Raw genomic sequence first — 288,358 nt, 5'->3', positions numbered from 1 at the left:
GTACAGCTGCAGATATCAGTCATGGGTTAGCTTGTGATCCTTCGGGGCCATAAGCACCATGTAGCATTTCGGTTCAAAAAATTGGGGTGTTACAAACTTGGTATCAGAGCCTAAGGTTCAATAGAGTCCTAGGAAGTCTGAAAGCCGCATCTAGTAGAGTCTTGTGAATGGGTGTGTTGTGCGCCACATTTATGTGAAAGAGGCTATGAGGTGTTTTAGGAATAGTTTCCCCTCTTTCAGTATTCATATCATGCTAGTGAGCATAATCTCAAGTTAAACTCTCAGTCTAATTCGTTCTTCTCTTATTTCAGAATATGCCTCCAAAGAGAAGAAACCAGCCAGCTCCTCAGCCCAAAGATCCTTTGGGAGAACATATTTCTCATGCAGAGTTTAGGGCCACATTCATCACACTTACTTAGTTTGTGGTTGCCCAAAATGAATGACCACCAGTTATTTTGGCCAATCGAGTGGTTAACTTAGTCGCAGCTAGGATTCGGGACTTCACCTGAATGAACCCTCTATCTTTCTTTGGGTCTAAGTCTGATGAAGACCCTCAGGAATTTATTAACCAAGTCCAGAAGGTCATAGACATCATGGGATTCACTTTTTGTCAGAGTGCCGAGTTAGCCACATACCAGTTGTAAGATATGGCACATACTTGGTATAAGTAGTGGAAGTCTGAGAGGTTAGAGGATGCAGGTCCCATTGAGTGAGAGAAATTTGTTTTCTTAGATAGATTCTTTTCCCAAGGGCTGAGGAGGCAAAAGTTCTTGAGTTCATTAAACTCAGGTAGGGAAATATGATAGTTAAAGAGTATTCTCTTAGATTTACTCAGCTAGCCAGATATGCCCCTCATGTGGTTGTAGCCAACAGGGCTAAGATGATCAAGTTTGTGTCAGGAGTGAATGATAGCATGGTAAATGAGTATAGGTCTGTGATGCTGAACAGTGATATGACTTTAGCTAGGCTTATAACCCATGCTCAGCAAATAGGGGAGTAGAAGATTAGGACTAGGGAGAGGCAGAACAAAAGAGCAAGATCAGGCAGTTTTGGTTTTCATCAACCCAAATCAGAAGGAGGAAATCGTTCGTAGTTTCATCCCAAGACAATAGTTCCATCTCCTTCCTCCGCCAGTGCACCAATGCTGAAATTCAGAGACGACAACAGAGATCGAGCACCAGGCTTTAAGTCTTAGGGTAGTGTCAGCAGTGCCCGAACTAATCCCCTGTGTCAGACTTGTGGTAGTTATGTTTGTTTTGGTTATGGCAAGCTAGGCCATAGGATTAGAGAGTGTCAGCAGTCAAGTCTACAGGGTCAGCAGAACTGTTCCACAGCCCAGTCCGATCACCCAAATTAGCAGGGTGCCACTTCCAGTGCTACTAGTGGGCAACACCTAAACATACTCTATACTCTTCAGACCCGACAGGATTAGGAAAATTCTCTTGATGTCATTACTGGTACGTTGCAGATTTTCCATGTTCAAGTTTATGCTTTTTTAGATCCAGGTGCATTCTTTTCTTTTGTTACTCCTTATATTGCATGTGATTTTGAAATTAGTCCCAAAATTTTCATCATAGTCTTTATAGATGATATCTTGGTCTATTACCACACAGAGAGTGATTATTCAGACTATCTCAGAATTATTTTTCAGACTCTCAGAGATCACCAGCTATGCGCCAAATTCTGTAAGTGTGAGTTTTGACTAAGGTCAGTAGCATTCGTTGGCCGTATTATTTTCGGTGATGGCATTAGAGTAGATCCTCAGAAGACCGAAGCAGTAAGAAATTGGCCTCGCCCTGTCTCTCTATCAGATATCAGGAGTTTCTTGGGTTTGGCTGGCTATTACAGACGGTTTGTTGAGGGATTTTCTTCTATTTCATCTCCCATGCCCAGATTGACTCTAAAGTAGGTCAAGTTTCAGTGGTCAAATTCTTGCGAGAAGAGTTTTCAGGAGTTGAAGACTCGACTTACCTTAGTTCTAGTTCCAGCTCTTCCAGATGGTTCAGATGGTTTCGTAGTTTATTATGATACATCCAGCATGGGTCTAGGTTGTGTCCTCATGCAGCATAGTAAGGTCATAGCCTACACCTCCAGGTAGTTTCAGCCCCATGAAAAGAATTATCCTACTCATGATCTTGAGTTAGAAGTCATAGTATTTTCCTTGAAGATTTGGAGGCATTATCTATATGGAGTTCATGTAGATGTATTCATAAATCATAGCAGCCTCCAATATGTCTTTTCTCAGAAGGATCTCAATCTTCGTCAGAGAAGGTCGTTAGAGCTCTTGAAAGATTATGACATAAGTGTCCTTTATTATTCGGCCAAGGCCAATATTATGGCCGACGCTCTTAGTAGACTCTCCATGGGTAGTGTTTTTCACGTTGAGGATAGCAAGAAGAAAATAGCTCAATAAATCCATCAGCTTACCAGACTAGGTGTTTGCTTAGTCTATTCTTCAGAGGGTGGTGTATGTGTTTAGGATAGTTTAGAGTCATCTCTAGTTTTTGAGGTGAAAGAAAAGCAAGACAGGGATCCTAGCCTGGTCAAGTTAAAAGAGTCAATTCAGAATCAGAAAGTAGAGGATTGCTCCCAAGGGGGAGATAGGGTTATTCATTGTCAGGGTCATCTCTGTGTTCCAGGTGTAGATAATTTAAAGCAGTAAATTCTTGTAGAAGTGCATGGTGCACGATACTCTATTCATACAGGAGCCACTAAGATGTACTATAACCTATGGGAGATCTATTAGTGGAGTGGGATGAAGAGATATGTTCCAAAATTTATTTCTAAGTGCCCTACATATCAGCAGGTTAAGATAGAGCATCAAAAACCTAATGATTCCATACAGGAGTTCACCATTCTTAATTGTAAGTAGGAAGAGGTGAACATGTATTTCATGATGGGTTTGCCTCGAACTCGTCATCAGCATGATTCAGTTTGGGTCATTGTAGATAGAATGACCAAGTCAGCTCATTTCCTTGTAGTCTATACCTCTTATTCAGCCGAGGATTATGCCAAACTCTACATTAGGGAGTTGGTCAAATTACACGGTGTTCCATTATCTATCTTCTTAGACAGAGGTACCCAGTTTACCTCTTACTTCTGGAAAGCATTCCAAAAGGGTCTTAGTACCCAAGTTTATCTCAGTACAACTTTTCATCCTCAGGCAGATGATCAAGTAGAAAGGACCATTTAGACTCTTGAAGATATGCTAAGGGCGTGTCCAATTTATTTCAAGGGAAGTTGGGATGACCACTTGGCTTTGATTGAGTTTGCATACAATAATAGCTATCATTCCAGTATTAAAATAGCTTCATTTAAAACTCTCTATGGTAAGAGGTGAAGATTTCCAATAGGGTGGTTTGAATTTAGAATGGCCTCAGTTATAGGGCCTGACTTAGTATTCAACACCTTAGAAAAAGTCCAGTTGATCAGAGAAAGACTTCGGTCTGCTCAGAGCTGACAGAAGACCTATGTAGATGTGCGCAAAAAGGATATCAAGTTTGAGATTGGTGACTATGTATATCTAAATATCTCTCCCATGAAGAGAGTGAAGTGGTTTGGTAGGAAGGGAAAACTCAGTCCTCGATATATCGGTCCCTTCAAGATTCTCAGTCGTTTAGGCAAGATAGCTTATGAGCTCAAATTGCCTTCAGATCTAGCCTCAGTTCATCCAGTCTTTCATGTCTCTTTGCTCAAGAAGTGTATAGGTGATCCATCAGTCATATTCCTTATTCATAGCATTGATATTCAGAATAGTCTCTCCCATGAGGAAATTTCGATCAAAATTCTAGGCTATCAGACTCATAGACTGCGGAACAAATAAGTCCCTCTAGTCAAAGTTCTTTGGCAAAATCAGTCCGTTGAGGGAGCTACTTGGGAAGCAAAAGAAGATCTGCGTACCAAGTATCCTCACCTCTTCTTCGCCAATCCAGATCAAGATCAAGGTAATAGTTCTCCCTAAGCTTATTCAGTTTCCCATCCAGTATTCTATACAACTTGGTATTCAGTTCATGCTCATGTTTCATCATAAATCTGGTATCAAGTACCATTCCATATTCGGTCATGCATTCATGTATTAGTCCAGTGTATAATTAGGCATCAAATATGCATTCTCATTAGGAGAACTCAGTTATCAAAAATCTCAGTTATGCATTCATGAATCAGTTACTCATGCATCAGATATGAATATCCAGCATGATATGTTTAGCTTATCAATCATGTTCGTCATAAGATCATGTTCCAGTAGTGTATGTCTTGTATGTACTCCAGTTTATCGTCTCTCCCAATTTCAGTCAGTCTCATTTGAGGACGAATATTTCCTAGGGGGAGATATTGTAATGCCCTATATATTTCTAAGCTAGAAAATGAACCATTGCTCCTACATATGAAACCTCCTATCTTGTGATTCATATTTGAGTACATGAAATAGGATGAGTATCCTAGTGATAATAGAGCTTATGATGTTTTAAGCATGTTCATAAGAGTCACTTGGAGTAAGCCAAGCTAAGAACTTTTGAATCCACAAAGTTTTCGTGTTTGATTTCACATAGGTCATTTTTGAATGAGCATAACTTGGTTTATAGGAGGTATTTTGGCAGATTTATACCATCTAAATTGTATAGATTTGGATAAGCTTTTCGTCGATACCAAATTCGCCTAAAATGGACACCCGGTAAAGAAGTTATGGCGATTTAAAGTTTTGGCAGCATCATTTCAGTCAGTGGCACGTCGCGCCATAAGTCAAAATGACGTTTGTCAATTTTTGGTGTCTCTCCACGATTCCACTGCATTGCGGTGAGTTTGTAGGTCACCTCCACGTCGCGCCAGGGGCCCAAATCGGATAATTTTCATAGAAATTAAATGACGCATCTTGAGGGGTATTTGGGTCATCTTTCCACCCCTATATATTCAATAAACATGAAATTTAGCCCCAATCCAACCACATTATACTCTATTTTCTCAAAATTCTCTCAAGAACCCCATAGGTTTTTCATAGGAGCTTCAATATTCAAAGAATTTTATCGTAAATTTTCACGGATCTTCCATCTAGGGTATGCGTAGTGTTCATCTATGGATCCATTTCGTTCATAGAGCTTAAGGGCCATGTTCTAAATATTATTTTGTGATTGTCTTGTTGTGATATGACCATATACATGTTGATGATTGTTGTTTAAGTTTCAAGATGATATCTAAAAGTGTTTTCATAAAGTATATGTGTCGTTAGTTGAAATCCATGAATTTTATGTGGTTTAAAATGGGGAAATTCATGAAAACACACCTAAGCTAAAAGAATGGATGCAAAGTGTTTGATAATATACTTAAGGTGATAAGATTCGTTTCCCATGATTTAATAGTGCTTAAATGACAAGTCCATGCTCTATGCTTTATTATTTCACATGAATTCCATGTGATTGATATGAATCATTGTTGTGATGTGGATTGAGTATGATATTAAAGCTATGCAAGTGTACATATGTTGTATGAATTTCCTTTCCATACGTAATATATTGAGAACTATGCTTAGTGTGAAATCCCCTACTTATGATATGGTGAATTATGGACTCTATTTATTTATAATCAAGTCAGTTATGTGTGTCAGTTTCTTTCCATCGAGTCCTGGGGGTACTTGTACCCAAAAAATATAGCTGTGTGCCTAGAGCCATGTCACGTTATGACGATAATCTCAGTCAAGCCATGATCTATAAAACTCAGTCAGTCATGTGACTTAGGAAATCTCAGAAAAATCTCAGAAATCTCAATAAATTCTCAGATAGTAGTACTATTTCGTCAGTCAATGGAAGTCAGTTACTCAGTCCATGTACAACCATTTAAATCATGTTCAGTCTCTTTAGATGGGAGTAGAATTTAGCACCGAGTGAACCCAAGGATGGGAACTCACCTGCCAGTTTAGGGGTGTAATTCTTAGTAGTCATCCTTGTGTTCCAGAACTGCGTAGTCAGTGTAGGTTGAGACATCTTAACCTGGCAGAGTAGGGTTGATGAGGTGGCTTAACCTGTAAGTTTAGGGTTCCTACCATTCTTATTTGAGTACCTGCCAGCTAAGGGACACTCACAGCTGTCCTTACCAATAGCGTGATATTGACTCCCCTCTAGTTGGGGAAGAGATTAGACCCTAACTTAGCTATATACGTTATTGGGGCATGTCGGTTAAATAACTACCTCCCACAGTTTTAGTATCAGTCTCAGTAAAAGAACTTAGATAGTTCTTCAAGATATCAGGACTATGAGATACAGTCAATTCAGTCATAGTACAGAACTTAGGTAGTTCCCTTAGATTCAGGACTGTCAGACACAGTCATCAATGTATTCAGAATTCCAGTATCAGTCATGTTGGATATCAGTAAACCATGTATTAGCATACAAATCCAGATATTACGTATTCACGATCTTAGTTACTATGTATGAATGCTTTCACTCTCACGTTCATATTAGTCAATCAGTTAGCATTGCTCATACATGTAAACCCTTTTGCAGTTAGCCTACCCCACTCATATACTCAGTACTTTTAGTTGTACTGATGCATTTGTGCTATGGTGCTTTCTTTTATGTTACACCATAGGTTCAGATTTACGAGTTCCAGATCAGCAATAGCAGTAGCATTCCAGTACGCAGAGTGACAGTGAGTCCTCATCCATCCGAGGACGATATTATTTTATTTCATTTATTATTTTAGTTCAGTTTTGTTAGACGGAGTTAGTTGGAGACATGTTCTTTCATCTTGTTATTTCAGACAGTATTTAGAGGCTTTCAGATTTAGTTCATATTTGATTCAGACTTTAGTTGTTTTGGGTATTTGTCACCCATATGGATGTTATGTTTTGCTAGACACTTTATTCAGTTGAACCTTATGGCCTATTGTTCATGTTTTCCGCATTTTACATGTATATTATGCAGTGTACAGGTACAAATATTAGTCATGGATTAGCTTGTGGTCCTTCAGGGTCATAACCACTATGTTGCATTTCGGTTTAGAAAATCAGGGTGTTACAGGGAGGGTAAAAAATAAACTCGTTAAAATTTTATGGGGTGTTACATTATCAACCATAGGATCATTCGTACCTAAATGATACGTTAGCATGTTTTTAGCATGAGAATAACTAGAGTACATTAGAATCAAATAAAAATTTTTAAATGTGACACGAGGGAAACGGAACTCATACCTTAAGAACATTCATATTACTCGGGGAATAAGAATGGGTACTTGGCTCTAATATGTTCTTCAGCTTCCCTATAGCCTCTTCTACCTTTTAATTCCTCCAAAGAACCTTCACCGAAGCTATGTCCTTTGTCCTTATTCTACGAACTTGTCTATCTAAGATTTCAACTGAGACCTCATAAGACAAAAAAATTATAATACCAATATTCTCAATAGGCACTATCAAAGAAGGGTCACCCATATATTTTTTTTAGAATAGACACATGGAAAGCAAGATGAGTAGAAGCCAAACTTGCTAGGAAATCAAATTCATAAGTGATATTCCCAATTCTCCTCAAAATCTGATATGGACCAACATAACGAGGACTGAGCTTACCCTTATTCCCAAATCTTATAACTCATTTCATAGGAGACACCTTTAATAATACTCAATCACTTACTTCAAACTCCAACGTTGTAACACCCTGAGTTTTTGGTTTTTGAAAATTACTAAAATTTTATCCTCACTGTCCAGACTATGACTTACCCTATGAGTCATAGGGGGTCTTGATAAGGTTTTGGACCAACCTAAATAATATGTGTGTGACTAAGTACTTCTCTGAGTATGAGTGGCTCACTAAGAGTCATAAGGACTCATTACGAGTCGTTGGGAGAAAATTGTAGGATGTATAGTGTATACCCTAAGTAGGTTCTGTGCTAATTATGACTGGACCCTAAGAGTGTAGGGTCCCATTATGAGTCGTATTAGCTGAGTCATAGAATCAATAGTGTGTTTGTGCCTTAGAAACTGTCTTGTCTATGACTCATGGTGATGAGTCATAATGAAACTTTATGAGTCGTGTAGTGTCCTGTTGACACTGATGACTAAATTTCAGCTTTTAATTTGAGGGCACATTGGATAATTCCCTCCTTATCCAATTAAAACTCCCCATTCATAATGAACTCAAGGGGGGTTATTTCTCTTTCATAATGTAATCAAACACTCTTAAAACTATCTTAAGTCTCTCAAGTAAGATACTTAGTTTTTTTAAAAAGTAAGTCATCTAAGGTCTTAAGGGTTGAATTCTTTCCATAAAATTTGGTATGTCAGGCATGTTACTCTTTCCTAATTGTAAATTTGTTAAAATCATATGTTTTAAAGTGTTGTTCATATGGTATTGATGTTGGTTTTGAAATATGGGTTGGGGGTTTTGAATGCTTGTTGTTGAATAATGTTTTCCATGCTTTACATATGATTGTTTATGTTTTGTTTATGGCTTTAAACTTGTGAAGGGCATGGGTATGGTGAATATACTAGGGGATTTTTATTTTCTATAACTTGTGAATTTTGAAGTGGTTATGGCCTCAACCCCATATTGTGAAATTGATTTTGAATATGAAAAATATGCATATTGAACTACTCTTGAATTATTGCATGATATGAAAGATTAATGAAGCATAATAATTTTTAATTGAACCTTATGGGGTTGTGTGATTCCCCAAGTTTATGCATAATTGAACCAAGAGGTGGCTATGAATTCTCTAAATAATGAAATTACTTTGTCATGTTGATGTTATATTGCAAGTGTAGTTGGTATGATGATACCAATAATGTATGCCTAAATGTGTATAATGGTTCAATGAATGGAAAAGTGTATTAATTGTCTTTATTGGGCATAAAAGAGGGTTGTGTAGCTGATTCATGAAAGTGGAGGTCCTGAGAAACTAATACTAGAAGCTGTGGTTGCCAAAGCAGAGGTCTATATGATCAAATGGTTTGAGTCCCCCATATTATATTACCTAATTGGGTGTTTGTGTCACCTAGATATGTCAGGAGGTTTGATTCCCTTATAGTGTATATATATACCCTCTAATTCGTACGGCCACACACACTGGGCCCTACCAGCTGGGGGAGAGTTGGGCCCATATAGCCCTGGGTGCCTTCTTATGTTATGGTGGTTGAGTTACACAATCCAGGCTATGTTTTAAACTGCATTCTAAGCCTTGTTCCCTATCCCGGTTATTACTTATATATGTATTATAATGTGATTCATATGGAATTAAAATGATTGGACTTGACATTATTTTATCCCCTATCTCTGAGTTAAATACTGGTGTTCACCCCACTGACCATCTCCAAACGTTGTATCCCCACGCGATGTAGGCACTGAAGATACTTTTACTTTTCCTACACTGAGTTAGGTGGATCAGCTTAGTACATTGGTTCATTGTGGTGAAGTGGAGAGCTTCCATTCTATGGAAGGCTTAGGAATTTCATCCATTTTCACTCTTAGGTTTGAGTTAATAGTTTCCATTATCATTAATATTATCATTTTCATCTGTCAGAGTCAGGGAAATATCTAAACCAAGATTGGTTTCGATTCTTTTGTTAGAAGGCTTTGTTAGATTACTATGGACTTGGATGATGTTGGTAGGTTATTTGGCAGGTTTTCAGTCATGATATACCCGTTATGGCAAGGCCCTAGTTTGGGTCAAAACAAAGTTGGTATCAGAGTCTAGGTTTAGTGTCATTGGGTGTCTACAAATCCTTGTCAAGTATAATTTCTTTTATGGGTGTGTTGGGCGCCACACTTATAATGGAGAGGCTACGAGACATTTAAGAATGTTTCCCTTTCTTGTTGTTCTATTTTAAGCTATAAAGTCTAAGGTCTTGAATCTTCTCTAATTCTCATATGTTCTCTTTTAAATCATGCCTCCTAGAAGATTTGATGTTCATGGAAACTCCTATATCCCGTCTGAGGACAATGTAGATGAAGCTAATCATGTTCAAAGAGTTTAGACCCGGACTTGGTTCGCTGCTTATGATTGCCCTAGTGAAGTTCCACCGATTCCCCCAAGCCCTCCTCGTGTATCTTAAGCTGGTATGTCTAATGCTGAGTTTCGCCAGTAGATTCATTTGCTTACCCAGTTGCTGGACTCTCAGATTAAGCGTGTTTCTTCTATCGCTCCATCCTTTGAGGTCACTAGAGATGGCCAATTTATGAGGTTGAGTCCTCTGACTTTCACTGGTTCAAAAGTTCAGAAAGATCCTTAAAATTTCATTGATGAGATGGAAAAGATATTCCATGTGATGAATTGAATGTAAAAGCTTGAAATGGTGTTCTTGAAGCTTCTCCTTGAAGTTCTTGAATCCAAAACATTGGATTATAAGCTTTCTTGGAGTAGGAGTTATGGAATTGTTCTATATTCTTAGAGCTAGGGTTTTGTTCTTGGAGAAGAAAAAGATGAGTAATGAAGCATCTTTGCTATTTGGGGATAAAATTATGTGTTTTAGGCGGATTTGGGTAAGGTTAAATGACTCAAATAACCCTCATAACCCATCATTTAAAACAAAAAAATTGGGCACTGGCAGGATCAGTGTTGCATCGCTTTGTCTCCATCAACTCGACACGGCGACATCACATCGAGCTTCTATTTTGGCCAACAAAACATGCCCAATCCTTCTCTAAAAATTCTGAAACTCACCTCAGAGGTACTATGGATTGCCCTGATTACTAAATAACTTTGTCATTCGAAGTTCAGAAAAGTCGAGAATAAAGTCATCAAACTTTAGAGGTCAAAAATTAGACTAAGTCTTCAACACTTAGCTAAAATTTCAGGTCCTAAGTCTCTAATGTGCCTCTTTTGAGCTGAATTGAACTAGAAAGAATATGGGGTATTACAATATCTCACCCTTGAGAACATTCGTCCTCAAATGAGACTAGTTAAACAGAAGATACTGGAGAACTGAGACTATATACTGGCATGCACAACTAAACCCAAAATTGTATGAATAAATCTAAAACATGGTGAGCTACTAAACTAATCTGTGAGTGCATGAATTGACATAAATATAACCATATAGCTGAAACTAATACTGGAAATGAACTAAGTTAAGGAAGATATTTACCATTGGCTGAATCTGAGTTTGTTGAGAAGAGGTGAGGGTACTCGGTTCGCATGTCTGCTTCTGCTTCCCAAGTGGCACCCTCAACAGACTGATTTTGCCACGTAAGTTTGACCAAGGGAACTTCTTTGTTCATAAGTCTATAGATTAGGTGATCAATAATATCTACTAGAAGCTTTTCGTATGAGAGTCTATTCTGAATATCTGTGCTTTCTAGAGGGACTATAAAAACTGAATTATCCATGCACTTCTTCAGTAAGGATACATGGAACACTGGGTGAATTGATGAAAAGTCTGTAGGTAGCTCAAGCTCATATGTAACCTTCCCCACACGACTCAAAATTCTTAAGGGACCTACATACCGGGGACTAAGCATCCCTTTTTTGCCAAATCTCTTCACCCCTTTCATGGGTGAAACCTTCAAATAAACAAGGTCATCCACCTCAAACTCAAGATCCCTCATTTTTACATCTGCATAAGATTTCTGATGACTCTGAGCTACTTTTAATCTCTCTCGAATCAACTAAACTTTCTCCATGGATTCAAACACCATATCTGGCCTAATTAAAGTGGCCTCACTAGTTCCAACCAACCAAATAGTGACCTACATCTTCGCCTACATGGAGCTTCAAATGGGGCCATGTGAATTCTATAATGGCAACTGTTGTTGTAGGCAAACTAAATCAATGACAAGTGGTCATCCCAGCTGCCTTTGAAATCGAGAACACATGCCCTCAATATATCCTCTAAGGTCTGAAAGGTCCTCTTTGCCTGACTATCTATCTATGGGTGAAAAGATGAACTAAGATGAACTTGGGTACCAAGAATCTTCTAAAAGGCTTTCCAAAATTCAGAGGTAAACTATGTACCCTTATCTGAGATGATGGACTATGGAATTCTTTGAGATCAGACCAACTCTCGAATATTCAACTTAGCATAATCCTCAGCTGTGTAGGACATGTTAATTTGGCAAGAAGTGAGCTGATTTGGTCAATCTGTCTACTATAACACAAATTGAATCATGCAACCGATGCAAATGGGGTAATCTAGTCACAAAGTCTATATTCACCTCTTCCCACTACCAAGTGGGAATACTAAACTCCTGCAATGTACCGCCAGGTCTTTGGTGCTCTACCTTAACCTGTTGACAAGTTGCAAACTTGTCTACAAATTCAGCTATATCTTTCTTCATACCACTACACTAATAAATTTCCCGCAAGTCGCGGTACGTCTTGGTGATTCCTGGATGAATGGAGTAACGCACACTATGCGCTTTTGCCATAATTTGCTACCTCAAATCATCAACACATGGTACAAACAATTTACTCTAGTACCTCAACACACCATCTCCACCCTTGGAGAAAACCTCTACCTTTTGGTCTTTAACTGACCCCTTCAGTTTGACTAAACTAGAATCCCTGTCCCGCTTCTGTTTCTCTTCAGAAACTAGAAAAGATCCTGAACTACTCTGAACCCTATAATTTCCCTTATCTGAGTCAACCAACCTCATACCTAATCTATCTAACCGTTGAACTTCCTGAACTAGCTCTCTCTTATCATTCTTTACATGAGCAACACTGCCCATAGTCAGTCTACTAAGAGTATCTGCCATAATATTTGCCTTACTCGAATGATATAACACAATCATATCATAATCTTTCAACAATTCTAACCACCTTTTCTGATGAATATTTAACTCTCTTTAGGTAAATAAATACTGCAAACTTTTGTGGTCCGTAAACATATCAGCATGCACCCCATAAAGATAGTGCCTCTAAATTTTCAAAGTAAATACAATAGCAGCTAACTCAAGGTCATAGGTAGGCTAATTCTTTTTGTGAGGCTTAAGCTGTCTAGAGGCATAGGCTATAACCTTGCCTTTATGTGCCAAAACACAACCCAAATCGACTCTAGAAGCATCATAATATATAACGAATCCATCTGTACCATTAGTTAGTTCAAAAAACTAGAGTTGAAGTGAGTCAAGTCTTCAACTCCTAAAATATCTTCTCACAGGATTCTAAACACTGAAACTTAACTTTCTTATGAGTTAATCTAGACATACAGGACATAATAGATTAGAAAACCTTAATGAAATACCTGTAATAGCCAGCTAAACCCAAGAAACTTCTAATGTCTGATGGAGAGATAAGTCTAAGATAGTTTCTTACTTTATTTGTGTTTTGGGGATCAACTCTAATGCCCTCACTAGAAACAATATGATCGAGGAAAGCTACTCATCTTAGCCAAAATTTACATTTGCTAAATTTGGCGAACAACTGGTGATCTCTAAGAGTTTTCAAAACAATTCTAAGATGGTCTGCATGGTCATCCTCACTATGGGAATAAACAAGGATATCATCAATAAAGCCTATGAAAAACATATCCAGATACTATTTGAACACTATGTTCATCAAGTCCATAAAGGTTGCTGGGGCATTTGTTAGCCCAAAGGACATAACTAGTAACTCAAAATGACCATAACAGGTTCTGAAAGTTGTCTTTAGGATATCACATTCCCTTACTCTAAGATGATGATAGTCGGATCTAAGGTCTTTCTTGGAAAAGTAACTTATACCTTGGAGTTGGTAGAATAAGTCATCAATCCTAGGAAGAGGACACTTGTAGTCAATGCACATTTGCAAAGAACCATCTTTCTTTTGTATGAATAGGACGGGAGCACCCCATGGAGAGAACTGGGACTTATGAAACCTTTATCTAAGATGTCTTTAAGATACTCTTTTATCTCTTTAAACTCAGCTGGAGCCATTAGATATAGACGAATAGAGATGGGTTGAGTATCGGGGAGAAGGTCAATATCAAATTTTATTTCCCTACCGGGAGTTACTCCTGGCAAATCTTTGAAGAAAACTTCAGAAAACTCATTGCCTACATGGACTGATTGAACCGCTGGAGCCTCAGACTTAGTGTCTTTGACTCAAACTAAATGATAGATTCACCCCTTTGAGATCAAATTTCTGGCTTTAAGATAGAATATGAAATGAATCTTGGGAGACACTGAATTACCTTCCTATTCAAAGACTAGCTCATCTGGAAACGAAAACTTCACCACTCGGGTGCAATAATCTATAAATACATAATAGGAATGGAACTAATCCATACTAAGAATAAGGTCAAAGTTGACTATATCTAACTCTATTAAGTCTGCCAACATGATCTTATGAAGGAAAGTAATAGGACACTTTCTATAAATCTGTTTTGCAACAACTGACTTACCCACTAGGGTAGAAACTAAGAAGGGATGAGAAAGCTTTTTGGGACCTACTTCAAAATTTACTATAACTAGCGGGGTTATATACATGAAACTTAATCCGGGGTCTAACAACACATAAACATCAAGACGAAAGACATGAAATATATCGGTAATAACATTTGGTGAACTCTCCTGCTTCTACCGGAATGGTAAATCATAAAATTGATTCTAGCGCTCACCGCCACCCATACTAGATGATGCACCATGGGGAGGAACTGGGAGGCCTAGAGGAATTGGTGCACTAGTAGCCTAAGTCTGGGGATGAGCATCCCTGTTTCCCTGCTTAGTATGTGGACACTCTTTTATTCCATGACCCAAATTACCACAACCATAATAACCTTTCTGTCCCAACAAGCACTCACTAAGATGATTCTTACCATGTTTAGCACATGGAAGATAATTGGTTTTACCACTCAAACTATTTTGAGACCTGGACATAGAAGTCTTACTGCACTGCTTCTGCCTAGCTTTGGGAGTGGGAGCACTGGCTTAAGTCGGGGCTGGCATAGATGAATGATTTTGAAACAACAAATGATTTCCCCCTCCAAACTTAGTCTGGCCATAACCAAACTACCCAGTTCCAACCTTTTTATTTCCCCTCTCTCTCTCCTTTAACTTTTTGACCTTAATCTACTCTGCATAAATTATCAGACTAGCAAGATCCATATCCCCAATAAATATAGAAGTCTTATACTTCTTGACTACTGAACCAGAGACTCCAGTCACAAACTTACTCATACTAGCCCTAGGGTCAGCCATCGTATCAGGGACATACTTAGAAAACTAATTGAACTTAATACAGTACTCTTTCACTGTCATCGAGACCAGCCTCAGGTTCATAAACTTCTCTACCTTAGCTTCTCTCATTTGACATGAAAAGAACCTATCTAGAAACACATCCTGAAATACCTGCCAACTTATATGAGCTGTATTATCACCTCTACCATTTCTCTACATAACCACCCAATCATACACCACATCCTTCAGCCTATAGGTTGCCAACTCTACACTCTCCTCTTCAGTAACATGCATAATTTAGGTGATTTTTCTCACCTCATCTAAGTAAAGTTATGGGTCTTCACCTGCCTTTGACCCAAAAACTCAGGTGGATTCATCCTCATGAAGTCATGCATTTTGGCTGTTACTAAAACCCTATTCTGCTGTAATAAGACTACCGCTTGATGGTTGCCCTGAAAAATGGCAGTCACAACTTGGGCTAGCGCCTTACAGACAGCCTAAAATTTAGCATGGAATACATTCTTGTTCAGAAGGTCAGCAGGCTGGGGTGGCTGGTTATCATTTCTTCGTGCATTAGCTTGGTGAGGAGCTATATTCAACTGTCATGTAAGAGCATAAGTTAAAAGAATATACAGACACTATAAGCATGATAGATCATAAGAGAAAGAGATGGTTTCTTAAAATATCCCGCAGCCTCTTGCTCATAAATGTGGCATGGTTCACACCAATGATCAAGACTCTGCGTAATATTGCTTGTCTGATTTCCTAGGACTCTTATAACCTTAGGCTCTGGTACAAAGTTTGTAATGCCCCAAAAATTAGTCTCGAGACACTATATGGTGCTCCAAACTACAAGTAGTCCCGAGCTAACCCTGAAAGCCTGCTACTTATTTTGATGACTCAAATAAAGGTAATATAAGCATGAGGTATGCTAAAATACTGAAATATTGTCTGAGCTAAATTGAGTTTAACTGCATGTAATGCCTGAAAATACTTAACTAAGAATATCCAAAGAACTAACACTAAAAATCTGCAATGTATCTAATAGTCGGATAAGCCTCTAATGCTACTACTAGAGAGTCGCTAGGACAATCCCCCAGCTGACTCGAACTATCTAACATAAATGAATAAAATAATATGGAAAGCTAAAAATCTAAATAACTAGGTCCTTAAACTATAAAGACTCACCAACTTTCAGGACGTAGATAGAGATGCTCACGGTCAATCACGCTGCTAAAACTAAGCACCTGAACCTATATTATGAGACAATGTAGCACATAGATATATATGTAGATTAGTACTTTTGGAATGTACTTAGCATGCGGGGGTGACTGCATAAGTAGAAATAATATCTTAGTGTTATCAAAATTCATAAAATATGCATGCTAAATGTAGATGACTCACATACCCAGGAATATCTGAAAAACTAAAAGAAATCATAACCATGAATAGCGAAACATACTGTATATATCTTGTGAGTCATAACATTTAGTTCTAAAAATTGTATTTTTACTCTTTTTGCTAGTGAAATAAGTAGGACTGAAGTCAAGTCTGTTTTCAAATCATTTAAGCTAAGTGTAAAGGGAATCACCTTTGTAGCTGTAAACTAATGACTAAAATATCATAGCTAATAACTTATGCAAAACAATATCTAATTAAAATCGTGAGCCTTTACACTTAGTTTCTACAAGATTTTCTGTTGTTCTTCTCTGTTACAATTACTCTTTTCTATAGGGAATTCTTTTAAAAACTATTCTGGAAAGATTATCTACAAGCGAGGTTCTTCTAACTTTCATACACTATGTGAGCTATCATAGTGTCCAACATCTAGTTCCCTTATGGGAAAACCTCATGTTGGGGAGAGGTATCATACTCTTGCCAAAGAGTATAACCTAATCTAAGTGATCACAATTTGTATCTATATCCATAAAAAATGGAATATAATCTGAATCTATACCTATGTTGGCTTGTAGTTCTGGGGAAGTAGGATGCGCTGAACCCACACTTCCTGCTCGGTGCTAAATACTACTCCCTTTAATCTTTATGCTCATACTGTATGAAATCCACTTTTAAACTAGCGTAAGGGTTTACAATGAAAATCATTTATGCATCTATTCAGTTTAAGCTATAATCAGAACTGATATCAAAATTGTGAAGTGGATTCCATAACTTAATTGAGGATCAAAATGTCAAATCTTTTCTGAAAAATCTGAATATAAGCTAGTCATGGGAAGCTTAATAGTATCATCTTCTTGAAATAACAATACTTATACTTAGGGCTTGAAACCCATGTTTCAAACTCATGTCAAACTACAATAAGTCATGCTTAGTAATAAAAATCTTGAAATTATTGCATAATTCTAGTCAAGATAGTGAAATTAACCTCTCAATGCATATAAAATCACTTTACACGCATAAATATGCAAAAATAGAGATGTAATTCAACATTTAATCACTGGTAACATCAACATCTTCAAAATAATTGAGTATGAATCCTAAACTATAGATCATATAAATTCATGTAATTTTAAATTTAAAAACTAGTTTTGGGCTCAAGGAAGAAAGAGGATCCTTGTTCATAACCTCACATACCTTGCTTGATGAATTGAATGTAAAAGCTTGAAATGGTGTTCTTGAAGCTTCTCCTTGAAGTTCTTGAATCCAAAACATTGGATAATAAGCTTTCTTGGAGTAGGAGTTATGGAATTGTTCTTATTCTTAGAGCTAGGGTTTTGTTCTTGGAGAAGAAAAAGATGAGTAATGAAGCATCTTTGCTATTTGGGGATAAAACCATGTGTTTTAGGCGGATTTGGGTAAGGTTAAATGACTCAAATAACCCTTATAACCTGTGATTTAAAACACAAAAATTGGGCACTGGCGCGATCAGCGTTGCATCGCTTTGTCTCCATCAACTCGACACGGCGACATCGCATCGAGCTTCTATTTTGGCCAACAAAACATGCCCAATCCTTCTCTGAAAATTCTAAAACTCACCTCAGAGGTACAATGGACTGCCCTGATTATTAAATAACTTAGGATTGACATTCGAAGGTCGAAAAAGTCAAGAATAAATTCATCAAACTTTAGAGGTCAAAAATGAGACTAAGTCTTCAACACTTAGCTAAAATTTCAGGTCCTAAGTCTCTAATGTGCCTCTTTTGAGCTGAATTGAACTAGAAAGAATACGGGGTATTACAATATCTCACCCTTGAGAACATTCATCCTCGAATGAGATTAGTTAAATAGAAGATACTGGAGAACTGAGACTATATACTGGCATGCACAACTAAAACCAAAACTATATGAATGAATCTAAAACATGGTGAGCTACTAAACTAATCTATGAGTGCATGAATTGACATAAAGATAACCATATAGCTGAAACTGATACTGGAAATGAACTGATTTAAGGGAGATATTTTCCTTTGGCTGAATCTGAGTTTGTTGAGAAGAGGTGAGGGTATTCGGTTCGCATGTCTGCTTCTACTTCCCAAGTGGCACCCTCAACAGACTGATTTCACCACATAAGTTTGACCAAGGAAACTTCTTTGTTCCTTAGTCTACAGATTAGGTGTTCAAGAATCTCTACTAGAAGCTTTTCGTACGAGAGGCTATTCTAAATATCTGTGCTTTCTAGAGGGACTATAAAAACTGAATTGTCCATTCACTTCTTCAATAAGTATACATGCAACACTGGGTGAACTGATGACAAGTCTGCAGTAGCTCAAGCTCATGCATAACCTTCCCCACACGACTCAAAATTCTTAAGGGACCTACATACCGGGGGACTAAGCTTCCCCTTTTTGCCAAATGTCCTCACCCCTTTCATGGGTGGAAACTTCAAACAAACAAGGTCATCTACCTTAAATTCAATATCCTTCCTTCTTACATTAGCATAAGATTTCTGATGACTCTGAGCTACTTTTAATCTCTCTCGAATCAACTAAACTTTCTCTATGGATTCAAACACCAATCTGGCCCAATTAAAGTGGCCTCACCACTTCCAACCAACCAAATAGTGACCTACATCTTCACCTACATGAAGCTTCAAATGGGGCCATGTGAATTCTAGAATGGTAACTGTTGTTGTAGGCAAACTAAATCAATGACAAGTGGTCATCCCAACTACCTTTGAAATCGAGAACACATGCCCTCAACATATCCTCTAAGGTCTGAAAGGTCCTCTTTCCCTGACTATCTATCTATGGGTGAAAAGCTGAACTAAGATGAACTTGGGTACCAAGACTCTTCTAAAAGGCTTTCCAAAACTAAGAGGTAAAATATGTACCCCTATCTAAGATGATGGACTGTGGAATTCTGTGTGATTTGACCAACTCTCGGATATACAACTTAGCATAATACTGAGCTGTGTAGGACATGTGAATTGGCAAGAAGTGAGTTGATTTGGTCAATCTATCTACTATAACCTAAATTGAATCATGCCACCGATGCAAATTGGGTAATCTAGTTACAAAGTCCATATTCACCTCTTCCTACTTCTAAGTAGGAATACTAAACTCCTGCAATGTACCGCCAGGTCTTTGGTGCTCTACCTTAACCTGTTGATAATTTGCACACTTGGCTACAAATTCAGCTATATCTTTCTTCATACCACTCCACTAATAGACTTCCCGCAAGTCACGGTACATCTTGGTGATTCCTGGATGAATGGAGTAAAACACACTATGCGCTTCTGCCATAATATGCTACCTAAAATCATTAACACTTTGCACAAACAATTTACTCTAGTACCTCAACACACCATCTCCACCCTTGGAGAAAACCTCTACCTTTTGGTCTTTAACTGACCCCTTCAGTTTGACTAAACTAGAATTCTTGTCCTGCTTCTCTTTCTCTTCAGAAACTAGAGAAGATCCTGAACTACTTTGAACCCTATAATTCCCCATATCTGAGTCAACCAACCTCATACCTAATATACCTAACTGGTGAACTTTCTAAACTAGCTCTCTCTTATCATTCTTTACATGACCAACACTGCCCATAGTCAGTCTGCTAAGAGTATCTGCCACAATATTTGCCTTACTCGGATGATATAACACACTCATATCATAATCTTTCAACAATTCTAACCATATTTTCTAATGAATATTTAACTCTCATTGGGTAAATAAATACTATAAACTTTTATGGATCATAAACATATCAGCATGCACCCATAAGGAGAGTGCCTCCAAATTTTCAAAGTAAATACAATAGCAACTAACTCAAGGTCATTGGTAGGCTAATTCTTTTCGTGAGGATTAATCTGTCTAGAGGCATAGGGTATAACCTTGCCTTTCTATACCCAAACACAACCCAGATCGATTCTAGAAGCATCATAATACATAACAAATCCATCTGTACCATTAGGTAGTGTAAAAAACTAGAGTTAAAGTGAGTTGAGTCTTCAACTCCTAAAAGCTCTTCTCACAGGAGTCTAACCATTGAAACTTAACTTTTTCTGAGTTAATCTAGACATAGAGGACACAACAAATTAGAAAACCTCAATGAAATACCTATAATAGCCAGCTAAACCCAAGAAACTTCTAATGTCTGATGGAGAGATAATCCTAGGCTAGTTTCTTACTTTTTTTGTCTTTTGGGGATCAACTCTAATGCCCTCACTAGAAACAGTATGGTCGAGGAAAGCTACTCAGCTTAGCCAAAATTTACATTTGCTGAATTTGGCGAACAACTGGTGATCTCTAAGAGTTTTCAACACAATTCTAAGATGGTCTGCATAGTCATCCTCACTATGGGAATAAATAAGGATATCATCAATAAAGACTATGACAAAAATATCTAGATACTATTTAAACACTATGTTCATCAAGTCCATAAAGGCTGCTGGGGCATTTGTTAGCCCAAAGGACATAACTAGTAACTCAAAATGACCATAATAGGTTTTGAAAGCTGTCTTTGGGATATCACATTCCCTAACTCTAAGATGATGATAGTCGGATCTAAGGTATTTCTTAGTGAAGTAACTTATACCTTGGAGTTGGTAGAATAAGTCATCAATCCTAGGAAGAGGATACTTGTTTTTGATTGACTTTATTTAGTTGACGATAGTCAATGCACATTCTCAAAGAACCATCTTTCTTTCGCACGAATAGGATGGAAGCACCCCATAAAGAGAACTGGGCCTTATGAAACCTTTACCTAAGATGTCTTTAAGCTACTCTTTTATCTCTTTAAACTAAGTTAGAGCCATTAGATATAGAGGAATAGAGATGGGTTGAGTATCAGGGAGAAGGTCAATATCAAATTTTCTTTCCCTACCGGGAGTTACCCCTGGCAAATCTTCGAAGAAAACTTCAGGAAACTCATTGCCTACATGGACTGACTGAACTGCTGGAGCCTCAGACTTAGTGTCTTTGACTCGAACTAAATGATAGATGCACCCCTTTGAGATCAACTTTCTGGCTTTAAGATAGGATATGAAATGAATCTTGGTTGACACTGAATTACCTTCCTATTCAAAGACTAGCTCATCTGGAAACTAAAATTTCACCACTCGGGTGCAATAATCTATAGATGCATAATAGGAATGGAACCAATCCATACCAAAAATAAGGTCAAAGTTGACTATATCTAACTCTATTAAGTCTGCCAACATGATCTTATGAAGGAAAGTGATAGGACATTTTCTATAAATCTATTTTACAACAACTGACTCACCCACTGGTGTAGAAACTAAGAAGGGATGAGAAAGATTTTTGGGACCTAATTCAAAATTTACTGTAACTAGCAGGGTCATATAAGTAAAACTCAACTCGGGGTCTAACAACACATAAACATTAAGATGAAAGAGACAAAATATATCGGTAATAACATCTGGTGAACTCTCCTGCTTCTACTGGAATGGTAAATCATAAAACTGATTCTAGCGCTCACCGCCACCGATACTAGATGATGCGCCATGGGGAGGAACTGGGAGGCCTTGAGGAACTGGTGCACTAGTAGCTTGAGTCTGGGGACAAGCATCCCTGTTTCTCTGCTTAGTATGTGGATACTCTTTTATTCCATGACCCAACTTACCACAACCATAATAACCTTTCTATCCCAACAAGCACTCACTAAGATGATTCTTACCATGTTTAGCACATGGAAGATAATTGGGTTTACCACTCAAACTATTTTGAGTCATGGACATAAAAGTCTTACCCCACTGCTTCTGCCTAGCTTTTGGGACGGGAGCACTGGCTTAAGTCAGTGCTAGCATAGATTAATGATTTTGGAACTGTAATGATTTCCTCCTCCAAACTTATTCTGGCCATAACCAAACTACCCAGTTCTAGTCTTCCTATTTCCCTCCTCTCTCTCCTTCAAATTTTCTACCTTAATCTACTCTGCATGAATTATCAGTCTAGCAAGATCCATATCCCCAATAAATATGGAAGTCCTATACTCCTTGACTACTGAACCAGATACTCTAGTAACAAACTTACTCATACTAGCCCTAGGGTCAGCCATCATATCAGGGTCATACTTAGACAACTAATTAAACTTAAGGCAGTACTCTTTCACTTTTATCGAGACCTGCCTCAGGTTCACAAACTTCTCTACCTTAGATTTTCTCATTTCACATAAAAAGAACCTGTCTAGAAACACGTCCTAAAATACCTGCCAACTTATATGAGGTGTATTATCACCTCTACTATTTCTCTACATAACTACCCAATCATACACTACATCCTTCAGCCTATAGGTTGCCAAGTATACACTCTTTTCTTCAGTAACATGCATAATCTGGGTGATTTTCCTCACCTCATCTAAGTAAAGTTATAGGTCTTCACCTGCCTTTGACCCAAAAAACTCAAGTGGATTCATCCTCATGAAGTCATAAATTTTGGCTGTTTCCATATTCTGTTGTAATAAGACTGCCACCTGATGGTTGCCCGGTAAAATGACAGTCACAACTTGGGCCAGTGCCTTAAAGGCAGCCTAAAATTTAGCATGGGATACATTCTCGTTCAGAGGGTCAGCAAGCTAGGGTGGCTGGTTATCATTTCTGCGTGCATTACCTTAACGAGGAGGTATATTCAACTGTCATATAAGAGCATGAGTTAAAATAAAATAGAGACACTGGAAGCATAATAGATCATAAGAGAAAGAGATGGTTTCTTAAAATATCCCGCAGCCTCTTGCTTATAAATGTGGCACACTTCACACCCATGATCAAGACTCTGCGTAATATTGCTTGTCTAATTTCCTAGGACTCTTATAACCTTAGGATCTGATACAAAGTTTGTAATGCCCCAAAAATTAGTCTCGAGACACTACATGGTGCTCCAAACTACAAGTAGTCTCGAGCTAACCCTGAAAGCCTGCTACTCATTTTGATGACTCAAATAAAAGTAATATAAGCATGAGGTATGCTAAAATACTGAAATACTGTCTGAGCTAAATTGAGTTTAACTGCATGTAATGTCTGAAAATACTTAACTAAGAAGATCCAAAGAACTAACACTAAAAAACTGCAATGTATCTAATAGTCGGACAAGCCTCTAATGTTACTACTAGAGAGTCGCTGGGACAGGCCCCCAACTGACTCAAACTATCTAACATAACTGAATAAAATAATCTAGAAAGCTACAAATCTAAATAACTGGGTCCCCAAACTATGAGGACTCACCAAATATCGGGACGTAGATAGAGATGCTCACGGTCAATCATGCTTCTAGAACTAAGCACTTGAACCTATATTATGAGACAATGTAGCACATAGATATATATGTAGATCAGTACTTTTGGAATGTAATTAGCATGCGGGGGTGACTGCATAAGTAGAAATAATACCTGAGTGTTATCAAAATTCCTAAAATATGCATGCTAAACGTAAATGACTCACATAAAGAGGAATATCTAAAAAAATTGAAAGAAATCATAACCATGAATAGCAAAACATATTGCTTAAGTCTAGTGAGTCATAACATTTACTTCTGAAAATTCTACTTTTACTCTTTCTGCTAGTGAGATAAGTAGGACTGAAGTCATGTACGTTTGCAAATAATTTAAGCTAAGTTTAAAGGAACTCACCTTTGTATCTGTAAACTAAAGACTGAAATCTCATAGCTCATAACTTATGAAAATGAAATCTAATTAAAATTGTGAGTCTTTACACTTAGTTTCTAAAAGCTTTTCTATTGTTTTTTCTATTACACGTACTCTATTCTATAGGGAATTCTTTTAAAAACTATTCTATAAAGCTTTATCATTTGGGAGGTTCTTCTAACCTATATACACTATGTAAGCTATCATAGTGTCCAACATCTAGTTCCCTTATGGGAAAACCTTACATTAGGGAGAGGTGTCATACTCTCGCCAAGGAGTATAACTTAATCTAAGTGATCAAAATCTGTACCTGTATCCATATAAAAATTGAATATAATCTGAATCTGTATCTACATTGGCTCATAGTTCTGGGGAAGTAGGATGCGCTAAACCCACACTTCCTGCTCGATGCTAAATACTACTCCCTTTAATCCATATACTCATTCTGTAGGAAATCCACTTTAAAACTAGCATAAGGGCTTACACTGAAAATCAGTTATGAATCTATTCACTTTAAACTGTAATCAAAACTAAAATCAAAACTGTGAAGTGGATTCCATAACTTAACTGAGGATTAAAAGATCAAATCTTTTCTGAAAAATCTGAACATAAGTTGTCATAGGATGCTTAAAAGTATCATCTTCTTGAAATGAAAATACTTATACTTGGGGCTTAAAACCCATGTTTCAAACTTAAGTCAAACTACAATAAAGTCATGCTTAGTAATGAAAATTTTGAAATTCTTGCATAATTCTAGTCAAATGAAATTCAACTCGCAATGCATATAAAATCACTTCACATGCATAAACATGCCAAAGTAGAGATGTAATTCAATATTCAAATACTTGGAACATCAACATCTTCAAATAATGATAATTACATATGAAACCTAAACTATAAATCATATTAATTTATGTAATTTCAACTTTAAAAACTAGTTTTGGGCACAAGAATGAAAGAGGATCCTTGTTCATAACCCCACATACCTTTCTTGATGAATTGAATGTAAAATCTTGAAACTTCGACTCTCTAATGGTGTTTTTGAAGGTTATCCTTAAAGTTCTTGAACCTAGAACTTTGTATTATAAGCTTTCTTGGAGAAGGATTTATGGAATTATTCTTGATTCTTGGATCTAGGGTTTTGTTCTTGGAGAAGAAAAAGATGAATAATGAAATATCTTTGCTGTTTGGGGCTTAAATTATGTGTTTTAGGTGGATTTGGGTTGGGTAAATGACCCAAATACACCCCATAAGCCGTTATGTAACACACAAAAACTTGGCACCGATGCGATTAACGACATATCACATCGTCTCCAATGATGCGGCCACCTATGCAGCACGGTAACATCACGTCGAGGTTCTATTTTGGCCAACCAAACATACCCCATTCCTTCTCCAAAAATTCTGAAGCTTACCCCAGAGGTACTATAGACTACCCTGATCATAAAATAACTTAGAAATAGACATTCCAAGGTCAAAAAATTCAAGAATAAAATCGTCAAATTAAGATGCCAAAAATAAGACTAAGTCTTCAGCACTTAGCTAAAATTTCAGGTCCTAAGTCTCTAATATTCCTTTTTTGAGATGAATCAAATTAGAAGGAATATGGGGCATTACAATAAGATTCCTATTTCTACCTCATTAGCTCCTGCACCAAAGGGTGATACTTCTGCTTTTCGCTTTGGTATTGGATAAAATTGTTTGTACGCTCTTGCCACCTGCTAAATTTAAAGTATCCCCTAATGTTGTTACTATTACACTCAAAATTTTCTCTCATGATGTATATTTTTTACTTCATCCCTGATCTACCCTCTCTTATGTGACCCCTTATATGGCTATCTATTTAGATTTTGATCCTGAGTGTATTCAAATCCTTTCTCTATGTCTACCTTAGTGGGTGACTCTATTGTATCTAGAAGGGTCTATATGGGTTGTGTGATGTCGGTCTATGGTAGGGAGACTTTGATGGATCTAACAGAATAACATCAAAGTTAGTTCCCTAGTACCTAAGGAAAGGTTCATTTCGTATCGTAGGGCCTGGAAATTAGTTTCTAAAGGGTGCCTCTATCACTTAGTTCATGTTAAGGATTCTAGTTCGAATGTCATTCTTTGCATATTGTCCCTGTGGTTTGTGAATTTCTAAAGGTGTTCCCTGATGATCTTCCTGGTATTCCGCCCAATAGGTAAATTCATTTTGGGATTGATCTTCTTCTAGAAACTCATTCTATTTTTCTCCCTCCTTATAGATGGCTCTGGATGAGTTAAAAAACTCAAGGAGTAGTTGTAAGATCTTCTAGATAAGGGTTTTATCCGCAGTAGTGTGTCTCTATGGGGTGCTCCAATTCTATTTATGTGTAAGAAATATGGTTCTTTTCAGATATATATTAATTACGGGCAATTAAATAAGGTGGTCGTGAAGAATAAGTATTCTCTTCTAGGGATTAATGATCTTTTTGATCAGCTTCAGGGTACTAAGTACTTTTCTAAGATTGATCCTTAGTCTGGTTACCATCAGTTGAAGATTAGGGAGGCGGATATCCATAAGACTGCTTTTCAAGCCTGGTTTGATCATTTTGAGTTTTTGGTGATGTCTTTTAGTTGGACTAATACCTTGACAACATTTCTGGATCTCATGAATTAGGTATTCCATCAATTTTTGGATTCTTTTGTAATTGTGTTTATTGATGATATTCTAGTTTATTCAAAGAGTGAGGCAGATCACCACCTCCGCTTTATATTATAAACCTTGAAAGATCAACAGTTGTATGTGAAATTGTCTAAGTGTGAGTTTTAGCTAAATATAGTGACTTATCTGGGTCATGTTATCTCTAGTGAAGGGATCATGATGGATCCATAGAAAGTTATGGTGGTTAAGAAGTGGCCTAGACCCATGACTCCAACTGATATTCAGAGCTTCTTGGGTTTATCTAGTTATTATAGAAGGTTTGTGGAAAGCTTCTCTTCTATTTCTTCCCCATTGACTAAGTTGACTCAGAAGAAGGTAAAGTTCTTATGGTCGGATGCTTGTGAGGGTAGTTTCCAGAAGTTGAAGGATTAATTGACTTTGGCTTCGGTATTCGCTCTACCTGAGGGTACTGATAGTTTTGTGATCTATTGTGATGCGTCTGGAGTGGGACTGGGTTTTGTATTGATGCATCATGGCAAGGTGATTGCATATTCTTCTAGATAGTTGAAGGTTCATAAGAAGAATTACCCAACTCATGATCTAGATTTATTAGCTATGGTGTCTGCATTATAAATATAAAGACATTATTTGTATAGGGTCCATGTAGATATTTATTTTGATCATAAGAGCCTGCAATACGTGTTCACTCAAAAAGTGATAAATCTTAGGCAAAGAAGGTGGCTTGAGTTGCTCAAGGACTATAACATGAGTCTTCACTATTATCCAGGTAAAGGTAATGTGGTTACTGATGCTTTTAGCAGGATGTCCATTGGAAGCTTATCACATGTGGATGAGGAGAAATGTGATTTAGTAAAGAATATTTACCATGTTGCTAATATAGGAGTTCATCTCTTTGATTTTAAAGATGGTAGTTTTATTGTTTAAGAGGTGACAAAGCCATCTCTGGGAACTTAAGTGAAGAAGAAGCAAATATTGGTTCCTATCTTGATACAAATCAAGAATGATATGGGTAGACAGAAGGTGATAGTTTTAGATATTGATGGTGATAGTATCCTAAGGTACTAAGGTAGATTATGTGGTACTAATATTGATGGGTTGCGGGAAAGAACTTTGGTCGAAGTTCATGAGTCACATTATACAGTTCATCCTGGTTCAACGAAAATGTACCATGATATCAAGAAGATTTATTGGTGGAATAATATAAAGTGAGATATGGCCAATTTTGTGGATAAGTGCATGGTGTGTCAGCAAGTGAAGGTGGAGCACTTGAGGCCCTCTGGGTTGACTTAAGAGATTGAGTGTAGGTGTGGAAATGGGAAATAATTAATATGGATTTTGTTACCAGTCTTTCACAGTCTTGCGAATAATTTAATTCAATTTGAGTAATTGTAGATAGGATGCCTAAGTCGGCTCACTTCTTGCCATTGAGGAATAAGTTCTTTGCCAAGGACTATGCAAAGTTGTATATCCAAGAGATAGTGAAGTTTTATGGTGCACTAATTTCTATAATTTTTGATTGAGGTACTCCGTTCTTATCTCACTTTTAAAGGCCGTTCCTGTGAGGTTTGGGTACTAAGGTAACCCTTAGTACCGCTTTCTACCCGCAGATAGATGGGCAAGAGAAAAGGATAATTCAGGCCTTGGAAGATATTCTTTAGGCTTGTGTATTTGATTATGGTGGTAGTTGAGTTGACCACTTTTCTCTTATAGAATTTGCCTATAACAACAGTTATCACTCTAGTATTGGTATGGCTTCATTTAAGGGATTGTACAGTAGGAGGTATAGGTCTCTGATTAGATGGTTTGAGGTTGGTGAAAATAAGTTATTTGGTCCTGATTTGTTTTACCAATCAATGTAGATCGTGAAAGTGATTTGGGAGAGGCTAAAGACTTCCTAAAGTCACCAAAAGTCCTATGCTGACGTGAGGTGAAGGGAATTAGATGCTGGTGATTGTATATTCCTGAAGGTGTCTCCCATGAAGGAGGTGATGTAATTTGGAAGGAAATAAAAGCTCAGTCCCTGCTATCTCAGTCCGTACTTGGTTTTGAAGAGGGTTGGTAATGTTGCATATAAATTGGAGTTACCTTCTAGTTTGAGCTCCATTCATCCGACGTTTCATGTTTTAATGTTAAGAAAGTGCGTCGGTGATCCTTCGATGGTCATTACTTTGTAAAAGGTGGGCATTTTGGATTCTTTGTCCTATGAGGAAGTCCCAATTTAGATTTTGGATCGGCAAGTCCATCGGTTGTGGAGTAAGGATATGGCTTCGATAAAGGTTCTTTGGAGGAACCAAATGGTTTATGAAGCTACTTAGGATGTTGAGGAGGACATGAAGTCCAAGTATTCATCCTTATTTCCCGTTCTGAATAATCGTCCTTGAGGTATGTGTATTTCTTAGCATCTTTTTTTTTTTATCTTGGTTAAAGGTAAGTGTGGTTGTGTTTGGAGTCAAATCGTGCTAATAAATGCCTTGTCTTGTCATTCGAGGAAGAATGATCCTAAGGGAAGGAGTGTGTAACACCCTGGGTTATTTATCATTTAAAATTTCTGAAATTTTATCCTTATTGTCCAGACTAAGATTTACTCTATGAGTCACAGGGAGTCTAGACGAGTCGTTGGACCCAATCGTAACCTAAATAGATTGTGTGTGACTATGTTCTGCTCTTAGTACGAGTGGCTTACTAAGAGTCATAAGGACTCATTATGAGTCGTTAGGAGCAAATTGTAGGATATGCAGTGTATACCCCAAGTTTGTTCTGTGTTGACTACGATTGGACCCTCTGAGTCATAGGGTCCCATTACGAGTCATATTAGTTGAGTTATAGGATCAACATTGTGTATGTGCCCTGTAAACTATCTTGGCTATGAATCATGATAACGAGTCATAATAAAACTTTACGAGTCGTATAGTGATCCGTAGAAACTGATGACTAAATTTAAGCATTTGATTTGAGGTCACTTTGGACAATTCCTTTCTTACCCAATAAAAACCCCACATTCATAAAGCACTCAAGGGGGGTTATTTATCATTTATAATATAATCAAACACTCTCATAACACTTAAGTCTCTAAAGCAAGATACTTAGGGTTTCAATAAAGTAGGTTATCCAAGGGCTCAAGGGTTAAATTCTATCTGTTACACTTGGTATTTCAGGCATGTTACTCCTCCCTAATTGTAAATTTTTTAAAAACATATGTTTTAAAGTGTTGTTCATATGGTATTCATTTTGGTTTTGAAACATAGGTTGAGGGTTTTGAATGCGTGTTGTTGAATAATGTTTCCCATTGTTTACATATGATTTTTCATGTTTTAATATGGTTTTAAACTTGTGGGGTGTACGGGTATGATGAATAAACTAGGGGATTGTTATTTCCCCCAACTTGTGACTTTTGAAGTGGTTATGACCTCAACCCCATATTGTGAGATTGATTTTTATTTGAAAGTTATGGGGTTGTGTAATTTCCCAAGCTCCTGTATAATTGAACAAATGGGGGGAGCTATGAATTTCGTAAATAATGAAATAGTTTTGACTTGTTGATATTATCTTACAAGTATAGTTGGTATGAAGATACCAACAACATATGTCTAAATGTGTATTATGGTTCAATGAATAGGAAAGTGTGTTAATTATTTCAATTAGGCCTAAAAAAGGGTTATGTCGCTGAGTCATGAAAGTGGAGGTCCCGAGAGACAAATACTGGTAACCACAGTTGTAGATGTAGGGGTCTAAATGATCCGGTGGTTCGAGTCCCCCTTATTATTATTATATTATTCGGATGTTTGAGTCCCCCATATTATATTACCTAATTGGGTGCTTGTGTCACCTTGATATGTATGGAGGTTCGAGTCCCCCATAGTGCATATGTATACCCTCTGGTTCATGTGGCCATACACACTGTGGCCCTACCAGCTCGGGAGAGCTGGCCCTATATATCCAATGGGTGACTTCTTATGTTAGGACTGTTGAGCTACACAATCTTGGCTAAATTAGAATGTGAATGGTAATACTTGTTTCCTATCCCGACATATTACTTATATATTTATTATAATGTGATTTATGTGGCATTGAAATTACTGGACCTGACATTATTTTATCCCCTATCCCTGAGTTACATGCTAGATTCACCCCACTAACCATCTTTAGACGTTGAATCCCCACGCGTGCAGGCACCAGAGATACTTCTACTTTTCCTATTAAAGTTGGGTGGATCGGGTCAGTTCGTCAATTCATTGTGGTGAAGTGGTGAGCTTCCATTCTCCGTAAGGATTAGGCATTTCATCCATTTTCATTCTTAGATTTTAGTTTATAGTTATCATTATTATTAACATTATCGTTGTTATCTATTAGAGTCGGGGACATGTCCGAACCCAGACTAGTTTTGGTTCTTTGGTTAGAAGTCTTTGTTGGATTACTATGGACTTGGGTAATGTTGGTAGCTTGTTTGGATGGTTTCTAGTTGCCGGTTATCGATATGTTTAAATATTATTTAGCTTATTCTTCTGCCATCTTGTTATATGTTTGGAATTCATCCGACACTGGGAATGTTGTGTTCACTTCGTTAGGTGCAGGGGGTGGTCTCTGGTCTATGTGGGACTTAACATACCCATCACGGCCAGGCCCTAGTTCGGGTCATGACAAACTCCCTTCGCCTCGCATCGTTATAAGACTTTTGGTTTCTCTGAGCAGTCTTAAGTCTTTCTCTAATCACCTTCACCTTATCCATGGCTTGGTGAACCATGTCAGGGCCAAATAACCTAGTTTCACCTACCTCAAACCACCTAATAGGAGACCTGTACCTTCTACCATAAAGATCCTCCAAAGGTTCCATTTGAATGATAGAATGATAACTGTTGCTATAAGAAACTCAAAAAGAGTCAAATGGTCAATCCAACTACCCTTAAAATCAATCACACAGGACCTTATCATATCCATTTGAGGGTGGAAGGAGGTGCTAAGGATCAGTTGAGTACCCAAAACTTTCTGAAACGAACACTAGAAATGAGACGAAAACTGCATACCTTGGTCTAAAATGATGGACATCAGTGCTTCATGCATATTAACAATCTCCTGAATGATGAACTTAGCATAATCCTCTCCAGAGTAATTAGTCCTCACAGGCATGAAATGAGCGGACTTAGTCATTTTATATATGATCACCCAAATAGAATTATACTGATTGCGAGACTGCGAAAGACCCATAATGAAATCCATATTAATCATCTCCCACTTCCACATGGGAAATACTATCTCTTGAGACATGCCTCCAGGCCTCAAATGTTCAACCTTAACTTACTAAAAAATCATACACTTAGCAACAAAATTCTCCACATCTCTCTTCATATTATTCCCCTAATAGATTTCCTTCAAGTCATGGTACATTTTAGTCGAACCTGGATGAACTACATATATAGACTCATGTGCCTCAGTCAAAATCCTTTCTCGTAGCCCATCAACATCAGGAACACACTACCTTCCTTGATACCTCAAGATGCTATCTCCTCCAATCTCAAATGCCATAACCTTTTGCTGACCCACATCATCCTTTATCTACATAAGTTGTGGATCCAAAGCCTACTTCTCCTTTACCTCTGCACCAAGAGATAATTTAAACAACTCTTGAACAATTACTCTTCTATCCTTAGAATCCAATAGACGAACTCCCAAGTTAGCCAACTTGTAAATATCCTTCACCAATCTACTTTTCTCCTCATCAATGTGGTAAAAGCTCCTTATAGACAACCTGATAAGAGAATGAACAACAATATTAGCTTTACCTAAATAGTAGTGCAAACTCATGTCGTAATCCTTAAGCAATTCATGCCACCACATCTGCCTTGAGATTTAATTCTTTTTAAGTAAATACGTACTGCAAGATCTTATGGTCTAAATAAATATCCACATGTACCCCATATAGATAATGGTGCTAGATTTTTAATGCAAAAATCATAGCTGCTAACTCTAGGTTGTGAGTCAGATAATTCCTCGCATAAATCTTAAGCTGTCTAGAAGCATAGGCTACAACCTTAGCTCGCTGCATCAAAACATAACCTAGCCCTACATAGGATGCATCACTCTTCATCAGTATCCTTAGGCAAGGTCAAAACTGGCACAAAAGTCAACTTATCCTTCAAATTCACAAAACTACCTTTGCAAGAATCAGACTACAAAAATCTAACCTTCTTTTGTGTTAACTTCATCAATAAAGAAGCAATAGATGAAAAACTCTCCACAAACCTCCTATAATACCCATCTAAGATGAAGAAGCTCCTAATGTCGATTTGCATCATGGGTCTAGGCCATTTATTAACTACCTCAACATTTTGTGGATTAACCTTGATCCATTCACTAGAAGCAACATGCCCAAGAAAGGTCCTAATACTTAGCCAAAATTCGCACTTCGTAAGTTTTGCATACAATTTTTGGTCTTTGAGAGTTTGTAACAAAATTCTGAGATGATTGGCATGATCCTCCTTACTCTTAGAGTAAACCAATATGTCATCAATGAAGACTATAACAAGCAAATCTAAAAACTGCCTAAATACTTAGATTCATAAGATCCATGAAAGCTACCAGAGCATTAGTCAACCCAAATGACACAACCAAAAACTCATAATGGTCGCACCGGGTTTGAAAAGTAGTCTTGGGAATATCAACCTCCATAATTTTCAACTAGTAACAACCAAAATAAAGATCAATCTTAGTGAAACACCTAGCACACTGAACTGATCAAATAGGTCATCAATCCTAGGAAAAGGATACTTATTTTTTACCATAACCTTATTAAATCGATGATAGTCTATAAACATCTGAAGAGACCTATCTTTCTTCCACACAAAAATTATAGAAGCACCCCCATAGAAACACACTAGGATAGATGAAACCTTTATCAAAAAGATCTTTCAATTGCTCCTTAAGTTCCATTTCTTTAATAGGAGCCATCCTATAAGGAGGAATAGAAATAGGACGAGTATCTGGTAGAAGATCAATCCCAAAATCTATTTCTCTTTCAAGAGAAATTCCAAGAAGATCATCGGGAAAAACTTTAGGAAGTTTATTAACCAAAGTGATAGATTGCAAGAAAGGACTTTCAGAGTTAGAATCTTTAACCCAAACTAGATGGTGCAGACACCCTTTAAAAATAAATTTTAGAGATCTAAGATATGAGATAAATCTCTATTTGGGTACTAAGGAATTCCCCTCCTATTCTAATATCGGTTCATTAGAAAAGGAAAAATTATTCTTTCAGGTCCTCCAATATAGAGACGCATAGCATGAATAAAGCCAATCAATACCTAAGATAACATCAAAATCCACCATAGCATGTTCTATCATATCCACCACTGCCTCCCTATGAAAGATAGACACCACACAACCCCTATAGTTTTTTATAGAAAAAATAGACTCACCAACTAGAGTAGACACAGAAATCGGGTTGAAAATATTTTTAGGACCAAAATAAAAGTATATGGCCATATAAGGGGTCATATAATATATTGTAGAACACATATAAAAAAACAATAACATCGCTAAAGAAGAGTTGTAACATACAAGTGGCAACATTGGGGGATGCCTCAGACTCCTGATGAGTAGTAAGAGCATAGAGGTGATTCCAACCAGTGTCAGTACCTGAAGTGGTGCCCTTAGGTGCAGGAGCTGAAGAAGTAGCAGTTGGAAACTTATTAGCTCCAATGGAAAGTCTGGCTGAAGGACAATCTCGCTACATATGACCAAGCTAACCATAGTTATTGCACTTATTTCTCACCTTCCTACAATATCCACAGTGAAGCTGCCCACAAAAATGGCTAGAAGAATAAGGTCGGGATGACTGAGATCTATTGGCCTCAGACTTGACACCCTGTGCCTTAGGACTACTGCTAGCCTAAAAATAACGATCATTCAAAGGCTTAGGATAAGAAGCACTAGCTGATGAATAAAAATTTCCCCAATTCTTTTTCTTAGTTTGTTGTCTACCATATCTTCAACTGTTCTACTAATTCGCATCCTGCTCTATATATCTAACTTCTTATTCTGTCTTTCCCCCCATCTTTGCCTGCTTATTTTTCTTATCCTCTATATACTGTATAAAAACCACCAGTCTAGATATATCTATATCATTATTCAGCATAGTATCCTTACACTCAAACATTAAATCATGGGTGAACCTAGAAGAAAACTTCATTTGGCACTTCATATTAGATACGAGCTCTGGCGCATAACAGGATGACTGCTAAAATTTTAGATCAAACTACTTAACACTAATCTTACCCTACTTCAAGTTCATAAACTCCTGCCTTATCTTTTTCTCAAGTTTACAAACTCTTCACCCTTAGCTTTCCATAACTCTTGAGAAAAGATATGATCAAGAAAAGCACATGAAAAGTCATCCAATACAGCAGATTTAGCATCATCACCCTCATCCTCTTTCCACTCCTCATACCACTTGTAACCCATCTCTTTTAACTGATACGAAACAAATTCCACACCCTTTGAATCAGTAGCATGCATCACCCTAAAGATCTTCTCTATCTCATCAATAAATCCCTGAAGATCCTTCTTAATCTTAGAGCTTGTAAAATTTGGGGGATTCAACCTCATAAACTAGCCAACCCAAGTGACCTCACATGAACTAACAATAGCACAAACATGATCAAGCTGCTGAGACTGTGATGCCACTAATTGAGAAAGCATATGAATAGACTAACAAAACTCTTCATTAAAGATACCTTCCTAAGGTGACTGACCATAAATATCACCAGTCTGAGAAGCTTGGGAGGACTAGTAGTGACTGGTTTAACCCCTCGAAGAGCGATAAACCAAAGAGCAGAGATCCTAGATTGAGTCTATACTACAAAAGCAGGGCGAGTCCACTCAACATCTTCTCCAGGTAGGATAGACGTTCTAGTATATTTATGGCCATTAAATCATCGGGGAGGCATAATCTGAAATATAATTAAGCTAGGAGTTAGAGAAGTTTCATGAGACTAGACTCTATAGCCCAAAAATAGAACACAAGAAAAAAAAACATTCCAAATGCCTTGTAGACTCCCACATATAAGTGTGGCTTGCTATACACCCATAAAAGGGACTCTACTTGACATGGATGTATAGACACAAAATGGCCCTAAACCTGGCTCTGATACAAAGCTTGCCATGACCCAAACCCATGCCTGGTCGTGCCGGGTATCTCAAGCCTACCAAGGGGTCAAAAAAATATTCTATGAATCCAAACAAATAACTAACCCACACTTATCTGTAATATCCTCTAAAACCAGAATAACAACTAAGTTGGGACATGCACCCGACTATGACCAAAAGAAATCTAAAATAAAATACTAAGACAACAATGAAAATATAATATTATCGAGCCTTCTGGAAGATACAAACTCACCACTTCACAACTGGTTAATCAAAGTACTCGACCACCTAACGCTACATAAGAGTAATAGAAAAGACCTCAGACCCTACATCATGAAATGATGCAGCCTCCAAGGATTGTTAGTGTTGTAAGAATTATCATGCAACTCGAAAATAGGGAGAAAATACTACAATTATCAAAATCCAGTCATAAACCATAAGAACCATATTCATATACATATATATAGAATACTCGGATATGGATAAGGACTATGAACATGAGAGTTTAAACCATTGACTTTAAATGTGTATCTCGATCCATCCTAAAGGCACCCGTGGGCTATATAGGTCTATCTGTTCCTGCTAGAAGGGCCCCAGTATGTGTTAGCTGTATGAACTGAGGAAAACGTGAGGAAAGGCTAAAGTCTCCAAGGCTATAAACCTCCTAATATATATATATATATATATATATATATATAATGTATGTACTAAGCACACCGTCACATGGTCCCCTAAAGCTAGCAAACGTGGTTTCATGTGTTGATCCCCTTGGGATCTACACCTTCATAGTGAGATACACAGTTCTTTTATGTATTAATTAAAATAGTTGCATATAAACCAACCATTAACCCAAGAGTCGTTTATTGAAGCACTTACCAACATGGTATCGTCATATCAGTATGCTTTCAAGGTAATATAATTATGCCAAACCAATCTGTATAATCTAATTGACTCCTAAGTTATTTTAAAATCCAAAACTAAGGCCACCAAATCCATCCAAAACCAAATTCATGGTTCATTAATCCTTTAATGCAATGTAGTGGGTTCAAAAGACAAGTTAAACCATGCAATTATTCATATTAAAAAAAAGTTTATAAGGAGGGTTGAAGTTAATGCCATTATAATGCCAAAATTCTATCAATTTAGGGAAATTCATGTCCCCCATTCCAACGAATAAAATAATACACCAATTTAGTTCCTAAAATCATAAATTAAAATAAGAATAAGGAATTTAAAACATGGGGAAAAAATTCAAGTAATAACCACCAAATGATCTCTATCCAATTTCAAATCAATCAATAAAAATTAGATAAATATTTAATAATTTAATTCCATCATCTAAAAATACAAGTTAGAGATAAGCAACATGCCTAAAACATAGAACAATATGAAGCAAATTGAAGTTTGGAGCTTTAATGGTGAATTCCTTGTAAAATCCTTGAGTTCTTATGGGTTTTAAGTTAGAGAGAAGAAGAAAGATATTGATCTTTTAAAACCAATGAAAAAGGGTTATTTTATGTTTATAAGTTATATAAGGAGTAAAAAGACCAAATGCCCCTCACCGTAAGTGAAAAAAAATATCTAGGCATTTTTAACACAACAACGTGGCACACCAATATCGCATAGTCTAGCCTCTATGCCGCACTGTTATCACGGAGCTCCAATAGTGTGACAAGTCACTATCATGGAGGCTCACTGCCTTAGAGTTCCAAAATAACCCCGAACCCCTTCCAAATATTCCAAAACTTTCCTAAAACACCCTTTTAATATCTCTAAATGTAATTCAAGTAAAAAATTAATATCATGCAGGCAAGAGGGTCAAAATAAATTCATAGAAATTTTATGAGGTACTAAATTTTCTCTCGTATGATTATAGACTATGTGCTTATACCTTCATATTTCTTATTTTCTAATAATATCCATTATATTTTACATGATTTCTATCCAAATTTGAGATTAAAAAAATTCTATTTCACCATTTTCAGAGCTTCCAAGATTTATTTTGAGAGTTTTAAATTAGATTTTCAAGATTGAAACTTTAGGCGAGCTTCTAAAGATTTAAAAACTTATGTTTTCGTCATCAAATCTTTGATTTTAAACATGATTTTGGGGGTTTTACATGGTAAAGTATTAAATTAGTTTTCTTCAATTAAAAACTCAATTTTAACTCATTTTTATTGGGTTTTCATATTTAGACTCCTTTTAATATGGGGAACACGATTATTAAATAAAATTTGATTTCACTCTTGAATTTTCAAAACTAATTTTCAAAGTGATATTAAATCTGAAATTAAAATGCATTGATATGGATATCGATGAACTCTTTTGACTTGAATATCTCATGTTTGTCTAGATTGGATGTATTGGGTCATGATTCAAGGGAGTGGATCATTTAGTTGATGCTTCAGTCTGTGTTTCGGGCTTGCAAATCTTCTTTAAGGCAAGTTGAGATATACCTTGACATTTTATAAAGTGGTTATGTATTGTATTCTTGGTTGCCTATGTTTTATGAAATTGATTAGGATTGGGGGTCCCACTTAGATAAATTGGTGAGCATCTCCGTGGATACCGAAGTCATTTGATGAATTAAAGTTATACATCTTGGTATTTTTGTTCTAGCCACATGTGATTATGCTTAGAATAGACTGTTGATAGTAGGCTTGTTGACCTAGAATAATTAATAATGGAATACTATTTTAGAGCTTAAATTGTGTCTAGTAGACTTTATTGTGATGGTTGGGGCTTCATGATATTTTAGTGAATGATCATGTTATGATTATTATTTTGATAGAATGATTGAGGTTTAGAAAATACTTAGAGAATAAATATTGTATAGTTAAGGTGATTATTTTGGTTTACAACCTCTCATTATAGATTATTATTAACTAGTGTAATTCTTCTTTTAGTTAGTTAATGATATCATCCCTAGGAAACAAGAGACTTATCATTTTGAAATAAGTTAGTTTTGGGTAAGTTTTGATATATAATGTTGAGTGTGTGGTTTATAATTTTCGTGTTGCCCATGTGGGGAATTATGTGGATATTATTATTGACTTAAGGGATTATTAGTACAGTGATGCTCAAGTGGAGGCTTGAATTAATAGGCCTCATTCATGTATTAATTTCCTTACTATTATTATGATGCCTGAATGAGGGCTTGAGTTGATAACATAAAGTTACATTTAAGGCATTTATTTCCCTTATCATTTTAGTAGTATTTGGTGTAGAGTTCATTTTGGTTTGGTATGTTAGCCTTTCTATGGCCTTAGAGTGGTACTTATTGATTTTCATTTTTGGTATCATCTACTCCAAATACTAATATTTATATTATTGTTGTTATTATTGTCATTAATTGATGTTGATCGATCCTTACGTGACAGATGACAAGACTAGCATTATCTAGTTAGAATTTTCTCTCATGATTTTTATTCCTTGGCATAGGCGCTAGCCTGGTTGAATGATTTCTTTCTTATAGCAAGGTTAGATTGGTCATTTTTCTCTTCTGTTGGCTATGTTAAATCTATTGTTGAGTGGGTTATGAAGGTGGAGAAAGGTTATCCTTCCATGATTTTTTTATGGTTCTTGAGTAGGTGAATTTGTTACATTATATATTTTCTAGTTTAAGATTCTAGGACTTACTTTCTAGTTTGCTGTGATCTTAGCATTGGTTATTCTTCTCTTTAGCCTATTTTTGAGTTTGGCCGGTTTGGGATCCATTGTTTCTGATGGAAAGTTCAATGCATAGTAGTGGTCTTAATGTCGGTGTCTAGAGGTCTTAGGATTGACTTTAAGGTTCTTTGGTTCATCTCCTGGTGATAGTTTAATCTTGGTGTTGGTGTAGAGTTGGATACTCCATTCTTGCTGTGATGTAGTTCTTATTATAGTAGAGTTAAGAGAGTAGAGATAGGTGATTTTTTCATGACCTTGAAACATCCTAGGTTTTGATTCTTAGAAAATTTCCTAGAATTCCATTCTCTGGAACTAGTACAACTCAAGGGTACGAGCTATATGGTGGGGTATGAATGGTATGGTCCTATTGTATACTGACCAGTGTTAGTTGGTGGGATGGTTTTGGTCACTGGAATGGGTATAACTTAGAGGTATGAGTTGTAGGGCTTGGTATGATTCATATCATGCACTCATATGGTGGGCAGTGTTTGATCTTTCCGGTATTTGATTCTACCAGGGATACTGGTCATGGGGATGGATTGTATGATAGGGTTACAACTTGGTTGGATGAGTCATATACTGGACAATGTCTGATCCAAGGGTGAAGCTTGGTTATGAGTGGTGGGTATCAATCATATTGGAAGGGTACAACTCGTATGGGTCAATTGTATCCCTGTGATGAGTTTTTAAGATATTTAAGTGGGGGTATTCTGGATATTTCCCTACTTACCCTAACTTAGGATCCATGACTTCTAATACACTTTGGAGGCTATTTACCCTCTTATTCTATTCCTTAATACTTAGAACTATTCCAAAAAACTTCATAATTCTCTCAAGAGCTTTGGGGGCAAGGAAGTTAGGGTTTCAACTAAAGATTACTTTGGGTCTTATGTTTGTGATCTGTTTCAGTCATCTTCTTGGTTTAAGATATGTTTTTCTTCCCTCATTGTTAATTTAACTAAATGCATGATTTATATTATTGATTTCATGGATTTATTATTTCATGATTATGGTTTTCAACTATTATTTAGAGGTTTTGATATTAAATACTTGGTTATGGTTTTTATTTGTTTTAATTATGCTTTTATATGAATTAACGGTGGTCTTGGATAATTGGACTACATGGGAATGGTTTATTGGTAATTGAAATTGGTTTTGGTATATTATGTCCCTAATATGTTTGATAAAATGCTTATAAAGATATGTTCATTGCATTGACTTCTTTTAATGGAACTTTTGCGTATTTTAAACTTGGTAAAGAAATTATGTATACTTTAAATGGTTTGGAAAGGCTAAAGGCTAAATGGTTATGCTTATGGAGAATAGGGAAGTCTCCTAAGTGGTTTAATATAGTATATGGAAGGGCACTTGAAAGTCCCCTTAAACCTAAAAATAGTTGGCTATGGATGATATTTGCAAGTAAGGGTTGATATGATGATACCAATATCAATGGCCGTGGTTAATAATGAACAATAGTTTGGTTATTTGGAAACTGGTTTTTATTGGGCATTAATGTCAGAGTGTGTAGAAAAATCGTAGAAGGTGGCGGTCTTGGGGGGACCAATACTAGAAACTCGTATTTTCCGATATGAGGATTGGTTTTAGTGGACTGTGTGCATGATGTCACACTATTAGGGGATGTACTAGTCATCCCATGGGATACTTCCCTGGTTGTGCAGCTACATGCACTAGGGCCTTTTCAGCATATGAAGCTTAACTCATTTAGTCCATTGATGGTTTAGGATTTAAAGGCATGCTAAACTTGGTCCCCTTTCCCGGCATGGTTATATATATATGTATGTATGATTGTGTGCATTGGATGGTTTTACTTGGTTTTATAACCTGTGTTATCTTATCCTTATCTTGAGATTCATGCTAGCGGTCATTCGTTAACCCCCTCTACCGCCGGCTATATACCTACACTTAGCAGAAACTGTCCATTATACTTCTTTTACATAGTTATTGACTCGGGGATAGTATTTGTACTGAAGTGGTGAGCTTCCATCCTTTTGGAAGGCATCATTTCATGTTATTGATACTTTTAGACATTTATCTTTTATTTTGGATATTGGTTTTGGCCGTGGTTGGGGGCATGTCCCAACTAGATTTTTTTACTCTTTTGGATAGAGGCTTTGTAGTACTTCTACAGGTTAGAATGGGAGGGATCAGTATTGGTGTCGGCCTTGGAATTGGAATAAGCTGAAGGGCTGACATTATTGGATGATATTGTTGGTTGTTCTATCCTATTACATTTTGGGATTAATTATATTAAATTTTGTCTAATTTATTTAGTTATGGACTAGTTTATGGTCTTTGGTTTGGTTTGGTACGGTTGGGCGGTTGGCGGGTACGGTTGAACTTGGTTGGGTCGGTCACAGTTGTGACCCTATCCTAGATTCTTAATGAGAACATTTATGCTATCTTGTTATATATTCAAAATTCAGCTCATCGTGGGGCAAATATGGTAGTTGGATTGGGTAACAGGGGGCAATCCATGATCCTGGTTGGACTTGGGGTGCCCATTACGTCTAGGCCCTAGTTTGGGCTTTCACAAGTTGGTACCAGAGCCTTGGTTCATGGTTAATTGGGAGTCCACAAAGTCATGTTGAGTAGAGTCTCTTTTAGGGGTATGTAGCTAGCCACACTCGAAAGAGAGAGGCTACAAGGAATTTAGGAATGTTTCATATTCTTGGTTTTCTACCTTTAATCTTGAATTCTCTATCCTGGAATCTTCTCTAATCCTTGTTTGTTCGTATTTCAGATCATTCCTCGTAGATCTGGAACACAAGAAAATTCTTGTATCTCATTTGAGAGTAATGCTGAAGGGGTGCATCCTACTTTTGGGGTTCATCTGCACTCTCACGGTACTATTCCTAATAGTTCTGGAGTTTCATTGGTTGCTACTAGTCCTCCTTAAGGTAAGGTGACTAATGCATAATTCTGTCAGTCTATTCATGCTATTGCAAACTTGGTTGCTGCTCAGGCTGAGCGGGATATGTCTGGTGCTTTGCCTGCAGAGGCCACAAGGGTTGGCCAATTTATGAAGATGGGTCCTCTAATTTTTACTGATTAAAGGTGGAGAAGGATCCACAGAGCTTTTTGGATGAGATGGAGAAGATCTTTCAGGTAATGTAGGATACTAATGTGGAGGGGGTTAACTTTACAGCTTATTAGTTCAAAGATGTTGCTTATCAGTGGTATGAGTATTGGGATGGGGATAAAGGTAATATTGAAGAAGAAGGATTATGGGAGGCCTTTTCTAACACCTTCTTAGGTCAGTTCTATTCTTAAGAGTTGAGGGAAGCTAAGATGGAGGGTATTGTAAGACTTAGGTAGAGGAGGATATTGGTAAAGGCATATGCTTTGAAGTTCCATCAGCTATCAAGGTATTCTCCTGACTTGATGGCTGATATGAGGTCAAGAATGAGGAAGTTTTCTTTTGAGTTTAACTGAGATTTAATCTTAGAGAGCAAGACTGCTTTGCTCATCAAATATATGGTTATCTCAAGGTTGACTATTTATATGCAGCAAGTGGATAATGAATAAAGGAGGCAGGTGGAGTTCAGAGAAAGATAGGGAAAGAGGAGAAGGTTTTCTAATAAGGGATGTGCTCAGTCTTAGGGTGGTAGAGATGGTGGCAAGTGGCTGAAAAAGAAGTAGAAGAGTTCTAGTTCCTACTTTTTTGCTAAGGCTCCTTACCATTCGGGTGACAAACATCATTATGGTGGTGACAATTCTTGAGCGCAGGGTGCCCAATCTCACGCGAGTGGAGGTCAGTTAGTTTCTTCGTATCCTCTTTGTTAATTCTGTGGTCATCTTTTTCTGGGTTATTGTGATGAAAAAAGGGACAAATGTTTCAAGTATGGCCAGGTAGGCCATCGACTTAGGGATTGTCTAGTTAATAAAGTCGCTATGGGGGTAAATAATATTTTTATGGCTTAATCTTCTGCTTCTACACTTGGTGATGTAAAAGCTGCTTCTGTTACTGCTTCTGGTTCTAGTGTTTGTTGGAAAAGGTTGTATTTCTCTATAGGAATCCAAGGATCAACTTATGTCGTTATTGGTACATTATAGCTTTTCTCTCATGATGTATATTGTTTGCTTGATTCGGGGTCCACTATTTCTTATGTGACTCCTTATGTGGCTATATCTTTTTGTTTTGATTTGGAAGTTATTTTAGGTCCTTTTTTCTATTTCTACCCAGTAAATGACTTGGTTATTTCCAAAATAGTCTATAGGGGGTGTGTGGTATCTGTTGGTGATAAGAAGACCTTGGCGAATCTATTTAAGTATGGTATAGTAGATTTTGATGTAATTCTTGGAATGGATTGGTTGCATTCTTGTTAAGCGTCTTTAGATTGTCAGACCTGTAAGGTTATCTTTAAGTTCCATGGTGAACCGGTTATAGAATAGGAAGGTAGTTCCTTAGCTTCTAGGGAGAGGTTTATTTCTTATCTTAGAGCTCGGAGATTAATCACTAAGGGTTGTCTTTATCACTTAGTTCGGGTTAAATATTCTAACTCGGAAGGTCCTTCTTTGTCTTTGGTCCCTGTGATTAATAAGTTTCCAAAGGTCTTTCTGGATGATCTTCTTGGTGTTCCTCCAGATAAGGAAATAGATTTTGGTATTGATTTGCTTCCGGACACTCTTCCAATTTCTATTCCTCCGTATGGAATAGCCCTAGATGATTTAAGGAAACTCAAAGAGAAACTTAACTATCTTTTGGATAAGGGGTTTATTCATCCTAGTATTTCTCCTTGGGCTACACCGATGTTGTTTGTGTTCAAGAAGAATAGTTCCCTTCGGATGTTCATAGACTACATATAGTTGAACAAGGTGACAATTAACAGCAAGTCTCCTCTTCCTCGTATAAATGACTTGTTTGACCAGTTAAAAAGTGTCAAGTTCTTCTATAAGATATATCATTGGTATAGGTACCATCATCTTAAGATTAGGGAGGTGGATATCCCTAAGATGGCCTTTTGTACTCGGTATGGGCATTTTGAGTTTTTGGTGATGTCATTTGGGTTGACTAATGCTCCGGCAACATTTATGGATCTAATGAATAGGGTATTTAGGCAGTATTTAGATCTCCTTTTCATTGTATTTATTGATGACATTTTGGTTTATTTGAAAAGTGAGGTGGATCATGCTAATTATCTTCGTGTGGTGTTTCAGACCTTAATGGAACAACAATTGTATGTCAAGTTATCTAAGTGTGAGTTTTGGTTGAACGCTATGACTTTTTTAGGTCATATTATTTCTAGCGGGGGGATTATGGTGGATCCACAGAAGGTTGATGTGGTAAAGAGATGGCCTAGGACCATGACTCCATTCGATATTTGGAGCTTCTTGGATTTAGCCGGGTATTATAGGTAATTTGTGGAAATCTTTTCTTTGATAGCTTCTCCTTTGAGTAAGTTGACTCAGAAGAAGGTCAAGTTCTTTTGGTCGGAAGCTTGTGAAAGGAGTTTTGAGAAGTTAAAAGATAATATAACTTCGTTGTGGGAGGGAAATGATGGGTTCAAGGTTTATTGTGATGCATCTCGGGTTGGCCTTAGTTGTGTGTTGATGCAGCATGGGAAGGTGATTTCCTATACTTCCAGGCAGTTGAAGGTATATAAGAGGAAGTATCCTACTTATGAATTGGAGCTGTTGGTGGTTTTGTTTGCTCTAAAACTATGGCAGCATTATTTGTATGGTGTCCATGTGAATATCTTTTCTAATCATAAGAGTCTTTAGTACGTGTTTACTCAGAAAGAACTTAATCTCAGGCAGAAGAGATGGCTTGATCTTCTTAAAGAATATGCTATGAGTCTTCACTATCACCCAGGTAAGGTTAATGAGGTTGCTGATGCTCTTAGCTAGTTATCTATAGGTAGTTTGGATCCTATGGAGGAAGGAAAACAGGAATTAGTAAAGGATATTCACCACTTGGCTAATCTTGGAGTTCGTATATAAGATTCCAAGGAGGCTGGTGTAGTGGTGAAATAAGTGGTTCGATTGTCTTTTGGTATGGAGATTAAAGAGAAGAAAATATTGGATCCTTGATGAAAATCAAAAGTGATGTTGGTGGGAAAAAGGTAGTGGTGTTTGAGATCAATGACGATGGTACTTTGCGGTACCAAATGAGGTTGTGTGTTCCTGATGTCGATGGTTTGCGATAAAGGTTTTTGGATAAGGAACATGAGTTGCGCTATGTAGTTCATCTCGGCTTGACTAAGATATATCATGATATCAAGGAGATCTATTGGTGGAATGGTATGAAAAAAATTATGGTTGACTCTGTGTCCAACTACATAGTGTATAAACAGGTTAAGGTTGAGTATATGAGGCTAGGTGAGTTGCATCAAGAAATTGATTTGCTCGAATAGAAGTGGGAAATGATCAATATGGACTTCGTTACCAGTTTTCCTTGCTCACAGAATTATTTTGATTCAATTTGGGTCATCAGGATAGGATAACTAAGTCTGCACTCCTTTTGCTAGTGCAAACTAACTTTTCGGCAGAGGATTATGCAAAGTTGTATCTTTATGAGATTATGAAGCTGCATAGGGTGCCTGTTTTGATTATTTTTTATCGTGGTACGCAGTTTATGTCTTACTTCTAGAGATCTTTCCAGAAAGGGTTGGGGACTAAGGTTAGTCTGAGTAGTGCTTTCCATCCACAGATGGATTGGCAAGTGGAGAGAACTATTTAGACATAGGAGGATATGCTTCGGGCTTGTGTGATTAATTATGGTGGCAGTTGGGTTGAGCATCTACCTTTGGTGGAGTTTTCTTACAACAATAGCTACCATACTCGTATTGGTATGGCTCCTTTTTAGGCATTGTATGGTAGGAGGTATAGATCTCCTATTGGTTGGTTTGAGCTTGGTGCGGCAGACATGTTAGGCCCAGATTTGGTTTATCAAGCTATAAAGAAGGTGATGGTGATTTGGGATAGGCTTAAAGCTGCCCAAAGTCACCAAAAGTCCTATACGGATGTTAGTCATATAGACTTGGAGTTTGAGGTAGGGTATAAGGTTTTCATCAAGGTGTCTCCCATGAAGGGAGTGGTGCGGTTTGGTAAAAGAGGAAAACTCAGCGCTCGATTATTAGCCCTTATGAGATTTTGTAGAGGATTGGTAATGATGCTTATGAATTAGAGTTGCCATCTAGCTTGAGCTTGGTTCATCCGGTATTTCATGTTTCCATGTTGAGGAAGTGCATTGGTGATTCTTCTTCGATTGTTCCTTTGGAAGGATCAGGTTTCATTGATTCTTTGTCTTATGAAGAACTCTCAGTTAAGATCTTGGATAAGCAGGTTTGTCGGTTTTAGACCAAGGAGGTGGCTTCGGTTAAGGTTCTTTGGCAAAACCATAAGGTGGAAGAGGCTACTTGGGAAGTGGAAGAGGACATGAAGTCCAAATATTCTCTCTTGTCTTCTACTCCTGGGATTCGTGCAGAAGGTATATGACACATCTTTATTTTCTGAGTTTGTTAAAGGAAAGATTAACATCTTTGCCTCTTTGTTTTCAAACTTTGATTAAGGGATGTTTGATATTTGATGTGCTATAGAAATATAGCACTTACGATGCTTAAACTATGAGAACATGCATGTACTTAAGGCTATGCTGTATATTTGATGTGTTTTTAGGAGTGTTTTGCAGGAAATTAGGTTTAGGATGCTAAATGAAAGAGGAACTATGAAAAGTGGCTTGAATCATAGTTAAAAACCCATTTTAAGACTCTACTGCCCAAGGTAGGACTTCCTCCTAATGATCTGTAAGGAGTCTGTATGATTCGTATCCCTGACAGACCTTACAAGTCGCACCTTGGATAGATTTGACACAACTTCAGCAGTGCTTCAGTATTTTTGCCATAACTTTTCACCTTGATATCGGATTAAGATAAAATTGGTATCGTTGTAAAGCTAATTGAATTGTCTATCTGTTGGTGTAATATATACACAAAAAGTTATGTGCAGTTAAAGATGATGATAGGTATATTCTTCATAAGAACTTAATAGTTAAGGGATGTTTTCACATGCCTATAAGCTTAGAACTGTTTGTAATACAAATATGCACCTAAAGTCATAAAAAAGCTTTGAGAAATTTGAAGTGTCAGAAGAATACAAATCGAAAGTCTGAGTGACTCGTATGATGCAACCATAAGAACAACAGTATCTAATAACAAGAAAGCAAAAACTCCCAGGTGGATACAAGTGAAGTCCTCGAGTCGTATGTGATGATAGGCGAAATTACGCGCCTATATCAATATATTTTGCCCATATTTTAGCCTAGTTTCGAGAACTAATTATCTATTTCGTACACTTTTAGTCCTTTTTCCTGTAAATGAGCTAACAAATGTGATTAGGAAAGTTTCAGGTATAAATGATGCAAAATACAGCAATTTATGGCTTACTTGACGCAAAAGAAAGCTCACAAACGAGATGGAAAGGAGCTGGACGCATAAAGGACTAAATCTGCTGCATGGAAAATCTGTCCCGGGCTAAAACAGCATTTCTGAAGACTTTGGGACTTACAGACACAAAGCTGGATTTTTGCCATAATACATTAACATAGTGCAATTAGGTTATGTGTTTCATCATTCTATTTGGATTATAATTTTGTAACCTTACCCTAGTACAATTGGGTCAAGGATTTCATTAGTATATTAGGATTTGGTTATTTATTTTATTAGTTTAGTAGGAGTAGGATAGGAGTATTATAAATACCCTATCATGTTAGAGATTTTAGAGGGGGGGGAGACATTCTGACAATTCATTCATCTCCTTACAATTAAGACATCTTCCTACAACCCATTCTCAATTCTTCATTCTTCTACTCTTAAATTCCACAACAAGAGAATCGTTACTTGCTACGGAATCACTAAAACCACACGCCAAACACCTACTATTCACGCCATCCACCATGCAAAACGTGATATCCTTCGCATTCATGGGTAACTAAATCTCTTAGTTGGGGTTATGGAAGCCGAATGAGTTACTATCTATAGCTATGAGTTTGTGAGTTCAAGACAAGTATATTGCTTATATCATTATTCTCTTCATCTTAAATCTACATTCTTTGCGGTTCAAACACAAGAACACGCCATTCTAACATCTAACCTGTTCGAGAGAAAGGTTATTTGTCTAGAAAAGAAGACGCATAGACCAACGCCAGTCTAACATCTGACTTGTTCGAGAGAAAAGTTATTTGTCTGGAAAAGAGATAATGTCAAGGTAGTAGGACACCCTTTCCTATTAAAAAGCTAGTGCCGTACCTGGACTAACTTCTTGGAGAATTCGTACCGTTAGTCACGCTTTAAGCTCGAGAGAGTTAAAGTGAAATAGTCCTTGTTTAGGTCGAGAGACGCTTGGATTTACCATCGACTACAATTCTCTATAAGCAATTACATGTCAAGACTCTACACACTCATAGCCAATAGAGACGTATACCTCAGAAGGTGGACATAACCCCAACGCCTCAATTCTCATTGTTTACAACACACGTGACAATCTCTCTTTATTTTGCTATTTTCAGTTCTTACATTCTTGTTTTGGTTACATACTACAATCCCCCCTTTCCTACGAGACTTGCACTAAAAGTCTAGTAATTTCTCTTGCTTGTTGGCCAAGCTATTCTCTGTGGGATCGATACCCAACCCAGGTTGGGTTCTATATTTGCTAACGACCGCTTTACACTCCCACGAGAGCTGTAGATTGAGCGTTATCAGTATGATCAAGGTATGACTCATGAGGATGAGTCATAAGAAGATCAGAATGTTTAAGCCTTGAGAAATGAGCTACTTGAATGCATAAGAATAGGTCCTACAACTCGTAAGTAGACCATACGAGTCATGGACACGAGTCGTATCCCGTATTCGTTAGGATTTATTTTCTAGAGTTTCCATATATCCCAATTACACTCCTATTATGTATGGGTAATTATGTTGTTCTATTTTATTTAGGATTTGATTTATAATGCTTTTCTATTTTATTTAGGAGTTGATTTCTAGGGTTCTCCTACTTTAATTAGGATTTGGTTTATGTAATCTGTAAATACCCTTTAGGATTTGTGTTATTTATTCGTCATTCAGCAATCATTCATCCAATAAAACATTTACGTGTTTCTAAATTCATCATGGATTGATTATTATTTTTGGTTTGTTCTTGGTTTATTATTTAATTTAAGACTTTTAGGATTTATTAATCATTATTTAGAGATTAATTTTGTAATTTTGTCTATGGATTCCATGGCCAATCTCATAAATTTGAGCGGTTAATCCCCTTAGCTAGGGTTGTGGGAGCCCTGGCATATTATCTACGTAGAAAAAGTGGGAGATTCAATTGTTCTAGCATTTCTGTATTGTCTTAGTTCTCCTTTGTATTAATTAGCCTTAAGTAGCTGTAGACACTTGAGATTGCCGGTATTCATATCCATTCAATAACCAAGAAACTTGCGATTGAGTAGCGAGAATTAAGATAGTTGTATGATAACCAAATATGATTGGGCCCATAACAAGGGGTAACAAGGCAACACTCTGAGAGGATAACCTAGTCAAAGGGGGGAAATTTATCTTCTGGATAATACCTAACTTGTAGGATTTGCATGTAGAACAATAGATTAATTAGGTTGAACATAAGAAATTTATGCAGTTGAGACGCCAGGGGAACACAGACCTAGCATTCGCCTTCTATTATTTACAACCAATAACAACCAATTCTTTTCCCTTTTTTTCTTTCATATTTTAACAAATTCCCCCCTTTTACTTTCTTGCACTGCCTATTATTTGTAACAAATTTGAGATAAATTTTTGACGTATTCCCTTGCGATTCGACCTCAACCAAGTTGGGTTACTATATTTGACAACGACCACTTTATCTTTTAATTGGAGGTATATTTTGGGCGACATCAAATTTTGGCGCCGTTGCCGGGGAATATGGTCTCAGAATTCTTGATTAAATTTGTTGGAGTTATTGGGTTTTATTTTCTTTTGGTTTTTTTTGTTGACCTACTTTTCTTGAGATGACAACCTGTTTAGAGGAAGTATTAGAGATTGAAAGACTTCTGAAAATCTAACTTGAGGAGCTAAAATTGAAGCTGATGGAGTGTGTTACTCTTAAGGAGAGCATATTAGAGTCGTGTGGGGATATAAAAAAGGATGCAAATCCTAAATTGGGGCATGTTGGACCTTATTCGAAGAATTTTTTCCACATCGTTTATGGATAGTCAGATCTTGATCAAGCCATCCGAACCTAAGGAAGAGTGATGGAGGAGAAAGAATATGTCTATATTCTTGAATTTGCTGAGCCAGAATCAAAGAACTACATTCCTTATGTAAGGGCCAAGAAGTACAACAAGCTACATCTATTTCTTTGGTCTTTTATTTTTATACCTCCACCCCATGATCATAATGGGAAATCAGAAAAACACTTATGGGTGAAATTCTTAAGTTCAAAATGGAAAGAGAAATTTAAAGGCCAACTACTGGGCTACCTTCATGAAGTCTTAGTAATCAAGGTACCCATGGATTTGATGGGGAAGTCTGAGTAAACAACAAAGTCCCGTCATGCCGCGATGTGAAATAAGGCGCTTCTTCGGAGACAACCCAAGGTATTTTATTATTTGTATTCATATTCCAACTCCCTTGTTTTAGTTTGATGCATGGGGGACAATGTATGATTTTATGTTGAGGGTGGGGATACTTGTTGGTCTTGATGTCCTCTTGGGGTTTCTGTTGCCGTGTATCTTTTCCTAGGAGTCTTGTTCCTAGTAAAACCGACATAATTAGGTGTATTATGTTTTGTTTCATGATATTTTGTGGTTAATTAGGAGAAACATAAGTATTAATGGCAGTTGACATATTTTTATTAATTTTTGAGATAAATGATAAATACCTCTCTAATCGTCTATTTTGTAAATGGGTGACATATATATATATGCGACAATTGTGAATATTTTTATGGAATTAATATTAGTGACGTGATAATCATTGCAAACTTGCGCATGAATCGGATAGGTGGTAGCCTATAATATTGACTCTGTGCCATGTGTGTGAGATGCTGCTTAGTTCCTTTTGTATGATAAATCTAGAACTTGCCCGATTAGTCTTGCTAAGTTGTAGGATAGTGGTTAGGAAAGGATCAAAGGCCGTTTTTAATATTAGTCCACTTTTAACCTAAATGACCTTTCCATTGTGAAAATATATCCATTGATCCCTCTTTTGAACCTTATAGCCTAGTTTTATTAAGCCTATCACCTTTCCATTTGTATTACAATGAACCTATTTTAGCCTTGGTTCTCCTTGGACATTGTGCACTGCAACTGAGGCAAATCGCTTAAGTTGAGGGTGGCTATCATAGGGGTGTGTGATGTGAAGTGGGTATGAAGAAGGATAAAATAAGAGAAAAGAAAGTAAGGCTAGGTATGGTAGAAAAAGAAAAGAAATTTTGTGAAAAAAGAGAAAAAGGAAAGACTAAAAGACCACACCCTACCTGAATATGCTTTAAAATAGAAATGGAGAAATAAGGATACAAAGAAATGAAGTACAAAAATTGGTTAAGTGTAGACCCCAAAAGTTAGTGTTGTGCCAAGGAGGTTTAGTTACTTTAAATATTCATACGTATCATACCAGCCCCAAGCCTGCATTACAAGCTGAAGAAAAGTCCTATGGTGATCCTAACTGTACGAAAGCTTAGGTAAAGAAAATAAAGGCAAGCCTATAGTATTTAACATGCATTGATTGGAATTTCTTTATGAGAGTGAGTGTCTCTTGACCATCCCCATATTGACATGATTGATTTCATATATAATTGAGGAGGGACTTCCTTTTTTGTGAGGGCATATGGGATGTATTTCTAGTTTCTTACTTGTTTGGGTGGTGTAACATGTATATATGCATGGTTGTTTGTCGCTAATATAATGACATCTCTTGATTCCTTTATGTCACATTGTTGTACTTCGTTAACACAAACAATTGTTTTTTTAAAGTGATTGAACTTCGAGAGAGTAATGTGTTTTAAGCTAAAATTGATGATTGACTTCCATAGGTATCTTACATTTTTTTCTTGGTTAAGCATCGTGGTATTATTTTGTTATATTTTTTTTCCTGAGGACATGCAATGTTCTAAGTTGAGGGTCTTGGTATTATATAGAAATATAGAACTTTGATGCTTAAACTAGGAGAACATGCATGTACTTAAGTCTATGTTGTTATATTTGATGTGTTTTTGTGTGTGTTTTGTAGGAAATTAAGTTTTGGATGCTAAATACAAGTGGAACTATGAAAAGTGGCTTGAATAATAGTTAAAAACCCACTTTAAGCCTCTACTGTTAAAGGTACGACTTTCTCCTAATGACCCATAAGGAGTCTATACGATTCGTATCCCTAACAGACCTTACAAGTCATACCTCAGATAGATTTGACACAGCTTCAATAGTGCTTCAGTATTTTGGCCATAACTTTCACCCCGATATAGGATTCAGGAAAAATTGGTATTGTGAGAAATGTAATTCAATTATATATCTGTTGGTGTGTCTTGATATCAAAATACTAATTCAATGTACCTATTTTAGACCAAGTCCTCCTTGGACATTGTGCACTGCAACTGAGGCAACTCACTTAAGTTGAAGGTGGCTATCATAGGGGTGCATGATGTGAAATGGGAATGAAGAAGGGTAAAATAAGCGAAAAGAAATTAAGGCTAGGTGTGGTAAAAAAGAAAAGAAAATTTGTGAAAAAAGAGAAAAAGAAAGACTAATAGACCACACCCAACCTGAACATGCTTTAAAATAGAAAGGGAGAAATCAGGATGGAAATAAATAAAGTAAAAAATTTGGTTAAGTGTTGACCCCAAAAGTTAGTGTAGTGCCAAGGAGGTTTAGTCACTTTAAATATTCATACGCATCATACCATCCCCAAGCCTGCATTAAAAGCCGAAGAAAAGTCCTATAGTGATCCTAACTGTACGAAAGCTTAGGTAAAGAAAATAAGGGCAAACCTATGATATTTGACATGCATTGATTGGAAATTCTTTATGAGAGTGAGTGTCACTTGACCATCCCCATATTGACATGCTTGATTTCGTATATGAGTGAAGAGGGACTTCTTTTTTTGTGAGGGCACATGGGTTGTATTGCTAGTTTCTTACTTGTTTGGGTAGTGTAACTTGTATATATACATGGTTGTTTGTCGCTAATATAATGACATTGCTTTATTCCTTTTTATCACATTATTGTACTTCGTTAATACACACAGTTGGTTTTAAAGTGATTGAACTTAGACAGGGTAATGTGTTTTGAGCAAAAATTGATGATATCTCATAGGTATCTTAAATTTTTTTCTTTGATATTGATGAGTGGTGATTTTACCACTCATTCGCACTCATCATTTTTGCACCTTACCTTTTTTTGAATGAATAAATGAGACATAATTGTGATTGAGTGAACTAATATCCATATTTTACAGGCACAAAGGTAATCAGATAAAAAGATATGGATTGGAGCTACAAAAGGAACAAAAGAAAGCAAAGAAGTGCAGTTGAAGACCTGGAGTAGACATGCTTCAGTTATTGTGATCACGGGCTGACGCCCCTAATCGTACCGAGTCAAGAAGGTCAAAGTGCCGCAATTGCATGGAATTGCATGTGGTCACTGTACTGCGGTCGCATTATAGACACCGCGATCGTGGCCTAGTGGGATTTTATCCTAAGGGCAAAACTATAAGTGCATGAAGCTATCCCAAATTTTCCCAACAAAAGAAGACTCAAATCCTAATATAAAGCACGATTATACAACCCTACCTCACATCCTTAGTTTAGGATTTTTGAAATTTCTTGGATCTTGGAGCTAAAATTGTACTAATATTGAGCTAAGATGATATTAGAGTGACTTTGAAGTGTAGATTTGGCATCACCCATTGGAGATTCATTGGATTCTAAATTATGGTTTGCTATCTCTTTATTTTCTTATGGATAGTTTTAATTAAAATATTAGTTTATTTGTGTTTATTATCATTATGATTTGCTAGATTTACCTATTGGGGTTATGCTTGATTAGGGTGCAAATGTGTGTGGTTTGTGATGTATTTGTGTAAATTCTAGTTTGTTGATGATTGGTTCTTCTATTGCTTGATTAAATTGGTTGGGATTTGTGCGTGAAAGCCCCAAATACCCACATGGGTTCGATGGGTGAAAACCCCAAACTCTAGAAAACTCTAAGCCATCTTCAAAAAAGGGTTTTGGCTGAACTTTAAGAATCCACAACATCCTTGAAACAGGGATGTGGGAACCAAGGAAATAGTAGACAATTCATGGGCATAGACTGCTAATTCCTTTGAGAAGAGTTTTTAGGAGTTGAAGACTCGACTCACTTCAGCCTCAGTTTTAGCGCTCTCTGATGGTACTGATGAGTTCGCTCTCTATTGTGATGCCTCTAGAATTGGTCTAGGTTTTGTTTTGATATAGAGAGGTAAGATTATAACCTATGCCCATAGACTACTTAAGCCTTACAAAAATAAATACCCTACCATGATCTTGAGTTAGTAGCTGTGGTGTTTGCCTTAAAGATCTGGAGGCACTATCTTTATGGGGTTCATGTGGATATGTTTATAGACCATAAAAGTTTACAGTATGTATTTACTCAGAGGGTGTTAAATGTTTGTCAGAAAAGGTGGTTAGAATTGTTGAAGGATTATGATATGAGTATGTTGTCTCATCTGCACAAGGCCAATGTAGTGGCAAATGACCTTATAGACTGTTTATGGATAGTGTTAATCATATAGAGGATGATAAGAGAAAATTATTTTAGGAATTTCATCGATTAGATAGATAGAGTGTGATGCTGGTTGACTCAGCTGAAGGAAATAGTTAAGTTTAGAGTAGTTCAAAATCTTCTGTAGTTTCTAAAGTAAAAGAGAAGCAGGATAAGGATCCTAGTTAGTCAAACTGAAGGGGCCAGTTAAAGACCAAAAGGTAGAGGTTTTCTGCCAAGGGGGAGATGAAGTATTGAGATACAGAGTAGATTGTGTGTACCATGTGTTGACGATTTGAGGTAGCGAATTATGGCAAAAGTGCATGGTGCGCATTGTTCCATTCATCTAGGAGCCACCAAGATGTACCATGATCTATGGGAAGTCTATTGGTGGAGTAGTATGAAAAAGATATCGTAGGATTTTTAGCCAAGCGTACAACTTGTCAACAGGTTAAGGTAAAGCACCAATGACCTGGTGGCACTTTGTAGGAGTTTGGTATTCCCACTTGGAAGTCGGAAGAGGGAAATATGCACTTTGTGATTGGATTACCCCATTCGCGTCAACAACATGATTCGATTTGGGTTATTATAGACAGATTTACCAAATTAGCTCATTTTTTGGCCGTTTACGCATCCTACACAACTAAAGATTATGCTAACCTATATCATAAAGAGTTGGTTAGATTGCATGGAGTTTCCTTATCCATTATCTCAGATAGGGGTACTCAGTTTACCTCTTAGTTTTGGAAACCCTTTTAGAAGGGTATTGGTACCCAAGTTTATCTCATTTTAGCTTATCATCTGTAGAAAGATGGTCAGGAAGAGAGGACCATTCAGAACTTAGAGGATATGTTGAGGGAATGTGTTCTTGATTTTAAAGGCAGTTGGGATGACCCCTTGCCATTGATAGAGTTTTCCTACAATAACAGTTACTATTCTAGTATTCAGATGACCCCGTTTGAGGCTCTTTATGGGTAGAGATGTAGATCACCCATCAGTGGTATTATTTGCCCAATTTTCATCACCAAATTCTTAATGTAAACCCTCCTCCTCCCCAAGAACAAAATCCAAACTTTTTCCCCAAGAAATCAAGAGATTAAGCTTTCAAGTTCACGAATCTTCAATAAAACATCAAGAATAGGGTTTCTTTCACAAGTTCATCATTCAAGTCCCAAGATTCAAGATTTTTTCCTCAAGAATTCAAGGTTTCAAGTTCCAATTTCAAGTTTTTTCAAGAATTCATTCAATTAAGTTATGTGGGTGTTCATCCTTGTGCCCCTTTCACCCATGGAGCCCAAAAACTCTCTTTTCAACTAAGGAATAAATTTTTCTCTTATTGTAATGTTTTGTATATTCAAGATGGATTAAATTCATGTATTCCCTTATTAGTTTGACTCTCTTCATGTCAAAGAATGATTCCATGAGAAGTTAGATTATATTATGCTTTAGTCTTCCATTTCACATGTTATATTCAAGTGAATTTCATGTTATGTTATCAAGTAATGATCTTAGCCACATAAGCATGTTGTTTTCCCATGTTTTAAGTCATTTCCATGACCAAGTTCATGATTTTTAGATGTTTGATAAAATATCTATCTTTTGGGATCTTTAAACCATGATTATATACTACTATATTTAAAGTTTAATTATTTTCATTATAATCATCCAGTGCTGGCAGGTTATGAACACCCGATACCTATGTGTTTTACATGATTTCCATTTTTCAAGTAATAAGTCAGTCAGACCATGGTTGTAATATCATATTCAAAAAATTATGATCATGTTGAGTATTATCAATTTATATGTTAATAATCACCTCAGAATCCATATGCTACCTTGACATGAGCTGATCATTTATCGGTTATCAATGCATGTACTAGTTAGTATTTCAGTGACTTTAAGTTTAGAGTAGGATTTAGAACCGATTTAATGTAGGGATGTCTCCCCCTTCAATTAGGCATGAGACGTTAGTAGCAGTCCCTAAGTTCCAGACCTACGGTGCCACCATAGATTTTGAGGGGTCCTCTATCAGTTAGGTATGAAACCCTCTTTCTTTGGGACATTAGTTTAGTGATCACTCCAGTTTATGTTCTACTATGATGACAATGATAGAATAACCCTACTCAATGTGGGTTAGATATTGGACTCCATAATAGCTCACATGGTTCATGTCGGTTACATGATAGCTCCCATAGTATCAGTACAGTATTCAGTGTATTTTAGTTTAGGTTTGCTTGACAAAGTGTAAATATTTTCAGTTATTTATGTAATACCCCATACTTCTACCTAGCTTAAATTTGCCCCAAAAATATTAAGGACTTGGTTTAAATATGATATACTTTTATACATGTGGAATTTTCAAGATCTTGACCTTTTGTTGTGTAGGAAATTGAATAATCTTTCCATCGATACCAAATTTGTCCAAATCCGACACCCGAGCAAAGTCTTAGAGCCATTTTTGTAAGACAGTGTGCCGCCTGAGCCATCAATTCATTGCGGAGCATGCCAAAATGGCAATCGTCATCCAGTGAGCCTCCATAATTATGGTGCGTCGCGCCAAGGCTCAATTTCAAAGTTGTCAATTTCCAGTGTACCAACAAAATTTCATCGTGTCGCGGTGCACTTCCAATTCACAAATGATGTAGCAATGCAAATCCACAGCGTCACGTTGTCATCCTAGTTCCTAGTTTTCAATTTCCAATGACACGACAGATAGCGACATGTCGCGCCAGCCTGCCAAATCAGGAAATTTTGGCGAAAATTAAATATTTTGTACAGGGATAAATTGGTCTTTTCCCAGGGTTTTAACACATCCAGGTGCGGGATTTAACTTCTAAAAATGTTTTAAAACTATTATTTACTCACTGTTCTCCAAAACAAGAGCATTCTCTCCCAAAAAACAAAACCCTAGCTTTCAAGAAGTCAAAGTCAAGTCCAAGAATCTCTCCAAGAACTTCAAGAAATGTACAATCAAGGTATGTCAAGTGTTGATTCATGGGTCCTTTTTACCCTTGAAGCTTAAGAATCTCTTTTCAAAATCCAAAAATTTTGTATTTATGAATGTTCATGATTTAATTGAATTGAGATTCATGTTTATGTTGTTGTTGGGTTTTGATTCATGTATTAAATTACATGTTCCAATGATTGATCCTAGTATGTGATATTTTGCATAATATTCAAGATAAACTCTTCAAATTGCAAATTAATTTATGCAACCATGATAATTATATGAATTAATGATGGTATAACCAAGGTATGCTCCCCATGTGTTTGATAAAATGCCTATGTGAAGGAAAAAGTACCATTTTAGCATGTTAATGTGAAATCCCCATTCATGACCAAGCTAATGCATGTCAAGTGTTTGATGAAATGTCTTTGTCAATGAATTATAGATATATACATATATAGCCTTTGTTGTGATTTTGAACTTATGCCATGATTTACTATTATGCTATCGAGTCCTGGGGGTATTTATACCCGAAAATATAACTATGTGCCTAGAGCCAGTGTCAGTTTCATGATAATCTCAGTCATGCCATGATCAGTAAAATTCAGTCAGTTACATGACTCAGGAACACTCAGTAATATCATGAACTCAACCAGTTAACAGTATTCAGTAGAAATCTGCCAGTCCACGGTACTCATTGAACTCAGTCCAGTTCATCTCAGTAGAATCAGTTCAGTTTCTATTCAGTTAGGAGTGGGATTTAGCACCGAGCGAATCCAAGGATGAGGGCACACACTTACAGTAGAGGGTGTAACCCCTTAGAAGCAATCCTTGCATTCCAGAACTATGTAGCCATCATAGGTTGAGATATCAACACTGGTAGCTGAGGGTTGATGAGGTGGATTAACACTGTCAGATGAGGGTCCTGCCATTCTCTTTTAGGGACACTACCAGATGAGGGTCACTCACAACTTGTCTTTACCAATGGTGCGGTATTGACACCCTTCTAATTGGGGTTACAGATTGGACCCAAACTCAGCTATATTGCTTCATTCGGGGCATGTCGGTAAGATGACTACTTCCCAATGTCTCAGTCTTAGTCTTAATCTCAGTATCACAAATAGAACTCAAATTGTTCTATAGATTTTAGGAATGTTAGATACAGTCACTAAGCTTAGTACGAAACTCAGCTAGTTCCATTAGAACCAAGAATGTCAGCAATAGTCACCCAGTATTAGTTATTTTAGTTATTAGTAATCCATGTTATCAGTATATTTAGTATTCAGAAGCCCCATGTTTCAGTTGTTGTTATGTTTTCATGCATGAATCCTCGCACAGTCATGTTCATGGTATCAGTCAGTTATAGTTCATACATATGAACCCCATGCATTCACCCTACCTCACTTGCGTACCAGTACATTCTTACGTACTGACGCATACTTTTCTTTTATGCTATGGTGTTTTATACCATAGGTTCAGATGCTCAAGTTCCTAATCGCACTTAGTAGCTTAGTTTTTAGTCAGCAGTAGTAGATTAGCAGTGAGTCCTCATCATTCGAGGATGCTTTATCATTTTAGTATTTCAGTACTTAGTTTACTTCAGCAGTTGGAGTTAGTTGGGGACATGTCCTATCAACTGTTGATTCAGACAGTTTAGAGGCATTCAGATTAGATATTCAAACTTCAGTATTTTCAGTTATTTAAGTTATTTTTGTACTGCTATACTACTTTCAGTATTACTATTATTCTTCAATTTTGAACCTTATGATCTTTCAACATTTTATTCTCTATTTATACAGTATATTATGCCATACTCAATTATAGATATCAGTCATGGGTTAGTTTATGGTCCTTCGGGGTCATAAGCACCGTGTGGTATTTCGGGTACCAGATTTGGGGCATTATAAACTTGGTATCAGAGCCAGGTTTAATAGAGTCCTACGAAGTCTGAAAGCCGTATCTAGTAGATTCTTGTGCGTGGGTGTGTTGTGCACCATATTTATGCATAGGATGCTATAAGATATTTTTAGAATGGTTTCCATTATTTTAGTATTCATGTTATGCCAGTGAGCATGTGCTCACAATTCAACTCTTAGTCTAATCTGTTTCTCTTTTCATTTACAAAACATTCCTCCTAAAAAAAGAAACAGAAATCAGTCAGCCCCTCAGCCCGTCCAAGCAGATCCCTTGGACAAACACGTCTCTCATACAGAGTTTAGAGCTGTATTAACTACTCTTGCTAATTCAGTTGCTGCTCAAAGTAAATGGCCAGCTGCTGTTTCAGCCCACCCAGTGGCCAATACTGCTGTAGCTAGGATTCAAGACTTCACCAATATGAATCCTCCATTCTTTTTAGGGTCTAAGATAGACTAGGAACCTTAGGAATTTCTTGATTAGGTTCAAAAGGTTACATAAATCATGGGGTTTACCGCTAGTGAGAATGTTGAGCTAGCTACATATTAGTTGCAGGATGTGGCTCACATATAGTTCAAATAGTGGAAAGCAGAAAGGGCTATAGATGTAGGGCTTGTTGAGTGGGAGGAGTTTTCCACTGCCTTCTTAGATAGATTCTTTTCCCTAGAGTTGAAAGAAGTTAACGTGTTAGAGTTTGTCAACCTTAGGTAGGCATCATGATGATGAAAGAGTATTCTCTTAAGTTTACTCAACTAACTAGATATGCTCCTCATGTAGTGACAGACAGCAGGGCTAAGATGAGTAACTTTGTTTCTGGGGTGAATGATAGTATGGTCAAGGAATGCAGGATCACCATATTGATTAGTGAGATGGACATAGCCAGTCTTATGACCTATGCTCAACAAATAGAGAAGTGAAAGATTAAGAAGAGAGAGAAACAAAATAAGAAAGCTAGAACAGGTAGCTTTAATTTCAATCAACCTAAGTCGAAGGGCAGTAACCATTCTTAATTCCACCTAAAGTCATCCATTCCAGTTCCTTCATCATCTAGTGCTCCATTTCCTAAGTTCAGGGAGGGTAGTAAAGATAGGGCGCCAGTATCTGAATCTCAAGGTAGTATTAGCAGTGCTCGAACTAATCCTCTTTGTCAGACTTATGGTAAGAACCACTAGGGTATTTGTAGAGCTGGCAGTGATGTATGTTTCAGATGTGGTAAGCCAGGGCACAGTGTTAGAGATTGTCCCTATTCAAGTTTTTAGGGTCAGTATAACCATTCCTCAGCTTAATTCAATTGCCCGAACCAGCAGGGTGCCATTTTCAGTGCCACTAGTGGCCAATGCCCAAACAGACTATATGCTCTTCAGTCCCGACAAGATCAGGAAAATTCTCCTAATTTGGTCACTGGTACGTTACAGATCTTTCATGTACATGTTTACACTTTTCTAGATCCAGGAGCTTTTTTGTCTTTTGTAACCCCTTATATAGCAGTTGATTTTTAAGTCAGTCTAGAAATTCTAGTAGAGCCCTTCTCAGTCTCTACCCCTGTAGGTAAAACAATCATAGCCTGATGGGTATACAAGAACTGTCCAGTTATGATATTTCAGAAAGTCACATCAGCAAACTTAGTCAAATTAGAGATGACTGATTTTGATGTCATTCTCGACATAGATTGGCTTCATTCCTTATATGCCACAGTCAACTGTAGAAACAAAATTGTCCAATTTTAGTTTTTGAATAAACCTATCCTAGAGTGGAGGGGTAGTACTCAGCTTTCAGAGGTTAGCTTGTTTCCTACCTTTAGGCAAGGAAAATAATATCTAAGGGATGTGTCTATCATCTTGTTTGAGTGAAGGGCACTAGCTCCAAAACTCCCAGTCTTGAATCAGTGCCAGTAGTGAATGAATATTTAGATGTCTTTCCCGAAGATCTTCTAGGAATTTCTCCAAAAAAGAGAAATAGACTTCGGCGTTGATCTTCTTCCAAATACTCAGCTCATACCTATTCCACCATATAGAATGGAACCAACAGAACTCAAATAATTGAAAGAACATTTGAAGGATCTCCTAGAAAATGGATTCATCAGAACCAATGTGTCCCCATAGGGCACACCAGTCTTATTCGTGCAAAAGAAAGATGGTTCATTCAGAATGTGTATAGATTACTGTCAGCTCAATAAATTCATGGTTAAGAACAAGTATCCACTTCCCAGAATTGATGACTTGTTTGACCAACTTTAGGGTGCCAGCTATTTCTCTAAGATAGACCTCAGATAAGTCTATCATCAACTCAGAGTTAGAGAATATGACTTTTCAAAAAATACTTTCTAAACTCGGTATGGTTACTTTGAATTTCTAGTCATGTACTTTGGTCTTACCAATGCCCTAGCTGCTTTCATGGACTTGTTGAACCATGTGTTCAAGCAATACTTAGATATGTTTGTAATAGTCTTTATAGATGACATACTCATCTATTCTCACAGTGAGAACGATCATGCAAACCATCTTAGAACAGTATTGCAAACTTTCAAAAATCATCAGTTGTTTACCAAATTCAGTAAGGTCAAATTTTGGCTAAGGTCTGTAGCATTCCTTAGTCATATCATTTCTGGTGATGGTATTAGAGTTGATCATCGAAAGACTGAAATAGTAAGAAACTAGCCTCACCCTGTCTCGCCATTAGATATCAGGAGTTTCTTGATTTTGGGTTGCTATTACAGGTGGTTTGTTGAGGGATTTTCATCTATTGTATCCCCTATGTACAGATTGACTCAGAAGAAAGTCAAGTTTTAGTGTTCAGATCCTTGCGAGAAGAGTTTTCAGGAGTTGAAGACTTTACTAACCTCAGCCCCAGTTTAAGCTCTTCCAAATGGTCCAGATGGGTTCATAATGTACTGTGATGCATCCAGAGTAGGTTTGGGTTGTGTCCTCATGCATCATGGTTAGGTCATAGCGTACGCCTCTAGACAACTTAAACTCCATGCAAAGTATTATCTGACTCATGATCTTGAATTACCAATTATAGTTTTTGCCTTAAATATTTGGAGGCATTACTTGTATGGTGTTTATGTAGTTCACAGATTATAAAATCCTTTAGTATGTATTCTCTCAGAAAGATCTTAACCTCCATCAGAAAAGGTGGTTAGAGCTCTTAAAAGATTATGACATGAGTTTCCTTTATCATCCGAGAAAGGCCTATGTTGTGGCCGATGCTCTGAGTAGACTGTCTATGGGTAGTGTTGCTCAGGAAGTTCATTAGCTCGCCAGACTAGGTGTCCATTTATTTGATTCACTAGAAGGTAATATATGCGTTCAGAGTATTTCAGAATCATCTCTAGTTTTCCAGGTGAAAGAAGAGCAAGATAGAGATCCCAGTCTAGTCAAGTTAAAAGAGTCAATCAAGGATAAAAAAGTAGAGGTTTTCTCCCAAGGGGGAGATGGTGTATTGCATTGTTAGGGCCATCTATGTGTGCCAAGCGTAGATGACTTAAGGTAGCTAATTCTCACAGAAACACGTGGTTCACGCTACTCTATTTATCTAGGGGCCACAAGGATGTACCATAACTTATGAGAGATCTATTGGTCGAGTGGAATGAAGAGAGATGTTATACATTTTTTTGATAAGTTCTCTACATGTCATCAGGTTAAGATAGAGCATCAGAAGCATAATGGGTCTATGCAGGAGTTTAATATTCCTACTTGGAAGTGGGGAGAAGTGAACATGGACTTTGTGATGGGTTTGCCTTCTATTCTTCATTAGCATGATTTAGTTGGGGTCATTATAGATAAGATGACCAAATCATCTCATTTTCTTCCAGTCCATACCTCCTATTCAGCTGAGGATTATGCCAAACTCTATATCGGAGAGTTTGTTAGATTATGCGGTGTTCCTTTGTCTATTATCTCAGATAGAGGTACTCAGTTTACCTCTCATTTCTGGAAAGAATTTTAAAAGGGTCTTGGTACCCGAGTTTACCTTAGTACAACTTTCCATCCTTAGATAGATGGTCTAGCAGAAAGGACCATCCACACTTTAGAAGATATGTTGTGAGTGTGTGCAATTGATTTCAAGGGGAGTTGGAATGTTCATCTGCCTTTGATTGAGTTTGCATTCCAGTATTCAGATGGCTTTATTTGATGTTCTCTATGGTAGCAGATACAGATCTACAGTTGGTTTGTTCGAAATTAGTGAGGCCTCAGTTATAGGGCCTAACTTAGTATTCGATGCCTTAGAAAAAGTCCAGTTGATAAGAGAAAGACTTTAGGATACTCAGAGCCGACAAAAGTTTTATGCAGATATGAACAGGAAGGATCTCGATTTTGAGATTGGTGATCATGTTTATTTAAAGATCTCTCCCATAAAGGGAGTGAAGAGATTTGGCAAGAAGGGAAAGATCAGTCCCCGATATGTCAGTCCCTTCAAAATTCTCAGTTTCTTCAGCAAGGTAGCTTATGAACTCGAATTGTCTTCAGATCTAGCTTTAGTCCATCTAGTATTTCATGTCTCCTTGCTTAATAAGTGTATAGGTGATCCAACAGTCGTAGTCCCTGTTGAGGACATTCAGAGCAACCTCTCTTATAAAGAGATTCCAATCAAAATTCTTGACTATCAAACTCATAGACTGAGGAACAAAGAAGTCCCTTTAGTCAAAGTTGTTTGGCAGAATCAGTCCATTGAGGAAGATACTTGGGAAGCAGAAACAGACATGCGGACCAAGTATCCTCACCTATTCTCCGCAAACTCAGACTCAGCCCAAGGTAATAGCTTTTCTTAAGCTTATCCAGTTTCATGTTTAGATTTTAGTTACAAATGTGGTATTCAGTTCCATGCTCAGTTTTTATTTCAAACTTGGTATCTTTACCCTTACATGTTCAGTCGCATGTTCATGAGTCAGTTCAGTCATGTATTCATGCATCAGATATGTATAATCACCTTGAATCTCAGTATTATCAGTGAGGTAATCATGTTTCAGTTGTTCATGATTAGTATGTACTTCATCTTATTGTTTCTCCCATCTCAATTAGTCTCATTCAAGGATGAATGTTCTCAACGGGGCGATATTGTAATACCCCGTACTTCTACCTAGCTTAAATGCATCCCAAAAATATTAAGGACTTGCTTTTAATATGATACAATTTTATACATGTGGAATTTTCAATATTTGACCTCTTGTTGTGTGGAAAATTGAATAAGCTTTCCATCAATACCAAATTCACCCAATCCGACACCCAGGCGAAGAGTTAGAGCTATTTTAGTAAGATAGTGTGCCACCTGAGCCATCAACGCATCACAGAGCATGCCAAAATGACAATCATCATCCAGTGAGCCTCTGAAATTATGGCGCATCGTGCCATGGATCAATTTAAGAGTTTTCAATTTCCAGTGTACCAATGCAATTTCACCACGTCGCGGTGCACTTTCAGTTCACAAATAATATTGCAACGGAATTCAACCGCATCGTACTGTCATCCCAGTTCCCAGTTGGCAATTTCCAATGACACGGAGCGATAACGCCGTGTTGCGCCAGCCTACCAAATTGGGAAATTTTAATGAAAATTAAATATTTCATCCAGGGATAAATTGGTCTTTTCCTAAGGTTTTAACACCTCCAGCTGTGGTATTTAATCACTAAAAAATGTTTTAAAACTATTATTTTACTCATTTTTTTGTAAAACAAGAGCATTCTCTCCCAAGAAACTAAACCCTAGCTTTCAAGAAGTTAAAGTCAATTCCAAGAATCTGTTCAAGTACTTCAAGAAACTTACAATCAAGGTTTGTCAAGTGTTGAGTCATGGGTCCCTTTCACCCATGAAGCTCAAGAATCTCTTTTCAAATCTAAAATTGTGTATTTATGAATGTTCATGATTTAATTGAATTGAGATTCATGTTTATGTTGTTGTTGGGTTTTGATTCATGTTTTAAATTACATGTTCCAATGATTGATCCTAGTATGTGATGTTTTGCATAATATTCATGATAAACCCTTCAAATTCCAAATTGATTTATGCAACCATGATAATTATATGAATTAATGATGGTATGACCAAGGTATGCTCCCCATGTGTTTGATAAAATGCCCATGCGAAGAAAAAAGTCCCATTTTAGTATGTTAATGTGAAATCCCCATTCATGTACAAGCTAATGCATATCAAGTGTTTGATGAAATGTCTTAGTCAATGAATTATAGATATATACATATATAGCCGTTGTGATTTTGAACTTATGCCGTGATTTAATATTATGCTATTAAGTCCTGGGGGTATTTATACCCGATAATTTAGCTGTGTGCCTAGAGCTAGTGTCAGTTTTAAGATAATCTCAGTCATGCTATGATCAATAGAATTTTGTTAGTTACATGACTCAGGAATACTCAGTAGTATCATGAACTTAGCCAGTTAACAACATTCAGTAGTATTCCGTCATTCCATGGAACTCAGTGAACTCAGACTAGTTCATCTCAGTAGAATCAGTTCAGTGTCTATTCAGTTGGGGGTGGGATTTAATACCGAGCAAACCCAAGGATGAGGGTACACACTGACAGTAGAGGGTGTGACCCTTTAGAAGTAATCCTTGCATTCCAGAACTATATAGCTAGCATAGGTTGAGACATCAACACTGACAATTGAGAGTTGATGAGGTGGATTAACACTGCCAGATGAGGGTTATATCATTCTCCTTTGGGGACACTGCCAGATGAGGATCACTTAAAGCTTGTCTTTACCAGTGGCACAGTATTGAAACCCTTTCAATTGGGGTTACATATTGGACCCCAACTCAGCTATATTGCTTCATTCAAGGTATGTCAGTTAGATGACTACTTCCCACATGTTAGTCTCAATCTCAGAAATAGAACTCAGTTAGTTTTATAGATTTTAGGATTGTCAGATACAATCACTCATCTCAGTACGAAACTTAGCTAGTTATATTAGAACCAAGACTGCCTACAACAATTACCCAGTATCAATTATTTCAATTATTAGTAATCCATGTTATCAGTATTCTCAGTATTCAGAAAACCCTATGTTTCAATTGTAGTTATATTTTCATGCATGTATCCTCACGTAGTCATGTTTATGTTATTAGTCAGTTATAGTTCATGCATATGAACCCCATGCATTCGGCCTACCTCACTTGTGTACCAGTACATTCTCACGTACTGACACATAATTTTCTTTTGCACTATTGTGTTTTATATCATAGGTTCGGACACTTAGGTTCCCAATCATACTTAGAAGCTCAGATTTCAATCAGCAGCAGTAGATTAGTAGTTAATCCTTATCATTCGAGGATGTTTTATCATTTCAGTATTTCTGTACTTAGTTTACTTTAGCAGTTGAAGTTAGTTGGGGATATGTCCCATCAACTCCAGATTCAGACAGATTAGAGGAATTCAGACTTTAGTATTTTCAGTTATTTTAGTTATTTTGGTATTGTTATACCTCATTAAGTATTATTATTATTTTTTAGTTTTGAACCTTATGGTATTTTCGTATTTTATTGCATATTTATATAGTATATTATGCCGTGCTTAGTTACAGATATTAGTCATGGGTTAGCTTATGGTCCTTAGGGGTAATGAGAACCATGTGACATTCTGGGTAGTAGATCCGGGGCATTACAATTTAGTTATATAGAATTCAGTCTTTTAGATTAAAAATTATCTCAGAAATATATTTATGCTTGGTCTTGCATTCTCGATTTTACATGTTCACATTATTTTTTACGTTCAATATCCATGCATGATCTTAAGTTTAGTTTTATTGTCTATTTATTTTTACATGAGATTTATATACAATATTCATGTTTTACCATTTCCTAGCTTCAGTTCTACTTGTTCTACAGAAGAAAAGATTTAAGTAACTAAGAGTAGTGATTTTCCAGCTTATCAAATTATGTTTGTTACTCATGCTTTAAGATACTTTAGCTCTCAGTTTATTTCAGTCTCTTGGTGAGTCTACTTGTACTTAGCATGATGATTTTAAATTATATATAAAATAATTTTTACTTATTTCATTCACCCCACATATTAAGTACATTCCAGAAGTACTGATCCACATATATGTCTATGTGCTATATTATCCAATAATGTAGGTACCAATTGTAGCCTACACATCATAATTAGGAAGTTTGCAGCTTCCAGCCAACGGGTGATCGGTTGTCTTATTTTGGGGACTCCAGTCAGTTTTAGTTCTTGTAACGTGTTGTATTTTATTTTTTTCCATATGTCTTGATTAGTGGTAGTTGGAGGCATAACCCAGCTATCTATAGTCAGTATAGTAAAGGCTTTATAGATTGTCAGTTAGACTTAGTCATGTAATTTGATTTTCTTTCTTCAGTTTTATCATGATGTAAAATTTATCAATATTTCCTTTATTTAGTCTTTTCATGATTATCCTTTTGCTCAGCTAATTAAGTTTTATTACACATATTATATTAGTTACTCAAGTAGTATGCCAATTCATGGGTTATCCTGGGATCACTTATAGTTTTAAGCACCGTATTATGACTAGTGGGTAGTCTTGGGTCGTGACTAACTTGGTACGAGAGCACATTGTACAAGTGTCCTATGGTTTCTATTAAGCTGTGTCTGGTAGAGTCTTGTGGAATAGTATGGAGATGTCTGTATTTTTCTTCAAGAGGCTATAGGGCATTTAAGAAATATTTCCTTCTTATGACTCAGATCATGTAGTAGAAGAGTCCTTTAAGAAATTTACATAGATTATCATCTTACTCCATTCATGTCAACTTGTCCTTATTTTTGAGGTAACAGAAACAATCAAACTGAAATTTCTACATTAAGAGATTTCTTAAACAGTCCCCACAGATAGTTATGGAGGAGAAGTTGGCTCAAAAACTATCCCATCAGTTTCTTTATGTTTTTAAGTTAGAAAGATTTCATTGATCATGAAAGATCCTGCATTGAGCAAAAGTTGGATGTGTTTTTCGATCTCTTCTCAGGATCCTATGACAACATATGACCTAGAGTTAGAAGCATGAACCCTGAAGTTTAGCAGCAGTAAAATAGGGATAGTGTTTTTTTGGATTTAGTAGATTATGTATCAATGGAGCTAGTTATATGAAAGGTGAATCAGTAGGCTTGGGATAGTATATGCTAGAATTTAAGTTTGTTGATTCAGAATTATAGGTTGATGATGTTTGGTGTGTTGGTGTAATGATAATTCTTATGGTTTAGGAAAAAATATAAGTTTAGAGATGTGATATTAGTAGTCCATGAAGGAATTTAGTACGTTTTATTAAAGTTTAGGATATATCCATGTTAAGTGTTATAATCTAAATTTGAATTGTGGATGGTTGAGCTAATAGAAAGAAGATTTAAAATTCTAGATAGCATTAACTCAGGGTATGGTGATACTCATGAAGATTCTAAGTTATTCAATGTTTTAGTTATTATATGATGACTATTGAGGCTATAGAAAGATAAGAGTTTTATCTCAGAAAAAAGTACTAGCAACGAGTTTTACACTTTTAGGTGTAGTCTTTCAGGTTGAGTTTATTATTTATGTGTATTGTTATATCTAAGAACCTAAAGTAAAGTGATTGTATTTTATTTTAGAATTTAGGGGTTCACAAACTTATGATAATGGATTAAAGGTAAGGGGGAGATGGTAGACCAAAGAGCCAAGTTAGGCTCTCAGATTCTAGTAGTGAGGCTAGTGTGTTGTAGAGCAACAGTAGGGGATGAAGATGTCCGACTCATTCTTATGTGCAAATTTTTTCACTTTAGTCATCACGATATCTACTCATGCCTTAGATGTCAGCTCCAAGATCATAACCCATAGTCAAGCAAATTTCTTAGAATTATGTACGCTCTTAGTTCCTACTATGAGGAGTTCTAATTCACCCATCAATACAAATCACATTCCCTGAAATTATAAACTCCAAACTCTTGTCATGCAGCTTATGACTTATGTACTCATGCTTTACAGAATGTTCAGTTCCAGGTACTCATGGTACACCCTTAATCACCAGTGAAATTAAGATTATGTTATCTATATCCTGAGTTTTGATCTCTGTAATGAATTTATGTAGCTGATATTCTTTTCCTCAAGACTCAGTTAAGTGTCCAAGTTATGCATAGTATTCTTTCATGCTTCAGGTCCTCATGTTCTAACTTTCAGTGACCTCTCATCATGTAAATATAATGGTGATGGACAACTGTTTAGATGGGAGAGTTGGAGGAAAGATTGTTGTATGTTTATTTTAAGTAAGGCTATATGATTGAAGAAAGATTAAGGTAAATCTTTTGGTATATGTCATAGTTAGTTAAGAATTCTGGGTGTGTCTTCTGAAGAATAGGGCAAGAAAGTTGTTATTGATAGAGGTTTAGAGAATATAAGAAAGATACTTTTATGGGTGTTTTCCTAGAAGTTCATAGGTGGTTATAATGATAGGATTGAATGTCATGTTGTATATAAGTTATGGGTGCATTGTGCACTGATAAATTCTTAGTAAGAGGCTAAATTTAGTTGTTGAGATGGTAAGAAGAATGATTTTTGAGATGAAAAGTTGTGAAAATGCATGGGGTATTGAATTCATGGTTCCGACTAGCATTATGGTGTTATGTGTAGTACCTTTTAATTACGAGTTAGGATTGAGCATGGTGATAATAGGTAGTTCAACTCAGACTTTGGATGGAGTTGTTATATGTACCCATGTGAGTATTTAAAGAGCAAGGCTAAGCTTGAATTGGGCAGTTTCATTGCCTAAGGCCGAGTAACTCTATCCCATATTATGTTTCATAGGCCTATGTTCCATGTTACAAAGTTAAAGCAATATTAAGAGTCCTTACCCATATATCCTATTCAGAATATGCCCAAGTTCTTTGCTCCCTACTATTATTAGAGCTTCATAGAAAGAGTGTTTAAGAAATACTCTAGTTGAGTATAATCCTTCAGTATAATTCTATCTTTATAGCCAGCAATTCAGTTTAGTAGTCAGAAAGACAAGTTGCTATAGTTTTACTATCTTTTGATCTAGTCTTACAATCTGAAGTTTCTTAAGAATGGCCATTCCAAGAGATTATTCGTTCGTATCCATGTAAAGTGTAAATTCATTTCAGCTCATGCATCATGTTTTAGATTTAGATATTCATTCATGATTCAGTTCATAAGTGTCCCGTGTATCATCACAGCCTTTCCTTAGTATTTTAGCCGAGTCATTATCATTCGGGGGATGAATGAACCCTAGGGGGAGATGTTGTAATACCCCGAGTTTTGTTGTCCTAAACATCTCAACTTTTCTTCACAAAACTAGATCCAGCCGGAGGTAATTGTAACTAAAAATTGACTCTCTCATTTCTATCTCAGCCTTATAACAATTCTTATGTCATTACATGTATTCACGAAATCAGTTCAGTTCATGTATCATGCTCAGACTTAGTTATGCAACCATTTTCCAAGTCATTCATGTTAAGTATATAGTTGTAGTAACCTTAGTATTATCAGTCTAACCAGTTTCATTTGAGGACGAATGATTCCAAAGGGGAGACAATGTAATACCCCACATTCTTGAGCTACAAATTAAGCAGTTGTTTCTGTGTTTGTAAACTCTAATTCCATTATTTATCTTTGAATACATGTGTCATGATCTTTATCCTAGTTTACGAAGTGCTTATGAGGTGAAAAATCTTCATAGGAATCACTAAGAGCAAAGTTAAGCTAAGAGCCTTTGATTTGATCAAATTTTGATATTCGATTCTACAATGGTCAACTTTGAAAGTGTTTAACTTTTTATATATGTAGAATTTTTCAGCTCAAGACCCACCAAATTATAGATATTTGAATTATCTTTCCAAATATATCTATTTTACTTAATCCGATTCTCGAGAAAAGAGTTATAATCATTCTCGTTAGAACCAGTAAGCTTCCATGATAGCGCCGCAATGTGGGACTAAGTTACCACATCTAGCTCCGCGATGCAGAGTAATGTTTTCCTGAATCCAAAAATACAAGCCCAAAGGGCGTTTTAGTCATTTCTCCTTGCCCCTAAGCACCCAAGTATGAATTAAAAAACCAAAAAGGCATTATTTACCCACTTTTCATCATCAAATCCATATGTAAACCATCGTTCTCCCCAAGAAAAAAATCCAAGATTTTTCCCAAGAAAGCAAGAGTTTAAGCTTCCAAGTTTGAGACTCTTCAAGAAAACATCAAAAATAAGGTTTCTTTCATAAGTTCATCATTCAATTCCCAAGATTCAAGATTTCTTCCTCAAGAATTCCAGGGTTCAAGTTCCCATTTCAAGTTTCTTCAAAAATTCGTTCAATTTCACCCATGGGTACCTTTAACCCATGGAGCCCAGAAACCATCTTTTCAACTAAAGAATGGATTTTTCTCTTATTGTATTATTTTGTATGTTCAAGATGGATTAAATTCATGTGTTTCCTTAGTAGTTTTACTCTATTCATGTCCAAGAATGATTTCATAAGAAGTTAGATTATCTTATGCTTTAAGCTTCCATCTCCTATGTTATATTCAAGTGAATTTCATGTTTTATTAATAGGTTATGATCTTTGCCACGTAACCATGTTGTTTTCCCATGTTTTAAGATATTTCCATGTTCAAGTTCATGATTATTAGATGCTTGATAAAATGTCTGTGTTTTGGGATCTTTGAACCATGATTACATACTAAAGTATTTCAAGTTTGATATCATATTTTCTTTATAATCATTCGGTGCTAGTGGGTTATGAACAACCGATACATATGTATTTTTCATGATTTCCATTTTTCAAGTTACAAGTCAGTCAAATAATGGTTGAAATATCATATTTAGGACACCATGATCATGTTGAGAATTATCAGTTTATATGTTAATAAACACCTTAGAATTCGTATGCAATATTATTTTATAATAACATGACCTGAGCTTATCAGTTAACAGTTATCACTGCATGAACCAATTAGTATTTCACTGTCTTTAAGTTGGGAGTAGTATTTAGCATCGAGTGAATGTACTGATGGCATCTCCCCCATTAGTTAGGCATGAGATGTTAGTTGCAGTCCCTAAGTTCCAGACTTACAGTGCCATCGTTGATTTTAAGGGGTCCCCCACAAGTTAGGCATGACACCCTCATTCTTTGGGACATAAGTTTAGTTATCACTCTAGTTCAGGTTCTACTTTAATGTTAAGGATAGAAATGCCCTCCTCAATGTGGGTTCAAAATTAGAATCCATGATAACTCAAATGGTTCATGTCTGTTACATGATAGCTCCCACAGTCTTAGTACAATATTTAGTGTATTTCAGTTCAGGTTTGCTCGACCAAATGTACATATTTTTAGTTATTCATTTATATAGAATTCAGTGTTTCAAATTACAAATTATCTTAGAAACATATTTATGCTTGGTCTTGCATTCTCAATTTTATATGTTTATGTTATTTTTCACGTTCAGTACCCATGCATGTCCTCAATTAAGTTTTACAGTCTATTTAGTTTTACATATGTTGTCCAGCTTCAGTTCTACTTGTTCTAGAAAAGTAATGATTTAAGTAACTAAGTGTAGTGATTCACTAGCTTATTAAATTATGTTTGTTACTCATACTTTAACATACTTCATCTTTCATTTTATTTTAGTCTCTTGGTGAGTCTACTTGCACTTATCATGCATGTTTTAAAATTATACATGAAATTAGTTTTAATTTTTTCATGCACCCCACTTACTCAGTACAATCTAGAAGTACTGATCCATTTATATGTCTATGTGTTACGTTGTCTTATAATGTAGGTACCAATTATAGACTACACATCATGATCAGGTAGTTTGCAGCTTCCAGCTAGCGGGTGATGAATTATCTTGTTTCAGGGACTCCAATAAATTTTAGTTCTTGTACTATATTGTATTTCAATTTTTTCCATATTTATTGATTAGTAGTAGTTGGAGGCATGTCCCAGCTATCTATAGTAAGTATAGTAGAGGCTTCATAGATGGTTTCTTTCTTTAGTTTTATCATGATATAAACTGTATAAGTATTACCTTTGTTTGGACCTTTTATGATTATGATTCTGGTCAAAAAATAAAGTTTTATCACACATATTAAATCAATTTCTCTAGTAATATGCAAGTTCATGGGTTTTCTTGGGATCACTTTTGGTTTCAAGCACCGTGCGACGACTAAGGGGTAGTCTCATATCATGATAAACTTGGTACCAGATCCTAGAGTTCAAGTATCCTAGGGTGTCTATGAAGTCGAGTCTAGTAGAATCTTAAGGAATAGTATAGAGATGTCTGTACTTTTCTTCGAGAGGTTACATGGTATTTAAGAAATATTTCCTTCTTTCATGTCTCAGATCATGCTTTAGAATTTTCCTATAAGAAATTTACACAATTCTCATCTTACTCCATTCATGTCAACTTTGCCTCTCAGATAGTCCTAACATACAGTTATGGAATTGAAGGTTGGCTCAAAAACTATCTCATCTGTTCCTTTATGTTTTAAAGTTAGAAAGATTGCATTCACAATTATGAAAGATCCTACATTGAGTAGAAGTTAGATGTGTTTTTCGATCCCTTCATAGAATCCTATGACAGCAACTGACCTAGAGGTAAAAGCATGAGCTGAAAGGTTTAGCAGTAGTAAAGTAAGGATAGAATTTGTCTGGATTTAGTAAATTGTGTATCCATGGGGCTAGTTGTACGAAAGGTGAATTTGTAGGCTTGGAATAGTTTATGCCAGAATTTAAGTTTGTTGATTCAAAATTATAGGTTGATGATATAGGGTATGTTGGTCTAATAATAATTCTCATGGTTTAGGGAAAAATAAGAGTTTAGAGATGTGATATTAGTAGTCCATGAAGGAAGTTAGAATGGTTTATTAAAGGTTTGGGGATATCTATGTCAAATGTTATAATCTAAATTTGACTTGTGGATGGTTGAGGTAATAGAAAAAAGTGTTAAATTCTAGATGGCGTGAACTCAGGCTATGGTGATACTCATGAAGATTCTAAGTCATTCAGTTTTTGAGTTATTATGTGATGACTATTGAGGCTATTGAAAGATAAGAGTTGTATCTCAGAAAGAAGTACTAGGAATGGGTCTTAAACTTTCAGGTGTAGTCTTTCAGATTGAGTTTATTTTTTATGTGTGTTATTATATCTCGAACTCTAGAGTACTGTGATTGCAGTTCACTTTTGAGTTTAGGGATCCACAGATTTAGGATGATGGCTTAAAGCTAAGGGGGAGATGATAGAACAAGGAACCATGTCAGGCTCTCAGATTCTAGTAGTGAGGCTGGTGTGTTGTAGAGAAACAGTGAGAAAGATGTCCAACTCATTCTTATCTCAGTGCAAAGTTTTGTACTTTAGTTATCACAATATCTACTCATGCCATACATGTCAGCTCTATGTTTGCAACTTATATTCATGCACTTTCCATAGAATTATGTAAGATACCAGTTCCTACAAAAAGGAGTTCCAGTTCACCTAGCAATATAAATCACATTCCCTAAAACTATGAACTCCAAAGTCAGGTCATGCTGCTCATGACTCATGTTCTCATTCTTTACTGAATGTTTAGTTCCAAGTATTCATGGTACACCCTTAATGACTAATGAAATTCATATTATTTCATGTATATCCTCAGTTTTGATCTCTAAAATAAATTCATTTTGTTGATATGCTATTCCTCAGGCCTCAGTTAAGTGTCCAAGTTATGCATAGTATTTTTTCATGCTTCAGGTCCTCATGTTCTAACTTCTAGTGACCTCTCCTTATGTAAAGACAGTGGTGATGGACAATTGTTTAGATGGGAGAGAGTAAATATTTCTTTTGGAAGAAAGATTATTGTATGATTGTTTTATGTAAGGCTATATGATTGAAGAAAGATTGAGGCAAAGCTTTTTTTAGATTTCATGGTTAGTTAAGAATTCTAGGTGTGTCTTCTTAAGATTAGTGAAAGAAAGTTGTTATTGATAGTGATTTGTAGAATATGAGAAAGATTCTTTTATGGGTGTTTGCCTAGAAGTTCATAGTTTGTTATAATGATAGGCTTGAATGTCATATTGGTATATAAGTGGATGGGTGCACTATACGCTGGTAAATTCCTATTAAGAGATAGAACTTAGTTGTTGATGTTGTAACAAGAATGATTTTTAAGATGAGAAGTTATGAAAATGCATGGGTTATTGAAATCATGGTTCCATTTAGCATTATAGTGTCATGTACAGTACCTTGTAATTTCAAGTTAGGGTTGAATATGGTGAGAGTAGGTAGTTCAACATAGACTTTCTCTGGAGTAGTTATATGTACCCATACGAGTATTTAAGGAGTGAGGATAATCTTGAATTGGGCAGTTTTATTGCCTAAGGACTAGTAACTCTATCTTATATTATGTTTCATAGGCCTATGTTCCATGTTACAGAGTTATAGCCATATTAAGAGTCCTTACTCATATATCTTATTCAGATCATGCCCAAGTTCTTTGCTCCTTACTATTATTAGAACTTCTTAGAAAGAGTGTTGAAGAAATACTCCAGTTAATTATAATCTTTCAGTATAAATCAGTCTGTATAGCTAGCAAATTAGTTTAGCAGTCAGACAGACAAGTTCCTATTTTTTTCCATCTTTCGATCTAGTCTTACTATTTGAATATTCTTGAGTATGGACTTTCTAAGAGGTAAATTCTTTGCATTGATGTAAAGTGTGAATTTAGTTCATTTCATGCGTCCTGTTTCAGATTCAGATATTTAGTCGTGATTCAGTTTGTAAGCATTTTGTACATTATCTCAGTGTTTTCTTAATATTTCAGCCAAGTCAGTATCATTCGGGGGACGAATAAATCCAAGGGGAGATGTTGTAATAACCCAAATTTTTATGTCCTAAACCTCTTAACTTTTTTAATGAAACCAAATCCAGCTTGAGTTAATGGAAACTTATAAGTTGACTCTGTCATTTGTATCTCAGCCTTATAACCCTACTCATGTCATTGCATGTATTAATGAAATCAGTTTAGTTCATGTATCATGCTCAGACTCAGTTATACAATCATGTCCTAAGTATTGTCTGTTCAGTATATGGTTGCAGTAACCTTAGTATTCTCAGTGTAACCAGTGTCATTCGAGGACGAATGATTCCAATGGAGAGATAATGTAACACCCTACAAGTGTCATTTCTACAAGTGTAATCTCTAATCCTATGATTTATCTTTGAATACATGTGTCATGATCTTTATCCTAGTTTGTGAAGTGCTTATGAGGTGAAAAAATCTTCATAGGAATTATTTTGAGCAAAGTTGAGCTAAGAGCCTTTGATTCAGCCAAATTTTGATATTTGATTGTACAAGGGTCAACTTTGAACATTTATAACTTTTTATATATGTGGAGTTTTCAGTTCAAGACCCACCAAATTATAGATAATTGAATTATATTTCCAAATATACCTATTTCTCCTTAATTCAATACCCAAGCAAAAAGTTATCATCAGTTTTGTCAGAACCATTAAGCTATCACGATAGTGCCGTGATGCGGGACTAAGTTACCGTGTCTAGCATTGTAACACAGAGTAGTGTTTTCCTGCATCCATAAATACAATCCCAAAGGGCATTTTAGACGTTTCCCCTTGCCCTTAAGCACCCAAGTGACGGATTAAAACACCAAAATGACATTATTTGCCCACTTTTCATCATCAAATCCATATGTAAACCCTCCTCCTCCAAAAGAACAAAATCCAAACTTTTTCCCCAAGAAATCAAGAGTTTAATCTTCCAAGGTCAAGAATCTTCAAGAAAACATCAGGAATATGGTTTATTTCACAAGTTATCATTCAAGTTCGAAGATTCACCCTTTCTTCCTCAAGAATTCAAGGGTTCAAGTTCTAATTTCAAGTTACTTCAAGAATTCATCCAATTAAGGTACGTGGGTGTTTATCCATGGGTCCCTTTCACCTATGGAGCTCAAAAACCCTCTTTTTAACTAAAGAATGGATTTTTCTCTTATTGTAGTGTTTTGTATATTTACAATGGACTAAATTCATGTGTTTCCGTAGTAGTTTGACTCTATTCATGTCCAAGAATGATTCCATGAGAAGTTAGATTATGTTATGCATTAAGTTTCTATCTCCCATGTTATATTCAAGTGAATTTAATGTTATATTATCAGGTTATGATCTTAGCCATGTAACCATGTTGTTTTATCATGTTTTAAGACATTCCTATGGCCAAGTTCATGATTCTCACATGTTTTATGAAATGTCTATGTTTAGTGATCTTTGAACCATGATTACATACTACGGTATTTCAAATTTGATATCGTATTTTCTTTATAATCATTTAGTGTTGGCAGGTTATGAACACCCAATACCTATGTGTTTTACATGATTTCCATTTTTCAAGTAACAAGTCAGTCAGACCATGGTTGAAATATCATATTCAGAATACCATGATCATGTTGAGCATTATCAATTTATTTGTTAATAATAACCTCATAATCCGTATGCACTGTTATTTAAGGAATATCATGAACTGAGCTTATCAGTTATCAGTTATCAGTGCATGCACCAGTTAGTATTTTAGTGTTTTTCAGTTTAGAGAAGGATTTAGCATGGATTAAACGTAGGGCTGCATCTCCCTTGTCAGTTATTCATGAGATGTTAGTACGAGTCCCTAAGTTCCAGTCCTATGGCTCCACCATGGATTTTGAGGAGTCCCCCATCAGTTTGACATGACACCTTCTTCTTTCAGGGTATTAGTTTAGTAATAACTCCAATTAAGGTTCTACTCAGATAGAAAGAATAAAACTGTCCTCTTCAAAGTCAGTCAGACGTTGGATTCCATAATAGCTCACATGGTTTATATCGGTTACAAGATAGCTCCCACAGTCTCAGTACAGTATTTAGTGCATTTCAGTTTAGGTTTGCTTGACCAAGTGTACAGGTTTTCAGTAATTTAGTTATACAGAATTCAGTTTTTTAGATTACAGATTAACTTAGAAATATGTTTATACTGGGTCTTGCATTCTCAGTTCTACAGGTTCATGTTATTTTTCATATTTAGTAACCATGCATAATCCTCAATTTAGTTTTACAGTCTATTAAGTTTTACATAAGATTTACATATAGTATTCATGTTTTACCATGTCCAACTTCATTTCTACTTTTTCTACAAAAGTAATGATTTAAGTAACTAAGTGTAGTGATTCAGCAACTTATCAAATTATGTTTGTTACTCATGCTTTAATATAGTTCATATTTTAGTTTATTTCAGTCTCTTGGTGATTCTACTTGTACTTAGTATGCATGTTTTATGATTATGTATGAAATCAATTTTACTTATTTCATTCACCCCAGTTACTCAATACATTCAAGAAGTACTGATCCATGTATATGTCTATGTTCTATATTGTCTCATAATGTAGGTACCAAATGTAGCCTACACATCATAATCAAGTAATTTGCATTTTCCAGCCAGCGGGTGATGAGTTCTCTTATTTCGGGGACTCTAGTCTATTTTAGTTCTTGTATTGTGTTGTACTTAAATTGTTTCCATATGTATTGATCAGTGGTAGCTGGAGGCATGTCCCAACTATCTATAGTTAGTATAGTAGAGGCTTCATAGATGGTTAGTCGGAGTCATACATGTAATTCGACTTTGTTTCTTCTGTTTTATCATGATGTAAACTTTATCAGTATTACCTTTATTCATACTTTTCATGATTCTGCTTCTGCTAAGCAAATTAAGTTTTTTTACACATATTAAATAAATTGCTCAAGCAGTATGCCAGATCATGGGTTAGCTTAGGATCACTTGTGGTTTCAAGCACCGTGTTACGACTAGGGAGTATTCTTGGGTCATGACAGATGCTTATTGATATATTTGCCTCCTAGATGTGAGATTCTTATTGATATATTATTTCTTCCATATATGAGATACTTGTTGATACATTATGCCTCCTCGATATGAGATACCTTAATGATATATTGTACCTCCTAGATGTGAGATAAATTATAGACTTGACTTATAATCTATAGATATGATATGCCTCATAGATACGATATTTGTCCTCTGGAAGTGGTATGCCTCAGAGATATAATATGTGGCCTATAGATATGAGATATTTCATGCACGTGAGTTGCATCCTAGAAATGAGATGATTATAGATATGCTTTATGGCTTATAGAAATGTTATGACTCATAAATACGCTATGGCTTATAGATATGAGATTATTTATAGATATGACTATTTATATGGCTTCCAGTTATGTATGTTTGCCGAAGGCCGTGATTATGATTTTGTAATTATTTTGGACACATTATTGGTCCCAAGTCCTTGTTTTAATATAAGTTATCCATATGGGAAGTGCTTATCCTTGTAAAGCACGAGGTTATAGTTTATGAATACACTGATTCTTATGGTTCCATTATTTGAATACTGGTGATGGCATACATAGATTCGATAAATTTATTATCATGAAATTGATAAATGATGCAATTCTAGCTAAAATATGATCTTATTACTATTTTTCCTGAATAAGATTTAAAGCCCACTTTTCACCTTAAAGCAAATTTATTCATAACATTAACTTCTCATGTTAATGAATAACTTATGTGCAAGAGATTAATAATGATGTTTTACTGATTTGACCGAGATAGATACCAGTCTATGATTTGATACTACAACTTACTCTGGTCATGAGAGATTCCAACCATTTCTACACTTTTATAATGATTTATTTTTGAACTTTATCCCGAGCAATATATTTATGGATCTATACTCTATTTGTCCACGACTTAAGTCCATGTACCTATTATATATCTATATACACATCTCTCTGGCACTGCACAGAGGAAGATGGTGCATTGATGATATAAGTTTTGGGTAAAACCTGATGATAGATTATAGGATGAACGTTATATATATGTGTTCATTATTATGATGATGTATTTATATACCAGGAAAGGCTGGAGGATGATTAGGATGATATGCTTATATACCCAGCAAGGTCAAATAATGATTATGATGATATGTTTATATACCTGGTAAGGCCTTAGGATGACTATGATGATATATTTATATGCCTAGCAACACCTAAGGATGATTATGAGGATATTCTTATATATCCAGCTAGGGAGGAGGATGATTATGATTATATACTTATATACCTGATAGAGCGAGAGGATTATTATGATAATATTCTTATATGCTTGGTAAGGTAGGAGAACTATTGTGATGACATACTTATATACCTGACAAGGCAATAGGATGATTATTATATTGATTATATAATCGGTTTGAGTTCGGAGGATGATTGTCATATTGATTATATATTTGGCATTCATTTTTGCATGCGTATTGCCTATCAACAATATTTTTCTATATCTATTAGCCTTATAGGGGGTTGCATAGGAATAGGTGATGATTATTCCTTGTGGTGTGTTATATGTTGATTAAACCTTCTTAGCCTGGGGTAGTGGGGGTATATGAAAGGCTTGGCTAGGTATTAGTTGTTTGAACTAGTCGGTTACTCGTATTGTCATTAATATTATTATTTTTATTGGTATGATCATTGTTATGGCTAGTTTGTTACAAATTGGTTAATAATTCGGTATCAAGATTTGAGGTATGATTCTGGATCCTTTCAATTTATGATTATATTATTATGCATGATTAAATGTATGGATTAGAACCCAGAATAAACTAGCACTAGTTCCTGTTATGATTATGCCGTCTTAAAAATGCTAGTCTAATGATTTTGGTTGTACTTTCAGTTGACCTTGTTTATATATATATGAATATGTATATCTAGATATATATAGCTAAAGTATTACCGTATATCCCTTCCTTCCTTCATTTATTTAGATTGTATATTCATTCCTTGGCCTTATATATTCTTATATATCTTTCCTTTTCCTTTTTATTCATATATTGGACAATGATATATGGTACAGTGTTGAGATTCCTGAGTATGGATGGAATAGGATAGTTCATCCTCAATATTACCTTAGCCTTATTATGCTAGTTTCTTGGTTATGAATAGGATAGTTATCCTTATTATATCTTTGGATTTATTATGTGATTTTTGGATATTTAGGTGTAGTTTTCATTCTACTTATATGTTATATGTATCTGCGTTATCTTTGGAGCGTAGTTGGCAATTGACTACTGAGTGTTTGGTACTCATACTACACTTCTAAAGCTAGTAGATCATAGTATGAGTTATAATTTTTGATGTATATGTCATACAGATTATCCATGGTTTAGATACATAGAGTGAACTCCTAATGTTCACATTATCACTTTCCTCCCTCTTATATACTAGATTAGTCTCTATGTTGTAATCAGAGATGGTTGTATTATGTGTATTTATTTAGTACCTCTTTTGTTTAATTCTTTTGTTAGAGCTCTTATATTGATTCCACTAGGTCTTGGGATTATCTTATGTATGTTAGTTTTTTATGTTATTTATTCTAAATTCTTTCCTTTGGTTGTCTGCTACTAGCAATTTTGGACTATGGGATTGGCTTGCCTACTAGTGGGTTATAGTAGGCACCATCATGACCCGAGAAATTAGATTGTTACATGGACTCATTAAAGAGATCTAACTTTAGGATATACATGACATCATGAAAATTTCACTGGTCATTAAGGGTGCATCATGAGTTCTAGTAACTGAGCATACTATGAAACATAGGGCAGTACTTATCATAAGTTACTTAACATAAGACTATAACTCTCAGATTTTTGGGGGTGACTAGGATTACTGGGTGAATCTATTACTTGTTTTACTAGGAGCTGAGAATGAACATGAATATGAAGTGTATAAGCATTGGTCATGGGCGTGGCTCTATCGCGCATGGTACGGATAAGGTGCCATAATGACTAAATTTAAGGAATACGCTATGCTAGATTAAGAATGAATCACTATCTAATCATGAATCTTATTGACATGCCTTATTATATAATTTAAAAAACTTGATTTGGTTCTTCACCCTATCATCTCCCTCTTAGATTGAAGTCAAAATTCTAAGCCTATGGGCCTATTCCACATCCTCAAGTTTGAATAATATTTTCTTTACAATAATGGTCTACATAAGAATGTTTAACTCAACTAGATAATATATATTTGAAAAATATTAACTTCATTCTCAGATACTCCTTTCACATATACCACCCTTAACTTTATGTAGCTTCAATAATCATTATCATATACTTAAACACTTCTCTGCGAACATACCTACCTCTCTAAACATATAATCTACCCTTTTTTCTTAATTTACTAATATCACACCTCTAAGTTACAATATCCCTTAATGAAAAGTGTATTCATTTATATAGGGACATACTCAACCTCTTATGAATATTATCTAGGAGTAAGTACCTAGGTTGTTTTGGCCTCTGAAAATTTCTTTATTTTTCCATTACTGTCTGGAGTACGACCTAAGTGATAAGTCATAGTCACTCTATATGAGTCGTATAGTTCCACTCGTAGTCTAACCAGTAATGTTGTCTAGTGATTCTATGGAGTCATAACTTGGCCCTCACGAGTCATAAGGTCTGGTCACGAGTCATAGGGTATGACTTGTGACCATTCCATATAGTTCCCTTGAGTTTATGCCCAGGCTATAAGTCATGGTGACAACTCATAACCAATGACCACGAGTCATTACCCAACCTATATCAATTGAGCTCTATATTTCCTGCCCATTTTAATTAAGGGTATTGTGGTCTTTTCCTCTTATTCTACTATTTCCATAACTTAATCCTTCCTTTGGCCCTATTTCTATCAATTCACAAACATAAACGTTACTCTCTTCTTTTTAAATTCCAAAATCAAAACAAGCTAGGATTTCAAGGGCTTGATTATCTAGGATTCCATAGGTGGTCTATTCACCAAAATTCTTGGTGTCTAAAGGCATGTACTCTTTCCTAAATCATTTTTATACAAAATATGTGTTTAATTGTTATCCATGTGGTTTTAATTGTTAGATTTTGAATGTGGGTTGAAGGGTTTGGAATGGTTACTAAATGAATTGATTTCCCTATGGTTTTGAATTGCTTATATATGTTTTTTCTTGTGGTTTTGAACTCAATAAATGTATGGGTAGGGGAATTGGAATGGGGAACATTGGTTTTCCCAAAATGTATCGTTTAATGATTTGGAATTGGCTATACCATCAACCCAACTTGGCTAACTGGTTTTGAAACATGGATACATCCATAATTGAAATCACTTTTGGAACCTTACATTGCATAAAAGTCTAATAGAACTTAAAATGGTTTTTGGATGGCCTTAGTTGCCATGGATTGGTTTTTTATTTGAAACTTTGGAGTCATTTTGGCTAATTGGTTTTGAAATTTCATAATGGATTTGACTTAAAAGCATAACTTTATTTGGTATGTGTAATACCCGTGTTTTCCTAGCCTATATTAACCCTCAGTTCATGGGTTATCCTAAATAAAATTTTAGAATACTCAGTAATTTTCAGATTTAGAGCCTACCATTGCGTAGGAAATTCAATTAGGTTTTCAACGATATAAAATTCTCCTATATTCGACAACAGGGTAAGAAGTTATGGCAATTTTATGTTTCAGTCGTTAAACATCGTCATTCAGGCCAGTAGTGCATTGCGGAGTATATCAAAATAACAATTGTCAATTTCCAGTGTTGCTCTGTGATATTGGCGCATCACACCATAGACCCAGTTCACAATTGTCATTCAGTGTACGAACGTGATTCCACCATGTCTAGGAGCACTTCCAGTTCACGAACAATGTGACTAGGCAATACAACCACGTCGCGCCATCATGTAATTTCCCAGTTGTCATTTTTTAGTGACACGATGAGATAGTGCCCATCGCGCCAGGGGTCCAGATCGAGAAAATATCACAAAAAATTAAAGTTGTGCCAGGGTTAAAACAGTCTTTCCTATGATTTTTATTTCGCCCAGAGGTGGGATTTAAGCCCTAAAAACGTGTAAAATCCTTCATTATTCACTTTCCCCTAAAATCAAAAGGTATTTCTCTCTAAGAAAACAAACCCTAGCTCTCAAGAATTAAGGTCAATCCCAAGAATCTCTCAAAAACTCTATGAATTTCACGAATTAAGGTATGTTAGATATTCATCCATGGAATTTACCTTCAATGGAGCCCAAGAATCCTTTTTCAAAGTACAAGAGTTATGATTTATGATTTCCATGTTTGAATTAGATTTATTTCATGTTCATGATGTTGTTTGAGTTTTAATCCATTAGAATACAAGTTCCAAGAATTGATCCTAGTATGTGTTGAACTACATAATATTCATGATAAACCCTTTAATTTGCAAGTTGGTTGTTGTAACCATGTTAACCCTAAGAATTTATGATTTAACGAACCAAGTATGCTTCTTATGTGTTTGATAAATTGTCTATGAGAATAAAATAATGCCAATATAGAATGCTAACATGTATTCCCCATTTATGAACAAGCCTATGCCCTACAAAACTTAGGCAAACTCAGTAATCTCAGTATCTTTACTGTCCAGTTCAATATACTCTATTCATTATCTTTCACTTGGGAGTAGGATTCAACACTGAGTGGACCTAAGGATTGGGGTTCACCTGCAAGTAGAGGGTGCGATCCTTAGAAGTAATCCTTGCATTCTAGAACTACGTAGCCAACAAAGGTTGATACATCAAACCTGCTAGTGGAGGGTTGATGAGGTACTCTACCTGCCAGTAGAGGGTACCACCATTCTCGTTTAGGGAACCTACCAGTAGAGGGTTACTCTTCAGCTTGTCTTTACCTGTGGCATGGTATTGGAACCCTTCCAATTGGGGTTATATATTGGACCCTTATTAGTTCAGGCTGAGGCATGTCGGTTAGATGATTACCTCCCACAACTTTAGTTTCAATCTCAGTGTTAAGAATAGAACTCAGTTCAGTTCTATAGAATCAGGATGTCAGATACAACTACTCAGTTATCAGTCCTTCAGATTATCAATGATCTCAGATTATTAGTATATTCAGTTATCAATAATCAGATTCAATTTCCGTATACTCAGTTATAGTATACACAATATTTTCAGTAGGTACATATCGTCCATGTATGTTGTCCAGCTCTTGGATGTCATTTAGTTAGTTGTTTATCATGTATATGAACCCATGCATTCAGCCTTACCTTATTTAGTATACCATTACATTCATACGTATTGATTGTATACCCATTTTTTACGCTATGATATATTATATCATATGTCCAGATGCTCAGGTTCATGACCACACTTAGCAAGATTTAGCTAGCAATAGCAGATTTAGCAGTGAGTCTTCATCTATCGAGGATATGCTTTTATTTTAGTACTTCAGCCTAACATTATTTTAGTAGATGGAGTTAGCTGGGAAAATTTCCCATCAACTCTACTTTCAGACAGTTTTAGTTAGAGGCTTTTCAGACAAGATTTTTAGATAGTATTTTAGATTCAGATGTTATTATTTATTATCGGTATTTTAGATGTTTTGAACCTTATGGCATTTTAGACTATTATTCCATAATTATTTTAGTATTATTATTCAGTGCTCATAGAAGATATCATTCATGGGTTAGATTATGGTCCTTCATGGTCGTAAGCACCATGTGATGACTAGGGGTCGTCCTGGGTTGTTATAAACTTGGTATCAGAGCCAGGTTCAAAAGTGTCCTAAGGAGTCTGAAAAGTCGCATCGCATAGAGTCTTATGCATGGGTGTGTAGTATGCCACACTTATAGACAGGAGGATATGAGATGTTTTAGGAAAAAGTTCCCTTCTTTCAGTATTTATGTCGTCCGAGTGAGCATGAGCTCAAGTTACACTCTCAGTCCAATCCACTTCTTTCTTTTATTTACAGAACATGCCTTCTAAAAGGACTAACGAAAGAACTAGAAACCAGTCAGCCCCTCAGCCCATTTAGACAGATCCCCTGGATAAACATGTCTCTCACATCGAATTTACAGTTGCATTCAATACTCTAGCCAATTCAGTCATAGCTCAGAATGAATGGCCAGCTACTTTTCCGACCAACCCAGTGGCCAGTATGGCTGTAACTAGAATTCCGGACTTCACCCGAATGAATCCTCCTTCCTTTACCGGATCTAAGTCAGAAGAGGATCCACATGAGTTCCTTAATTAGGTTTAAAAAGTCACAAATATCATGGGACTGACTTTCAGTGAGAGTGCTGAGTTAGCCACCTATCAACTACAAGATATAGACCATACGTGGTTTAAGCAGTGGAAGGTAGACAGGGGTATAGATGCAGAGCCCATAGAGTGGGAAGAGTTTACTACTACTTTCTCTAACTTAGAGCTAAGAAAACCCAAAGTGTTAGAGTTTATCCATCTAAGACAAGGTAGTATGACTTTAAAAGAGTGTTTCCTCTAGTTTATTCAGTTAGCCAGGTATGCTCCCCATAAAATAGAAGACAATAGGTCCAAAATGAGCAAGTTCATATCTGGGGTGTCAGATAGCATAGTTAACGGGTGCAGAACAATGATGCTAATTAAAGAGATGGACATATCTAGGCTTATGGTCCATGCTCAGTGGATTGAAGAGCAAAAACTTAAGAAGAAGGAGAGAGAGTATAATAGGGCTAGAATAGGTAGCTTTAATTTCAATCAGCCTAAGTTAGATGGGGTTAATCGTTCCCAATTTCGTCCAAAGTTCTCAGTCCCAGCTCCGTCCCCAGGCAGTATACTGATGACCCAGGATAGCGTAAGCAATGGTTGTACTAATCCATTTTGCAGATAGTGTGGTAAGAATCATAAGGGTATGTATAGAGCTGGTAGTAATGTTCATTTTGGGTGTGGCAAGCCAGTCAACAGACTCAGAGATTGTCCTCAATCAGGTTCTCAAGGTCAGTATAATCATCCTTCAACTCAGCCAGGTTAGCCGAATCAATAAGGTGCCACTTCCAGTGCCAACAGTAGGCAACGCCTAAATTAATTTTATGCACTTCAGTCCTAACAGGATTAGGAAATTCCTCCTTATGTGGTCACTAGTAAGTTACATATCTCCTACTTATATGTTTATGCCTTATTAGATCCATGAGCTTTTCTATCTCCTACTATTTCCTACATAGCAATCCATACCAAGGTAAAACCCTAAAACATTAGTAGGGTTATTTATTTAGTGATCCACGGACGTAGAAAGATAACTTTAAGCCAAGGGGAAGATGGTAGTATAGTACATTGTAGAAGACCATGCATGCTTACAGTTCCTAGTATAAGGAATTCTAGTTCACTCTGTAGTATGAATCGGGTTCCATAAGTTCAAAAATTCCAAATTTAGGTCATGCAGTTCATGACACACATATTCATGTTTCCCAATATGCTTAGTTTTCATGACTCATGTTACACTCTAAATGGTCCGTGAATTTTAGTTTACGCTATGTGTTCCTTAGGCATCAATAGTGTGTCGAAGAATTTAGTCATCCTTCAGCTAGATGGTGTCTCGTACATCATCATAGTCTTCCGTAAACCTACTCAGTCCCATATTCAGTACCATTATGAACTTCATATCAGTTACCATCTCATATCATCCCCATTTCAGTCATGTATTTCATAAATCAATTTTAGCCATGTCATCATGCATCAAATATGCATGTTCAGTATGTAAGTTCAGTCTATCAGACCAGTCACGTAATCATGTTTCAGTTGTGCATGTCCAGTTTAGTATGTAAACTCAGTCTGTCCGTGATCTCTCAACTTAACTAGCCACATTCGAGGATGAATGTTCCCAAGGAAAAGATATTATAATACCCTATATTTCTCTAGCCTAGATTAATCCTCAGTACTTGGGTTATCCTAAATAAAAATTTTAGAATACTTAGTAATTTTTCAAATTTAGAGCCTGCCATTGCATAGGAAATTCAATTAGCTTTCCAACGATATAAAATTCACCTAAGTCCGACAACCGGGTAAGAAGTTAGGGTAATTTTAAGTTTTGGTCGTTACACATCGTCATGCAGAGCAGTAGCACATCATGGAGTATGTCAAAATAGCAGTTGTAAATTTCTAAAGTTGCTCCATGTTATTGGTTCATACACCATAGACCCAGTTCACAATTGTCAATTTCCAATGTACCAACGCGATTCCACCGCATCGCGGTACACTTCCAGTTCATAAACAAAGTGGCAATGCGATACCACTGCATTGCGCCACCATGAAATTTCTCAGTTTTCATTTTGAAGTGATACATTGCGATATCATCGCATCTCACCAGGGGTCCAGATTGGGAAAATTTCACGAAAAATTAAAGTTGCACCCATGGTTAAAACAGTCTTTCCTATGATTTTTATTCTACCAAGATGTGTGATTTAAGCCCTAAAAACATGTAAAACCCTTCATTATTCACTTTCCCCCAAAATCAAAAGGTATTTTTCCCTTAAAAAAACAAACCCTAGCTGTCAAGAATCAAGGTCTATCCCAAGAATCTCTCCAAGAACTCCAAGAATTTCATGAATTAAGGTATGTTAGATGTTCATCCATGGATTCTTACCTTCCATGGAGCCCAAGAATCCTTTTCAACAATACAAAAGTCATGATTTATAATTTTTATGTTTGAATTAGATTGAATTCATGTTCATTATGTTGTTTGAGTTTTAATCCATGATTTAGATTACAAGTTCAAAGAATTTATCCTAGTATGTGTTGAATTTCATGATATTCATGATAAACCCTTCAATTTGCAAATTGATTTTTGTAACCATTTTAACCCTAAGTGTTTATGATTTAATGAACCAAGTATGCTTCTTTTGTGCTTGATATATTGTCTATGAGAATGAAATAATGCCGTTATAGCATGCTAACATGTATTCCCCATTTATAAATAAGCTTATGCCCAACAAGCGTTTGATAAAATATCTCTATAAATGATGTATGAACATTTGTATATTGTTGTGCTTTGCAAGATCATGTGATACTTTACTTTTCATGCTATCGAGTCCTGTAGGTATTTAATTCTCGAATATTTAGCTGTTTATTTAGAGTCAGTGTTTATTATAGAATAGTATCAATAATGTCATGATCAGTAGTGCTCTCAATCTAATACAGAACTCAGTAGAATTCAGTTAGTTACGAAACTTAGGAAAACTCAGTAATCTCAGTATCAAACCAATCGAGTTCAGTATACTTAGTTCAGTGTCTTTTAGTTGGGAGTAGGATTCAGTACCAAGTGAACCCAAGGATGGCGGCTTCCCTATCAGCAAAGGGTGTGATCCATAGAAGCAATCCTTCTATTACAGAATTACATAGCCATCATAGGTTGAGACATCAAACCTACTAGTTTAGGGTTGATGAGGTGCTCTACCTGCAAGTAGATGGTACCACAGTTCTAATTTAGGCAACCTACTAGTAGAGGGTTACCCTTAAGCTTGTCTTTACCCGTGGTATGGTACTGACACTCTTTTAATTAGGATTATAGATTGGACCCCTATTAGTTCAAGTTGGGGTATGTCGGTTAGATGATTACCTTCCACAGATTCAGTTTCAGTCTAGTCTTTAAAATTAGGATTGTCAGATATAGTCACTCAGTTATTAGTTATTCAAATTGTCACTGATCTCAGATTATCAGTATATTCAGTTATCAGTTATCAAATTCAGTTTTAGTATACTCAGTTACAGTATGCACAGTATGTTCAGTAGTTATCGATCCTCTATGTATACTATCCAGCTCTTGTATATCATTCAGTTAGTTGTTGTTCAGGTATATAAACCCATGTATTCAGTCTTACCTCATTTATCATACCAGTATATTCCCACGTACTGATCGCATACTCATTTCTTGTGCTATGATGTTTCATATCATAGGTTCGGACGCCCAAGTTCTTGACCGTGCTTAGCCAGATTCAGCCAGCTGTAGCAGATTTAGCAATAAATCCTTATCTATTGAGGATATACTTTTATTTTAGTACTTCAGCCTAGCTGTATTTTAGTAGATAGAGTTAGTTGGGGAAAGTCCCATCAATTCTACTTTTAGATAGTATCAGTTAGAGGTTTTTCAGACTAGATTTTCAGATAGTATTTTAGATTCAGATGTTATTATTCATTATCGGTATATTAGATGTTATGAACCTTATGGCATTTCTGCCTATTATTCCATAATTATTTTAGTATTATTGTTCAGTGTTCATAACAGATATCATTCATAGGTTAGTTTGTGGCCCTTTAGGGTAGTAAGCACCGTGTGATGACTAGGGCTAGTCCTGGGTCGTTACAGTATGATGATACTAAAAGTAAATGCCTAATTATAAGACTCACTAGTTAATGGATGGGAATTTTTAAATGGTTTTAATTTGGGCTTAAATGGGGGTTGTGTATCTCACCTTGGAAGGTAGAGGTACCGAGGGGACCTATACTAGAAACCATATTTCTCGGTGTAGGGTCTTTATGACCTTGTACATTGTTCACACTTTATATATATTTTGGAATGTTTGTGGTTATCTATTCTATGGCCCTTCCTCGAATTTTCCTGGTTTATGCAGCTAACATACACTAGGACCCATTCAGTAGGGGAAGCAGAACCCATATAGCCTGTGGGTGCCCTTAGGACGGTTAGAGCTACATAGTCCAAGCTAATGTTTTTAGATCTCATGTTTATGCCTTTTTCTCTATCTCAACATCTTATATAGATGTATATATGAATATGTAGATATGGTTTTTAATGGTTTTTAATTGATTTGATAATGACATTATTTTATTCCTTCCTTGAGTTACATGCTAGTACTCATCCCACTAACCGTCCTCGGACGCTACATTATTTTATGATGTAGGGTACTAGGGGTCTTCAATTACTCTGTGTAGAGTTAGGTGGTTCTTTTTCTTCTATTGGTCAACTTGAAGTGGTGAGCCTCTATCATCTGGAAGGCCGACCATTTCACTACTTTTTTATGTTTTCAAAAATCCCATCAGTTTCTTTTCATACTTTTGGATTATTTTTTTGCCATGGTCAAGGGTATGTCTCGATCTAACTTAGTACTTTGATTCAAAGGATTCTGTGGAAAAAGTGTGGGTGGTTACTATTTATATTATGTTTGGGTTGCTTCAGCTATTATATTTATTTTTCTCAAGTAACTAGGCAAAGAGGGTAGTCTCTAACCCTCGGTGGGCATGAGATACCCGTCGCAACTAGGCCTGGGGTCGGATCATGATAGGCTTGGTATCAGAGCATAGGTTCATAGTCTTTGGGTTTCCATAAAATCATGTCGAGTAGAGTCCCTTTTAGGGGTGTGTAGCACTCCACACTTATAATGGGGAGGCTACAAGGCATTTGGGAATGTTTCCCTTTCTTGTAATCTATTTCGGCCTATAGAGTCTGGTGTCTTGAAATTGCTGTAATCTTCGACTTACTCGCATTTCAGATCATGCGTCCTTGAATATCTTATGCACATACAAACTCCTTTGGAGCCTCTATCCTGCCTGAGGTCAATGTGGATGGAACTCGCCCTATCTATAGAGTACCGAATTGATCTAGGATCCCTGCTCCCAATTATACTGCTCCACGTAGAGTTCCATTTGTCCCCATTAGTCCTCTTTCAGCTTCTCGGGCTGATGATACTCATGCCCCAACTCCTCATAATGATATTTTGAAAGTGGAATTTCGTTAATCTATCATCTACTTACCCAATTGGTGGCCTTTCAATCCTTTCAGTCTGACTATTTTGGTTCTACTGCTCCTTCTTCTGAGGTCACTAGGGTTGGCCAGTTCATAAGGTTAAATCCCCTTACCTTCAAAGGCTCTAAGATTGAGGAGGATTATCATGGATTTATTGATGAAATAGAGAAGATATTCAAGGTGATGCATGCTACTATTAAGAGGGTGTGGAGTTTGTTGAATACCAATTGATGGATGTGTATTATCAGTGGTATAAGGAGTGGAAAAAGTTGAGAAGTAATGATGTAGAGCTAGCTTTACGGGATGACTTATTGGGTGTCTTTCTCAATCATTTCTTTCCTCATGAAATAAGGTAAGCTATGGCTGAGGAGTTTATAAAACCAAAGTAAGGGAAGATGAGTGTGAAGGAGTATGCTTTCAACTTTCAGCAGTGGTCTCGTTATTCTCTGCTTTCAACTTTCAGCAGTGGTCTCGTTATTCTCTAGAGTTTGTTTCTATGAGGGTGAAGATGAGAAAATTAACTTCTAGGTTGTTCTGTGATTTAGTATTTGAAAATTTGCTTCTAGGTTATCCTGTGATTTAGTATTAAAGTGTAAGATACTATGTTGAATAATGACATGGATATTGTAACGCCCTGAAATCCTATCCCAGAGCGTCACATGGTTCTTAAGGCTACAAGTAGCCCCAGGCTAACCCTTTGATCCTGCTACTTAGTATAAAGCTTACTTAAAGATAATGAGATCAAAATAAGGAATCATGTCATGTCATGTCTAACTGAAATCTGAATGAGTAATGTAAAAGTAACAACATACTGCAAATCTAAACATACTGACCATTTAGTCTGACAAAGCGTCTACTACTCAACAAACTAGAGACCCATTGGGATAGATCCCCAACTAACTTAAACTGAATTGAAAACAGTAGAACAACTACTAAAAATACTAAAGTGTCTGGAGATAGGCCCTCGAACCATGAGGACTCACCATAGTGGAGATGTAGATAAAGGTACTTAGGATCACTGACGCTGCTGGGACTGAGCACCTGAACCTATATTATGAGATAATGTAGCACACAGACGTATAGGTAGATCAGCACCTTGGAATATACTGAGTATATGGGGGTGTATGCAGCTAAATATCAATACAATAAATCCTTATAGAAAACATACATGGTATTGTAGATGACTCACATAGCTTGAATAAAACTCTTATAAATCATGAATAATGAAACATGTAGTATAAGTCACGTGAGCCATTACACTTTATTCTAAATCTTTATTCTTTCTTTGATCTCTAGCTTGTAAACTAGCTGAACTCTAAAAATAACAACTTTTAGAACATGCACTTTAGTCTTTTGAAAACAAGGAACTTCTTTGAAACTCATTGAGTTAAAACCTTAATAACTTTAAGGCTTGAGACTCTAGGAAACTTGGGAGTTTCTTCTAACTATCACAAACCATATGAGCTACATGGAGTCCAACGTCTTGCCCTCATTTGGGAGAGCTGTTCTATCCTTGCCATCAGAGTAGAACCTTAACTGTTAGTGATCACTAGGTTAGTCCACTTGGGGTAAATAAAATGCTATGGTGGCTCATAGTTCTGGGGAATGAGACCTTGGAATCAAGCCCAACTTGGTGCTAAATACTACTCTTTTATGTAAGCTCAGAACTTTTAAGAAAAATCCACCTTAAACAACTCAAAAATATACAATGTAAGCCAACTATGCTTCCCTTTATCTTAAATCAAATGGTGTGGATTTCCTTTCTTAGATTAGGATTAAAATTAACTCTTTTCTTTAAACTTTAGTAGACTATCACCAATAAACTTTAAAACTTTAATAGCAAGGAAATATCAATACACTTCTTGAAACACTTTAGAAAGTGTCAATAATTCATTCTTGGACTTAAGGCATGTATATTCTTAAAGGATCACAATTTCACAATAAAGCTTAATTCGTGACACCAACCTTGGAAGCCCTTGAAAATATCACATCTATATAGGATGTGCAATTTATAGCATGAATTATCAATTCAAATCATAAATAAGCAAAATAAACATGAAATTCAAAACTTGAACAACTTATCAATTCATATTCTCAAAATAATATAATTTGGGTATAGACCCACTTGCAAAAACATGAAATTCATTTACAAAAATCGAATCTTTGGGCACAAGAATGAAAAAAGTGTTCTTGTTCAAACCCCACATACCTCAGGTTATGAACTTGGATGGATAAACTTGCTTGAGACTCTTTCTCATACCTTTGAATGAGGGTTCTTGAAGCCCTTGACTTGGGAACTTTGAATCTTGACTCAACTTGGTAAATCTATGGTGAATTCTTGAGATTCTCGGAAGAGGTTTTGGGTACTTAGGATATCTATTTGAGAGAAATCTTAAGAAAACCTCACATAATTCTTGGAATGACTTTAAATCTGTTATTTGTACAGTTTAAGAGCTTGGAAAAAGTCCAAAGTTCCCGTTTTAACTTCTGTACAAAGCTGGAAAATTAAACTAGAAAAACAAATTTTATGGGCCACCGCGATGCACCACTATCATGGTGGCTCACTGGAATTTGACAAACAAGATTTTAGGGATAACCACGACATGGTACTATCATGTTGTCATACTGGTTAGGACCTATAACTTTAGTGCAACGTGCTGCTATCGTAGAGTTCCACTGGAAATTGACAATTGTCAATTAGACCCTCTCCACGATGCACCAAGCACTAAAATGACTCTGTTTTATGACTAGGACTTAAATTAGCCATAACCTCTCATTGCATTATCAGATTTGGGCGGACCTTATATCTTGGAAAGCTAATTAAATTTCCCACATGATAAAAATTCAAAATTAGCGAAATTATATATGGTTTAAACGTTACACACTTAGGAAGTCATTCCTTAGCCTTCTAGAAATGAAATTAAGCTTAAGGAAAAATTTGGGTCTTACAGATATCTCCCTACTTGTGGTTTATATGTAGAAAGTAGAGGATAAAAAAAAAGAGACAGGCAAAAATGGTAGAGAGGTAAAATAAAAAATTTAGGTATTCAAAATAGGGTGGAGATTACTAAGCTAGTGGAAGAGATGGTAGACAGTGGAGAAGGAATAATACTTTGGGAAATTCTGGTTCATACTCTTCGTCTAGTTAATCGTAACTGAAGTTGTCTGGTGATTGGTGTTTTTAGGGTAGTGCGGTCCTACGACACAGGGTGCCCAGCCTCAGGCTAGTGGAGCTCAGTCATCCTACCATATAATTTTTGTAGATTTTGTGGGAAGCTTCATTATGGTTACTATGATGAAGGTAGGAGTTTTTTCTTCAATTATGGTCAGCCTGGATATATATAGAGAAATTGTCTTGCCGCTAAGTAGCTAGAGGGGCTAAGAAGGTTTCCGTCGCCACTTTTTATCTCCTACACCAAAGGGTTCTACTTCTAGTATCGGTGTTGTCTAGAATTATCTCTATACTCTTGCTACCCATCAAGAATCTGAGGCATCTCCTTACCTTATTACCGTTACATTATAGTTTTTCTCTCAAGATGTGTATTATTTTCTTGATCTGGGGTCTACCCTTTTTATGTGACTCCTTATGTGGTCGTGCATTTTGGTTTTTGTCCTGAAAGTATTTATGACCCTTTTTTTATGTCTACTCTGGTAGGTGATTTTGTAGTTGCTCAAAAGATCTATTGGGGTTGTGTTATGTCTATCTTTCATAGGGAAACATTGGTGGATTTAGTAGATCTTAATATCTTAGATTTTGATGAAATCCTAGGGATGTATTAGCTTCAATCATGCTATTATTCACTAGATTGTAGGACCCCAAGGGCCAGTTTCTAATTTCCTAATAAACCAATAATTGAATGGGAGGAATGTTTCTTAATACCTAAAGGGTGGTTTATCTCTTATCTTAGAGCTCAAAAGTTAATCTCTACAGGGTGTTTGTATCAACTTGTTCAGGATAAGTAATCTAGTTTGGAAAGCCTTTCTTTACAATCTACATTGTTGTGAATGAGGTTTTTGAAGCATTTCCCAATGATATTCCTGGATTTCCTCCTAATAGGAAAATAAACTTTGGGATTGATCTTCTATTAGATACCTGTCCTATCATTATTCCTCCATATATAATAACTCTAGCTGAATTAAAAGAGCTAAAGAAGTGGTTAAAGGATCTCCTTGATAAGGACTTCATTCATTCTAGAATTTCTCTGTGGGGTACTCCCATGCTTTTAGTGAGTACGAAAGATGGGTTTCTTCAGATGTGTATATATTATCAGTAGTTGAATAAGGTTATAGTGAAGAATAAGTACCCTCATCTTAGGATTAATGATCTTTTCGATCAGCTTCAGGGTGCTAGATGTTTTTTTAAGATTGATTTTCATTCAGGTTATCATCTTTTGAATATTAGGCATATTGATATTCCTAATACTGCTTTCCAAACTCGCTATTGTCATTATTAATTCATGGTTATGTCATTTGGGTTTACTAATGCCGTAGCTTCCTTAATGGATCTTATGAACTTGATATTTAGACATTTTTTGGATCTATTTGTGATAGCGTTTATTAATGATATCTTGGTGTATTCTAAGAGTAAGGAGGATCATGTAATTCACCTTTGAATTGTGTTGCAGACTCTTAAGGATCAAATATTGTATGCTAAATTTTCTAAGTGTTACTTTTGGTTAAATATTGTGACTTTTCTTAGGCATGTTATTTCTAGTGAGGGGATAGAGATGGATCACCAAAAAGTAAAGGCGGTTAAGATGGCCTAGACTCACTACTCCAACTGGTATTAGGAGCTTCTTAGGCTTGGCTGGGTATTATAGGAGGTTTGTGGAGAGTTTCTCTTCTATTGCTACTCTGTTGACTAAGTTGATCCAAAAAGGTAAAGTTCTTGTGGTCCGATGCTTGTGAGGGTAGTTTTGAAAAGTTAAAGGATAAGTTGACTTCAACTATAATACCCCAAGTTTTTGAATTTGATTTCCATCAAAGAGTTGATCATTGCACATGTAACGACTCAAGTGATGAGTCGTACCCACTCGTCACGAGTCTTCGGGTTCTTTTCATTGTCTTACTAGTGAGGTTACCTTAGGATTCTATTTTTATCACTACATGTCCCCTATGAGTCATAGGGTGATGTCACTAGTCATGGGGTGATACTTGTGACCATAATAATAAGGGGTCAGGGTTTGGGGTCTCAGGCTACGAGTCTTGGTTTGGGATGGCAATGGTGCGGTGCGATGCTGGTTTTTTTCTAATCCACAAATTTTAAAATTTCCCTGCACCGCACTGCAATACCATTAAACCTGCAAAAACCTACCCCACACTCATTCTAGCGCATTCCCGCACCATACTACCCCATATTTTTTCTTTTTTCTTTTCTGAAAAATTTGTAACTCCACTGAAAATCACAACATTCTTAATCCTTGGAAATAGTAACAACGAATTTCTATTATATCACTTTTCATTATGGAATTATCAGAAAAGTATCACGTGTACAATTATTGACCAAATATCAAATTTTCATTAAGAAGAATAAAGAAATTTAAAAAGTTATAATATTATTTATTTGTAGTGTTATACATGTTGTTTTAAGCATCATAAAACTTTAAGTGAAGAAAACATATAATTTTAGGCAGATTTATGAGAATAATATTGATTTTTAACTTTTTTATAGTTTAAACTAGCATATATCCATAACCCGTCCTGCCCCGCACCAATTAGAAAAACTTACTTAAACCTGCACCGCACCCACATAGTCTAAAACCTGCACAACCCCACATAGCCTAAAACCCACACCGTCCCACACCCGTACCACCCCATTGCCATCCCAAGTCTTGGTTAAGACCCATGACCAGTGGCCACAGGTCGTTACCTGACCCATAGCGACTGGCGACCATTTTTCCTACACATTTTCATTAAGATCTTTTTGGTCTTTTCCTATCCTTAACTCATTACCCACAACTTAAAAACACTTCTAGGGTCTCATTATCATCCATAAACAAATCAAAACAACTTTTCCCCCTCTTAAACTCTCCTAATTCAAAGGAAACTAGAGTTTTCAAGGATTGAGCACCAACGGTTTAAATTATGGTTTCTTCTCCAAATACTTTATGTTTTAAGTCATATATCTCTTTCATTACTTAGTTTTTCATAATGGAATGTGTTTACTCATTATTCATGTGGTTTTAATTATGGGTTTTAAATGATGGATTAAGGGCTTAGAATGGTTGTTAATTGGTTAGTATTCTTAATGTTTTAGAAATTGGCATTTATACTTTATTTTATAGTTTTTGATCAAAATATATGCATGGGCATGATGGATTGATGGGGTTTATGGAGTTTCCTAAAATTATGGTTTTTGGTTTGGAATTGGTATTCACCTCAACCCACTTGCATAATTGGTTTTGAAATACAGAAAATTTCCTAGCTTTGCTTACTTTCCTAAACTATTGCATTGCATTAATGGCTAAATGGATAAAAATGATTTTGGAAGGCCTTGGTTGCCACGGTTCGGTTTTAATAGTTTTGAAAGGCCTTGGTGGCCATGGATTGGTTTCTAAATTAGAACTTCGATGTTAATTTGGCTAATTGGTTTTGGAATAGCATAATGGAATTGGCTTGCAAGATAAAATTTATTTGGTATGACAATACCAACGGTAAATACTCCTTGGTTAATGGATGAGAATGTGTAAATGGTTTTAATTTGGGCATAAAGGGGGTTGTGTATCTTGTTGCGGAAGGTTGAGGTCTCGAGAGAACTGATACTGGAAACCACATTTTCCAGCATAGGGTCTTGGTGATCATGTGCTTAGTTCACACTATTTCTCTCTCTCTCTCCCCCTCTCTTTTTATATATATATATTGGGATGGTTGAAGCCTTGGTAGCTTTGACCCTTACTCAAATTTTCATGGTTTGTGCGACTAACACGCATTGGGACCCTTTTAGTGGGGGAAGCTGAACCCATATAGCTCGTGGGAGCCCTTAGGATGGTTGGAGCTACACAGTCCAGGTTAGTTTGTTTTAAACCTCATGATAAACCTAGTTCCCTATCTCGACATCTTATATATATGTATATAATAATATGATCATAAGGTTATGGATTGATTTAATTATGACATTATTTAGTACCATTCCTTATGTTACATGCTAGCGCTCACCCCTGCTAACCATCCTCGGACACTACATTATTTCATAATGTATGGTCCTAGGGGTTCTTTGGGTTTCTTTTGCGAAATTAGGTGGTTCTTATTCATTGGTTGGTCTATGTTAAAGTGGTGAGCCTCCATCTTTCGAAAGGCCAGATATCTCACTGCTTTCTCTATGATTACTAAAATCCCATAGGATTCTTTTCTTATTTTAGATTTTTTTCGCAATGGTAGGGGGCATGTCCCAAACTAACTTGGTATTTTGATTTAGAGGCTTTTGTGGACAAAGTGTAAGAATGTTTTTATTTTTGAATCCTAGTGTCCCTTTTGGTTATTTTATCTATCTTGCTTATATATTGTTATATTTATTTGTTATTCATATTGTATTCTGGCTAGATAGGATAAAGGAATGGTCTTTAATCATTTATGGACTTTAGATACTCGTAACGACTAGGCCCCAATTCGGGTTGTGACAAGCTTGGTATCAAAGCATAGGATTCAGGGTCATTGGGTGTCTGTGTCCATAAATCTGTATCAAGTAGACACCTTTATGGTGTGTAGCAAGCCACACTTATAGGGGGAGGCTAAAAGGTATTTAGGAATGTTTCCCATTCTTGTGTTCTACTTCTGGATATAGAGTTTGGTTTCTTTAAATTCCTCTAATCTCTTTTTTACTCACATTTTAGATCATGTCTCCCCAAAGATCTGATGTTTATAGAGACTCTATTTGACCCTCTATCCTACCTAAGGGCATTGAAGATGGAACTCACCTTATCTATAGAGTTCAGACTCAACCTAGGGTCCCTACTCCTGATTATATTGCCCCAGTAGAGTTCAACCTTTCTTCAATAGTCCTTTTCGGGCTTCTTGTGTTGATAATACTTATGCTTGATGCCTCAGGGTGACATGTCTAATATGGAGTTTTGCCAATCTATTTATCTGCTTACTTAGTAGGTGACCTCTCAGTCCTATCAGTTTGATTGTGTTAGTTTTATTTCTCCTTCTTTCGAAGTCACTAGGGCTAGCCAGTTTATAAGGTTGAATTCTCCAACCTTCCAAGCTCTAAGATTGATAAGGATCCTTAAGGGTTTGTTGATAAAATAAAAAAGATATTCTAGGTGATGCATGCTAATGATTCTGATAGTGTAGAGTTTGTTGCATAACAATAGAAGGATGTAGCTTATCAGTGGTAAGAGGAGTGGGAGTAGTTGAGAGGTGATAATGCTGAGTGAATAGGGTGGGATGCATTCTCAGTTGCTTTCCTCAATCGTTACTTTCCTTAGGAGTTGAGGAAAGCTATGGTAGAGGACCTTGTGAATCTGAAGTAGAAGCAAGATGAGTGTGAAAGAGTATGCCTTGAAATTTTAGTAGTTGTCCCACTATGCTCTAGAGTTAGTGTCTAGCTATGAGGAAGTTTGCTTCGAGTTTGTCTCATGACTTGGTGTTAGAGTGTAAGGCTGTAATATTGAATAATGACATAGACATCTGCAGGCTTGTGGTTTACATGTAGCAGATAGAGAATGAAAAAAAGAGATAGTCGGAGATAGAGGAGAGTCAAAATAAGAAATTTAGGTATTCAGAGCATGGTGGAGGTCAACAAGCAAGTGGGAGATATGGCAGATAGTGAAGCAAGAAGAAGACTTGGGGAATTTTTTTTCATATTCTTTATCTAGTGCTCCTTATCCAAAGTCATTCGGTGATCAACGTATTTAGTCTAGTAGTAGTCGTAAGGCATAAAGTGCCTAGTCTCAGGCTAGTGGAACTCAGTAAGCCATACTATATCCTCTTTGTAGATTTTATAGTCAGCTTCATCAAAGTTATTATAGTAAAGGGTGAAATTGGTGCTTAAATTATGATCAACTTGGTCACATGCAGCGATACTGTCCCACAGCTAAGGTATCCACTAGGGATAATAAGGCTCTAATCACCACTTCTTCAGCTTTTACACTAAAGGCTGCTACTTTTGATACTGACACTGTCTTAAATAATCTCTATGCTGTTGCTACTGGTCAAAAATTTGAGGCATCTCCTAATGTTATTGTCGGTATGTTACAACTTTTCTCTTTGGATGTTTATTTTTCACTTTATTCGGGGTCTACCTTTTCTTATTTTACCCTTTATATGGTTGTGCATTTTGGTTTTAGTCCCAAAAGTAATGGGTGACTTTTTAGTTGCTAGAAGGATCTATAGGGGTTGTGTGGTGTCAATCTTTCATAAGAGATATTGGTGGATTTCATAAAGATTAATATTATAGATTTTGATGTAATTTTGGAGTTGGATTGACTCCATTCGTGCTATGCTTCTCTGGATTGTATTACAATAAATGTCAGATTCCAATTTCCTAATGAACTTGTAATTGAATAGGAGGGAAGTTTTGTACTTCCTATAGAGAGGTTTATCTCTTATATTAGATCCCAAGATTTGATCTCTAAAGGGTGTTTATATCACTTGGTTTGGGTTAAGGATTTTAGTTTTGAGGTCCCATCTTTGAAATATGTCCCTTTTGTTAATGAGTTTCCTAAAGTATTTCCCGATGAACTTCCCAGAATTCCTCCCTATAAGGAAGTAGACTTTGGAACCGATCTTCTACTAGATATCTATCCTATCTCTGTTCCTCCTTATAAAATGGCTTCGGCGGAATTAAAGGGGCTAAAGAAATAGTTAAAAGATATCCTTAATAAGGGTTCCATTTATCCTAGCGCTACTCCATGGGGTGCTCCTATGTTTTTTCGTGCGTAAGAAAGATAGCCATCTTAGGATTTGTATAGATTATTAGTAGTTGAATAAGGTTACAGTGAAGAATAAATATCCTCTTTATAAGATATATGATCTTTTCTACCACCTTAAGGGTGCTAGATGTTTCTCTAAGATTAATCTTCATTTGGGGTATCATCAACCGATTAGGGAGGGTGATATTCCCAAGACTAGTTTTCAAACTTGATATGGTCATTATGAATTCCTAGTTATGTCATTTGGATTTACTAACACTCCGACTACTTTTATAGATCTTATGAATTTAGTGCTTAGACAGTTTCTGAATCTCTTTGGAATAGTCTTCATTGATGAAATTTTGGTGTATTCTAAGAGTGAGGAGGATCATGAATCACCACAAAATTGTGTTGAACACTCTTAAGGATCAAAAGTTGTATGCTAAATTTTCTAAATATAAGTTTTGGCTGAATGCTATGACCATTCTTTGTTATGTTTTTTCTAGTGATGGGATCATGGTGGATCTACAAAAAGTGTAGGCACTTTAGAAATAGCCTAGACCCACAACTCCTACCGTTATTCAGAGCTTTTTGGGCTTGGATGGGTATTATAAGAGGTTTGTGGAGAGTTTCTCTTCCATTGTTGTTCCATTAAAATATTAACTCAGAAAAAGGTAAAGTTTTCATAGTCCAATGCTTGTGAGGGTAGCTTTGAGAAATTTAAGGATTAGTTGATTTATGCACCAGTTTTGACCCTGACTGCGGGTACTGATTGATTTATGGTGTATTGTGATGCGTCCTGGGTTGGACTGGGTTATGTCTTAATATAGCATGTTAAGGTTGTGGCTTATGATTCTAGGAAGCTTAAGGTTTATGAAAAGGAATTATCCAAATGATTTAGAGTTGGTGGCTATGGTTTTTTTTCCTTGAATATCTAGCGTTATTATTTTTTGGGGTGCATGTGGATATCTACTCAGATCATAAGATCTTGCAGCATATGTTTACTCAAAAGAAGTTCAAATATGAGTCTTCATTACCATCCAGGCAAAGCTAATATTATTTTTGGTGCTCTTAGCAGATTGTCCATGGGTAGCTTGTCTCATGTGGATGAGGAGAAGAGAGGATTGATAAAGAATATTCTTCGACTGGATGATCTGGGAGTTTGTTTTTCAGACTCGGAGGATAGGGGATTAGTCGTTCAAGAAGTGGTTAAATCATCTCTTGGTGCTGAGATGAAGGAGAAACAAGCTTTGGATCCCATTCTTATGCAAATTAAGTATGATTTGGGACCACAAAAGGTTATGGATTTTGATATTAGTGTTAATGGTATCTTGAGGCAGAAAGGTAGGTTGTGCCTTCCAAATGTTGATGGGCTGTGAGATAGGGTCTTGACTAAGGAAAATGAGTCAAGGTATATGGTTCATCTAGGTTCAACCAAGATATATCATGATTTGAAAGAGACTTATTGTTGGAACAATATGAAGAGGGATGTGACAAATTTTGTGGGTAAGTATATGGTCTGTCAGTAAGTGAAGGTAGAATACTTAAGGCCCGATGGTATGTCTCAATAGATAGAGTTTCCTTTTTAGAAGTGAGAGGTGATCAATATGGATTTTATTATGGTTCTTTTATGGTTTCACAATACGTATGATTAGATTTAGGTCATTGTGGACAGGATGACTTGTTTTCCTCACTTCTTACCTATGAGAACTAACTACTTCGGAGAGGATTATGCTAAATTGTTAGTTCAAGACATTATCAATCTGCATCGAGCATTCATTTCCATTATTTTAGAACAAAGTATGCAATTATCTTCCTATTTTTTGTTTTTATTTTAGAAAGGTTTAGGGACTAAGGTCAAACACCGCCTTCCATACTCAAATAGATAGACAAGTGGAATAAACTATTTAGACTTTGGAGGATATGCTAAGGGCTTGTGTGATTGATTTTGGAGGTAGTTGGGTTGATCACTTAACTATTATTGAGTTTACGTATAACAATAGTTATGACTTGAGTATTCAGATGTCTCCTTCAGAGTCTTTAAACAGTAGGAGGTATAGGTATCCTATTGGGTGGTTTGATGTTCGTGAGACTAGGTTGTTTGGTCCTGGCTTGGTTCACCAAGTCATGGAGAAGGTGAGGGTGATTCAAGAAAGGATTAAGACTTCCCAAAGTCGCCAAAAGTCTTACACAGATATGAGGCAAAGAGAGTTGCAGTTAAATATAAGTGATTGGGTATTTTTAAAAGTCTCTCCTATGAAAGGATTGATGAGGTTTGGGAAGAAAGGAAAGCTCAGTCCCCATTATGTTGGTCCATATCAAATTTTGAGGATTGTTGGAATTGTTGCGTATGATTTGGATTTTCCCTCGAGTTTGGGTTCTATTCATCCCGCCTTCCATGTATCAACGTTGAAGAAGTGTGTGGATGATCACTCATTGATTGTCTCTGTGGAGAATATCGGTATTTCTTGTGAGAAAGTACAGGCCCAGATCTTGGATAGGCAAGTTTGTTAGTTGAGGACTAAGGATGTGGCATGGATAAAGTTACTTTGGAGAAACCAAAAGGTGGATGAAGCCACTTGGGAATCTAAAGAGGACGTGATTTGTCGCTTTTTAAATTTTTACATGGATTTGCGGTTGCATTATAACATGTATTTATGCTAATGTGTGCCTTAGCTCCTTATTTAGTGACTAATGATCTTGCCAGGAAGGGGATAATGTAATACCCCAGGTTTTGAACTCTGAAATTTTCCATCGAAGAGATGATCACTGTCCAGGTAATGACTCAGTTGATGAGTCATACCCACTTGTCACTAGTCCTAGGGTTTCTTTATTGTCTGACCAGTGAAGTTACCATAGAATTCTATCTTGATCACGACTTGTCCCCCATGAGTTGTAGGGTGATTTTATGAGTAGTAGCATAAGACTCGTGACCATAACAATAAGGGGTCTGGGTTTGGGGTCTCAGGCTACGAGTCTTGGTAACGACTCATGACCAGTGACCATGAGTCATTACCAGACCTGTAGTGATGGGCGATAGTTTTTCCTAAATGTTTTAATTAAGGGATTTTTGATATTTTCTCATCCTTAACTCATAACTTATGAACACTTCTAGGGTCTCATTATTATCAATAAACAAATCAAAACACACTCTCCTCTTTAATTCTCCCTAAGAAAAAAATCTAGGTTTCAAAGGATTGACCACCTAGGGTTCAAATTATGTCTTCTTCTCCAAATTCGTGGTGTTTTCAAGCATGTATATCTTCCCTAACTTGCTTTTTCATAAAGGCATGTATTTACACACTAATCATGTGGTTTTAATTGTAGGATTTGAATGATGGGTTGAGGGATTTGAATGGTTGTTACTTGATTGGTTTTCCCATGGTTTGAAACATAGAATTCAAGCTTTATTTTATGTTTTTTATCTGAATATGTGCATGGGAATAGTGGATGGGATGGGGTTGTGGGTTCCCTCAAAATTATGGGTTTTGGTTTGAAATTGGTATTCACCTCAACCCACTTGCATAATGGGTTTCGAAATAAGGACACTTACATGGTTTCGCTTACTTTCCTAAACTATTGCATTACATTAATGACAAAACAGATAAAATATGTTTTGGAAGGCCTTGGTGGACATGGTTTAGTTTTAAATGGCTTAGAAATTCCTTGTTTGCCATGTATTTGTTTTAAAATTGGAACTTTGGAGTCAGTTTGGCTAATTGATTTTGGAATGGCATCATGGAATTGCCTTGCAAACTTGACTTTATTTGGTATGACAATACCAATGATAAATGCAAAATTAAAGGAATCCTTAGTTAATGAATGGGAATGAGTAAATGGTTTTAATATAGGCTTAAAGGGGGTTGTGTAGCTCTCCAAGAATGGTGGAGTCCTAGAGGTACCGATACTGGAAACCACATTTGTTGGCATGGCGGTCTTGGTAACGTGTTCATAGTTATATATATATATATATATATATATATATTGGAATGGTTGAAGCCTCGGTGGCTTTGGCCTTCCTTTGATTTTTTTGGTTCATGCGGCTAACACGCTTTGGGACCCTTTCAGCAGGAGCTAAACCTTTATAGCCGGGTGGGTTCCTTTAACATGGTTAGAGCTACATAGACCAGGTTAATGGTTTTTAAACGCCATACTAAACCTTGTTCCCTATCCCAAAATCATATATATATATACATATATATATATATGTATGCATGTATATATGAATGTGTGCGTATGGTGTTTGAATGGTTTTGGAGATATTTGATTATGGCATTATTTTGTCCCTTTACTGAGTTACATGCTAGCATTCACCCTACTAGCCATCCCCGGACATAACATCACTTCATGATATAGGGTCCTAGGTTCTTCGATCTCCTTGTACAGAGTTAGGTTCTTCTGGTTCGTCGGTTAGTCTACATTGAAGTGGTGAGCCTCTATCATTCAAAAGGTTAGACATTTCAATGCCTTCTCTATAATTATCGAAATCCCATCAGATTCCTTTCATATTTTAAATTCTTTTTTCCCATGGTTGGGGAAATTTCCCAACCTAACTTGGTATTTTGGTTTAGAGGTTTTTGTAGACAAAGTATGGGAAGGATGTTGTTTTGGACTCCTAGTGTCCCTTTTTGTTATCTTTTCTATCTTTCTTATTTGTTTGGTTTTCTTCTATTACTATTTGTATTGTATTCTGGTTGTCTAGGCAAAGGGGGTGGTCTCCGGTCCTCGGTGGACTTGAGATATTCGCCACAACTAGGCCCCAGTTCGAGTCATGACATTTGCACTAGTTTTTACCCTACTCCAGTATACCGATGGTTTTGCTGTCTATTATGATGTGTCTTGAATAGAATGAGTTGTTTATTGATGCAACATAGTAGGGTTGTGGCCTATACTTCAAGGCAGCTTAAGATTCATGATAAGAATTATCTGACTCGTGAGTTGGAGTTAGTGGTTGTGGTTTTTGGTTTGAAGATTCGGGGCCATTATTTGTATGGGGTGCATATGGACATTTACTCAGATCATAAGAGGTTGCAGTATGTGTTTGCTCAGAAGAATTTGAATCTCGGCCAGAGAAGGTGGCTTGACATACTCAAGGATTATGACATACGCCTGTACTATCATTCGGGTAAAGCTAATGCGGTTGTTGATGCTCTTAGTAGGTTGTCTATAGGGAGATTATCTTATGTAGAAGAGAAGAGAGGATTGATGAAGGATATTCACTGTCTATAGTCATCTCTTGTTATCGAGGTGAAGGAGAAGCAATATTTGAATCTTATATTTATGAAGATTAAGGAAGATGTGGCTCAATAAACGGTTATGGCTTTCGAGATTAAGGGAGATAGTATCTTAAGGATCCAAGTCAGGTTGTGTGTTCCTGATGTTGAGGGGTTGCGAGAAAGGATTTTGGTTTATATTCATGAGTCTAGTTATATAGTTTATTCGAGTTTGACAAATATGTACCATGACTTGAAGGAGATCTATTGTTGGAGCAATATGAAAAAGGATTAGGCAAATTTCATAGCCTGTCAACATGTTAAGGGAGAATACTTTTAATACCCCATACTTTTCTTAGCTTCGTTCAGCTCCTAGTGGCACGCATAAAAGGCTTAAAGCCTAAAAATTTAGCTAAGTGTTGGGGACTTAGTCTTGTTTTTGGAGTATTAACTTCAAGGATTTTTAAAGTGGCCTTCCAGACCCTGAGAGGCACGTTTTTTAGATAATTCCTGTTCAGGGGTGTAAGGTGCATGTCTCATGGAAGTTTCAGATTTTTTAGATTAGGATTGGGGAACATTTGGATTTCAATTCCAGAACCTCACCGCGATAGTGGCGCATCACGGTGTGTATAGCGATAAAGCCTTCATCATATCACGATGATGAGTCAATCAGTAGTCCAGTTACAAATTAAAATGTCTGAGTGGCAGTGGTGTCTCTTCCCTCAATACAAGTTGTCATGACCAGACTCATATCAGTAATTTATGAGTTATTTTCCCATTCTTCTCCATTTTTCTATCAAAGAAACCCTAACCCTCTCCCAAGAACATCAAATTCAATTGCATTCTCTTCAAGAAAAACCAAGAATTCAAGTCTCCTAATCTAAGAACTTCAAGAAAGCTTTCTAGTTTGTGTTTTTCTTTCAAGCTTAAGGATTTAAGGTATGTGTGATGTTGATCCATGGGCCCTTTTTGACCCATGGAGTCCATGAACAAATTTTTATGATTTAAATTATGAATTTACATATTTATGATGAATTATCTTTTTGAAGCTTTCTTGTATTTTGATTATGCATTATGTTTACAAGTGGTTTTCATTGGAAATAGCTGTTACATGTTTGAAACATGAAATTTCCATGTTAAAATTCATGGTTTTGTATTGTAATTATGGTATTTTTGTGTGCTTTACCCATTCCCATGTTTAAGATCATGATCCTTATGTGTTTGATGAAATGCCCAAATATTGAATTATAACAATGATTTCCTGCTATAGTTTCAGAGCTTTTATAGGTTGTTATTGTTATTTCCATTGAGTCCTGGGCGTTATGAATACCCGATGTTTAGCTGTTTACTTAGTTTTAGCTTTAGTATAACAGTTTTAGACTAACCATGAGCATTATTATTCAGTCATTCGTCTAGATCAATTGTTCGTTCAGTCAAATATAGATCAGCTAAGTAATTAATGACAGTTTAATTGGGAGTAGGATTTAGCACCAATCGAATGCAGGGATGGCGGCTTTCCCATCAATTAGGCAGAGTCATTAGTAATAGTCCCTGTATTACTGAACTACGTATCCAGTGTAGGATATGAGGAGTCGCCTATAAGTTTAGGCTTGACATCATCTGAGGAGTCACCCTCCAGTTTAGGCTTGACTTCCTCCTAGGGGTCACCCATCAGTTTAGGCTTGACACCCTAGTCATTCAAGACATCATTTTAACGGATCCATACAACTGGTGTTAGTACTTGTGGCACGGTACTAACACCCTTCCAATTAGGATTATAGGTTGGACCCTGATTAGCTTAGATTGGGGCATGTTGATTAGATGATACCTCCCATAATATCAGTTCAGTATTCAGTACAAAGTTCAGTTCATATTTGCTTGACCATAGTATATAGTACATCGGTTAATCAGTTACCAGATTTTAGTATTTCAATTTACAGACTATTTCAGTATAATGTTATATACTTGGTCATACATTCTCAGATTTTACAGCTTTCGCGTACTTATGCATCAGTTATCTCATGCTATTCAGTTAGTTGTTATTTTATGCACATGAACCTATACATTTCATCCTAACCTCATGTCGTATACCAATACATTCAATGTACTGACCTCATTATTTCTTTGTGGTATGATGTCTTATATTATAGGTTCCGATGCTCAGTTCCCCAACCGTAGTTAGACATCCCAGCGTGACCCAACAACAGTAGTAGTAAGTTCTCATATTTTGGGGACATGATGAGTTATTTTGGTTATTCAGTAGTTCAGTATTATTCAGTCAGTTAAAGTTATTTGGGGACATTTCCCATCAACTCCATAGTCATCCAGTTAGAGACTTTTTAGACATTCAGATAGCTAGTTAGTTTATTAGTTTTATATGTCAGATTTTAGTATTTTTGCAAATATTTTCAGACTTACAAATTCAGTTACATTTTCAGTATTTAAAACCTTATGGTATTTATCAGTTGTTTTCCATATATGTCTTTATTATTAGTTACTCAGTGCTCACAACAGGTACCAGCTTATAGACTAGCCTGTGGTCACTTGTGACCGTAAGCAACATTATCTTGACTAAGGGTAGCCTTGGGTCATGACAAAACTTGGTATCAGAGCCTAATGTTTTACATTAACCTAGGGAGTCTACAAAGTCGCGTTGAGTAGAGTCTTGTGCTTGTGTATGAAGCACACCATACTTATGGATAAGAGGATACAAGATGTTTTAGGAAAAGTTTACCTTCTTTCAGTATTCATGTCATGTGAGTGAGCATAAAATCTATTTTAATCTATCCTTCAGATTCATTCATTCTTCCATTTACAGACAATGCCTCCCTAAAGAAACAAGGGAAAAAAGAATGGAAACCAGCCCATATCTCTGCCTTTTCAGGAAGATCCCCTGAATGAGCACATCTCTCATGCCAAATTTAGAGTTTAATTCACTACCTTAGCTCACTCAATAGCAGCTCAGAAAAAAGAACAGGCTGCTTCCCCAACCAATCCAGTCGCTAACATAGCTGCATCTAGGATAGGGACTTTACCCAAATGAAACCTCATTTGTTTTAGGGATCCAAGTCTGATGAGGATCCACAGGAATTTTTTGATATAGTTCAAAAAGTTGTAGATATCACGGGTGTCACCTTAAGTGAGAGTGCATATTTGGCTGTATATCAGTTGCAGTATGTAGCTCACACCTGGTTTAATTAGTGAAAAGAAGATAGGGTGCTGAAGCAGGGCCTGTAGAGTGGGAGATATTTGACACAAACTTTTTAGACAGTTTCTTTTCCTTAGACTTGAGGGAACCTAAGGTTTTGGAGTTTATTAATTTGAAGCAGGGTAATATGAGTGTGAAGGAATACACGTTTAAGTTTACTCAATTGGTGAGGTATGCTCATTCGATAGTGGCTGATAATAGATCAAGAATGAGTAAGTTTGTTTCTGGTATAGCTAATAGTGTGGTCAAGGAGTGTAGGACTATTATGTTGATTTAGGAGATGGACATATCTAGGCTTATGACCTATGCTTAGCAAATTAAGGAGCAGAAGCTTTAGCAGAAAGAGAGAGAAAATAAGAGGGCCAGAACAGGTAGCTTTAATTTTTCTCAGCCTAGGTTAGAAGGTGGCAACCATTCTTAGTTCCATCAGAAGTCTTTAGCCCCAACTCTATCTTAAACTAGTGCACCAGTGCCAAAGTTCCAGAATTACAATTGGGATAGAGCTCCAGGCTCTAAGTCCCCTGCTAGTATGAACAGTGGTTGTACTAATCCTCTTTTCCAGAAGTATGGTTGAAATCATCAGGGTTTGTGTAAGGCTAGTAGTAATATGTGTTTTGGATGTGGCAATCCAGGACAGAGGGTTAGAGAGTGTCCATTAGTCGCTCAGAGGGGAAAGGATTTGTGCTAATAGGGCTAGTCTAATCTGTCATCAGTTCCACCTGGTCGCTTAACTCAGAAGGGAACTACTTCCACTACAACTTGTAGACAAGGTTAGAATAGGATGTATGTACTTCAATCTCGTCATGATCAGGAAAACTCTCTTGATATGTTTATGGGTACATTATAGGTCTTTCACCTTCATGTTTATGCTTTATTAGACCCTAGAGCCTCACCTTCTTTTGTAACCCCTGTATAACTATTAATTTGGGTGTCAGTCCCAAATTTTTACTAAAACCCTTCTCAGTGTATACTCTAGTATGTGTCTCTATTGTAGCCAGAAAGGTATACAGGAACTGTCTAGTCATAAAATTCCAGAAAGTCACCTCAGTTTACCATGTGGAGTTAGAGATGACTGATTTGGATGTTATTCTCAGCCTAGATTGGCTTCACTTATGTTATGCTTTAGTTAATTGCAAAAATAGAGTCGTTCAGTTACAGTTTCCCAATGAACGTGATATTGAATAAAGAGGCAATACTTCAGTGCTTAAGTGTTAAATCATTTCATACCTTAAGGCAAGAAAATGATATCTCAGGGTGCATGTACTATCTTTTTTGAGTCAAAGACTCTAGTTTTGAGACTCCAAGTCTTGAGTCAGTTTCAATAGTAAGGGAATTTCAAGATGTGTTCCCTAAAGATCTTACTGGAGTTCCACCTGAAAGTGAAATTGACTTTGGAATAGATCTCCTTCAATATACCCAGCCTATCTCTATTCTTCCCTATAGAATGGCTTCAGCTAAGCTAAAAGAGTTAAAAGAGTAGTTAAAAGTTCTTTTAGATAAGTGATTTATCAGGCTAAGTGTTTCCCCATGGGGATCTCTAGTCATTTTTTGTGCATAAGAAAGATAGTTCTTTTAGAATATGCATCGATTACCGTCAGTTGAATAAAGGAACAGTAAAAAATAAGTACCCACTCCCCAGTATTGATGAATTATTCGTTCAATTTTAGGGTGCCAGTTATTTATCTAAGATAGACTTCAGATCCGACTATCATCAGCTCAGAGTTAGAGAATGTGACATTCCAAAAACCGCATTCAAAGCTCGATATGGTCACTTCAAATTTCTAGTTATGTCCTTTAGACTAATGAATTCCCCAGCAGCTTTCACGGACTTGTTGAATCGAGTGTTCAAGCAGTACTTGAAGATGCTCATCATAGTCTTCAATGATGATATTCTTATCTATTCCCATAGCAAAAATGATCATGCAAACTATCTCAGAATTGTTTTGCAGGCACTTAAGTCCCATCAGTTATTCACTAAATTCATTAAGTGCAAGTTTTTGCTAATATCTGTAGCTTTCCTTGGCTATATTATTTTGGTGATGGCATTAGAGTCGACTCTCAAAAGACCAAAGACATGAGAAACTGTCCCAAACCCATCTCTCCATCAAATATCAGGAGTTTCTTGGGTTTAGCTGGCTAATACCAATGGTTTATGAAAGATTTTTAATCAGTTGCATCCCCCATGTCTCTATTGACTTAAAAGAAAGTCAAATTTCAGAGGTCAAATTCCATTGAAAAAGTTTTCAGGAGTTGAAGACTCAACTTACTTCAGCCCCAGTCTTGACCTTGCCAGATGGTTCAGATAAATTTGTTGTTTACTGTGCTATTTCTAGAATTGGTCTTGGTTGTGTATTCATACAGAAAAGTGAGGTCATAGACTATGCCTCTAGATAGCTTACGCCCCATGAAAAGAATTATCCTACCCATGATCTTGAGTTTGCAGTTATTGTGTTTGCCTGGAAAATTTGGAGGCATTAGCTTTATGGGGTTCATGTTGATGTGTTCATGGATCACAAAAGTTTGCAGTATGTGTTCTCACATAAAGATTTAAATCTTCGTCTGAGAAGGTGGTTAGAGTTGTTGAAAGATTATGATGTGAGTGTGTTGTATCATCCGAGCAAGGACAATATAGTGGAAGATTCCCTTAGTAGATTGTCTATAGGTAATGTGCTTCTGTTGATAATGATAAGAGGAGGTTTGTTCAGAAGGTTCATCAGCTTGCTAGATTAGGTGTTTGGCTGGTTGATTCAGCTGAAGGTAGTGGTTGGGTTCAGAATAGTTCAAAATCTTCTTTGGTTGCCGGAGTAAAGGAGATGCAACATAGGGATCCAGTTTAGTTAAGTTGAAGAAATCAATTAGAGATAAGAAAGTAGAGGTTATCTCCCAAGGGGGAGATGGTATGTTACAATATCAGGATAGGCTGTGTGTGTCATGTGTTGATGGCTTTAGACAACGGATTTTAGCAGAAGCGCATGGTGCACATTACTATTTGCACCTAGGAGACACTAAAATGTACCATGATTTATGGGAAATCTATTGGTGGAGTGGTATGAAGAGGGATATTGCAGAGTTTGTAGCTAAGTATTTTAATTGTTAGCAGGTTAAGGTTGAGCACCAAATGCATAGTGGATCATTACAGAACTTCAATATTCCTACTTGGAACTAGGAAGAGGTGAACATGGATTTTGTGACGGGTTTGCCTCATACGCGTCATCAGTATGATTCGATATGGATCATTGTAGACAGAATAACCAAATCAACCCATTTCTTGCCATTTCATACTTTTTATTTAGTCGAAGATTATGCCAAGCTCTATATCAGAAAGTTTGTTAGGTTTCATGGAGTCCCATTGTCTATCATTTTTATAGAGGCAATCAATTTCCCTCTCACTTCTTGAGAGCTTTTTCAGAAAAGTCTGAGCACCCACGTTTACCTCGGTATAGTTTTTTATCCTCAGATAGATGGGAAGGCAGAGAGGACCATTCATACCCTAGAAGATATGTTGAGAGCGTATGTAATTGACTTCAAGGGTAATTAGGATGACCATTTTTCATTGATTGAATTTGCATACAGTAATAGTTATCACTACAGTATTCAGATGGCTCCGTTTAAGGCTCTTTATGGGAGGAGATGTAGATCTCCTATTGGCTGGTTTGAAGTAGGTAAGGCTGCTTTAATAGGACCAAATTCTGTATTTTTTGCAATGAAAAAGGTTCAGTTGATTAGGGAGTGGCTTAAGATATCCCAAAGCTGTCATAAATCATATGCAGATGTGAGTAGGAGAGATTTTAAGTTTGCCTTTACGGATTTGGTATATTTGAAAATCTCACCCATAAAGGGGGTGAAAAGATTTGGCAAAAAGGGAAAACTCAGTCCCCGATCTGTTGGCCCTTACATAATCTTGAGCCATATTGGAAAGATAGCTTACGAACTTGAGTTGCCTACAGATTTTGTATCAATGCATCTACTGTTCCATTTCTCTTTGTTAAATAAGTGTATTGGTGATCCAGATATTGTATTCCTTTTAGAAAGAATAGATTCTCAGGATAGCCTTTCTTACAAAGAAATCCCTGTTAAGATCCTTAATTATCAGATTCGTAGACTGGGGAATAATGAAGTTCCCTTGGTCAAAGTTCATTGGCGAAATCAATCCGTTGAGGGAGCCACTTAGGAAACAGAAGTAGATATGCATACCAGGTACCCTCATCTTTTTGCCGCAAACTCATGCCCAGCTTAAGGTAACAGTCCTTTTTAGATTATCCCTTTTCCATTCTCAATTCTAGTTATATAATCATTCTTATGACACTGCATGCATTCACGAATTCAGTTCAATCAGGTATCATGTTTTAGACTCAGTCATGTAATCATGTTTTACGTTATACATGTTCAGTATGTAATTTTAGTTCCTAAGTATTCGCAGATTAATCATCCTTATTTGAGGATGAATTTTCCTAGAGGAAAAATTTTAATACCCCGTACTTTTGGTAGCTTCGTTCAGCTCCTAGTTTTATGTATAAAAGTCTTAAAACCTAAAAATTTAGCTAATTCTTGGGGACTTAGTATTATTTTTTCCTCTTAATTCTGTGGACTTTTAAAGTATCCTTCTCGACCCTAAGATGTAGGTTTTTGAGTTAATTCATGTTCTGGGGTATAAGGAGCATATATCAAGGAAGTTTTATATTTTTCAAATGAGGATTGGGGTATGTATGGATTTTCATTACAAAACCTCACCGCGATAGCAACACATCGCGGTGGGTATAAAGGTGAGGCCTTCATCGCATCGCGGTGATAAGTCAATCAGTATTCAAGTTATAAATTTAAATGTCTGATGGGCAGTAGCATCTTTTCTCCTCAATACAAATTGTTATAACCTGACTTATATCAGTGATTTGGCCATTATTTGACCATTATTTCTAATTTTCTATCAAAGAAACCCTAACCTTCTCCCAAGAACATCAAATTTAATTACATTCTCTTCAAGGAAAACCAAGAATTCAAGTCTCCCAATCGAAGAACTTCAAGAATGTTTTCAAGGTTGTGTGTTCCTTTCAAGCATATGGATTTAAGGTATGTCTAATGTTCATCCATGGGACTTTTTTCACCTATGGAGTCCAAGAACCCATTTTTATGATTGAAATTATGAATTTACATGTCTATGATGAATTATCTCCATGAAGGTTTCTTAAATTTTTATTTTACATTATATTTAGAAGTTGTTTTCATTTGAAATAGCCCTTACACATTTGAAACATGAAATTTCCATGTTAAATCCCTAATTCATGGTTTTGTGTTGTAATTATGGTATTTTTGCATGTTTTACCCATTCCTATGTTTAAGATCATGATCCTCATGTGTTTGATGAAATGCCCAAGTGTTGAATTATAATAATGATTTCCTACTATGGTTTCAGAGCTTTTATATGTGCTTATTATTATTTCCATTTAGTGCTGGGGGTTATGAATACCCAATGTTTAGCTGTTGAAAAAGTTTTATCATTAGCAGAATGGTTTTATACTAACCATAAGCATTATTATTCATTCGTTCGTCTGGATTAACTGTCCGTATAGTCAAACTTAGATCAGCTAAGTAATTAATGTTAGTTTAGTTGGGAGTAGGATTTAGCACCAAGCGAATGCAGGGATGGCAGCTTCCCCATCAATTAAATAGAGTCATTAGTAGTAGTCCCTATATTCCTGAACTACGTATCCAGTGTAGGATATGAGGAGTCACCCATAAGTTTAGTCTTGACATCATCTGAGGAGTCACCAGCCAGTTTAGGCTTGACTTCCTCCTAGGGGTCGCCCATCAGTTTAGGCTTGACAACTTGTTCATTTAGGACATCAGTTTAGTTGATCCACATAGCCAGTGTTAGTACCCATGGCATGGTACTGACACTCTTCTAATTGGGGTTATAAGTTAGACCTCAATTAGCTTTGATTGGGGCATGTTGATTAGATGATTCCTCCCACAGTCTTAGGTCAGTATTTAGTACAGAGTTCAGTTCAGGTTTACTTGATCATAGCATACAGTACAATAGTTAGTCTGTTACCAGATTTTAGTATTTTAGTTTACAGACTATTTCAGTATCATAATTTATACTTGGTCATGAATTCTCAGATTTTGCAACTTTGATGTATTTATGCATCAGTTATCTCATGTTATTTAGTCAGTTGTTAATTCATGCATACGAACTTATGCATTTTAACCTAACCTCATCTCATATACCTGTACATTCAAAGTATTGACTGAATACTTTCTTCATGCTATGATATCTTATATCATAGGTTTGGACGCTTAGTTCCCCAATTGTAATTAGATATCCCAGCGTGAGTCAGCAACAGTAATGGTGAGTCCTCATATTTTAGGGACATGATGATTTATTTTAGTTAGTCAGTATTATTCAGTCAGTCGGAGTTTGTTGGGGACTTGTCCTATCAACTCCACTGTTATTCAATTCAAGGCTTTTTAGACATTCAGATAGTCAATTAGTTTATCAATATTATTAGTTGGATTTTAGTATTTTTGCAGATATTTTTAGATTTACAAATTCAGTTACATTTTCAATATTTAAAACCTCATGTCATTTATCAGTTGTTTTCTGCATATGTATTTATTATCAGTTACTTAGTGCTCACAACAAGTACCAACTCATGGGTTAACTTATGGTTACTTATGATCGTAAGAACTGTTGTCATGATTAGAGAGTAGCCTCAGGTTGTGATGATACTTAAGGTCTGATGGCATATCTTAAGAAAGAGAGTTGCCTATATGGAAGTGGGAGAGGATCAAAATTAATTTTATAATGGGTCTTCTATGATCTTTTAATTAGTATAATTTGATTGGGTGATTATGTGTAGGATGACTAAGTTTGCTCAATTCTTGCCTGTAAGGACTAGCTACGTAACACCACAGATTTTTGGTCTTTAAAAATTTCTAAAATTTTATGCACACTATCCTGACTATGACTTACCCTATGAGTTGTAGGGAGTCTTGATGCATCATTGGACCCAAATCATAGCCTAACCAGTGTGTGCTGATAAGTTTTCTACTCTAAGTATGAGTGGCTCACTATGAGCCATGAGGACTCATAACGGGTCATTATGTGTAGATCATATGATGTCCAGTGTATACATATATGGTTTCTTTGCTTACTACAATTAGACCTTATGAGTCTTAGATCCCCATTACAAGCCATGGTAATATGATTTATAAGGTCAAAGGCGTGTGTGCCTGGTAACATTGTCTTGACAATGACTCTTGGATGAGTCATGATGAGTCATGACGAGCAGTGACGAGTCATTATGATACCCGTAAAAGTTGATGGTTTATTTTTCTAGCTTTTCACAATAGGGGTATTTTAGACATTTTCCTCCTATCTCAATAATAACTCACTACCTATGAACATACATGGGGTCCTATTTTAATCGATAACATACTCTAAACAATCTTTCTTCTCTCTCAAGTCTCTCAAGCATCCATACTAGGGTTTCCAAGAAGGATGTCAAGTAGAGCTTCAAGGGTTGAGTTCTCTCCATAATCTTGGGTATTTCAGGCCTGTTACTCTTCCTAAATTGTTACCTTGCTAAAAGAATGTGTTTAAAGTATTATTCATATGATTTTGATGTTGGTTTTGAACATGGGTTGACGGTTTTGAATGATTATTATTTATGTGATGTTTCATGTTTCTATATACATTGCTTATGTTTAAATGGTGGTTTTAAAACCAATCTAATGCATGGGTATGACGAATAAACTAGGGGGTTGTGAATTCCCTAATTTTTGTGAATAATGACTGTTGAATTGGAAGTGACCTTAACCCCTATTATGAAATTTGTTTTGAATACTAAATGTGAGCACATTGAATTACACTTGATCTATTGCATAATGTGAAGAGTTAATGAAGCATAATGATTTTGAATCAAACTTATAGGGTTGTGCATTCCCCAAGCTAATGTATAACTAAACCATGAAGTTTGTAAATTTCCCTAAGTGATGATAACTGTTTTGGCATATTTATGTTACCTTTCAAAAGTAGTTAGTATGACGATGCCAACATTGTATGCCTAGATATGTATCATAGTTCAAAAAATAGTAATATATCATAAATATTTTAATTAGGCTTTAATGAGGGTCGTGTAGCTGAGTCATGAAAGTGGAGGTCCAAAGGGACCAACACCGAAAATTATGGTTGCCAATGCGGGGGTCTACATGACTGAGTGGTTAAAGTCCCCTTATTAGTATCATATGATTAGGAGGTTTGAGTCCCCCATATTACCTTACATTATTAGGCCCTTCAGTCGCCTTGCTTTGATAGGAGGTTTGAGTTTATAACACCTCGAGAATTTGATCCTTGTAAAAATGCCTAAGTTTTGGACTTACTGGACTTGGTACGACTCAAGGGTACCATCCGTACCCTTGAATACAAGTTAGGGGCAGTTTGGAGGGGTCACTCATACCCTAGGAAGTATGGTTGGCTTGACTACTTCCCAAGATATGACTCACTAGGGTATGAATCATATAGGAGAATACAAGTGTTGTAAAGCAAGTTGTATGGTGCTTGATTGGCTTGTCTTGTGGAATCTGCATAAGGTATGATTGGTGGATATGATTTTGTATACCACTTGTACCCTTAGGTACAATTAGGGAGGTGTGAGTCATATAGAAACTAGTAGGTAGGGTCTTGGCAAGGTCTTGGGTACGAGTTGTGGTACCACTCGTACCCTAGGATTTGGATTGCATAGGTGTGTCGTATCCCTAGATGTAGTTTATTTTAATTTTAAGTCAAGGGTAGTCTGAACAGTTCCTACGTCAAATACCTTATGTCCTCACATTATATAACCATTGTTAACCTTCCATAACACTTGTTAAAAGATTAAAATACTTCAAATACTCTCTCAAATACTCTCTTGAAGATTAGAGGCTACAGTTTCTTCATATGTTCTTCAAAGGGCTCAAAGGTCAAGATTTCTTTCGTGAATCTTCATGTATAAGGCATGTATGCCTTCCTTCATTGTTAGTTCCAACTAAAGGCATGTGTATTGTATTTTAAACATGGATTTATGAATCATGAATGGTGGTTTTCAAAATATATGTTGAGTATCTTGATGCATATGATTTTGTATCGGTTTAAACTATGTTTTTACATATTTTTGGTAATGGTTTGCATATGTGGTTATTGGTTGGTTATGGTTTAACAAATGGGTCTTACTTAACCCTGATTATGGTGGTTTATCCATTGGTTTTTGTCTTGGTAAAGGTATGCCCTCAACTGTTTCATAAAATGCCTCAAAGAATGTTTTCACTCTACGGTTGAACTTTCATTGGAACTCTTGCATAGTTTGGTTTGGTAATGGAACCTTAAATGGATTTTGATGGTTTTACTAGGTTTAAATTTTTTAAATGATAAAAATGCTTTAAATGGTTGGCATGGTCTAAAATAGTTTGGAAATGTTTTTAAATAGTATAAATGGTGTACATAGTTTGGAAGGATTAAACGTTAACGCGTTGGTGGCTATTAAAATGGTTATGTTTGTAGGGTACATGGAATCCCCCTAGTGGTTTAATATGGTAAATGGAAGGGCACTTAGAAGTCCCCTTAAACCTATATGTGGTTGGCTATGGATAGTACTTGCAAGTATGGTCGGTCTGATGATACAACCACTAAAAAACCTTGGTTAATAAATGGTAATAGATTTATTGGTTGCTTGGTAATGGGTTTAATTGGGAAATAATGATAGAATATTTAACAAAGCCGTGGAAGGTCGAGATCCGGGGGGACAAAAACTCGAAACTTATTTTTGTCAATGTGAGGTTGGTCTTGGTGACCGTGTGCATGATGTCAAAACTATATTTTGGGGGATGTACTAGTCATCCCAAGTTTTCCTCTCTAGTCATGAAACTTCATGCATTGGGGCTCTTTTAGTAGGGGCAGCTGAATATGGCAAGCTATACAGTTCAGGTAAATGTTTTAAATACATGCTAAACCTGTTCCCCTTTCCCAGTATGGTTATATACATATATATGTGTGTGTGTATGATTGTATAAATTATGGATGGTTTTACATGGCTTTGTAAATGGCATTATCCTTTCCTTATCCTAAATGCATACTAGTGTTCACCCACTAACTTATTTACTGGCGGTTGTATACCCACACTATGCAGGAACCGTCCATTCCACTTCTCCTTCTTAGTGATCAAGTTTGGGGACAAACGATGTTGGATTAAAGTGGTAAGCTTCTATATTTTGGAATGAATCTATTTCATGTAATGGTTTACTTTACATAGTTCTTTTCTTTCATAGACATTGGTTTTTGGCTATGGTCGGGGGCATGTCCCGACTAGGTACTCTTTGATTGGTCTAGAGGCCTTGTATGGACAACTGTGGACTTATGTATGGTATGGATTGGTTATGTTTCATATCTATACATAGACTGGCTTATTATCGTGATATTGGCTTATGGTTTACACATTGGTTTGGGTTGGTTATTGGGTGGTTGGACTTGGTTGAGTTGGTATCAGATATAGACTTAAACCAAAGTCACCACATGGTTAGATACACTATCTTATTATATGTTTGGAATTCATCTGACTCAAGATATGCATTTGGTGGTTGGGTTTGGAAATTGGGGCGGTTTTCGATCCTTTTTGGGCTTGTGATTGCCCATTAAAATAAGGCCCTAGTTTGGGTCATGTCAAGTTGGTATCAGAGCTTAAGGTTTTGGTGTCATGGGGTGTCCAAAAAGACGTATTGAGTAGAGTGTTGCTTATGGGTGTGTTATGCACCACACTTATAATCAGGAGGCTATGAGGCATTTAAGAATGTTTCACTTTCTTGGTTATTCTACTTTTGAGCTATGGAGTCCAAGGTCTTGAACTCTTCTCTAAATATTCCATGTTCACTCTTTGGATCATGCATTCTCAATAATCTAAAGTTGTGGAAACTTACCTATTCTACTCAAAAATAACATCGATGGATCTAGTTTAACTCATGGTGCACAGATCCGTTCAGGGCTCGCAACTTCAGGGTTTCCCAGTAGAGCCCAATCCTTATCATCCTATTTCTTTATAAATTATGTGGTTCATCACATTGTGGTTGTTGTGATTAAAGAGGGAATCAATATTTTGGTTGTGATCAGTTGGGTCTCATGTGACAAGGATGTCCCATAAGGGTTGTTGCTTGGGCAAATAGAGTATTGGCTACTACTTCTGGCTCTAGCAGTGGATGAGATCATCTTAATTTTCTTACTATTCCTTGATAGTCCGAGGAATCTTACGATGCCAACACTGGTATGTTGAGAACTCTTTTTTTTATATGTATGGTTTACTTGGTTTGGGGTCCACTATATTTTGTATCTCCATTTATGGTTTTGTATTTTTGATATGGTCCCAAGGCTATTTTGGACGCTTTTGTTCTTTCCATTTCTACCTTGGTAGATGAATCTTTGATTACCAACAGAGTTTATGGGGATGTATGGTATCTGTTTGTAGTAAAGAGGTCTTGGTGGATTTGTGTGACTCGAATATGGTGGATTTTGATGTCATTTAGGGTAATGGATTTGTTGCACTCATGATATCTATCATTATATTGTCGGATCTGTAAAGGTTTCCTTTAGGCTTCATGGTGAGCTGGTTGTGGAGTGAGAGAATGGTTTCATTACCTAGCTATTAAGGGAAACAATTCTATAATATCTTAGAACTCGAAGGTTGGTTTTGAAAGGGACGTCTTTATTATTTGTCCCAGGTTAAAGATTCTAACTCAGAAGATCTTTCCTTATATTTAGTTTCGGTGGTGAATGATTTTCCTGGGGTCCTTTTTTATGACCCTCATGGTTTCTTTATAATACAGAGGTTGGTTTGGGGTTGGTCTTGTTTCGGACATTTGTCAAAATTTCTATTCCTTCTTTATAGAATAGTTTCGGTGGATTTAAAGGATCTTAAGGATAAATTAAGGGATCTCTTAGATGGAGGTCTCACCAGTCTTAATATTCCCCTATGGAGTATTTTGTTCTTGTATGCATTAGAGGAATGGATTTCCCTGGAAATGGATAGGTTGTTGGTAGGTTACAAAGGAATTTTGGGTTTCCTCCTTATCCGGTGGACCATGCTTATGTATATTCTATAAGGGAACTTTACTAGTAGTACATGGTGGTTAGTAGATCCTAGTCTTGAATCAAGATGCGTGATTTTGATATAAGGGAGTATGATAAGCTCGAAAATAGCAATGCGGGAGTTGTGGAGGTAAATTGGTAGGTTGGATAAGGTTGATGATTTCGAAAATACAATAGTGGGAAAGTTGTACCATATAGGCTGGGATTTTAGGTTTAACGGAGGGATGAGGGGATCTAGTCATTCCACAGGTTAAATCATGGAGTTTTCACGTGTCTTTATCCCTATACCTGCACTTGATTGTTGGCGTGCAATTGGTTATTAAAATCATGATTGTAAATGTAGTTTTTGGCAAAATTGAGGTCTTTGACATGATTATTCAATTAATTTATATTCCATGGATTATGATGCATTATTCATGCTCTATTTATGTTTATGAACATTGTGGGATGCATGGGAATGTTAAATGGTTTTTTGGGTATTATGGATTTCCCAATTAATTTATTTTGGTCTTGGAAATTATATGCCCTCAAACTATTTCTAACATTTCCATTGAATATAATTCTGTCATATGGTTTGACTTTTCTTAAATCTTTGCATTGCATAACTGATTAAAGGAACATAAATTGGTTTTGGTTGGATTGAAATGATTTTAAAAAGGTATTGCTTGCAATGTTTTGATTTTGAATGGTTTTGGTTTAATTGGAAACTTGGAGTCAATTTTGTCTAATGATTTTTGCATTTCTCTGTCAGTCTCTAGGTAGGGTAATGACCCAGGACTACCCCTAGTCGTCACACGGTGGTTATGACCCCAAAGGACCACGAGCTAACCCATGAATGATATCTGTTGTGAGAACTTAACGATAATACTAAAATAATTGAAAAATAAAAGGATGAAATTTCTGAAGGTTCAAAACATCTAAAATACCGATAATCAATAATAACATCTAAATCTGAAATACTATCTGAATCTAGTCTGAAAAACCTCTAACTGAAACTCTCTAAAAGTGGAGTTAATGGGCCAACTAAATCTATCTACTAACATACTGCTAAGCTGAAGTACTAAAATAAAAGCATTCCTCGATAGATGAGGACTCACTGCTAAGTCTGCTACTACTGACTGAATTTGGGTAAGCGTGATAAGGAACCTGAGCTTCCGAACCTATGATATGAAATATCATAGTACAAGAAACGGGTATTCGATCAGTACATGGGAATGTACTGGTATGCTAAATAAGGTAAGGCTGAATACATGGGTTCGTATGCATGAACAATAACTAACTGAATGATATGCAAGAGCTGGATAGCATACATGGAGGATCTGCAACTACTGAACATACTGTGTATACTGTAACTAAGTATACTAACACTGAATATGATAAGTGATACCTGAATATAATGATAATCTAAGATGACTGATAATCTAAATTACTAATAACTGTGTGATTGTATCTGACAGTCCTGATTCTATAGAACTGAGCTGAGTTCTATTCTGAAGATTGAGATAGAAATTGAAACTGTGGGAGATAATCATCTAACCGACATGCTCCTTCTCTGAACTGATTTGGGGTCCAACCTGTAACCCTAGTTGGAAGGGCATCAGTACCATGCCATGGGTAAAGACAAGTGTTGAGTAACAACTCTCTACTGGCAGGTTCCCTAAACGAGAACGGTGGAACCCTCTACTGGTAGGTAGAGCACCTCATCAACCCTCAACTGGATGGTTTGTTGTATCAACCTACGCTGTCTACGTAGCTCTGAAATGCAAGGATTACTTCTAAAGATCACACCCTCTGCTAGCAAGTGAGCCCCCATCCTTGGGTTTACTCGATGCTGAATCCTACTCTTACTAAAAGATACTGAACTGAGTATATTGAACTGGAATGAACTGATACTGAGATTACTAAGTTTTCCTAAGTTTTGTAACTGACTGAATTCTATTGAGTTCTGTAACGGACTGAGATTACTACTGATCGTGACATGACTAATATTATTTTGTAACTGTCACTAGCTCTAGGTAAATAGCTAAATTGTCGGGTATCAAATACCCTTAGGACTCAATAGCATGAAAAGTAAAGCAAAGCAAAGCATCATCTTGAACAGCATAACAACCACTTTTTCATAATTCATTCATAGAGATATTTCATCAAACACTTGTAATGCATTAACTTGTACATGGATAGGGAATACATGTTAGCATGCTGTAATGGCATTATTTCATTGTCATAGAAAATTTATCAAACACATAAGAAGCATACTTGGTTCATTAAATGATAAACACTTACGGTTAACAAGGTTATAACAATCAACATGAAAATTGAAGGGTTTATCATGAATATCATGTAATTCCACACATACTAGAATCAATCCTTGGAACTTGCAATCTAAATCATGGATTAAAACTCAAATAACACCATGACGTTAATTCAATCTAATTCAAATATGAAAATCATAAATCATTAATCTTGTATTTTGAAAAAGGATTCTTGGGCTCCATAGAAGATAAGGATCCATGGATGAACATCTAACATACCTTAATTTGAGAGTTTTTGGGAGTTCTTTGAGAGATTCTTGGATTGACCTTGATTCTTGTGAACTAGGGTTTGTTTTCTTGAGAGAGAAATAGCTTTTGATTTTTGGGGAAAGTGAATAATGAAGGGTTTTACACATTTTTAGGGCTTAAATCCCATATCGAACGTAATAAAATCATGGATAAAGACTATTTTCACCCTCGGTGCAACTTTAATTTTTCATGAAATTTTCCCGATCTAGACCCTTAGAATGATACGGCACTATCGTGCCGTGTCACTGGGAAATTGCATGGTGATACGGTGCAGTGGTATCACATTGCCACTTTGTTTGTGAACTGGAAGTGCACCACGACGTGGTGGAATCACGTTGGTACACTAGAAATTGACAATTGTGAATTGGGTCTGTGGCGCGGCATGCTAATATCACGGAGCAACACTGGAAATTGACAAATGCTATTTTTACATACTCCACAATATGGTACTGGCCTGAATGACGATGTTTAATGACTGAAGTTAAAATCACTATAACTTCTTACCCGACTGTCGGATTTAGGAGATTTTATATCATTGGAAAGCTAATTGAATTTCCTACATAATGGTAGGATATAAATCTAAAAATTACTGAGTATTTCAAAATATTTATTTTGGATAACCCATGTGTTGAGGTTTAATCTATCCTAGCGAAATACAATGTATTACAATATCTCTCCCTTGGAAATATTCATTCTCAAATGTGGCTAGTTAAGCTGAGAAAGTACGGACAAACTGAGTTTACGTAATGAACTAGACATGCACAAATAAAGCATGATTATGTGACTACTCTGATAGAACTTACATACTGAACATGCATATCTAATACATGATTACATGGCTAAAATCGATTTATGAAATAGATGGCTGACATGAGGATGATATGAGATAGTAACTAATCCCAAGTTTGTAATGATACTAAATATGGGACTGAGTAGGTCTAAGAAAGACTGTGATTATGTACGAGATACTATCTAGTTGAAGGACGACTGAATGACTTCGACACACTACTAATGCCTGAGGAACACATGGCATAAACTAAACTTCACAGACCATTTAGTGTGTAACATGAGTCATGATAACTAGGCATACTAGGAAACATGAATACGTGTGTAATGAACTACATGACCTGAGTTTGGTATTTTTGAATTTATGGAACCTGATTTGTAGTACAGAGTGAACTAGAACTCCTTATACTAGGAGCTGTACGTGTGCATGGTTTTCAATAATTTTCATGAATATGATATATGATCATAGAGCTGACATGTAAGGCATGAGTACTAACATTATTACTAAAATCTGAAAGCTTGACTTGGTTACTTGTTCTACCATCTCCCCCTTAGCTTAAAGCCATTATTCTAAAGTTGTGAACTACTCAATCAACAATTTTAAACAAAGCTGTCACTACCTTACTCTATAGTATGGGGTATAACAATACTTAATCATAAATACTAAACTCATTCTGAAGGACTACACCTGATAACGAAAGGCCTACTGCTAGTACTTTCTTTTGATACACAATTCTTAGCTTGTTGTTGCCCCAAAAATCATCATATATTAGATTCTAACACATAACATGGATATCCGCAACTCTTTAATAACCATAATACTTTTATCATAGCCTATAAATATCACATCCACAACATATATTTCAAATCAACAAAGTTAAGTTCTTGCATACACTGCTTAAAGCCTACTAATTCACCTTTCATACAACTACCCCAATGAAATATAATCTTCTCAAATTTAGATAATACTATCCCTATTTTACAACTGCTAACCCTGTGGGTCTTTGCTTTTAAATCTAGGTCACATGTTATCATAAGATTCTTAGGAGAAATCTAAAAGAACACCTGACTTTGGCTAAATACATGACTTTTCATGAATTATGAATGAAATCATTCTTACTCATAAGGGCGCTGATGGCATAATTTCAAGCCTGCATAAAATCCCATAGCTGTCTATAAGGAACTGTCTGAGAAATTTTTATCTGTAAGGATTGATCGATCTTGATTGTTTTTGTTACCTTGGAAACAAGGCAGGGCAGGAAAAAATAGAGCAAGATAAGAATTTGTATAACTTTATTAAAGGACCATTCTATAGCACAATCTAAGACATGAAAGAAGAGAAACTTTTCCTAAAACATCTCATAGCTACTTGTCCATAAGTATGACACGCTACACACCCATGCACAAGACTCTACGCGATACGGCTTTTTAGACTCTCTAGGAACCTATTGAACCTGGCTGTAATACCAAGTTTTTAATGACCCAAGACTATCCCTTAGTCGTCACACGGTGCTTACGACCCCAAAGGACCACAAGCTAACCCATTAATGATATCTTTTGTGAGAACTGAACAATAATACTAAAATAATTGTAGAATAATAGGCTAAAATTCCATAAGGTTCAAAATATCTAAAATGCCGATAATGAATAATAACATCTGAATCTGAAATACTATCTGAATCTATTCTAAGAAACCTCTAACTAAAATTATTTAAAAGTGGAGTTGATGGGATATTCCCCCAACTAACTCTATCTAATAACATACTGCAGCTGAAGTACTAAAATAAAAGTATATCCTTAATAGATGAGGACTCACTGCTAAGTTTGCTACTGTTGGCTGAAATTGGCTAAGCGTGGTGAGGAACCTGAGTGTCCAAACCCTATGATATGAAACATCATAGCACAATAAATGGGTATGTGATCAGTACATGGGAATGTACTGGTATGCTAAATGAGGTAATGCTAAATGCATGGGTTTATATGTATGAACAATAACTAATTAAATGATATGTAAGAGCTGGATAGCATACATAAAAGATTTGTAACTACTGAATATATTGTGCATACTGTAATTGAGTATACTAAAATTGAATATGATAACTGATAACTAAATATACTGATAATATGAGATCATTGATAATCTGAATTACTGATAACTGAGTAATTGTATCTGATAGTCCTAATTTTTTAGAACTGAATAGAGTTCTATTCTGAAGAATGAGACTGAAACTGAAACTGTGGGAGGTAATTATCTAACTGACAGGCCTCTTCTCTGAACTGATTTGGGGTCCAACCTATAATCCCAATTGGAAGGGTGTCAGTACGTTGCCACGAGTAAAGAAAAGTGTTGAGTAACCGTCTACTAGAAGGTTCCCTAAAAAAAATGGTGGTACCCTCTACTAGCAGGTAGAGCACCTCATCAACCCTTAACTAGTAGGTTTGATATCTCAACCTACATTAGCTACATAGTTCTGGAATGCAAGGATTGCTTCTAAGGATCACACCCTCTTCTAGCAGGTAAGTCCCCATCCTTAGGTTCACTCGGTGCTGAATCCTACTCCCAACTAAAAGACACTGAACTGAGTATAATAACCTGGACTGGACTGATACTAAGATAACTGAGTTTTCCAAAGTTTTGTAACTGACTATATTCTATTGTGTTCTATAACAGACTGAGAGTACTATTGATCATGATATGAGTGATACTATTCGGTAACAGTTACTGGCTCTAGGTAAGCAACTAAATTATTAGGTATTAAATACCCCCAGGACTCGATAGAATGAAAAGTAAAGAAAATCAGTATCTTGAACAACATAACAATGTTCACTTGGTCATAATTCATTCATAACACTTGTAATGCATTAACTTGTACATGGACAGGGAATGCATGTTAGCATGATATAATGGTATTATTTCATTCTCATAGACAATTTAGCAAACACATAAAAAGCATACTTGGTTTATTAAATCATAAACACTTAGGGTTAACATGGTTACAACAATTAAATTCCAAATTGAAGGGTTTATCATGAATATCATGTAATTCCACACATACTAGAATCAATCCTTGGAACTTGTAATGTAAATAATGGATTAAAACTCAAACAACACCATGAATATAAATTCAATCTAATTGAAACATGAAAATAATAAACCATGAATCTTGTATTTTGAAAAAGGATTCTTGGTCTCCATGGAAGGTAAGGATCCATGGATGAACATCTAACATACCTTAATTCAATAGTTTCTTGGAGTTCTTGGAGAGATTCTTGGGATTGACCTTGATTCTTGAGAGCTAGAGTTAGTTTTCTTGAGAGAGAAATGCATTTTGATTTTTGAGAAAAGTAAATAATGAAGGGTTTTACACATTTTTAGGGCTTAAATCCCATATTTTCTGTAATAAAATCATGGGAAAAGACTATTTTAACCCTGGGTGCAACTCTAAATTTTTATGAAATTTTTTCAATCTAGACCCTTGGCGTGATGCGGCACTATCGCACCGTATCACTAGAAAATAACAAATGAGAAATTACATGGTGGCGCAACATGGTGGTATCGCATTTCTACTTTGTTCGTGAACTGGAAGTGCACCACAATGTGGTGAAATCGCATTGGTACACTGAAAATTGATATTTTTAACTGGGTCTGGAGCGATGTGCGATTATCATGGAGAAACACCAAAAATTGACAATTGCTATTTTGACATACTCTGCAATGTGCTGCTGGCTTGAATTACTATGTTTAACCACTGAAACTTAAAATCGCCATAAGTTTTTACCTGGTTGTCGAATTTAGGAATCATTGGAAAGATAATTGAATTTCCTATGCAATGGTATGCTCTAAATATGAAAATTACTGAGTATTTCAAAAATTTTATTTAGGAAAACCTATGTACTGAGGATTAATCTAGGTTAAGAAAATACATTGTATTACAGGTAGCATTATGATGAATAAGGTTTTGGGTATGGGAGAACCAAGCATCACTGATGTACATCTTTGATGATACGCACTAGAGCATAGAATTATGTTCTTTGGTGTAATGGAATGGATGTTGGTAGTTAATCTAGAATTATCTTTTAGTGGTGGTCTTCAAGGGAAGGTCGGGTTGCATATTCTAGTGATAATCTTCCATATCGATTGATAGAGTACTCTACTAGTGTTGCATGAATTCTTATAGCACTTATGCCTAAGGTTCGCATTTGGTATTTTCCCTGTTCCCTAAATATTAGTTTTGACTTACATTACATTACTCATGATTTATGTGGTTGGGTTTATTTCAGTGTACAGTCTTAAGGACTCCATCTTGGTATGGTTTGGTTGGGATAATTCTCCATTATGGTCTAGGTGATTGTTTTGAAGTACTTTGTACCATAGTTCTGTGTTTTGTCTCTAAGATTTTGCCTTGAGAGGTATAGGTAACTCTTGTAATTTAATTTGTTAAATTATTTTTCTTGTGTTAGGTTGGTAGTGGCATTAGAGAGCATGGTGATATGTTGAAATTAGGAATAAAGAAGTCCCTAAGTGGGGGAGTGTAGGGTGTCTACTAGAGTTAGGGTTTTGGAATGTAAAGTAAGGTTGTTATCATGGGAAATGGTTAGGAAAGGATTAGGTGGTGAAAATCCTTTGTGAAATATTAAATAGTGCTAGATATCTGGAAGGATAGATCATACCGTGGGTATATAAGTCGTAGGCTTGAATATTCTGATTGGTAGATATATCAATTATTGTTTGACACATGAGAGCTTTGGAAAGGCATGGTTTTATACAATGCTTTCATGGTTTGATCATTGTATGGTTTTGGGTACTCAATTATAGGATGGAGTTTTTGGTTTTGATCATTGGATATGGTTTGTCCATGTACTTTACTCACGGATCCTATATAATAATGGTGATGGAAGCTAAGTGGTGGTTTGGGATAGATGTAAGGAGTAGAGTCCAGTGGCCTAAGTTAACTCCTTTTATCATTAGAAATGCTTGAACATGGAGGTGGTATATAGCTAGACCTAAGCTCTCATAGTGGTATGTCTTGGTAAATTCTAAATTGAATTAGACTTGCCCTTGCATGAGTCCATTCATCCAGTAATATTTGTGTTATGTTGGGGTGAGGTGTGGATGAACTTAGGTTGGTTGGTTTCTTTGTGTACTATTGGTATCTAGGGTTGTTTGTTCTTTTGGGAAGGTCCCAATGAGGATCTTGGATTGGTAAGATTTCTGGTTGCAAACAAATAAGGTATGTCTTTGTTAAAGGTTCCATGGTATAACTAAAGGTCCGAGAAAGTAATTTGGGATGCAGAGGAGGATACGGAGCCTAAGTATTCATGTTGGTTCATTATTTTGGAAATTCGTATGTAAGGGGTGTGTTCTTCAACCCATCTTTGTTTTCAAACTTTGTTAAGAAAAGGATTAATTTCCTTACATCTTTGATTTCTAACATAATTAAGGGTTGGTGATGGGGTGTGAAGGTTTAAATTGTGCTTGGGGTATGTGATAATCTTCTTATCTAAGGTTGTGTCCTTGGCCCCTATGTTGGTTGGAGGAAAGTTTGATGTGTGTTTATGTGTTACCTCGTGCTCATTATTATCCTTACCCATTTTTCGAGGATGAATGATCCTAGTGAGGGAGACTATAACACCCTCGAAGTTTGACCCTTGTAAAATTTCATAAGTTTTGGACTTACTGGACTTGGAACGACTCAAGGTTACCATTCGTACCCTTGAATATGAGTTAGGGGCTATCTTGAGGGTTCACTTGTACCCTATGTAGTATGGTCGGATTAGCTACTGACCAAGATATGACTCACTAGGGTATAAATCATAGAGGAGCATACGAGTGGTGTTAGGCAAGTCGTATGGTGCTTAATTAGCTTGTTTTGTGGAATCTTCCCAAGGTACAATTGGTGCATACAGTTCGGTATACTACTCATACCCTTAGGTATGACTACGGAGATGTGAGTTGTATAGAAACCAGTAGGTAGGGTCTTAGAAACGACTTGGGTATGAGTTGGGGTACTACTTATACCCTAGGATATAGATGGTATAGGTGAGTCGTACCCCTAGATGTGGTTTGTTTTAATTTTAAGTCAAGGGTAGTCTGGACATTTACTACTTGAAATCCCTTATGTCCTCACATTATATAACCCTTGATGGCCTTTAATAAAACTTGGTAAAAGACTAAAACCCTTCAAATACTCTCTCAAACACTATCTCAAAAATAAAAGGCTAGGGTTTCTTCATATATTCTTCAAAGGGCTCAAATGTCAAGATTTATCCCGTGAATCTTCATGAATAAGGAATTTACTACTTCTCTCATTGTTATTTCCAGTTAAAGGCATTTGTATTGTGTTTTAAACATTGATTTATGAATTATGAATGGTGTTTTTCAAAATATATTTTGAGGGTTTTGATGCATATGATTTGGTATTGGTTTAAACTTTATTTTTACATGTTTTTGGTAATGGTTTGAATATGTGGTTATTGGTTGGGTATGGTTTAACAAATGGATCTTGAGTAACACTGATTATGGTAGTTTATACATTGGTTTTGGTTTTGGTAAAGAAATGCCCTCAACATGTTTGGTAAAATGCCTCAAGGAATATTTTTACTCTATAGTTGAACTTTTATTTGAACTCTTGCATGTTTTGTTTTGATAATGGAACCTTAAATGGATTAGGATGGTTTTGCATGGTTTAAATGGTTTTCCATGGTTTAAATGATATAAATTCTTTAAATGGTAGCATGGTCTAAACTGGTTTGGAAATTGTTTTAAATTTTATAAATGACATACAACATTTGGAAAGATTAAATGGTAAAGCCTTGGTGGGTATGAAAATAGTTATGCTTATGGGGTACATGGAATTCCCCAAAGTGGTTTAATATAGTAAATGGAAGGGAACTTAGTAGTCCCCTTAAACCAATATGCAGTTGGCTATGGATAGTACTTATAAGAATGGTTGGTATGATAATACCACCAAACCATGAGGTTGATATGAGGTTGGTCTTGGTGACCATGTGCATGATATCACAATAATATTTTGGGAGATGTACTATTTATCCTAGGTTTTCTTCCCTGGTCGTGCAGCTTCATGCACTGAGCTATTAGCAGAGGGAGCGGAACCCATATAACCCGTGGGTGGATTTGGATGGCAAAGCTACACAACCCAGGTAAAGGTTTTAAATGCATACTAAACCTGGTCCCCTTTCCCGACATGGTTATATATATATGTATGGTTGTATGCATTATGGATGTTTTTACTTGGATTTGTAGATTTCATTATCATATCCTTATCCTGACTGCATGCTAGTGTTCAACCACTAACAAATCTATTGGTGGTTGTATACCCATGCTATGCAGGAATCAACAATTCTATTTCTTTTTCTTAGTGATCAATTTCGGGGACAATCGATGTTGGATTGAAGTGGGGAGCTTCCATATTTTTGAAGGTATCTATTTCATGACATAGTTTACTTTACATATTTTATTTTTTTCATAGACTTTGGTTTTTGGCTATGGTCGAGGGTATGTCTCGACTAGGTACTCTTTGGTTGTTCTAGAGGGTTTGTATGGACAACTATGGACTTGTGTATTGTATAGATTGGTTATGTTTCATATATATACATAAATTGGCCTATTATCATGATATTGGCTTATGGTTAACGCATTGGTTTGGGTTGGTTATTGGGTGGTTGGAATTGGTTTGGTTGGCCTCAGATATAGACTTAAACCAAAGTCACCACATAGTTGGATACTCTATCTTGGTATATGTTCAGACTTTATCCAACTCAAAGTATGTGTTATGTGGTTGGGTTGGGAAACGGGAATGGTTCTCGGTCTTGGTTGGGCTTATGATTGCCCATTACGACAAGGCCCTAGTTAGGGTCGTGTTAGAGTCCCCCATGGTGTATACATACATCTTTTAGTTTGTGTAGCTGTGACACATACTGGGGACCTTTTAGCTGGGGATAGTTGGGCCCATTTAGCCTTTCGGTGCCTTTTTATATTATGACGGTTGAGCTCCACGACCCAGACTATGATTTTAAAGGTTCATGCTAAGCCTTGTTCCCTACCCTGACATGTGATATCATGTATATATGTATTTGCATATAATTAGGTGCATTGAATTTTAACTTATTTTGAAGTATTGATCATGGCTTTTTTTGCTCCCTTACCGCAAAGTTACATGCTAGTGCTCAACCCACTAACCATCTTCGAATGTTGTGTCCTCATATGATGCAGGCACAGAAGATACTTTTACTTTTATTGTGTAGAGTTAGGTGGATTGGCTTAGTTCATCGGTTGGTATGGTGAAATGGTGAGTTTCCAATCTCTGAAAGACAAAGATATTTCATCACTTCCTTTTATCAAGAATCATTGAGAGTCTACATTATCATTAACATTGTTACTGTCATTGTCAGGTAGAGGGCAAGTCTTGACACTTTACTAATTTTGGTTTTGTTTAGAAGTCTTTGTTGGATTACTGTGGACTTGGGTGGTGATGTGCATTGGTTTTGTTTGGTCGTTACCAGTTATCGATTATAGACTTATTTTAAATTTCTTGAGCTTATCTTATGTTATCTTGTTATATGTTTGGAATTCATATAGTGCTGGGGTATTGTGTTCTACATGGTTAGGAATAAGGACGGTCCTCGGTCTTTATTGTTCTTGAGATACCCGTCATGGCCAAGCCTTTGTTTGGGTTGTGACAAAATTGGTATCAGACCCTAGGTTTAATGTCATTAGTTTTCCATAAATTCGTTTCATGTAGAGTCTCTTTTATGGGTGTGTAGCACACCACAATTATAAGGAAAAGGCTATAAGGCATTAAGGAATATTTTGTTTTTTTATTGTTCTATTTTTGGTTATAGATTCTATGATCATGAAATCTCCTCTAATTCCCGTATGTTCACTTTTCATATCATGCCTCCTAAATGATTTGATGCTCGTAGAACTCATCAGTCCCATCTGAGGACAGTGTGGACGGAGCTCATCCTACTCTAGGAGTTCAGACTAGGTGTAGGGTTGCTGCTTATGATTGGCCTAGTGGAGTTCCACTGGTTCTCTCTAGTTCTTCTCAGACACCTCAGGCTGGTGTATCTAATGCTGAGTTTTTCTAGTCTATCCATTTATTGACCTAGTTGTTGGCCTCTCAGACTGATAATGTTGCTTTTGTTTCTCCATCTTTTGTGGCCACTAGAGTTGGTCAATTTATGAGGTTGAGTCCCCCATATTTACTAGTTCAAAAATTGGGGAAGATCCTTAAAATTTCATTGATGAGATGGAAAAGATTTTCTGAGTGATGTATGCTAATAATGTGAAGGGTGTGGAGTTCGCTACCTATCAGTTGAAGGATATGGTGTATTAGTGGTATGAGTAATAGGACTAGTTTAGGGGTGATGATGTTGAGTTTGCTTTATGGGATGACTTCTCTAGTGCTTTTCTTGCTCACTTCTTTCCTCAAGAGTTAAGGGAGGTGAAGGATGAGAAATTCATGAACTTGAAGCAAGTTAGGATAAAAAAAATGAGTATTCCTTAAAGTTTCATCAATTATACGTTATGCTCCAAAGTTAGTGTCTAGCATGAGGGCTAGAATGAAGAAATTTGCTTTCAGGTTTTCCCAAGATTTGATTTTGAAAAGCAAAGTTGTCTTGTTGAACAAGGATATAGACATATCTATACGTGTGGTGTATATGAGACAAGTGGAAAAGGAAAAGATCAAGCAAGCAGTGATGAGTGAAAGGCAGAATAAGAAGTTTCAATACTTAGATCAAAGTGGATGTCAGTAGAGAATGGTAGAGATGGTGGAAAATAGTCTAAGAAAAAGTTGGGTAATTTTGTTTCCTACACTACGCATAGTGATACTTATCCCAAGTCGTTGGGTGATCATTGTTTTAAGAAAAGTGTTGATCCCAGGGTACAAGGTGCCCAGCCTCAGGCTATAGGGCTCAATTAGCTCCATCATATCCCTCTTGCAGATTTTGTGGTAAGATGCATCATTGTGTTTTTTGAAGAATGGAGGACCAAGTGCTTTAAATATAGTTAGATTCGTCATCTGTACAGGGGTTGTCCTTCCAAGGTTGATTTTAGGGAAAATAAGATCCATGTTGCTACTTCGTCAACTCCTACACCAAAGGGTGCTACTTTTACTTCTGGATCCGACACTGGTGATTTTCTATATGCTCTTGCCACCTACTAGGATTCTTAGGCATCCCATAATTTTGTTACTGGTATGTTAAAACTTTTTTCTCATGAGTTATATTATCTACTTAATTCTGGGTTTTCCCTCTTTTATGTGGCCCCTTATGTGGCTACTCATTTTGGTTTTGATCCTGAGTGTATTTCAAATCCTTTCTATGTGTCCACCCCGGTGGGTGACTCTATTATGGCTAAGAGGATCTATCGGGGTTGTGTGATGTCATTTTGTGGTAGGGAGACTTTTATAGATCTGATAGAGTTGGACATATTAGACTATGATATTATTTTTATGATGGACTGGTTGTATTTGTGCTATGCTTCCCTTGATTGTCGGACTCGAGGGGTCTGTTTTCACTTCCCTAATAAGCCAATAATCGAATGAGAAAGTAGTTCCCTAGTTCCTAAGGTAAGGTTTATTTCATATCTTAGAGCCCAAAAATTGGTTTCCAAGGGGTGCCTCTACCACCTAGTGCATGTCAAGGGTTCTAGATTCAAAGGTCCTTCTTTGGAGACTATCCCTATGTTCTATGAATTCCTTTAGTGTTCCATGATGATCTTCCTAGTGTTCCTCCCGATAGGGAAACTGATTTTCGGATTGATCTTCTTCTAGACACTAGTCTTATTTCTATCCCTCCGTATAAAATAGATCTAACTGAGCTGAAAAACACAAGAAAAAGTTGAAAGATCTTCTAGATAAGGGTTTTATCCACCATAGTGTGTCCAATTCTATTTGTGCATAAGAAGGATGGCTCCCTTAGAATATGCATAGACTATCGGAAATTGAATAAGGTGATTGTGAATAATAAGTTTCCCCTTCTAAAGATTGATAATCTATTTGATTAGCCTTAGTTTGAAAAGTACTTTTCCAATATTGATCTTTGGTTGGGTTACCATCAGTTGAAGATTAGGGAGATGGATATCCCTAAGACTGCTTTTCAAACCTGGTACGATCATTTTGAGTTTTTAGTGATGTCCTTAGGTTTGACTAATTCCCCGAAAACATTTATAGGTCTTATGAACTGGTATTCCATTAGTTCTTAGATTTATTCAAGATTATGTTTATTGATGATATTTTAGTTTATTCCAAGAGTGAGTCGAATCATGCTGATTGCCTCTGCCTTGTGTTCAAAACCTTACAAGATCAGCGGTTGTATGTGAAGTTCTCCAAAGTGTGAGTTCCAGTTAAATGTTGTGACTTATCTGGGTTATGATTTTTCTAGTAAAGTGATCATGGTGGATCCATAGAAAGTTACAGTGGTTAAGAAATGGCCTAGACCTATGACTCCAACAAACATTAGAGCTTTTTTGGTTTAGCCAATTATTATAGAAAGTTTTTGAAAAGTTTCTCTTCTATTGTTTCCCCATTGACTAAGTTGACTCAGAAAAAGGTAAAGTTCTAGTGGTCTGATGCTTGTGAGGGTAGTTTTGAGAAGTTGAAGGATAATTTGGCTTCAATTTCGGTCTTAACTCTACCTGGGGGTACTAAAGGTTTTGTTGTCTATTGTGATGCATCCTGGGTAGGACTGGATTATATGTTGATGTATCAATCAAAGGTGGTTTCATATGCTTCTAGACAGTTAAATGTTCATAAGAAGAACTGTCTGACTCATTATTTAGAATTATTAGTTATGGTGTTTGCATTGAAGATCTAGGAACATTAATTGTATGGGGTCCATGTACATATTTATTCTGATCACAAGAGCCTGAAATATATGTCCTCTCAAAGAGAGATAAATCTCCGGCAAAGAAGGTGTCTTGAGCTACTAAAGGACTATGAAATAAGTCTCCACTATCACCAGGGTAAAGCTAATGTGGTTGCTAATGCTCTTAGCAGGTTGTCCTTTGGGAGCTTATCTCATGTAGACAAGGAGAAGCGGAATTTTGTGAGGGACATTCACCATTTATCTAATCTTGGAGTCCATCTCTTGCATTCCAAGGATAATGGTGTGATTGTTCAAGAGGTGGGGAAGTTATCTCTTGGTGCTGAAGTGATAGAGAAACAAGTGTTAGACCCTATCTTGATGCAAATCAAGAAGGATTTAGGTAGGAAGAAAGTGATGGCTTTCAAGATTGGTGGTGATGGTATCTTGAGATACTAAGGATGATTATGTGTTCTCCATGTTGATGGGTTACGATGAAGAATTTATGCCAAAGATCGTGAATCAAGTTATACGATTCATCCTAGTTTGATGAAAATTTATCATAATATTAAAGAGATTTATTGGTAGAATAATATGAAATGGAATATGGCTAATTTTATGGCTAGGTGCTTAGTGTGTTAGCAAATGAAGGTGGGGCACTTGAGGCTCGGTGGGTTGATTCAAGAAATTGAGTTGCCGGTGTGGAAATGGGAAATAATTAATATGGATTTCATTACTGGTCTTCTGTGGTCTTGCCATCAGTTTGATTCTATTTGGGTCATCATGGATAGGATGACCAAGTCTGCTTATTTCTTACCTGTGAGGACTAATTTTTTTGCTGAGGACTATGCAAAATTGTATATGCAAGAGATCGTAAGGTAACATGGTTTTGAAGTATCTATCATTTTTTATCGCGGTACCCAGTTTTCATCTCATTTTTAGAGATTGTTCCAGTAAGGTTTTGCGACTAAGGTAACCCTTAGTACCACTTTTCACCCACAAAAGGATGGGCAAGCAGAAAGGATAATTCAGGCCTTGGAAGATATGATTCGGGCTTGTGTATTTGATTTTGGTGATAGTTGGGTTGATCACTTACCTCTCATAGAGTTCGTAATAACAACAATTATAACTCTAGCATTGGTATGGCTCCATTTGAGGATTTGTATTATTGGCTGTGTAGGTCTCCTATTCGGTGGTTTAAGTTTGGTGAAAATAAGTTATTTGGCCCTAATTTTGTTCAAGCCATAAAGAAGTAGAAGATGATCTAGGATAGGCTTAAGACCGCCCCAAGTCACCAAAATTCCTATGTAGATGTGAGATGAAGGGATTTGGAGTTTAATGTAGGTGACTAGGTGTTCTTAGAGTGTCCCCATAAAGAGCGTGATGATGTTTAGGAAGAAGGGGAAGCTCAGTCCCCGTTATGTTTGTTTGTATTGGTTTTGAAGAGGGTTGGAGTATTGAATATGAATTAGAGTTGGCTTCTAGCTTGAGCTCCATTTATACGGTCTTCTATGTTTCTATGTTGAGAAAGTGTGTAGGTGATCCTTCGTTGGTTGTTCCTTTGAAAGGTGTGGGAATCTCAAATTCCTTGTCTTATGAGGAAGTTCTGGTGGATATCTTGGATTGGAAAGTCTATAGTTGTGGATGAAGGATGTGGATTCGGTAAAGGTTCTTTGGAGGAAACAAAAGTATGACGAAGCTACTTGGTAAGCCAAGGTGAACATGAAGTCCAAGTATCTATTTCTATATAATATTTTGGAAAACCGTGCTTAAGGTATGTGTGTGATCTTAACATCTTTGCTTTCTGTCTTTCTTAAAGGTAAGTGTGGTAGTGTTTTTGTGTTAAATCATGCTAATGTATACCTTGACCAATCAGTTGAGGATGAATTACCCTAAGGGGGAGAATGTAACACCCTAGATTTTTGGTCCTTGAAAGTTTCCAAAATTTTATCCTCACTGTCCAGACTACGACTTACCTTATGAGTCGTAGAGAGTCTTGACTAGTCGTTGGATCCAAATCGTAGAATAACCAATATGTGTGGCTAAGTGTTTTGCTCTGACTATGAGTGGCTCACTATGAGACATGAGGACTCATTATGGGTCGTTGTGTGAAAATCGTAGGATATCAAATATATACCCAAAAAGTTTCAATATTGACTACAACTGGACCCTACGAGACATAGGGTCCCATTACGACCCATGATATACGAGTCGTAAGGTCAATAGTGTGTCTTTTTGGTGAAAATGTATTGACAACGACTCATGGAGATAAGTCATAACAAGTCGTTATGAGACCCGTAGCGATTGACAGTTTGTTTTTCTAGCTTTTTAAATGGGGATATTTTAAACATTTCCCTCTTATCCCAATAATAGCCCATGACCTATAAACATACATGGCACCCTATTTTTATTAATAACATACTCCAAACACTCTTTCTTCTATCGTAAGTCTCTCAAGGGTTGAATTTTGTCCATAATCATGGGTATTTTTAATGGTTGTTCTTTATCTGATGTTTCATATTTGTATATTCATTGGTTATGTTTAAATGGTGGTTTTGAAACCCATTTGATGAATTGGTATGGTGGATAAACTAGGGGATTGTAAAGTCCCCAAATTTTGCGAATATTGACAATTGAATTGGTAGTGACCTCAACCCCTATTGTTAAATTTATTTTGTATATGAAAGGTATGCACATTGAATTACTCTTGAATTGTTGCATGATGTGAAGAGTTAACGGAACATAATGATTTTGAATGAAATTTATGGAGTTGTACATTTCCCCAAGCTAATGTATAATTGAATCAAGAAGATTGTGAATTTCCCCAAGTGATGATAATTGTTTTGGCATGTTGTTGTTACCTTGCAAGAGTAGTTGTTATGACAATATTAACAGTATATTCCTAGATGTGTAAATGGTTGCCGATGCAGGGGTCTATATGACCGAGTGGTTTGAGTCCCCCTTACTATTATCACATGGTTTGGAGGTTTGAGTCCCCCATATTACCTGACATGATCGGGTGCTTCAGTCACCATAGTTGCCGAGAAGTTTGAGTTCCTTATAGTGCATAGGTACATCCTCTGGTTTTTGCGGCTACATGCACTGGGGCCCTTACAGATAGAGGAGAGCTGGGCCTTTAAAGACCGTAGGTGACATCTTAAGTTATGACGACTAAGGTACATGACCCAAGCTAAGATTTTAAAGGTTTATGCTAACCCTTGTTCCCTACCCCGGTATATGATATTATGTACATATGTATTTACATATGATTAGATATATTGGATTTTAACTTATTTTGAAGCATTGATCATGGATTAATTTTTCTCCCTTAACCCTGAGTTACATGCTAGTGCTCAACCCACGAACCATCTCCAAACATTGTATCCCCATACGATGCAGCCACTGGAGATACTTTAACTTTTCCTATGTAGAGTTAGGTGGATCGGCTCGGTTTATCGATTCATGTGGTGAAGTAGTGACCTTCCATTCTCTAAAAGACTTAGACATTTCATCATTTCCTTTTATAAAGTAAAATTAAGAGTTTACATTATCATTAACATTGTCATTGTCATTTTTAAGGTCGGGGGCATGTCCTAATGCTTTATTGATTTCACTTTTTCTTATAAGCCTTTGTTGGTTTACTTTAGACTTGGGTGGTGATGTTGGTTGGTGTATTTAGTCAGGTATTAGTTATAGGTTATAAACATGTTTTAAATTTCTTGAGCTCACCTTATGCTATTTTGTTATATGTTTGAAATTCATTTGATGTTAGGGTATTGTGTTCTATATGGTTAGGTGTAGGGGGTGGTCTCCGATCCTCATTGGACTTAAGATACTCATCATGGCCAAGCCCTGGTTTGAGTCATGACAAACTACTCGGGAAAGGATTATGCTAGGTTATTTAATCAAGAGATTATGAAGATGTATGGAGCCTCGATTTCCATCATTTCAAACTGAGGTATACAATTCTTTTCTGATTATTGGCATTTATTTCAAAAAGGTTTAGGGACTAAGGTGAACCTTAGCACCGCTTTTCATCCTCAAATTGATGGACAAGAGAAATAGGCCATTCAAACTTTGGAAGATATGCTATGGGTTGGTGTGATTAATTTTGGAGGTTGTTAGGTTGATCACTTGCTTCTTATTTAGTTTATGTATAACAATAGTTACCATTCGAGTATTTAGATATCTCTTTTCGAGGGTCTATAAGGTAGGAGGTGTAGGTCTCCTATTGAATGGTTCAAAGTTGGCGAGACTAAGTTGTTTGGTCCTGATTTGGTTCACTAAGCCATGGAAAAGGTGGAGGTGTTTAGAGAAAGACTTAAGACTGCATAGAGTCACCAAAAGTCTTATACGAATATGAGGTGAAGGGAGTTGGAGTTTGAAGTAGGTCATTGGGTGATCTTGAAGTCTCTTCGATGAAAAGGGTGATAAGGTTTGGGCAGACTGGAAAGCTCGATCCCCATAATGTTCATCTGTATCATATTTTGAGAAATGTTTGGAATATTGCTTATGAGTTAGATTTGCCTTTGATTTTGGGTTTCATTCATCTGGTTTTCCATGTGTCGATGTTGAAGATGTGTATGGGTGATCCTTCTTTGATTTTCCTTGTGCACAATGTTGGTATTTTGGATTCCTTATCTTATGAGGAAGTCCTCATCAATATCTTAGATAGGCAAATCCATAGGTTATGGACTAAGAATAATTCTTCGGTGAAGGTGCTTTGGAGAAATCATAAGGTGGAAGAAGCTACTTGGGAATCTGAAGAGGACATAAAGTCCAAATATCTATTCCTAATCCCCGCGTTGGATAAAAATGCTTGAGGTATGAATTTTGTTCTCTTTCTTTTATCCTTTTGAATTTGTCATTAGGGTATGTGTGCATTGTTTCTTGTTATTGTTTTGATGGGTGCCTTGAGTCCTCATTCAGGGATGACTAATATTAGTGGTGGGGGATAATGTAATACCCCATGTTTTTTGGCCTCTAAATTTTTTTTGATTTTTTCATTCTGTCCAAGGTACGACCCAGGTGACGAGTCATAGTCACTCTATATGAGTTGTATAGTACCACTGATAGTCTAACCAATATGGTTGTCTAGTGTTTCTATTAGAGTCATGACATGACCCTCACGAGTCATAAGGTCTAGCCACGAATTGTAGGGTATGACTCATGACAATTTGAGTGAGGTGGCGCAAAGTTTCTTCCTAGGCTACGAGTCAAAGTTATGACTTGTGACCAGTGTCCCCGAGTCGTTACGTTACTCGTAGTGTCTGGGCATTATATTTGCTGCCTATTTATATATCAGGCAGTGTGGTCTTTTACTTTTATCCCACTATTTTCACAACTTAAAACCCTTCCTTGGGCCCTATTTTCATCAGTTAACAAACATAAACATTATTCTCTTCTCTCTAAATTCCAAAATCTAAAACAACTTAAGGTTTAAAGGGATTGATTATCTAAGCTTCTATTGGTGGTCTTTTCTCCAAAATTCTTGGTGTCTTCATGCATGTATCTCTTCCCTAAATCATTTTTTTACAAAGCAACTGTTTAATTATCATCCATGTTGTTTTAATTGTTGAATTTTGAAAGTGTTTTGAGGGGTTTGGAATGGTCACTACATGAACTGATTTCCCCATGGTTTTGAATTAGTTATGTATGTTTTATCTTGTGGTTTTGAACTCAATAAATGCATGGGCGGGGAATTGGAATGGGGAATATGGTTTCCCAAAAATTTATAGTTTAATGGTTTGGAATTGGCATTACCCTCAACCAAGCATGGCTATTTAGTTTGGAAACATGGATACATGCATAATTGAACTCACTTTTGGAACCTTACATTGCATAAAAGGTTAATGGAATATAAAATGGTTTTTGGAAGGCCTTGGTGTCCATGGATTGGTTTTTAATTGGAAAATTTGGAGTCATTTTGGCTAATTGGTTTTGGAATGGCATTATTTAATTGGCTTGCAAGCTTAACTTTATTTGATATGACGATACCAACGGTAAATGACTAATTAAAAGACTCCTTGATTAATGGATGAGAATGTGTAAATGGTTTAATTTTGGGCTTAAAGGGGGTTGCATAGCTCATCGTTGAATGTGGAGATCCCACGGGGACTAATACTGAAAAACCATGTTTGCCGGTGTGGGGGTCTTTATGATTGTGTGCATAGTTAAGACTTTATATATATTTTTGAATGGCTGGGGTCGTGGATTCCCTGGTCCTTCCTTGAATTTTCCTGGTTCATTTGGCTAACATGCATTGGGACTCTTTCAGGCAGGGGGCTGAACGCATATAGCCTATGGGTTCCCTTAGGATGGTTAGAGCTACATAGTCCAGGATAATGATTTTAAATCTCATGTTTAAACCTTGTTCCCTATCCCGACATCTTATATATATGTATATATGAATGTGTGCATATGGTTTTTCAATGTTTTTGGACTGATTTGATTATTGCATTATTTTATCCCTTCCATGAGTTACATACTAGTGCTCATCCCACTAACCATCCCCGGGCTCTGCATTATTTCATGATGTAGGGTCCTAGGGGTTCTTCGCTTACTTTGTGCAGAGTTAGGTGGTTCTAGTTCGTCTGTTGGTTAGATGAAGTGGTGAGCGTCCATCTTTAAGAAGCTGAACATTTCACTGCTTTCTTTATGTTTTCAAAAATCACAATTGTTTCTTTTCATACTTTTGGATTATCTTTTAGCCTTGGTCGGGGCTATGTCCCAACCTAACTTGGCATTTCAGTTTAGAGGCTTTTTTGTACAATGTGTGGATGATTAGTATTTATTGAGTCTTAGTTCCTATTGAGTTATCTATCTATCTTTCATATTATGTTTGGGTTGCTTCCGCTATTACATTTATTGTGCTTAGGTGACTAGGCAAGGGGGATGGTCTTCGGCCCTCGATGGGCATGACATATCCGCGCGACTAGGCCCAGGGTTAGGTCATGACATTGGGGTTCAACTTATTCTTATAAACTCTATGCTATTATCCACCAAATGACTTAACTGCAATTCATCATTTCAACATTACTCCCCATGTTTATATATCACAATTATACACTCAAATTTTTATTAAGTTATCAACCTAAGCACTTTCACACATCAAATCAAGCCTTCTATTTTAATTCCACAAATCTTGCATCACTCTCCTCGAGATAACATTTTTATCACCACAATCAACATCTAAAGTTCAAGTTAACATCTATTATCAATCATGAATTACTAATGAAACATGCCATATACTGTACCTGTCCATCAAAATATATGACAAGTTGATCAAACTAAATTCCTTATTTCACTTAACTACGACCTACAAGCACATTTCCTTCATAACCTTAATACTACACCTCAAAATTTACTACACATATTGTTACCTACTAGACTGGCTTACAACTGCTAGATAAAAATCAAGACTCTTTGTATAGTAAAACCACATAATAAGGATAGTCGATATTAATCTTATAGGATAACCCATTACAGCCGATTAGCACATTCTCCTTCCTCGCATCGCATCTACTTATCTAGGCATACCTTTAAACTACCTTCAAACTTCTATAAACATAATTGGCCCCTTTCTAAGATTATCCAATTGAATGCTAAATTTATAAACTATTAGCCAATCTATCCTCCTATTCACAACCTATGATTAATTTTTACTACTACAATACCTATCCATCATGAGTTCCTTCCCTATTTCAAAAAAATTATAAATCATAATCACTTTCTACTCTCTCTACTAACTAACATAAAGTCTACAAGTTTTTCAACAACCATAGCCAACCATAATGAGAACATACCACCCTCAATACTCACTTAATTGTTACATAAACACAACCATATTTTTCACTCAAAAGTTACCCTCACTCTAGCTTCTAAACTTATGACTTCTTATCACTAGCCTTGGGTTCATCTTACTACGCATAGATCATAACATCCCAATTTATACTATCTCTCAGGTGGAAATACTATCCTAACATTTGGAGACATATCTTTCCGCTTAAGTGAGATGTCTGCAATAATGTTTTTGATAGGGACTGAAGACGCCTCTTACCTCGGGCTGAAGCGCATGATTCATGACGATCGAGGTATAGACTAGAATCCATACACTTAAATGTAATAATGGACTCCTTTAAAGTCTTTGTGCTGTTTCATGATCTTTTTGATGACTTAATTGAAAAATACCACATCATTAGGAATCTAAGCTTTTGCACTTGTATCACCTGGATAATGAGTCATAGCTCATTAAATTAGAGCAATAAAGGAATTTGAATAACTTTTAAATGGGCAACACTATTGCATGATCTAGAGTATGAAAGAATAAGAAACATTTCCTAAATGTCTCTTGGTTATCCTCTTATATATATGGCACATTACATACCTATAAAAGGGACTTTACTCGATATGGCTTTGTCGACACCCTGGGGCCGTGAACTGTGCTCTGCTACCAAGCTTGTCATGACCCAAACCATAGGCCTTGTCACGATTTGCATCCAAAACTAATGAAGGACTGAGATAACCCCTTAGCATTACATCATAAGCGTAGTCATAAACAAAGTTGTATAAATGTAATACCCACAATTTTTCCTAGGTTAAACTCATCCCGAGAATGACAAGGAGTAGCTTCTAGAATGAGTGAGATTTATTTTGTGTGGAATTATTTAGATTTGGACTTTTCATGACCGAGGAAATTAATTTAGCTTTTCAATGATATAAGAGTCGCCTAAATCCGATAACCGGGTAATAAGTTATGGTTATTTTAAGTTCTAGTCAAAAAACACCGTCATTTGGGCCCTTAGAGCATCATGGAGTAGCGTAATATCACAATTGTCAACTTTTAGTGAGGACCCACGATCTTGGCGCATCATGGAGAGGCCCAAGCTCCCATTTGGCAATTTCTAGTGACACCTCGCGATACTAGCATGTCGCGCTAGTGGTTAAAATAACAAATATAAGGGCTCCATATTGTGGCGCATCGCGGAGGGAGCCCATTTCCCGTTCGTCCAATTTCTAATGAGCCATTGTGATTGTGGCACTCGCGGTGGCCACCCAGTTTGAAATTTGTTGCACTTTTCAGTTTCGTTTGGGGGTTTAAAAGGGCATTTTGGTCATCCTCCCAACCCCCAATCCGTCTAAAAACAAACGATTAAGCATATTTCAAAGCACATTATGCTTTATTCATCATTCCCTCTCAGAGAAAAACCCTAGTTCATCAACTTCCTCCCCAAGAAATCCAAGATTCCTCCATTAATTCTCTAAGACAATTTAAGATTGAGATTTCCCAATACAAGAGCACTAAGAATTCATGACCTAAGCATCAATAGGAATCCAATATTCAAGTTCTAGCATCTAGATCATCAAATTATGGTATGTGGGGTTTGAACAAGGGTAATTCTTTCACAGTTGTGCCCAAAACTTTATTTTAATTATTGATTCACTGAAATTTATGAGATTTTCCATGAAATTCAATTTAGGGTTAATACCCAATGTTGTTATTTACATGTTTATGAGATTCTCCATTATTTAGAAGTTGAATTACATGATTATGTTTATATTTTCATGATTATCTCTGAAATATCTAGATTTTGAGTTGATTTATCAATAATTATATTATTAAGCTTGATGTAACACCCCGTACTTCTACCTAGCTTAAAATCATTCCACAAATGTTAAAGACATGTTTCAAGGATGAATCCACTTTTATACATATGGTATATTCAATATTTTTACTTTTTATCATGTAGAAAATTTAATAAGCTTTCCATCGATACTAAATTCACCAAAATCCAGAACCCGAGCGAAGAGCTAGAGCCATTTTAGTAAGACAATGTGCCACCTTAGCCATCAACACATCGCGGATCCAGCCAAAATGGCAATCATCAAAATCCGGTGAGCCTCTGCAATTTTGGCGCATCACGCCAAGGCTCAAATTCAGAGTTGTCAAATTCCAGTGACACAACGTGATAACACCGCGTCGCGCCTGGGGTCCAGATTAAGAAAATTTTCTCAAAATTAAAATATGCATCCAAGGGTTAAAAGGGTCAATTTCTCACTCCTATATATACCCAATAACACGTGATTCATCCATATTTCACCCAAAGTATATTGTTTCTCTCAAGTTTCTCTCAAGAACAAGCTAGGGTTTTCAATTGGGGATTCAAATTCAAGACTCAAATTCAAGAATCTCTCCGTCAATCTTCGTAGAATCAAGAACTAAGGTATGCACTGTGTTCATTCATGGATCCCTTTTATCCATGAAGCCGAAGAATCAAGTTTTAAATCTTGTATTGTGAATATTTTGTTGTGGGTTAATTATTTTTATGTGATTATGATTGTATGATTCCCAAGTTAGAATCGTTATGTGTTGTTCATGAACCTATGCTAGTAGGAGGTCTAAAACATGTGAAATTAAGGTAAAATATGAAGTTTTATTGTGTTAATTTAATGGTCATGCCTATGCCCTAATTCATGCATCCTAGGTGTTTGTAAAATGCTTAAGAGAATAGAAATTTTGCACTATAGCTTAATTGTGACCCGAGTGATAAATGCATGCTTTACTATATGACCAAGAATGACTTTCATGATATTGTATGCATTATGAATGATTGAGGGAATGTCCATGAGATTAGGTTGATGAAAGTATGACATGTTTATATGCAATTTCATTCATGTAAAATACTATGATAACCAGGTGCTTCATGAAATCCCCAAATTAATGTATTATGAATTATTGATATTGGTTATGTGTTCAAGAAGTGTCATGTATTGTCAGTTTCATATTATCGAGTCTTGGGGGTACTTGTACCTGACAATTTAGCTATGTGCCTAGAGACTGTGTCATGTTTTCATGATATTCTCAGTCAAGACATGATCAGTAGAATTCATTCAGTCATATGACTTAGGAAAACTCAGTAAACTCAGTATTAGTCCAGTAATTGCAGTGATCTCAGTACTCAGTAATCTCGGTAACCTCAGTATTCCCAGAAATCTCAGTAACTTCAGTACTCTCCGTCAGTCCTCAGATCTCAATAGCATTCTATCAGTCAATGGAATTCAGTGAAGTTAGCTTAGCTCCACTAAAAATTCCATTAATATCAGTTCAGTTCAGTTAATCAATTCAGTGTCTATTCAGCTGGGAGTAGGATTCAGCACCGAGTGAACCTAAGGATAGGGACTCACCTGTTATTCAGTAGAGGGTGTGATCGTTATAAGCAATCCTTGTGTTTCAGAACTATGTAGCCAGCGTAGGTTGAGATGTACCTTACGCATTTAGTGATTTATACCTCTTTTAGGGTACCTACCAGGAGGGGTTGACGGAAGATCTCCCTGTCAGAGAGGGTATACTCATAGTTTGTCTTTACCCGTGGAACGGTACTGACACCCTTCCATCTAGGGTTATTGTTTGGACCCCACCAGTTCAGTTTTGCGGTATGTCAGTTAGATGATTACCTCCCACAGCCTCAGTTTTAGATCCAGTCTCAGTAATAGAACTCAATTCAGTTCTATAGAAATCTAGGACTGTCAAATACAATCAACTCATTACAGTGCTGAACTCAGCTAGTTCCATTTATATCAGGACTGTCAGATACAGTCACTCATGATTATCAGTACTCAGACTCAGTAATAATGTCATCACGAACCCAGTTAATAATATATTAATTATACAAAACTCATGTTATCAGTATTCAGTTTCAGGACTGTCAGATACAGTCAATTAGTCCAGTTCTTCATAATTAGAACTATTAGAAATAGTCATTCCTTTATCAGTAATATTCCATCATTTTCTCAGCACTCTATAGATTCAGTTATTTAGTATCCCAGTATTAGTACTCAGATATCAGTAAATTCACGTTATCAGAATTTATGAGTCAGCATTTTCACGATCTCAATTACTGTTACGTATTCATGTATGTATTCTCACGTTCATGTTATTTAGTCAGTTAGTATTGTTCATGCATATGAACCATTGAATTTAGCCTACCTAAATTGCAAACTAGTACATTTAACGTAGTGATTTATTTGTGCTATGGTATTTTATACCATAGTTTTAGAAGCACGAGCTCCCGAGCATCCTTAATAGATCAGACGTTCAAAAGTCAGACTAACAGTGACTCCTCATCATTCGAGGATAGCATTATTATTATATTACTTTATTATTTCAGTAGTTCAGAGTTAGTTGGGGATATGTCCCATCAACTTCACAATTTTCAGATAGTTTAGAGGCTTTCAGACTACATCATATTTTTAGATAGTTTATTTTAGTTTTGGGTATTTTTATACCCCACTACAGACATTGTTTTATATTCAGTATTTGTTTTATTTTAAACCTTATGGCCTTACAGCTTACATTCCTCAAAATTACAGTATATTATTAGTAATCAATTACAGATATTAGTCATGGGTTAGCTTGTGGTCCTTCGGGGTCATGAGCATAGTGTAGCATTATGAGTACCATATTCAGGGCATTAAACATGAATATTTTGATGATTTAACATAAGATTGAGGCATGGGTTACTGTAATACACCATACTTCTACCTAGCTTGAAATCATCCCAAGAATGTTAGAAACTTATTTGAAATATGAATTTATTTTTGTACATGTAGAATTTATAAGATTTCAAATTTTCATTAGGTGGGAAATTAAATCAGCTTTCTAACAATACCAATTTTTTCCAAACCAATATCGGAGTAAAAAGTTATGACCGTTTTACTCAGAGCTGTCAGAATCAACCAAGTACGATGGCCAGATTGATGGACCATTGATCTAGCGACAAGCCTTCTGTTAGATCGTCGCAGCCAAGGTAGCAATTCAACCTTCTGGATAAGGTGTGATGGATAGGTTGACGGACCGTCAAACTTATGACGGACCATCGCTACTTACGCAATGAGCTCTTTTTCTGATCCACATGCAACAGTAAGAACAACGGACCGTTGATCTAGTGTTGGACCATCGCACGAGCTGTTGCAGGTCCCGTTTAGCAAATTAAATCCATTTTTAAAAGGGTATTTGGATTTTTTTTCCACCCATTTTAACCCCTAATTATACCAAATCAAGGCTCATAACTTCATTATTCATTCACAACAACAAATTAGGGTTTCTCCCAAAGATAAATCCCTAAGAACAAGAAGCCCTAGGTGCTTGATTTCAAGCCAAAAATTCAAGCTTTCCTCCACCAATCTTTAAGAAATTATCCACCCAGGTATGTCATGTTTTGATTCATGGGTTCCTTTCACCCATGAAGCTCAAGAATCTCTTTTAAGATCAAAGATTTGGGTATTTGTGAATGTTTATAATTTAAATTGAAGTGAAATTCATGTTTATGATGTTGTGTGGTTTCGATTCATTTTTTAAATTACATATTCAAATGATTGACCCTTGTATGTGATGATTTGCATAATAACCATGATAAAACCCCTTCAAATTACAAGTTGATTGATGTATCCATGTTTATTAGATGTGTTGATGATTTTATATCCAAAGCATGCTCTCCATGTGTTTGATTAAATGCCTATTTGAAAGAAAAGTGCCATACTAGTATGATAATATAAAATCCCCATTTATGTACGAGATTATACATGTCAAATGTTGGATGAAATGTCTTATGCAATGAATTATGGATTTTTGATTTTAGTCATGTATTCAAGAAAGTCAGGCTTTGTCAGTTTCTTTCCATGGATTCATGGGGGTACTTGTACCTAAAAATATAGTTGTGTGCCTAGCTTTAGTGTCATGTTTTCACAATATCCTCAGTCAAGCCATAATTCATAGAAGTCAGTAAGTCATGTGACTCAGGAAATCTCAGTAATCTCAGTCAGTTATTAGATCTCAGTAATATTCCGTCAGTCAACAGAACTCAGTTAATTCAGTCCATATAGTTCAGTAATCCATGTTCAGTGTCTATTCAGATGGGAGTAGAAATTAGCACAGAGGGAACCTAAGGACAGGAACTCTGATGTGTGAGCTAATGCTAACACATTTGAGGCTTTCAACTAAGAATAATTGCAAAGTCTTAATCAAATTTTGTCATTTTTGATTGTTTTATGTTTGATTTTGTATTAAAAGCTATGATACAAGAAAACCAACAAAGATGGAAGCAAAGGAGTTCAAATCTGAAGTAATTCGAAGAGAAGTGTGGCTGATGAGATTTCTGATAAGTCGTTAGCCCTGTGAGAATTTATCAGCTTCATCATCATCCTCAGACAGAGAATGCACCTGAGTTGAGAATTATGACGATATTTTGTTATAAGCCATCAAGGAGCTGATAGGTTGTCAAATTTGTCGTCATCCTAAAGCAGAACATAAGTGCTGAGGTAGAGACTTGATGACATTTATAATAAGTCATCAAGGAGTTGATAGGACATCACCGTTTGTCGTAAACTTTAGGCAGTGAGTATTAAAAGCAAAAAGGAGCTGATGACATTTGTGATAAGTCGTCAGCCTCCTGATAGGTTATTATGAATGGCATCACCTAATTCGAGGAATTTCTGAACTTTATCATTTTGTTTCCATAATTTGGGTGAACTATTTAAAGCATTTTTAAGGGTTTTATTAAGAGAAGAAAAAACTTGAATATTGAGACACGTATTTTGATGTTTTCTCTCCCTAGTTTCTTGACTTGTAAAAGCAAATTATTTTGAAGAGATTATCATCATTATTTTGAGATTACTATTGTGATCTAATCTGAGAATCTCTAGTTTCTATTCATCTTGTGGTAAGTTTATCTTTCAAATCATGAATATAACTAGTTATTTCGATTATTACATCATGAGTGACTAAATTTATTTAACCTGAATTATGGGATCTAGGGTTAAGTCTTGACAAGGTGTTGAGTGTTCAAGATTCAAAAGATGGTTGGACTCCTTGATAATTCTGATGTTTTAATTATCATCTATTGGTTGTAAACAATAGGTAACACCTGCTTTGATTTTCTTGAGAAAGAAATCCAATATAGTGGGAAATGAATTATTAAAAGGGACTTAGAAGCACTAAAAACTTCCATTTAATAATTGACGTTGTAGCAAGGTTGATTAACCTAAGGTAAAATCTGGTCATGAAAATAAATTTCTTAAGTCCGAGAGGATTAAGAAATTAAATGCTTAAGTAGGTCGAGAGACATTTAGGCATAACTTCGATAAAGATAACTTGTTTGCCTACCTACTGTGAGAATCTTGAACTACCATTAGCATCTGTCAAGTACCAAAACCCCTAATGAACATAATTCTGATTTTCCATAAACTCTTGATTACAAACACTATAACTAAAGTGACTAACAATTACTTGCTAAACTAAAAATCCCCATTTCAGGAAACATCCAGCTATCTGTTGATTAAATTGCAAACGAATTAACTTCACACCATATTCCCTATGGGATTCGACCCCAACCTAGTTGGGTTTTAGAGAGGTGTAGTTTCAGCGTTATAAACAATGAAGCTATTGCTGGGGAATACGGTTGTAAATTGAAGTTGGGTAAGTAATTGACTGTTAGTCAAGTTTTATAGTTTTACATTTATTTGTTGTTTTTGTTTATTGCAAGATCTTTCTAGTGTATGCCAAGCAATAGAAGTTTTGGAGAACCATGATTACCACTTAATTCAGAACCACAACGAATTGGAAGAATGGTAGAACAGTAAGAGGCTAACAGATTGGCAGCCTTAGCTAGAGCTCAAGGGAATGTGCAAAATGTCGGTCTAAAAGAACGACATCAAAATCCCGAGGATGAAGATTTGGGAGAAGAGGAGTTGCTAAATCCTGGTAACCCAAGGAGTGCAGAGTAAGTATCTACACCAGTATGGCATAATGTTAACAGGAACCGTCCGTTCTGTGAAAGAAAAAAGTACCAGCCGGTCCAGTATAACCTCAATGATGATGATGATATAATGGATGGAGAAGGTGCAACGGGTGCAATCATTCCTCCACCATCGGTACCTGGGGCTAAATTCAACATTACGAGTACTATAATTCAACTCCTCAATCTGAAGGGGTTGTTTTGTGGCCTTCCTAGGGATGACCCAAACTTGCATCTAGTGAATTTTGTCACCATCTGTTAATGTTTTGATAACTCAGGAGTGGGCCAGAATTCTATCTGGTTGAGATTGTTTCTGTTGTCTCTGTCTGGGGCGGTAACTTTCTAGCTAAATAAGCCGACACCCGATTCTATAACCAACTGGAGGCAGTTGAAAGGAGCTTGCCTAGAAAGGTTCTTTCTGCCTTCTAGGAGGGTATAGTTGAGGGTTCATATCAGTAAATTTAGGAAGCTCCCAACTGAAGGCTTGTGTGAAACCTGGGAAAGATTTAAGAAGAAGCTGACACAGTGTTTGAACCACAATATGATGGACATACACTTGATGGAGACTTTGTACAGGGCTCTTAACTCTGTGACAAAGCCAATTGTAAATAATGCTGCTGGTGGTTCGTTTGTTGATCTTACATTCCCAGAGGGTTTAGAGATACTAGAAAGAATGACAAATCAGAGTCGGGAATAGTATACCAGAGACTCTATGGTAGCTAGCCTCACTGTGTCTGGGGGTTATTAATGCAGAACAATACAGAAGAGATAAGGAACGTGACCAAGACATGGCTCACCTTAAAACTCAGATGGACTTGCTAACAAGCTCTTGCTATCAGGTAAGACTGAGAAGGTGAAAGCTGTGGGATCTCAGGATAGAGTTGATGCTTGATAACACTCAAACTACACCTCTCTAATGAGAATGTAAATTATCGTTGTCAATATAAAACTCACCTAGGTTAGGGTTGAATCCCATAGGGAATATGATGTGAACTTAAGTCGTTTGCAATTTGATCAACTAAGAGATGAATGTTTCCTAAAATGGGGGTTTTTAGTTTAGCAAGTAATTGTTGGTCGCTTTAGTTACAGTGTTTGTAATCAAGAGTTTATGTTAAAACCAGAATTATGTTAACTAGGGGTTTTGGTACTTGACAGATGCTAATGGTGGTTCAAGAATCTCAAAGTAGGTATGACAACAAGTTAAATTTATCGAAGTTATTCCTAAATGTCTCTCGACCTTCTTAAGTATTTAATAACCTAATCCTTTCGGACTTAGGGAATTTATATTCATGACCAGATTTTACCTTAGCTTATTCAACCTTGTTATAACGTCAATTATTAAATGGAAGTTTCTAGTGCTTCCAAGTCCCTGTCAATAATTCATTTTTTACTATATTTAATTTCTTTCTCAAGCAAATCAAAGCAGGTGTTATCTATCATTTGCAACCAATAGACGATAATTAAAACCTCAGAATTATCAAGGAGTTCTACCACCTTTTAAATCTTGAACACTCAGCACATTATCAAGACTTAACCCTAGATCCCATAACTTAGGTTAAAGGAATTTAGCCACTCATGATGTAATAATTGAAACAACTAGTTATATTCATGATTTGAAAGATAAACTTACGACAAGATGAATAGAAACTAGAGATTCTCAGATTAGATCACAATAGTAATCCCAAAATAATGATGATAATCTCTTCAAAGTAATTTCTTGTTCAAGTCAAGAAGCTAGAGAAAGAAAATATCAAAATATGTGTCTCCAAAAGATGTTCGAGGCTTTCAAGAAAATCCTCATCAAGACTTTAAATAGTTCAACCTAAATAAGGAAACAAAATCACAGAGTTTAATAATCCCTTAAATTATGTGACGACATTCGTGACAACTTATCAGGAGGCTGACGACTTATCACAAATGTTGTCAGCTCCTCTTTTCTTTTAATACTCTCTGCCTTAGGCGGATGACAATTTTTATGACCTATCAGCTCCATGATGGCTTAGCACAAAATATCGTCACAACTCTCAACTCAGGTGCATTCTCTGTCTGAGGCTGACGATGAAGCTGATAACTTATCACAGGGCTGACGACTTATCAAAAATGTCGTTAGCCATTCTTCTTTTTGAATTACTTTTGATTTCAACTCATTTGCTTCCATCCTTGTTGGTTCTTATGCATCATAGCTTCTACTGCAAAATCAAACATAACACAATCAAAAATGACAAAAGTTGCTTAAGACTTTGCAATTATTCTTAGCTAAAAGCCTCAAATGTGTTAGCATTAGCTCACACATCAACACCCTCAAGTTAAAACAATTTCCTATCCTCAATCAACTCAACAAAACTAAGAGAACACATAGTACATTTGGTAGTCAATCATCCATATCATCTCAAAATAATTCCACCCTCTCCAAGGTCAGTTAATTCAAGAATAATGAAGAACACCAATGTAACACACAGAAATCAATATACGGCATTAATTCAGCTACATTAACCATGCATGTACCAGTATTACATTCTCCAAACAAGTTAGCAACTGACAACATATCTGGTGTTCCCTCACAACAAAGAAATCCCCCTTATCTCAATCAGTAATCGTATACATAACCATGGGGACAATCAAAACACTCACTCTCAGAATGAAGTTCCAATCAATGTATGCCAAGTACCATAGGCTTTCCCTTATTTTCATTATCCAGATCTTCAGATAGGTCGGCTAGGATCACTGTAGGTCTTTTCTTAGGCTTGTGATGTAGGTTAGGGGTTGGTATGATGCTCAATGGTATTTAAAGTGGCTAAGCCTCCTTGATACTACACTAGCTTTTTAGGGTTTCACTCATTACCCTTTTAAACTTTTCTATTTTATTGATCACACTTATTTGGATGGGTGCGGTCTTTTCTACAATCACTTATTCTTTTTCTCAATTTTTCTTTTTCTTGCTCTTTTCCTTCGCACCCAACTTTTTATATTCTTTTATTTTATGCTACCTTTCTTCATACTAATTTTGTATCATGCACCCCTATGATATCCATCCTCAACTTAGTCCATTTGCCTAAGTCAAGGTGCACAGTGTCCAAGAAGGACCAGGGCCAAAACAGGTTCCTTGTGATCTAAATGAAAAGGTGATAGGTGTCATAAAAATAAATAAGCTAATCAGGCTCAAAAACAGGGATCAAGGGATATTATGCACATAGGGAAGGTCATTTAGGCTAAAGTGAGCTCATATCAAAATGGCCTATAATCCTTTCCTAACCCCTATCCTTCAACCTAGGTAAGACTAACCGAGAAAGTTCTGGCTTCAGCATACAAAGGGAACTAAGTAAAATCTCACACACACTTAGAACACAGGTATGCCATAATCTACTACTCATTTAGTTCATACAACTGTTTAGCAATGATTATTATGTTACTATAACTAATATCATACAAAGATGCACAATGGTCACACTTAAATGCAAATCACACAGTTAAAGAAGTAGACTACTTAAAGAGGTGTACAAAACTCATAAAACAATTCAACTGCCTCAAGTACAAGTATTTCTCCTAGTCGGATACAAAATTTTACAAAAATAATTTACCCTACACCCTCAACTTAAAATCAAAGAAAATCTAAACTTAGGATTAGAGTAGACCTGGAATAGATCAATCCCGGGGGTCATGGGTTCCTGACCCTGCTGCCACATCCTTAGCTGCCCTATCTCCATCAGGAGCCTTGCTCTATTTTGGTACAACTGATCTATCAGTATCTGAAGGCCTACTAGTAGAGGCCCCTGCGGCTCTTGCTTGGATGTCTATCTCCCATCTCTTATTGTCCACTAAGGACTTTATCCTCGCCTTCTTTGTCTCCTCCTTTTTAGACTTATTTTTTCCCTCTTTTATGTTTTTCTTTCCTCATCACTATCGGGCCTCTCTCTCTTACCTTTGCCTATCTTCTCACCTTTCTTCTTCATTTTCTTCAGTGGCTCCTCTGTGAGATCAAGCATCGGGATTTCTCCATTAGACTCCTCAACTACCAGATCTGTTGACACTATAAAGTGGTGTTGTTGTAGCTTCCCAACCACCACCTTTACTTTGTCTACGTCTGATCTGGATAATGCCATCTCTAGACTTGACCACTCTTTTGATTGTGGGTTAAATCAGTTCTCCAATTCATCAATTTAATCCCCGGCAACGGTGCCATTTTTGATAACGCTCAATCTACACCTCTCTAATGAGAATGTAAGCGATCGTTGTCAATATAAAACCCAACTAGGTTGGGGTCGAATCCCACAGAAAATATGGTATGAACTTAAGTCATTTGCAATTTAATTAACTAATAGCTGGATTTTCCTAAAATAGGGGATTTTAGTTTAGCAAGTAATTGTTGGTCACTTTAGTAACATTGTTCGTAATCAAGAATTTATGGAAAAACAAGAATTATGTTCACTAGGGGTTTTGGTACTTGACAGATGCTAATAGTGGTTCAAGAATCTCACAGTAGGTAGGACAACAAGTTATCTTTAGCAAAGTTATTCCTAAATGTCTCTCAACCTACTTAAGCGTTTAATTACCTAGTCCTCTCGGACTTAGGGAATTTATATTCATGACATGATTTTACCTCAGGTTAATCAACCTTGTTACATCGTCTATTATTAAATGGAAGTTTTTAGTGCTTCCAAGTCCCTGTTAATAATTTACTTCCCACTATATTTGATTTCTTTTTCAAGAAAATCAAAGCAGATGTTATCTATCATTTGTAACTAACAGACGATAATTAAAACCTCAGAATTATCAAGGAGTCCTACCATCTTTTGAATCTTGAACACTTACCTTATCAAGACTTAACCCTAGATCCCATAATTAAGGTTAAAGAAATTTAGCCACTCATAATGTAATAATCAAAACAACTAGTTATATTCATGATTTAAAAGAAAAACTTACCACAAGATTAATAAAAACTAGAGATTCTCGGATTAGATCACAATAGTAATCCAAAAATAATGATGATAACCTCTTCAAAGTAGCTGCTTGTTCAAGTCAAGAAACTAGAGAGAGAAAATATCAAAATACGTGTCTCCAAAAGATGTTCAAGGCTCTCAAGAAAACCCTCAACAAGACTTTGAATAGTTTAGCCTAAATAAGGAAACAATATTATAGAGTATAATAATCCTTCGAATTAGGTGACAACATTCGTGACAACCTATCAGAAGGCTGACGACTTATCATAAATGTCGTTAGCTCCTCTTTACTTTTGATACTCGCTACTTTAGGCTGATGACAAACTGTGATATCCTATTAACTTCTTGATGAATTATCATGAATGTCGTCAAGTCTCTACCTCAGCTCTCATGTTCTGCCTTAGGTTGATTGTAATTTTGACGACCTATCAGTGCATTCTCTGTCTGAGGCTAACGATGAAGTTGATAACTTATCAGAGGGCTGACGACTTATCAGAATTGTCGTCAGACACACTTCTCTTCGAATTACTTTAGATTTCAACTCCTTTGCTTCCATCCTTATTAGTTCTCTTGCATCATAGCTTCTACTACAAAATCAAACATAAAACAATCAAAAATGATAAAAGTTGCTTAATACTTTGTAATTATTCTTAGTTAAAAGCCTTAAATAAAGCCCGCTCCTATAATTGTTGTTCCTCCAATTTCCCTGATCCCAATCTTTATAACTAGGCTTATCATAATAATTCTGACCATGATTCCCTTAGCCATTGCCTCAGAAACCCCCTTGATTATTAACATAGTTCGCATCTTCTTTTGTATCAGGATTTAAGGCTTTTAACTAAGAATAATTGCAAAGTCTTAAGCAACTTTTGATGTTTTTTATTCTTTTATGTTTGATTTTGCAGTTGAAGCTATGATACAAGAGAACCAACAAAGATGGAACCAAAGGAGGTTAAATCTGAAGTAATTTGATAAGAAGTGTTGTTGATGACATTTTTGATAATTCATCAGCCCTGTGATAATTTATCAGCCTCAGACAGAGAATGCACCTGAGTTGAGAGTTGTGATAATATTTTGTGATAAACCATCAAGGAGCTGATAGGTTGTCAAAGTTATCATAAGCCTAAGGCAGAACATGAGGGCTGAGGTAAGAGAATTGATGACATTTGTGATAATTCATCAAGGAGTTGACAGGACGTCACCGGTTGTCTTCAGCTTTAGGCAACGAGTATCAAAAGAAAAGAGGAGCTAATGACATTTGTGATAAGTCGTCAGCCTCCTGATAGGTTATCACGAATAGTGTCACCTAATCCGAGGAATTTTTGAACTTTATTATTTTGTTTCCATAATTAGGGTGAGCTCTTTATAGCATTGTTAAGGTTTTTCATAAGAGAACAAAAAACTTGAGTATTGAGACACGTATTTTGATATTTTCTTTCTCTAGTTTCTTGACTTGAACAAACAAATTTTTTTGAAGAGATTATCATCATTATTTTGGGATTACTAGTGTGATCTAATCTAAGAATCTCTAGTTTCTATTCATCTTATGGTAGGTTTATCTTTCAAATCATGAATAGAACTAGTTGTTTCGGTTATTACATCATAAGCGGCTAAATTCCTTTAACCTGAATTATGGGATCTAGGGTTAAGTCTTGATAAGGTGTTGAATGTTTAAGATTCAAAAGGTGGTAGGACTCCTTGATAATTCTGAGGTTTTAATTATCGTGTATAGGTTGCAAATGATAGATAACACCTGCTTTGATTTGCTTAAGAAATTTAATATAGTGGGAAGTGAATTATTAACAGGGACTTAGAAGCACTAAAAACTTCTATTTAATAATTGATGTTGTAGAAAGGTTGATTAACCTGAGGTAAAATCTGGTCATGAATATAAATTCCCTAAGTCCGAGAGGATTAGGAAATTAAATGCTTAAGTAGGTCAAGAGACATTTAGGCATAACTTCGATAAAGATAACTTGTTGTCCTACCTACTCTGAGAATCTAGAACCACCATTAGTATCTGTCAAGTACCAAAACCCCTAGTGAACATAATTCTGCTTTTTCCATAAACTCTTGATTATGAACACTGTAACTAAAGAGACCAATAATTACTTGCTAAACTAAAAACCCCCAATTTCAGTAAACATCCAGCTATTAGTTGATTAAATTGCAAATGACTTAAGTTCACACCATATTTCCTGTGGGATTTGACCCCAACCTAGTTGGATTTTATATTGACAACGATCACTTACATTCTTATTAGAGAGGTGTAGTTTGAGCATTGTCTAACTCACCTATTATATAAGGGTGTGAATCATAGAAGAAATTCTTACATTCCAGAACTACGTATGTTGAATCATCATAGCCTTTTATATGAGGGTAGATAAGTTGGATTAACCTATTATACAAGGGTTCCCACTATTATCACTAGATTTACCTATTATATGAGGGTTACTTACAGATTATCCTTACCAGTGGTGTGGTATTGACACCCTTCCAATTGAGGTTACAGATTGGACCCCAACTCAGCTATAGTGGTGTATTAAGGGCATGTCGACCAGATAACTATTTCCCACAGTTTCAGTTATAGAATCAGCTTTTTCAGATATAGTCATTCAGTCTCAGTAATAGAAATCAGATAGTTCTACAAAATTTAGGACTGTCAGATACACTCAACTCAGAACAGTACCAAACTCAGCTAGTTCCATCAGAAACTAGACTGTCAGATATAGTCGGTCAGTATCAGTTATTTCAGTTATACATTTATCAATTTCTTATTTTGTCAGTACTCAGATTTAGTAATCATGTTATCACGAACTCAGTTACAGTTATTATGTATTCATGCATGTATTCTCACGTTCATGCTATCCAGTTAGTTAGTATAGTTCGTGTTTGTGAATCATTTGCATTCAGCCTACCTTCCATGCATACTAATACATTCAAAGTACTAACACATTTGTACTATGGTGTTTTATACCATAGGTTCAGAAGCACAAGCTCCAGAGCATCAATAGCATTCCGGTCTTAGCAATCAGATTTAGTAGTGAGTCGTCATCTTTTAAGGACATAATCATTACTTCATTATCTCATTAATTAATTTATTAGTTGGAGTTAGTTGGGGATATATCCTATCAACTTCTTAGTCAGACAGTCATGTTTTAGAGGCTTTTCAGACTACAGTATGTTTAGACAGTTTTGTTTTGGGTATTTATACCCCATTTTAGATGTTATGTCCTATAGATATTTATCAGTTTTGAACCTTATGGCCTTTTATTTTATATTTCTGCATCTATACTATAGATTATGCAGTATTCAAGTATAGATATCAGTCATGGTTTAATTTGTGGTCCTTCGGGGTCATGAGCATCGTGTAGCATTCTGAGTTTTAGATTTGGGGCTTTACAAACTTAGTATCAGAGTCTAAGGTTCAATAGATTCCTTGAAAGTCTTAAAGATGCATCTAGTAGAGTCTTGTACATGGGTGTATTGCGTGCCACATTTATGTAAAAGAGGCTATAAGATGTTTTAGGAACATTTTCCCTTCTTTCATTATTTATGTCATGCCAATGAGCATTAGGTCAAATCTAACTCTCAGTTGAATCCATTTCTCCCTTTTATTTATAGATCATTCATACTAAAAGGGCTAAGAAAAGGAGAACTGGGAATCATCAGCACCAAAGCCCATACAGGTAGATTCCCTAGACGAGCATGTCATTCATGGCGAATTCAAAACTGACTCCCTTACTTTATCTTAATCAATAGTAGCTCAGAGCAATAAGCAGGCTATTGTCCCACCTAAGTATATGATTCATTCCTGGCAGAGTAAGGTGGGGAAACGTAGGGAGAAATAAAGAAAGAGACAAAATAAGATAACTAGAATTGGTAGTTTCAACTTTGCTCAGTCCAAATAAGAAGGAGAAAACCATTCCCAGTTTTGTCCTAAGTCATCAATTCCAGCTCCTTGTTCAGTTAGCACTCCAGCTCCTTCTTCAGCTAGCACTCCAGCTCTTTCTTTAGCTAGCGCTCCAGCTCCTAAGTTCAGAGATGGTAACAAAGATAGAGTGTCAGGCTCTAAGTCTCAGGGAAGTGTTAGTAGTTCTTGCACTTATCATTTTTGCCAGAAAAGCACTATCAGGGTATTTGCCAAGCTGGCAGTCATATTTGTTTCTAATGTGGCAAGCCAGGCCATAGAGTCAGAGACTTTCCTCATCCAGGTCCATAGGGTCAGCAGAACCGTTCCTCAGCTCAGTTCGATCTCCCAAATCAGTAGGGTACCACTTCTAGTGTTACTAGGGGGCAACACCCAAATAGACTTTATGCTCTCCAGTCCTGACAGGATCAGGAAAACTCCCTTAATATGGTTACTGGTACGTTACAGATCTTTCATGGGCATGTTTACACTTTGCTAGATCCAGGAGCTTCTTTGTCTTTTGTTACTCCATATATAGCAGGCAATTTTGGAATTAGTCCCAAAATTCTAGCAGATCCCTTTTCAGTCTCTAAAACCATCATTGCTCGGCGGGTATACAGGAACTGCCCAGTTTTGATATTTCAGAAAGTCACTTCAGCAGACTTAGTTAAATTAGAGATGACTAATTTCTATATCATTCTCGGAATGGATTGGCTTTATTCCTACTATGCCATAGTTTACTGTAGAAATAGAATAGTCCAATTCCAGTTTATGAATAAACCTGTCCTAGAGTGGAGAGGTAGTACTTCAGCTTTCATAGGTCAGCTTGTTTCCTACTTTTAGGAAAGAAAAATGATATCAAAATAATGTGTTTATCATTTTGTTCGAGTTAAGAACACTAGCTCCGAAACGACCAGTCTTGAATCAATCCTAGTCGTGAATGAATATTCAAATGTCTTTCCCGAAGATCTTCCAGGAATTCCTCCAGAAAGGGAAATAAACTTCAGCATTGATCTTTTTCTAGATACTCAGCCTATATCTATTCCGCCGTATAGAATGGCACCAGAAAAACATAGAGAATTGAAAAAGCAGTTGAAGGATCTCTTAGATAAGGGGTTCATCAGGCCCAGTGTTCTCCAGGGGGTACACCAGTCTTGATATTATGAAAGAAATATGGTTCTCTTAGAATGTGTAAGGATTACTGTCAGCTCAAAAAAGTCACAGTCAAAAACAAGAATTCGCTTCCCAGAATCGATGACTTGTTTGACCAACTTAAGGGTGCCAGTTATTTCTCTAAGATAGACCTCAGATCATGCTATCATCAGCTCAGAGTCAGAGAATGTGACATTCAGAAAACAACTTTTCATCCTTGTTATGGTTACATTAAATTCTTAGTTATGTCCTTTGGTCTTACCAATGCCCCAACAGCTTTCATGGACTCGATGAACCATGTATTCAACTAGTACTTGGACATATTCATAATAGTCTTCATAGATGAGATTCTTATCTACTCCCCCAGTGAGCATTATCATGCAGACCATCTCAGAAAAGTGTTACAGACCCTCAAAACCCATAAGTTATCATGATATCTACTCATGTCCTACATATTAGCGTTATGATCATTGCTCATATTTGTGCACGTTAGTGAGAATCATGTACGCTCACAGTTTTTAGTATAATGAGTTCTAGTTCACTTCGTGTTACGAATCATGTCCCATGAATACAGAGACTTCACAATCAAGATGCAGCTCATGACTCATGCACTCATGTCATGCTTTATAGTATGCTCATTCTACAGGACTCATGCTCCACTTCGAATGATCAACCAACCTCAGATTATGTCACATATACCCTCAGTTTAGATCCCTCGGTGAAATTTTTAGTTTTTTTGAACAATTCCTCAGGCCTCAGTTATAGCGTCAATTCAGTAATAAATATTCAGTAAAGGACTCAAATTGTCCTGCAGAACTATGGATTTTAGCTATTAGTTACTTAGCCATTAGAATTCAGTATCAGTCTAAACCTCATCTATCAGTATTTGGATATAAGAACCTAATATTTAGTTCCAGTATGAGTCCAGTTGTATTATTAGTTATAGTGTCAACTCCAGTTAAGTAATCAGATCAGAAACTCAGTACGGATCCAGGTTTTCTTGACCATAGCATATGGTTATTAGCTATTTAGTTATTAGTATTTCAGTGCCTCAGTTTACAGAATATTTTCAAATTATGTTATACGCTTGGTCTTGCATCCTTAAGATAATATAGTTTTCACTTATTCATGCTTAGTTATCTCATGTTACCAAGTCAATTATTACCTTTTATACATAATGCTCTACAGTTTTAGTCCAGTTAATCAGACTAATAATAGTTCAGTCTTACCTACCCAGTATTCAGCTTTCAGCCATGCAGTTTACAGATAAGTTAGAATGTTTATGCATTCTTGATCAGCACCCATGTGAAAATTTTCTGTAGTCTCAAGTGATATGTTGTACTAAGGTAGAGAGTATAGTGGAAGGAGTATTCGAGGGATATGTCTAAGCCTAAAAATTTTTTGATGCAGTGCATAAGGCTTAGTAACTCTATATTAGATGATGATTCATAGGCATTGCCTCCTAGTATAAGAATCCCAGCCATGTAGTGATCCCCTATTCAGATGTCCTGCTCAGACCATGCTAAGATTTCATTTCTCCCTATGGTCACTAGAACACTATAGAAAGAGTGTCATAAAAATACTCCAGTCAAGTATAATTTTTTAGGATGATTTAGTCTACAAAGACATCGATTCAGTTTAGCAGTTAGACGAACAATTTTGTATGGTGTGGCTTCCCATTTTTCATCTAGTTGCACTATCTGAAGTCTTGTGAATGTAACTATTCAATGATAGCTCAACCAGGTAGTTGTATTTCTAGCTCAGTTCATGTATCATGCCTTAGTTTCAACATCCAGATATTCAGTTACGATTCAGTTTATAGTTACCTTGTGCATCACCTCAGTTTCCTCATAGCTCAAAAAAAAGGAAGGAAAATCATCCTAACATTCTTTAAGGAACATAGTGTCCCAAGAGAGAGATACACTATAATCCCCCAAATCTTCATGACATAAACATGCCACTCTCTCTTCACATAACAAACCCATTTTAGAGTAGTAGGTACCCATAGGTTGACCCTCTATCTCCAATCTCAGTTGTAAGCCATCTACTCAATGGCTCAGTTCAGTTCACGATAGTCAATCCATATCACACGTTATAGACTTAGTCATGTTCTTATGTTCCCGATCATACATGTTCAGTAAAGGATCTCGAGTTAAGATCAAATAAAATTTAGTATTTTAAAAATATGTCCCATGAAGAAAGTGAAGAGATTTAGCAAGAAGGGAAAACTCAGTCCCCGATATGCCGGTCCCTTCAAAATTCTTAGTCGCTTAGGCAAAGTAGCTTATGAGTTCAAATTACCTTAAGATTTAGCTTTAGTTTATCCAGTCTTTCATTTTCCCTTGCTAAAGAAGCGCATAAGTGATCCAGCAGTTGTAGTCCCTATTGAGGGCGTAGATATTCAGAACAGTCTCTCATACGGGAAAATTTTAGCCAAATGCTAGACTATCTGGATCGTAGACTGAGGAACAAAGAAGTCCCTCTAGTCAAAGTTCTTTGGTAAAATCAGTCCGTTGAGAGAGCTACTTGGGAAGCAGAAGCAGATATGCAACTAAGTATCCTTACCTCTTCTCCGCCAACTCAGATCAAGCTCAAGGTGACAATTCTCTTTAAGCTTTTCAGTTTCATGTTTAGATTTCAGTGACAAGTTTGATATCCATTTCATGTTAAGAATTCCATTCTAAAATTAGTATTAAATACCATTGCATATTCAGTCATGCATTCATGCACCAGTTCAATCATATAATCATGTATCAGATATGGATTCTCATTGTGAGGAATTTAGTTGCTCAAAATACTCAGTCATGCATTCATTAATCAGTTACACATGCATCAGATATGTGTGTTCAGTATGATATATCCAGTTATCAGTCATGTTAGTCATGAAGTCATGTTCCAGTTATTCATTCACTCAGTCTCATTTGAGGATGAATGTTCTCAAAGGGGAGAATTGTAATACCCCATAATTCTACCTATCTTGAAATCATCCCAAAAAAGTTAGAAAGTTACTTTGAAATATGAATCCATTTTTGTACACATGGAATTTTTAAGATTTCAACTTTTCATCAGGTGGAAAATTAAACCAGGTTTCCAACGATACCAATTTCGTACAAATTCAGTATCGGAGTAAAAAGTTATGAACGTTTTACTCAAAACTATCAGAATTGTTCAGGTGCGATATCCAGGTTGATGGACCGTCGATCTAGAGACGACTATCGCTAAGACCATCTCAGCTAAGTCAGTAAGTTAACCTTCTGGATAGGGTGCAATAGATAGGTTGACGGACCGTCGAACTTGCGATGGACAGTCACCCAAGCTATCGCTACTTAAGTAGTAAGCCTATTTTCTTGTCCACGTGTGATGGTCAGAACGACGGACCATCAAGCCAGTGATGGACCATCGTATGAGCTATTTTAGGTCCCGTTCAGCAATATAAAGACAATTTTAAAAGGGTATTTGGATCTTTTTCCACCCGTTTTAACCCCTAATTATACCAAATCAAGGCTCATAACTTCATTATTCATTCATAAGAACAAATTGAGATTTCTCTTAAAGATCAATCCCCAAGAACAAGAAACCCTAGGTACATGATTCCAAGCCAAGAATTCATGTTTTCCTCCACCAATCTTCAATAAATAATCCACCCAGGTATGTCATGTGTTGATTCATGGGTCCCTTTCACCCATGAAGCTCAAGAATCTCTTTTAAAATCCAAGATTTGGGTATTTGTGAATGTTTATGATTTAAATTAAATTGAAATTCATGTGCATAATGTTGTGTGATTTTGATTCATGTTTTAAATTACATATTCCAAAGATTGACCCTAGTATGTGATGATTTGCATAACAACCATGATAAACCCCCTTTAAATTACAAGTTGATTAATGTATCCATGATTATTAGATGTGTTGATGATTTTATAACCAAAGTATGCTCCCCATATGTTTGATTAAATGCCTATGTGAAAGAAAAGTACCATACTAGTATGATAATCTGAAATCCCAATTCATGTACAAGTTTATGCATGTTAAATGTTGGATGAAATGTCTTACTCAATGAATTATGGATTGTTGATGTTAGTCATGTATTCAAGAAAGTCATGATTTGTCATTTTTTTTCCATGGAGTCCTTGGGGCACTTGTACCCTAAAAATATAGTCGTGCTCCTAGGTTTAGTGTAATGTTTTCATGATATCCTCAGTTAAGCCATGATCCATAGAATTCAGTCAGTCATGTGACTTAGGAAATCTCAGTAATCTCAGTCAGTTATCAGATCTCAGTAATATTTCATTAGTCAACAGAGCTCATATAATTTAGTCCATTTCAGTTCAGTAATCCATGTTTAGTGTCTATTCAGATGGGAATAGAAATTAGCACGGAGTAAACCCAAGGATGGGAACTCACCTGTTATATGATGGTGTGAATCTTAGAAGTAATCCTTGTGTTCCAGAACTACGTAGCCAGTGTAGGTTGAGACATCATAGACTATTATACCACTATTCTCACTAGAGTTACCTATTATATGAGGGTTACTCAAAGATTGTCCTTACCAGTGGCTCAGTATTGACACTTTTCCAATTGGGGTTACAGATCGGACCCCAACTCAACCATAATGGAGTATTAGGGGAATGTCGATTAGATAAATACTTCCCATGGTTTCAGTTATAGAATTAGGACTATCAGATACAGTTATTCAGTATCAGTAATAGAACTCAGCTAGTTCTACAGAATTCAGGACTGTCCGATATAGTCAACTTAAAATAGTACAAAACTCAGCTAGTTCCATCCAAAACTAGACTTTCAAATATAGTACCTCAGTATTAGTTATTTTAGTTATATATTTATCAGTATCTCATATCGTCAGTACTCAGATTCAGTAATCATGTTATCATGAACTCAGTTACATTTATAATGTATTCATGCATGTATTCTCACGTTCATGTTGTCCAGTCAGTTAGTATAGTTCATGCATATTAACCCTTTGTATTCAGCCTACCTTTCATGTATACTATTACATTCAATGTACTGACGCATTTGTGCTATGGTGTTTTTTACCATAGGTTCAGATGCACAAGCTCTAGAGCATCAGTAGCATTCCAGTCTCAGCAGTCAAAGTTAGCAGTGAGTCCTCAACTTTTGAGGACATGATCATTGCTTTATTATCTCATTAATTAATTTATTATTTGGATTTAGTTGAAGATATGTCCCATCAACTCCTTATTTAGACAGTCATGTTTTAGAGGCTTTTCAGACTACAGTATGTTTAGGCAATTTTTTTTTGGGTATTTATACCCCTTCCCAGATGTTATATCCCATGGTTATTTATCAGTTTTGAACCTTTTGGTCTTACAGTTCATGATTCTGCATCTATAAGTATATTATGTAGTATTCAGGTACAGATATCAATCATGGGTTAGCTTGTGGTCCTTTAGGGTCATAAGCACTGTGTGGCATTTCGAGTGCCAGATTAAAGGCAGTACAAACTTGGTATCAAATCCTAAGGTTTAATAGAGTCCTAGGAAGTTTGAAAGTCGTATCTAGTAGAGTCTTGTGTATGGGTATGTTGTGCGGCACATTTATGTACAAGAGGCTATATGATGTTTTACAAATAGTTTCCCTTCTTTCAGTATTCATGTCGTGCCAGTGAGCATTAGCTCAAATCTAACTATTAGTCCAATCCATTTCTCTCTTTTGTTTATAGATCTTGTCTCCCAAAAGGCCCAAGAAAAAAAGAACCAAAAATCAATCAGCAGCAAAGCCTATCCAGGAAGATTCCCTAGACGAGCATGTCATTCATGGAAAATTCACAACTGACTCCCTTACTTTTTCTTACTTAATAGTAGCTCAGAGCAATCAGCAGGTTGTTGTCTTACCTAGGCATATGATTTATGCCTGGCAGAGTGAGGTGGGGAAACATAGGGAGAAAGAAAGGAAGAGACAAAATAAGAGAGTTATAATACGTAGTTTCAACTTTGCTCAGCCCAAATTAGAAGGAGAAAACTATTCTCAGTTTTGTCCTAAGTCATCAGTTCCAGCTCTTTCTTCAGCTAGCACTCCAGCTCCTTCTTTAGCTAGTGCTCCATCTCCTTCTTCAGCTAGCTCTCTAGCTCCTAAGTTCAGGGATGGTAACAAAGATAGAGCACCATGCTCTAAGTCTTAGGGTAGTGTTAGTAGTGCTCGTACCTATCCTCTTTGCCAGACTTATGGAAAGCACCATCAGGGTATTTCCAGAGCTAGCAGTGGTACTTGTTTCAAATATGGCAAGCCAGTCCACAGAGTAAGAGACTGTCCTCAGCCAGGTCCTCAGGGTCAGCAGAACCGTTCCTCAGATCAGTCCGATTGCCCAAATAAGTAGGGTGCCACTTCCAATGCTACTATTGGGATATGCCCAAATAGACTTTATGCTCTCCAGTCCTGATAGGATCAGGAAAACTCCCTTGATGTGGTTACTGGTATGTTACAGATCTTTCATTTGCATATTTATATTTTGCTAGATCCAGGAGCTTCTTTGTATTTTTTTACTCCATATATAGCAGGTAATTTTGGAATCAGTCCCAAAATTCTAGTAGAGCCCTTTTCAGCCTCTACCCCAGTGGGTAAAACTATCATAGCCCTATGGGTATACAGTAACTGCCCGATTATGATATTTCAAAAAGTCACTTCAGCAGAGTTAGGTTAATTAGAGATGACTGATTTTGGTCTCATTATAGGCATTTCCTGCTATGCCATAGTCGACTACAGAAATAGAATAGTCTAGTTCCAGTTTTTGAATGAACCTGTCCTAGAGTGGAGAGGTAGTATTTCAGCTTTCAGAGGTCAACTTATTTCCTACCTTCAAGCAAGGAAAATGATATCAAAAGGATGTGTTTATCATCTTGTTCGAGTTAAGGACACTTGCTTCGAAACTCCTACTCTTGAATTAGTCCCAGTAATGAATGAATATTTAGATGTTTTTCTCGAAGATCTTCTAGGAATTTCTTCCAAAAGGGAAATAGACTTCGGCATTGATCTTCTTCCAAATACTCAGCCTATATCTATTCTACCATATAGAATGGTACCAGTAGAACTCAGAGAATTGAAAGAGCAGTTGAAGGATCTCTTAGATAAGGGGTTCATCAGGCCTAGTGTGTCCCCGGAGGGTGCACCAGTCATGTTCGTGTGAAAGAAAGATGGTTCTCTCAGAATGTGTACAGATTACCATCAACTCAATAAAGTCACGGTCAAGAACAAGTATCTTCTTCCCAGAATTGATGACTTTTTTGACCAACTTTAAGGTGCCAGTGATTTCTCTAAGATAGACCTCAGATCAGGCTATCATTATCTTAGAGTCAAAGAATGTGACATTTTGAAAATAGCCTTTCATACTCGATCTGGTCCCTTCAAATTCTTAGTTATGTCCTTTGGTCTTACCAATTCCTCAACACCTTTCATGGACTCGATGAACCGTGTATTCAACCAGTACTTGGACATATTTATCATAGTCTTCATAGATGACATTTTTGTCTACTCCCGCAGTGAGCGTGATCATGTAGACCATCTCAGAAAAGTGTCACAGGCCCTCAAAACCCATAGTTATCATGATATCTATTCATGTCCCACATGTCAAATCTATGATCATCACTCATATTCGTGCACGTTAGTGAGAATCATGTACGCCCACATTTTCTAGTATAAGGAGTTCGAGTTCACTCCGTGTTATGAATCATGTCCCATGAGTACAGAGACTTCAGAATCAAGTAATGCAGCTCATGACTCATGCACTCATGTCATGCTTTACATATTCTCAACCTACAAGACTCATGCTCCACTTTGAATGATTAGCCAAACTCAGATCATGTCACATATACCCTCAATTTATATCCCTTAGTGAAATCTATTGTGTTGATGCTCTATCCATCGGGCCTCAATTATAGATTCAATTCAGTAATCAATATTCAGTAAAAAAACTCAGATAGTCCAATAGAACTATGGGTTTCATCTATCAGTTGCTTAGACATCAGAATTCAGTATTAGTCTAAACCTCAGTTATTAGTATTTGGCTATAAGTACCCAATATTTAGATCCATTATGAGTCCTGTTGTAGTCTTAGTTATAGTGTCAGCTCCAGTTTAGTAATCAGATTAGAAACTCAATCCATATTCAGGTTTCTTGACCATAGCATACTGTTATTAGCAATTCAGTTATTAGTATTTTAGTACCTCAGTTTACAGAATATTTTCAAATCATATTTTACGCTTGGTCTTGCATCCTTAAGATAATATAGTTTTCACTCATTAATGCTTAGTTATCTCAATTTATCCAGTCAATCATTACCTTTTATGCATAATGCTCTGTAGTTTCAGTCCAGTTAATCAAACTAAGAACAGTTCAGTCTTACCTACCCAGTATTCATCTATCAGCCATGCAGTTAATCAGATAAGTTAGTATGTTTATGCATTTGTACTCAGCACCTATGTTAATATTTTCAGTAGTCTCAAGTGATGTACTGTACTAAGGTAGAGATTATAGTGAAAGGAATATTCAAGGGATATGTATAAGAGTGAATATTTTTTATGCAATGCATAAGGCTTAGTCACTCTATATTAGATGATGTTTCATAGAAATTGCCTCCTAGTATAAGAATCTGAGCCATATGGTGATCACCTATTCAGATGTCCTCCTCAGACCAGGCCAAGATTTTCTTTCTTCCTACAGTCACTAGAACACTATAGAAAGAGTGTGATAGAAATACTCTGATTAAGTATTAGTTTTCAGTATGTGTTAGTCCACAAAACCATCAATTTAGTTTAACATTCAGATGAACAAGTTTGTATGGTGTGGCATCCCATTTTTCTATCTATTCACACTATCTGAAGTCTCGTGAATGTAACTATTCAAAGATTGATTAACCATGTAGTTGCGTGTCCAACTCAGTTTATGTATCATGCCATAGTTTCAGAATCCAAATATTCAGTCAAGATTCAATTCATAATTGTCTTGTGCATCTCCTCAGTTTTCTCATAGCTCAAAAAAGAGGAGGGAAAATCATCCCAATATTCTTTAAGGGACATAATGTCCCAACGGGGAGTTATACTATAATCCCCCAAACTTTCATGACATAAACATGCCTTTCTCTATTCACTTAATGAACCCATTTTGGAGTAGTGGGTACCCATAGGTTGACCCTCAATCTCCAATCTCAGTCGAAAGCCATGTACTTTATGGCTCATTTTAGTTGATGATAGTTAGTCAATGTCACACGTTACAGACTTAGTTATTTTCTAATATTCCCATTCATGCATGTTCAGTAAAGGATCTCGAGTTGAGATCAAATAAAATTTAGTATTTTGAAAATCTCTCCCATGAAGGGAGTGAAGAGATTTTGCAAGAAGGGAAAACTCAGTCCTCGATATGTCGGTCCCTTTAAAATTCTCAGTCGCTTAGGCAAAATAGCTTATGATCTCAAATTGCCTTCAGATCTAGCTTTAGTTCATCCAGTCTTTCATGTCCCCTTGCTAAAGAAGCTCATAAGTGATCCAGTAGTTGTAGTCCTTGTTGAGGGCATAGATATTTAGAATAGTCTCTTGTATGAGAAAATTCCAGTTGAAATCCTAGACTATCAGGCTCATATACTGAGGAACAAAGAAGTGCCACTAATCAAAGTTCTTTGGCAAAATTAGTCCGTTGAGGGAGATACTTGGGAAGCAGAAGCAGGTATGCAAACCAAGTATCCTTACCTCTTCTCCACCAACTTATATCAAGCTCAAGGTAACAGTTCTCTTTAAGCTTTTCAATTTCATGTTCAGATTTCAGTAACAAGCTTGATATCCATTTTATGTTGAGAATTCCATTATAAACTTGGTATTAAATACCATTGCATATTCAGTCATGCATTCACGCACCAGTTCAATCATCTAATCATGCATCCGATATGCATTCTCATTGTATAGAATTTAGTTCCTCAGAACACTTAGTAATGCATTCATGAATAAGTTACACATGCATCAGATATGCATGTTCAGTATGATATGTCTAGTTTTTGGTCATGTCAGTCCTGAAATTATGTTCCAGTTATTCATGTTCAGTTTGTATGTTAGGGTATCTTTTCCCCTCTCACTTAGTCTCATTCGAGGATAAATGTTCTTAAGGGGGAGATATTGTAATACCCCGTACTTCTACCTAGCTTGAAATCGTCTCAAGAAAGTTAGAAACTTACTTTGAAATATGAATCCATTTTTTTATAAGTTGAATTTTTAAGATTTTTGCTTTTAATCAGGTGGGAAATTAAATCAGCTTTTCAAAGATACCAATTTCTTCTAAAGCTACCAATTTCTTCTAAGTCTAGTATCAGAGTAAAATGTTATGGATGTTTTTCTTAGAGTTGTGAGAATTGTCCAGGTACGATGGCCAGGTTGATGGACCATCGATCTAGCGACGGAACGTCGCATAAACCATCGCAACCAAGGTAGTAAGTCAACCTTCAGGATAAGGTGCGATGGACAGGTTGATGGACCGTCGAACTTGCGATGGACCATCGCCCAAGCTACCGCTACTTAGGTAGTAAGCCTCTTTTCTGGTCCACATGCGATAGTCAGAACAATAAACTATCATGCCAATGATAAACCATTGCACGATCCATCGCAGGTCTCATTCAGCAAATTAAAGCCATTTTTAAAAGGGTATTTTGGTCTTTTCCTCCCGCTTTAACCCCTAATTATACCAAATCAAGGATCATAACTTCATTATTCATTCACAATAACAAATTAGGGTTTCTCTCAAAGATCAATCCCCAAGAATAAGAAACCCTATGTGCTTTATTCTAAGCCAAGAATTCAAGTTTTCCGCTGCCAATCTTCAAAAAATCATCCACCCAGGTATGTCAATTATTGATTCATCGGTCCCTGTCACCCATGAAGCTCAAGAATCTCTTTTAAAATCCAAGATTTGGGTATTTGTGAATGTTTATGAATTAAATTAAATTAAAATTCATGTTCATGATGTTGTGTGGTTTCGATTCATGATTTAAATTGCATATTCCAATAATTGACCCTAGTATGTGATGATTTTCATAACAACCATGATAAAACCCCTTCAAATTATAAGTTGATTAATATATCAATGATTATTAGATATGTTGATGATTTTATAACTAAAGCATGCTCCCCATGTATTTGATTAAATTCCTATATGAAAGAAAAGTGCCATACTAGTATGACAAAATGAAATCCCCATTCATGTTCAAGTTTAATCATGTCAAATGTTGGATGAAATATCTTATTCAATGAATTACAGATTGTTGATGTTAGTCATGTATTCAAGAAAGTCACGCTTTGTCAGTTTCTTTCCATGTAGTCCTAAGGGGTACTTGTACCCGAAAAATATAGCCATGTACCTAGCTTTAGTGTTATGTTTTCACGATATCCTCAGTCAAGCCATGATCTATAAAATTTAGTCAGTCATGTGACTCAGGAAATCTCAGTAATCTCAGTCAGTTATCAGACCTCAGTAATATTCTATTAGTCAACAGAACTGAGTTAATTCAGTCCAGTTTAGTTCAGTGTCTATTTATATAGGAGAACAATTTAGCACCGAGTGAACCCAAGGATGGGAACTCACCTGTTATATAAGGGTGTGAATCCTAGAAGCAATTCTTACGTTCCAGAACTACGTAGCCAGCATACGTTGAGACATCATAGACTATTATATGAAGGTATATGAGGTGGCTTAACCTGTTATATGAGGGTTCCTACCATTCTTACTAGAGTTACCATTATATGAGGGTTACTCACTGATTGTCCTTACCAGTGGTGCGGTATTGATGCCCTTCTAATTGGGATTATAAATTGGACCCCAACTCAGCTATAATGGCATATTAGGGGCATATCTTTTAGATAACTATTTCCCACATTTTCAGTTACAAAATCAGGACTGTCAGATACAGTCATTCAATCTCAATAATAGAACTTAGATAGTTCTACAGATTTCAGGACTATCAGATATAGTCAACACAGAATAGTATAGAACTCAGCAAGTTTTGTGAGAAACTAGACTTTCTGATATAGTTGCTTAGTATTAGTTATTTTAGTTATACAGTTATCAGTATCTCATGTTTTTAGTACTCAGATTCAGTAAGTATGTTATCATGAATTCAGCTATAGTTATTATATATTCATGCATGTATTCTCACTTTCATACTATCCAGTCACTTAGTATAGTTCATGCATGTGAACCATTTGCATTCAGCCTACCTTCGATGCATACCAATACATTCAAAGTACTGACACATTTGCGCTATAGTAATTTATACCATAGGTTCAGAAGCACGAGCTCTAGAGCATCAGTAGTATTCCAGTCTCAGCAGTCAGAGTTAGAAGTGAGTCCTCATCTTTCGAGGACATGATCATTACTTCATTATATTGTTAATTAATTTATTAGTTGGAGTTAGTTGGGGACATTTCCCATCAACTCTCTATTCAGACAGTCATGATTTAGAGGCTTTTCAAACTATAGTATATTTAGACAGTTTTGTTTTGGGTATTTATACCTTATTCCAGATGTTATGTCCTATAGTAATTTATCATTTTTGACCCTTATGCACATTCACTTCATGTTTCCACATCTATACAATATATTGTGCAGTATTTAGGTACAAATATCAATCATGGGTTAGCTTATGGTCCTTCGGGGTTGCGAGTCCAAAATTCTGGGTGTCACAGTTACTTATCTAAAGAAAGATTATACTTTAAACATCTTGTCAGCATATTAACTTCAGTTTTTAGAAAATCTTTGATCTTTGATCATCAGTCTAGCTATGGAATCCACTTTACAGAATTTGCACCAGCTTTATTTTATAGATCTAAATAGATAAATGCATATTTGGTTTTAGATAAACCCTTATGCTTGTTTTAAAAGTGGATTTTCAGTAGAATGAGAACAGCAAATAAAAATGGAGTAGTATTTAGCACCGAGCGAGAAGTGTAAGTTTCGCACATCCTAATTCCATAGAACTACGTAGCCAACGTAGGTACAGACTCAGATTATTCCTATTTATATGAATGACAGATTTAGCTTGTGATCGATCATATAGGTAAGTTATACTCTCTGGCAAGAGTATGACACCTCTCTTCAACGTGAGGTTTCTTTCTTAGGAGGACAAGATATTAGACTCCATATTCCTCACATAGTTTATGTGGGTTAAGAGAAACTCCCTTAAGATGAAATATTTTCCCTAAAGCTTTGAAATATCTCACTTACAAAATAGTTTTAAAAGAATTTCCTTTTAGATAAATTGACAAATTTTTTTATATACAGACTTGCAGATTCTACTTAGCCTTTATGATTTGAGGATGAGAACAAAATACAAATTTCAAAACTAAGTTTAATAACTCATAAGATTTAGACTATATGCCTTGTTATTCATGATTTTGACTTTCAGATTTCAGATTTACTCGATCTTATGTGAGTCATTTACCTTTAGTATACATGATTTTATAAACTGTAATGATATTGGTTACTTATTGCATGCACCCCCATATACTTAGTACATTATCAAAGTACTGATCCACAAATACATCTATGTGCTACATTGTCTCATAATGTAGGTTCAGGTGCTCAGTCTCAGCAGCGTGATTGATTTTCGAGCATCTCATCTACATCCTTGCAGTTGGTGAGTTCTCAAAGTTCAAGGACTTAGCTATTGATGTTTCAGTTTATTAGTAAATGTTCCTTTATTTATTTATTTCAGATAGTGTTATCCAGCTGGGGCCTGTCCCACTAACTCTCTAGAATCAGCTAGCAGAGGCTTGTCGAACTACCAGATTCAGTCTTTGATCTCAATTATCGTGTTCAGACTTTTTAGTATCTGTTTAATCATATTGATTAGATTAGTACTTTCAGATATATTCAGAATATTCAGATAGTTTTCGGTATTTTATCATAATTTTATAATTATATTTCCCTATGATAAGATTCAAATATGTTAGAATGCAGCCAAGGTTAGCTCAGGACTACTTATAGTTCAGAGCACCGTGTGGCATCCCGGGAACTAGATTTTGGGGTGTTACAAACATGCGGGTTTGAACAAGGGTAATTCTTTCACCCTTGTGCCCAAAACTTGATTTTAATTATACATTCACATAAATTTATGAGATTTTCTATGAAATTAAAGTTAGGGTTTATACCCATTGTTGTTATTTACAAGCTTATGAGATTTTCCATGATTTAGAAGTTGAATAACATGATTATGTTCATATTTTCATTCTTATCACTAAAATTTCTAGATTTTGAGCTGATTTAGCAATAATTATTTTATTAACCATGAACATTTTGATGATTTAACATAAGATTGAGGCATGGGTTACTTATCTCAAGAAAGATGATGCTTTAAGCATCTTGTGAGCATATTAGCTTAAGTTTTACGAAAATATTTGATCTTTGATCATTATTTTATCAACGGAATCCACTTTACAGAATTTGAACCAGCTTTAATTAATGATTTAAATAGATAAATGTATATTTGGTGTTAGATAAACCCTTATGCTAGTTTTAAAAGTGGATTTCAAATAGAATGAGCGTAGCAAATAAAAAGGGAGTAGTATTTGTCACCGAGCGGGAAGTGTGGGTTTAACGTATCCTACTTCTACAAAACTACGTAGCCAACGTAGGTATAGACTCAGATTATTCCCATTTGTATGAATGATAGATTTTGCTTGTGATCAATCACATGGGTAGGTTATGCTCCCTGGCAAGAGTATGAAACCTCTCCCCAATGTGAGGTTTCTTCCTTAGGACGATGAGACGTTGGACTCTATGTTGCTCACATTGTTTATGTCGGTTAAGAGGACCTCCCTTAAGATGATAGACTTTCCTTAAATCTTTGAAAGATCTCCCTTACAAAATAGTTTTGAAAGAATTTCATTTCAGATAAAATGACAAAGTATTTTCTATACAGACTTGGAGATTTCACTTAGCCTATATGAATTAAAAATAAGAACCGAATACAAATTTCACAACTAAGTGTAATGACTCACAAGATTTAGACTATATTCCTTGTTATTCTTGATTTTGACTTTCAGATTTAAGATTTACTCAAGATTACGTGAGTTATTTATAATTAGCATACATGATTTTATAAATTGTGATAATATTGTTTACTTATTGCATGTACTCCCATATAATCAGTACATCATCAAAGTACTAATCCACATATACGTCTATGTGCTACATTGTCTCATAATGTAGGTTCAGGTGCTTAGTCTCAGCTGCATGATTGATTTTCGAGCATCTCATCTACATCCCTGCAGTTGGTGAGTCCTCATAGTTCGAGGACTTAGCTGTTGATGTTTTAATTTATTAGTAGATGTTTCTTTATTTATTTATTTCAGATAGTTTGAGTCAGCTGGGGCCTGTTCAAGTGACTCTCTAGACTCAGCTAGTTGAGGCTTGTCGGGCTACCAGATTCATTCTTAGATCTCAGTTGTCGTATTCAGACTTTTTAGTATATGTTTAACAAGATCGATTGGATTAGTACTTTTAGTTATAGTTTGATAGTTTTCCGCATTTTATCATGATTTTATAATTACATTTCCCTACGATGAGATTTAGATATGCTAGAGGCAGTCAGGGTTAGCTCAGGACTACTTGTAGTTCGAAGCACTATGCGGTATCCTGTGACCTAGATTTTGGGGCGTTACAAACTTGCGGGTTTGAACAAAGGTAATTCTTTCACCCTTGTTCCGTAAACTTTATTTTAATTATAGATTCACTGAAATTTATGAGATTTTCCATGAAATTCAAGTTAAGGATTATACCCATTATTTTTATTTACAAGCTTATGACATTTTCTATGATTTAAAAGTTGAATTACATGGTTATGTTCATATTTTGATGCTTATCGCTGAAATTTCAAGATTTTGAGTTGATTTATCAATAATTATATTATTAATCATGAACATTTTGATGATTTAACATAAGATTGAGGCATAGGTTACTTATCCTAAAAAATATGATGCTTTAAGCATCTTGTGAGCTTATTATCTTCAGTTTTCAGAAAATATTTGATCATTGATATTCAGTTTAGATGGAATCCACTTAACAGAATTTGAACCAGCTTTATTTATAGATTTAAATAGATAAATGCATATTTAGTTTTGGATAAACTCTTATGCTAGTTTTAAAAGTAGATTTCCAACAGACAAAGCATAGCAAATAAAGCAGGATTAGTATTAAGCATCGAGAGGGAAGTATAGGTTTATCGTATCCTACTTCAACAGAACTACATAGGCAACGTAGGTACAGACTCAAATTATACTCATTTATATGGATGATAGATTTAACTTGTGATCGATCACATGGGTAGGTTATACTCCCTAACAAAAGTATGACACCTTTCCCCAATGTGAGGTTTCTTCCTTAGGAGTACGAGACGTTGGACTCCATATTTTTCGCATGGTTTATTTCGGTTAATAGAACCTCCCTTAAGATGAAATATTTTCCCTAAAGCTTTGAAAGATCTCCCTTGTAGAACAATTTTGAAAGAACTCCTTTCAGATAAAATGACAAACTATTTTCTATACAGACTTGCAGATTCCACTTAGCCTATATGATTTGAGACTGAGAACAGAATACAGATTTCATAACTAAATGTAATAACTCACAAAATTTAGACTATATGCCTTGTTATTCATGATTTTTACTTTTAGATTTTAGGTTTACTCAAGCTTATTTAAGTTATTTATATTTAGCATGTATGATTTTATAAATTGTGATGATATTGGTTATTTATTGCATGCACCCCCATATACTCAGTACATCATCAAAGTACTGGTCCACATATACGTTTATGTGCTACATTGTCTCATAGTGTAGGTTCAGGTGCTCAATCACAGTAGCGTAACTTATTTTTGAGCATCTTATCTACATCCCTATAGTTGGTGAGTCCTCATAGTTCAAGGACTTAGTTATTCATGTTTTAGTTTATTAGTAGGTGTTCCTTTATTTATTTATTTTAGACAGTTTGAGTCAGTTGGGGCATATCCCAATGACTCTCTCGACTTAGATAGTAGAGACTTGTCGGGCTACCATATTTAGTCTTAGATCTCAGTTGTCGTATTCAAACTTTTTAGTATTTATTTAATCAGATTGATTAGATTAGTACTTTTAGATATATTCAGATTACCCAAATAGTTTTCAGTATTTTATCATGATTTTATACTTATATTTCCCTACGATGAGATTCAGATGTGCTATAAGGCAGCCGGGGTTATCTTATGATTGCTTGTATTTTGGAGCACCAAGTGACATCTCGGGAACTAGATTTTGGCGCATTACAAACTTGCGGGTTTGAACAAAGGTATATCTTTTACCCTTGTGCCCAAAACATTATTTTAATTATAGATTCACTGAAATTTATGAGATTTTCCATGAAATTCCAGTTAGGGTTTATACCCATTGTTGTTATTTATAAGCTTCTGAGATTTTCCATGATTTAGAAGTTGAATTACATAATTATTATCATATTTTCATGCTTATCACTGAAATTTCCAGATTTTGAGTTCATTTATCAATAATTATATTATTAAGCATGAACATTTTGATGATTTAACATAAGATTGAGGCACGGGTTACTTATCCCAAGAAGGATGATACTTTAAGTATCTTCCGAACATATTAACTTCTATTTTCAGAAAAGCTTTGATCTTTGATCATCAGTTTAGCTATTAAATCCACTTTACAGAATTTGAACCGACTTTATTTACAGATTTAAACAGATAAATGCATATTTGGTTTTAGATAAACCCTTATGCTAGTTTTAAAAGTGGATTTCCAGCAAAATAAGTATATCAAATAAAAATGGAGTAGTATTTATCACCGAGGAGGAAGCGTGGGTTTAGCGCATCCTACTTCCACAGACTTACGTAGCCAAGGTAGGTACAAACTCAGATTATTCCCATTTATATGGATGACAGATTTAGCTTATGATCAATCACATGGGTAGGTTATACTCCCTGGCAAGAGTATGACACCTTTCCCTAACATCAAGTTTCTTCCTTAGGAGGACGAGACGTTGGACTCCATGTTCCTTGCATGGTTTATGTTAGTTAAGAGAAATTCCCTTAAGATGAAATGTTTTCCCAAAAGCTTTGAAAGATCTCCCATACAGAACAATTTTGAAAGAATTTACTTTCAGATAAAATGATAAAGCATTTCTATACAGACTTGTAGATTCCACTTAGCCTATATGATTTGAGAATGAGAACAGAATACAAATTTCATAACTAAGTATAATGACTCATAATATTTAGACAGTATGCCTTGTTATTCATGATTTTGACTTTCAGATTTTAGATTTACTCAAGCTTATACGAGTTATTTACATTTAGCATGCATTATTTTCTAAACTGTGATAATATTGGTTACTTATTTAATGTACCCCTATATACTCAGTACATCATGAAAGTACTGATCCACATATACGTCTATGTGCTATAGTGTCTCATAATGTAGGTTCAAGTGCTCTGTGTCAGTAGAATGATTGATTATTGAGCATCTTATCTACATCCCTGTAGTTTGTGAGTGCTCATAGTTTGAGTATTTAGCTATTCATGTTTTAGGTTATTAGTAGATGTTCTTTTATTTTTTTTATTTCAGATAGTTTGAGTTAGTTGGGACCTGTCACAGCGACTCTCTAGACTCATCTAGTATAGTCTTGTCGAACTACCAGGGGCCTATCCCAGTGACTCTCTAGACTCATCCAGTATAGGCTTATCGAACTACCAGATTCAGTCTTAGATCTCAGTTGTCATATTCAAACTTTTCAGTATTTATTTAATTAGATTGATTGGATTAGTACTTTTAGATATATTCATGTTATTTAGATAGTTTTATGCATTTTATCATGATTTTATACTTACACTTCCCTGTGATGAGATTCATATGTGTTAGAAGGTATCCAAGGTTAGCTCCGAACTACTTGTAGTTCAGAGAACCATGTGGTGTCCCGGGAACTAGATTTTGGGGCGTTACAAACTTGTGGGCTTGAAAAAGAGTAATTCTATCACCCTTGTGCCCAAAACATTATTTTAATCGTAGATTCACTAAAATTTAGGAGATTTTCCATGAAATTCAAGTTAGGGTTTATACCCATTGTTGTTATTTACAAGCTTATGAGATTTCCCATGATTTAGAAGTGAAATTACATGATTATGTTCATATTTTCATACGTATCGCTAAAATTTCAAGATTTTGAGTTGATTTATCAATAATTATATTATTAAGCATGAACATTTTAATGATTCAACATAATATTGAGTCATGGGTAACTTATCCCATAAATATGATGCTTTAAGCATCTTGTGAGCATATTAACATCAGTTTTCAGAAAAGCTTTGATCTTAGATCATCAGTTTAGCTTTGGAATCAACTTTACAGAATTTGAACCAGCTTTATTTATAGATTTAAACTGATAAATGCATATTTGGTTTTAGATAAACCCTTATGCTAGTTTTAAAAGTGGATTTCCAACAGAATGAGCGTAGCAAATAAAAATGTAGTAATTAGCACCGAGCAGGAAGTGTGGGGTTAGCATACCTTACTTTCACCGAACTATGTAGCTAACATAGGTACAGACTCAGATTATTCCCATTTATATGAATGACAGATTAATCTTGTGATCGATCACATGGGTAGGTTATACTCTTTTGCAAGAGCATGACACCTCTCCCCAATGTGAGGTTTCTTTATTAGGAGGACATGACATTGGACTCCATGTTGCTTACATGGTTTATGTCGGTTAAGAGAACCTCCCTTAAGATGAAATTTTTTTCCTAAAGCTTTAAAAGATCTCCCTTACAGAATAGTTTTGAAAGAATTTCCATTCAGATAAAATGATAAAGTATTTTCTATACAGACTTGCAGATTCCACTTAACCTATATTATTTGATAATGATAACAGAATACAGATTTCAGAACTGAGTGCAATGACTCACAAGATTTAGACTATATGCCTTGCTATTCATGATTTTGACTTTCAGATTTTGGATTTACTCAAGCTTATGTGAGTCATTTACATTTAGCATGCATGATTTTATAAACTGTGATGATATTGGTTACTTATTGCATGCACCCCTATGTACTCAGTACATCATTAAAGTATTGATCCACATATACATCTATGTGCTACATTGTCTTTTAATGTATGTTCAAGTGCTCAGTCTCAGTAGCATGATTGATTTTTGAGCGTCTCATCTTTATCCCTGCAGTTGGTGAGTCCTCATAGTTCGAGGACTTAGCTATCCATGTTTTAATTTATTATTATATATTCCTTTATTTATTTATTACAGACAGATTGAGCCAGGTGAGGCCTATCCCAGTGACTCTCTAGACTCAGCTAGTAGAGGCTTGTCAAACTACCAGATTTAGTCTTAGATCTCAATTATCATATTCAAACTTTTCAGTATTTATTTAATCAAGTTGATTAGATTAGTACTTTAAGATATATTTAGATTATTCATATATTTTTCTATGTTTTATCATGATTTTATACTTACATTTCCCTACGATGAGATTCAGATGTGTTAGAAGGCAGCCGGGTTACCTCAGGACTACTTGTAGTTTGAAGCACCGTGTAGCATCCCCGAAAGTAGATTTTGAGGCTTTACGAACGTGGTAGTAGATCCTAAGGATTAGAGAGTCCTAGGGAGTCAGACAGGCTGCATTACATAGAGTCTTAATCATCGGTATGAAGTGTGCCACATCTATGAGTAAGAGGCTATGGATCATTTTAGGAAATTATCTCTTCTTTTATGATATATTATTCATTCATTGTCTCTATCTTCTTCTGGCTCATGCTTTCAAGTGACAAAAAATGCATTCTTATAGAGCTAATGCCCATAGAAATGACAACCAGCCACCTCAGCTCGCAGATCATTTGAATTAGAACGTATCACATGCGGAGTTTTGGGTTACCTTTCTGGTGCTAGCCCAAGCTGTGACAACTAATATTCAGGAAAACCGTCGGGCTGCAGTCCTACCTTAGCAGGATGGGTATTTAGCTACAAGCAGAATTTGAGATTTCATGAGAATAAACCCGCCAAAATTCTTTGGGTCAAAGTTAGGTGAGGACCCGCAGCTTTATCTTGATGAGATAAAGAAGATCACCCTAATTATACATGTTTCTATGGAAAAGAGTGTATAATTGGCATCCTATAGTCTGAAGGATATTGGCTATGATTGGGTAGTGATATAGAAGAAGAGTAGAGGAGAGAATACAACTCCCATGTCTTGGCAAATATTTCAAGATCTGTTCTTAGACAAGTTCATCCCACTTGAGATAAGGAAAGCTAAGATATAAGAGTTCATGAACCTAAGGTAGGGCTCTATGACAGTGAAAAAGTATTGCCTCAAGTTTAACCAGCTGTCTAAGTATGCCCCTGAACAGATATCTGCCCCTAGGTCAAGCATGAGTAAGTTTGTGACCGATATGTCTAGGATGGTAGTTGAGGAGTGTACTACTGCTAGGCTCAATAGAGATATGGACCTTCCTAGATTGATTATGCCTGCTCAGTAGATTGAGGCACAAAATATAAAGGAGAGAGAGAGAGAGTGTATAAGAGGTCTAGAATAGGGCAGTTTGATTATGGTCAGAAGCATTCTAGAGGAGAAAATCATTTGCAATTTCAAAACCATTCATCCATAACTACACCTTCTTCAGCCAGTGCTCCTGCACCTAGAAATAGGCAAGAATAGTGGGGTAAGTCTTCTATGTCCAGATCTCAGAATAATATGAGTAATAAGCCTAATCAATCTCCATGTGTTAATTGCAGTAAGAATCATAGAGGTAAATATTTGTGGGGTCAGAAAGGTTGTTATGGTTATGACTAGAAGGGTCACGGAATCAAAGAGTGGACCCTGCTAGGTGGGGAAATAGAGATATTCATCCCCAGACTCAGGCAAATAGTGTACCAGCTACTTTAGGTCGCCCAACTTGTCCTCAGGGTGCATCATCTAGTACCGGTGGCGTTCAACACCAGAATTGGTTTTATACTTTGCCATCTCACCAAGAGCAGGAAAATTCACCTGATGTTGTTACTTGTATTCTTCGTATCTTTCATCTTGACATTTATGTGTTATTATAGCCTGGGTTAAGTTTCTTTTATGTGACCCCGTTAGTTGTTGTGAATTTTGAGAAAAGTTCAGAAAATATTCCCAAGCTTTTCCTGGTGTCTACACTAGTAGGTAAGTCAGTTGTTGCCAAAAAAATTTATATAAAGTGTCCTATAATTGTTCTTCATAAAGTCATGTTAGCAAACCTGATAGAGTTAGACATGGTTGATTTTGATCTTATTCTTAGTATGGATTGTCTCCATTCATGTTATGCTTCTATAGATTGCTGCACCCGAGTGGTGAAGTTTCAGTTTCCAAATGAGCCAATCTTTGAGTGGTCCGGTAATTCAGTGTCTCCCAAGAGTCTTTTCATATCCTATCTTAAGGACATAAATTTTATATCCAATGGTTGCATTTATCATCTAGTTCTAGTTAAAGACACTAAGTCTGAGACTCCAATAATTCAATCCATCCAAGTGGTCAATGAGTTTCCGGATATTTTTTTAAAATATCTCCTAGGGGTACCCCCGATAGAGAGATAGAATTCAGTATTGATCTTTTTCCAGATACACAACCTATTTCTATTTCTCCATATCATATGGCTCCCACAGAGCTTAAAGAGTTGACGGAAAAATTCCAAGATCTTCTAGATAAGGGTTTCATAAGGCCTACTATTTCTCCATGGGGTACTCCCGTCCTATTCGTGCAAAATAAAGATGGTTCTTTGTGCAAGTACATTGACTACCATCAGTTGAATAAAGTTATAGTCAAGAACAAATATCCTCTTCCTATAATTGATGACCTATTTGATAAATTGCAAGGTGCAAGTTATTTCTCAAAGATAGACCTTAGATACGGCTATAATCATCTTAAAGTAAGGGAATGTGATAATCCAAAGACAACTTTCAGAACCCGTTATAGTCATTTTGAGTTTCTAGTCATGTCTTTCAGGCTAACTAATTCCCCAGCATCTTTCATGGACCTCACTAATCGAGTGTTCAAACATTGTCTAGACATGTTTGTCATAGTATTCATAGATGATATCTTCATATACTCCCATAGAGAGGATGACCATGAATACCATTTTAGAATTGTCTTGCAAACTCTTAGAGATCTTTAATTATTAGCCAAATTCAGCCAAGTGTGAGTTTTGGCTAAGTTCAGTAGCCTTTCCCAGTCATATTGTTTCGTCGATGGCATTAGAGTGGATCTCGAAAAGATAGAAGTTGTAAGAAATTGGCTTAGACCTATCTCTTCATCAGAGATTCAGAGTTTCTTGGGTCTAGCTAGTTATTATCACTATTTTGTCGAAGGTTGCTCGTCTATTGCATCCTCTATGTCTAGGTTGACCCAAAATAAAGTTACATTCCTATGGCCATTCCTGTGAGAAGAGTTTCCAAGAGTTGAAGACTAGACTCACTTTAACCCTGACATTAGCATTACCTGATGGTACACTCAGTTTTGTGGTGTATTGTGATGCCTCTAGAGTTTATTTGGGTTGTATGTTGATGTAGAGAGGTAAGGTCATAGCCTATGCCTCTAGATAGTTGAAGCCTAATGAAAAGAATTACCCAACCCATGATCTTGAATTAGCTACAATGGTATTTTCTCTAAAAATCTGGAGACACTTCTGTATAGTGTTTATGTTGATGTACTCAAAAACCACAAAAGCTTACAGTATTTGTTTACTTAGAGGGAGTTGAATCTCCGTCAGAGAAGGTGGTTGGAGTTGTTAAAGAATTATGATATAATTGTGTTGTATCATCTAGGAAAGGCCAATGTAATGGCAGATGCCCTTAGTAGATTGTCTATGGGCAGTGTTGCTCATGTGGAGAATGATAAGAAAGAGTTAACTCGATAAGTTCATCACTTGGCTAGATTGGGTGTTAGGTTGGTTGATTAAGCTGATGGAAATGTTTGAGTTTAGAGTAGTTCCAAATTTTCTTTAGTTTCAAAAGTAAAGGAGAAGCAAGATATGGATTCTAGTTGGGGCAAACTAAAGGAGTTAAATTAAGACCAAAAGATAGATGTTTTCTCCCAAGGGGGAGATGATGTGTTGAGATACCAAAGTAGATTTTGTGTGCCTTATGTTGATGATTTGAGGCAGAGAATTATGGAGGAACCGCATGGTGCGTGGCATTATATTCATCCAAGTGATACCAAGATGTACTGCGACTTGCGAGAGATCTTTTGGTTGAATGGTATGAAGAGAGATGTAGCGCGCACCAAATACCTTGTGGTACATTGCAAGAGTTTGGTATCTCCACTTGGAAGTGGGTAGAGGTGAATATGGATTTTGTGACTGGTTTACCCCAATCTCGTCGTCATCATGATTCAATATAGGTTATTATTGATAGATTGACCAAGTCAGTGCATTTCCTACCCGTTCATATGTCCTATCCTGCTGAAGATTATGCTAAGTTGTATATCCGAGAGTTAGTCAGATTGTATTGAGTTCCCTTATCTATCATTTCGGATAGGTGTACTCAGTTCAGTTCCCAGTTCTGTAAATCTTTTCAGAAGGGTCTTAGTACCCAGGTTTATCTTAATTTTGTCTTTTATCCTCAGACGGATGGTTAAGCAAAGATGACCATCCAAACGTTAGTAGATATGTTGAGGGCATGTGCTCTTGATTTCAAAGGTATTTGAGATGAGCATTTGCCATTGATTGAGTTTGATTATAATAATAGTTATCATGCTAGAATTTGGATGGCTCCATTTCAAGCTCTTTATGGGAGGAGATGTAGATCACCCATAGGTTGGTTTGAAGTGTGTGAGGCCCCTATGCTTAGGCTTGATACAATGTTTGAGGCCATGGAGAAAGTTAAGTTGATTAGAGAAAGATTGAAAATAGCCCAGAGTCGTCAAAAATCCTATGCAGATATGAGAAAAAGGGACCTCAATTTTGAGGTTGGTGATTTTGTGTATCTAAAGATTTCACCCATAAAAGAGGTGAAGAGATTTGGCAAGAAAGGGAAGCTTAGTCGCCGGTATGTTGGCCCTTATAGAATTTTGAGTCATATTGGAAAAGTAGCTTATGAGCTTAAGTTTCCAGCAGGATTGTCAACCATTCATCCTATGTTCCACGTTCTATGCTTAAGAAGAGTATCGGTGACTCTACCGTTGTAGTTCCTTTAGAAAACACAGATGTTCAGAACAACCTTTCATATGTAGAGATTCCAGTTGAGATTTTAGATTACCAGATTCATAGACTAAGGACAAAGAAGTTCCCTTTGTCAAAGTTCTTTGGTGGAATCAGTAGGTTGAGGGCGCCACTTGGGAAGCAAAACCAGATATACGAGCCAAGTACCCTCACCTTTTCTCCACAGACTCATATTTAATCGAAGGTAATACTCTTCCTTAACTTAGTTCCTTTCTAATCACAGATTCAACTATATAATCGTCTTAATGTAAGTTCATGCACTCACAGAATTACTCAGAAGCTTAGAATGATTTAGATTCAGCTGCTAAGTTCACTTCAGTCGTGCATGCTATATTATTCTCAAATTCCTCAAAAATTTAAGCTTAACTAGCCACTTTCGAGGATGAATGTTCCCAAGGGGGAGATAGTGTAATACCCCATAATTTTTTCTAGCTTAAAATCATCCCGATAATGACAAGGAGTAGCTTCTAGAATGAGTGAGGTTTATTTCGTGTGGAATTCTTTATATTTTTAATTGAGGTTTATTTCATGTGGAATTCTTTATATTTGTAATTCCCATGACGTGGGAAATTGATTTAGATTTCCAACGATATAAGAGTCGCCTAAATCCAATAACTGGGTAAAAAGTTATGGCTATTTTAAGTTCCAATCATAAAACACCATCATTTGGGCCCTTAGCGCGTTGCTGAGAAACGTAATATCACAATTGTCAATTTCTAGTGAGGCCCCTTCATCTTGGCGCATCACAGAGAGGCCCAATTTCCCGTTTGGAAATTTCCAGTGAGACCTCGCGAAACTAGCGCGTCGCACCAGTGTTCAAAATGACAAACATAAAGGTTCTGCGATTGTGGAATGTCGCGGAGGGAGCCTATTTTCCGTTCGTCAAATTTCCAGTGAGCCACCACGATTGGGGCACGTCGCGTTGGCCACCCAGTCTGCAAAATATTGCATTTTATCAATTTCATTTGGGTGTTTAAGGAGGGAATTTTGGTCATTCTCCCAACCCTCAATCCATCAAAAAATAGAAGATTAAGAATATTTCAAAGCACATTATGCTTTATTCATCATTCCTCTCAAAGAAAAACCCTAGTTCATCAACTTCCTCCCTAAGAAATCTAAGATTCCTGCATTAATTCTCTATGACAATTTAAGATTTAGATTTCCCAATTCAAGAGCACTAAGAATTCATCCCCTAAGCATCAATAGGAATCCAAGATTCAAGTTATAGCATCTAGATCATAAAATTATGGTATGTGGGGTTTGAACAAGGGTAATTCTTTCACCCTTGTGCCCAAAACTTTATTTTAATCATAGATTCACTGAAATTTATGAGATTTTCCCTGAAATTCAAGTTAGGTTTTATACCCATTGTTGTTATTTACAAGATTATGAGACTTTCCATGATTTAGAAGTTGAATAACATGATTATGTTCATATTTTCATTCTTATCACTAAAATTTCTAGATTTTGAGCTGATTTAGCAATAATTATTTTATTAACCATGAACATTTTGATGATTTAACATAAGATTGAGGCATGGGTTACTTATCTCAAGAAAGATGATGCTTTAAGCATCTTGTGAGCATATTAGCTTAAGTTTTACGAAAATATTTGATCTTTGATCATTATTTTATCAACGGAATCCACTTTACAGAATTTGAACCAGCTTTATTTACAGATTTAAACTGATAAATGAATATTTAGTTTTAGATAAACCCTTATGCTAGTATTAAAAGTGGATTTCCAACAGAATGAACGTAGCAAATAAAAGCAGAGTAGTAATTAGCACCGAGCGGGAAGTGTGGATTTAGCGTATCCTACTTCCATAAAACTATGTAGCCAACATAGTTATAGACTCAGATTATTCCCATTTATATGAATGACAGATTAAGCTTGTGATCAATCACATGGGTAGGTTATACTCCTTTGCAAAAGTATGACACCTCTCCTCAACGTGAGATTTCTTTCTTAGGAGGACAAGGCGTTGGACTCCATATTGCTCGCATGATTTATGTCGGTTAAGAGAACCTCCCTTAAGATGAAATGTTTTCCCTAAATCTTTGAAAGAACTCTCCTACAGAACAGTTTTGAAAGAATTTCCTTTTAGATAAAACAACAAAGTATTTCCTATACAGACTTGCAGATTTCACTTAGCCTATATTATTTGAGAATGATAACAGAATACAGATTTCAGAACTGAGTACAATGACTCACAAAATTTAGACTATATGCCTTGCTATGCGTGATTTTGACTTTCAGATATCCGATTTACTCAACCTTATGTGAGTCATTTACATTTAGCGTGCATGATTTTATAAACTATGATGATATTGGTTACTTATTGCATGCACCCCCATATACTCAGTACACCATCAAAGTACTGATCCACATATATGTCTATGTGCTACATTGTCTAATAATGTAGGTTCAGGTGCTCAGTCTCAGCAGCGTGATTGATTTTTGAGTATCTCATCTACATTCCTGCAGTTGGTGAGTACTCATAGTTTGAGGACTTAGCTATCCATGTTTCAGTTTATTAGTAAATGTTCCTTTATTTATTTATTTCAGATAGATTGAGTCAGATGGGGCCTGTCCCAGTGACTCTCTAGACTCAGCTAGTAGAGGCTTGTCAGACTACCAGATTCAGTCTTAGATCTCAGTTATCGTATTCAGACTTTTCAGTATTTGTTTAATCAGATTGATTAGATTAGTACTTTTAGATATATTTAGATTATTCAAATAGTTTTCTTCTTTTTATCATGATTTTATACTTAAATTTCCCTACGGTGAGATTTAGATGTGTTAAAAGGCAGCCAGGGTTAGCTCAGGACTACTTGTTGTTTGGAGCACCGCATGGTGTCTCGGGAACTAGATTTTGCGGCGTTACAATAAATAAGCCAATAAGATAAGAAATGCGAAATTTGATACAAAGTAATTCCATATCTATAAAACAAAATACAATACAATAACCCAATACTGTCTACGAAGCCTCTAACTTTAAGAATACTCCTAAATCGGGACATGGCTCTGACTTTGTCATAAAAACCATACAGTGATAGAATGGAAACATAAAAGAAATGAAATATGCCCTTTCAGATGATGGAGGGAACAATACTTATCACTAGCTATCCACGAAAGAATACAAGTGCCTAATGCAGAAAACAATGCAAAATGCCTCTAAACCAACATAATGAAACAAAGTAGCATCTGCGAAATATCAGTACGATGAGTATTAACATGTAATCCAGAGAAAGGGATAAAACCATTCATGACACTTATTTTTATCACACATAAATTATAATAAAGTGCGGGATAGGGGACAAGGAACATAAATACATGACTTAAAACTTAATCCTGTACTATGTAGCTCTTCACCGTCATCCATAACCCACAGGTTGATGGGTCTTGTACTCCCCAACCAGCGGGGTCCTAGTCCATGTTGGTTGACATACTGAGGTTAGGCAAATGTCACGACCCAAAATCCAAAGGGGTCATGATGGCATTTGTCGCAGTGAACCTTGACAAGTAAACCTAACACCCTACCCAATACCCTAAGGGGGAAAAGACAATAATAACCCCACGGTAAGGCTTCTAGAATGAAACTAAACAAAACAAGTATAATAAATATAGAAAGAAACATAACAATACAGCCATAACTCTCGAAACCAGGTGGTAACTGGATAAGACATATCAAGTACAACTCAAATAAAATTGAAATACATAAGATATCAAAATACAAGAGAAACTTTGTCTCTAAAATGAAAATAAAGACATAGTCTATAGAGAAGGGCAACAGAAGACATCCGGACGCCAGAAAGTCAACAACTACCTTGAAAGATCCACCAATTGTCGATTCAAGCAACGTAGAGTGCACTCAAACCTAAATCTACACTGAAAGGGTATAGTAGGAGTGAGTATGGTCCACTTGTACTTAGTAGATATCATAGGCCGACCAAGCAAAGTAGAAAATAAGGCATACAAATAACACATTAAGGGCTTATTACCTGCAATCAGAAAATGTCCTACAACGATATCCCATACCACTTGAACTAATAGTTCTAATATATATATGTATATATGTATGTATGTATGTCTACCACTAATACAAAAACAATACAACAAGTAAACACACAAGTATACAATAAAACAAGTAAATACACAAGTATACATTGTATCACATTAAAGTATAAACAGAGATGAACATCCATAAATAGAAAGGTCAAGTAATAGGATATAGAGCAAGTATACATAAAGCAAGTCATAAAGGAAATCCAATCACTACATAAATCACAAATAAATCAAATGCAGTGTATAAATGATGATGTGGATGATGATGCACGAGGTTGGCACACAGCCTTGAAGTTAGCACACAGCCTTGAGATTGGCACACAGCCTTGTGGTTGACACACAGTTATCGAGTCATCTCTTTCATAATACTTCGGAGAAGGTCCATAATATACATTATATAATAGTAATATTCCGTATTTCCCAGGTTTCCTATATTTCTAGTATTTCCATTATTTCCAATATTTCCAGTGTTTCCAAATAACATACATAACATAAGACACAAATTACATACACATAACTGACAACAAGTAAATATAAAGCAATTAAACAAACAAGTGAAATGATGCATATGATGACATAAGAATGATGATGCAATGTTCGCAACATTCAAGATGAGTATTTCCACAACTAATTTACATGGTGTATTTCCAAAACCAATCCATATGACGTATTTCCACAACCAATCACAATGTTACAATTCCACTACCATGTGAGCCAATATCCACTCACTATTTCGGCTATCAATGAATTTTCCTCATGATTCATATGCCCATAAAGGTAGCACAATAGGCATTTTTATCAACATAATACAATTAATTGCTTGTATTCTAGGCTATCAACATCACATAAGACCGCACACAGTCACACTTATCACATGATATCATAGATTTAATAATTACATCATATTTAGGCCCCCACATGGGCACAATATATAGATATGCATCTTTCATGATTAGTTCCCACCCTTAACATGTATTTTGATATACAAATTAACCACCCAATCCCTTCTGAAGAGTTAAGTTATAACCTATCTCGAATGTCAGAATCGGTCCACTACATATTGATCTTGAAGTCCTACACCTTAAGAATGATAACAAAATCAACTAAAACCTAGACTTATAGAATCTACATGTCCAAACAAAGTAAACGATACCCATATTGCCTACATTTTATTTGGGGTCAAAACGAACCTCTAAATAGGTTTTCAAAGAAGAATGAAAAACTCATACTTTACTTTAAAAACATATTCCCTATATCTTTAGAAATCTACATCTAAAATGCCAATTCAATTTGAGTAAAAAACAAGGTTCAAATTTAAGAAAAACCATTTTTAGTCTTTATAGGGTAAATCCTTCGAAATATGTTAAAAATTTAGGAATTGAGGATAATTTGAAGATGAATTCAAGTAAAAACAAGTAATATAAGATTAGAAACATTATTCAAGTAAAAAGGAGTAAAATTTGGTGATAAATCAAATAATAAAGTTTTGGGGGTTTGAATAATGAATCAAGAATTAAAGTAAGAAAAGGATGAAATATCACTTTAATACCTCAAAAGAATCGAGAAATAGATGTTAATCTAGCTTCCCAAGCACCCGCAAGATTCACTTTAAGGTCTCTCGCTATTTCAGGTTTACCTCTCAAGAAGCAAGGTGAAAGATTAGCTAAAATTAGGTAAAAGGGGCTATTTATACGTCACACCAGGTTACCATGTGCATCGGAGCATAAAACTCACCCCTCATATATGATTTACCTCTTTATGGAAGAAACACATGAACTAAATGTGTTTAACCCTTTGTGCACCAGTTAACATGGTGCAGAAGATTTTTAAGTCTAAAATAGACTTTGACAGGGTGTCCGGGATTTGTTTAGAGTCCAATATCCATAAATGAACTATGTAACCACACTAAATTCTATACTCTAGACTCAATGGGGATATTGAATTTTTGAGAAAACGTCATTTTCATAGAGTTGACCCCCAAAACCCCAAATTACAATTTCCAAATGAGGATCAAAATGAGATTTATAAGTCATAAAATCCAACCAAAAATGTTACCACTCTAAAATTGATGTTCTAGATCTATTGGTCCTGTCCATTAAATCATCCATTACACGGATCAAAAGATAACCATATAACTGCATATTAAATCTCTTGAAGCTTCCAAAAATCGCAATATCACACAATAGGCACTAATATGCATCGCGAACTGTGCCAATTACCCCTACAGCTCAAAAATACCATAATGAAACTATGGGGAGTGGTAAAATAGTTATTTTGCATAGAAGCACATATTTTACATAGTACATCAAATTTCAAGGTCGTTAAAACATCGACCACCAAAAATCTAGTTTGTCCTCAAACTAAGGCAAAGAAATTCCAAAAGATAGTTGGGGTGCAGAACGAGGCATATCAGACTCGACCTCCCATATAGACTTATTTATAGGTCGATGTTTCCATTGATCCTTAACCACTGGGTTAATCTAGAGCCCAACTGTCTAACATCCCTAGCCAAAATAGAGATCAGCTCCTCAACGAATAACAACCGCTCATCTAACTGGATTGACTCCTAATGAATGACATGAGACTCATCAGGCATGTAATGGCAAAGCATAGAAACATGTAAAACTAGATGAACAATCAACAATCTGTGGGCAAAGCCAACTCATAGGCCACATCATAAATGGTCTAAAGATTCTCAAATGGACTAATATACCTGGGGCTAAGCTTACCCCTTCTACAAAACCTCATTACACCCTTTATCGCTAAAACTCAAAGAAAAACATCATCATCATCACCTAATCTCAAGGGACGAAGCCTACAGTCAGCATAGCATTTCTACCTACTCTAAGCCACTTGAAGTCTATCCTAAATAAACCAGACTCTATCCAAGGGATCATGAAGCAAGTCCCTACCTCGAGGTCTAACCTCAAAAACATAAAACCAACCAACGGAAGAATGACTATGCCTACCAAACAATGCCTGAAAAAGAGCCATATCAATATTGGAATGGTTGTTATTATTATATGCAAATTCTGCTAAAGACAAATATCGCTCCTATTGGATAACAAAATCCATCACACAAAAATGGGGCATATCTTCTAAATCCTCGATAGTCCATTATGAAAGTCCATCAGTCTGGGGGTGAAATGATGTGATAAGATCAATTTGAGTGCCCAGCTTATCCTAAAAAATATTCAAAAAATTAGAAGTAAACACAGAACCTTGATCTAAATGATAGACACGATCCTAACATATAGTCGCGCAATCTTTCGAATGTAGATACGGGAAAAAATCTGGGCACTAAAGAAAACCTGGACAAAAATGAAATGAGCTGACTTGTTTAATCGATTTACGATGACCTAAACACTATCAAAACAATTAAAAGTACGAGGCAAACTAGAAACAAAGTCCATAGTAATCCATTACTATTTCCACTCAGGAATGGGTAACCTCTGAAGGAAACCACCAGGTGTTATTTGCTCAGCCTTTACCTACTGACCACAAAGGCAACGAGCTACGAAGTCTACTATATCCTTTCTCATACCACCCCACCAGTAAAGCTGCCTCAAATCATGATACATCTTAGTCACACCTGCATGGATGGAATATCTGGAACAATGGGCCTCCTTCAAGATGAACCTTACCCAGAGTTACCCACACTCGGTACACAAACTCGACCTCCAATCTAAAAAACTCCATTTGAATCAAGTGAAGCTTATTTAGCCTAATCACTTAATACCTTATCTCTAATTGACCTCAAACCAGCATTATTAGGCTGATGTACTCAAATTTGCTCCATCAAATAAGACATAGCCTTCACTAAGGCCAAAACACAACCTAGGGTTGAAATATCAATCCTAACTATCTGGTTAGCTAAAGAAGGAGCCTCTTAGGTTAAAGGCCTCTCCTAGGTCAAAAGATACGCCAAGCTACCCATGCTAATGAACTTTCGATTCAAGGAATTTATAACCACTTAGCCTTGCTTGGATGGTATAGAATCTTCTAGTCATAGTCCTTAAGAAACTTAAGCCAGTGATGCTTCCTCATATTAAGATCTCGCTGGGTGAAGAAGTACTAAAGTCTATGATGATCTAAGAAAATCTCACAATAAACTCCATACAAGTAGTGTCTCCACAACTTCAAAGAAAAAACAACAGCGCACAACTTTAAATCATGGTAGGGTAATTCTACTCATGGGGCTTCAACTAATGAGAAGCATACGCAATCACCTTACCCTCTTGCACAAATGCACCACCTAACCTAACACCTGAAGTATTATTAAAGACAAAAAAGCCCACGCCATCCTTGGGTAAAGTCAAAAAGGAGTTGAAGTCAACAAATCCTTGAGTTTTTTGAAAGCTCACCTCACAAGCATCAAACAACTAAAAAGAAATCTTCTTCTGAGTTAACTTAGTGAATAGAGCTACGATAGATGAAAAGCACTCAAGAAAATACCAATAATAACCAGGAAAGCCAATAAAACTCTAAATCTTAATGGGTGAAGTAGGTCTAGCACAATCAAGAATCGAGGAAATCTTCGCTGAATAAACCATAATACCCTCTTTAGTCACTATATGACACAAGAAAGAAATAGACTCCAACCAAAACTCACACTTGGAGAACTTGGCATACAACTTCCTATCCTTTAATCTCTGAAGCACAATCCCTAATTTCTCCTTATAATCAGCCTCACTCTTGGAATACACCAAGATACCATCTATAAATACAATAATAGAATAGTTGAGATACGATTGAAACACTTGGTTTATCAACTCCATGAAAGCGGCAGGGGCATTAGTCAACTTAAAGGACATGACCAATAACTCATAATTACCATATCAAGTTATAAAAGCCTTCTTTGGAATATTCAAAGCTCTAATCCCTAACTAGCAATAACTTGACCTTAAATTAATCTTTGAAAACACCACATCTCCTTGAAGCTGATCAAATAAATCATCAATATGAGGAAGAGGACATTTATTCTTAACTATCACCTTGTTCAACTACTGATAATTAATATATATATATATATGCATAGATATATCCTTCTTCTTTAGAAACAAAAAAGGCATACCCAAAGGCGATTTACTATGTCGGATAAATCCCTTATCCAACAACTCTCGTGACTGATACTTCAATTCCTTTAAATTAGCCGGGGCCATTATATAAAGAGGAAAAAATGGGTTATTTCTTGGTTTAATATCAATAAAAAAATCAATATCATGATCCAAAGGCATACCAGGCAAATTCGTAGAAAACAGATCCATAAACTCATGAACAACATAGATGGAATCTAGGGAATGAGGTGAATCAATAATAATATCGTGAATATAAGCCAAATAAATTAAACATCCCATCTTAAGCAATCGATGATCCTAAACATAAGATACAACCCTCTTGGGTCCCGGATAAAGTGCACCCTTCCAAGATATCCTTGGCACACCCAGCGAAGCTAAAGTCACAATCTTAGAGAAATAATCTAAGACAACATGATAAGGATCCAACCAATCAATACCCAAAATAACATCAAAATCAACCATGTCTAACATAAGAAAATCTACCTACGTCTTATGCCCAGACAAAGTCATAATAGAGGATCGGTACACCCAATTCACCATTAAATAATCTCCAACTGGGGTAGATACACGAATAGGCATGCCAAGAGGCTCACCAACAAAATCAAACCCAAAGAAAAATACACAAGCACATAGGATAAAGTCGATCAGGGGTCAAATAACACAAATGTAGATCTGAAAAAAATAGGGACAATACCTATGATCACCGCATCAGTAATTTATACCTCAGTTCTAGCTAGTATAGCATAACACTGCCCACGACCAATAACTTTTTGAGTGGACCCCCGATTACCCTTATGAGCTCTACTACCTCTACCACTCACACATCTAGTACCACCCCTACCTCTCCCTACTAAAATAAGAGTAGCCCTAGTCATATGGAAGGTGCAGTCCTTGGCCAAATGTCTAATCTCATGAAATACATAAAAAGTCTAATAGTCTGCTTCAATCGGAGAAGAAACCGCTAAGCTCGAATGGCCATCCTACACTTCTAAACCCAAAGATACACTATCTAAACTCTGAAAGGCCATTTGCACTGGCCTACCCTAATAACCATGAGAACCTCAAAAATCCCTACTACGAGAAGCCTAACCTCTAAACTTACAAAAATGGCACACCTTCTTGGTGCCTCCATGAGATGCTCTAAGAATATTCTCTGTCATCTTTCTGTGATCTATAATGATGTAAAATGATGCTTAAAATACAACTATATGATAAGTAGCCAACTGAAGGAAGACATCCAAACCCTTCACAGACTTTTGTATCTTCTTAGACTTAGTGAAAATACTTGCATAAGAAAATCTGGAGAAGGCATAAAAGCATTCCTCATATTTTGCTACTGTCATGGAGCCCTTCTCCGATCGGTCAAACTCATCACGCATTCGATCTCAAAAACTGTAAGGCATAAATCTCTCCAAAAAGCCATCAGTAAACTAATCCCAAGTCAACTCAGGAGAACCAAGTGGTCCATAACAAATAAATAACCTCCACCAATCTCTCGTAGCATCTATCAACTAATAGGTAGTATAAGCCACTCTATGCTACTCAAGAGATCCAAAGTTATGCAACTTCTCATGATAATAAATCAAGAACTCATAGGCATCCTCGCCCATAACACTACTAAATATAAGAGGACCCAAATAAGTAAATCTTTGAAACCTCTTTTGATCATCAGAAGACATCACTATACTCACAGTAAAAGGGGGCATCTGAGAAGATAACACAGATAAAGCTAACTCCCAATCTCGAAACACCATGATCAGATATTGATACTAAAATAGGAATAGGACTCGAGGTCAGAGGAGTAACAAAAAATAAAAATAGGTGCAATAGGAGGATCCATACTTTAAGTTGGAGGACCACTCAGCATAACCAAAAGAGAACCCTCTAAACGAGTCAGAAAATGCACCAACAATCCCTCCAATACTAAGGCAAACAAACTCTAAAAAACTAGAGTAGAACCTATACCTCTAACCTCTCTAACACGAGGCTTAGGGGAGAGTCTCGTAGAATTTCTCCTATATATGGCTGAACCACGAGCCCGTCCCCTTCATTGAGTCTGTCCATGAATTAAGGCTCGCCCTCTCAACTGAACTCTCTCTCCATAAGTAGGCTTCGCATCACTGACCTTGTAGTACCTAGTCAACACCATCTGCGTGAAAAGACTAAAACACAACTCAGAATATAAGCTATGAAAGAACTTTACACGGTAAGGAATAAAATAAGAGAAGTTTCCAAAAGACATCATATAGTCGTTTGAATGTCTACGTACTGATTCACGAGACTCTATTAGATATTTCACTCTTACACCATTGAGACCAATAAAACTTGGCTGCTCTAATACAAATTTGTCACGACCCAAAATCCAAAGAGGTCACTATATCACTTGTCGTAGTGAACCTGCACAAGTAAGTCTAATACCCTAACTAATACACAAAAAGGGAAAAGATGATGATAAACCCATGGTAAGGCTCTAGAACAAAATTGGACCATACAAGTATAATAAATATGAAAGAAAACATAATAATGCAGCCATAACACCCAAAACTAGTTGTCAATAGTATAAGAATATACCAAGTACAATTTGAATAAAAAAGAAATACATAAGATATCCAAATATAATATAAACTTTGTCTCTAAAATAAAAATAAATACATAGTCTATAGAGAAAGGTAGCAAAAGACATTCGACTCCTAAAAGTCAACAACTACCTTAAGAGCTCCAACAATCATCCGAGTCAAGTAATGTGCAGTGCACCCGAACATAAACCTGCACTGAAAGGGTATAATAGGAGTGAGTAAGGTCCTCTTTTACTTAGTAGATATCATAGGGAGACCAAGCAAAGTAGAAAATAAGGTATACAAAATACACACCCAGAGCACGTCACTTGCAATCAGAAAATAGCCCATAATGGTAGCCCACACCCTTTGAACTAGTAGTTCTAATAAATATTTATATATATATATATATGTATATATATATATATATATATATATATATCACAAATTTAATAACAATACAACAAGTATAACACAAGTATACGTTATATTAGGTTCAAGTATAAACAAAGAAGAACATGTATATATAGGATGGTCAAATATAATTAATAGAATATAGAGCAAGTACATGTAAAAAAGTCATTATGGGAATCCAATCACAACATCAATCACAAATAAAGAAAATACAATGTATAAGATAATGATACTTCTGATGATGATGATGATGATGATAATTCATGAGGTTGGCACATAGCATTGATGTTGCACACATCCTTGAGATTGGCACACAACCTTATGGATAGCATACAGTCATCGACTCTTTTCTAGCATAATCCTTCGGAGAAGGTCCATATATTCAATATTCGATACCAATATTTAGTGTTTCCCATATTTCTTATATTTCAAATATTTCCAGTGTTTTCAATATTTCTAGTGTTTCCTAAGTACAAACATAACATAAGACATAAATCAAGTACACATACATGACAACAAGTTAATATAAAGAAATAAAAATTAATAAGTGAAATGGTACGTATGATGACATAAGAATGATGATGTAATGTTCACAACCATTCAAGATGAGTATTTCAACAATCAATCTATATGGTGTATTTCAACAATTAATCCATATGATATTTCCAAAACCAATCACAATATTATAGTTCCATAACCACGTGAGCAAATATCCACTCACTAATTCTACTATCCATAAATTTTCTATATGATTCATATGCCCTCAAAGTATGAACTATCATGATATGCCAAAGGCACCACAATATTCATTTCTAACAACACAATACAGTTATTGGCATGTATTCTAGGCTATCAATATAACGTAAGACCCCATATAGTCACACATATCACATAATATCTAAGATTCAATGATTACATCACATTTAGGCCCCCACACGGGCACAACATATAGATAGTCATATTTCATGTTTAGTTCCCTCCCTTAACTTGCATTTTGGTTTCAAAATTAACTACCCAGCCCAGTCTAAAAAGTTAAAACATAACCTATCTTAAATGCTAAAACCGATCTGCTATACTTTTATTCCAAAGTCTTGCTCTTCACAACAATTCCAAAATTATCTAAATCTAAGAAATATAGAATCTACAAATCAAAAAGAATCCAATGATACCCATATTGTCTACTTTTGTTTCATGGTCAAAATGGACCCCCGAAATGAGTTTTTTTTAAAAAAAGGAAAAAATCATAACTTTACTTCAAAAATGCATTCCCCATATTCTTAAGAAACTACAACTACAAACTCAAGTTAAATTGAGTCAAAAATGAGGTTCAAATTGAAGAAAAAATATTTTGTCTTTACTAAGTAAATCCTTTGAAATTCATTAAAATTCAAGTATCGGGGATGGTTTGAAGATTAAATTGATGAAAAACAAGTAATTATAGGATTAGAAACATTATTCAAGTAAAAAAGAAATTAAATTTGAGGATAAATTAAGTATTAAGATTTTTGGAGTTTTTGAATAATGAATCAAGAATTAAAATAAGAAAAGGATGAAATATCTCCTTAAATCCGCAAAAGAATTGAGAAAGAGATGTTAATCTATCTTCCCAAGCAATCACAAGATTCACTTTTAAACTCTCACACTATTTTAGGGTTTTTCTCTCAAAAGGCAAGGTTAAAATGAGCTAAAATCTGGTAAAAGGGCTATTTATACGTCGCATCAAGTTACTAGGTGCTATAGATCATAAAGCGCATTCTTCACACGTGATTTTCCTCTTTAAAGAATAAAACAGAAACACCATATGTGTTTTTCCTTTTGTGCACCAGCTAACCTGATGCACCATATATTTACATCCAAAATGGACTTTGACAGAGTGCCCTAGATTCGATCAGAGTATGATATATACAAACAAACTATGTAGATATACTAAAGTTGATTCTTTGGACTCAATGGTCATATCATATTTTTGAAAGAATGTTGTTTTCAAAGAGTTGACCCCTATAACTCGAAATTATAATTTTCTAAATTAGGGATCAAAATGAGATTTAAAAGCCATAAAACCCAACCAAATATGTTACCATCCTAAAATCGACATTCCTAATCTACCGAAATAGTCCATTCAGTCATCTATTACATGGATCAAAAGATAACTACAGAAGTGCATAATAAGGCTCTCGAAGCCTCTATAAACCACAATATCACATAAAACGCACTAACATGCATCGAGAATAATGCCAATTAGGCTCACACTCTAGAAATACCATAAAGTAATTACAAGGAGGGGTAAAATAGTCATTTTACATAGAAACACATATTTTATCAAATTTCAAGTTCATTAAAGAAAAATTCACCAATAGACTAGAGCCACTATATTTTCATTTTGTTAAGAACAATATTTTGTCATCCAATTAAGGTATGATATCCCTATGCCAGTAAACAAAAGTTTTTAGCACTCTTCATAAGGATGTATGCATTCATGGTGAAGCAACAAAATCCCCTTCTAAGCCCAATTAAAATATTTTTCTTTATTTTATTTAATATTTTGTAACATCCCATATTCTAGGGATAAAGTTGAACCATCTTTCTAACATATATATACCCGAACCCAATACTTTATAGTTAGGAATAAGTGTGAATAACAATGATTTAGTGTGAGAACATCTTTGGAGATTAGTATATGTCATAAAAACATCCTAGGTCCAAGTAAAGTTTAGCACTTTCATAGTGGTTTAGTTTTAGTTGATGATTTTCCTTGGGTCAAATTCCAAAGAAAATTACTCCTAGAATATAAAGATTTTTGTGATGTATTATGTATCAAATTAAAACCATTCGAGTACTCTTTTCAACGCAACTGACTGTTTGTCAATCTGATTTTTGAATCAAAAGTTATGAGTGTTTTAGTGAGACACTATCCACAGTCCACGATTGGGTCACGAGGCAATGTTGGACCTCCGTATTTGGAGTTGTGAAGCAAATCTACTACTTCATTTTGTGTCTGCGGCGAAAACCATCTTTCCCAAGCGTTAAAACATATTTTTCCACTTTAAACACATATATGTGTGATAGTGTTGGGGATGTTTTATGAATGATAATATTTCTTGAGTTTTAAATACATCTTTAACTATTATAAATTGTTGTTTTGCACATTTTCAGAAGGGGTATTTCTCATGCTAAAGAATTTTGTGTCTTAATAAAGAAGTTGTATGATATTGATGAAAGAATTGGCCACCATGTGTTAACGTCTTAAAAAGACAGTGTTTTGCATAAGTTTTCATATGCTTTTGAAATGAAAACACTTATGTGATATGCAAATATTTTGTTGATCATCAATATGTTTTAAATGAAAAAGACTATGGACATGATATGATAAGATATGGATTACAAGTCTAGGTTTGACGGCATCTATTGTGGAGTGCCCTTAATATGAAAGAAATTAATATTTTAAGCATTAATCATGGTTGTAAGAGACTAAAATTAGACTTAAAAAGAGCTAAATAGTTACTCGAATAAAGTATTAAGTGCAAGGGCTCAATACTAGAAATCATATTTGCCGAAGCTAGGGTGTAAATAGCCTGGGGTTTGAATCCCTTTTCTTATGACTGGGTGGTTCGAGTCCACCTTATTATATGATTGGTAGGTTTGAGTCCTTATATTACATTACATAATTGGGTGCTTAAGTAACCTTAGTTTATGATTGAGAGGCTTGAGTCCCCTGTGCATACATATAAGATTATTCTCTGATTCGTGTGGCCACACACACTGAGGCTCAACTAAGAGGTGAGAGATGGAAACCATATAGCCCATGGGTAAATACGAGTTGTAAGGTGTACCATCTAACTTAGAACTAAAGCAAAGTGTTGAGTCCATGATTTACAAGAATGTTTCGAAGTTTAACATATATATTTATACTATGCTAAATTGTTTCACAATGATCTCAATTATTTTAAATGACATATATTTTATTTTTGGTTAGTTATGTATACCAATATTTTCTAAGTATTGATCCCCCCATAATACGGGTTCTGAGGCATAGTCCCTTGGTCCATCACATCAGAAGAACATTTGGGATGATAACAGAATTGGGGAGCCATCCATCTTTTTGAAGGCATTTAATCAAAAGTTGACTTATTACAGTTTATGGTCCAGTCGGGGGCTTTAACCCGGTCTAGACAGTTAGAATTTAGTAGAGACTTTATGGATAGAATTTGAGTGTTTTATTTTCATAACCTTATTGACATATATTGATCATAGGATCAACTTAAATTTCATTATAACTTTCGGACTTTGAATTATGTATGGATTATGATTATGATAATATGCTAAGGGTTCTCTCTAACCTTCATGGTTTGGGATATCCATCACTGTCAGGGCCTTGACTTTGGTCTTGACAAACTTGGTATCAAATCATGGTTCATTATCCCTGGGTGTCTACAAAGTTGTGTCTAGTAGAGTCTTGCATATGGGTGTGTTGTGCACCACACATATAATTAGGAGGCTACCAGGCATTTAGGAGATGTTTTCCCTTCTTTCATACTCTAGTTTGTGCTATTACATCTTGCATATGAAATTTATTCAAATTCCTTCCTTGCTCTAACTTTATAGGTCATGCCTCATATCGAGGCAATACAAGTTCAAGAGTTTGGATTCCTAAAGATGGGGTCCTTTTTTATTAAATTGTTCATAAGGTTATAAAATAGCACAAGGACTTTAGAGGAGTCTGTTAGTGCTTCAAAGTGTGTTTATTCAAGTATATACCCCTATGTATATTAATCATGCATTTGATCCTGAGATATGAAGTATATTCAGTCTCTTTCAGTATTATTATTGCAGATATTATGCTTAAGGGGTAGATTAGCCAATAAGTTATAAGTAGAGACTTATTGATATGAATAGAATCTTGAAGGTAGTTCGGATGTATGTATGCATAAGTATATATGACTTGAGAAAGAAAAATATGCTAATAGATCGTAATGGGTTATGATATAAGATTAAGATTAACTATCCTTTTTATATGACTTTATCCCCCGTGACTCTCTTTCTTGATTGTGGTGGTAAACTAGTATAATGTGTGAGAAGATGTGTAGTTAAATTTATGGTGTTGTAATGGCATTGTGAAGAATATGTGTTTGTAGGTCGTAGTTAAGTGAATAAGTAATTTAGGTTGACTTCCCTATTTGATGGACTAGTATAGTATGTGGTATGATTTATTGGTAGTACACGATTGATGTTTCTCTAATCTTGAACTTTAGATGTTGATCATGATGATATGATGTTTACTCAAGGGTAGTGATGCAAAATTTGTGTAAATGAATTAGTAAGCTTGATACAGTGTCTAAAAAAGGCCTAGGGTGATAATGTATAAGAAGTTTGAGTGGAAAACTTTGATGAATATATATATATATGGAAATGAGGATTAGTGTTAGATAAATAAGTTTGTAATAGTCCTAGAGTTGTGGAGTCTAAATTATGCTTAAAATGAGCATATGTGGTCCCTACATTGAGTATAAGACGTCTAGAGATAGGTTCTATTGCATTTGGGAAGATTTGGGCATGAAAAATTGGTTGTGTTTCTCAAAGGGGTGAGTTTACTTTTGGTTCAAACCACAAGGGAGCTAGTGAAGGATCACTACTCAGTTTCACGTTGTACTATGCATTGTGAGTTGGCCTTCGCACTCGTAGGTGGAGGTTTGCTATGTACTTTGTGTCCCGTACCTCTCTTATTAAAGTGTATTAAGGCTATATTGGTCCTTCTATGTCTTATAAATCATCCAAATCATTTCATAACCCATCTTTAAGCCTTAAACTTTCACTTTGGGTCACTCTTCATTCCCAAACTGTGACACCCCATTCTTTTACCTAGCATAAATTCATACCAAAAATGTCAAAGACGTGATTTAAAGATCAATACACTTTTATACATCGATACCAAATTTGCCCAAATCCAACACCCGAGCAAGGAGTTAGAACCATTTTACTAAGATAGTGTACCACCTGATCCATCAGCCCGTCATGGAGCCAATGACAATTGTTAAAAAATAGTGAGACTCCGTGATATTGTCGAAGGATCAATTTTAGAATTATCATTTTTTGGTAAGGTAATGTGATACTGGCGCGTCGCGCCACAGCTGATTTTCACATTAGTTAGTTTCCAGTACACCAACATGATCTCACTACGTCGCGATGAACTTCCAGGTCGCATCCAAGGGGTAATGCGATCCCACTGCATCGCGTTGATGGTCCAATTCTCAGTTTTCACTTTCCAGTACATGGTACGATAGCGTCGCGTCGTGCTAAGAGCCCAGATCGGAAATTTTTGGTTAATTTCCGATTTTAAATTTTGAATTTTTTAAATCATTCCAAGGACATTTAAGTCCATTTTTTATGGCCCTAGTCAGCCTATAACACAAAATTCCACACGAATAAACCTAGTTACAAAATTATTCATTCAGTTTTTTCTCAAATTAAATCATTCTCTTTCAAGAGGTAAAAACCCTGGTTCAAGAATCAAGGTCAATCCTCAATAATCTCTCCAAGAACCTTTAAGAACTCTTCTTCTCAGTTATGTTAGATGTTGATTAATGGGTCCCTTTCATCCAGGAAGTCCAAGATCCCTTTTTAAATATACAAGATCTCTGATTTATGATTTCCATGTTTGAATTAGATTGAGTTCATGTTCATGATAGTAGTTGGGTTTCAATCCATAACTTAAGTGCAAGTTTCATGAAATTGAATAGTATGTATGATGAATATGTGATTATCTTGATAAACCCTTGAATTTACAAAGTGATTAATGTGTCTATAATGTTAATTGTGTTTTAATTCATAATTATTATGTGATTCATAAAATTAGATTTGTATTTTTGTTGGAAATTATATTAATTACATGCTAAACCCACGGAATTGCAATTTGGGCATTTTAGTTTCCATGTTTATATGTTATCCATGACTATGTGCATGAAGTTTTGCTCCCCAAAGTATTTCATAGAATGTCCATGTGAATAAAGTGATGAAATCATGACATGTTAGTATATGAACAAGCTTATGCCCTATAAGTGTTTGATAAAATGCTTATGTGAATTGACTAGTGAAGGCATGACGTTATTATGTGATCCCGTCCATGTACAAGTTAATGCATTATGAGTGTTTGATGAAATGTCTCTATGAATGAATCATGACCAAGTGACCATTGTCATATTATTCAAGATTATTCTTTGCTTTACTTTTCACTCTATCGAGTCCTGGGGTATTTAATACCTGACAATCTAGCTGTTACTTAGAGCAAGTTTTAGTTACAGAATAGTATCAGTCATGTCATGATCAGTAGTACTCTCAGACCATTACAGAGCTTAGTAGAATTCAGTTAGTTATAGAACTTAGGAAAACTCAGTATCAGTCCAGTCTGGTTCAATATACTCAGTTTAGTGTCTTTCAGTTTTGAATAAATTTTCACATACTTTTGAAATAAGAACTCTCATGTGATATGTAAATATTTGGGTTGTCATTAATATTTTTTGAATAAAAAAAGCTATGTACATGATATGATAAGACATGATATGATATGATATGATATGATATGATATGATATGATATGATATGAATGATATGATATGGCTTGCAAGTCTAGGTATGACGATACCTATTATGGAGTGTCCTTAATATGAAAGAAATGAATATTTTGAGCATGAAGCATGGTTTTAAGAGACTAAAATTAAGGTTAAAGAGAATGAAATATTTACCCATATAAGAATCCCCTTGCTTATTACATTACATGATTGGGTGCTTAAGTAACCTTAGTATATGATTGAGAGGTTTAAGTCCCCCGTGCATATATATAAGATTATTCTCTGATTCGTGTGGCTACATGTACTGAGGCCTGACTAGGAGGTGAGAGCTGGGACCCATATAGCCCGTGGGTAAATATGAGTTATAGGGTGTACCATCTAGCTTAGAACTAAAGCAAAGAGTTGAGTCCATGATTTACAAAAAATTTTTGAAGTTATATATATATATATATATTTATACTATGCTAAATTGTTTCACAATGATCTCTATTATTTTACATGAAATATTTGTTATTTTTGGTTAGTTCTACATACCAATATTTTCCAAGTATTGCCCCCCCATAATACGGGTTCTGAGGCACAGTCCCTTGGTCCATCACATCAGAAGAACATTTGGGATAATAATCGAATTAGGGACCCATCCATGTTTTGGAAGGAATTTAATCAAAAGTTGACTTATTACAGTTTATGGTCCAGTCGGGGGCTTTCCCCCCACCTAGACAATTAGAATTTGGTAGAGGCTTTATGGATAGAATTTTAGTGTTTTATTGTCATAACATTATTGACATTTATTGATCATAGAATCAACTTGAATTTTATTATATCTTCCACACTTTGATTTATGTATGGATTATTCTTATAATAGTATGCTAAGGGGTCTCTCAAACCTTCATAGTTTGGGATATCCATTATTATTAGGGACTCAACTTGGGTCATGACAAACTTGGTATCAGATCATGGTTCATTGTCCTTGGGTTTCTACAATGTTACGTCTAGTATAGTCTTGCTTATGGGTGTATTGTGCACCACACACATAATCAGGAAGATACCAGGCATTTAGGAGATGTTTTCCATTCTTTCATACTCTAGTTCATGCTATTACATCTTCCATATGAAAGTTATCCAAATTTCTTCCTTGCTCTAATTTAAAGGCCATGCCTTTTTATCGAGGCAATAAAAGTTCAAGAGGAGCCTATTAGTGCTTCAAAGTATGTTTATTCAAGTATTTACCCCTATATATATCAATCATGCATTTGATCCTGAGATATGAAGTATATTCAGTCTCTTTCAGTATTATTATTGCAGATATTATGCTTAAGGGGTAGATTAGCCAATAAGTTATAAGTAGAGACTTATTGATATAAATAGAATCTTGAAGGAAGTTAGGATATATGTATGGATAAGTATATATGATGTGAGAAAGCAGAATATACTAATAGATCATAATGGGTTACTATATAAGATTAAGATTAACTATCCTTGTTATATGACTTTATCCATAATGAATCTCTTTCTCGATAGTCGTGGTAAACTAGTATAATGTGTGAGAAGATATGTAGTAAACTTTACGGTGTTGTAATGGTGTTGTAAAGAATATATGTTTATAGGTCGTAGTTGAGTGAATAAGTAATTTAGGTTGAATTCCCTATTTGTTGGACTAGTATAGTATGTGGTATGATTTATTGGTGGTACAGGATTAATTTTTCTTTAATCTTGAACTTTAGATGTTGGTCATAGTGATATGATATTTACTCAAGGGTAGTGATGATAAATTTTTGTAAATGAATTAGTAGGCTTGATACAGTGTCTGAAAGATGCCTAGGGTGATAATGTATGAGAAGTTTGAGTGGAAAACTTTGATGAATATATGTATATATGGATATAAGGATTAGCGTGTAAGAAATGAGTTTGTAATAGTCCTAGAGTTGTGGAGTCTAAATTATGCTTAAAATGAGCATATGTGGTCCCTAGATTTAATATAAGACGTCCACAGATAGGTTCTAATGCATTTGAGAAGATTAGGGCATGAAAAATTGGTTGTGTGTCTCAAAGGGGTGCTTCAATCCACAAGGGAGCTAGTGAAGGCTCACTACTCAGTTTCACGCTGTTCTATTTATCGTGAAATTGTTGCTTTGCACTGGGCTTTGCACTCACAGCTGGAGGTTTTCCATGTACTTTGCGCCGCATACCTCCCCTATTAAAGTGTATTAAGGCTATATTGGTCCTTTTATGTCCTATAAATCATCCAACTTATTTCATAACCCATCTTTGAGCCTTAAACTTCCACTTTGGGTCACTGTTCATTCCCAAACTGTAGCACCCCGTTCTTTTACCTAGCTTAAATACATCCCAAAAATATCAAAGTCTTGATTTAAACATCAATACACTTTTATACATGTGGAATTTTTCAGATTATGACTTTTTATTGTGTGGGAAATTGAATAATGTTTCCATCGATACCAAATTCGCACAAATCCAACACCCAAGCAAAGAGTTAGAGCCATTTTAGTAACACAGTGTACTACTTGATCCATCAATGCCTCGCAGAGCTAGCCAAAATAACAATTGTCAAAAACCAGTGAGACTCCGTAAAATTGTCACTTCGCGTCAAGGCTCAATTTTAGATTTGACATTTTTCGATGAGGTACTACGATATCGGCGCGTCACGCCATAGTATATTTTCACATTTGTCAGGTTCCAGGACACCAACGTGATCCCACAACATTGTCGTGAACTTCCAGGTAGCATCCAAGGGGTAATGCGATCCCACTGCATCGCGTTGATGGTCCAATTCTCAGTTTTCACTTTCCAGTACACGGCACAATAGTGCCGCGTCGTGCTAAGAGCCCATATCGAAAATTTTCAGTTAATTTCCAATTTTAAATTTTGAGTTTTTTAAATCATTCCAAGGACATTTAAGTCTTTTTTATGGCCCTAGTCAGCCTTTAACACGAAATTTAACCCTAATAAACCTAGTTACACCATTATTCATTCAGTTTTTCCCCAAATTAAATCATTCTCTTTCAAGAGGCAAAAACCCTAGTTCAAGAATCAAGGTCAATCCTCAAGAATCTCTCCAAGAACTCTTCTTCTCAATTATGTTAGATGTTGATTCATGGGTCCCTTTCACCTATAAAGTTCAAGAATCCCTTTTTAAATATACAAGATCTCTGATTTATGATTTCCATGTTTGAATTAGATTGAGTTCATGTTCATGATAGTAGTTGGGTTTCAATCCATGATTTAAGTGCAAGTTTAATAAAATTGAATAGCATGTGTGGTAAATATGTGATTATCTTGATAAACCCTTGAATTTACAAAGTGATTAATGTGTCTATGATGTTAATTGGGTTTTAATTCATGATTATTATATGATTCATAAAATTAGATTCATATTTTTGTGGGAAATTATAAGAATTACGTGCTAAACCCACAGAATTTTAATTTGGGCATTGTAGTTTCCATGTTTATATGTTATCCAAGACTATGTGCATGAAGTTGTGCTCCCCAAAGTGTTTTATTGAATGTCTATGTGAATAAAGTGATGAAATAATGACATGTTAGTATATGAACAAGCTTATGCCCTACAAGTTTTTGATCAAATTGTTATGTGAATTGACTAGTGAAGGGATGACATGTTATTATGTTATCCTATGTATGTACAAGTTAATGCATTACAAGTGTTTGATGAAATGTCTCTATGAAAGAATCATGACCAAGTGATCATTGTCATGTTATTCAAGATTATTCTTTGCTTTACTTTTCATGCTATCGAGTCCTAGGGGTATTTAATACCCGACAATCTAGCTGTTACGTAGAGCCAATGTCAGTTATAGAATAGTATCAGTCATGCCATGATTAGTAGTACTCTCAGTCCATTACAAAACTCAGTAGAATTCGGTCAGTTACAGAACTTAAGAAAACTTAGTAATCTCAGTATCAGTCCAGTCCAATTCAGTATACTTAGTTTAGTGTCTTTCAAATGGGAGTAAGATTCAACACTGAGCAAGCCTAGGGATGTGGGCACACTCGATAGTTAGGACTGGGTCCCTAGAATCAATCCTTAAACTCCAGGACTACGTAGCCAACATAGATTATGAGATGTCACCCGTTAGATAGGACTGACATACTCAGGGATCACCTGCTAGATTAGGAATCATCTCAGGGGTTACTCGTTAGTTAGGACTGACTCCACAACAGTTGTCTTTACCTGTGGAATGGTACTAACACCCTTCCAATTGGGGTTACAGATTGGACCCCTTCTTAGTTATCTTCTCTCATTTGGGGCATGTCGGTTAGATGATCACCTCTCATAGTATCAGTTTCAATCTTCAGTTTAGAACTAAGTTCAGTTTCACAGAATCAGGACTGTCATACATAGTTAATCATTATCAGTAATTCAGTTATCAGTAATTTTAGATATCAGTTATACAGTTAGCAGAACTCAGTACTTAGATTTAGAAAATCTCAGTTATAGTATGCACGTACTTTATGTTCAGTAACTCTATATTATTTAGTCAGTTATTATTCATGCATATGAACCCTTAAATTCAGTCTTACCTCATCTAGCATACCAGTACATTACCACGTACTGACGCATATTTTCCTGCGCTATGATGTTTTGTATCATAGGTTTAGACGCTCAGGTTCCTGACCGCACTAAGCCAGATTTAACCAACAGTAGCAAATTTATCAATGAGTCCTCATCTATCGAGGATATTCTTTTATTTCAGTAATTCAACTTAGAAGTATTGTAGAAGACGGAGTTAGTTGGGGGATTTTTCCATCAACTCCACTTTCAGACAGATTCAGTTAGAGTCTTTTCAAGCTAGATTTTCAGGGAGTATTCAGTTTTACAGAGGTTATATTTTATCAGTATTTCAGATGTTTTGAATCTTATGGCATTTCAGCCTATTTTTTTGCATCAATTTCAGTATTATTATTCAGTGCTCACAGAAGGTACTAGCACATGGGTTAGCTTGTGGTCCCTCGGGATTGTAAGCATCGTGTAACGACTAGGGTGTAGTCTCGGTTCGTTACAAAAACTTAGGTTGAAAGATAGGTTAGAATTCAAGCCTGGAGGCTTGATAAAGTTAAGAGTAGTGCCCCTTGTAGGAATGCCATTGCAAGAAGTTATTACTTTTCCTATAATAATATGTTAGGACAAGCCTAGAATTTATGTGTATAGTGATATCCCCCCCCCCCCCCCCCCCGTTGTGGTAAGAGTTGTGGTCATAGATTTCATGAGAGGATATATTCGCAAGTCTAGGATTGCGAATTTGATCTAAGGGAGAGATGATGGACTAAGGTGGTTCTTGAATTTTCCCATGGAATCCAGTTTCAGGAAAAAAGACATGATAAATCTATTCCTATTTAAGAAAACTCCTCCTACTTCAATTTAAGAGGACATCTACCAATGTCTTATGTATTCAAGTCCTACCTATGTCTAAGGTCTGAGTTATCTATGCAACTTATGTCATGTTCTAACCTCCAAAATAGAATCAATAATGTCTCAGTAATCCAATATTTCAAGTATTCAAGCTCTATTTTATGATGTTCATGATCCATAAATTTGTGTCTCATATCATGTTTAGTTCTAAGGAACTATGTTTTCTATATATTACCGATTCATTTTACGTTGGGTCTAGCCCAAAGTGATGAGGTTTATGCAAAATCATGGCTATTTTTAGTTCTTTAATGAGGATCAATTGCTTCAAGTGGTAATCCTTGTCTCAATCGTTGGCTACATGTATTTCAACTTTATGTTATACAACTCATAATATATGAACTCATGTTTCTCATCATGCCCAGTCCTAATAACTCATGTCATGTTATGTTAATGAAAGAACGACCGTCTATTTGTGATCTAGGCATTTGATAGATAGAGCACTTCGTGCCTATTTCATCGTACTTACATCTCATGCCCCACCTTAAGTAGTGCAATAAATATAAGTTATAATTGAATAGTATTACTCCCATTTGTGATGCTTGTGCTCTAGTCCCCCAATGACCCTCCTTGTGTAAGAATGATACTGGTTGTGGAATCATAGTAATGTCGTAGATAAAAGAGTAGATATTTCTTATTATGTAAATTTTGGTGTGACTACCTCGAGCTAAGGTTACATGTGAAAAGGGAAGAGGGAAATGAACTTTCATTATGGGAAATAGTTAGGAAAGGGATATGTGGCAAAATTCTTTGTGAGAGTGATTGAAGTTGTTGATTTTTAGTGGTGAGATCCATAAGGTTGGTGTATATGCGTAAATATTTTGGTGTATATGTGCTATGTGGTTGGTACTTGATTTAAGACCAGAAGTGGTTTTATCATAGTGATAAGGCGGAGTAATATTCTTGAAGGAATTTATAGTATGAAACTTCATAGCTTAATCTAGCACATTTCTAGTCTAGGTTAGGCTTCAACAAGAAAGTACAATATAGTGGGACTCGGATTATTGTAGTTAGGTGTGTTGTAGGGGAAGTGTAAGTGGGAAATGATGAAGTGACTAATTGATGGTATAGAGCATAGTCGAGTAGTGTCACTAAATTTAAGTTCTATTCATGGTATCGTGTAATATGGAGAATGCCTCGACTCCTATGTCCCACAAAACCTTATTTCATGTTAGGTATTATGACAATCAAGACCTATGATCACCAAATAAAATCATACCTTATGTTGTGATGATTATGATCCATAGAACATATGTACAAAGTCATGTATATGACAATTATAATTATCTCATGCTTCGTGCTTACATGGTTCACTCGGGGTTATGATAAAGCTCTTTTGGTGCACTTTGCACGTTTAGTAGAGTGAGAATTCCTTATGTGAAGTTACGTACTTCATTCCATACTTTTAGAACTTCAACAAGTTCCAGCACATCATTCGAGGATGAATAATCCCAAGGGGGAGATAATGTAACACCTCACACTCGCGGGCTAAAGTTGAACCATCTTTTCAACGTATATAGACCTGAACCCTATGATTTCTAGTTGGAAATAAGTATGAATAACAATTTTTTAGTGTGAGAACATCTTTGGAGATGAGTATATGTCATAAAATCTCCTAGCTCAAAGTCAAGTTGAGTACTTTCTTACCAGTTGAGTTTTAGTTGATGATTTTTTTTTGGTCAACTTCAAATGACCATTACTACTAGAATATAAGGAGTAACATGGCCCGTTATATATCAAATTAAAGCCCTTTGAATCCCATTTCTAATGCAATGGGTGTTTTAGTGAGAAACTGTGTAGGGTCTGTGATTGGGTAACGAGGAAATGTTGGAGCTCTACATTTAAGGTCGCGAGGCAAAGCTACTGCTCTGCATTAGGTCCGCTAAGAAAACCATCTTTCCTACACACTAAAACACATTTTTCCATATTAAAAGAATGGCAAAAAGGTGTTTTTTACCCCCATAATACACCTAATCCATCTTATAACCCGAAGTTCATTCCAAAACAAATTAAAATCCCCCAAACTCTCATTCTCTCCCTCTCAAGAACATCAAGAATGGATTTCTTAATAGTGAAGCTTATAGATTCCAAAATCAAGGTTGCCATTCAATCTTCTTCCATCAAATGGTATGTGGGACTATACTAAATCTCATGGGCGTAATTATGATATTTTGATAAGCTTTAAATTTTATATGTGCGCATATATTATGCGTTTTGAAATCATTTGAAGATCATGCATCATGAACCCATTTTGATGAAAGTATGTAATTATCATGAGGTTTTCCTATAAACTTGAGTTATAATTATATACATATATGATATGAGTTTTTAAAAGTTATATATGAGCATGATTCGTGAAGTTCCCTCTCCCATGATGAAATTTATAATCTTAACATGTTATGAATTGTGAAATGGGTTTGAGAGCATGAACTATAAGTCTCTTTTTTCAATCATGAGATTTATGTGTGACTAGTGTTGGGGATGTTTTATGAATGATGCAAATTCTTGAGCTTTAAATTCCTCTTTAACTCATTTTCAAAAGGGGTATTTCTCATCCTAAAGGCTCTTGTGTCCTAATGAAGAAATAACATGTTATTGATGAAAGAATTAGCCACTATCTATTAAACTGTTGAAAAGAGCATGTTTTGAATAAGTTTTCACATAATTTTTAAATAAGAACTCGCATGTGATATGCAAATTTTTTGGTTTTCATCAATATTTTTTGAATAAAAAGAACTATGTACATGATATGATATGATATGATATGATATGGCTTGCAAGTCTAGGTGTGACGATGCCTACTATGGAGTGTCCTTAATATGAAAGAAATGAATATTTTGAGCATGAAGCATGGTTTTAAGAGACTAAAATTGTGCTTAAAGAGAACAAAATGGTTACCCAAAGAAAGCATTGAGTGCAAGGTCTTAATACTTGAAATCGCATTTGCCGACATGGAGGTCTAAATAGCCTGGGGTTTGAGTCCCCTGCTTATGATCGGGTGGTTCGATTCAACCTTATTGTATGATTGATAGGTTCGAGTCCCCTAATTACATTAAATGATCGGGTACTTAAGTCACCTTAGTAAATGATTGGGTGGTTTAAGTCCCCCATGCATATATATAAGATTATTCTTCGGTTTGTGTGGCTATAAGTACTGGGCCCCAATCAGGGGGTGAGATTCGGAACCCATGTAGACCGTGGATAAATCAGAATTGTAGGGTGTACCATCTAGCTCAGAATTAAAGCAAAGAGTTAAGTCAATGATTTACAAGAATGCTTTGAAGCTGTTTAAATATGCCCATGTGCATTTATATATATTATGTTAAACTGTTTCACAATGCTCTCTATTATTTTACTTGAAACATATGTTATTTTTGGTTAGTTTTGCATAACAATATTTTCCAAATATTCATCCCCACCCATAATACAGGTTCTGAGGAACAGTACTGTCGTCCATCATATCAGTAGAACATTTTTTATAATGACAGAATTGGTGAGCCATCAATCTTTCAGAAGGCATGTATTCATAAGTTGGCTTATTTCAGTTTATGGTCCATCCAGGGTGCCTTGTCTCGGTCTAGGCTGTTAGTATTCAGTAGAGGCTTCATAGACGGAATTTGAGTATTGTATTTTCTTGTCATAACCTTATTGACATATATTGATCATAGGATCAACTTGAATTTCTTTATATCTTTCGCATTTTGATTTATGTATGGATTATGCTTATGATAGTATGTTATAGAGGTCTCTCAAGCCTTCATGGTTCGGGATACCCATCGTGGCCAGGTCCTTAGCTTGGGTCGTGATTGATTTCTTTCATTATCATTTATTGGTACCATCATACCAAAACTTTTTATTCCTTCATATCATGCCAAAGAAATATTATCATAAAATAATATAGACTCCCCACCCATTATTCAAAATCATAAGCATATGCGTCATTATGTTTGCATAAATATCTTAGAACAAGCAAAGTTCATTACTTTTGATGATTCAAAAGGATGAGGTGTCATTTTTATTCATTATCTTAAATTCAAGCCTTTTCATAAATTCTTGAAAGCCATAATTCAAACATACATAGTACTCAACATTTCAAAATTATATAATGAAATACATCCTTTCACTCATTTATTCAAATCACCAATGTATTCCACAAGTGGTTAAAAATAGTTTGTATGAAAAGGAAAAACTCATGTTTAATATTTGTAATAACAATTATCAATCCCTACTTTAAAACATCAATAAAATAAGAATAACAATTATAAAATTCATACTTTTGAATAGTAATTAAAGTAGGGAGTGTTCAACGTGTCTTTGTGACGGAAGGAATTTGAGAAGAACTTGAATTTGAAACCTGAAAGTTGAACTTTGGGGAAGAACCCTTATTTGGTGTTCTTGAGGGTATGCGAGAAAATTAATCTTGTATTTGGGTTATGGGATAAGGAGAAACGCATTAGTATTAGTTATAGGATGATTTAGGATATAAATGACTAGTTCGCCCACAAAAAAATGAAGAGAAATGTTAGGTTTAGCGTCTCTAGGAACATGGGTTTGCCAAGTTCTTAAAGTGGATCACACAGGGTGTTCCATGCTCTTATCTCGGAGCACACAAGGCGTGCCTTGCTTTTATCCTAGACCCTTACTGGTTTGCTCGTAAAAATGCTCATAACTTTTTGTTCAGGATATTAAGGCAAAATCGGATATGTTAGAAAGATAAATAAATTACCTATGATTTGGTGGGTCTTAAGCTCTAAAATTCAATATATTCTAGAATTTATACATGTATAAATTTGACCGTTGTAGGATCGAGTACAAAAATTTGTCGATAACAAAAGTTCTCAACTCAACTTTGTTCTAAGTGGTTCCTATGAACATTCTTCCCATTAAAATCACTTTGCACACTAGGTAAATGATCTTGACACTTATATATGATTAAATAAATTATTTTATGCCTTTAAACATATGAAGAACTATTAGAAACTTACCTAGAAATTTTGCTGTACTACAATTATCCAATCCAATTAGGAAGGTTTTGATTAAAATATTACCACAAATTTTTAGAAACCGTGATTCCTTTCTATTATACTTCTCATAAAAATAACTTTATTAAATCTTTCAACATAATCTCAATAATTAAATTTAATCAAAAACTTTAATTCTGGATTAAGATAATCATTTTCTTTAAGAGTACTAAGACCCCATTCTTTCGGAGTAAAAATATTTTTTATAATAATTTTTTAAAAGTTATAAACTTTCTTAGTATTAGAAGGATAAAAATGTTGAATTTCAGATGATCCTGTACAGGGGAGTATTATGTCAAAAATCATTCTCTATTTATATACAATAGTAGCATATGATGTAATGTCTAGGTATCTCTACATTATTTGTCATGGGTCATCTTTCCATTTCAAATCATTTTTATCTAGAACAAGCATGAACTCATCTTCTTCATTTTGTTCATATAATTCAATACTCTCGTTATCATCATCTGTCGAACTAGAATGAAAGGATGCCATTTTTCCCCTTTTTGGATTTAATAAAATCCACGAATTCCTGATATATTTGGACTAGGACATTGCCCAAGCCTATTTCTGTTCGTCCTCTTCCCCTTCCTCTATTAGAGAAGGTTAAAAATTATTACATCATATTGTATAAGAGAAAAGTTATCAATTTAAATGTTCTTTAGTGAGAAAATCATGAAACTATTATCATATTCCTTTAAATACTATATTTCACAATGAAATGAAGCCAATAAAGTTTGTCTCCTTGCAAACATTTGTTTAGAAACATCATATTTTTAATCATTATTAAATATGAATTTTGTTTCTTGGCAATCAATTCTTATTAAAAACTTTTGATTATATAAATCTCCTTAAAATTTTAAAACACATTTTACTGTTGCAAGAATTTCTTTTACAGTAGTTACATAATTTTTTGCGCTATTATTACATTTTTTGAATAAAATTGAATAAAATATGCTTGTTTCTCTTGTGAAGAATATTGTTATATAATTTCATACGATGTCAGAAGCATCTTTCTCTATTATTTTTTTCCCTAATGTAATACATAGTAGGTTATTAACTTTTGCTTTAATATTTTGACTGATTGAATATGATCCTAAGTCCAAGGTTTTAGACTCTTTTTCAATCTATCATATAAAATAGATTTATCTTTATCAAGATCCTTTATAAAAGTAGAAATATAATTTGAACTTCTCAAAAATTTCTGCAATTGGATTTTATCAGTAATAATATCCAAAAATTTTAAAGCAAATTCAATGCTTCTATTTATGAAAATTATTTTACCATTTTCGATATTATGTCCTCCAAATATAACTTTTGTTTGGAAAAGAAAAATCTTGAATTTAAATATTACTAATCCATTTTTATAATTATTTTAAAATAAATTAAGATGTTTAAAACGTATTTCTACTATTTTTGAAAATTCTAGTATATCATCAATTTAAACTATTATGAAATTGCTATAAGGCATGAAAATGTCATTCATATATTTTGAAATTCAGAGGGGACATTTTGCAATTCAAATGACATGATATTCCATTCGAATAGACCCATGATGATATCAAAAATAGTTTTATATTTATCTGCTTCAGCAATTTAAATTTTTCAATATCCTAATTTGAAGTAATATTTTGAAAACAAAATGGTGTCATATAAACTATCCAATAAATCATCTTTATTAGGTATTGGATATTTGATCCATTTAAAAACTTTATTAAGAGGTTTATAATTAATAACTAATGTTGAAACTCCTCTTTTTTGTTCCGTATGTTTATTAACATAAAAAGTAGTACATGACCATGGTCATTTGAAATGTCTTATAAGATCTTTATTTGTTAATGATTCAATTTCATTTTTTTCATAGTTTCAAATATTCTGAGTTCATTTGACGTGGCCTAGCTTTAGTGGGAATAATATCTTCTTTAAAGTTTTCGTCATATGGAAGACTAACAGCATATTTCTTTCTTTGTCAAAATATATTTGGGTGGTCTCCACAAATTTCTAAGAAAAAATAATTTTTAAAAATTTAATTTTTAAACTTAGTTTAGGATTTTGTAAAGTCTCTTCAATAGTTAGACTATAAATTTTAATTTGTTGAAAATCAACTTGTCAGTTTTTTGAAATATTCTTTCTTTTATTGCATTTAAAAAATTTTAATAGGGTGGTGAAATAAAATCAAATTTTATTTCTTTACTATCAAATGTTTTAGTTGTACCAGTTTCATTCCACTTGATAATAGGTTACAAGTGAACAAAACAAGAGATACCTAAAATAATTTCATCGGTAATATCTTTTACCAAAACAAATATTTCTAGCATAAATGATTTATCTTTACAAATATGTATCTTGAAAATTTACATTCAACTCTCATTTTATGACTACTAGCATTTCTTAAAATATGAGTAATTTTATAGAATATTTAAAAGACATTAAGCCATCTTGTATGCAATTAAAATCTACCCCACTATCAATAAGAGTTGTGAATTTTTCTCTTAAAATTATAATTGATTAAAAGAGTAATTTTTGTGTAAAAGTTTGACACTCTATAATTTCAATAGTTTGGAGAAATTCCTGTTTTAGAGTATCTGATATATTATTTATATTACCTGTGAAAAGACTTTGATCTTGTAAATCAGAGATTCTTTTATCTTACACCATATTCTTACTTTGAGATTAATAGTTTCTTTCTTGAGATTATCAATCTCCATCTTTAAATGATTTGTTGCGGTACTATTAACGACTCTAACTTTTTTCTGAAACACCTCAGTTCTTGACCCTTAGAAAATTTCCCTGAGTTTGAGTCTATGGACAAGGTAAGGTTAAAGAATAGTAGTCATATGCTTGGGTACGGCTTAGGGTCCCCTTCTCATATGTTTATCAGTGAGTTTTGATTTGGTTTCTATCCAAGGTGCGACTAGGATCATACAAATTATATAATAATGTACGAGTCGTATGTAGTTGGGTTGTATGATGCTCTACACTTAGACTAATGGATTCTTTTTGGGTACGAGTTATAGGGTACCACTCGTATGTTAAGATACAAGTCGGTCATATAGGGTTCATATATTGACTAGTGTGGGGTCCTAGGGGAGGCCTACGGTATGAGATATGGTACCATTCGTACCTTAGGGTACGGTTAATGGGGTATGGCCGTACCCTCCTGTGATTTAGTTTTCATCTTTTAAGTTAGGGGTATTCTAGACATTTCCGACCCCCAAACCCATAAGTCCCAACATCATATATAATGTTTTGGCCTCTCATAACACTTATTAGAAGATTAAAATACACCAAAAACACTCTCTAATTCACTCTTGAAGATTTGAGGTTAGGGTTTCTACAAGTGTCCATCTAGAGGCTAAAAAGGTCAAGTTCTTTCCATGAATCATCTTGTATAAGGCATGTGACTCTTCCATCATTGTTAGTTTATTAATCAAATGTATTTTGAAGCTTGATTATGATTCTTTAATGGTGGTTTTGAAAGCCAAAGTTAAGGGTTTGTTTATATTTTATTCATCAGTGTTTGCTCTTGATTCAAATTGTGTTTATATATATTATTGATGATGGTTTGCACATGTGCTTGCTTGAAAGTGGAGTCCGAAGAACTAACACTGGAAATCATGCTAGTCGGTGCGCGTGTCATATGACCGGGTGGTTCAAGTCCCCCGAATGAGTATATGAATATGAGGTTTAAGTCCCCCTTACTACATGTACTGGTGACTATATCTCCTTGATGATTCTAAGAGGTTTGAGTCCCCCATATAGGCATTTTGATTATGGATATTCTCTGGTTCGTGTGGCTATACATACTGAGGCCCTTCCAGCTAAGGGAGAGCTGTGCCCATATAGCCTGTGGGTGCCTTGTTCTAGGATGGTCATGCTACACAGCCCAGGTTAATGGTTTTAACATTCATCCTAATCTTGTTTCCTATCATGACATGAAAAATATATATTTCATTAGGTATATGCATTAATATCTTTGGTATAAACTGTTTGCACTATTTAATACTTATTATTGAGTTATATGCTAGCGCTCCATTCGTTAACCATCTATGATGTTGTATCCCCACACGATGCAGGTGTTGTTCATACTATAACTCCGACTTAGTATATTTGAACTTTGGATATAGCTTGTGCTAACTTGAAGTCGTGTGCTTAAATACTTTGAAAGTCTCCATTTCTTATTTTGTACACTTTTTCATTGGTTTAGTTTGGGACATTGTATTTGGCTATGGTTGGGGGCATGTTCCGATCGAATATTGTTTCAATTTCGGATAGAGGCTTTATAGAATTGTTATAGGTTGGTATAGGTGGTGTCGGTAGTAGTATTATCCTTAGTATTGGCATTGGTATTGGGGAAGATATTGTTTGACTGTATTTATGATTGTTCCATCCTTTCTTATTAAGTTGTGGAATGGTTTAGCTTTGTACTTAGTTGTTATTTTGGTTTTGGTTAGGGTTGTATGGTTGGTATCGGTTGGTTGAACTCAGTCGGGTTGGTCATAATTGTGAATCCTAGAGTTTTAGTGTTGTTAAACACACTATTTTATCGGATAGGAGTCCCCAAAGTCGTGTCTTAAAGAGTCTATTTTAAAAGTGTGTAGCACACCACACTCATAAGGAAGAGGCTATAAGGCATTTAGAAATATTTCACTTTCTTGTTGTCCTATTTCACGCTATAGAGTCTAAGGTCTTAGATTTTTCTGATTTTCATTTGCTTGTCTTGCAGATCATGCCTACGAGAAGATTTAAAGCTAATGTAAACTCATCTGTCCCATATGAGGATAATGTGGATGAATCTCGTCCAACTTTGGGTGTCCAGACCAAGGCAAGGGACACTGCATCTGGCTATCCTTGTGGAGTTTCACCTATCCCCACTAACCCTGCTCATTCACCTCTAGGGGCGGCTACTAATGCTGAGTTTTATCTCTCTATAAATCTGTTGACTCAATTGGTAGCTTCTTAGTCAAAGCGTGGTGTTCTGGCTATTTCATCGTCTAAGGCCACAAGGGTCGGTCAGTTCGTGAGGTTGATCCTCCTATAATTATGGGTTTAAAGATTGAAGAGGATCCTCAAGCCTTTATTGGTGAGATGGTGAATATTTTTCATATTATGCACATGTGAAAGGAGTGGAGTGTGCCACCTACCAACTGAAAGGCATAGCATACTAATGGTGTGAGAAGTGGGAACAATGTAAGGGAGATGGTGTCGACTCTGCATTATGGGATTACTTTTCTAATGCCTTTTTGGACCATTTCTTTCCTCAAGAGGTGAGGGAAGCAAAATCAGAGAAATTTGTGAATCTAAGGCAAAGGAGGATACCTGTTAAGGAGTATGCCTTGAAATTTTATCAGCTGTCCTGATTTGCTCCAAATATGGTGTTTAATATGAGGTCTAGGATGCAAAAATTTGCTTTTAGGTTATCACGAGAGTTGATCCTTGAGAGTAAGGTTGTCTTGCTGATCAAGGACATGGAAATTTCTAGATTGTTTATGTATATACAATAAGTGGAGGTGGAGAAAAGAAAGCACTTTGAGTTTACTGAGAGGCATGGGAAGAAGTGTAGGTCTTCTAAGCAGAGTGGTGAAAATAGCAATAAGTGGCCAAAAAAAGAAGTGGGGGAGCTCTAGTTCCTTCTTCACAAATTGGACTCCTTACCTAAAGCCTTCGGGTGATCATTGGTCTCAGTATAATAGTGGGTCTCAGACATAGGGTGCCCAATATTAGGCTAGTGGTGGTCAATTATCTCTATCTCACCCACCTTGTAAGTTTTGTGGGCGGTTACACCGTGGGTTTTGTAAGAAACGAAAGAAAGGTGTTTTTACTGTGGTCAGATTTGCCACATGCAACATGACTATTGTGCTAGGAAGGATTCTGGGGATATTAAGGCTCCTGTGGATTCTTCATCTACTCCTGCACCAAAGGGGGCTGCATTTGTATTTGTTTTTCCTTATAGTACCGACACTTACCGAAATCGCTTATATGTACTTGCTTTCTGCCAAGATTCTGAGGCATCCCCCCGATATAGTGACTGGTATATTGAAACTTTTCTCTCATGATGTGTATTTTTTACTTGATTTAGGGTCCACTCTTTCTTATGTAACCTCATTTGTGGCTGTACATTTTGGTTTTTGTCGTGAATCTATTTTTGATGCTTTCTCTATTTCTACTACGGTTGGTGACTTTGTTGTTGCTAAAAGGGTCTATACGGGGTGTTGTATCTGTTACTAATATATAAACTCTTGTGGATTTGATAGAGTTAGATATGGTTGACTTTAACATCATATTGGGGATGGATTGGTTGCATTTATGTTATGCCTTCTTAGATTGTCAGACCCACAAGGTAATGTTTAAATTCCCTATTAAACCGATTATTATATGGGAAGGGGGTTCTCTAGTGCCTAATTGGAGGTTCATCTCATATTTTAGAGCCGAAAAGGTAATCTTCAAAGGGTGTTTGTATCATTTGGTTTGAGTTAAGATTCTAACTCAGAAGGTCCTTCTCTAGAATCCATCCATGTGGTTAATAATTTTCCTAAGGTTTTCCCTGATGATCTTCCTGGTCTTCCTCCCGATAGGTAAATTGGCTTTGGGATTGATCTTATTCTAGACACTCTTCCTATTTCTATTCCTCTGTATAGAATGGTTCCGGTTGAGTTGAAGGGGATTAAGGAGAAACTTAAAGATTTCTTAGATAAGGGCTTTATCCGGCCTAGTGTGTCTCCTTGTGGTGCTTCGATGTTGTTTGTGTATAAGAAGGATGTTTTCCTTGGTATGTAAATCGACGATTGCCAGTTGAATAATGTGACCATAAAGAATAAATATCTTTTTCCTAGGATCAATGATTTGTTTGATCAGCTTCAAGATGCGAAGTATTTCTCTAAGAATGATCATAGGTCGGGTTACCATCAGCTTAACATTAGGGAAGTGGATATCCTTAAGACTGCCTTTAGAACCCGGTATGGTCACTACAAGTTCATAGTTATGTCCTTTGGGTTGACAAATGCTCCGACACTATTTATGGATTTTGATAAATATGGTCTTTCATCAGTTTCAGGACTTGTTAGTGATTGTCTTCATCGATGACATCTTGGTTTATTTTAAAAGTAAGGTGGATCATGTTGATCACTTTCATGTTGTGTTTCAGACCTTGATAGATCAGTGTTTATATGGCAAGTTTTTTAAGAGTGAGTTTTTGTTGAAGGTTGTAACTTTTCTCAATCATGTTATCTCTAGTTTGAGGATTATGATAGATTCTCAAAAGGTTGTTGTGGTTAAGAAGTGGCCTAGACCTGCGACTCTTATAGATATTCAGAGTTTCTTAGGTTTAGCCTGTTATTATAGGAAATTTATGGAAAGTTTCTTAACTATAGCTACCTCATTGACCAGGTTGACCCAGAAGAAGGGTTCTTGTGGTCGGATGCATTTGAGGGTAGTTTTAAGAAGTTGAAAGACAAGTTTACTTCAGCTCTAGTTTTGAACCTGTCGGGGGGTAATATGGCTTCGTAGTGTATTGTGATGCTTCTCGTGATAGGATGGGTTGTGTGTTGATGCGGCATGGTAGGGTGGTAGTTTATGCTTCTAGGCAATTAAAAGTTCATGAGAAGAACTACCCTACTCATGACTTGGAGTTATTATCCGTGGTTTTTTCATTGAATATTTGGCATCACTATCTTTATGGTGTTCATGTTTATAACTTCTCTGATCATAAATGCCTGCAGTATGTATTTTCTTAAAGAGAGTTAAATCTCAGGCAGGGGAGGTGGCTTGAGTTGTTGAAGGACAATGATATAAGACTTCACTACCATCTAGGTAAGGCTAATGTAGTTGCTAATGCTCTTAGCAGGTTATCCATGGGGAGTCTGGATAATGTGGATAAGGTCAAACGGGAGTTGGTGGAGGACATTCACCATTTGGCTATTCTTGGAGTTTGCTCACGAACTTTGAGAATGGTGGTGTGTTTTTGAATTAGGTATCCCAGTCTTCTCTGGTTGTTGAGATAATGGAAAAGCAAATGTTAGATTCTGATCTGATGAATATTAAGAGTAGTATGGGCCATCAAAAGTTTGTTGACTTTGTGATTAGTGGTGATAGTCTCTTGAGGTACCAAGGCAGGTTATGTTTTCCTAACATCAATGAATTGAGGGAAAGGATTTTGGCCAAAGCACATGAATCCCGCTATGTTATTCATCCTAGTTCTACCAAGATATATCATGATCTTAGGGAGTTTTTGTATGGAACAACATAAAACTAGATGTAGCTAGGTGATTGATGTGCCAAAAAGTGAAAGTTGAGCATATGAGACCCGGTGGTTTGTACGAAGAGATTGAGTTGCCCGAATGGAAGTGGGAAGTGATTAACATGGATTTCATTATCGGCCCTCCTTGATCTTGAAATTAATATGATTCAATTTGGGTTATTTTGGATAGATTGACTAAGTTTGCTCACTCTTGCTAGTGAGGACTAGTTATTCGGTGAAGGATTATTCTAAGTTGTATCTTACAGAGATTTTGAAATTACATGGGGATCTGGCTTCTATTATTTAGGATCATGGTACTCTATTCTCATCTCATTTTTTGAAGTCATTTCATAGGGGTTTGGGACTTAAGGTGTGCCTTAGCACCACTTTATACCCATAGTAGGATAGAAAAGCAGAGAGGACCATTCACACATAATAAGATATACTTTGTGCTTGCATGATTGACAATGGGGGTAATTGGTTAGACCATTTCCCTTTGATTGAATATGATTATAATAACAGTTATTACTCTAGCATTGGTATGGCTCCTTTTGAGGCTTGTATGGTAGGAGGTGTCGTTTTCCTATTGGGTGGTATGAAGACTGTGAGGGTAAGTTTTTTGGCCCTAATTTGGTTCACCAAGCTTTGGAGAAAGTAAAAGTGATTTATGATAGATTGAAAGCTTTCCAAAGTCGCCAAAAGTCTTATACGGATGTGAGGCATAGGGATTTGGAGTTCAATGTAGGTGATTAGGTATTCTTGAAGGTATCTCTTTTGAAGGGAGTAATGTTGATTGGTAAGAAGAGTAAATTGAGTCCTCAATATGTTGGTCCCTACTTGATACTGATGAAGGTTGGCAATGTTGCTTATAAATTGGAGTTTCCATCTAACTTGAGCTCCATACATTTGATTTTTCATGTTTCTATGTTGAGGAAATATGTGGGTGATCATTCTTCGGTTGTTCCATTGGAAGGGTTGGACATTTTGTATTCCTTATCTTATAAGGTAGTTCTGGTTGAAATCTTAGATAGGCAGGTTCGTCGGTTTCAGACAAAGGATGAATCTTCGGTTAAGGTTCTATGGCGGTACCACAAGGTGGAAGAAGCTACTTTTGAATCATAAGAGGACATAAAGTCGAAGTATCCGCACTTGTTTTTGACTTCGAATATTCTTAAGGAAAGTATGTGTTCTTGATCACATCTTTATTTTTAAGTTTGTTAAAGGAAAGGTTAATTTTCTTGCATCTTTATTTTCTAAGTTTGTTAAAGGAAGGATTGGTTCCTTAGTATACTATTTTCTATCTTAAAGGTAAGAGTAGAGAAGCTTAGGGGTTTAAATCGTGCTATTACTATCTTGCCCATCATTCGAGGGCGAATGATCTAAGTGGGGGATATTGAAACACCTCAGATCTTGACCCTTAGAAAATATTCTTGAGTTTGAGTCTCTAGATGAGGTACGGTTAGATCATACTAGCCGTATGCTTGGGTACGTCTTAGGGTCCCCCTCTCATATATTTATCAGTGATTTTTTATTTGGTTTATATTCAAGGTACGACTAGAATCATACATGTCACATGATAGTGTACGAGTTATATGTGGTTTGGTCATATGATGCTCTATACTTAGCCTAGTGGATTCTTCTTGAGTACGAGTTATAGGGTAGCACTCGTATGTCAAGATACAATTTGGTCATGTGGGGTTCATATGTTGACTAGTGTGAGGGGCTAAGGGGAGGCCTAAGGTATAAGATAGGGTACCATTCGTACCCTAGGTATGATTAAGGGGGTATAGTCGTACCCTTCTGCGAGTTAGTTTTCTGGTTTTAAGTTGAGGGTATTCCAGAGATTTCCCACCCTAAAATCCTTGAGTCCCGAGGTCATATATCATGTTGTGGCATCTCGTAACACTTATTGGAAGATTAAAACATACCAAAAATACTCTCTAACTCACTCTTAAAGATTTGAGGCTAGGGTTTCTATAAGTGTTCATCTAGAGGCTAAAGGGGTCAAGTTCTTTCCGTGAATCATCTTATATAAGGCATGTGACTCTTGCCTCATTGTTAGTTCATAAATATCATGTGTTTTGAAGCTTGATTATGATTCTTTAATGATGGTTTTGAAAACCAAATTGAGGGTTTTTTTGCATAGTATTGAGCAATGTTTGCTCTTAATTCAAATTGTATTTATATAAGTTATCGATGATGGTTTTCATATGTGGGTGCTTTGTAGTTGTGATTTAACAATTGGGTCATGGTTTACCCTAAATTAAATGGTTTTTACTTTGGTTTTGGTCTTGTTAAATATATGCTCTCAAAGTATTTGTGAAAATGCCTAAAAGAATAGACTAGTCACATGATAATATAGTTTTGCACTAAGGCTTGGCCTAATGATTATGAATGGTTGGTAAATGATTTAAAAGGTCTTGTTGGCTATGTAATGAACTAAATGGTAACCTTGGTGGTTTAAATTGCTAAATGGGTTTGAGTCCCTAAATAAATATTTGATTTATGTCTATGTTAGACAATGGGTTCGATTCCCTAAACTTTGAATTGAACAAGTGTATGTTAGACAATGGGTTTGAGTCCCAAATTTAAATGAATGAATGGTTGGTTGATAATGGTAATGGGATGTGGTATACTTACAAGTAGTATTAGTATGACGATACCAGCGTAATACCTTTAGTAAGTAATTGACTTATTGGTTGTGTATGTGGAATGATAGTTTTAAATTGGGCGTAATGGAGGGATATGTAGCCGAACCGTGAAAGTGGAGTTCGAAGGACTAACAATGGACACTACGGTAGCCAATGCGAGTGCCTTATGATCGGGTGGTTTGAGTCTCCCGAATGAGTATATGAATGAGAGGTTCGAGTCCTCCTTACTACATGTATTGGTGCTTATGTCACCTTAATGATGCCCCTATAGCCCCTGGGTGACTTGTTCTAGTACGGTTATGCTTCACAGCCTAGGTTAATGGTTTGAAAGTTCAGGCTAATCTTGTTCCCTATCCCAGCATGATATATATATATATATATATATATATATATATATATTTATGTATGTATGTATGTATTTCATTAGTTATATGCATTCATTGCTTTGGTATGAACTGTTGGCACTATTTTATCCTTATCTTTGAGTTATGTGCTAGCACTCCAACTGCTTACCGTCTACGATATTGTATCACCATGCGATGTAGGTGTTGGTCATTCTACACCTCCAGCTCAGTACATTTGGACTTCGGATACAACTTGTGCTAACTTTAAGTGGTGAGTTTCCTTTCTTTAGAAGGCTCCATTTCTTGTTTTGGATTCTTATATTTTTCATTATTTTAGTTTTGGACATCTGTTTTGACCATGGTCGGGTGCATGTCCCAACTAGATATTATTTTACTTTCACATAGAGGCTTTGTGGAACTGTTATGGATTGCTATGGGTGGTGTTGGTAATGGTGTTAGTCTTAGTATTTGCATTGGTATTAGGATTGATACTATTTGACTGTATTTATGATTGATCCATCATTTCTTATTATGTTATCAAATGGTTTGTCTTTGGACTTGGTTGTTATTTCAGTTTTGGTTAGGGTTGTATGGTTGGTATCGATTGGTCGGACTCTGTCGGTTCGGTAACGGTCGTGAACCTATCTCATAGTTTTAGAATTGTTAAACACGCTATCTTATTATATGTTTGAAATTCATCCGACTAAGGTCACATTCTTGGTTGGTTTGTATGGGAAACGGGGTGATCTTCGATCCTTGTTGAGCCTGAGATGCCCATTACAACAAGGCCCTGGTTCAGGTCGTGTCATTTTCTTTAAGGATTCTTTGAATTTTGTACATAGTATAAGGTCCTTTTTAGAAGAAATTTTTCTTTTTTTTAGTGGAACTAGTAGAGGATTTTTTTTCATCTTTTTTATTATTTGAGATCTTATCTCAGGATCTTTGATATATAGTTTTCAAAAGTTCTGCTAATTTGTCATTTTTAAATAAATTAATTTTTAGATCTATAAATTGAGAGTAAATATTATAAAATCCATTGTAATCTTTAGAGGACATATAATCCTCATCTTGAAGAACTCTTAAATCCTCATCTGTAGAGAAATTCTCATTATCACTTTGTTTCATTCTTGAATTTTTTGGAGAAGACTTTCGTAGAGTTTTGCACAAAAATATTATTTTATCTCTTCATCTATTTTAAGATTTTTGATCTTATCCTTAACTTTACAATCCTTGACATAAATGGTCACTCTACCATATTTGTAACAAGCATTGGACTTGCTGGATTTAGTATAATCTTTTCTTGCTTTAAAATTCTTCTTACTTCTTGACCTTTCTCAATTCTCCTATTTTTCTTATCATAAAAGCCTTTTTTTTTGTTCATAAGGCTCTTTATAATTCTTAGGATGTCAATAGCAAATTGGTGACAAAACTCACCTAATTATTGTTTCATTAAGACGATGTATTTTGATCTGTTGATCCAACCTGATCTCATTAAATAAGGATAGTCCTTCTTGAGTGCAAATATTAATCAACTTTAATAGGTATAATCATCATAATTTATTCTTGTTGTTGTTCCTCTAAGAGTTTTTCTAACTCTTTTCGCAAATAGGGTTGATAATCTATCTATGAATTTATATTTCCAATGAGAATTATTACATTCTTGTAATTCCATGACTCTATATAAAAATACATCCTTATACCATCTAAAGGATGTAAGTGTTTTACATTTTAAATTTTAACGCATAGTCCTAATGATTTCACTATTGTCAGACCATCTTACAGAGAAATGTTTCATAATATTAAGGATTAGAATATAAAGTGCATTTTGGACCGGTTTACTATCTTCTAATTTAATCGATTGTAATAATCTATGACTTTGATTTTGTGTTAAATAACTCTCCTACCACCTTTTTAATTGATCAGTAAATCCTACAATAATCATCTCTGCAATAGGTCTATCATGATTTTCATTAGCTTTACAAATTACATTGTACATCAACATTCGATGTACTATTTTTGCAATTTGCCTATCACTATAACCATTTATGTTTCATTAATAAATTTCTTTTTTATTATAACTATTAGAGATCACTATTCTTGTTCCTCTAATAAAACATGTTTAGGGGACCAACATGAGTGGTGGTGCAGTGGTGGGACTGCTTCACCCTTAACTAGAGGTCTCGGGTTCGAGCCTTGGGTATGGAGAAAATTATGTTGGGAGCGCTACCCCCTTAATGGGCCCTGCAATGCTCAATCCAGATTAGTTGGGGCTCTAATATAGGTGCCGGACACCGGGTGGGAAACAAAAAAAAATCATCTGAAGGGGTGGTCCTAGGATAGTAGTACATATGTTCAACACATTCTTTATTATGAATATCATTAAAAAAATATACTATTGTTAAAAATAGTAGAAAAGAAGAACATGATATGCGACAAGAACATGATATGCGACAACATTTAGACCTTCTTAATTAATGAACAATTTTGGAAGTTCAATCCAAACTTATATACCAAATGAACACTTTTGAAAAATTAGGCCTTAAACAAGTTGTTAAAATAAGTGAAGAAAATATTACTATTGATGATGATCACGCTACTTTTAGATTATTATCTGATAATGATTTGGCTTATTATAAGAAAATTCACAGATTTATGCATAGTTATTTAATACAAGTTGCATTTAAATCACTTATTTTAAGAGGTTTTCCTGAGAATTTTTATAGCTTCTCTAAGAGATGTAAGAAATCAAAATTTAAAAAAATAAAAAATCTTACACGGATTGTACAAACAAGCTTAGCCTATGATCTTGTTTATTTTAATGCTTATCCTAATTTATAAATATCTTTGAATAATGAGAAATCTCTAAATACTTTGGTATTAAGTACTAAACTATATGGCTATTATAACATGCCATAAACTGAAGTTACATGTATATGTTATAGAATTTATTGTAAACCTTTATATACTTTAAATCCTATGTGTAAGATTATGAATTTTTAAAATGAAACTATTTTAATAGAAATTAATTTTGTTAAATCAAAAGTTATTACCAAGAGACCTATTAAATGATATAAAATTAATTTTTTCAAAGAATCAATTTTTGAGGAAGCTATCCCGCCTCAAAATAATATTAATAGTAAAATTAAGGAGGTTTAATAGACCACAGATGGTACTGTTAAAATTTGATTTTTGAATTTCACACCTTTAATAAATAGAGATTATAATCCTAGTATTGCATCTAGATTAACTTGATCGGCTTCTTCTTATATCTCTCCAATTGATTATATAGTGAATTTTTCATCTAGACCTCTACTTCTCATATTAGAAAAAATAATAGAGTTAGTAATATTAGACTGAATAAAAAAAATATAGCCAAAGTTATTCCTGACTTAGACCCAACTGAGTCCTAAATGAATTTTTTTATGAATTTATTTAAAATAAATTATAATAAAATTAATTGTAGCCCGAGGTCACGGGCAAGAAAAAAATCTCAAATAAGTTCTTTAAACCCAAGTTAAAATTCTTTAGAAAATGATCTTTTAAAAGTTTTAATAAAGAAGAAAGATTTTATTTCAGGAAGAATTTTATAAAGATCTTTTCAGTCATAATTAGATAATTGCTTTTATTTCCTAATTTAATAAAAAATGTGTTGATAATTATATTTTCATGTTTGAAAGAGATTATAAGTTAATGGTGAAATCAGCAAGTCAGTATTTCCTCCTCAACAATCTTTTAAACTTGAAAAGGATGATTAAAGTAGTTTATTTTGCTGCATTTGCAATGTTACTTGAAAATGATACTCTATTATTATGGATCAACATGTTAATACTATTATTAAGAAACAAAATTATGCTAATTTTTATATGGGCATATTGGGTGAATAAATTATTTTCATTCATGCTAGAATTGTCAGACTATTTTCTGAAATAAAAAAATAGATCCTAGTGATACTAAAAGAAAACAACAAGTCTCAGTTGTCACTACGAGTATTTAACCTTCCCTGATATCAAAAAATTTAAATTAAAAAAAATCTTAATGATCTAGAAAAATTAAAAGAAGAAAAATCAATTGATTAAAAATTAGTCCTTTAAGCGCCCATAATAATTTTGAAACTATCCAAAAATAATAATTATGAAGTCTCAAGTGAGATTAATAAAATCTTAAAAAAATATGCTAGGAAATCAGTTCAAATATACTACGATCCTAGGTCCACTCTTCAAGATATTTTATTCTAAGAACATGAAATAGTGATCTCCAATGGTTATAATGAAAAAGAAATTTATGCAGGAAAGATAGATCACTATAGTGATAGCAAATTACAACAATAGTACATCAAATGATGATGTACAATACAATATGCAAAGCTAATGAAAATCATGATAAAAATATTATAGAGATTATTATTGCAGAATTTACTGGCCAATTAAAAGGATGGTGAAATAATTATTTAAGAAAGGATCAACGTCATAGAATATTACAATTGATTAAGCATGAAGATAGTCAACCTGTCCAAAATGCAATTTATACTCTAATCCTTAATAGTATGTAACATTTCTCAAGAAGATGGTCTAATAATAGTGAAATCATTAAGACTATACTTTAAAACATAAGATGTAAAACTCTTACATCCTTTAGATGGTATAGTGATGTATTTTTATCTAGAATTATACAGTTATCAAAATATAATAATTCTCATTGAAAGTATAAATATTTTTGGAAAGAGTTAGAAAAACTCTTAGAGATTCACTAATATTTAGACTTAAGAAATTATTAAGTATAGAGATTGATAATCTCAAGAAAGAAATTATTAATCTAAAAAATTAGAATATGGTGTTAGATAAAAGAATCTTTGATTTAGAAGATAAAAATCTTGTCACAGGTACTATATATAATATATCGGATACGTCAGCGGAGGAATTTCTCCAAACTATCAAAATTATAGAGCATCAAAAGTTTTACTCAAAAATTACTCTTTAAATCAATTATAATTTTAAGAGAGAATTCACAACTCTTATTAATAGTGGGGCATATTGTAATAACATACAAAAAGACTTAATACCTTCTAAATATTTTTATAATGTAAGAAAAGGAAAGTAGACAAAGTGAGAAAGAAAGATGTTTATTTTTTACTTCTTAATTCAATTACAGAATAACAAGAAATCTATTGCCCTTTTATAGGTTTACAAGTCAACAACTTAAGCTAAAATATAGGAACTAAAATAAGTAATGGTAAAACATGACATAAATACCAACATTCCCACTAATAGAAAACAAAAAATAAAAAAAACATTGACCAAGTAAAACATAATTCCACTAAGACTAAAAACAGGACCATAAAGAAAAGATTTTGTAGTGATTGATTTATTGAAGAATTAGTCAACAATCCCTCTTTCTTCAAAATCACATACTCTCATTAGTATCCTGAATAAGTCATGCTTGTTGTGCAGAAGCGATTATGTAAGAACATCAGCAACCTGATCATTTGTGGTACAAAATTTAAATGAGATTATTCTAGCAGCAACTAGATCGCGAATGCAATGATAGTGGATGTCGATGTGCTTCGTCCTACTGTGAAATGCAAGATTTTTTATCATAGCAATCGCCGCCTTGTTTTCACACCATATTTCAATTGGAGCAATTTTCTCTTGTTAAAGATCTACTAACAATTTCCTCAACCAAATAGCTTGGCAACCAGTGGAAGTTGAAGCCATGTATTCTGCTTTCGAAGATGACAAGGCGATTGTATCTTGTTTCCTTGAATTCCATGAGTTTGATCCAGTACCAAGACTAAAGACATTCCCAAATGTGCTCCTACAATTTTCCAAGTTACCTGTCCAATCACTATTATTAAAACCAATTAATCTAAAATCTGAGACTTTTGAGTTCCAAATTCATAGGTTATTATGCCAGCAACATATCACAAAATCCTTTTGGCTGCACCCAGGTGTTTTTTCGAAGGACTATGCAAGAACCTTGAAATCAAACTGACAGAGAATGCTATATTGGGCCTTGTGTATGATAAGTAGTTTAGACCACTAACCAAGCTTCTAAAATAAGAAGCATTTGTTGCGCATGTATCATCATCAAGTACCATTTTCTCATTCATATTCACAGGCGTGGGAGATGGATTACAATTCAGCATGTTGAACTTCTGTAAAAGTTTAGTAGCATATTTTCTTTGAGTAAAAAAGATTCCATCTGAACCTTGTCTTACCTTAAGCCTAACAAAATAATCCACCATACCCAAGTCAAACATTTCAAATTTACCCATCATGCAACTCTTAAATTCTGAAACAATAGATTCACAATAGCCCTTATATATAATATCATCGGCATAAATACAAACAACTACAAAATCACTATTACCTCACTTCTTCACATAAAGTGTGGGTTCATTCTCACTTTTTCTTAACTGCTGCTCTTGAGAAAGGTATCAATTTTGCTATATCATGCCTGTGGAGCTTGCTTTAGACCATATAATATCTTCTTTAGTCTGTATACTTTGCTCTTCCTTTCACTAGAGATAAAGTCTTTAGGTTGAGATACGTATACTTCTTAATGTAAGTTGCCATTTACGAAGGTATACTTAACATCAAATTGGTACACAGGCCAACCAAGTTGAGCAGCCAAGGCTAGAGTAGTTCTAACTATTTTAGAGCGAGCTATCGGTAAGAATATCTCTTCAAAGTCGATGCTTTGTTTTTGGAAATATTCTCTTGCAATAAGTCAAGCTTAATGCCTTTTCACACTTCCATCAGCATGTAATTTACTTTGAAAATCCATTTACGCCTGATAACATTTTTCCCTTTAGGAAAATCAACTAATTCCCAGGTTTTATTTTTCTCAAAGGACTGGATCTCTTCAATCATTGCATTCTCCTACTCAGATCGCTTTGCATCTTCTTCATAACATGTTGGTTTAGCAGCTAACAAGGAAAAATTGCAAGATGCATAAATATCTTCCAGCGATCAAAACTTTATTGGTGGCGTTTTGCTGGATGATGCTGAAGATGGAGAGTGGGAGATTACTGGAATAGAATTATCATTGCTCCTGCCATGATAAGATTGATTAGTATCACTGTTGGAAGAAGAAAAAGGATCAAAACCTGTAGATTAAAGAATCGCAGTATGCTCTTCTTCTGATTAGATCAGAATATGGATTACTGAATCTTCTTTTTTGTCATTAAACTTTGAGGTTGCTTCTTCATTGAAAACAACATTCCTATTGATAATCACTTAGCCACTAGTAGGATTATATAGTCTATATTCTTTGGATTCTGGACTATAAGAAATGAAAATACATTTCTCTGATTTTTTGTCTAGTTTAGAACGTATATTATCCAAAGCATAAGCTATACTACCAAAGACTTTCAAGTGGCTTACGAATGGTTTCCATCCTGTGCATGCTTCATACGGAGTTTGATCCAAATAGCTTTTTTAAGAGAGATGTTTAGGATTTTCATAGTTACAGCCACTGCTTCTCCCCAAAAGTGAACTTGAAGTCCTCTTTCATTATGTAAGCTTCTGGCCATCTCAACCACTATGCAATTTTTTTGCTCGACGACCACCTTTTGCTGCGGTGAGTACGGTCTTGTAAGCTCCATGCAAATTCTATTTTCTTCACAAAATAAATTAAATCATTAGATAAAAATTCACTACCACAATCTATGCAAAAAGCTTTTATGTGGTAGCCTGATTGCTTTCCCATGAGGGCCTTGAATTTTCTAAAATTCTCAAATGCTTCAGATTTGAACTTAAAAATATAAGCCTAGTTCATACGACCATAGTCATCAGTAAATAGAAGAAAGTGTCGACACCCACATAATAAATTGGTTTTCACTGGCCCATACAAGTCAGCGTGTACAAGCTCAAGACAACTACTAGCCCTACAAGATTTTCCTACTTTGAAAGATTTTTTACTTTGTTTTCTGAATATTCACCATTCACATAACTCAATATCACCCACTTTTGGTAAACCAACCACAATGTTCAAATGACCATACCGAAGATGGCAAAGTTTAGTTTCATTAACACCTTTAGCAAATAACGCATTTTTAACAATATTTGAAACATTAAAGGGAAACATATTTTTCTGAGTCACAGTCACAATTGCAATAGTTTGATGAGATTTCTTGTTACTAACAACGCATAAATCATTATTAAACAGAATAGAGTAAACATTAACCATCAATTGTCCAATACTTAGCGAATTATAAGCCAAACTAGGAACAAATTGGACATCCCGGATAAGTTTAGAATTACCCTGGGTTGTTTTTATGGCTATGGTACCCCTTTCTTCAACTCATACTTATTTGTCATCATCGAGTCGAACTTTACTTTTTCTCAACTCGTCAAGATCCCTAAATAGAGACTTTGTTCCAGATAAATGATTTGAGCATCCACTATCAATAATCAGTGTGGCCGGACTTCTTGAAATACCAATATTGCAAGTCACTGTGGGCTAATGTGACAAGCTGAATTATCCTCTACCTCGTTCGCAGTCTCGATCTCGTCCACGAAATCCGCATCTTTCTCTACCTCTACTAGGAAACTTTGAGGATTTTTATTTGGAGAAAGAAGACTCCTTTTTCACCTGGAATATTTTTTCTTCAACCTTCTCATAAGACCTGTTTAGCCTATCTTCATGAGTTAACAAAAAACCCTTTAATTCATCAAACATATAGTCAGGTAAGTCCTTGGATTCTTCGATAGCAACAACCACATGCTCTAACTTACTGGTTAAAGACCTCAAAAACTTTACTACAACAGTTTCATCAGTAATTTTTCTCAATAAGACTTCATCAAATTAACAATTCCAGAGACTCTAGACATATAGTGTTGCACGGATTTACCCTGCTTAAAGTTTCATAATAACAATGTAAAGTTTGCAAATTAACTAAAATTACCTTCTTATATTCTATATACTCCTGCTGAAAAATTTTCCAAGCTCCATTAGAGGTCTCTGCTACTAAAATTCTGGGAAATATATCATCACGAAGGGCTTGTTGAATCAAGAACAGTGCTTTCGTATCCTTCCTACGATTTTCCTGGTGTTGTTGTGTGTGGTCTTCATCCAGATCTGGAAATCCATTCTCCACCAAGTCCTATAGATATTGATACTTAAAAAGAGTCTTCATCTTAATACTTCAAAACTGATAATTCACCCCTTTAAAGATTGGAAGAGGCTAAGAATTTGAATTGGTATTCACTGTCATTTTTTCTTATTTGAAGATGATGGATTTATCTCTTACGTTTTACAGTATCTCTTTCTCACCCTCTCTTTGGCTCTCGGGTGAAGAAACCTGGCTGTTCTGGATACCAAAAATGTTAGAAAAGAAAAGTAGGCAAAGTGAGAAAGAAAGACGTTTCTTTTTACTTCTTAATTCAACTCCAGAATAACAAGAAATCTACTGCCTTTTATAGGTTTACAACTCAACAACTTAAGCTAAAATATAGGAACTAAAACAAGTAGTGGTGAAACATGACATAAATACCAACATTCCCACTGATAGAAAACAGAAAATAAAAAAAAATTGACCAAGTAAAACATAATTCCACTAAGACTAAAAAATAAGACCATAAAGAAAAGATTTTGCAGTGATTGATTTATTGAAGAATTAGTCAACATATAAATCTACTCAGGTTTTAAGAAATACTAGTGGTCATAAATTGAGAGTTGAATACAAAATTTTCAAGACATATATTTATCAAGATAAATTATGTATGTCAGAAATGTTTGTTTCAGTAAAAGATATTACCAATGAAATTATTTTAGGTGTTTCATTTTTTATTCACTTATACCCTATTACCATGTGAGATTAAATTGGTATAACCAAAACATTTGATAATATAGAAATCATATTTGATTTTATTTCACCACCCTATTCAAGATTTTTAAATGCAATAAAAGGCAGAATATTTTCAAAAAATCGACAAGTTGATTTTCCCAAAAATAAAATTTATAGTCTAACAATTGAAGAGACTTTACGAAATCCTAAACTAAGTGAAAAAAGTTAAAATTTTGAAAAATCAAATTTTCTTTAAAATTTGTGGAGACCATCCAAGTACATTTTGACAAAGAAAAAACATGTAGTTAGTCTTCCATATGAAGAAAATTTCAAAGAAGATAATATTCCCACTAAAGCTAGGTCATGCCTAATGAACTTGAAATATTTAGAACTATGCAAAAATGAAATTGATTCTTTAATAAGGCCTTATATTACCTGTCAAATCACTATAGTCATGTGCTGTTTTTTATGTAAATAAACAGCCGAAACAAGAAAGAGGAGTTTTAAGATTAGTTATTAATTATAAATCTTTTAGTAAATTTTTAAAATGAATTATATATCCAACACCTAATAATAAGAATTTATTGGATAGATTATATGACGTCATTATATTTTTAAATTTAATTTAAAATCGGGATATTGACAAATTAAAATTGCTGAAGTAGATAAATATATAAAACTACTTTTAATGTCTCAAGCGTCAATTCAAATGAAATGCATGTCATTTGGATTTCAAAAATATTTTCTATGAATGACAATTTTGTGTCTTATAGCCATTTCATAATAGTTTATATTGATGATATACTAGTATTAAAAAATGACAAAAATATGTTTTAAATATCTTGATTTATTTTAAAAAAATCATTACACAAAATGAGTTATTAATATCTAAATCCAAAATGTCTCTTTTCCAAATAAATCATAAGTTTTTAGGATATAATATCGAAAATGGTTAAATAATTTTCATAAATAGAAGAATTGAATTTGCTTCAAAATTTTTGAATGTTATTACTAATAAAATCCAGCTGTAGAATTTTTTAGAAAGTTCAAATTATATTTCTCCTTTGATAAAGGATCTCGCCAAAGACACATCTATTTTCTATGATAGATTAAAAAAGAATTTAAAATCTTCGACTGAGCATCATACTTAATCAATCAAAAATATTAAAGCAAAGGTTAATCACCTACCATGTTTTACATTAGTCAATTCTAATTGAGAAAAAATAGTGGAAAGAGATGCTTTTGAAATCGAATATGATCGAATTTTAAAATAATATTTCCCACGAGATAAATACTCATATCTTGTTTAAATTTATTAGAAAAATGAAATAATAGCCAAAACATTTTGCAACTATTGCAAAAAAAAAATTCTTGCAATAGTAAAATGTGTTTTAAAATATCAAGAAAATTTATTCAATAAAAAAAATAAGAACTGATTGTCAAGCATCGAAATTCATATGCAATAAGGATTGCAAATATGATGTTTCTAAATAAATCTTGTAAGGTGACAAACTTTGTTGACTCCATTTGATTTTGAAATATAATACATAAAGGGATACGATAATGGTCTTCCAAATTTTCTTACTAGAGAATATTTGAATTGATAATTTTTCTCTTATACAGGATGAAGTCACAATTTTTAACCTCCTTTGGTAGAGGAAGGGAAAAAAGACAAACTGAAATGGGTTGAGAAAATATCCTAATTCAAATAGAAACTCAAAAGTTAAGAGCTGCAAATATTGTGAACACTTCAGATCTTAATAAAGATCACCAAATATATTAGAAATTCATGAATTTTATTAAATTTAAAAGAGAAAAAAAATGACATCCTTTCATATTCTAGTGCGTTGATAGATGATGATAATGAAAGCATTAAATTATATGAACAAAATAAAGTAGATGAAGTCATACTTGTTATCTAGATCAAAATGAATTGAAATGGAAAGATGACCCATGACAATTAATTTAAAGATACCTAGACACTACATCATATGCTACTACTGTCATATAAATATAGAATGTATTTTGAGATAGTACTCTCATATACAGGATCAACTAAAATTCAATATTTTTATCTTGTTAATACTAAAAAAGTTTAAAAGTTTTCAAAAACTATTATCAAAAAGATTTTTAATCTGTTAAAATGGGGTCTTAGTACTCTTAAAGAAAAGGATTATCTTCATCCAGAATAAAAAATTTCGGTTAAATTTAATTATTGAGATTATGCTGAAAGTTTTAATAAAGCTCTTCTATATGAGAATCATAATAGGAATCACTCGTGGTTTATAAAAATTTGAGATAATATTTTTAATCAAAGCATTCCTAATGGTTTGGACAATGGTTGATAGACTACGAACCACCTATAAAAAATTTCTCAAAGTCATTCAAAAATTTATATGCAGAATGGGCAGAGGTATCTCCAATATTAATAAAATTGGAGAAAGATAATACTTATTTTAAAGGTATTTCTAATATGTATTTCTTTGTTGAATTTTCTATTCCTTAGATAATGAAATGGTTCATTGAAGTAAAACCAAATCTTAGTAATTTTTCACGTCACAAAAGAGTATTTTATACAAATTTAGAAATAAGTTAAACGAAAAGACAACTGAAAGTCATATCCATAAGCAAGTGATAATTGATTCTATCAACATAGCCATTGCATAATACAATAACGAAGAGATATGACATCAATATGACATAAAGAAGAAATTAGTCCTTTCAAGAGTATTGCATGAAGACTCCAAAAGAAAAAAAAATATTATTCAGGTCAGAAATGATAGCATTATACATGAAAGAAGTAAAGAAAAATTTAATGACAAATCTTGACATGAAAAATGCATCAAACATTTCTATGGAACGTGATGGTCATACCACGAATAATGAAGAAGATTGCTTGGCAGGAGAATCACAAAGTATGTGAAGCAATGACAAAATTGATATTGATTAGTACCTGTAAAAATTCAAAGAACAATTGAAATAATTCTCCACATCAGCAAAAGACAAAAGAAAGAAAATAAAACTATAAATAATATTTGACCCCATATCATAAAATAATTAGGAGAAAGAGATATATTGGTAAAGCTTTTATAAAGCATCTTTTAGAAAGACGTGACAATAGTAAATAAGTCATGATTTACTAGTAGACTTGGTTAGTCACATTTTTCTAATGTCTATTGTTGGTTTTGTCTCAATTTATATATTGAGAAGCAGCTGAAAAAATTCCCTCACTCTTTTCACTTTCATTGTAAAATATTCATCTATCAATAAAAGTCTAGTAATTTGTTTATTTTCGGAATGCACTAGTTTAGCTCTTTAATTTTGATGTATTTTAAATTTTTATTCTTTATTTTGTTATTCTTTACTTTAAATTAGCCTAAATGATAGGCTAAATATTTTTGTGTTGAATTAATTATGAGAAGACCATTTAAAAATAGAGAAGCTTTTAGAAAAATTAAAGAATCTTTAATTAGTAATTATTCAGAATATATATGTCTAAATAAAACAAAAGAAAATACACAAAGATTAGCCTACCTAATTACCTTGATATCTAGTATTGAAGCAAAATTAATAATCCATTTAAAATCTAGAAGAATGAGACACATACCACCTAATTATGATAAAATTAGATTTAGATATCCACCAAAATATTATAAATATGGTTTAAATGAATAAAGTACAAAAATACAAAGAACTAAAACAAATTATTTCTGAAAAATGCAAAGAATTAAAAATAAGAATAGAAAGACTACATTATAATATATTTGCCGGAGTTAGTGAAAACTCAATAAATACACAAAAAGATGAAATATCAAAATAAGAATCACAAATAGATAGTTTAGAATATATATATATCAACATGAACTATTTACAATAAAATGAACAAAGAAAAATTTATAATAGATGAAAAAATATATGAAAATCACGAAGGATTAAAAATAAAAATAGTATTTTCTAATCTAGGAAGAAGATATAAGAAAATTGGTGAACATTTATATTTAATGTTAGAAAAAGAATAATTAAAATTAGAAGATAAATTGATAGCTATGGTAAGAATAAAAAGAGAAAATGAAAAAATAGATAGGAAAAAGAAAATAGAAAAAATAAAACAACAAACTACAGAAGAAATACGAAAAATAGAAAAAAACTAAAAATAGTTGAATTGCTGAATTAGAAAAAGAACTACAAATGTTAAAAAATTGGTATGAAAAAAGACAAAAAGAAAAGGAAGAAAAAGATAAAGAACAAAAATTACTAAACAGGATAAATCAATTTAAAGAAAAATTAGAAATAAAAAATAAGGAATTAGAAATAAATAATATAGATGTTGAAGAGACAGATAATTATGATTCAGAAGATAGTGAAACATATACAGAAATATTAACAAATACAAAAAATTTAGAAATCAATGAAAAACAAGAAGTAATTAATGAAGAAAACTTAGAAAATATCAACACAGAGATAAATACTCTTGATAAAAAAGAAGATGAAAATATAATATCTAGAACATCAGAAATAAGAAAACCTACATATTATAAGAATAAGTTTAAAAGATATAATCTAAAGAATGAATATGACAAATGGACACCAAAACAAATAGTTAATAAAAATTATAACTTTTTAGACTTAGACTGTGTATTAGATACAGAAAAAATAATACAATTATGGATAGGATATATGACAAAACAATTATTAGATAATAATATAAACATAACAGATGCACCAGAATATATAGAAAGAACACTAATAGGAACAGTTAAATTATGGCTTTAAAATTTAACTGAAAATAGCAAGAAGGTATTACGAACTAATAAACATATAGAAGGAACATCATGAACAACAACTAAACTAACACCTATAGAATTATTAAAAAAATATGAAAAAGCTATAAAAGATGAATTTGGTAGTATGACAACAATAGAAGAAGAACAAGATGAAGAAAAAGATACAAATAGGAATTTAATGTTAAAATTAGTAATATGTAATATGTGTTATATAGATAAATATACTTGCGCATTTAAAGAATATTATTATAAAGGAGCATATAATATAGAAAAAAATAAAGAAATAAGAAAATTATATTTTAATAAATTACCCAAACCATTTAGTTCTAAGATAATAAGGAGTTGGGAAGAAGCAAAAATAGTAGATACTCTAGGAGTAAGAATAAAATTTTTACAATAATGGTATAGAAACTTATGTGAAAAAAATAGAGAAGAATTAAAAATGGAAAAAACATGAGAAGAATTAAAAATGGAAAAAACATTGATAAGAAATTTAGCATGTTGCCAAGATAAAATAGCACCCCAATTCGGATGTGAAGAAGGATATTATAAGAAAAGAAAAAAACATAAGAAATATAAAAATATAAAAAATCAAAATATAAATACAAGAAACCAAGAAAAAGATATTATGTAAAAAATTATAAATACAAAAGACCATATAGAAAAAAGAAATCTATAAAAGAATGTACTTGTTATAATTGTGGAAAATTAGGGCATTTAGCTAGAGATTGTAAATTACCTAAAAATCCAAAAAATAAACAAATATCAGAAATAAAAATAGAAAATACAGAATATATGCAAATAGATTATATAGATTATGAATTAGAAAGTGAGGATAGTATATATGAAATTTCAGAAAATGAAACAGATAATGAAATAGATAGTGAAATAGATGAATCAAATGACTGAAAAAGATATAAAAATAATAACAAAGGAAGAATATTTAAATGATGAAGGAACAGAACAAAAAATAATATTTGACAGTAACATATTTGATGATATAAAAGGAAAAGAATTAGACTTAAGTGTAGAAAAAATATTTAAATACCAACAATAAGAAATCTATTTACTAAGAAAAAAGAAGAATATTATGTAGTATGCCAAAAGAAACATGTAATAGACTGTAGATATGCAAAAGGTAAAGCTAGTATACCACTAGTAACAAAAAGAATAATTAATAAAAAGATAAATGATATAAAAAGTAGAGACCCAATAAAATATGTACACTTTGGAGGTACAGAGATATTAATAAAATCATGTTTTAGAGAAGGAATAGATACACCAATAGAATTATATTTAGCAGATGATAGAATTATAAAACCTGTAGAAAAAAGCATAATAACTGTCATAAAAGGAAATTTAATATACCAAAAAGTTAAATTTATAATAAGTGCAAATTATTCAGTAGCGGTAACAGATAAAAATATAGATAAATCATTAGTATTATATTGGAAAATATCAGGAATAGAATTAACCCCAGGAAGTAAAATATTTACAGCAAGATGCAAAAATTTATATGTATTAACAACAAAACATAAAATAACAGGAAAAAATAAGATTAACAAAATACGAATAGAAAGTCCATTCAAAAATTTTTTAAAAAACAATAGATTATAATGATTATAGCTATAGAGACATAGATATAGAAGAAAATTTAGAAATAATAAATGATAGAATAAGTACAACGAAAAGAATAGCTGATGAAAAATCAAAATCATCAAGCTCATAAAAAAAAAACTATCGGAAACAGCCTTTCTACTTCATCAGAGGTAGAGGTATGGACTGCGTACATCTTACCCCCCCAAGACCCCACTAGGTGGGAATACACTGGGTTTGTTGTTGTTGTTGTTGTTGTTGTATCAAGCTCATAAAAAAGAACAAGTTATGAAATAAATTCAACAAATAATTTAAATCAATATTACATAACAGGAAAGGTAAATGAAAAAGAATATTTAATACTCGTAAATACAGGACAAGAAGAAAATTATATAGCAAAATATCTAGTAAAAAATGAAGAAATAAAAACTGATAATGATATATGCCCAGATCTACCAAGAAGTTTAATAAATAGTAAAAATATAGTAGAAAAAGAAATAATAATAATAGAAATTAGAAAAATAAAAATAGAATTTGAAGTAAAGGAAGAAATGCAAAAAGCATACATAATATTAGGAATAAAATGGCTACAACAAGTAAAACCATATAATATAGAACATACACAATTAACCTTAACATATAACAGAGAGAATTATTCTTAAGAAGAGCCTTAACATAAAATGAAAATATATGTATTAATGAAGATAGTAGTAGAAGGATATTACAGTAGATATTATACGCCTATGATAGATACAGGAGCAGAAGCTAATTTATGTAGATATAATTGCTTACTAGAAAGCAAATGGGATAAATTAAAAATACCAATAATAGTTAAAGGATTTAATAATGAAGGAAGCTTAATTACTTATAAGGTAGGAATGTAAAAATACAAGTATGGGACAAGATATTAACAATAGAAGAAATTTATAATTATGAACTGACATCAAAAGATATACTTTTAAGAATGCTGTTTTTAGATAAATTATACCCACATATAATTACTAGAACAGATTGGTGGTTTACAACACCATGTAAACAGAAAGTAAGAGCAAAAAGAGTTAATAATAAAATAAGAAAGAAAACTGATTGGATAAAAGAAAGCAAAAAAATTACACAAAATTTAAAAAATATAAAAAATACTGAAGATACAATAGAACTAGTTGTATTTTCGATAAATAAAATAGAAATAACTATATTTTCAATAAATAAGATAGAAATAATTAAGAAAAAATTAGAACAATTATATAGTGAAGATCCATTAAAAGGATGGGAAAAACATAAAACTACTATAAAAATTGAATTAATAGATAAAAATAGCATAATAACCCAGAAACCATTAACATATAATTTTGATGATTTAAAAGAATTTAAAATGCATATAGATGAATTATTAGAAAAATAATATATACAAAAAAGTAATAGTAAACATAATAGTCCAACATTTATAGTAAATAAACATAGAATGGTTATTGACTATAGAAATTTAAATGAAAAGACTATGACATATAATTATCCAATACCAAATAAGATATTAAAAATAATACAAATACAGGGATATAATTATTTTAGTAAATTCGATTGTAAATCAGGAATTTACCATTTAAAGTTAGAAGAAGAATCTAAAGAATTAACCGTATTTACGGTACGACAAGGGTTTTATGAATGGAACGTATTACCATTTGGATATAAAAATGTACCAGGTAGATATCAACATTTTATGGATAGTTATTTTAGACAATTATCTAATTGTATAGTATACATAGATGATATATTATTATATACAAAAACTAAAGAAGAACATTTAAAATTATTAGGACAATTTACAGATATAATAGAAAAATCGGGAATAAGCCTAAGTGAAAAGAAAGCTGAAATTATGAAAAATCAGATAGAATTTTTAGGAATACAAATAGATAAGAGTGGAGTAAAAATGCAACAACATATAGTACAAAAAATAATAAATTCGAAAGAAGAATTAGATACAAAAAGGAAATTACAATCATTTTTAGGATTAGTAAACCAAGTTTGGGAATATATTCCAAAATTAGCAGAAACCTTAAAACCACTACTAAAAAAATTAAAAAAGGGTGTAGAATATAACTATAATGACGAAGATAAAAAACAAGTTCAGAAAATAAAATTACTTTGTAAAGAATTACCAAAACTATAATTTCCAGATGAAAATAGAAAATTTATATATATAGTAGAAGCAGATGCTAGTAGTTATGGAGGAGTACTTAAAAGTAGAAATTAGAACACCATTGTAGATACTACTCAGGTAATTTCAATGAAACAGAAATAAAATGGAAAATAAATAGGAAAGAATTATGTTCATTATATAAATGTTTGTTAGCATTTGAGCCATATATTGTATATAACAAGTTTATTGTACAAACAGATAATACACAGGTACGCTGGTGGTTAACAAAGAAAATATAAAATTCAGTTACAACAAAAGAAATTCGGAGACTAGTCTTGAATATATTAAATTTCACATTTATAATTGAAGTAATTAGTACTAACACAAATGTTATTGCAGAGTACATATCAAGACAAAGCTACACAGACTAATATAATAGAAGAGGATACTCTAGAAAATATACTCAACACCCTAACTACGCTTTCAATGAAAGTGGGCAGTATGGGTAATGAAATAGAAAAGCTAAAGACTAATGAAGTTAAACTGAAGTCTATAGCTACAAATCAGCTAACTCAGCAGTGTGCAGAGCTATGTCAATCGGAAGACATTAAAGTTCCAGAGCTAGAAGGAGACGATAGGACACTCCATAAAACCCATAACATTTATCAATCTACTTCTGCAGGTACAAGCAAAAGAGTTAGGAAAAACACAAATATGAACCTAAACAAGCTATTTGATAAACCATATATACCAACTACATCAAAAGATCCCATGTTATACCCCCACAAATTACCACATACCGAGATAGTCTAAACCAAGACAAGAAGACTTACAACTACACAACCCGGACATATATAGAAAATATCTACAATGTACAAACCTTTTTAAATACTAACCCCAGAGCTATAAACATCCAAGAACCAGATACAAACTATATAACCCAAAGATTGATCGGATATAATAAGCTAATTGCTATACCTAAAACCAAACCAAGTCTAGTTAAAACTTGCTGTGAATATGGACTACTCAGTACTGTATATACCTCTGACGGAAATGAGATATCCACTATACCGGAAATATATGAAGCATTTATCATTTTTAAAAGAATAACTAAAGGTACCCTATTTTTTATAAAAATTTACACGGCAGCAGCAGAGATATTATATGATGAAGTTAAAAAATCCATACAAGTTGTAAAGATAGGAATGACACGAGATATGATTATACCACAAGATATTATTCCACAACCAGAAATACCTAGAATTGAGATACCAAAATTTTATGCGAATAAGAAGATTATCGGACTATCTACAATTTTGCAAGAGCTAGCGAACACATACTGCAACCAAAATCCCATATGGAGTTATTATTCAAGAAATCATGTACTAATATATTCAAATTCAAAGGAATTACGAGAAACAGATATGGAAACTATTAGGCAATGGATTCTGACGTTACTCAAACCAGAGACAGAACCTATCGCCAGAGCTATCAGAGAAAAATTTATTTCAGAAGAATTATTAACCAGATATTGCAAGACAATTGTACATAAATATCCAGATCATAAATGTTCAAAATGTAATGGAGGAGATAATGATATCCCAGAAGTTCAGCTAGAATAGAAGAAAAATCAACCAAGTAGATAAGAACGCCAGCTGAAAGATACAAGATAAGAAGCAATAATGGAGATATGGAAAAGCAGCAGATACGACAACGAGAAGATATCAACGGAGTAATAATAAAAGACAAGCTATTAAATTGTGAAAGCAACATGTAAACTTTCACAATTTATTTTACGTAAAGTATTGAAAAATTTTGTATAGGTTAAAATTTTAGGTTCTAGACTTTTTTAGAATTTCTAGGCTTTTTGACCATTATTTTAGGCATTAATAATTTTTGTCTCATTAGGAGACTTTTTTGTAGACTAATTTTAGAAACGTGAAAGAAATATGAATAATCTTGTAAAGATTCAGTCTATAAATAAGATGAACCGAAGGCATTGCAAAGCAAGCCTTCATGTGTTGAAGCATAAACTCTCTCCTGTCCAAAACAAATATTTTGCTTAGTTATTAAAAACAGATTTATTTCAATGGAAAAAGCTATGGAGAAACAAACCTTAGAAATATCAAACCTACCCAAACAGGTATATTTATTTATGATTATGAATAGCTAAATTCATAATTCCCAACAATCATGGTATGATAAAATAAATTCATGTTAGTTACTTTATAGTAGAATTATTCGAAGAATAATATGTTAACAAGTTTATTAGCAAAGTGGAAACAGAGAAAAATCCCTAAGAACTATGTCATTCTAAAGGTGAAACCAATGAGGCAAGAAGCTGTGGTGGGGAGTAACTAGAGTAGAGGCGCCGTTTAAGGGAAAAATATCCAGATTACCATGCTAATAGTGACCGAAGAACATATTATTTAAGAATAATCTAGTATATAGTAATCTAAGATGACCATATTTTGTTATGTACATGATTGAAGGGAATATTTTGAAAATAGCAATTTTATGAAAATGAGTAATTATTTATCTGATGTAATGGTAGATAAATTTAAAATACTTATTTTGTATGCACTTAAGGATATAAAAGTAGTAGATATAAGAAAAATCATATTAGAAAAAGCATTTGGTAAATATTATATGACTAGAATAAATTACATATCATACCTACCTAACTACTCTTACAAATACTTACCATGATAAATTACATATATCTAGAATTTTTGAAAAAGATATGAGAAACATACAGTTAATAGAAAAACAGATGAAAGTAAATTTAGACAAATACATGGAAACTAAAGATATAAAATATATAGAATTTCTTAATGAAAATATGCAAGAACTACTAAAACTAAAACAAACAACTACAAAATATTATAATAAAATATTTAGTCAATTTTAAATGATAGATAATCTTAAAGTATTAATCTTATATATACTTAGAGATATAGAAATTATAGATATTAAGAAAATAATATTAGAAAAAGTATTAGACTATGAAATTGAAACTATAAATTGGATAGCACAGTTATACCTGGATAATTACCTAGACGGATATTATTCAGATTAAGAGATGTTAGAATATATTAGAAAAAATAGAGAAAATCAAGATAATCTAAATAAAGAAATTAATTATAGAAACCGAATTAGAAAAATAATGGAGAATCTAAAAGAAAAATTAATATGGATAGAAGAACCCTTAGAAAATTTAGGAAAAAGTACATGTGATAGTTTATATAATTTAAAAAACTCGCTATGAGAAGAACAACACAAAATAATAAATAACATTGAAAATCTAGAATTAGATATACATTACAGTACAATTAGGATAAATTATTATACAGAAATCTGTAACTCTGCAATTACTACAGGATAAAATGATAGATTACAAATATTTAAAATATTGGAGAGAAAATATGGATGAAATGATAAAAAGAAAATATATCCATATATCCATTATATATAATAAATCTATTTACTTTTTATCTTTACAAGTTAGTTATCCGCAACCCCCTACCCAACAATATTCAAACCAAACAATCATAATATTTTAAAATTGAATTTGTAATTTAATTATATAATTCAAATTGTGTTATTGAAATTCCTTCAAACTGATTGTGAAATTTGAGTTATCCCATTTATGCACCGTCCTGCACAAGTATTGTATAAGGTGGTGTTGTGAATTGTGAATAAAAGAGAGAATTTAGTGGAAGTAAAAGTTTACATCTCCGAAATATTTTCATTCAAAAAAAATGTGAGAGATTATTATTTCTTGAATGAAGATATTCCCAGTGATAAAAGTGTTGGACTCAACGATATTCAGAAAATTAACTAAATAATTGATATCGTACTGATAACTAAATTAACTCAATGGTCAAAAACTATTATTGGGCAAATGAAAATAGCTACTATTATTGGGCAACGGAGGATACAATTGCAGTGAGTTTGAACCTCTTTTTTGATTTGAACCAACTTTTATTTTTTAATCAAAAAGAAATCCTCACAAAACTTTATTTACTAGTTTCTTTACCATTAGACTTATCGTTAGTAACTCGTGATATTTTGCTGCCGCTTTGTTTTCACTGGACATCGAATGTCCAAATTCGAAAAATCAAATTTATGAACTCATTATGATCTTTATTATTTGGCCATCTTATCACCATTGAGACATGACCAAGACATCAAGAAAAAAATATTTGGCATCATCTGCCAATTAGTCAAGTTCTATCATCAATTTGTCTAATTTTGTATCATGTGCCAAGCAGCTTTGTAATTGGAAAATTCAGAGAACTCTCTTCTAGGAAGGCAGCGATAACAACATATACTCAGTATAACCCACAAATATGGTCCGGAGAGGGTAGAGTGTAAGCAGGTCTTACCTTTCTATATCAAAGGAAGAGAGGTCCGGAGAGTGTAGAGGGTAAGTAGGCTTACTTTTCTATTTAAAAGCAACGAGTTTGTTTCTAATAGATTTTCGGCTCAAGAAAAATGGACTAAAGCAGTCCATAAAAAGAACTCATAGACATTATAGAAATAGTAGAGAGTAACAAAAACAACACATAATAACATGATAGTAACTACAACAAAAATAATATAATAGTCAAAATATAAGATAACAACTAATAAAAAAAATCAAAGAACCAAAAACTACAAAAATAATACTACAACTACATACATGGGTTATAACAAGAAAACATACTACTACCACTAAAAAAAGCTCTCTAACAAAGAAAGTTCCTTAAAAGATGAATAAAATGACTTTCTTTGTCGAAAGAAGTAACGAAAATTTTGCAATTGACATTCAAGATACATTATCCCTCCCCAACCTCAAATTGTGCCAAACGCCACCCCTTGACTATCCAACCGCCCGCCATCCTTGAACCTCAAATCCCACTCCATCTCACTTACATAGTACTTGTTAGGGTGTTTTTTCTGATTTTCTTACCAAAATTGAATTTTATTTTTTCTATTGATGAAAAATAAAAGTAGTACTATAATTACTTTTATTCTTTCTTATAGGAAAATATAAAACTTGTCCTTATTTGGGAAACCTCTTTCTTGGAGTAAAGGTTTTGGACATCTATAAATAGAACACCCACTTCTCATACCATAACACAATAACATCAACAATGTAGTCTTTAAAGTGTCTTTGTTTAGGGGGAGATTTCTCCTAATAGGTTTTTAAGTTTTTCAATACTATTTTTAATATGTAGGTCATTTAACCAAACCATATTAATAATATGTTTATGGTATTTGTTTTTCGTTGTCATCCGAATAATCACAGTCTTGATTTGCAAATTATAAGCTTCCGCATGACGCCCTCTCAATTTCAAACCTAACAAGTGGTATCAGAGCCAGTGGTTCAAAGATCGGATGGTTTGATTGAGGATAGTTTAAGATCAAAGTTGCAACAACTTTGATGATAATGAAGATATATGTCCAAAAACTACGTGTGGAGACGCTTGTCAATCATATTTTCAACAATCTTGCTGTTACATATTTGAAAATAATGCTTTCTTTTAACCCTACAAAGGGCTTCAATATTTTTAACCTGAAAGGGCTTAGATATTTTTTAACCCAAAAGCTCTGTTTTTACGGATGTCAAGCAGTAGTGATGAAGACTATGTGAAGAACAAAGATCAAAGATGTAAAGAAGGTAGATGAAGCGAAGAAAATCATGCCCTAAAGGGGAGATTTGTTAGGATTTTTTGCCCTGATTTTCTTACCAAAATTGAGTTTTAGTTTTCTATTGAAGGAAAATAAAAGTAGTACCATATTGCTTTTATTTTTTCTTAAAGGAAAATATAAAACTTTTTCTTATTTGGCAAACCTCTTTCTTGGAGGTAAGATTTTGGACATCTATAAATAGAAGACCCATTTCTCATACCATAACATAATAGCATCTACAATATAGTATTTAAAGTGCCTTTGTTTAGGGGGAGATTTCTCCCAATAGGTTCTTAAGTTTTCCAATATTATTTTTAATATGTAGGTCATTTGACAAAACCTTACTAATAATATGTTTTTGGTATTTGTTTTTCATTGTCATCTGAATTATCACCATCTTGGTTTGCAAATTATAGCACCTTTGTTTAGGGGGAGATGCCCTCTTGATTTTGAACCCAACAGTACTTTCGAATCCAAGAAATTATTAACCTTTTATGCTGTTAACATCATGTGAAATTCAAGAGAGAGGGACGAGAGGGGGGTAAATTGAAAATTTTTTGTGAGTCGACTGACAAGCCTTCACAGTCGACTTACCTGCAAATCAGTATACTTAACAAGGTAGATTAGATTTAAACAAATAAGCAAGTAAATAAGTAATTTTGAAATAAGAACACGAAGATTTATCCTGGTTCAGAACACCTATGTGGTGCCTACTTCCAGTCCCCTTTTAAAGTTTTCTTAGATCTTCTCAAAGTGGATTCTGAGTACAATAGTAGTGAACAAGTTTTGAAACTTATTTTGATTTTCATATCTTATGACACAGCCTCAATCGATATGACTGAGTTGACTCGATCTTACTCTTATGTAACTATTGTAAACGTAAGAAGTACAAAGCTTTAATGAGACTAGATTGAGACACACTAAGATCTTCTCTTGAAGTTGTGTAAGTGCTTCAACCTTCAATCTTTTTCTTTTATATTCTTCAGCTGATCCAACTTCTTTTATTTATAAGGAAACCCAAGATATTTCTTCCCAATCAAGGATTTGAATTGATTCCTTGATTGAGAGATAACACCATATGGTATGTCTATATCATATATGTCCATACATGGTGTAGCATTCTTTTTATAGCCATACATATCCATATCAGATATGTCTAGGTAGAAGGCGTGGTCTTCTTTTCTTTTGCTTTTATGGTGATTGATTCATCTACCTTATATTCAGAGAGTCAGTAAAATCTATGCTTGATGCTATTTCTAAGTTTAGCGCTGGTTATCTTTTGAGTGGATACTTGCTTCCTTTTGTGAAATATTCTCAGATATCCTAGATTGATTCCTTAGGGATCCGAGATCCTTATTATCTTCTATGTCTTTGGGGTATCCTGCACGACATTTATTTATTAGTTTGTCTTTATTAAAATATATAATGAGAATGTGGGGCTAACAATCTGCCCCTTTTTGGTAATGACAAATAATAAACATCAGTTGACTTCCCTATTTTTCCAATCATCTTGCTTTCCCTTTTTTGTTGACTCTTTTGATTTGGAGCACTAGTTGACTCTTATCCTTTTATAGTTGACTTGTTTCCTCTTAATTGAAGGCCCATATAATGTTTCTTCTTTCTCCCCCTTTTTGCCATAATCAAAAATAACACAGCACACATACATGCAAATAGAAACAAATAGGGACATAGCAGATAAATAGGCAAGTTAATTAACAAAATAAAAAGAAAAGAGTTTGGAAGATAGTGTGAAATATCATATTACAACATGAAAAAAAAGACAGGCCCCCCTTTTGAATAACAGTTATCATTTTACTGTTTGGTAAGAAAATATGTGAGGTTATTGTGCATGTTATGATAAATTATTCATAAGATTTCTTGACATTTTTAGAGAAGGAGGAATAGGAGTTTTGGACAGATATTGCAAGGTCATTTCTTGATGAGTTGACTTCTGTCTTGAGGGATTCCACGTGCATGAACACCTTAGTGAATAGATTGACACCTTCCTGCTTGAATCCATCAATAGTCATCTTCACCATACCTACATCAGTGCTTGTGTCCTTTCCAAGCTGCTGCAGCTTACAAGTCTACTCCTGAAGCAGTATCAATCCTTCCTTAATAGTCTTTATTGGGTCCTTGAGCTCCTCCAATTCCTTTAACACAGGAAGCATGGGCTTAGAGACTGACTTTCTTACCTTATGGAGATCTGATTTTTCTCTGGCCGAGTCCTTTTTGAACCATTCATTTTCTACTAAGACGTATCCCATACATGCAAAGGTCATGGAATCATAAGTGGTAGATACTTCCACCATAGGGTATCCAGATAGGTCAATAAAGTAATATTAGAGGATCTTGGTGATCAGTAGTCCGTAAGGCAGGTTGGCGAAGGCATGAGCATCGGGAGCACTTTCAAGAATATATTCATGAAACCAAACAACCCAATTTATATTGTACTTTTTCACCATGTAGTATAGAACAAACACAACACGATAGTTTATGTTATTGTGGGGGCCTTTTTTGGGGATTAATGTGGCGGGTTTTATAAAATGTCATAATATCTCCTCCTGGCATATCCTCGGTAGGGGGTTTTCAAAAGGTCTTGCCATCAGTATTTCCATGGTGGTATCATTATTTCATGAATGAGTATGATATAAGGATGTAATGCTTTCAATCAATCACAATGATTATTTCCATAACCAACTACATGATGTATTTCCATAACCAACCACAATGATCTATTTTCATACGAATGTGAGCCAATATCCACTCATTGTTTCCAACCATCTATGAATTTCCACATGTTTCATATGCCAATAGAGTGTGAATACATTATAATACACATTTGTTACCACAATACACTTTTTCATCAATAAGATATAATTATTCACATATATATAAGGCTATCAATATCACATAAGAGTCCACACAGTCACACATATCACATGATGTCTCAAAACCAATAATTATATCACATATAGGCCCCCACACATGCACAACACATTGATATAGACAATTTTATGATTAGTTATTATCCTCTTAACATGATTTTGTATCAAAATTAACTACCCAGTCCAGTCTGAAAGAGTTAAGCTATAACCTACCTTGAATGTCAAAACAGGTCCACTATATTTCAATAACAAAGGCTTACACCTCTCTAATAGGCCTGAGATCAAATAAAATATTAAAATATAGAATAAATCTAGCCGAGCTTAAGGAATTGAAAGAACAGTTAAAATATTACTTAGACAAAGATTTCATTAGGCTGAGTGTCTCTCCATGGGATTCTCTAATTATTTTCATGTCCAAGAAAGATGGTTCTCTCAAAATGTGCATAGACTACCGTCAATTGAACAAAGTCATAATTAAGAATAACTATCCCATTCCCATGATTGATGACTTGTTCGACCAACTTCAATGTGAAATTATTTCTCTAAAATATACCTTAGATTCGGGTATCATCAACTCAGTGTCAGAGATTGTGACATTCCAATGATAGTCTTCAGAATGTGGTATGGTTACTTTGTATTTCTAGTTATGTCTTTTGGACTAACGAATACTCCTACAACTTCCATAGACTTGATGAACAAAGTATGCAAGTAATACTTGGATATGTTCATTAGAGTCTTCATAGATGGCATTCTCATTTATTTTCAAAGTAAGGATAAACATGAAAATCTCTTGAGGATTGTCTTGCAGACTCTTAAAGACCACCAGTTATTTGCTAAGTTTACCATGTAATTCTGGTTGAAATCAGTGAAATTCCTTGGCCACATCATTTTTGGTGAAGGCATTCGAGTTGATCCTTAAAAACTGTGGCAATAAAAAACTAACCTAGATCCATTTCTCCATCAGATATTTAGAGTTTCTTGGGTTTAACCGATTACTACAGACAGTTTGTTGATGGATTTTCCTCTAATTCTTCATCCATGTACTTACTGACTCAGAAGAAAGTTAAATTTTAATTGTCAGATTCTTGCGATAAGAGTTTTCAAGGGTTGAAGACTCGACTCACCTCCACTTCAATTTTGATTCTATCTGAGGGTTTAGATGGTTTTGTGGTATATTATGATACTTCCAAAATTGGCCTTGGTTGTGTGTTGCTGTAGAGGCGAAAGTTATGGCATATGTCTCTAGACAACTCAAACCTCATGATTAAACTACCCGACTCAAGATCTAGAATTGGGAGCAGAAGTGTTTTCCTTAAAGATTTGGAGGCATTATTTGTATGGGGTTCATGTTGATGTATTCACTGGTCAAAAGATTCTACAATATGTGTTCAGCCAGAAATATCTAAATCTTTGTCAGAGAAGATGGCTAAAGTTGTTGAAGGATTATGATACTAGTGTCTTAGATCCTCGGGTAAGGCCAATATTATGGGCGACGACCATCTTGAAGGAATGATAGAGGAGGTCCTCATAAAGGTTGGTAAATTTATTATTCCTGCTGACTTTATTATATTTTATTTTGAGGTAGACGAACAAGTACCAATCATTTTGGGACGTCTATTTTTAGTGATGGGGGAGAGTGTTAATTGATGTGGGAGAAGTTACGCTCACAATGAGGTTAGAGGATGAAGAAGAGGTTTTTAAAGTATACAAGTCGCTTTACACACTATCTCACCATAAACACTTATGTATGATTACTGTGATTGAAGGGGATAAGTGTGGGCTGGTGGAGTCTATTCCATGAAAGACCTATTCGGACACCCTCATTGAGCACCCCAAGCCATAACTACCTAAGCCTGGAATGATGCAGATTAATGAGCCTGAAAAGGCTATAGTTAAAAAAGCTATTGTTCTTGAAATTTCACACTCAAGAGGTCAGAAATGAATAAGAAAATGGCCTCCAAGTATGACGAAAAGGATGAAGGAACTTTGTTAAGTTGAGTTGGGTCGTGCCGCGACACTAAAAATGGCACTGCTTGGGAGGCAACCCAACTTAAGTAGGTATGTCTTATTTTTAGTTTTTTTTTATAGTGTTTACTTCACGTAGTTTTTGTTTTATTGAGTCACAGGTTGAGGGGAAGTCTGTGTACCCAAAAACCTGAGCTAAGGAGCGTAGCGAAGACTAAGTGTGGGGTCCATAGACCCCCGTGATATATAAAGATGCTACTAGCTAGGCCTAGAGGCCTCAGAGAATATTTCTTTCTCTTACTTTTAAGTTAACTTTGGGGACAAAGTATATTCTTAAGTATGGGGTAAATTTAAAATTTAATTTTTTTTTAGGTTGGGAATAAGTGAGATATTCTTGTTGGTACTATATTTGACTGCATGATGCAAGTGTTTTGGTTGTAAAAACATGTTGATTGTGTGAATTACTACTTTTTAGACTCCTACGCTTATGTTTATGAATATTTTACTTGTTGGCTTAAAGTTGAATTCATGAGATTGTATGGTTGAGCGTCTATGATGATCCTACTTAAAGTTGAGCATGTGCCATGTGCATGTGAGGTATTTGTATATTTCTTGTTGCATGTGATGTCTAGAACTTACCTGGTGTGTGTACAAAGAGAAATAAAGAGTGTGGGTTTAGGAGATGATATAGGCATTTCTTTGATAGCCTTGTTTTATACCTTCTTTTTTTACCTACCTTTGTGCATAATCCTAGTACATCTCATTGAGCCTTTAGCTTTTTCTTTGGCAGCTTCATAAGTAGCCTAATCCCTTATTTGATAGACGTTAATTTGATACAAGGCTCTTAAGATCTTAATTATAAATTTAGTGAGTTAAGGAGTGTGAAAAGTAAGTGGAGAAAAGGTGAAATTGAATCCCCTAAGTGGTAGCTATTGGAGCTAAAAAGTGTTATGTGTTGTAGTGGGGAGTTGAGTAATAAAACGAATAAAAATTTATTCAAATTAAGTGAGTTATGCATAAAATACTCCTACCATATTGTATGTAAATGAGATTAATACGATGGGGTGAAAACAAAAGAATGGGGTAGACAAAAGTGATGTAATTTTGTTGTCGGAGATGGGTTTTAATTGCATAACATAGTGTATTAAAGTACTTAGGGAAGATATTCATTATTCATCAAAAATAGTTCCTACCCATCCCTTAGCCTATATTACAACCATTAAAGACCTATTTGATCCTAAGCTTAACATTCTAATATTAGTGGAGTACTACACTAAGGGAAAGCCTATGGTTCATTATGTGTAACTTGTGATTCCTTGTGAGAGTGAGAATAACTTGATTCTTGCACCTAGTCTGTAATAAATTGCATTTATATGAGTTATTAAGGGTGACTCTCTTATTGTAGGGGCACATGTTTAATGAATGTGGGTGATTTGTAATAATGTCTTGTATTGAGCAATTATCATGAGTTTTCCAATTTGGTGAGTCAATTCTTAAGGCTAGGATGTTTTGGAGTAGTGTTCTTGAACTTTCAATGGTGTACATAACATGCTTAGTGTAGAAACTTGCATCTTTTGTAGTCAGTGAAGTACTAGCTTGAATGTCTTGCTTGTAGTAGAAGTGTAGATTCTCCGCAACTTATGATGTTCAAAATTAAGAATTGTTTGAGGAAAAAACAAGGCTTTAAGTGTGGGGTCATTTTGTTGGGTCTATTTGTGCACTCTAGTGTGGTTATCCTAACTTAGTAAGCCTTGTTATGACGACAATTCATATGATTTATGTGTTAGTAATGCTATAAATGTGCATCTAAGGGTTCAAGTATGTTCTTACAATGTTTAAAGATGTTTTCACATGAGTTTGGGTTAAAATTGAGCATTTAAAGTCTAGATGAGAAAACTAGTGTTCTAGCTTGAGTTACTAATTCATCGTCTTGAATGTTGTGTTGCTTTGAGGTTTAATTAGGGGTGTGTAATGTTATAGGTGGCTTGGTGATTTGATTATGATGATGGAAACATCATACAAAGGTTTAGAATGGACCAACGAAAGCACAAGACACAACATGAAGAAAAGAGGATGCGTGGGAGGTCACCGCGATAAGGGTGCTTCACGGTGCCAATAGCGATGCAGATGGTGGTGCATCACGGTAAAGAACCAATCGGTAATTGTCAACTTCCAGTAGATCAACACGATTATGCTGTGTCTCAGGATTATAGCGATGAACACAATGGCGCGACACGATGAAGCTCAGAAGCAGGAAATCTGTGCCCAACTATAAAAGGACAATGTAAAATTCTATTCCTACAAGCTTATGATTAATCTACTATAAATAGAACATATTAAAACACATTTTAGACATCCTTGGATGTCTTGGAAAATAGAGGAGGCTACTACAACTTAATTTTTATGTTTTTCATTCTTTAATTTAGCTTCTTTATGGTTTTGATCCTTCATACAATTCTTTGGATGATGATTATGACTATTAATGGCTAAAAACTCCCCTTCGGGGCTTAAAACCAAGAATATGACGAATATTATTTTTAACTAATTTCATTAATTTGCTTATTGTATTTGGTTACTAGTTTATCCTTGTTTTAATTATTTCAAGGATTGATCACCCTTAGAATACATATATTGTCTACCTTGTGATCTCGGGAGAGGGAATAGGGTGATAGAATGTAGGGATAAACAAAGTATGGTTCTTATTTTTTTATGAAATAAGAAATTCGAATTAGCATCTAGGACAGGGATGTACCTAGAAGACTTACTTGATTCAAATATATGATGATAGCTTTAAGCACTTAATAGGATTATTATATCTCCGCTCAATGATGTAGTTGTAATGTTCAAGTTAGGAAAATGATTAGAGGTTGGTAGACCATAATTATGCAATTAACCCTACGAATGAACAATCAAGATAAGTAACTTAAAGAAAGAAGTTCTATAACGTAGTATGATTGTTCGAAGTGATTTAACCATGTGCTTTCTCCTATTGATTGTCTCAAGTCTTTTAAATTATGCACTATTTTCCTCACAATTAGATTATAAATTTAAAACTCTGTTTGGTTTCTCTTGCATCAATTGAAACTGAATTGTGAACTGAAATGAACAGTTATTAGAACAAGTCCCTGTGGGATCGATATTTAGCTTTCTTAAAGGACACTATGTTATTTGGTAGACCACGTACACTTGCGTGTGTGCTTGGGCGCTGTCATGGTACATTTCAAGAATTCAGTATTCCTACTTTAAAGTGGAAAGTGGTGATTATGGACTTTATTACTGGGTTGCCTTGTACTCGTCGACAACATTATTCTATTTGGGTTATCGTGGACTGAATAATTGCAATTAAATACTTGATTCAGCCAAGGATTATGCTATACTCTTTTAAGGAGATGGTGAAACAACATGGGGTACCTTTCACCATCATTTCAAATAGAGGTACCCAGTTTACCTCTCAATTTTTGAAGACTTTTCACAAGGATCTTGGTACCTAAGTTCATCTTAGTACACCTTTTCACCCGAAGACAGATGATTAGGTTCAGAGGACCATTCAGACCTTAGATAATATATTGAGAGCGTGTGTGATTGATTTCAAGGGTAACTGGGGTAATCACTTTCCATTGATTGAGTTTGCTTACAATAACAACTATCACTCCAGTATTCAGATAGCCCTGTTTGAGGCTCTTATGGTAGGAGGCGTAGATCTCTTATTAGTTGGTTTGAGGTTGGTAAAGCTACCTTAGTAGGTCAGATTCAATGAATGAAGAAATGAAAGAGTTCAGTTGATTAGAGAAAGGCTGAAAACTGCTTGGAGTCGTCAGCAATCTTACACAGATGTGATAAGAAGGAAGCTTGAGTTTGATATTGTCTATTCTGCCTACCTAAAAATTTTTCCCATGAAAAGGGTGAAGATATTTGGTAAGAAAGGGAACTCAGTCCTCGTTATGTCGGTCCTTACAAGATTTTGAGTCTCTAAAGTAAGGTAGCTTATGAGTTGGAATTGCCTGCAGCGTTAGCATCAGTGCATCCAGTTTTTCATGTTTCCTTAATGAAGAAATACATTGGTGATGAAACATTAGTAGTCCTTTTATAAAAAAAATTGGCGTGGAAAATAGCCTCTATTATGAAGAGGTTTCAGTTGAGATCCTTGATCGTCCGATTCGAACGCGGAACCAAAATAAGTCACCTTTTTAATAAGTTACCAAAACAAGCTAAATGTAATGAATTATTACATTTTACCCTTATCTTAACGGTGCTTTAACGGAGATCTATAGTAGAATACTTTTTGTAAAATGTAAGAAATTCTTATATTTCACAAAATATTTTGTAAAACGTAATAATTTATTATGTGTTACACAAAAATCCAAAAAACATGAATTGTCAAATCAACAATTTTATCTCAGGTATCAACTCAACAACTTTACCACCTGGTCCCCACATGTTTGACACAGTTTATTCTCTCTTAAATTCTGTAAACTATGTAAATTTATATAAAAAAAATTCTTTGTTGGAAGATTTTCAAGGACGCCACAAACTAACATGGTGTAAATATTATGAATTATTTATAATTAATTCTACTGATTATACTGACTCAATTTGTTGTCCCATTTTAGACATCATCAATTAGTAACAAACATTATTTCTGCATAGTGACAAATTTTGACATATTTCCCTTACCAATTATCCACGTTATGTTCGCGTTGAAATTAATGTAGATCTACGGTAAAAAATTTCATTCGAACTATTTATACACAGTAAATAGTTCGAATGGATCTCATTATACACATTAACATGGATAATGAGATCTAAAGTAAATTAAAACCAATAAATTCTTACATTTTTCAAAAAAAATTATAAAATGAATGAATTTATTATGTTTTACACAAAAATAAGAAAAAATAATGTATTGTCAAATCAACAGTTTTATCTCAACTTTAGTCAAATCGTGTAAATTGTAATCAAAAGTTACAATTTATATAAATTATAACTTTTTATTACAATTTATACAAAAATGTAGTTTTTTGTTAAATCCACAGCTTTATGTCAATATCGTGTAAATTGTAATTAAAAATTACAATTTATAAATTATAATTTTTTATTACAATTTATAAATTATAATTTTTATTACATATTTTTATCATAAATAATTTTTAAAATAAGTTATTACTTCGTTTTATCAAATCAAGTACCACCTAATCCATTTTTTTGACCTTTTTTTCGTAAATCGTTTGAAAAAATTACTTTTTATAAATAAAAAATTAAAAAAATGCGTAATTAAAAATTACATTTTATTAAAATGTAACAAAAAATTACATTCTTTTCTAAATTTGTCAGGTGAATGTATAATTATTGACATGACCTCTATAAAGATGGACTAAATAATTAAAAATGCATAGTTAAAAGTTACATTTTATAAAATATTTTATTTTTTCTGAATTTGTCAGTCCTGAATGTATAGTTTTTGATATGACATGTCAAAATAATAGTGTAAATAATTGGGTGATATATTATATTTTTATTAAGTTCTATTTTTGGCTCCCAAGCTCCTGCAAACACTATATAAGAAGACCTTCAACATATATTTTCACCATGCTCAACATTTTTAGCATCCCTTTATCTTTCTAGTTTAAATCACAAAGAATGTACAAAAATAATAACGGTATGAAATTTAGATTGTAAACAATATATGAAAATCTTCCAGGGTTGAAGCATTTACATCATATTCATGCATAACTACGGTTTCTAACCGGTATTGATGTTTATCGTGATTGTGGATTTATGGGGTTGATATTATAACTTGAGAACGACCATCCTCTAAGTCATCTAACCAAATCAGTCATATAACTACATTTTTGTGCGGGGATATGCGTCTTTAATTTGGATGCATTAAGCTATCTTCCTATTTCATTAACCAAGTGGTGCGTTTAGGTATATCCCTATCCTAATGAAAATCATCCTTTAACAATTAATATCTTACAATTAAAGACATTATCCACATTTCTTACATTCCTCATTCTGTATCTCCACTCCTATGGCCAATTTGTTTTGAGACTTAGATTTTTCCTAAAGTTCAAGACTCTTAGAATAGTAAAATAAGAATGCAACAACAATCATGTGACTTTATAAACATATAAACCAATAATAAAACCATAATTACACATTCATGTTAGTATCCTCAACCTTAGAATGAGGATGTTTATCCACCCATAGTCTTACAAAGAATTATAATAATGAAATTCATAAGTAAAACTACAAAGAACTAAGTTAAAGAAGAAGAACACTAGTGTAGAGCCTTTGGATGCCTTCTCTTCACTCCAATCTTGTGTTGTTTCAAAAGTGTCATGTAAATAATACTAAGTACTATTTTTATAGTGATTTATGTCCTTCATAGGTACATGAAATATATGCATTTATAACATTGTCCCTCACTTGAAAAACATAAAAATCCACTTTTGGACGCCCCGAGAGAGGCCTCGCGCCATAAGGCCAAACGTAGAACTTAGGGGGTACGGAACCCACCCAAATCAAGCGTCATATTTTTGGGATTATCACTAAGGGGTTACTCACACACCCCATCCCATGCTTTGGTGATGCAGTGCAAGGCACCTAAAAAAATGTGGGAACTCGCTCTATTTAGCTCCTATCTTCTCGTATGTTTGATCCTTGATTACCTACTTATTATGACTTGTTTGTAGGATTTATTTAGATTAAAAACACCTCCAATGGTATCCTACAACATCATATAAAAAGAATTAATTCATACAACACAATAGAGCTCATCAAAGTGCACTATAACAAGCATAGCTCAAACTTGCACCACTAGTTTTCTCGTCTAAACTATATTTGATCATTTTGACTCTTGAATTATTTCAAATACACCATAAACACTATAAAAATTCCATGAAATATATAAATATAAAATTTAACCTTTAATACCTCATTAATCACATTTAGAAGTCCTTAAAACTAGGCTAAACACGTATAGATAATGAAACTTAGGTGAATAAATACGCCTAAGATCATCACCACACACTTAAAGCTTTGTTTGTCCGCAGAAAACTCTTTACATTAAGCACCATCCAAGAAGACTCTAACATTGATACTACAACTAAGACACTCAACTGCGATGACTACATGAACAATAAGCTCAACATTAAGCATCTCCTCTTACAATTGAAAACTCATAAAAACTGCCTCAAAACTCCCTAACCTCAAGAATTGACTCCACAAAGTTGGCATAATCATGCATATCACTCAACAAAGATATCATACAAGTCACCTAACTATCAACAAGCATGTTCTGTCACCACAAGAGAGTCACCCATATTCACTCATAGAGATGCAACTCATCACAAGAAGGGCTGAGATAATCAGATTTCTCTCACTCTCACAAAGTATTCACATGTCACACGAGATGCACCATAAGATTGCCCTTATTGTAATACTCCACTAATATCAGAATATTGAGGCTCAAGATCAAGTAGGACTTTATGGTTTATAATATAGGTTATGAAATGGGTAGAAACTATTCTAGCTAGTAATAGTGACTGTCATCCCCAGGTGCTTTAATACATCACACTTTACATTAAAATCTTCTATAACCACCTAATTATTTCACCATTTTTACCTTCATACCTCTCTTTGTTTTTTCCCCATCTCTTTAAGCTAGTTCATATCTTAAGTAGGGAGTATTTTCTATCAATACATAATTCACTTTTTATCAATTTTTCTTTTAATTACATTCCTTCCAGTCACAACATATGAACTATTTTTAACACACCAATAGCTAGTATTTTAGGGCTTCACTTTCACTTGTCCCTTCATCAATTCCACACTCCTTAACAGCTAAGTATTTCAACTAAAGCACTTAGGAGTTTTGGATCCAATTATGGTCAATTCAACAAAAGGGAATAAGCTACATATTAGGCCACCAAAGAATAGGGTAAAGGTTCATCAGGAAAAACTAAGGTCATACAACAAGGGTAGATAAAAAGGATATAAATATGGGTATTAAAGAAATACCTATATCATCTCCTAAACTCAATATTCTTTATTTCTCTTTGCAAACACACCAAGAAAGTTTTAGACATCAATATGTAATAAGGAATGTAACAAAAACCTTATGCACACATGACACATGCTCAAACCAAGCAGGATCTCTATAAAATCTCAACCAAGCAAGAGCAAAAACTCAAAATCAAGTCAACATCAAATAAGAGTCATATAAATGAGCCTAGTGTCTCAAAAGCAGTCATTCAACTCACTACATGTGCTTTCACATTCAAAACCAACTTCCATCATGTAATCATACATAGAACTTATCAAGAACATCTCAATTTTTCTTAATAAATAAAATTCAAAATTACTCCTAAAAATCAAAAAGGGATTTTGGGTTCAAGTATGCTTGTTTTGGACAGACACCAACAAACACTAAAAACTAAGAATAATCAAAGATTAAATCTTTTTGTAATTTGATAAATTTAGTCTTAAACTAGAAAATAATTAAAAATGAAAATTTTATATAGCAACACTTCACCCTAAACAAAGATTCCCCACCCTACACTTTAGTGTCACACTTTGTCCTCAAAGTACAACTTAAAAGTAAGTATAGAAATACTCTCTGGGGTCTCTAGGCCTAGCTAGTATCACACAATCATTAAAGAGGTCTGGTGGACCCCAAGCAAAGTTGTTTCCATGCTCCTTAGCTCAGATCTTCACTACTCAGCCTTTCCTTCAACATTTTGACACAAACAAAAAACCAGAGGTGATACTAAATAAAAACTATGAAAAAAGTAAAAACTAACTACCTTAACATGGGAGTCCTCCTAAGCATCACTTGACTTATTATCACGAAATGACTCAACTCACAACTCTCAACCACAGTATCTTATGTTTGTCTACCTACTTGAAGCCTATCTTCTTATTCTTTATAAACTTTTTGGGTTCTTACTCTCAAAGTGTGAAGCTCTTTCCATACTTACCTTTTCAGGATCCTCTTTACATTCTTCACTTTCAAGCTTAATTTTTTATTTGGATAATTCCACGAGAGAGTCCGAAGAGGTCATTAGATATTTGTACTCCTCCACCCTACACTTATTCACTTTCATAGTTGTGATCATGCATAAATCTTTGTAGTGTGAGGTTGTATTAAGTTATTTGTATACTCTAAAGACCCTCTCTTTATCATTTAATCTCATTTGAGAGTACCCTACCACATATCTCCACCAGTTTCAATGAATGGACATCCCAATATGATTGGTAACCTGTTATTGCATCATAATTAAGAACAATAAAGTTACTAGGAATAATAAACTTACCAATCTTTATGAGAACATCCTTTATGATTTATTTTAGAACCACTCTTATTTTGTCTGCCAATTGAAGAACCTTGAACATAACCTCAATTTTCCTAAACCCAGAGTGTAAAATACATATTAGGGCATTAAGTTAATGTTTGTCCCTAAATCACTTAATGCATAAACCCATCACTTTCACCGATTTGCATGGGAAGGGTGAAACTCCTAGGGTCCTTTATCTTTTTGGGAATATTTCTTAGCACTACTGAACTACACTCTTTGGTAAGTGCTACTATCTCAATTTCACTCATCTTCATCTTATTTGTCATTGCATCCTTCAAGTAATTCTTAAAGCATGTATCCTCTTTAGCCTTTTTATGCCTCCGAGGGAATATTGGTGGTGGTATCTATGGTGTATGATTAGTTTTATTTACTTTTTGATACTCACACTTCCCCGTCCTTTTACATTCTTTGGTTGGCCCTTGCTTCTTATTTTTTTGTTGTGGGACCAACTATACTACTTATTTTTTTGTTGTGGGACCAACTCTACTTATACCTCATGATTTTTCTTTGGAGGTCTGTTAATAAGGTATCTACCACTCTTCAAGGTGATTGTTATCACTTGATTTGGATTTTTTTATCAATAGGAAAACCCCTTTGAGTTTAGGTGCTCTATGCCTAGGCCAACTAGACCAGCTGTGTCTCTAAATTCTTCTGAGCTAGTTGCTGAATTTTGATATCTACATCCATTTGTTCTTAGTTATCTAAGATCTTTTTTAATGTCTCCTTTATATTGCTGGACAAAAATTATTCTAAATGCTTTGGTGCTATTGAAAGTATTGAGTCTCAGCCTTATTATTTCCCAATGAGTAATTTGGATACTCTACCAATTGTGGTTGTAGGCATTACCAACTTTTGTGCATTACCCAAAATATTGAATGACTCCGAATTTGCTTCACATAAGTTTGTAGAGTGACCTTTTACTCTATAAATTTTACACCAAGTTTGACCCTGTTGTTTTACATTTACATGAGCCTAGGGTTGATTCGCACTTAGCTTGCTAAACTGTGTCATTATTTAGTTCTGAAAGGATGCCAATTGAGTGGAAAATATTGTGAAACTATCCACCTCTATCACACTTGCATGCTTTTTCACTCCACTTTTAGAAATATAACTTTATTATTGGCTATTACCTTATGTAATTCCATTCAGAAGAGTATGTAGCTAGTCATTTGTTTTCTCCTAAGCTTGACTATCTGCAACTGAATCTAGCAAAATTTTTATGTTATGGTCAAGATCTTGAATAAAAGTTTGCACTAATACCTTGTTAGTCTGTTAGTGATGCGAACAATCTCTGAGAAAATACTTGAATCTCTCTCATGCATGATAGAGATTCTTATCTGGCTTTTGTTTGAAACCAAGGATCTCATTACTCAACCTTTTAGTTTTGCTAGACGAAACGAATAGGATGAGCAATTTCTTCTCTATGTTGTCCCAAGTTGTGATCTAGTTTGAATATTTTGCCGTCAACCATTTCTTTGCTTCCCCTAATAGTAAGAAGGGAAAGAGTGTAAGCCTCACATAATCTATGGAGACTCTAGTGAAAATGAAGGTGTCATTGATCTCCAAGAAATTCTATAGGTAGACTTGTGGATCCTCATATGACAATCCTATGAACTGCCCACTTTTATGAAACAATTACATCATGTTATACCTCACCTCAAATCTATCTTAAAGTTGTAGTCTATGAATGGCAGAGTAACATTAATTGTGAGTTGGATTGCCACTTTTTGCACTGTCCTGTAGGCTGGCTATGCAACCATGACCACAGGAATGACTTTACCCTGTTGAACTTGTGGGATGGGATAGAGAATTATTGCTTCTCTCCTCAATTGATGTAAGCGTCACTTAGATTTAGGATATGGTTCAACCAAATCCCTTTCCCTTGCTAGCTTACAAGAGATTCAAAACTATACTTGCAAGTTCAGTAGCTAAGACCAAGTTATCTGTACATATGCAACAAAAAAGCAAAATTAAAAATCAGAAAGTTGTCAATTTTCAAGTCCCCTGCAACGGCGCCAAAAATATTGTGCCTAAGAACACACACAAGTGTATATGTTCATATAAGTAATAATCCTTTCTAGCCTAATATCAATCCCATAGGGACTTGGTGATTGGCAAACACTCTAACTCTAGCATTACTAATCATATTAAATAAGTTTTTTAACAAGAGTATGAGATTTGTAATGATAACTTATTAACAAAAATAACAATGGTATACAATATGAATTATATACTATAGATGGAGAGCTTCCAGGGTTGAGAATTTACTTTACATTCATATATAACTATGGTTTCTAGCCAGTGTTGGCATTTATCATGATTGCAGATTTAAGGGGTTGATATAATAACTTGGGAATTTCTATCCTCTAAGTCATCTACCCAAATTAATATTACAATAGCATCGTTGAGCGGGGATGTGAGTCTTTAATTTGGATACATTAAGTTATCTTTATGTTTTATTAATCAAGTGGGGCGTTTAGGTATATCCCTATCTTTACCGCAAATAATACTTTAACAATTAGTATTTAAAAATTTAAGATATGATCCTCACTCCTTACACTCCTTATTCCATCTCTCCACTCCTATATCCAATTTGTTTTAAGACTTAGATTTATCCTAAAGTTCATGACGCTTTAGAATAGTAAAACAAAAATGCATTAACAATCACATGACTTGATAAACATGTAAACCAACAATGAAACCATAATTACACATTCATGCTAGTAGCCTCAACCCTATAGTGAGGGTTTTTAGCCACTCATAGTCTTAAAAAGAATCATAATAATGAAATCCATAAGTAGAACTACAAAGAACTAAGTTAAAGAAGAAGAACCATAGAGTAGAGCACTTGGATATCTTCTCTTCCCTCCAATATTGTGAAATTTAAAAAGTGTCATGTAATTATGAGTAAGTAATACTTTTATAGTGATTTAGGTCATCCATGATCACCCCAACACAAAATATATCTATTTAAAATATTTCCCTCACTTAAAAGACATAAAAATCCACTTTTGGACACCCCAGGAGAGGTCTCGCACCGCAAGGTCAAAGGAAGTCCTTAGGGATTGAGGCACCCAACCAAATAAAGGGTGAGGTAGTTTGGGGTTTCCCTAGAGGTTTTGTCGCACATACCATCTCGTTCTTTGGGGGTGCAACTCAAGGAACCTCCCAAAATATGGGATTCGCTCCATTTAAGCTCTTATTTCTCGTATGTTAGATCCTTGTTTCACCACTTCTTAGGACTTGTTTATAGGATTCAGTTAGCTTACAAAATACTTCTAGTTGTCTCCTACTATACCATATAACAATCATTAGTTCATACAACACAATAGAGCTTATCAAAGTACACTAGAACAAGCATAGCTCAAGCTGACACCACTAGTTTTCTTGTCTAAACTCTATTTGATAATTTTGACTCTTATTGTAATTCAAATGAACCATAAACACTCTAAACATGTAATGTAGCATATAAATATACAATTACACCTTTAATACCTCATTAAGAACATCATGAAGTCCTCAAATCTAGGCTAAAGACATATAGATAATGACGCTTAGGTGTATAAAAAGGCCTAAGGCCTCATTTGTTTGCACTTAATGGAGGTCTGAATCTAAATAGTTCAGACCATTAAGGGCATTTGTTTTTTATTAAGGTTTTATCTCTTAATAGGTCTGAATAGGTCTTAATCATTCAGATTTAGAACTAAGTCTTAATAGGTCTGAAGAGATATTTTGGTGTTGGATAATATTCACCACTCTATTCATAATCAGTAGTCACCACTACTAACCACCTCTTCCACTATCACCATTATCAACCACCACCCACCACCACCACCCACCTCCACTATCACAACCACCATCGATAATAAATGCCGCTATCAACCACAATTGTCAATCGCTACCGCACCTACTACCTTTTTTATTCTAATTATATTCACCGCCACCACTGCATCAATAGCACCACAATCAACAACCACTACCGGCCAATCCCTACTACCAACCAACTCATTTATCACAACTAGCACCATCATTAACTACCACTAATACATCACAACCTCTACATATTCTTTGGCCACCACCACCATTGTCACTAGTAATGCTACCTCTACTACTACTTCAACCAGTTTCATCACTATAATTTATCTCTACGAACAACCATTTCCACCATCACAACAAACAACATCTCTAACTAGCATCAACATATCGCCAATCATCATGCATTCATGTTTCAGCCAACACAATCAATACCTTAAACTACTAACATCAAGAAACGGCACACCACAACGACCATCACTATCATAACAGTCACTATAATATCAACCATCACAATTATCACCACCAACATTATAAATCACTAACATCAATTATTATCACTACAATCACCATTATAAACCATCTCCATTATCACTAACAAACATAAATGTTTTTCTCAATCAAATATTAATAATTTTGTTGTATTAAATTACATACTTTTATAATATATAATTAATTTTTTATTTGAATTGTATTTTTTATTTTATTATGTATACAAATAAATTTTTTTTTACACATTCAGATATTAAAAAACAAACAGTCTTAATCATTCAGTTTTCAGATATAGAGACAACATCTTAATCATTTAGATCTGCATTCAGATTCAGACGTTTGAATCTTAAAAAATAAATGGAGCCTAAGATCAATAAGAATCAAGATTTGAATTTTTATGAGCATTGTGTGTTTGGTACGCAAACAAAGGTAAAGTCATCAAGAAAACAAAGAACAAGATCAAAGACATGAATTATATACATTCAGACTTATGTTGTCCAAAAAAATTTACTCCAAAAGTGTTGTCAAATACTTTATGACATTGATTGATGATTAATCAAGAATGGTATGGATATATTTTCTGAAAACAAAACAGGAAGTATTTCTAAAAAATTTTAAATGGAAGGCAATGAGGTTGTCTGAATAAAAGTTAAGAATCTATGAATAGATAATGGATTTGGATGTTGCAACTTATTAATGATTTATGCAACATAGATGGCATAGTGAGACACCACACTTGAGTTGGAATACCATAATAAAATGCTATTGCAGAATGTATGAATAGAGAAGTTTGTGAAAGGGCATAAAGTATGCTTTTATATTCATGTGTTAGCAAGTATTTTTTAGATGAAGCAATCAATACAGTTTGTTGGTTGATCGATATATCTCCATACACAACTATTGAGTTTAAAAGTCCGTTTGAAATCTGATACAATTTGACTGTTGATTATTTATATTTGAGGATATTTGGTTTTTTTGTTTATGCTCATGTGAGGGATGAATAACATAAATCGAGGATTAAAAAGTCCATATTTCTAGGGTATGCAACTAGAGTGAGAGGATAAAATTGTGGTATATGAATCAAAAGATTCCATGATTAATTATTAGTAGGGATATGAAATTCAATGAATATTTCTCACGGGATAGTCAGAAGAAGATGGAAATAGCATAAACAGATCATGGTGTCAATGAATGCATAGATCTAGAAATTAAATCTCCACTAGCTCAGTCCAGTAGTTTGGAAGTAGAGGAGGTGAAAAATATTAATCAAGATTATAATGTATATGCTCCTATTCAACAACAATCATATAGCATTGCAACGGGTAAAGAGAAGAGAGTGATCAACCAACCAAAGAGGTTTGTGAATGTAGTTGATGAAGATCTTTTTGTATATGTAAATTATGTTAAATTAGCATTGTCGATTGCAGAGACTGTTAATGTGCTTGAGCCTAATAATTGTAAAAAATCTATTTTTATATCGGGAGTAGATTGATTGGTTGGTTCAATGGGTAAAGATATGGATTTCCTTCAGAGGAATTGAACATAAAAGTATGGTTCATTACCAAAGGGACAAAGGGTAGTGGCTGCAAAGGGGATGTTAAAGTGAAGAAAGAATCTACGCATAATAATCTGGCAGATATGTTGGCCAAGGAAGTCCCGACCAATAATTTTAGACATTTATTAGACTTAAATGGTGTATAGTACTCAGTGAGCCAATTTGAGGGTTGAATTGACATGACCAGATCTAGGGCCTAGTCATGTCGGGTCCCTTAAGCCCAACCGGGACCGAAGGCCACCCCCGACACCCTACCATAATGCACAACATTCCATATCAGATGAGTTCCATATATATATATATATATAATCCAAAACAAAATGGAACAATCATAAATCAAATACCATCAATTATGTCAGCCCTAGTACCAATACCAATGCCAAGGCTGACACCAATACCGATACCACCCATACCAACCTATATTAGTTCCATAAATCCTCTATCCAAAAGTAAAACAACATCCGGTCGGTACATACCCCTGATTATAGCCAAAACTAAAGTCTAAGAAATAACCAAAGTATGAAGAAAATACCATAACATGAAATGGATCCTTCCGGAGTATGAATGCTCACAACTTTAATCCAATTCTAAGCTATCCCCAAATTCGATCACTGAGCAGGAGGATTAGAATGGTTGGTTCTTGCATCGCGTAGGGATACAGATGCCTGAAGATTGGTTAGTAAGTGAACTCTAGCAAGTTCTCAGGAATAAGGGTAAAATAATGTCTGCATTCACAACCATACCTATACGTATAATCCATGCCAGGAAAGGGAACCAGGTTTAGCATGCCTTTAAAACCCTTAACCTGGGTATGTGTAGCTTAACCATCCTAGAGCCACCCACAGGCTATATGGGTCCAGTATTACCCCTTGAACTAGCCCCAGTGCATGTAGCAGCAGAGATATCACAGAGGAAGGGGATTCCTGTGTACCCTTCACCCTCTATGATATATATACAAGTATAACTTAGGGGATTCCTATGTACCCAACAAGTATATGGTCGCCATGACCAAACCTCATGTCGGCAAACATGAGTTTCTAGTGTTTGTCCATTGGACTTACACCTTCACGATTAGCTATCACACCTTGCCATTATTGCCCAATTAAAACCATTAGCGCACAACCAAACCACCAATTCTATTTATTATTAACCAAGAATATAAGAAGTGGTATCGTCGTACTGACTATAGCTTGCAAGAAACATCCTTAGCCAAACTTTTTGAAGAAGGGATTCCCATGTACAGGTAGATTCCATTATCATTAAGTTTACTTGGAGGATTCCCATATAACCCTCAAGTAGTTGATTATTAAGTTTGCTTGGGGGATGCCCATGTACCCCACAAGGGATTTAATTAAACCATAACCATGACCATCAATACTTTACCATTTAGCAATTTGAAACCATTTAAACCAATTAGGGTTACATTACCCATTTATACCATGCAAAGTTTTAATAAAAGTCCAACTATGTAATGAAAATCATTCTCATAGGTATTTTATCAAAAATGTTGAGGGCGTATAGTTTCCCAAACTAAAACCAAGTACTAATTAACCATTACCATGCAACCAAATGTTTAAACCACTATTATAACATGAAAACCAAAAGTGAAAACATGGTAAAACCATAACTAAACCATTTATAACCAAAACCCCCAACATATAATTTAAACCAAAACCCATACCACAATTATGCCATGAAAACCATACATTAAGTCATGCATTTAGTTGAACTAACAATGACAGATGAGTAACATGCCTTAGATTATGAAGAAGATAGAGAGAAACCGCCCTTGTAAGCCCCAAATTGACCACCTTGAAGGAAGCCCTAGCCTTCCTTGTCCCAAGAGCCTTGAGATAATTTGAGTGTGTTTAAGAGAGTTTTATTGATTGCAAATAAGTTAATGAAGCCCCAAAAAGATGCTTTATGTTGTGGGGTTATGAGAGGTTAAGAGGGAAAATGTCCAGATTACCCGCAACTTAACTGTACAAATTTCTTGTAGAAAGGTACGACCACACCCTCCCCCAATCGTACCCTACCATATGAGTGGAACTAACCACTCGTACCCTAGGCATCCCTTGGACCCTAACACTATCCAACATACGACCACCAAGGCCAACTCATATCCAAGCTTACGACAAGTACCCTAGAACCATACCTTAGGTAGAATAGAATCCTCCAGGCTTAGACTTAGGGCATCATACGATTGGAATCATACTTCTTTTACCCTATCATACGACTTGCATGATCCATTCGTACCTTTAAAAAAACCATATAAACCACACTGATCAACATAAGAACTAAGACCCTAAACCATACCCTATCATATGACAAGTACCCCTAGTCGTATGATGTCCAGAAGCTCAAAATTGAGAAATTTACTGAGGACCAAAACCTAGGTGTTTCAATTCTCCCCCACATAAATAATACATCCTCAAATGATGGAAAAGGTTGTATAAGAACAATTTACAACCCAACACCCCCATTCAGATCTCTAATCAAGTTAGAAAAGAAAATGCAAGAAAATTATCCTTTTCTTTAATAAAAACCAGAAGACAAGGATGTTATGAAGAACACATACCTTAAGCTCGAATACCCATATTGGAAAACAAATGCGGATACTTGGACTTCATGTCCTCTTCCGCTTCCCAAGTAGCCTCTTCCACCTTGTGGTTCACATTTTTCATATCCTGGTAAACCAAGTTCGGACTAAACATATCTGCCTCACCAAGCTCAAATTACCCAATAGAGATCTACACCTCCTACAAAATAATGCCTCAAAAAGGCCATCCTACTACTATAATGGTAACTATTTTTGTAATCAAACTCTACATGAGGTAGACACTTAACACAACTACCACCATAGTCAATCACATACGCACAAAGCATATTATCTAACGCTTGAATAGTCCTCCCTATTTTCCCATATATTTGTCAGTGAAAATCAGTACTCAAACTAACCTTAGTCCCTAAACCTTTCTAAATTGACCTCCAAAAGTGAGATGAAAACTACATACCATGATCTGAGACGATCGAAACAGGTACCCCATGCAGCTTAACAATCTTTTAGAGGTACAACCTTGTATAATCCTTAGCCAAAAAGTTAGTCTTCACTGGAAAGAAGTGAGCAGACTTTTCCATCCTATCCATAATGACCCAAACCAAATCAAATTTGTTCCAAGACCAAGGGAGACCGGTAACGAAACCCATGTTGATTACTTCCCACTTTTATTCCAGAAAAATTAATTTCTTGATACAACCCTCCAGGCCTTATGTGCTCAACGTTTACTTGTTGACACACCATACACTTGGCCACAAAGTCAACCACATCCCTCTTAATACCATTCCACCAATATATCTCTTTAAGGTTATGATACTTTTTATCGAACAGGGATGAACAACATATTGTGACTCATGCACCTTATCCAAGAACTTTTCATGAAAACCATTGATATCGGGAATGCATAACCTCCCTTGATACCTCAAGGTACCATTACCACTAATCTCAAATACCAACACCTTTTTCCCACCTATATCACCCTTGATTTTCATCAAGATAGGACCTAACATTTGTTTCTCCTTGATTTCAGAACCAAGAGGTAACCACGCCACTTCCTGCACCAATGCACCACCATCTTAAGAGTCCAAAAGACGAACCCCAAGGTTATCCAAGTGGTAAATATCCTTCACTAACTCCTGCTTTTCCTTATCTATGTGAGATAAACTCCCCATAGGTAACCTACTAAGAGCATCAGTAACCACATTAGCATTACCTGGATGGTGGTGAAGACTCATATCATAATCCTTAAGAAGCTCAAGTCGTCACCTTTTCTTGAGGTTAAGATCTTTTTTAGTAAACACAAACTATAGGCTCTTATAATGAGAAAAGATATACACATACAATTTATACAAATAGTGCCGCCAAATTTTAAATGCATATACCATTGCCATCAATTTCAAATCATAAGTTTGGATAATTCCTCTCATGCACCTTCAACTATCTAGAGGCATAAGCTATCACCTTTCCATGCTGTATCAGAACACAACCAAGTCTCACCAGGGATGCATCACAGTAAACCATAAACCCTTCAGTGCCTTCAGGCAGAGCCAAGACTCTTTCAGCTTCTCAAAACTTCCCTCACAAGCATCAGACCATAAGAACTTTACCTTCTTTAGAGTCAATTTAGTCACCGAGACAGCTATATTTGAAAAGCTTTCCACAAGCTTCTTATAGTAACCAGCCAAACCTAAGAAGCTACGAAGATCGATTGGAGTCATGGGTCTAGGTCACCTCTTAACTACTGCAACCTTTTGCGGACCCACTATGATCCCCTCACTAGAAATAATGACCTAAAAAGTGACAGTGTTCAACCAAAATTCACATTTTGAGAATTTGGCATACAACTGCTACTCCTTCAAGGTCTATAACATAACATGGAGGTGATTGGCATGATCCACCTTACTCTTAGAGTACACCAAGATGTCCTCTATGAACATATTGACAAACAGATCTAGAAACTAATGGATGACTCTATTCATCAAATCCATAAATGTTGTTGGAGCCTTGGTCAACCCAAACTACATCACCAAGAACTCAAAGGGCCCATACCGAGTACGAAAGAAAATCTTAGGGATATCTACCTCCGTAATCTTAAGCTGATGATACCGGAATCGAAGATCAATCTTAGAAAATAATTTGGCACCTTGAAACTAATCAAACAAGTTATTTATTCTTGGGAGAATATATATTTTCTTAACCTTCACCTTATTTAACCATCGATAGTCAATACGCATCCAATTGGAACCATCCATCTTACATACAAATAACACCGGTGCGCCCCATGGGGATACATTAGGATGGATAAAACCCATATCCAAAAGATCCTTAAGTTTTTCCTTAAGCTCCTTCAACTCAACCGAAGTCATTTTATAAGGGGGAATAGAAATTAGACGAGTGTTTGGAACTAGATAATTCTTAAACTCAATCTCACTATTAGAAGGAACACCAGGAACGTCATCATGGAAGACCTCAAGAAATTTATTCACCACCAGAACCAAATGCAAAGAAGGACCATCTGAGCTTGAATCTTTAACTCAAACTAGATGATAGAGACACCTTTTGGAGATTAATCTCTGAGCTCTAATATATAATATAAAATTCCCCTTAGGAGCTAGGGAACTAACCTTCTATTAAATAACTGGGTCACTAGGGAACCTAAAGACAATCCTATGGGTCTGACAGTCTAATAACGCATAGCACGAGTGTGATCTGTCCATCCCCAGAATAACATCAAAATCCACCATATCTAATTCATACAAGTCCACCAAAGTCTTCTTACCATCAATAGATACCACACACCACTGATAGACTCTTGTAGCAATCACTAAGTTAACTACTGGGGTAGAAATAGAAAAAGGTTTCAAAATAACCTCAAGACTGAAACCAAAATACATAACCAAAAATGGAGTCACATAAGATAGTGTGGACCTCGGATCAAGGAAATAGTAAACATTATGGGAGAAAACTTTAGACATACCAGTCACGACATCAGGCAATGCCTTAGACTCCTATTGGGTAGTAAGTGCATATAGACAGTTACGAATAAGTGTTGGAACTTGATGGTGTGCCCTTTGGTGCTGAAGATGTTGATAAAGCATTTAGAACCTTATTCACCCCCAAAGAAACCTTACCAACTGAATAGTTTCAAAGCATATAGCCTGATTGACCACACCTGAAACACCTGTCCTTCCTCTCATCATCAAGAACCCCAATGCAACCAAACACAGAACCTACAAGAAAGACATGATAAAGCTAATTAATCCCCACTAGCCTTAAATTGGGCACCCTATGCCCTGAAGTTATCACCACCCTATTGACACTTATCAACTGACGGCTTCGGGTAAGGAGTACTAGTTGTGAAGAAAGAACCAAAAATCCCCCACTTCTTCTTAAGTCACTTACCACCATCCCTACCACTTTATTGTTGGCTACCACCTTACTAAGAGAACCTAAATTTCTTACACTGCCTTTCCCCTATCTCAGACTGTTTTTTCTTTTCCTCCTCCACCTGTTGCTTTAAATAACCAACCTAGAGAAGTTAATTTCCTTAATCAACAATGAAGTCTTACTTTCAAGAATTAACTTATGAGATAGTTCTAAGGCAAACTTTCTCATCTTGGCTCTTATATTCAACACCATCTTCAAAGCATACCATGACAATAGGTGAAACTTTATGACATACTCCTTAACCATCATCTTTCCCTATTTTATATTAATAAAATTCTCACTTTTGCCTACCTCAACTCTTGAGGAAAGAAGTGGTCGAAAAATGCATTGGAGAAAATCTCTCGCAAAGATTACTCTTCAACATTACCCCTTACCCTATCCTATTTCTCATACCACTGGTGTGCCATATCTATTAGCTGGTAGGTAGTAAACTCTATCCCTTCCACATTCGTGGCTTGCATAACCCTAAAGTCTTTTCCATCTCATCCAAAAAACACTGAGGATTTTCCTCTACCTTAACACTAGTAAAGGTCAGAGGGTTCAACTTCATAAATCGGCTAACCCTTATAGCCTCAGAAGATGGAGTAACAGGAACACCACGCTCATCTTGAGAAGCTACCAATTGAAAAATTATATAAATCGACTGACGAAATTCTTCATTCATCATGTCAACTTAAGGAGGACTAGACAGAACTGGTGAAACTCTAAAGAAATCAGGGAATGGATACCTAGACCGAGTATAGATCCCATGCATAGAGTATGTCCCATCAACATCATCCCCACTTAGGACAAAAAATTTTATGTGTATCAGATCATTGAGGCATGGTCTGAAAAGAGAACAAACATGAATTCGAGATGATTTTAGGACCTAAGACTTTACAGCTAGAAATTAGAACTCATGAAAGAAATTTTCCTAAATGCCTTATAGCCTCTCCCTTGTAAGTGTGGTATGCTACACACCCTTAAAACAAAATTTACTTGATACGGCTTTGTAGACTCCCAATTGACCATGAACCTAGGGCTCTGATACCCTACTATAAATTCCCTATATCCCATATCAAATGTGTTCTAAATATATGTATATATATATATATATATATATATATATATATATATAATCCAAAATAAAATGGAACAATCATAAATCAAATACCATCAACTAGTGTCATCCCTAATACAATAGCAATGTCAAGGCTAACACCAATACCGACACTGCCTAGACCAACACATAATAGTCCCATAAAGCCTCTGGCAAAAAATAAAACAACATCCGATCGAGATATGCCCATGTCCATAGTCAAAACAAAAGTCTAAGAAATAAGCAAAGTATAAAGAAAAGACCATAACATGAAATGGAGCCTTTCGTACTATAGACGCTTACCACATTAATCCAACTCAAAGCTATCCCTAAATTTGATCACTAAGTATGAGAAGTAAAATGGCTGGTTTCTGCATCGCATGGGGATACAATCGCTGAAGACGGATTAGCGAGTGAACGATAACAAGTACTCAGGAATAAGAAAAAAATAATTTCGACCATTAAAACCAAATAAAGGACCATATGCATTCAGAAACAAACATATATATATATATAATTCATGCCGGGAAAGAGAATCGAACTTAGAATGCCTTTAAAACCATTAATTTGGGTATGTGTAGCTTAACCATCTAAGAACCACCCATGGGGTATATGGGTCCAGTGTTACCCTCTGAACGGGCCCCAGTACGTATAGCTGCATGAAAAGGATAAATCATAGGGGTAGGGGATTCCCGGGTACCCTTCACCCTTCATGTTACATAGACATAAGTCTAACTTTAAGGATTCCTGGGTACCCCACAAGCATATGGTCATCATGACCAGTCCTCATATCGACAAATATGAGTTTTCAGTGTCTGTCTATTGGACTCACACCTTCACGGTTAGCTATCACACCCTGCCATTATTACCCAACTAAAACTATTAGCACATAACCAAACTATCAATTATATTTATTATTAACCAAAGATATAAGAAGCGGTATCGTCATACCGACTATAGCTTGCAAAAAATGTCCTTAGCTAACCTTTTTAAAGAAGGACTTCCCATGCAACCGTACATTCCATTATCATTAAGTTTACTTAAGGGATTCCCATATACCCCACAAGTAGTTGATTATTAAGTTTTCTTGGGGAATTTCCATGTACCCCATAAGGTTTTTAAGTAAACCATAGACATGACCACTAAGACTTTACCACTTAGCCATATGAAACCATTTAAACTAATTAAATCAATTAGGGTTTCATTACCCATAATACCATGCAAAGTTTCAGTAAAAGTCCAACGGTGTAACCAAAAGTATTCTCATAGGCATTTTATCAAACATGTTAAGGGCATATAGTTTCTCAAATTAAAACCAAGTACCAATTAACCATTTCCATGCAACTATATGTTCAAACCACCGCTATAACCTGAAAATCATAAGTAAACACATAAGTAAACCATTACCAAAGCATTTATAACAAAAAACCCCAACATATAATTCAAACCCAAATTATGCCATGAAAACCATGCGTTAAATAAAGACTTTAGTTGAAATAACAATGAGGGAAGAGAAACAAGCCTTGTATTATGTAGAACATGGAGAGAAACCATCCTTGTATGCCTCAAATTGACCACCTTGAAGGAAACCCTCTCCTTCCTTGACCCAAGAGCCTTGAGAGAATATGAGAATTTTAAGAGAGTTTGATTGATTTCAAATAGGTTAATGAAGCCCCTAAAAGGTGATTTATGTTATGGGGTTATGACAGGTTAAGAGGAAAATGTCCAGATTACCCCCAACTTAACTATACAAATTTCCCGCAGGAAGGTATGACTACACCCCCTCCAACCGTACCCTACCATATGAGTGGTACCCACCACTCATACCCAAGGTATCCCTTAGACCCCAAAACTATCCAGCATACAGCCACCAAGGCTAACTTGTACCCCAAGCTTATGGCAAGTACCCTAGAACCAAACCTTAGGTAGAATAGAATTCTCTAGGATTAAACTTCGGGCATCATACGATTCACATTATACTTCTAGTGCCCTATCATATGACTAGTATGATCCATTCGCACCTTGGACAAAAACCATCCAAACTACACTGATCAACATAAGAGCTTAGGGTCCTAAACCGTACCCTATCATATGACAAGTACCCTTAGTCGTATGATATCCAGAAGCTCAAAACTGAGAAAAACAGAAGCTTAAAACTAAGAAATTTTCTAAGGACAAGAATTCAGGGTGTTTCATGAATGCAGGGCAGATAGACATTATTCCTATTAATGAATAGAATTCAAGAAAAGAGGAAGATTTGTTAACTATTTCTTGAATTTTTCCCTTATATATTTTATTAAATCCATAATCCCTATTATTTTAGAAAGCTCTTTGTCTTAATAGATTTGATAAAAGAATATTTTCTTCTAGGATTGAGAGAACCTTTTCCTTATAGGATTGGGATTACTGGGGTTATACATATAGGGAATGTAGTTGAGGATTCTAAAGCATAGTATACTTCTTATTTTCTTTCATAGTGTAAAAATCTCTTTGCTTTTGCTTAGAGGATTAGGCCGAGACAAACATCGTTAAATCCTTCTTTTCTTTTTCTTTTCTATGTTCTTTATTTGTGATTATCTGCTAGTTAACCCATGATAATTTTGCAAAACTCAAAACTAATATTTGGCCAGTGCTATTGTTCGTGTTAGCTAACTTATTAAATATTATGAGAACAGAAAAAGAGTTGATTGGCTCACATAAAAGATACTACTAGTATCACAAAAGAAAAGAATTGTTTAAGACTTATGCATTTTATATAAAATCTGAATAAATTGATTAATTTGAATTTTGGAGGGAATATATTGGGAACCCTTTTCTTTTCTCCATTTCTACTGGGATCTCTTTCTTTTCAAGCTCTCTTAGTAGGCATTTGTATATGATCTCTGAACATATGTGTGCTGAGTTAATTTTGTATTAAAGCATTTGTATAATGCAATGAATTAAGAAAAAATACGTTATAGAGGATTTGAACATAAACATACACGTTATGTGGGAGCTAAATAGAATGTATTTTTTCCATTGTGAATTTTTTTGATTCAATAGTTTTTTAATGTCATTAACATTCACATCTTCATTTTTAAAAGTCATTCCTCTCTTTGTAGTAACATTACTTTCAATATCCTAAATAAGGAGCATCTATGGAGAACAAAAAAACACCAAAACAAAAAACAAATATTTTTTCCTCTTAAAGTTATATTTTGGCGAATTGGTTGGACCATCTCCAAATTTTTAGTCATGAGTGCACACATTTTAAAGTAGTTGTGCAACCTTGGAGAGCGACCGACTAGAACAATTTACACTGGAGTAAGACAAAAATTGCATTCAAGGTAGTAGTTTGCCATGATATAGTATTTGTAATTATTTTCTTACTATAATTAATTTCAATTTCACATCAATATTGTATTTTTTTCCAAAAATTTTAAAGCGAGTTCTTACATACAATATTGATAAATGGCTATTTTTTTGAACAAAACCTTTCATGATTTATCAAAACTTGAGTCATTAAATATTTTTATTTAATGAACCTTCTACTTATGGTCCTAATATTACTATTGGTTCTAGCACTATTGTGATTGTTGATAAAGGTGTAAAAATGAAGTTTGAGAAGAATAACAAAAATATTAAAGGACATTTATTGAACCATATGACTAATTCTTTGTTTGATTTATTTGTTAAGGAAATGAAAACATAAGAAAAAATATGGTGATGAAGTGATTGTTACGGTAGTCATCAAAGCAAATTTGAGAGCTAAAAAAACTTATTGAATCTTGGACATAGGCATTTCAAAATATTTTTGTGCTATTAAAGAGTTTTTTCATGACTTTGAATAATCCACTAATGGAGAGTGCATCTACATGGTAAACTTCACTACTGATGGAATTATGAGAAGGAAAACTTTTACTTAAATTAGCTTCTGAAAAACTTTAGCCTTGAACAATGTTATGTATGTTTCCTCTCTCTGTAGAAACTTAGTTTCTGAAGCACTTCTCAATAAAGCAAGCCCTAAACTTGTGTTTAAAGATGATAAAATAATTATTTATCATGAAGAAGATTTTATTGGCAATAAATACCTTAGTTAGAGCTTATTTATATAGAACATTGTTCAAGAAATTGTAAATAATGCAAGTAATTTAAATTCTGCTTGTATTGCTGAGTCTATTAATTTGTGGCATAATATACTAGGTCATGTTAATATTTCTTCAATTAAAAGATCAAAAAAAATATTAATTTCTACAGTTAATATTGATGATCTTTCTAAATGTCTTGTGTGTGTAAAAGCAAAACACGTCAATAAATTCTTCAAATCTATTACTAGTAGAAAGATAGAATTACTTGAACTAGTATATTCAGACTTACCAATTTTATAGAACATTGTTAGCAAAGATGGAAAGAAGTATTATGTTACTTTTGTTGATGACTTTTCAAGGTACATTAAGGTTTACCTTCTTAAGTCTTAAGATAAGACTGAAAGCATGTATTTGAAATTTATAGCCGGAATAAAAAATTAATTAGCTAAGAAAATCAAGAGATTTAGATTTAATAGGGGTGATTAATGTAGAACTAAAACTTTAGAAGATTTTTGTCAGAAAAAATGATATTATTCATAAGTTTAGTTGTCCCTACACCCCTTAACAAGATGGTGTAGCCAAATGGAAAATTAGAATCCTTAAGAAAATGATAAATTCTATGATTTTAATCTCAGATCTATATGACAAAATATGGGGGGAAGGGGAGCTATTTTTTTGTATGCTATATACTTAATAGACTCCCTCATACGAAGTTAGAAAGACCGCATATGGTTATCAAAAGGTTTTGCCCTTAACTTGAAATTTGTAAAAGTGTGGGGGTATTTGTCTAATCTTAGTCTACCTAATTTTCAATGAATAAATATAGGTTTTAAGACTTTTGATACTGTCTTTATCGGTTATGCTCAAAATAGCATTACAGATAGATCTATGTCATTAAATGATCACTCTATTTGTGAATATGGAGATGTAGAATATTTTGAGCATATTTCCTTTGAAAATTAATGTTCCTAATGATGTACAAAATGATGTTTCTAGATGTATGTCTGTAGTTCTCTTGTTGTGCCTTATTCTGAAGTTATTGCTAATGAGAATGAAATGAACTTAGGAGTAAAAGACATAGAATTGAGACTAGCTTTGGTTCAGATTTTATCACTATCTTCAAGATTGAAAATTTGACATTGATGTTTTAAATGATGAATTAGTGTCTATCTACTTAATAAAAAAGGCCCCTAAGACTTATGATGAAGCAATGAATTTAATAGATACAATATTTTTGAAAGAGATAATTAAAAGTAAATTAGACTATAATATCTAATCACACTTGTGACTTGTATGATTTTGATAAAGACTTTAAACTCATAAGTAGCATATGGATATTTAAGCAAAATTTAAGGCCTGATGGTTTAATTGATAAATATAAGGCTAGAGTCATTATTAGAAATTTTAACCAAAATAAAGGTCTTGATTATTTTGATACTTATTCTCTTGTTATTAAGATAACAACCATTAGAATTCTTATTGCTCTATTCACTATTCATAGTTTAGTGGTGTACCAAATGGATATTAAAAATATATTATTAAATGGTGATTTATAGGAAGATATCTATATGACTCAATCTGAGAATTTTGTCATCTCAGGACAAGAGGATAAAGTATGCAAACTGTGAAATTCCTTATATGGACTAGAATAGCCATCTAAACAGTGGAATAAAAAGTTTGATTTCACATTAATGGATAGTGGCTTTGTTTTTAATTCATATGATATTTTTGTATATTCCAAAATATAAAATCAGATTGTATGATTATATAGATGTATATGGATGGTATGTTAATCTTTGACCCAAATGTGAAACTTGTTGATGAGACTAAGAGATTTTTGTCTTCTAAATTTGAAATGAAAGACTTTGAAAAAGCTGATGTGATTTTAGGATTGAAATAAAAAGAACTGTTACTAATTTTTAATTTCTCTTTGTATCTGTCTTATTATATTAAAAGATGTTGAAAAGTATGATTGTTTTGATGTAATTTCAGTGAGAACTCTTTATGATACTAGTATACATTTGAAAAAGAATAAAAATTTTAATGTTTCTCAAATTGAATATGCTAAAATAATTGGAAGTGTAATATTTCTTGAAAGCTATACTTGGTCTAATATAGCTTATGTTGCTAGCAGATTGAGTAGATATACTCATAATCACAGTAGTGAACATTGGAACGCTCTTCATTAGTTGTTAAGGTATTTGAAATGTACTATCAGTTAGCGTTTATATTGTAATAAATTTATTGTTGTTTTTAAACTTTTTTTTGATGCAAACGGAATAACTGACAATGATAAAGTTCTCCATTCGTGGCTATTTATTTATTTTTGGTACAGGTGTAATTTCATAAAATGTCTTCAAAATAGACTTGTATAACATGTTCTACCACGGATATTGAATTCAGTGCTCTCAAGTTTGCAGATGACCAAGCACTGTCTTTTACA

The 288,358-nt window shown here is 35.1% G+C and overlaps 1 long non-coding RNA gene and 1 other non-coding gene across 2 annotated transcripts; one reads left to right on the top strand and one right to left on the bottom strand.

Annotated features, from left to right (window-relative positions):
- Positions 1 to 236,794: 236,794 nt before the first annotated feature.
- On the bottom strand, positions 236,795 to 241,087 carry LOC124887940. The gene is made up of 3 exons (XR_007045582.1): positions 239,620 to 241,087; positions 238,097 to 238,331; positions 236,795 to 237,764 (listed from the first exon to the last, which is right to left on the bottom strand). It is a non-coding gene; the product is annotated as an uncharacterized LOC124887940 (long non-coding RNA).
- Positions 241,088 to 270,179: 29,092 nt separating this feature from the next.
- On the top strand, positions 270,180 to 270,283 carry LOC124888246. Its single transcript, XR_007046377.1, has one exon. It is a non-coding gene; the product is annotated as a small nucleolar RNA R71 (small nucleolar RNA).
- The last annotated feature ends 18,075 nt before the right edge of the window (positions 270,284 to 288,358 follow it).

Source organism: Capsicum annuum, chromosome 10 (assembly GCF_002878395.1).
Source record: "Capsicum annuum cultivar UCD-10X-F1 chromosome 10, UCD10Xv1.1, whole genome shotgun sequence".
In the NCBI taxonomy this organism is placed as follows: Eukaryota; Viridiplantae; Streptophyta; class Magnoliopsida; order Solanales; family Solanaceae; genus Capsicum; species Capsicum annuum.
This window is presented reverse-complemented; position numbering and strand designations above follow the sequence as displayed.